This window comes from Neopsephotus bourkii, unplaced genomic scaffold, assembly GCF_033783945.1.
Source record: "Neopsephotus bourkii isolate Nb327-2 ecotype Australia unplaced genomic scaffold, CSIRO-AGI_Nbou_v1 NB_718, whole genome shotgun sequence".
NCBI classification, from domain to species: Eukaryota; Metazoa; Chordata; class Aves; order Psittaciformes; family Psittacidae; genus Neopsephotus; species Neopsephotus bourkii.
The window spans coordinates 1,717,821-2,006,178 of record NW_026901217.1 but is presented as its reverse complement, the minus strand read 5'-3'; the positions used below and the strand labels follow the sequence as shown (position 1 = coordinate 2,006,178).

General features: G+C 40.3%; 4 protein-coding genes and 2 long non-coding RNA genes across 27 annotated transcripts in view; 3 read left to right on the top strand and 3 right to left on the bottom strand.

Annotated features, from left to right (window-relative positions):
* SLC10A7 (solute carrier family 10 member 7) overlaps positions 1 to 84,086 on the top strand; it is a 142,098-nt gene extending 58,012 nt beyond the window's left edge. For 4 of the 13 annotated variants that reach the window (XM_061354172.1, XM_061354175.1, XM_061354177.1 and 1 more), the window contains exons 6-12: positions 36,861 to 36,896; positions 45,942 to 46,025; positions 56,794 to 56,959; positions 59,990 to 60,041; positions 61,601 to 61,674; positions 78,206 to 78,351; positions 81,691 to 84,086. In XM_061354172.1, coding sequence (XP_061210156.1) covers positions 36,861 to 36,896; positions 45,942 to 46,025; positions 56,794 to 56,959; positions 59,990 to 60,041; positions 61,601 to 61,674; positions 78,206 to 78,351; positions 81,691 to 81,735 — 603 coding nt within the window. In that variant the 3' untranslated portion in view covers positions 81,736 to 84,086. Of the gene's footprint in view, positions 1 to 12,232; positions 13,173 to 32,605; positions 33,915 to 36,860; positions 36,897 to 45,941; positions 46,026 to 56,793; positions 56,960 to 59,989; positions 60,042 to 61,600; positions 61,675 to 78,205; positions 78,352 to 81,690 lie in introns of those variants that run through there. The other 9 variants (XM_061354174.1, XM_061354173.1, XR_009725530.1 and 6 more) reach the window with 9 other exon arrangements.
* Positions 84,087 to 93,861: 9,775 nt separating this feature from the next.
* On the bottom strand, positions 93,862 to 104,987 carry REELD1 (reeler domain containing 1). Of its 3 annotated transcripts, XM_061354163.1 has the most exons (7): positions 104,656 to 104,987; positions 102,907 to 103,124; positions 101,771 to 101,993; positions 99,979 to 100,148; positions 98,986 to 99,274; positions 98,257 to 98,320; positions 93,862 to 95,845 (listed from the first exon to the last, which is right to left on the bottom strand). In XM_061354163.1, exons 2-7 carry the CDS (start codon positions 103,121 to 103,123, stop codon positions 95,261 to 95,263), a joined length of 1,548 nt encoding a protein of 515 aa, XP_061210147.1. In that variant the 5' UTR covers position 103,124; positions 104,656 to 104,987; the 3' UTR covers positions 93,862 to 95,260. The 3 variants fall into 3 exon arrangements, with proteins under 3 accessions (XP_061210147.1, XP_061210145.1, XP_061210146.1); XM_061354161.1 differs by lacking the exon at positions 104,656 to 104,987 and having other exon boundaries at positions 102,907 to 104,470; XM_061354162.1 differs by lacking the exon at positions 104,656 to 104,987 and having other exon boundaries at positions 99,994 to 100,148; positions 102,907 to 104,470.
* A 7,129-nt stretch (positions 104,988 to 112,116) lies between these two features.
* Positions 112,117 to 117,984, bottom strand: LSM6 (LSM6 homolog, U6 small nuclear RNA and mRNA degradation associated). 2 transcript variants are annotated; one of them, XM_061354141.1, is made up of 4 exons: positions 117,866 to 117,984; positions 116,619 to 116,731; positions 113,054 to 113,167; positions 112,117 to 112,390 (listed from the first exon to the last, which is right to left on the bottom strand). In XM_061354141.1, the coding sequence occupies exons 2-4, from the start codon at positions 116,710 to 116,712 to the stop codon at positions 112,356 to 112,358; spliced, it is 243 nt and encodes an 80-aa protein (XP_061210125.1). In that variant the 5' UTR covers positions 116,713 to 116,731; positions 117,866 to 117,984; the 3' UTR covers positions 112,117 to 112,355. The 2 variants fall into 2 exon arrangements, with proteins under 2 accessions (XP_061210125.1, XP_061210127.1); XM_061354143.1 differs by lacking the exon at positions 117,866 to 117,984 and adding an exon at positions 117,247 to 117,268.
* A 10,275-nt stretch (positions 117,985 to 128,259) lies between these two features.
* Positions 128,260 to 140,438, bottom strand: LOC133212544 (uncharacterized). 3 transcript variants are annotated; one of them, XR_009725515.1, is made up of 4 exons: positions 140,269 to 140,438; positions 133,167 to 133,368; positions 130,773 to 130,988; positions 128,260 to 128,712 (listed from the first exon to the last, which is right to left on the bottom strand). It is a non-coding gene; the product is annotated as an uncharacterized LOC133212544 (long non-coding RNA). The 3 variants fall into 3 exon arrangements; XR_009725516.1 differs by having other exon boundaries at positions 140,274 to 140,438; XR_009725517.1 differs by having other exon boundaries at positions 140,280 to 140,438.
* A 12,738-nt stretch (positions 140,439 to 153,176) lies between these two features.
* On the top strand, positions 153,177 to 179,091 carry LOC133212574 (uncharacterized). The gene is made up of 4 exons (XR_009725527.1): positions 153,177 to 153,816; positions 158,993 to 159,077; positions 165,771 to 165,869; positions 178,622 to 179,091. It is a non-coding gene; the product is annotated as an uncharacterized LOC133212574 (long non-coding RNA).
* A 30-nt stretch (positions 179,092 to 179,121) lies between these two features.
* Positions 179,122 to 286,968, top strand: ZNF827 (zinc finger protein 827). Of its 5 annotated transcripts, none has more exons than XM_061354145.1 (16): positions 179,122 to 179,388; positions 204,632 to 205,642; positions 210,404 to 210,570; positions 224,299 to 224,782; positions 237,061 to 237,294; positions 247,661 to 247,909; positions 248,605 to 248,662; positions 253,142 to 253,245; positions 273,405 to 273,542; positions 274,930 to 275,101; positions 276,570 to 276,736; positions 279,573 to 279,764; positions 279,855 to 280,032; positions 281,346 to 281,490; positions 282,409 to 282,575; positions 282,858 to 286,968. In XM_061354145.1, exons 1-16 carry the CDS (start codon positions 179,346 to 179,348, stop codon positions 283,663 to 283,665), a joined length of 4,317 nt encoding a protein of 1,438 aa, XP_061210129.1. In that variant the 5' UTR covers positions 179,122 to 179,345; the 3' UTR covers positions 283,666 to 286,968. The 5 variants fall into 5 exon arrangements, with proteins under 5 accessions (XP_061210129.1, XP_061210128.1, XP_061210130.1 ...); XM_061354144.1 differs by having other exon boundaries at positions 210,398 to 210,570; XM_061354146.1 differs by lacking the exons at positions 281,346 to 281,490; positions 282,409 to 282,575 and having other exon boundaries at positions 210,398 to 210,570.
* Positions 286,969 to 288,358: the final 1,390 nt, after the last annotated feature.

Below are 288,358 nucleotides of genomic sequence, written 5' to 3'. Positions count from 1 at the left end.
TTCTTTCCCACATTTTTTACCACTGTGTGGAAGTTAACTGTTAACTATTTGAAGGAGAGCTATATTACATAGGATTAGATAACATGAATAATGTGAAAGCCAGGGCTTTTTAAAAAAACTCAAACCTTTTAATAAAATGGAATGTCAAATATATGAGCGTGTCTTTCAAGAAATGATCAAAAAACATGTGAAAAGTTCCATATCCTTTTTAAAGTCAAATAATTATCCATGATCATAATTTTTTGTTAGATGGACAGTACAAAGATGAAAGAAAATTTTATAGATAACATTGTGCTTCATAGCTGACTGAAGCAGGTGTTAGAAATGCAGATTAAGTATACTGACTAAAGACTATATAAATTTGAAGTGAAAATGCCACTGGTTTACTTGCAGTACCCTGCACATGTGAAGTTTCAGATAGTTAAATTATTAATTGTATTGTGTGAAATAGTGCAGCAGTTAGGGAGAAGGTCCTTGTGCATTTATGATGGGGTTTTTTTCCTGTATTCTTTTTTAATGGTACATGATGAGCTGCTGACAGAATTTACTTCCTTGTGGAAGTTCTGCTGTGGAAAGCAAGTACATAACGCAGCTAGATAAATCAACAATGTAAGCTTATTTGCCAATTAGGTGTTTTACAGGAACATGCGGCGCAAACACACTATTGAGGGTAAATACAATTTCTATGAGTTAAGGAGGCTGAATGTTAGTGTTGCTATACAAATCCTCAGACAGTCCAAAATTTGTGCTTGGTCTTTCAGTGCACTCCTGTCGTATTAGTATAAGGTGTTAATTTACAGGTTGGTCTTTTCTGGACTTCATAGGCTTTGTGTGGACATTATGCTTCATGATGTCCTGGTTTCAGCTGGGATAGAGATAATTTTTTTCCTAGTAGCTGATACACTGCTGTGTTTTGGGTTTAGTCTGAGAATAATGTTGATAACACTCCAGTGCTTCTGTTGTTGCTGGATAGTGCTTACCCTAATCTGGGAGTTCTCAGTTTCCCATGCTCTGCCAGTGAGGAGGGGCACAAGAAGCCGGGGGGAGGGGGAGCAGAGAGAGGACACCTGACCCAAACTAGGCAAAGGGGTATTCTGTACCACAGCACATCATTCTCCATGTATAAACTTGAGGGAGCTGGCCAGGTGGCGCTGATCTCTGCTTGGGTACAAGCTGGGCATCAGTCAGTGTGTGGTGAGCAGTTGTGTTGTGCATCACTTGGGTTTCTTTCTTCTCTCCTCTATTACTTGTTGTTGTGGGGTTTTTGTTGAGTTTTTGTTTGTTTGTTTGTTTGTTTGTTTTTATTTCAATTGTTAAACTGGTCTTATCTCAACCCAGGATTTTACTTTTTTTTCCTGATTCTCCTCCCCATCCTACTGGGGAGGGAGAGGGTGAGTGGCTGTGTGAGACTTAGTTGGTGGCTGCGGTTAAACCATGACAGATATATATGTGACTTACTCGCGTGAGTGATGTGAAGTATGTTAGGTTTTTAGTAGGAGGGCACTGGGAGATAAGTAAGGTTATTTGACTTCCTTCCAGCAACTCAGTAACCTGCTAATAAACTGTACTAGCCCATGAATTTAATTTTGTCATGACTTATCAAGTGCCTGGAGCTAGTAATCAATCTGTAGGAGGTCTAATTCTCAGGTAAATCAGAATTGGAAGTGGATTGGGAGATACAGTTTAAGAAAAGTGAGGAGCAGTACTGAGGCCCTTGCTCAGCATGAGGGACAGTCACTTTTGTTCTTACTCCTAGCTGTTTTGAGAAGAAGGTGGCAGGATCTCTGCCTAACATCTGGCCAGCAGGGGAGATAATAACTAGGATGTGGTGCTGTCCTCCATAACCTAGAACGACTGCAAGGGAAAGACAGCTTTTGCTGTGGATTTTTTCATAGTATTTCCCAAATCTCTTAGTTCTAAAAGTGTATTGTCATGAAAGAATTTTATTTATTATTTTTTTTTTTAAATAGACAGTATTGTTTTATCCCTCAGCTCATGGGGAGTGGTATTTGTACTGGCAGCAGCTGTGCTCTGACTAGAGGAGCTAGTCCATAGTCTGTAAATATCCTGTATAGGATTGAGAAAGCTTGTTTGTAATAAGTAGAACAGATACTTAAGTGATTCTCCATTGCCTCCTAGGAGATAGACAGCATGCAATTGGTAAATCAGTCATTTGAAATTTGAAAAGGCTATAAATAGTTGTTTTGCATGTATTTATTTTTTCCCATAAGAAGAAAAAATGCATCCCAAATGTTTCACTGTTTACCATGCACCTCTACCCATAGGCACCTAGACCTAGCTCTGTTTCTCTCTCATTTCTGAGAACTGGTGCTTACATAAACATTTTTGTTCCTTCAGTGATGGTCATTGTATCTTTCCCTGTCCTAGAATTGAGTTCCCTACAGCAGGTGCAAAATCATGTGAAGTTGTATGAAGTCCTCAGAAAGATCACTTGGTGCATTCGTGATACAGATAATGCACTATAATGAAGGAGTTAGCAAAGGAACTGTGAATTTTACTTTAGCCTTAACTCATGTATAGCATTTCAGTAAGATTTTTCTGGTTGTTGACTTTGAGAAGCAGCTTCTATCTATCTTCCTTATTTTGCAGGCAAATTAAACCAGAGAAAAAGACTACATAGTTCATTTTACATAGATACTTCATTTTACAGACTGTGTTGTGTCCCCAAGTAAGAACTGTTACATGAATTTACATGTAAAATGTATCTATTATTATTACTTTTCATATTTTTAGTAGGGAGTTAAAATACAAGCTGAGCATCACTGTAACACAAGCAGCTTGTAAAATAGTAAAATCTAGATGAAGCCTAATACTTACAGAATACTGCCTTATAGCTTAGTTTAGTACCTAGGTAATACAAGTAGAAGTATGGCTTTTACTGCCCTTTTTTTCCTTTGTCCTCTTCTAATTAGAGTGTGGGCTTCTCAGCGCAGCTGTCCTGTCTGCCATTTTGTCTTCCTCTTCCCAAATCCGGTCAATGTGCATACATATTCAAGTCAGAGAACTAAAATAAAATTTCATCATTACTACCATCGGCTTGCTTACACTGAAGCAGAGTTAGCAGAGGGCTGATCCTGCCCCCATTCATAAAGGTCTGTCAGAATGGGATACTTTGAAGACATTTGGAAAAATATATGATCAGAGTCCTGCTACATCAAGCTGTGGCATAATTATTGCACCGTAAACACTTGCAAAGCATTATGCTGGCTTCTTTTTTATTTTTCAGTTTGATTTAACTCTTAGCGTTAAAATTGTTATGCTAATTCAGACAACAGCATAGTCCAGTGGCAGCTGAACTTGTGTTGAGAGCATCTCGATCCACTGTTATCAAATAATATACAGAAAATTGTATCATCTTCAATATATGGAAGGAGGTCTATTATGTTCCGATTGCTGTTGGAATTATTTTAAAAGCTTTTAAGAGCCCTTTGCAGCCTTTTTCAGATAATTATTGTGCTTTCTTTTAGGGGCAGAAGAGGCCATCCCTGATAGAAAAAACACTGCAGTCTTATCAAACTGTTTCATAAAGCTGTTCAAACACTCTAGATTAGTATGATATAGATTAAGACTTCTAGGCATTTGTTTTGCCACAGTCACTGTTTTGTCACTGTCTCTAGGCTGTCCAGGTAAATTTTTGGTTATATACTTGGTGTATGGATTTCTTGAAGCCCTGTCAGAGTAAGGAGTAGTTTCTTCCTTTTTGGAGAACTAGCAAGAGAGAGATCCAGCAGTCATCGGAGTTCAGTCAAACACTAACTGTCCAAGCAGATTAAAAAGAGGTTTGTGATAGAGAAGGGTTTGGGGAAGGGAGAGCCTTGGGGAGTGCCAAGTCTAAATTAAGATGATATACTGGAGCAGTAATCGAGAGAGGATCACCAGATCTCTGGGGCGTGCTTGGATTGTGCTGGCTTTGGTGCATACAAAACAACAGTGCAGAAGGAAGAACAGCAAATTCTGGGTTAGGCTGGATAGGGGTCCCCTGCCTGAGAACTCCTTTTCAGGTGGAGGGTACACATACCACAACTGTCCTGCACGCATTCCTTCTGCCTGATTGCCACATCCTCTGCCTGTCTGTTGTTCTCTCTCCCATGGCTTCTAATTGTCATCAGAAATACAGGAGGCCTCATCCAAGTCATCATGTGAGAGCCAACACTAACATAACATGCTTAAGCTGAGACAGGAGCATAGCTCTTCTGGGTGTTAACATCAAGTGAAAGCTTGCTATAGTGGTAAACTTCTGAATTAGATTTTACAAACTGATTCTGTTACAAATAACTCAATAGAAAAATAATTGCTTTATGACATTATATGATAAAGTTCTTGAACTGAACTCATAGGGAGTTAGTTTTCATGGATAATCGGATAGTAATCTTGTAGGGCCTTTGGGTGCTATCCTCCAGGTTTTACAGGATATATCTTAAATCATGGTGAAAAAAGCTCATCAGCAGGACAAAGATGCTGAGGCAACCTTGTGCCATTAAGATTCTTTCTGATCACCTATACAATCATTGACTGAAATGTTATTTCAATGGAGATTTAGCAAATTCAAGAATTTTTTTGAGCTACTTTTGTGGATGTATGAGTACTGCATTAGCTATTCTAGTGCCTGGGCTTTGTAATGGAGCATCAGTCCTTCTGCCACTTGCAAACTGTGGTGCACATTGATTTGTGCATGCCTTTCATAGTGGAGGTGCAGTGTGGGTTTATTAATAGTATGCAGACAGAAATGTTTTTTGAAGTTTTTTTCTGAAAATTGTATTTTAAGAATTAGGACTTGGTTCTGGGAAAAGTTTTTTCTTGCCTGTTTTTTTTTAACTCCATTTGAGCTTACTTCCATTATAGAGCAAAAGTGTGTAAATCATTATTTTAAATTAGATACGTTTGTTACAGTGTAAATGTGTCTGTACCTGGAGTTACCTTAGATTAGCTGTTGTACAAATGTCTGAATTGTCTGTGTTAAATAGCATAAGCATCTCAAAAGGATGTGTTGTTTCTGTGCTTACTATTGGTGTGTGCAAAGGGTATTTTCTCACCATGATCTAGTAATCATGAACAGAACTGAGTGGTTTACATACAGAACTATTAGATTTGCACTTGAGTCAAGCACATAGCTTTATCTGCTTAGGCCATAATCTCATACAGTATCCATGCTTGCAGTAGCACGTTACATAGACAACAGTACTATCAGGAGCTGGATTGCTGACTTCCTATTTGATTTTATAATGTGCTGAACACCGCTATACATGCATGAGTAATAGAAATGTGAAAAGAAGAAACCTTTTCAGTATATTTCTTACGACAGTATCTTTTTAGAACCTGTGATTTTTCTTATTAGAAATACTCAGAGGTTTTATTGTGTAAATTACAGAAGAAGCATTCCTGAAGTCCTTAAGAAAGAGCCATTCTTTTCTTCTGCATCATGATAAATGTAGCAATTGTGTGTGTATACTAGAATAGATCATATTGAACATCCCCTGAGCTCCGTTTGCAGACAAGTCCTATCTCCACCATGACAAAATTCCCATAAGAGCTTAAATTATTAATGCCCCGGAATCTGCGGGGTTCAGCAGATATGTTCAGTGTTATTGATGGCAAACTTCATCCCTTTATTCCTAAGACACATAATGAAATAGGGAGTCCCTCAAATAACTACGTTTCGTGTTTAGGCTAATTTTGTAGAGGCCAGTGGGCTTTGCCTTAATGTGTGTAAATACAATTTTTCTCTTTTACAGCAGATTGTGTGTTAGACAGGAATGAGACTGATTTGGCATTAATTTATGAATCCTTCTAGCATTCTCTGTGTGCTGCACCCTGTGCGGGCAAGATGCTCTAATTACACTTACTCTATATAATGAAAGCTTTTAATGACAATTACTGATTGTAGTTGCGGATGTTTAGGGACCCCCTTTTTTTTTTTTTCTATCTTAAGATGATGTATTGGCTTTCACAAGAGAAGACTTTTATTTTCACTTTATGCAATATCTCTCCTTCCTCCCCCAGCCTTCACAACTGAAAGGCTGACTGGTGAAGCTGCTGACATGTAGCCATGGAGAATTTCTGTTAAGTTAATTTAAGTTCAGGTGATATCATTTGTCACTGTTTTTTTATTTCTGAATTCAAGCCTGCATACTTGCATGTTCTTTTTCATAGTAATTTAGTATTTGGAATGATGTTATACAAGTTGCGTTTGTTTTATATAACAAGATAAAACTCTACTTCACACTGAATATGTCACTGCCATGTTAAGCAAAGACATTTACGAAAGCTTCATTTTTCCTTAATGTACTGGCATAAATAATATTTTAATACAAGGCTGTCGATTTTAAATAGGAGTAGGTTTAATCTTAGTTCCAGTTTTCAGTTAGATTAATTACAGTGGAACACAGCAAGTCCCCAGTCCCAGATTGCAAAGTTGCTTTGCATAGAGCCTGCTTGTTTTTCTTGTAAGTAAGGCTGTGAGCATACTTCTCATTGACTGACATCTTTAAATATAAATACAGATTTGGGCAGCTTCTAGTTTAATGGTCACTTGACAAAGTGAGCTATCAATAATTGAAAGATCAGTTTAACATTTGTAAGGAAGAGGCAGTTTAAAGAGTATATCCTGCCCATCCCCCTTCACTTTCATATACTAGTTTTGTTTAGAGGTGTCTTTCTTCGTTTTGGTTCCTGCTGCTGGCAGTTTTGTATTGGTATGGGAAGTAAAGCCTTCTTGTAATTCCAGAGAAGCAAAAGGTAACATAAGAGCTGCCTGTTTTCCAGCACTCAGGGCTATTCATTCCCACGCATCCCTGCAGCTTGCCATGCTTTCCATTGTCCTAGTGCAACTAGGAGTGAGAGTGAGCTGGAAGACAGACCTGGTCTGAGCATTAAAATAACCCTTCTTTGTTTGTTGTGGCTTTCCTGTGCTTTGTTCTGTTTTAAATTCTGACCATGACAGTAGTCTGGTTTATCATACAGCTATCTTGAGTGAAAAGATGCTGTTCCAGCATGTGGAAACAGAAGTAGAAGGTTGGATGAAGAGGAAAGAGAGTGGCAGCTTCTGGAACTCATTTATAGCTGCAGACAGCACTTAGGTAATCAGACCATAAGAAAGATTGTATACTGCTTTATTTCTGTGATCTACAAACCCTGGGCCTTAAGACTGAGCTCAGTATCTTACTAATATTTATATGTGCTTCACATTTATTTGCTAATTCTGCTAATTTGGTGATGAAAGGCTTTCATGAAGTCATTTCAGGTCTTTAGCAGAAGGAGCCAGCTCTTCTACTGTGTGGCACAGTTTCCAGAAGGAGTTTGTGAAATTAGAGGCTTAATTTGTCACTCTGTTAGCATGATGTGTCATTGCCTTCTAGAAGTATTGAGTGTATGCAGATGATTTAGACTAAAACATTGCAGAGGCTGGTGTCTGTATTTGAATTCATAACTTTGGGCTAGCTTGGACAACCAGAATTGCGTAGATAGCTGATACAAACAGCCTGGTTAAATGTAGAACAACAGTTGTCTTCCAGGACCAGTAATAGAAAGCAAGAATTCCACTTCCCTGTTCTGGCACTGGTTCATAAATACTTGTGTTATTGGCACACAACATGCACTATGTTTTGCTGTACAGGGTGATTGATCTGTGCCTATGTCTAAAATGGAATAAGTCTGGGTTGCAATCTCCAGGGTAGACATGCTGTGATTGGATCCAGTCTCTGGATCCCACAGGCTTATGTACCCCTGCGTGTAGACTGTGGTTAGTTTTTCTTCCTGGCAGAGGACCTCTCTATTACACGTCAGGTTATGCTTGATCTTGAATAGAAGAAGCCTGAACCCCAGACTGTGGAACCAGGATCTTAGTCCAGAGATCACCAGTACATAACATGGGTGCTGAAGAAGATGCTAAAGAAGAATTTGAATGGCACAGACAAGGTCAAGTTGAGAGCTGTCTGTGAAAAGTGGGAACTCCCAGTTTCTGTATCCCAGTAAAACTTACAATTAATAGAAATTGCAAGAACCTCACACAAAAATAGGGTTATCAGCACCTTGCTCTTATCAAGCAGATTTGGGCTGCTTAGTTTCTGAACAGACTTGCATCTCAGCAGGCTTAGCCTCTGATTTCAAAAGTGAAAGTGCAGCCTGAGGGAACATCATTGCAAGGATTTTAGCCCAGGCTTAGCCAACCTGCTCTCTATGCTCATTGTTTTAATCTGTCTCACACATACCCTGCCCTTATCTAGTGATGAGTTGAGGCTTTAATTTTCTAATTACCCTTAGCAGGAACCACTTGTCAGGAAAGCAAAGAATCATGGACTTACAGAAAACAAATTTCTTATTCACAAGTCTTACACAGCAAGAGAGTTCCCCCTGGAAAATAGTGTCTAACACTGCCTTGCCTTCGCTCTTCTGTCACTGCTTCTGGGAGCCTTACATTTGTGCCAAGCAGTTTTTCCTGCCTGCTTGGCTCAGTGGGCATATTTTTTTGGCATTGTTTGACTTCTCTTGCTTGCAAAAGAACCAGCCCTTTCAAAACTGGCTGGTTCCCAAATCTCTCTCTTTGCTGCAAATTGGGTGGTAATTTCATCTCACAACCCATGTCTTCATTCTTAGAATTTTCTTCTCAGACCTTCCACCTCTATGTAATTCGAAGTCCACACCACAGTTAGTGGAAGATACACTGTTGCATTGGAGGAATCCTTCTGCACTAGTGTGTTTTGTTTGCTCTCTGGTCACACCATCCACACACTTGGTGTCAGGCATCTGTAGAGGTTTCTAGTGGTGCTGGCAGAAGGCAGTGGTGGTCAGCATAACAGAGGTAACCCCGTGGATCACGAACTGAATCTCTCTTCACAATCATCCCTAATGCACAGACAAAAAAAAGTGTATCACAAAGACTCCAGAACCACTGCAAGAGTTATTGACAGGAGAAAATTTGGAAGAAAATTTATTTTTGAAGCTTATATGCTTTATTTTTTTTTTTTAATTACTTTTCCATGTTTAATGGAAGCTTTTCTCTTAAGGAGGATTAAAAGGGTAAAACTGAGTGTGAAAAGCATGCAGGGGTTTACTGTGTGACTGGAGAGAAGCACTTCAAATAAGTCAGTAGAGTTAGTAGACTTACCTGCTGGAAAGGACATCTTAGATGTCTTACGTCTTTTATAGGTAACTGTTAATCTTTTCACTGTAACTGTGATTGAAAGTTGTTTCTGTCAAGCACAGATAGAGTAGCCTCTTCAGGCTGGTGAGCAGGTTTGAGGTTATATCTTTTGCTTGTCAGTATAACTGTAGGCTTAGGTCAGAGGCTGCTGGTTTTTATACCTGCCACAGTAAGATATTTATGTGGGATCCTGCAGGAGACCTGAGTGGTGCAAGTTTCATTCCATACAGCCCTGAACAATGATGAAATGGCTGGGAGAGGAGTATTCTGTGGGATGCTTTGGATAGATTTTCTGTAGTAAGTCAAACCAGAGTCACTTTACCATGGATTTGCAATCATTACAAATGCATTGATTTTGATAGGCTGTTTAGGTGGATGGAATTAAAAAAGTGAAAAATACATCAAATAAGTTAAAAAATGAACTTGACCTTTTAAAAGAAATTTTATCATTTGGGAGCTAATCTTGTTTGAAAAGAAAAAAGGGATAGGACAGGAAAGTGCATTCAAAAGTGACTCAGTATGGGCATAAGGCAGTTTGATGTGTTTCAGTGATGACATCCCAGGGGTTCACAGTTGATTGCTGATGCCTTGGCATCATTGAAGAACACTAAGCTTCTTGCTTTGCTTGTTCTGTTGCTTTTATAAAGCAAGCAGTGTGCTTCAAATGCTGCAGTTGTGTGGGTTAATAGCACATTTCAAATAAGGGATATATTTTGCTAAATGTGTTTACTGGTTCGCTTCAAGTTGCCCTGGTTTTGAGAATTCTTTTGGTAGATACAGACAGGGAGCTCAGGATGACAAAAGTTCCTGTCCATCAACTGTCAGGGTTCTTTTTATAGCAACTTTTTTTTTTTTTCTTTTTTTACAGCACTTCCAGGAGGGAAGTGTGATCCAGTAAAATGGGATTTTTCTTAATCTGAGGTGCAATTCCTCACTGACTTCTCTGGTGGCAAAGGCAGTTTAAGAGGTGACAACCCTGCTTTCCGCTCCTCTTATGCTGCAAAAAAAGAGGTGCTAACATGCTGGTTTCTTGGGTCGTGTTTTAGATCTGTGCAGAGACATGAGCTGAGTTTGAAAACAAAATCCTAGGTTTTATTTACCCCACTTCATGTCTGTGATCCATTTTAGAAATGGTCTCATGTGTTCCTGAAGAAGAGAAGATGGTTAACTGTGGCCAAAGGAGAGGAGCTCAGGGTAACATTTTATTAGTCTGTTTTGCTGGAGAAGACTGAAGTGAAGCTGTGCCTTGTGTAAACTTAAAAAGGTAGAATTCTGTCCTGATGAAAATCAATGGAAAAAGCTGTTCTGGTGCCAAAGTGCAAGGTTTCTTCAGTAAATGTTTTGCTACAAAATGGAAGGATTATAAAGAGAAGTTGCTTTTTAGGTGGTGGGTTTTTCTGTTTATTTCTTTTTCTGGGTAGTATATTTTGGAGTTTATCTTGTCAAGCATTGAAGTGCTGCAAGCTATAGCCGGGGAAAAAACAACTATGTGTGCTTCATATTGCTCCCTTATCACTCTTAATGACCTTATATAAACCATACCACTCTCTACAACTACCTGAAAAGAGGTTAGCAAGGTGGATGTCAGTCTCTTCTCCGAAGAAACAGGCCGTAGGTCAAGAGACCTCACATTGTTCCAGGGGAGGTTTAGCTTGCATATTAGGAAAAAATAATTAATTAGGAAAAAATAGGAAGAATTTTTTCCTAATCAAGAAGGGTTTGTCAAGCATTGGAACAAGCTGCCCAGGGAAGTGGTGGAATCACCGTCCCTGGAGACATTTAAAAGATGTGTAGATGTGGCACTTCAGAAAGTGGTTTAGTGTTGTACTTGGCAGTGTTAGGTTAATGGTTGGATTCAATGATCTTAAAGGTCTTTTCCAACCTAAACAATTCTATGGTTCTATGATATTTCAATCTTAAAATCTGACTGTGGTTAGAAAAATGGAAATGCTATAAGCTCATATGCTAATTCTGTTAATGTATTATGAACACTGCACTTTTGGGGGCTTTTTAGTTGTTTAAGATCTTCCATTTGCCGTTTTTAATATCTGTGAGGTATGGCACACAGTTTGATAGTGAAGTTAAGACTTGGTAATGCTTCTGAGGGGCATGGATATTACAGGAAAGAGTCTGGAAAAAGCCTGCTAGAGTATGCTAATGAGATGGAGACTGAGCTCTTCTGGCTTTTGTGCAAGATATCAGAGGAGAAATGCCCTGTGTGAGTACCAGTGTTGTATCAGTCGAGTGTGGGCTGCTCTACTCCAGAGGGGACCTCTTACCTATCTTATCTGCTGCTTGATGAAGCTAAATGTGAGAATCTTCTGTCCTCATTTATTTATGGACAGGTCATCTTATCGCCCAAAAGACTGAATAAAGAAACAGTCTTTTCTGTCTAATTCATTGTTAATATGAACTGTGACATGCATGTGACACAGACAGTGTTCTTTGTTTCTCCTTCTGGTAAGCAGCCCTTTACCTTCACAGTGTTCAAGCAATGATAGCACAAATATAGCACATATTTAACATGTCTTCTTAATCCATCATCTTTGTCAGTCTCTTACATTTTATGTTAAATGCTTTAGGCCTGTACTTTGCAAAGTCTCATCTTGTGCTAGATCTCAATACCTTGAACTCACTATATAAATATCTACTGAATCCATTGTGTTCTGAGGCACATGAACAGATAGGTGCGCTTGTTCGCTTTGTGCCATTGCTGTTAACTTCTGTGACTCTTTAGGGATTGCTGTTAAAAATCAAGTAAAAAAAAAAAGTAAATAAAGGCAACCAAACCAGACAACCTCCCTCATATATCTATCTGTCTCTTGGCTTTCTTTGCTGTCCTCTGGGATTTTTTAATGTATGTCTCATAAGCCAGGTTATAGACTTTCAGAGGAAGAGACTGCCTGATAAATACATACAGTTTACTGCACATTGGGTTGTCTAACCATTTAGCACTACTGTAAAACAAATAATGCAAATAACTATTCTAATGCTGAGTTGCCTGTTAATTTGTAGGTAAGCACTTATATCTTCCTTTTTATGCTTTTGTTTCTCCTGTATGTGTGTATGAAGGCTGCATACAGATGAAATAAAAGACTGATTAGCTGGCAGTGTAGGGAAAAATCAGTGAAACCACCTACTCTGGCTGGTTGACAAGCATTTGCATACTAAACTGAACAAAAAGGAGAGGTGCTCTTTAGTCTGTGTTTCAGACATATCACCCTAATGAATTGTCCATAGCTATGAAACTTATTAAACATAATTTGTTCTTGAGGGCTCTTTTAAGGGTTTATTTTATTCCCTTTAAAGATAAACTGTTGGTGCTTTGGTACAAAAAGGAGGATTTATGTTTTTCACTGTACCATTAAATTATTTGAGGTTGTGCCATTTTTATTTTTTAGCCTAAGTGGATAATACTTCTTTCTGTCTTTTCATCATACAGAAAATATTTGAGATGAGAGCATGAGTGTCAAAATTGTGTACAAGAAGGGTATACAAGAAATCCCATTAATTTATTTAATTAACATTCAGCTGCCTGTGTTCTCTCCATGTGAAATCAAGGCAACATTTAAGAAAATGCTGTGCTTAAATATACCATTTCAGAGGAAAGACAAAGAGAGTTTGCCAGGGCAAAGGGCAAGGTCATCAATTTGTATTCACTGAATGCGACATATATTGCATAAAGAGGATTTGATCAAACCTTTTTAATGTACTTTGTTGAAAAGGTTGAAAGGAATATTGCCATAATTGTCTACACTGTATTGGCATAAGAAGGACAGATGGCTACTAGAGAAGTCTTCATAGGTTTTCTCTTCAAATGATTGCAAGTATATGATAAGTGAAATCCTGTTTTTTGGATGGGATTGTGTTGATGTTAGTACAACAAACACACGTAGATCCATCTGCAGAATTTCCCCTAATCCAGATGCACTAATGTAGAACTAATTGATAGTGTAATTAATGTACTGGGGCTTTTTGTTGTTTGGGTATTTGTTGTTTGTGGTTTTTTTTTGTTTTTGGTTGTTGTTGGTTGTTGTTTTTTTTTTTTTTTTGCATATGTGTGTATTCTTTTTGTTTGTTTGTTTTAAACAATTTACAACTGTCCTTAATATTGAGACAGCATGTCTGAGGATGGGGATAAACAAATAAAATATACAGGTGGCTGTGTTATGTGTATCTTGTTGACCATGGATGGCCACACAGTTTCAGTGAAGCAATGCAATTTTCATCATGTTTGATTCAAAATACTACTTTTGAAAATTATGGTAGTTTGTGGTTTTGGCCTTGTATATACCCATTAACTGGATAGTTAACTTTTCAGGTAGATTCAGCAATGGAACAAGTTTTTAAGTTTATATTAATGAATTTTATTTTTTAAAGTTTTCCACCCTTTATGTCAATGAATGCATTTGCATTTACTGTGTGTATGTCCTGCTCATCTGAGATTCTGTAATATTTTGTTCTGCCTGAAAACCTTTCCCCATTGAACGCATTATTCCATTGGGTATCAGATTTTGTTCAACAATTTATTTTTATCTGTTCTCTTTGTCCAAAAGAATAAATATCATGTTGGAGGAAAATCTGATACATTTTGCTAGCAGGTCTGTAATACTGAAGTGCATAATTTGGCAAGAGCTTGGGGCTATTCTCCTAGCTCATGGACATTTTACATCACTCAGCCACCAGCGGTACATCTTGATTCATTAGAAAACAGTGAATGGGTAGGCTTTGTTTTCTCTGTAGCCTGGAAATGTTCACGCAGAGAGCAGTGTCCATTATGGTGTCTTAGCTGTCTGTGTAAGAAGCTTATGCACTATGCTGAGGCAATGGGTCAGCAGAAAGCATCTAATTGCTAACAGAGATGACATGTTTCGAATAATATTCAGACTGACCGAGCGGGCTTGGAGGTTGTAGCTGCACATGTGTTCACCAAAGCTGGTACTATGGAGGTGTTTATTTCTAGATTCTGTGCCTGAGTTACTCAGAAGATAACTTCAGTGGAAAGGGAGTTTTTGTGCCACTTTGGCCTTTTAGCCTACTTTGTGAACTCACTGTTCTTTCATAGCTCTGTCTGCAGTTTGTTAGGGAGCGTTTTGTTGGATCCATTATTCTTCAAAGGCTTGATTAAATTGAACAGTGTAATTAATCTGTCATCTTAATTTCTAAAATTCTTCTACTGTGTAGGTAATAAAACAACAGAGATTTTGTGGCTGCGCAGTTGTACTGTGAGTCTGGATAGAAACAAAGAATACGTACTTTCGATGAAAATAAGTTTATACATAGGTGGCTGAGACTATTGCAGCAAAATCAAATCTGTTATACTGGTACTGACTGGCTACTCTTTCTCTTCCAGTGGCCAAGAGTAATGATTTAAGGAACACTGTATTTCAAGTTCAGGGAATTTGTATATGACACTTCCTCTGAAATTCTCACGCTCTCCATCTTTGTATTTCCTGAACTGTAATTTCTGTGTATGTAATAAGTTTCAGCAGGTTTATCTGTGTGAGTTTCTCCTATTTTCTCTTCAACCCACATGCATCTGTTTGTAAATATAATTCTTCTATTAGATTTAATGGCAGATGGTTCTGCCATATCTTCATATTGTGACTGTTCTTATGAGCTACTTCTTTGGGTATCTTGTTAAAGTAGTAGGGCATCGATATATCAGAGGCTCACACAACAAATGGAAATCAGGTAGCTCTCAGAATATGAATCTTCAAAAATAAAAAATGCTTTCTGCAGGAGCAAGGCACAGCTTTAACTCCTGGTTTGAGATGGACATCAGAAAAATGTCCATTCGTTTGCTGTCTGGTTAGGACTTATTATTTTCTAAGATCATTCTTTTCAGGAGGCTGGTCCAAAGTTTCACTTTTAGGATAAGGAACAGACTGGAACTGTTTGGGCAAAGGCTTATATAGGTGACTTGTCCTTCCTCTGCTTTTTCTCTTTATTGCTTTGAATATATTCCTTCTGTGGTAGTTTCAGCTGCATATCTTAATTTTTTTAAGCAGAGCTTCTGTGCAAAAATCTTTCAGTGGTCAAAAGCATGTAATTTCAACTGTACCTTCAAAAAACAAAAAGAAGTCACAAGATGACTGTGTGCACTGCGTGACAGGTTTATCTCACAATGTTAAAAGTATGTCAGGAGTTTCTGCTGTTTCTTAATGCCGCTGTTGATAGGAGAGGAGAATACAAATGTAACAAAGAATAACTAAACAGGATCTCTGACTTCACAACAAAATCAAAGAAAAAAGCACTGCCACCTGTTAACATGAAAGGTTAGCAAGTGTGCATTGTTCTCTACTAAATTATTTTGCTCTTTTAAGTCAAAGTTAACTAGTTCAGAAATTGTTTTCTTTTAATAGGTGGATCCTCTTAATTGCATTAGTTCTGACATCCTTACTGTTGTTGCGATGGGAAATACGTTTCAGACACATGCATATTTAGTCTTTCTGGGCCACTATAACCTAGTTGAGATAATAGGTTTGGGTTTTTTGTTTTTTTTTTTTTTTTTTAATATTTCAGTCACTAAAGAAAAAGAAATTAAGCACTGTGCTTTTTAAAAATCATTGCTAATCCTTTCAGTGTACGTTTACTATTTTTAGCATGTGTGTGCTAACAGGACACATAACTTGGATGATCTGTAGAGGGGACAAAGAGGATAGATTCTATGAAATACCTAATGCCAACGTAATGTTTTAGTCTGCACATTCTTTAGTTCAAATACAACTAGTTTTATTAATGTATTTTGCTTGTATCATTGGATTGTCAGCTCAATTTTTATAATGTTGCATGTTATGTTACAGCTTGAAGGCCTGAAGGTGTGTAAGCATTAGCACAGCGTTTTGATCTAGAAGAGTAGGTAGCTAGCATGTGTGCAGTCTGGTTAAGAAATGGGATGAAGGGATGCCCGGTCATTGCAATAGAGACGTGGCTGCAAGGGCCCAAGGTTCAGCACAGAGGGAGACTTAGTTTATGAAGACAAGGCGGGACTAAAACTCTGACTTACTGATGACTCATTTGGGTGTCTAAACACATAGACTAGAGCTGTTCTGTATTCCATTTTCCGGTATCTGCAGGCAGGGGCCAATGACAGCTGAGAATAATTTTTTCAGCTTGTACATATCGAACATAAACAAAAGTGAGCTCTGCATATGAAACAGTTGCATCTCTTCCCCTTTCATTCTCCTGAACAAGGCAAGGTTGCATCAGTTGCTTATCCATACTTTAACCATCTGGGTGAACCTGAATGTGTTTGCAAAGTGCACTGGGATAAAGATAAGCTGCTTTCTCTCTTATTTCCTGCACCTGATGTCCAGGTGGGTAAATCTGTAATGCAAACATAGAATCATAGAATAGTTAGGGTTGGAAAGGACCTTAAGATCATCAAGTTCCAACCCCCCTGCCATGGGCAGGGACACCTCACACTAAACCATCTCACCGGAGGCTTCATCTAACCTGAGCTTGAACACTGCCAGGGATGGAGCATTCACAACCTCCCTGGGCAACCCATTCCGGTGCCTCACCACCCTAACAGGAAAGAATTTCCTCCTTATATCCAGCCTAAACTTCCCCTGTTTAAGTTTTAACCCATTACCCCTTGTCCTATCACTACAGTCCCCAGTGAAGAGTCCCTCCCCAGCATCCCTATATGCCGCCTTCAGATGCTGGAAGGCTGCTATGAGGTCTCCATGCAGTCTTCTCTTCGCCAGGCTGAACAGCCCCAACTTTCTCAGCCTATCTTCATACAGGAGTATGAAGTTTGAGTTCCAGTCCCCTGGTCATCCTCGTGACCTTTCTCTGGACTTGTTCCAACAGTTCCTTGTCCTTTTTATGTTGAGGATACCAGAACTGCACACAATACTCCAGATGAGGTCTCACAAGAGCAGAGTAAAGGGGCAGGATCACCTCCTTCAACCTGCTGGTCAAACTGCTTTTGATGCAGCCCAGGATACGATTGGCTTTCTGGGCTGCAAGCGCAAACTGAAGCCAGCTCATGTTCATTTTCTCATCAACCACAACACCCCCAAGTCCTTCTCCACAGGGCTGCTCTGACTCTCTTCTCTTTTAGGTCAGTCTGATAGGACAGATGTTTTCTGAGCACTGTATATGACATATGATGTGAGCCTCTGCTGGTCACAGTAGCCATCTATGAAGCTTTATGGGTCTCCCTAAAAGCCTTTTTAGCGATTTGAAAGAAAGCTGAATAAAAATACTTTTAGGTCAAACACCCAACCTCTGCAGTTGGAGAAAACACAATGTTTTGCTTTTATAGAATCATAGAATCAATGGGCTTCAGAAGTTGACATAAGCTGGTAAATTAAATAAACTTTCTTCTGTGGCCATGGTTGGCAGCAGAGAAGGGAAAGCAATGTTTGGCCTGAAGCATATGAAGAAAATACTGTTTGCAAATTTGAATGACTTAATATGTGAAAGGGTATGGAAAGTAAGAACCTGAATTTATTTTGTTATTCAAGATATATTAGTAGGATAATTAAAAAGTTTAATTAGTGGTATTTATACTGTGTCTGCGAAGCCTACCAATTTCTTCCTTAACCTGTACAATTTTAAGGGAGCAACACAGCAAGTTGAATCCTGATTTGACCTTACGTGCAACACTGTTCAGCTCAGTGGTTTCCCTATAGAAACAGAAACTGACACTGCCTCACCTGAATTTTCTTCAATCAATATGAGTGTGGCACAATACAAATTATACAATAAAACAGTATTAAAGAGAAGCTTATCTATTGATACAGATGGCTAGAGAAGCAGGTTTTTATCTAAGAGCTTTCTTACAAGTGAAATGGGAACCCGTGGAATGAATTGTGTGTTTTGTTACTTCTTTAGATGCAGATATTCTTTTCAGCTGGCTTTAGTAGTGTAGAATTCCTCTGTATAAAAGTTTATAGAGTAAAGGACTGTTCCTGTACATCTAATAGGTAGCTATATAAAAATATTTGTGCATATATTTCTGTAACTTTCAGAACAAACCCTCAGAGGTTATGTATTGTGCAAGTGCAAGTCTACAGCAGCAAAACTGTTAATTTGCCTGACTAGAAATATTAACCATAGTATATCAAATAACTGCCAGGAACAATTCCCCACCATTCCCTGTGACTTCATTTTAATTGATTTTTTTAAACTTCCAGCTTCTGAGATTTCGTTTACTCTGACAGAATGTTTATTAAATGTGTAAAAAGAAAATTGTTTTGTAAATTGTTTCTGAGGGTGTTTTTATCTTCTATAAATTGGTGGCTCATTTAACATTTTCTATCTACCTTTGTTTTCCACCCCTGTGCTCTGCCTCATTTGTTTTCTTATTGAATTTGGTGATTAAATACTGATCAGCTGCTGGTCTGATCAGCTGTGCATATTGCGTTCTTTCAAACGTTGTTCATATACACCCTGAGGACAGGGTTATACATACAGTTATGAACAGTGTGGGGGGATGTTTAATGGTACCATTTGATCTGTTTTACAGATGATGGTGAGCTTGACAATGAACATTTGTAAAACTGATTATTGAAATAGATCTCTGTGGTTACAGCAGAAATAAGTGACACACAACTGCCCAAAAGGGCTGTTGGTTGGTTGCTTTACATTGCAGAGCTATAGTTTGTGTTTCAGGCCTCTGATGCTGAACAGAATATTGATAATGTGGATTTGTTAATGAGGATTTTTTCTCTTTTTCTTTTTTTTTTCCCCCCTCTCTAAGATACTATGTATTTCATTGCAGTACAGTACAGTCTGTCATGTATTGCTGTGAAGAGTCATGAAGGAACATGGAATTAACCTTTAAATCTAAACGATTATTTTCTCTTTGGAAAGCAGAGATAACTTGTGCAAGTGTAACATTACTATTAAGTGCTATCTCTGAATTATTTGAGCAAGTCAGGATAGTAAAGGAAATCCTCTCAGGATTTGGACTGTACTTCCATTGGAATGCTAGTCTGTTTGCTGGGGGATATCATAAGATTTTATTTTTGCTTGAAACAATTATTTCTGAGTAGCCAAATCCTATGAAATGACTGGAAGTTTAACAGAACAAGAGACATCTGAAAAACTGGTATTGTGTACAGTCCCAGTCATGGGAACCATGGCAAATTTATAACTTTTGGTAGACTCATACAGTTAGTGACAGGGCTAACTTCAGCACTCCATGATTCAAATTCAGTCCTATTCTAAATCCTCTGGAATAAGTGTATTTGCAGTGGTGTAAAGCAGGAACATCACAGAAGTGAAATATCAATTTTCATTTGTTTGCCCATAGTTTTATATGAGTGGTGCCTATTGACTCCAGTGAGAGCCCTGAACAGTAATGCCAGAGTTGGATTTGTCCTTTAATCTTTTACCTCTGTTTGTGAATGACATTCAAAATTAGCTGAACAGTTAAACAATTTTGTGAAGTGTTGGCTCTTCCAGGGACAATTTAAATCTTTTTGCTGGCTTATGGACAGTACTGCTGGTCTGATAAAAGTAAGTTGTTTTGCTGTCAAGATTTCAAGCATACTTCTTGATACACTGAGACATTCTGCAGATACTTACAGTATGTGAGATAGTGAGTCATAGCTCAGGAATACAGTTGCCATTTTAAGTATGCATTACTGACTTTCTGCATGCTCTGCAAAGTCATGGTAGGTAAAACTTTTTAAAGTACTTAATCTAATTTCAATGGGAGTTTCATTCCTAAGCACCTTATTATCATATTTATTTATTTATTTGTTTGCTTGTCTGATCTATTGATTTATTGATTGATTTATTTATTTATTTATTTATTTATTTTGAATGCCTCCGTCTGTCCTTAGTGAAATAAGTAGCTTTAAAAAAATCCAGTCAGTGGGAGTTCTGCATCTAAGGCTCTTGGTCTTTGATAATCTAAGGAGCTAGGTGTGGTCATGAGGAATATCATTTCACTTCATTTTGAAGTGCTTGAATATGTGGTAGGTGTTCAGAAGTATTCCTTCACTTGCTCTTGCTTCCAACTGCTGATGATTTTTTTTTTTTTTATTGGTTCTGTAATGTAAAGACAGGTTCTAGACCATGATATCCATCCTTTGGTAAATGACCTGATGAGGCAGGCGTTCATCACTATGTGTAGAAAGCAAATGCAGAGGTGCTTTTCTCAGTCAAGATGCAGCAGCTCTGGGCATGCAGATTCAAGAAATATTAGGCACCTTTGTCATTTTACTAAAATCTTATTTGGTAGCTACAGACTTTATCACACTTAGATTATGAGATTTTATTGAATACATCTTCAGAAACTCAGTTCTACTCTGGTAGCTCTGTAGGCACTTCAGCGGTTATGGCTCTACCCTTTGATTGTCTTTGCTAATTTTATTTCTTGCTTTTTCTTGAGACTTTTCTTGTGCTGTGATGTTTAGAAAATGCACAAGTGCTAGGCAATTAGGCCATATTTGCTGAATATCTATGCATGCATCTACATTGCATAATACTACTCAGTTTGCAGGCAAACACAAAACCTCATAGCTAACTCTGTACCTGGGTCTTGCAGATTCAGTGCTTCTGCATGTGTTAACACTATCTAGGCTCATCTTGCCTTGTGTATTAGCTGGTAGTTCCTTCTGACCCAAGTAAAATAGATGAATACAAACCAGTACTGAAATCTTCATAACTTCAACTGGATGATCTGAAAGGTCTTTTCCACTTAATTGCTTCTGTGATAATAGGGGTCTTCTGTATATTGTGTGGAGAAGCATCTAACTTCAGCCACCTAAGTTAGATTTCTGATGGAGTTTAAAACAAAGCTCTCTTAACCGTATGTGAACGTTATATGTGTTAATATTAAGGGGGCAAATATCCCTCCTTGCTAACGCTGTGTTTAACAGAGTAGGTTCTACCATAATATGAATTGTTAATAATTTATCTTGCACATCTATTATTAGAGTTGTAGAAATAGGCTCTAATTAATTTGTGTTTTTTCCGAAGTTCAAGCAGCTTTTCAGATTTTTTTGCATTCTTAATTTCTCAGCACAGTTGTGTTTCATAGTTATTTCCTGAAAATTATTTCCCTCTTTTTCTTTGAGAGGAAAAAACATTAGTCATGGTAACTGCAATAAACGTGTTTGTATAACGAAGGGTAAAACTTCTGTTGAATGGGGTTTACGTCATGAGCTGTCAGGGCTGCAGAAGATGAGTAGTTAACTGAGTAAGTAATGTGTAACATTATCACTGATGGAACATTTCATACTATTAAGCCTTCAAACTCTTATTCAGCTGTCAACACATGGGTACTTTCTAGAGCCAAATTCTCTCATGCTGTGCACTGCCTGCAGCTCGCCTGAAGCTCAACTTTGACTAAAAGTGTTGATTTCGCTTCTTTTAGCCTTGTTCTCATTTAGCGTTAAAACCTGCTTAGAGTCTGCCTTTTATTCTGTAAAGTACACATGCATGTATCATTCTTCGCACACTTCTGATGTGAAGTTAAGGGGCTCAAAAGATACGCTGGTAATCTTAATGAATAATTGATTAGAAAGGAGTCTGGCGGTGTTAATTGTGAGGTGCAGCTGAGTGAATGCCAAAACAAAAGCTCTTCTAAATGTTTCCAAAAACCTTGTAAAGTCTTTAGCATTGAGCAACAGGGTCAGTGCACTGAAGTGGAATTTAAAGGAGGTTTTTCAGTGTAATGGATTTTGACTTCCCTTTTTCATGTGCCTCAGTGCATCATTGATTGAGCACTCATTTGTTAAATCAGCTGTATTTTTTGCCATTTGTCAGAGCATAGACACTTACTACAGCCTTTTTCCATTTAAACATGGGTTTCTTGTCTTAATAAATCACAAGTGTAAATTAGTTTTTATCTAAGGTGATCAGTTTTTCAAGCAGAAAGGCATGTGAGGATGGTCACAAGGAAACACTGTGAGCTTTTATTTTCTTAACTATTAGAAGAAAAGGGAAAGATCCGGGATACGTTTTAGCTGAAACATCGATAATTCATGTCTTTAAATTCAGCTGCAAGCAAAATGCTCAGAAATGATTTTATTTGGAAAGCCCTAAACGGTGTACATTGAAAGAGCAGTTCAAGGTAAGCAGTGTTCAGTCATTTCTTTAAGAAATGAGCAAAGGAAACCTGAGGGTTAAGGAACAAGCAGCTTACTGTAGGTTTGCAGCAATGAGAGTTGCTCTGTGATTAGTGGAAAGGCTAATTACCTGGAGTATGCAGGAACACTGTAGGTGCCATGCATACCTGATTAGAGTTCTGACAGCAGGGCAGAAGAAAGAAGACCTTGAGAATGTGCCAAAAATATCTCTTTATGTAAGCAGATACTATTACCCTTGGAAGAGAAGTCACTTATTCAGAATTGTTATTGCTGCTGGAAGTATTCTATGGATGGGCCATCAGCTTCTGAGAAATGTACATGTATGGTATTTAGTACAGCAATTACTTGTCAAATCTGGAAACGTTCATCTTGATGGTATGTGCTGGCTGGATAAATGACCAAATCAGATTTATTTGCCAACTGTCACTGCAGTTCAGGGTCTGAGCCAAGTAAGCAGTAGTTGTGAGGGACTGGACAGGCTAATGTTTGGGGTTGTTTTAATGTTGATACCAGCATTGAAATTAGAAGGTGTTTTTTGGTCTCATCAAGTAAGAGTTCTTCCAAAAACATATCTGTGACAAAAAAATGCAGAGAGCCTCAGTGTCCTGGTGGGTGTAGGCTTAAATATTAAGTACACTTGTAAGTCAGCTCCTTAGAGGATTATGCTTTTAATCTTTTTGGAGAAGATTTTGAGGAAGGGGAAAAAAAGAAAAAAAGAGATGAACAGAAAAGAAAGAGCCTTGAAAAGACTGGGGAAGAGAAAAGCCAGTCATATTGAAAGAAGAATATAAAGCTTTTCAACAGCATAAAATTTAGCTGTGTAACTGCCTAGATATCATTAGAGTGAAGAAGGAAAGAGAAACTATCTTTGGCTCTGATACCACCTCTCTTTTGAAATGCACCTTTCTGCAAGGTGCACAAGGCCTTCTGTTTCTGGGAGTAGCTGTCAATGCTCAATGCCTTCAGGCTTGGGTCCATAATGTGCAGCAATGTAAATTTACCACAAAGTGTCTGGTGAGTAGAATGACAGTGCATTTTCTGGTACCAAGGTGAATCATGATAATTGTGAGCGTGACTTGATAAATATGTTTTGATTTGCTGGCAAGTATACTGCAGTGATACCTACTAACATTGCAAAGGCTGTTCTTCTTCCCCCTCCCAACAGAGCCCCCTGCTCCTAGACCCACTCTACAGGTAGCTTGCAACTTAAGCAGCTGTGTTCACTTTTGATACTGTCAGGCGCTTGGGGACAGTTTTCTTTCTTCTCTTTCTGGCTCCCTAGGCTCTATCAAAAGTGTGAATCTGAAACCAAACAACATAAAGCTTCAGTCCACATCTTTGCTCAGCCTTTACATGTACATTTTCCTGTTTTGAGTTCTTTTAAACTGCAGCTATCAGAAAGAATAAAATAGTGCATCACCTAGTAGAGTACTGAAGTGATCATCCAAGCAATTTTCTTCTCCCTGAAGCCAGACAGCCAAAGCTTTTTATTACTGACTGACTGAACTTCCTGTGTCTGTCTGTCTAGGTTGCTAGGCCAGCTTGTTGTCATGATTTGTGATGTCAGAGGCTTTTGATTGTAGTCCAACCAGGAATGCTAATTTAAAGATAATATTTACATTGAAAAAACCTTTTACCTAAGTAAGCAGTCATGTGGGGTTTGGGTTTTTTTTTTTGTTTGTTTGGTTTTGTTTTTGTTTTGTTTGTTTGTTGTGTGTGTGTAAAGCTGCAGTAAGCATCTGGCAAACTGATCCTGGAGGTCTTTAATTCATCTATCTTCTCAGTAAAACAGTGGTTAAAAAATCCTTTTAAAGTCTTTAGATAGGTTGCAGTACCAGTATTGCAAACCACTATCCCAAGTTATTGTTACTGCTAGCCTACAGGATGGTTATTTCTGCTCTGTGAGCTAGACTGATGCCCTTTGTGTGTGATCCAGAAATAAGAGGGATGATGGCATTTTTGTCTTTCATAATAGGGCCTTGATTTGCCCACTGCAACGTTATGCAAACCTGCATTATGTGTATTTGCATTGACCATAATTGCTTTATAGGTAAGAGTTATGTGTAATTGTAAATAATCAAAGCAGTTGTTTTTTCACTCTATCACCTGTGTGAGAGTATGGAACAAAACTTCAGAGAAAAAAAAAAAGGGTCTTGAGTCTTTTGCACTTGAAAATCACACTTAGAGTAAAACAAGGCTGATAGTAAACCCATGGATAAGGATCCCTTCTCTGATAAAACACACTTTTCATAACTAGGTAGCCAGGAGCTGTTGTATTTCTCATTTGTAAGAATACAGGCAGAACCTGTGTTTAACACCAAGGTGAGGCTATTTAACCCTTTCATGCTATGTGTATTAAAAGTGGCCTGTGATGGATAACAACTATTACTTATTAACAGCTAATACTGGGATGGATGATGGGTTGGTGTTCTGGGTTCAAAATCCTTACATCTGGTAGATTGCAGTGGTGAGTAATGCTAGTTATTATGTTATGTATAATTGATTTCTGTTAGATCAATCAGGCAAACAACACATTTGAGAACTACTTCGAAAATCAGGTCAGTTAATCTCAGGGTGGGTTAAATCTTGCTGCTTTCTCTGCAATTCCCATGTTCAGGGTGGAGATAGCAGATGACTTATTCTACAACTTCTGTGGAAAAGTCCTGTCTGCCATCCACCAGGTGAAACAGTGCGTGACTAGTGTTAGATATACAAAATAGACACAAGCAAATCCGTTGTTGGTTAGAAAATCTTAGAAATTCTCAGTCAAAACTAAGGGCCTTAGGGGTATGTTTTGGTCCTTCAGCTAACAAGTTTCTGTGAATGTGTGTGGTGTGTCATTTAACTGACCAATTACACTTTTAAAAGGCATTTATTTTACTTGTAGAATGAGATTTATTCTGGACACAGAGGACTGGGGCCTTTGGACATTTAAGTACACAATGGTCTAATCCCATATTGTGAACTTCCAGCCTTGTAGTGGTTCTTTGGGAAGATCTGCGAAAAAGCCTTAGGAGGTCTTAGAAAGGAGGCACCTAGGCAGCCTGAGGACAGAGTAGACTGAAGGCTCTTGCCCTGAAAAGGGGAGGGTAGAAGTCTTAGGTAACATCTTTTAGTTGTTCCCCTATTTTACCTCCTGTAAAATAGGAAACACCTTCCAAGTTAATACTGTCTTGCCATTTGAGCTCTTGGAGCTCAGATAAAAAAAAGCGTTTCTTGTGGGGACTGTGAAGGAATTACTTTCTCTCATTTAGTTCCAGTCTCCCATGCCAGCTCCCTTCCCTGCCTAGGTAGTTTCTGCTAGACTAGGACTGTTTTGTTTTCAGAAACAATTTTCCCCCTCTGGAAATATTCTGTTGTGTTACTGAATCAAAGATCCACATTTCAGGGCAGATGATTTAAATGCAAAACCAGTATTCACACCAGACAGGGGAAAAGCAGGCTTCTTCTGACAGCAAGCTGAAGCAGCATAACCCATGCAGGAAATTGAAGTACAAAGCCAAATTTTGTTTGCTGCCCCCTCCTTACATTTCTTTTCCTATTTATTTATTTATTTGTTTGTATGAAAGTACTTAGTTCTTTAGGTTGTCTCTGCCTGGCTTTTTACCTTTTTACAACTTACCTGCTCTGGTGCTCCCAGAGAATGCCAGCATTACCATTCCCAGGTAAACCGTGATGTACCATCTTTGTCAGAGGACACTCCTCAAAAAGCTCACTGCAACAGACATGGGGTTCAGTGCTTGTTGCCATGAGCAACCTCATAGCAATACCCTGCCTCTTATTGTGTTTGGGTGATGTGGGCAATGCTGGTCAGCCTGAGAACGTTCCTAGGTGGCACTCCTGTCTCCTGGCAAGGTTAGGTGTGAGCCAGGCAGTGTGGCCTTATGGAGGTGAGTTTCAGGGAGATAAATTTTCCTTGGACCTGCCAGCTCAAAATCAGTGCAGACAGAGTGCTTTTGATGTGACAGCACTGTAGATTCAACCAGTTTCCTGCATGCTTCAAAGCGGATGTCAGCTGCTTCAGCAGGTGGAATGGGCGATTTAGGATGCTGTGCTGAGGGATAGGCTGCTATAAGCAATACCTTTGCCCAGTAGGTCATCTGTGACTTGAGCGACAGCATGCAGTTTAACAAATGTACCATTCTTTTGTCTTGAATATAAGATCTGCATCTAGTGAATGTATCTAGTGAATAACATATAAAAAATGAATGTCTTTGAAGTGGGTGGTTTAAAAAAAAAACCACAAAAACAAACCCCAAAATATTCCATGACTCATATGGCATTGATAACAAGGGCAGGGGGTTTGGCCCGTTCTACTGCATATAAACAAACCCCTGTTGCAGGTGTGCATATTGAGCACATAAAAATGTGCGTCTAATCTATGGGGGATATACCAAACAAAACAGAAGTTTCATGCTGTCAACCCTGTGTTTAGACAGAGGCTGGGAGATGGGTGGCTGAGCACTTGCAAAACCACAAAAGCATGTCAGTAGGAGAAAAGAAGCAGTTTTTACTGATTGTATAAAATGAATAATAATCAGTCTAGTCATGCTGAAGTACCTGTGGGGTTAGAATTGAGAAACAACTTTTCTGCTGTAAAACAATTTGGTAAGTCTTTAAACAGAATAAAGTTTATTTTGTAAGTAACTTATCTTTGTTTAACCAGTTAATTTAAATCACATGTCTGTGGTTTTTGGTTTGGGGTGTTTTTTTTTTTGTTTGTTTGTTTTTTTAACCTTAGTGTGCTATAGTGTGTACTTGTAATTTTTGAGGCAGTTATTTTATTATCTGCCACAGAAAGGTGGTTTATGGTCTTTTTTCCTTATTCACAGTCATTAATAACATATTCAACCCATGAATGATCAGTGATTTCTGCACAGTTCAGTTCAGCTGAATACTATAGTAATCCATTCTAATAATTAAAAACAGTTATCACAAGATAACATTAGGTCAGAGTACAAAGTAGGCTGTTTAAGTCGTGTTATTGATTGCTGCTTTGTGAAGATTTTCCTCAGTTATGTTTAAACTATGCTCTTTTATTTGCTACTGACTTCTAGAAAAGATGGCCTGGCAACATGTTTTCAATCGAGATGTCTTGGTTTTGATGCCCAGTTCAAAGTAGGTGCTTAGAGAGTTTCATTTTGTTTACAAATTATCTGGTTCCAGGCTTTTTGAAGGCAAGGCTGTCTCTTCAGTTCTGTCTTCCAAAGTGGGGAATATTTACTTATTTACTACAGAAGTTAATGCTTTCATTAATTAATTTTACAACTGTAATACTTACTCTGGAATTTATACAGGGGTAGGAAGCAAGAAAGGTTCGAGTTTACAACTGGCTTTTCAATCAGTTTAGTTTGTGTGTGTCCTGTAGACATTTTGTAGTCTGCCACCCACTCTCCCTGGGGGGGTGGATTGGTGGTATACCAGCTGGTGTGTTCTGTTTGTAAAATGTGTGATAATCACTCCTGTAAGACTACCGTCCTAATGTCTGTAGAAATGTATTCAGGAACACTGAGAAGAAAGAATGGATACAAGAACCATCTCTTTTTATTAAACATTGTCTAACTCATTCATTAGGATCTGCATATTTTTTAATAATGCCATTACATTCATTGACTCTGTGTGTATGTATTTGCATTCATTAAGTTTCTTCTTCAGGAACAATTTTGAGACTGAACTTACTGGATTCCTGGGGAAAAAAAACAAACCAAACAACAAAACAAAACAATTTTTTTCTTCCCTCTATTTAAACCATGGTATTTGACTCCTCTTGAGTATGTATCCATTATCTTAAAATAGAAACAACCTCCTCTCCCTGTGCTCAGAATCAACATTATTGTTGAATTCCCAGGCCTAGGAGAATACTGGTTGCATTACAAGCAAATAATTTTCCGGTCTGTATGGTGGAAGAAACTGTCAATTAGTATGAAAAGGGTTAATTGTTACCACTTTTTAAATACCCCTTTGTTTTGTCTATGCTGTGTTTGCAAAAGAGGACACAATCAAATGGCAAACCTGTGTTTTTGTTCCTTTTCAAAAATCCCTGACAAGCCCATGACACAGGCTACTGCTGTAGCTGTACATTTCTATTCATTATTGATGACTTGGGGCCAGGCAGGCAGCACAGAACACAGGCAATACAGATTACCATATTGGGGGCTGGGTTTTGGGGGGTTTGTGTATACACGTGTGCACACACACACATGTATGTGTGCATTTTGGCTGGGTTTGGCTTTGAATTCCTCTCAGTTCTGAGAGGAAATCATATCTGGGAATAATAGTGGAAACAGATTGAATGAAATTTCTGGTACGTTTTAGTAGAACAATTCAGGGCACTAAGACTAAAGGAAAAAATGAATGTATGAGTGAGCTCACTCTCGAACTAGTTATTGATAGCTTAACTTTCCAGCAGACTTGGAAACGATCCTGAAGGGTCCTGATCATCTTTTACTCTGGGGGATTTGGAGGGCATGCCTTACTATACAGAGTGTAGTTAGCAGCTTGGCTGATGAGACGTTTTCCTGACACCACCGTTGTAAGCTGTCTAATTTATATGTAACAATAGTTATAGAATAAGCATGCAGTTGATTTGTTGGAGGGTGCGGGGCAGCGGGAGAAGGGGGTTGTGTGGTATCTCGTTTCATGGACACCACAGACCAAACCAACAGTTTGGGTGAGTGTGAGAATTATGCCAGCACTTTAGTGGTACGTTTCAAGTGGTATGTCTGAACAGCGGGTCACCAAGAGATATGATGCTACGAAAGTGTTTTACTCCTACTGATTCATAATTAATTCGTATAGGTTTTTATTGCCACAACACTCCTCCCCATTATATAAGTGGTTTTTTTTTATTCCATATGTCAAGGAAGGGTTATACAGTGTTTTGTACTTGCACTGTTTGAGGTTCTTGGCTTGAAGAAAAAGGAGGAAGATAGTGGTGGCTTATTCAAACATAGTGTTTACATTAAAAAAATGAAATATGCTTTGGTTCATATATTGATTTTTTTTTAATACAGAAACTGTTACACTTAAATAGTTTCAAGTTACAATGAAAGCCATAGAAAGACATGAGTAGAATCTGTGGTATTTTTCTGTAGTATTTGTCCTAGCTTTGATATCAGATTTCTGTAATTTTTCAAATAAGTTTCCATTTTCTTCCATGCAACATATTATCATGGCAGGAAAAGTTAATTCACAGTTTAGTTAATTCAAAGCTTATTGTGTTAAAATATATGTTTTTTTAAAACCTTACAACGGAATAAAATACTGACTGCTCGAGGGTGATTGGGTCTAGTTTACAAGGAAGCACAGAGGAGGTTTTAGGGATGTTTTGTCCTCGGACATCACTGTTTCAATTCTGTTTTACATACAGAACCCTTTAAAGTAAGACTGGTGTCTCTTGTTTTGGGAAGGAGAGGTGAGAAGCTGTTCCAGCGGAAGAGGGGTGCTTAGCTATTCCAAAAAGCAGTGTCAGTTGAAGCAGAATGTTTGCTTAGTGTATTCCTTCCATTCCTGTGGTTCTGGTTTCTCTTGCTGTGACTCAGTACTCTTAAATGTGTTTGAAAATACGGGAACAACTATGTGGCTAATTTATTTAACAGTAGAGCTTATATTTTAGTTGCCTTTTTCCCCTGGAAGGTCCCACAGCACCATCTAGTGTGCCATCCTTTTGTACAGCCAGATGGTTTTATGACAGCAGAGGTGCTGAGGCTGGCACGATTTACTAGTAAAGTCTTCTTAGTAATTAAAATTAGCATTTTCTGGTTACTCGACATAGATCCAAATGCAGGAGAAATTTAAATCCTTTTTAACTTTCTTCTGCAAGAAAAGAGACTTAAAAATTAGGTGGGAAAACAATTTCTAAAATATGTATGTTACTGTATTTCTGGCTTTTACACATAAAACAAAGGAGGAATTGTGGTGCATCCTTTACACTGCATTAACGTACCTTGCACTAAACATATACCCCAAAGCTGCAAGTTTATTATCTCCTTATTAAACATTAAATGCTTTATTGAGAAAGGGCCATCCTTACACCTACAGACGCCCTAATCCTACAGGTTGTGTCTTTCCTCCTCAGTCCCACTGAGGTCATGGTATATGGTGTGGGAACCTGCCTGCATTGTAGAAATGGCAGGGTTGTGTCAAAGTGATTTTTTGCAAAGACACGGGGATTGCTCTGAAAAACGAAAGGGTGTGAATGATTGAGAAGTTCCTTTCCCCCTTTTATGCTGCCTCTAGGGAGGGCCCACTTAATAGCATAAATTTATAAATTCAGTTCTTATGCTGACATACAGAATAATAGAGATCTTGTTCTCTGCTGACAGCACATAAGAAATAAATTTGAATAGGAAGAGACAATGGTTTAATGAGCTGGGATTAGGAAAAGTATTGTGCACATTAGGAAGTTTTTACAGATTCTCATTGAGTGTTAAGGGAGAGGAAGGATGTTTTGAAGCAGGAATTATGGTCAGCAAAAGCAGCTAAAGAGGAAATTGGAAACAGTTGGAGCTACAGGCTTGTCAGTATCATTGAATGCACTGAAGTTGTTAACAAGACAGCTGACTTGAATGTGTTGCACAAGAGAGAGGCAACAAAAAGTTGCAGGAAGGTTTTACAAGTTTTCATGAGGAATACAGTTTGATCCCATTCCAGATACATGGGCGAAGGCCCACGAAAATTTCCCTCAGTCACACACAGTGCTGCAGAGCTGCTGCAGTAGCAGGTGCTTGTAGCACTTCAGAAGTGCAGCCAGAAGCGGTTTCCCCAGCAGCAGCCCCCCATCTATTGCAAGAGCTATTCCACACTCTGCCAGATAGTTCTTACGCTCCCATCTAACTGAATTTCATTTAGATGTTCTTAAAATATTGCTAATACAGGCTATGAGGTTTCAGGATATTTGACGAAAGCACTTATTTTTAACTGTGATTTAGACTTTTGCTGTATTTTGTACATCATCCCAGATATTATTTCAGTATCACCTGCAAAGTCCCAAGAAGTTTTTATAGTTGCTTTAAAACTCCAGGTGCTTCACTGCTGTGTTCTAAAACACGCTGTTGCTGCATAAGAACGTTTGTAATGTGTTGAAGATGCCCTCTGCTGGGAAGCCAGGCAAACTAGGCTTGTATGGAGTTTTACCTTGCTGAAATATTCTTTTCATACTTTTGGCTTAACTCTCAATATGATACTGGAACCAGCCTTTGGCTGGTTATCCAAGTATGTGAAAACCCTATTTCAGCAGTAGGAGTCATTCTTTATATGATGTCTAAAATTAAAGTTACTGCATAGTAGTTGGGCATGGGCCTATAAATCAAGTATATATATGTGTGTGTATATATATATATATATATGCTTTTATTCAAGAGGATGCATAATGTAGTATTACAGTAATAATCAACATATTACACGGGGGTTGTGATCTGGCATTGTGGATCTGTGACCAGTCTGAGGAGTGAGGGTAGGGCGAAGTCTTGTTACTCCTTCATTTGAATAGACTTGGGAGTTGGCTTTGAGTGCTGTTATGGTCTTCACAATCTCAATTGTGTTCTTGAAAGCACTGAACAATAAACTCTTTGACCTTTAGAAGAGCCCACTTTTTTTTCTTTTGTGATGGTACAAGATCTTCTGAGAACATGTCTTTATCTGTATTCCTGTCAAAGCTGTCTCTCGCTCACAAGCATACCGAATTCAGACCTAGAAGTACTTTTCTAGGGGCAGGGTTCTCATTTTGTAATGTAAATCATTATAAAGTTGTCTGCAAATTTGTCAAAATAAAGATTAATTTTTTTTTTAGAAGAAACCCCACTATTCCAAGCTCAAAAGTAAGGAAACAAAAGACAAGAAGAAATAGAAATAATAAATGCTTCAAGATAAAGTCTCTCTCTCCCCCTCTCTCGTTGTAATCAGAAAAACTGCAAGGATTTGTGTGTTTGTTTAGGGGGTGGGGACAGGCTGAGTTTCTTTGTTGTTCTTTCTTTACCAAAAAGTGCCAGCGATGCTTGAAATAACCGATGTGAGAAATGGTGCTGTACACAGATGAAGATTTAATCTCAGTTCTCATTCGTGCTTGTTTTATGATGAAATTATCCGCAGTCCGTAGCCGTTTTCCTCGCACATTGCTCCATCAGTAGTAGTGGAAATGTTGCCCAGTTAACTTTTCACTGTTCAGTTTATTACACAAAAATGTTTACACTGGTGCTCCTTTTTGTCCTGCTCTGTGGGAGTGTTCAAGAACATCTGTAGCTTTAAACACAAGTTGATAATTGATTTCAGAAAATACATGTTTGTTCAGGACCTTGATTACAAACCGTTAATTTTCCTTTCTAGCCCTACCTCTTAAGATAAGATGTGGCTTTGGTTAGGGGTTGTTGGGTTTTTTTTCTTCCACTAGTAATTATCACAAGCGTGTCATACTGATGACCTGTAAGAATGAAGAAAAATTGCATGGGAAATTTGTGTGTAAAGGAAAGGAAGGAAAGTTCACATGTATTTCATGCCTCATTACAATAATCCTTACTCATCTTCTACCATGTGTCCTTCTGGATCTGTGCCCACCTTCCTCTTACTATTTGCATAATTTCTTTCTTAATGATTTGCCATCATAATTTCACATCCATTATGTTACTTCCTTTTGCTGTCAGACTTGGCAATCAATTAAGTGTATTGATTCTACATAGTCTTTTGGAAAATAGATGCCTTTTAATATCTGCTGTACAGCAATGCTATACGGGTGAAAACTATAGAAAATCTCTTAACATCTTTATCTATACAAGACAAATAACAATTAAACGGATTTCCTGGTACATCCCTGCTGTTAAAGTATACATTTATGCACATGCTCACACTCACAAACCTGTATTTCAGCTCCCTTAATTAAGACATGTTTCATGATCTTTACCGTAAAAAGAAATGTGTTTACAGAGATCTGATTATTCAGATTCCTATGTCGTATCAGTATCTCAGGTCAGGCTGAGATTTCTTTTCTTCCGCTTCCGCTAAAATCTTTGGAATGTATTCAGTCAATCTTTCACATCAGAGGTGTAAATGGATTTCTTGAAAGTTTTTCTGCTGCTAGCAAACGACAGTCACTTTACAACTCTGCCTCCATTGTGGGCAGCAGTTGGAAAGCTTAACACTCCACCCGAACTTTGAAGATGCTAAAACTGTGTAATGCCCTTGCATTCTCAAGGGCAGATGCTCAGCTTCTGCTGGAAGTGCTAACCTACAATCTGTTTATCTCCATACACTCTGTATTTGACAGTACTTGCCTGGAAAGCAAGGCAGGGAAACATGTAGTCAAATTTAGTTACTCCATCTTCTCTGATGGTGTTAGTGTCCAGTGGACTTAGAAATTTTAGCCTTTATTTTAATTTTTAGCTTCTTTTATCCTTCCTTTTCAGCTTGTCAATCTTAGAAAGCAACCACACTGCCAGTGTCAGAATATGCCTAATCTTTTTGAAGCCTCTGCTAGTGCCTGAGCTGGACCATGCAGAATAACTTTTTTCCATCTTTTCTTTATTCTGAGTGAATCAGATTATGGTTTTACCTTCAAAACATAAACAGTTGTTTGTCTTTTATATCAGTAGGTTTTAGACTCAGTGTGCTCTCTTTATTATTCTTTAGTGGGTATGAACTGAGATGCATCGCATAATTCTTACGAGCTTATTGAGGAGCATGTTTCAAATGAAGACACGTGTTGAAGCCAGGTGGTATGTGCGGAGAAAGGCAGTATCTGTTAGATAGACTAGTCATGTAAACCCTTCTTCAGATCTGGAACAGAAACCTGAATAGAAGGAGTTTGCACATACAAGCATGTCAGTGTTTGCAGGTAACATAAAAATGAGCTTTACGTGCCCAAAGTTTGTTCTTTACTAATTCTGTTTGTCCGTCTGGTAAGAGATGTTCCCTCCCCTAGCAAATCTTGCCTTGCTTGCACCTGTAAACCATCACAGTCACCAAAGCACTAATGACTGCTTTAATGTAATCTCAGTGTTTTTTCAAACTGGTGTTCCTTATCAAAATAAAACATTAACATCAAATTAAGCTGATTTGGCAACAGCATCTATTTTTTAATATGAACTTGTCTGTTCTGTCGGGCATTTGTTTAGCTTCCCAGAGGATTGTGTATGTGTTGCAAATGTCAGAATTCAACCTTGTAAATCCTTTCTGTGGTGAAGCAACGGGAAGCTTGCTTCTGATTATTAAGATCACTGGGTTTAACAGTAAAATTTAAAAAGAATTGCTGGAATTGACCTTTTGAGTGCTAGGTTTTCAAGAAGCTTAGCTAAGAATCTATTTAGGATGTATACCATGATTTTCTTCCCCTCTGCTTACAGAATTAGGAAGAAGTGTTATTGTCAAAGTGGTAATGTTTCCTTTTGTGATGTGTGCTTTGATTTAGCAGTGGCAGTTGCCCATTGCGTTAGTATCACCATGCTTCTAAAGCAAATTTACACCAAGTCACAGGCCCCATGCCAAAGAGGAAGAACACCATCTTTATTTATCATCAAAAGAAAGGGGAAGGTTGTTTTGTTTTTATCTTAGCAATTTTTTGTAACGTATAAAAGTGCTGTAAAATGTACTGAGGCGTGAAGCGTGTAGAAATGACTAATGGTGCTGAATCAATGAGTTCCTTCAGATTTAGAGAAGAGCTGGCTAAACTCACCAGCTGTCAGTGTGTCCTCTTCTTCCTACACTCAATGCTCATTTGGAGTACAGGATGTTTTGGCATATCACCTTCCCCTCCATCCATGCTTCTCTTTGCTCACTGTGAAGATCTGAAGGTGGGGCCCTGCTGCAGTGGTGTTCTGCCATCCCAAAATTACAAGACGCTTAGGGAATACTCAGGCACTTGTGAAGTGTAGTTGCCAGTGGGGAAAGGGGGAGAAGGGGAAAGTCCGGCTCATGTATTCTTAGTAGCAGTTCATACAGGTTGGAGTTGGGTTCTGATGAAGTGACTGTGTTGCATCTGCATTAGAAAGGTACTACTATCAGTTCTTCGTTCTAAGCATCATAGATGCTACTGTACGTAAGTATCAGATCAGCTCTTGGTGCCTCCTCCCTTCTTCAGCTTCTGTTCTTCTACAGCTGGTATACTTAAACATTTACATTTCTTCATAACTGTTACCTACATTTTGGTCTAGGCCTCCCTGTAAACTGTGAGTGACTCCCTGAAGCAATTCTTATTGCTTCTACTTCTTGTCTTTCTAGTCTTTTATGATCTGTCTCAGCTGTGACATTTGCAAAAAGATAAATGATTATGGATAGCTAGGCTGTGGGGCAGTCAGATATGGCATATATTATTTATTTCAAAATATGTTTTTAAATCCTGCAGAGCCTTCAAGTTGCACAGCTTAACTGTTTCCTCCTCAGTTCTTCTTGTCTGCTACCAATTTTGGCATTTACTTGTTACATTTTGTTTTAAGAACACAATACAAAATTTCTGTGCCTAATGGGCTGTCTGGGTCCATGATTTTTTATGGACCCAGAAAGCAAATGCAAAACTAGTCATGTAAAGTTTTTCTGTATATTAGCTTCCAAAAGGTTGAAGTAAGGTTGTGTTGCTCAAGGTTAAATGAAAAGCAGAGACAACTGCTTTTTTTTTTGTTTGTTTGATTTTTTCATTTTTTTTTTTTAGCTTGCAACAAAAAAAAAAGAAACAGAAAATAAGCATCCTTATAGATGAATGTGAGCAAGTTTTGGACTTCTGTCCATTAAACAATAAAGTTTGTGAATAGCTGAAAGACTAGTTTTTCTTGAGACATATCTGGATGAAGGAATAGTCTTGGGTCAGAGAAGTTCTGAGCAAGCTTTGTGAACTGGCATGCATTAAATGATAGAATCATTTTATTGAGCAATAATAAAATATTGAAGTCAGATGGAAGGATGGTGGGGAATTGCTGTTTGCAGCTCTGAAACTGATGCATGTCATGTTAACTCCCAACCCAAACAACTCATTTTAAGACTTGCTCTCATGAAAGTTAAAATCCTCTGTTTTGTCCAATCATCAGCTTGAAACCTGTTCCTTGTCAGTAAAGACAACAAATCTTTTTGCTTGCGTCTGCCTGGGGGATGTGAAAAGCTGAGGTGGTCCTGTGTGATTAAATCAGATGAAAGACTTGCCTTCTACCAGTGAGATGCAAAGTCTAATCAAGTGAAATGAGTTTTCAGATCTCAGCTCATTTCCTTGGGGAATGTCAGTTTACATTACACAGTCACGACACCTAATTCATCATGGTTGATGTGGCTTTTGCTCAGAAGAGGACCTGGGACTGGGTAGCATGGGACTTGGATCACAAGTACCCCTCTAAGGAGGAGCAGCTTAGTCAAGTTAAGATACAGTACAGTGAGGGGAGAGACTTAGTATGATTTGTAAAATAAATGATCTATATTTCTGTGCATCGGATTTTTTAGACTAGAAGGACTTAGGTGCAAAATGGAGAAAGCTAGAGGTAAAAAAGGGTATAATTTATAAAATGATCGGCATACAGATGTTAAAGAGCATACACCATGAAGAGCAAAGCTGAACTTGTTGCTTCATTTCTATGATGTTGAAAGATGTTTTTATATTTCCAGGCACTAAGGTACAAAGAAATAAAGACTATTCTGCTTCCCTGACTAACAGACTCTTCTTTTGTTTCTTCCAGGGCATTGTTATAACTCCACTTCTGCTTTTGCTTTTTGTAAGTATCTTGATTTTAAGATGTCTTTTTACTGACTAATCTTGCACCTCTTAGACAGCATTTTTAAGATATTGCTGTGGGTTCCGCAGTAGCAGTCGTTTTTCTCCTTCTTAGTAGCTGGTACAGTGCTGTGTTTTTTATTGCCTGAGAACAACACTGATAATACTGATGTTTTTAGTTGTTGCTCAGTAATGTTTACTCTGACCAAAGGCTTTCTGAGTCTTGTGCTCTGCCAGGGAGGAGGGGAAGCTGGGAGGAAGCAAAGACAGAACACCTGACCCAAACTAACCAAAGGGGTATTCCATACCACAGCCCATCATGCCCAGTATATAAACTGGGGGCAGTTACCTGGAAGGGCTAGATCACTGCTCAGGTTGGGCTGGGTATTGGTCAGCGGGTGGTGAGCAGCTGTATTCTCTTCCCTTGTTATTTCCCTTATCATTATTATTATTGGTGGTAGCAGCAGTGATTTTGTGTTCTACCTTAGTTACTGGGCTGCTCTTATCTCAACCCATGGGAGTTACATTCTTTTGATTCTCCTCCCTGTCCCTCCAGAAGCAGGCAGGAGTGAGCGAGCGGCTGCATGGTTCTGGGTTGCCAGCTGGGCTTAAACCATAACAGTTCTTTTTGGCACCCAATGTGGGGCACAAAGGGTTGAGATAACGACAGATCTGACCAGAGTATGTCTAGTCGTATTTGTGATAAGTATTCATTGTTTCGGATTAATAGTCACTCATCACAATGCTGATTTAGTGGCTCTCAAAGTTGTTGCTCTTTACCTCGGAGTTTCAGCATGTCATCCCTTACAGCCAGTATTTGGCATGTTAGTGTTCGTTGGTTGGGGGGCCTGGGCTAAGGTTCTTGTTTCATTGTACTTTATGGTATTGACTGGCACTGGAATGGATTGCCCAGGGAGGCTGTGAATGCTCTGTCCCTGGAAGTGTTCAAGGCCAGGTTGGACGAGGCCTTGGGTAATATGATTTAGAGCGAGGTGTCCCTGCCCATGACGGGGGGGGGGGGTTGGAACTTGATGATCATAAGGTCCTTTCCAACCCTATTCTATGATTCTATGACTTGTAATACAATAGACTCGTTGATTATGAAACTGATCTGGTTTGTGTTCCCAGTGTGATCACCACTTCTATACTTTGGGAGGTATATAACAGAAGTGTTCAGCAATTACACATCTCTTTTCACCTCCTCAGGTGGTCAGGCTGTGAAGGAGACATGCCCTTACCTTCCCAGCCCCCCTACCAGATCACTTTTGAACATCATTTGAGAGTTCTGAAGGTTCTGAATGGCCTTTGGGTACCCTTGAGACCTGTCTGCTAATTGTGATGGGGATTACAAAATTTGGGTGATATAACAGTGCTTTAATAACAAGGAAAATTTTTCTGGTCAGTATTTGAAATAAGCTGTCTCCCAGATAGGCCATCAGAATGTGTTGCAATGAATGCAAACACTACCTGTACTTCATTCTAAGGCGATCAAACCCGATAGTTCTGGTACAATTACAAAGTCATGTACTATTAGTCAGGCTGGGTGTTTGAAATACAGGCACTTGCCAAGTAAGCTGATTACTCAGTTGAGAGATCTTTGGAAAGCTTTCACGTGCAGGAGCTGGACAATATTATACTGACCCAAAATGGATGACAGGCCAATTGGGAAAGCATTGTTCAGGTAAACAGAGCCCTGCTTTTGGACAACTAAGCCCATGGGTATTTTTGTGGTGAGGTTAGTGAGAGCGCAGCAGCAGCAAGATACATTACTGGAGCCCTTGTGTACAGCTAAATGTGATCCTGCTTCCTTTCTGTTAGTTCAGGATTTCTTGTTCATCATTAGTCTTTAGTCAGGGCCTTGTTCCTTACAGTTCGTGTTAGAAGAAAAGGGAGAAGACCAGGTTTTATCTTCATACTGTATAAAGGTATGGGTATTCATCAGCATACAACAAAGATGCTTTAACAGATGGGTAGTGGTGCTTTAAGTCCCCTGTCAGGAAGTCTTGGTGCTTGAGGATTTGGTAGCATAAATGATAGGGAATGATGCAGATTGCCAAGTGAGGAATGTGGCTTTGTGAAGAGCAGGGGAATAGGCTGAAGCACTTCAACGATTTCAGCAGATGTATACATTGTCTTTCATGTTTATCTTACTAATTGCGTTATATGTAAGCCAGCACACTGGAAAGGAGGGCATGTGAGAAGTTAGTCTGAAACAATTTGTAAGTGGCATACAAGTGGCACGCTGTTTGTGGTAGCGATGCTTAAGCAGCATATGTACTGTACACAAATATAGCAGTGTATACTAAACTGGGATAAATAGTACTGTGAGAGTGACTGTAACATTATCAACTACTGCTTCAGTAAAGCTGTGTGGGAAGATCCTTATTTTACTATAACAAATTGTAATTCATCTGGTGTTCCTGTGTTTACGCAAGAACTGCTTTGACCATACTGTGTATATCAATGCACACTAGCAGAGTTTTCTTGATGTACCTGGGACGATAGACTTACTGTAGGTTGAAAAAGATAACTACTCTAGAAAAAAAAAGAAGTGGGGTTTATTATTCTTGCACTGAATTTGTTGCTATCCTCTTCTCTCCTGTATGAAACCTGTTTCTTTTATAGGCATTCATCCAGAGACTTGTGCCTTTGTTTCTAAGTGACTGAAGCTTCAGCTTTTTAAACTTTTGCTCACTGTCAACTTTCACCCTGCTGTATCTCACTGAGTTTTGGTGCTTTACATAGCCCAAAGGGATATTTTCTTTAGAAATTGAAATGTTAAGGAATGATCTGCATACCTTTTTAAGCAAAGATCTTTCCTTTGGTGACTTTATGGGCAGGTAACATGATATTCTGTTCCCTGAGTTGCAGTTTTCGCTGCTGCTTCTCAAAAGGGATGGTAAAATTTTGTGTGCAAGAACAGGAAGGCAAAGTGGGTGCCTCTGTTCTTCCTAGCAGCACTGGAGACACTTGTACGAGAAGTGTGTAAAATGCACTTTAATTGTTGTGCAGTGAGTAATTTAGGCATGCAACTTAGCCTTAAGGCTTAGTCAATAAAGATTTGGAATTTTCAAGTTTCAAGATAAAAGCTGCATTTACCTCAACAGTAGCTGGGCTGGGCTTCTGAACACCATTCAGGGACCTTTGAAGCCAACGCCTTCAACAAATTTCAGTTTCTAAGTTTGGTACTCATGAGCACTAGCACTGCCAGGGTCATACTGTGGTAGTCTGAACGCTATATTGCATTAGTGATCCTATTTGTTATCTCCCGGTGCACAGAGCATGAAATACCCTTAGTGCTGCCAGAAATAAAATATGTTCCTGTCCATTAGTTTGGTTTTGTTATATAGCTTAACTTGCAGTAGCAGTTACGGTTTAAATTTTGCCCTATGTGCACCAGAGGATATAATGTTCTGAACTGTCTTTTCTATTCATAATTGCCTAGTAATGTAAATATAAGTTGTTTAAATAATATTGATAAAGGCATGTTGAAGCTTATTATAAATAATGCATTTAAGGCAAATAATTTATCATCTTGAATGGAGTTGACCATAAGATTGTCAGTTACATTTCTGAAAAGTGCTTTTCTACTATGAAACACCAGGTGTAAAGCTTACTCAAAAGAAGCGTTCTAAAAGGTTCTGATGGATTTAATGAAACCTTAAATACTGTGCACATAATTACTAGACTCTATCCTTGAGAGGATTCACATCTAGACTTTAAAGAATAGCTGCCTTCACCACAGATTCCTCTGATTAACATTTTACTTAGGAAGCTATTGAATCTGTCTTCCAAATGCATTAATCGGCAGTATCATCATCCTCATGTTAACCCTTATTATTAACAGTTAATATGTTATATTCTCAGCAAAGATGTTATAAATGGGCAGTGTCCCATAAACTGTGTGTAATTGATTACAGTTCATATATTTGGTGAACAGGAGTGTTGAAACAAAGTGCTGTAAGATACATCAGTTTCAAGTTAACTCAGGGTTATGCTGTTCACATTTCTTTGCACAGTTCTGCAGTGTTTCATTAGTGATGGTTAGGAGGCTGTGTACCAAAGCATTCAGAGGAGGATGCTGTCCATCTTCCTCGTCTGGTCATGTACTTAGCTGAAACCGAAGGTAATTGATCATGAAATTTTTTTAAAGCAGAGACATAAGTTTTATTTTCTCAAAGGCATTTGGGGTGTATGGGAAGGGAGAGAACCACATCAACAATAAATTGAAGTGTAGACTAAATTTTGCTTTTGGAAATAACTATATTATTATCAATAAATAATGACTACAAATAGGTTAAGTAATGCCTGAGGAAGTTAGTCACTTGGGTATGACTGTCCGTCTTTGCTTATATGACTTGTTCTCCCTGTTCAGTTTAGTTACTTCCTTTAGTAATTGTATTAAAGGTTTGTGATTTGTAGTAACAGTTTATGATTTGAATTCTGAAGTATGGTGCATTTGGGCACATTTGCATTACTAAAAGTTAAACAAAAGATGTCATCATACTGTGAAGATAATAGTTCTGTGATCTCTTCAATAACCTCGAGATGTCAGCACCTTTTATGATGTTTCATCTGAAATACACAACTTCAGGAGCACTGCACTGTGAAACACTTGTAGCTGTATCATCTCACTTATATGTCCTTAGATTGTTATGAAAAACAGAAATATGTATGAACGTAGATTTCTTTTCATTAATGCCTCAGCAAGGTCATGTAATTTGGATTTGCCCTGGAAGCAAAATGAGCATAGACGCTGTGCTACCATGTAAGAGGATAATGCAGAGTGACCTTTTTTGTGTGAACAAACCACACAAGCTTATGATTTTGTTGACTGTATCCAGTATAAAAATACAAGAAGTCAGTCATCCGCACACCTGTTGGAACCAAATGTGATGCTGTGGTTTTTATGGTACAGTATCCCAGCCTTGCCACCTTCTTGGTATTGCCTTTGCTGCTGAGGCTTAGTGCCTGACCGGTACAGTCTTGTCAATAGGAGGAAGTACAGCTGGTTCGCTAGCAAAGTAATGTTAGTCAAGATCTGCGAATCTATGTAACTTTATTGAAAGCCATCAATGTTAGAGATAAGTATTTTACGTTTTTATGTACTTTACATTCTTCAGAAGCATGCCTGCAAATGAGTTAATGTGGAATGTTAAGGACCCAATGCAAAATTCATGTGTATTTTTAAACATACATTTGTCAAAATCCTTCCTGGAACCATCAGACATCACTCCCAAGTTTGCTTTTTCACTAAGGATGACTACTGTGATGTTTGTACCAAAATGGAATCTTCTATGGCTTTATCAGTTTTCTTCTTTTCTTGATTTATTCAATCATGTTGTGTTTTCTGGTACCCTGTCAAATGGCTTAATTTTATAGGAGGTATTTTTATGGTGGCATTGTAGTGATACCGTAAGTACTGGAAAGGAGCACTGCTGAAAGAGCTCAGGAGTAGACAGGTGAAGGAAAATCTGTGCAAGTATCACAGAAAACAAGTGAAAAAAAATTACTTGTGACTAAGGACATGAATGAAACTAGAAGTTGATTGAAATACTGCAGTTAAAATCTTTCCCATATAGTCACAATCTTTAAATTAAAACATCATTTAAAAAATTATTTCTCAATTTTTTGCCAAGTCTTCTCCAATGCCATGTATTTCAGGTAAATCCTTTTATTAAAAGGAGCTTTAATACATTTTTTTTTTTTAACAGGATTTCTACACACTATTCCTTGTTATTCCTCTAGCACTTGGTACTTGAGAGTCTGTATCAGTTAAATGAATCGTTAAATATGCAAATATTTTAGTAGCTGGAAAGCCATGGAAGTTGATAAGGAAGTTGCAGCTAATGGATTTTACTAGTATGTGACAAAAGGCTGATTACTGTGAGGGGAGAAAGCAGCATAGCAAATTAGCTATTAATAGATCAACTCCTTCATGGGGAAGATTTGAAGTGCATCGTTATTCCTGCCTGGTTATTTACCTCACCATTTCCTGTCTCTTTAATCATTAGGAAGACAAAATTCTCTGATCCAAACCCTTTACAATTAACTAGAACTTTTTAATGACTGCTATGAAATTTGTACTTGATAATTTTATTTTCAAATTCACCTTTTACTATATCCAACACAATTGGATACGAATTGTATTGGATAGAAATTGAATACAGATAGCAGTTAGAGAATAACAAGAGGGCTCTCCCTCTTCCTGACACAAAATACTGTAAATTTGCCTAGGTAGAATTTAATGTTTCTGTGGAAGACTTTCTTTTCTACTTGGTTATGCTCTTGAAATTTTCATCTATAAATGCTAGAGGAGCCTTTTAAGTACACATCCTGCTTCTACATGGCAGAAGCTAACTACACGTCTTTACAGGATCATAGAACAAGGATACCACGAGGGTCCTGTCCTGAGTCACCCAGTCTGCCTTTTTTCCCTTCTGTGCAATTCACCTCAAACCTGAACATGACCCAGATTATTTTTACAGCTATAAATCAGCAATTTGATTCTATGATGTCTTTCCACTGTTTCTTGCAGTAATTCTGTTTGTTTCCCTGTGAAGAAAGGTTCATTTTTAGGCATGGAGATTATTACAGCAAGGAGGGCAGCCAAATATAATGAGACATTTAAGCATAATGCTAATTTTTGTGCAATGCAGATCATCTAGGTGGTTTAAAAAAAACCAAAATAAATAATTTTATGACAGCAAATGGAGCACAGAACTTAGCTTGATCCAACTAAAACCTGAGTAAAATCATGTTTATTCATTCAGACAGAATAGTTGCATTTATGTATGTGTAGGTAGGTTTGAGTAACGTTTATATCAAGCTATTTGTTTCCTCTGTTCCTCAGCTCTCACTTCTTTTTCTCAAAGTGGATGTGACAAACATAGCCAAAGGAAGTTTGGAACCCAGGCAATGTCTGAGAGTCTGTGGGGCATTTTAGTTTGTGATTCTGATGTGTTTGCATACTACAAATGTTGAGACAATCCTGGTCAAGTTAGCATTCATTATTTTTAGCCTTTGTGATTCCTCATGGTTAGCCACTGTATTTCCAGAGTTAAAAGTCTTTTTATTCTGTGTGATTGAGAAATGCCTGCCTTCTCTTTTCTTCAGCTGTTATCTTCTGTGTCTCCTCTGTGAATAGATTTAAAATAAGGCCATGCAAGAGTTTATACATGTTGTGTAATTTACAGATTCTGATAAAAAACATTCCCCTGAAGTTATAATATACAGAAGGGAAACAGAGTTCAGAAGTCTTTTGGAAGAAGTAATGTCAGTATCACAGATGGGACAGGCAAGTCTAATGCCATAGTAGCGTATGAAGGACAGGCAGAGTCCAGCATACACACTGCTTCCAACTTCTGTTCCAGGTGTGTTATAGCAGGACCTCTTAAGGACTCAAGGCAAAACAGCTAGCTCCATATTAATGAATCATTTATTTATTTATTCATTTTGGACTGATAATGTGGATTTCTGTTTTGTTTAAAATCTAGTCAGGATGAGGTGGTTACCTGAAGTGTGTGCCTTTGGTGGTCCAGGTAATAGCGAGATGAGCCTGAAAGGGTGGGGTGAAGTTGATGAAGAACCATATGCTGATATCCTGATAGAGAAGATTGTTTCTTTGAATAAAATAATTTTCCTTAGTAAATTGATTTAGCATCCCAGCACAGTACCTGTAATCAGTTTCCAATTATGTAAAACTAAATTAAAAAAAAAAAAAAAACCCACCCCAAACCCCCCACACCCAAACCAAAACATATCCTCATATATACCAAATGCTTGAAGACTGTATTTAAGTAATATTTAAGAAAGCTGGCAAGACTGTTTCTGTTTGAATGGCTGCCTTTTTCAGCAGTGTACAATATTGCTGAACAGTTTTTCATTCCTGACTTAGAAGCTGATTATACATCCACTGCGCATAAAGCTTTTAAGCAAGTGAGAGAAGTCCAATCAAGGTTTTTATAAAAATGAACAAGAGCCACCGACAAAATGTCATAGTTTGTGAAGCTATGCAGAGGGGCCTGACATGTGGACTGCTTGGTGAGATTCACTCCTCTGTGACCCACACCGATTTTAAAGTTTAAAAATCTTCACTTTCATTTGAAAAAGCTTCTTTGAATACACAGTAAGTAATGCTTTTAGCTCCTCAGCACGTAGCAAAATATAAGTCCAAATAGAGTTTGAAAAACTAGGAACCTTTTAAAATTTCAGAAGCTCCTTACAAGAATTAAAACAACAAGGAGATTATGAGTGGTATGATAGTTTTCTGCTCCACTTTCTGCAAGGAATCATGCAGATTCCTTGCCTTGTGTCCCTTGGGAACAGAGTAGCTGCGCTGCCTGACTTCAGGTACTCATGTGAGTGATCTGAGTCTTCCCCTGCAAGCTTTTACTTCTCCCTCTTGACTTCATGGGGAATTTAGGCTCCTTAATCTCAGTGCTCTCATTTGCACCCTTCTTACAGACCAAAAGTCTCAGTGATGACATCATCTTCAGGTCCCCTCCAACTGCCTTCTGTGCCCACATTGCTAAAATTGGAGGTGATGGGGATGAGATGCTGTAGTTTATTAAATATTTTTACCTTAATTGAAGTAAAATATGTGAATGTCTTCACTATTTTTTTCTTATTTATTGAAATAGCTACATGAATTTTTGTTGCTTTTGTATAAATGGTAAGGTTAGTTGAGCTAGCTGCTTAGTTAGAAATATTCACTCCTGTCTTTTTAGACTATCAGCCTACAGATACTTATATAATTTACTTGGTATATATGTGTAGCAGGGTTTCAATTAAATGAATATTGATGGGACTATTACCTTAGGTCATAAAATAATCAACCAGAGATTGTTTCAGTTTTGTTACTATGGAATACCAAATGCTTTATTAGGACTTAAAGATGCATGCACCTGCTTCCAACTTTGCGCACATACTCCCAAGTTTTTATGTGTAAAGTAAAATAAAATGTATACTAATGTGTGATATATTTATGAAATTCACAGACACTAAGAAAAAGTGCAATATTAATGGTATATTTTTTATTTTGTAGCTTGGATCATCCTCCTCTGTGCCTTTTACATCTATATTCTCTCAGCTGTTTATGACTGTTGTAGTCCCACTTATTATTGGACAGGTATGTCTTTTAAATATACATTCTTATTTAAAAAAATAAGATAAAGAGAGCAATCTTAAAGACAGACTGGCAACCTGATAAGCTGCCACATAGGAACAGCCTCAGGACAGTGAAGTGTAATATCAGAGAAAAGATGCTACAGTGCTCCCTGGAGCCGCATTGATCTTTGTTGAGATTGAGCATCTGTCCCTCACTACTACAAACATACGCTACTGCATATTGAGAAGGGGGTTTGCGAACATAAAGTGGAAAAAATGGCAGCCCAGACTGTGAGAAATTCCAGCCCCATACAAATGAGCTTTGAGAATACTATATAGTCTTTTTTGTCACATGCCCTTTGCCTGGATGATGAAGGAAGTTCTCCCTGTATAGTATCTACTACTGATCATAGGAATAAAATTTCTTAACATTAAAAAACATACAAGGCTTAAATAGTCAGAAGTCAAGAATCCATAAAATTAAGGCTGCTTTAGACATTTTGCATATGCTTTACAATAAGGGTTTAATTGCACAATTGCAAACTATCCTTTCTCATGACTCCTATCACTTGTTACATTGAATGGGGAGTATTCATGGAATGAGAAGCTGTTCAACATTTTGTTTTATACTATTGTTCATGTTGTAACACACATCCTTGTTTTTCATGGGATTTGAGAGACATCTTTCACTGAATTTAGAGATACTAGTTGCAATGTAAGATTTTCTGTGACATTTGTCTCTGTAGTATCTCTTTTTTTCTTTCTTTTCTTTTTTTTAAACAAATGTTAGTGGTTTTTTTCTCCCACATCACAGTGGGACATTTCTATATAAAGACCAAAAATTTTCAGAAGTGTCCACTCGTCTTGGACACCAAAGCAGCCAAAGCATAATTGTTCCATACTTATTTGTTGTGCTCAGGGAGTATCAGTGGGATTTGTATTTCTTCCCCAAGGGGTACCATTGCTGATTCTAGCATGCAGTTTAAATCTGAGTTCAGCTGGAACTTTCTGAATTTTGTCAGCCTTAAGCAAACTTTGAAATGGAAAGTGTGGTTAAAATGTAGGCAAACAAGAACAGAGTCTGCAAAGGAGTGCCCTGGACAAGGTTAAAAATATCTGTCAATGCCTGTGCTATGTAGAAGAGTCCTATATCAAACTGTAATTGCACATTTCAAAATAAGCATGTACTGTAATTTCCCAAGGTCCTGGTGAAGTTTGTTTCTTACATGATCAAAAAACCTCACTAAAGTCTAATAAGAAGACGGCCATGATAAGCATTAAAATAGCCACCAGAATCAGTACCTGCATAACCTGACTATAACCATATAGTATGTAAAAGAAACATAATCCCTGTGTCCCTACAACATGCTCACATGTTTAGGGTTAAATGCCTGAGAATGTCCTTATTAATTAAGGCCACACAAGGTTGCTAATGAACTACCTGTGTACCACATTCTTACCTTGTGTGAACAAGCAAAAGTACTTGAATCTTCTCATCCTGAAAGGTTCAAAAACTGGAAGCTATTAATTGGAAGCCTTAGTTAGAATTTTCCAAAAAGAAATAGCATGACAAAGATCTAGTAATAAAGTAACCTATAGTGATGGAGTATCAGCAATCTGTACTGCAGTGTACCAAGTCTGAAGATAGTGGTAGATTGCTAGGCAAAGTGATTGCAAAATTTCAAGAGAGTTTTCGTCTCTGTCTATATATAATGGCATGTTACACTGGAAGATGTTCCAAGAAATTGCTATGTGAGCAAGCTGGTGGAGTTGCGGGTTTTTTTGGCTGCACCGAATAAGAAGGCTAAGTAACGTGAACTGAGCAGTAAGTGTATGAAGTAAGTGTTCTGAATGATTGTAAGTTCAAAATCAGAACTTTGATGAGACCTAACTGAGAACAGATGTGATAAAGACTGAAAGAAAAAAAAAAGATTCTTAAAACTTAAAACCTAAAACTCTGTAACTTGATCCCAAATTTACTGAAGAGTTTGTTTTTTATATGTACACTTTAACAAGAAATGGAATTATTCTCCTTTAAAAGTGTTTGAAACAATTTCTGAAAATGAACAGTCAAAAGAAATAGCTCACATTCCTCTAAGCATGAAGGTTTTGTTTCTAAAATTATTGCATGATTGTATCTGTTCAGAGGATAAAGAAGCGAAGAAATATTGAGGAAGCTACAGATGAAAAATTCCAAGGGTAGTTTGCATTGATTGTCTTGATAATGTAGAACTGTACAAAGGTAAACCAACTTGCCTAAACAGGAATAGAAGGGTTTTTTGAAGGTGGATATCCAAAAATAATGTGCAGTAATTATGGAAAAGCAATAAGCAAGAAAAGAACTGACACCAAGAGATAAAGAGATAGGTCTGCTTGCCCTGTATCCGGAGGTGGCATGGATCTGTTCTGATTAAATGGGAAGTTTTGCATTTAGTTTATAGACCACTGCTGACTCATTAGTGAACTGTTGCACATGCAGCACAGCAATGTTAGACTGCTTTGTGCATCTCAAGTTGCTCACTTTGGGATTTCAGGTGCATTAAGAGTTAATGGCCCACAATTCATAAATGACAGTTCCCACAGTTACATCTAATTTATCTTTGCTTGCCCACAAAGTTGATTCCTTACATGCAGTCATACTGTTCAGCAAAGTCAGTGGAGGGATGCCTGGAATGGTTACCTGGTAGCAAAGAGCTTGACTGGGAGAAAGAAACCTTTGTGATTGGAACCTGCCTGCTTGGAGGATTGCTCCTATTCAGCCTTCCTAACTCAGCTGTGATCAACAGAGGCTTTATGCTCAATCCCCATCAGTGCTAAACGGAGAAGGCTGCTTAAAGGAAGCATTCTCCAAGGGCTTTATTTTCCTTTAAAAAAATCTCACCTCTGGGAAAACCTGTGTTGCCTAAATGCTCATTTCCTGAGCAGGCTGCAGAACGGGCTGTTTCAGCAGCCCCTGGGGTATAAGGAAAGCAGATCAGAAGGTGCTTTTTGGTTTGTTTTGTTTGTGGTTTTTTGCTTGCTTTGTGATAAAATGTATCTAGATTTTTGGTTGCTTGGCTGACTTGTCAGAATTTTTAATGATGGCTGGGAGAAAGAAGTCACAATACTGTAATTGATGCTTATTTTCTACTGTTTCTTGAACATTTTTTTCAGTGTGGCAAGAGTGCCGTTGACAGGAGTCAAAGATAGTTTTCTAGCTGCTAACAGTGAAATACATAAGAGGCTGCAGTTACCAGGCTCTGTTCAGGTGATGGCTGCCATTTGTTAGGTAAAGAAAGGACTGTTAGAGGATGATGAAGGTATTACGTTACCAGAAAGGCACTGAGTCTGTTACTGATAGGTGGCCTTCAATAAGAGAATTGCTCTGTTCTTCAGAGATCAGCAGGTTGTGTAAAGCTAAAAACCGGTATGACCTGCATCCTGTCTATAGATGTGTTTTGCTAATTGACAGTATGATGTTACTCAAATCAGTATTGCTAGTATAATACTGCATTTGTATTTATAGAGCAAGACATCTCTGACAAGAGCTCTTGAAGAGAGACATAATCTATAGTATTTTATAAAGATCTAATGTTGTATAAGCCTTGAAGATCTGTAGTGTGTAAGAGGTTGTTATTTGTGCACCACTCTTGTATACCTCTAAGGGGAATTTGAGAATACTTGTTATATGAAAAACATGGTAGTAGATATTTCATAGAAAAGATTTTTGAATTTGTTCTGGCAGCTTGAAGGTCTGATTATCTATTCTTAGGTAGCAGAGTTCTGATGAAGATTGCTGCTCCCAGGCTGTTGTGATTTTGATAAAATAATTGTTTCCCTGTCTATAGATGTTTGGAATACTTTTAGCCAGCAAAATGTAAGGTTTTGAGAAATGTACAAGCAGTTTCTTCATGACCAGTTGTGAGATTTGGGTGAAGACTGTTGTTCCTTTGCTTATTTTTTTCTTCTTAAGTGACAGATAACAGGAACAGTGAAAACCACTGCAGTATTTCTTTTCCCCTTTTTGCAGACTTGCTCCATTCCAAACACCTAAGTGCTTATGACAGACTTTTATTTTATGTTTTATATTAAAGAGCGATTTATGATTAAATGTTAATGAAATAGAATTTTCACTGTGCTTTCATTATATTCTACTAGTTTGAACATTTTTCAAAGCAGCACACCAAAACCCACTGTTTTCTATGAATAAATAATAAAAAGCTTGTCTGTACATTATCATTCATGCATTCTCTAGTTGCCCCATTGGTAATTTGTCTGCCAGCATAAAGTGGGCACTTCACATTAAACAGACCTTAACTAAAGCTAAAATTAATGTTATGATTCTAAGTAGTTCTTCTTCCCAAATCTGTAAAATGAAGCCAGTTGTACAGAAGCCCTTGCTGAATCTAGTCACACAAAAAAAGTCTTGATGTCCTACAAGTAAAGGATTTTAAGTGCCTTCTGCATCATTGCCCAAAATGTTCCAGAGGAACCCTATCAGCATTTGGGAGGTGTGCTTATAAACACAACTCTAAAAGGTGCTACACTGCAATACAAGTTGTCAGTGAAATTGAAACTCAAAACCTTAGCAGTCTATTTATTTTTAAAGAATAAGAAATTGAAAGGGAAAGGTAGGTGGCAATTATTAGGGAGTAGAAGGTGCTATTCCCCTAAGCCTAATGTTTGTTTATAGTGGGTGAGTGGAAGAAACAACAGCTAAATAAACTGTTATAAAAAGGGAACAGTGTCAAATCCTTTTGTTCTTGTAACTTAAATCCACAGGGAAGTAGCCCTACTTTCTCTTTAAAGTCCAGGGAAGCTGTGGGGAGGAGGAGTGGTACCCTGGGAGATGAGTGCTTCAGGCAGCTTGTTGCGGAAAACAAAGATGGCAGATAAACACCCTTCAGACCAGTTTGTTCCCTTCTGATGCCTGCCAACTCCGACAGGGAACAGAACCTAGTCTCCACAGAAACACAAAACATGAAGAAAACATGTACCCCTGCTAAGGGCTCCCTTCACATTTTTGCCATGTTGCACCTGTTTGTAAGGTTTTAAAGCAATAGTTGTAAATTACCCCACAATATGAAAGTTAATTTTGAAAATGGCCTCATGTGGGTTTTGTAAAGCTTGAATTGAGGGTTTGTATGTGTCAGAAGCTACCTCCTGGGAGTAAACTGACTGACTAATGGAGTAAGATAGCTTTTAGGGGAGTTTGGTAAGCTGAGTAAAGAAAACAAGATGCTTGTAAAAAAAGATTATTTTTTTTTTTTAACCCCAGATGGCAAAAAATGGCTTTTTTCCCATGCTGTCCTCAGAAAAGAAATACTGGATTGCACACACCATAGAATAAGGGTAGATTTGACATTTGTTCGTGTCCTAGAAGCTCTAGGGAGGTGGGTGAACTTAGGACATTTTGGGACTTTGTAACATATAAAGTTATATGTTATAACTTTATAACATATGTAAGTGAGAATGCATGCCTCCACACAGGTAGGGTCCTATGAAAGTAACAGTACAGGGTCTGGCTGAAGTGGTACGAGCTCTGCTTTGGAAAAGGGTCTTGTGCATTTGAACCACGATGCAGACCTTGGATATTCAGAGGGAGGCTATGCTGCAGAAATCTGTGAAGGATGTTCTATCTTATTTATGTCATTTCTGCAACCCACATAATCTCCCTTCCATTCCAGTATCTGATCCTTTCTACTAGTTTTCCACAGTTGCTGTCATCTTAGTTTACTTTGTTTTTCCACTTTTTCCCCCTTTCAAGTCTTCCAGGCTTCACCAAAGAAAGTAGTTGCCAATATTTGATGCAGTTGTTTGTCTTGGTTTTGCCATCACTGCATAATAGATATCGAGAAGATATTAAACTGTTGCAAATATCCAGCCCCATTCGAAGCTTTTCAAGAGAAAATTTTGCATTACAGAGTTCATTCCAAAGGTCTGTTGCTATAAGTAGTAATGTTATTAAAGAATGAATTAGGTATCTTACCTTAAAAGACAAATGAAATAAAGTAACTGATGCATTTAGGTATAGTGATTATCCAGCATAGTTTTATCTTGTTTGTTTGTGTGCTTCAACATTCATTTTTCAATTGAAATGGTAAACCCCAGGTGTTTTTCCGAGGTGTTTAGAAGTACATACCAATACATATTAAGCAAGAGGAGCAGAAATGCAGTAAAAACATTGTAAATTCTGTTAAAAATTCTATCAATCCAAAAGGGTTTACAGAATAAGGAAAAATGGACTTTATGTAATGATGTAAACCAAGAGATATTCCTGTGTGTGTAACAGAAACAGAAAAAGTGACTTCACAACCATTCCCCTTTCCCCTCCTTTTTTTTTTTTTAATCATGGGATTTAAAAAAGAAAACCACCACCAAAAAAAAAAAAACAAACCAAACAAAGAAAAAACAATTTGAAGATCTAGATAGTTTTTAGAAGATGTTCTGTATTACAGATGTCAGAAATTACTCCATTCCATATAAGTGGGGGTGGGGGAGCTCCTTGTCCTCTTTAGTTTAATTAATAATGAACATTAATGAATTACATTGTTTATTGCATTTTTCATCTTGCATGTCCAGCACTTGAACAGACAGGTGGAAAGAGTCTGGTTGTATTTTACTGACAAATTTCTTTGGGTATGCAGTGTGACTGTTATGAAGGTAGAATTAGATAAGTGAATTGTTTTTCTATAATATATCTTCTGCTATTTTCCTGTATGATTTTATAACAGATGAGCATTATTTACCTGCTTTCCCAGAATAGCAGATTGTGTTTCTTTGTGCAGGGGATGTTAAGTGAATTAAGCATATGAGCAGTAATCCCATTTGTTTAGGGAGGCTGGTGTTTAGACAAGGAGGTTAGGGCAGGATACGGAGAAGTCTGGATGAGAAATGCTGTGTATGTAACCATTCTGGTAGAAGAACTAAACTGAAATGGGGACACTACTGTTAATTCATGTGTAATTACATTCCTCTGTTGTTAAAAATTAAATCCTGGGCAAGAGGGAAGTTTGAGCCTGGAGCTGCATTTTGAAGCAAATTTGAGCTGACGCCTTTCCAAAAAACTTTGGAGATTGCCAGGACATAGTCACCAGGATGTAGTTGCCCGATGGGCACATTTATGTCCTTTTATCATCCAATTTTCTGTGAGGTTATCACTATCTTTCATAGAATCATATAATGGTTAGGGTTAGAAAGGACCTGAAGAACATCTAGTTCCAACAAGCTATTTATGAGCTATCACCTCCTATAAGGTCTTGCTTCTCTTCTTCTCTCCACTAAACTATAGTTTGAAGAAAGGATTCACCATGCACTGTTCTTTCATGTGTAACCTCTGGGTCCCCTATCAGGAACTCCTTGGTCTTTGGGGCTGGCATTTGAATCTGCATCAAAGTCTCACTCTTATCTCTGTCTGCAATTGCTCCTGCCCAGTAATTTTTTTCCATTCTCAACTCTGTTATCCTAGAGGCGCTACCACCGCCACTGATAGGCTTGGCCTGGTCAGCTGCGGGTCTGTCCTGCAGATGGCATTGGCTCTGTCAGACAAGGGGGAAGCTTCTGGCATCTTCTCACAGAAGACACCCCTCCAAAAACTTGCCATGCAAACCCAATACATCCCGGTTTTGCTCTTTTCCATCAGGGTGCCATTCTGATGCATCTATTTTGGATGTCAGTTATTCATATTTCTTCCCTAGGCTGTAAGTTCATCTTTTCACAGAAGTATCAGTTCAGACATTTTCTCAGCCAGTTGCCTATCAGGTGTTTGTCCCTCCTTTGTCCCCCATTGTATTGATATGTACTGAAAAACACTGGACTTAGTTATTTTAACTGAGAGGCGGCACATCAGCATGGAGCCTGAGTCTGGCATCCTTCATACAGGCCATAACATGCAGAAATGATTGTATTAGCTTTGGCTGTGTTTGCAGACAAATGAAGCTTAATATCTCTGCCCAGGCTGCACATTACCTATGAGATTCTTTATTTAATCATTTCACTCTGCATTGCTCATCGCTTTTCAACCTCTATTAGACTTCCTGTCAGAGAGTGCCAGCACCAGAGAACAACAAGGTTTGCTGGCTGGCTGTCTGTGTGCTTCAGTGTGTCTTGTCTTTATTGTATTTGTGTGATTTATTGTTATTTCACTACAAATATTTGCAATATATGTATTTTTTTTAAGTTCTGTGTTAACCCTGAAAAGTTATAGAACTGGGATAAGAATTAAAAGGCTTTCAAAGCATCCTTGTCCTGAAGCAACTCTTCAGGGCATGAATAAGTAACAAATGGATTGTTTTTCAGTCAGAGTGAATCAGCTGACACAAGCTTTCCTGTGAAAAATCTTGCTGAGTTTTTACAGATACCTGTAGGGTTATAATTCTCACTTCTGAAGTTATGCAATAATTTAGATTAGCTTGAATGAGTGACCACAGGCTGACTCAACCTCTGAATTACAGATCTTCTTGAGCCTTGTGGGAAGCTCAGGGTGTATTGGATTCTGTGTTAGAGAGGACATATTTTGACCCTTTTTGCAGTATACATTTAGCACGACACTGGGTTGATTAGATGATTTCCTGAAGCCAGAATTTCAATCTTCTGGGTCCATCTGTGTAAATTAGTTTTGTTTTTTTTTAATACAATGTGCAGTAAGAAACTGCACTGATATTTAGGGTTGTTTATTCACAATAATTCCAGATTAGAGGTGAATATTTAAGGAGGAGATCATCTGATTGAAGATTTTGAGGAAATACTGCTTGCGGGTTCATTTGTAAGTCTTTTTTTCTTTCTCTTATATGTCGTTATAAATATATGTATAAAGGTATTAATGTCATGTACGTTATAACCTTGTACAGACACAAGGTTGTAGGGTTTTTTGAAATAAATACCTCCAGTATAAGTTGCACTGTGGCATAATTAACTATCACTTTTCTTTTTCAACATCTCGTTACGTTCAGTATAAATCTTGTGGAAGGACCATAAATAAATAGCTGTTATCAAGTGGTTTTTCTTTTTCCCAATGTGACCTTAATTTAGGGGATAATAGGGATTCTTTTAAACTTCCTTAGAAAATACTCACTTTAGAGGTGAATGACTTTGCTTTTTGCTTCTGATAATATCAGAGCCCCAAATCTGCTCAGATTAGACTAATCTGGTTTCCCACTTGATGTCTTTCACACTGCATGCCACATGTCTTCACTCAGCTTTCTTGCCTGTCTTTCATCAGTGCAGTCTCTTATTCCTATCCAATGGCTTATACAGAGGTGGCCAAAGGAGCTCCGCTGAATGCTCATTCAGAAGTGTGCCCGTATATTCTGAGTCGTGTTCTCTCTTTAACATCTGGCAAGTGTGAAATTTTAAAGTTGAGTATTTTCACCGGGGTGCTGAGCATTCCCTTACATGGTTTCCAGTAAATCTATTCTTTTTCATCAGCGGGAAGCTTAGCAGTGCTGGGAGGTACGTGCTGGTCTTCAGCCTGCTTAGCTCTGCATGAACCCCATGTGCCAGATTTTTAGTATGTGCCCTGCCATGTGGTTGAAGAAGTTTGTTTGCTGTGATGACTGGTATAGCTGCTTCCAGGACTTCCTTGTTGACCTGCGAACAAGTTGGGAAGGCAGAAAGGAAAACTGGCATCTGTGAGGTCAATCCCACAGCTTTGGTAGTTAGTGTGTGAAAAGGTCCTGTGGCAGCACTGGTGATGATGCTTTGCTATTAATCTTGAATACCACTAAAGTGTTCCATATTATTAAGGGTACTGCTGTGGGAAAGTAATGTGACACCTTTAGAGCCCTCTGGTAGAACTATTTCAGGATCTTATACTATTATTGCTGAAAGAGCATGATAACAGAGAACATTGTGAGGTCTCAGGAGAAATTAGGCAAGATAATGTGATTGCTGAAAAATTAACACAAGTCGCAGCTGTCTGATAAAAGCTTTAAAAAGTTTTTTCAAACCATATAAAGTAAAGAGAAAAGCTAACAGCAACTCCCCAGGCAGGACCAAAATAGATGCATTGTATCTACTGAGGCTTAGTCCAGTAGTATTTGTCATAATTTGAAAGTAGTGGTTACTTTAAAATTTACAGTTGTTTCTAAAAAAGTCTTGAAAAATAACTTCAGATCCTGTTTCCTGAAAGTGCAAAAGTTCCACTAAGTACAGTAGGTTTCCTTGTTCTCATGTGTTAATTCTGGTATTCTAAAAGCGTGCAAATGGCATTTGTCTTTGGATTTACAAAAACTCTAGATATTCAGAGTCTGAATTATTTAAACTCCCACAACACATGCACTTTTGCTTTTCAAGCTTGAGTTATAATTTAATTAAAAACTTCTGGTGCATTGCTAGCTATTTAAATATTAAAATGTTCCATGGATCACTTTCGATTATCTACCGTCATGAAATTCCTGAAGATGTCAGATTTTTAAGATTCCCAAAGTTGCACTTGGAATTGTCTGTTGATGCAAAGGGGACTGTGATAATTACATACATCCATTAGTATCAGCAGAGGAGATAAACTTTGGGGAGGCTTAATGGGCATGTCTCAGTGACAGCTAGCAAAGAACATTTGGCATGATTAAGGATGGATTTGAATGTACTTGAAAATATACTCTCATTATGGACGCCCAGTGGAAGTTGCACTACAAATGTTAAATTCCCCAGAAGAAGAGTTGTGTGGCAGGGAAGCTTTGAAATCCACTGTGGCCGTCATCCAAATTACTCTCTTCTCTTTGTGTCTTTCCGCTGTCACATTCACTTTGTGATGCCCAACTTGGCTCCCTGCATCTTTGAAAAGAGGCAACCTGTTGTTTTCTGTGTTTCAGATTGTCCGAAGATACATCAAGGACTGGCTTGAAAGGAAGAAGCCTCCATTTGGTGCAATCAGCAGTTGCGTGCTCCTGATGATCATCTACACAACATTCTGTGATACTTTTGCCAATCCAAATATTGACCTTGATAAATTTAGCTTGATTATAATAGTGTTCATAAGTAAGTTCAGCCTTAAAGCATATCTTTTATTTGCATTTCAGGTGTATAATGAGCTATATGTACTAGAAAGGGTAGCACTGCAGGGATACTGGCATGGGGCTAGAGCTTGTACCTTTAATGCCTCTAGTAAATCAGATTAACAGCCTTCTTAGGGGCTGGATACTTCTAGGGGATTGAGTAAGCATTTAGAGAGGGATAAACCCTGCTATTCATGTGTGTGGGGGCTTGTTCAGTGGTACTACCTTCCTCAAGGGGTATGGTACTACTTTCCAGGTGTTTACAGCCGTTCTGTTTTGGCTTCTTTGTTATTAAACAGACATAAATGCACAGATGTTGCATTCCAATCAGAAAGGAAATATTTGGGTTTGAGCTGTTACTCAAAAGCACTGTGATAACTTCTAAATTGTTCTTCTGTACCATATTATGGTTGGACCAGATGATCCTTGAGGTCCCTTTCTAACCTGGTATTCTGTAAGTCTATGATTATAAATGTAGAAACTAGCTGGGAGTTTGCATGTGTTGGTATATTTCTGTGGACAAACGCATTTCTTGCGGAGTTTGTTTTAGAAGCACTCTAGTCATCCAGCCTTGAATAACATGCACATGAGAATAGACTGCTGGTATCCTTGCCATCAGTTAAAAATACACTTGCAGATTGCTACCTCCCAGAGAAAGGCAGGGTTATACAGTCACTGTCTCCTCTCCCAGTAGGGAATTCCCATCTTGCTTCAGACTGTCCAGAGACAGGAGTTTCGATTTGCTTGGGGGAGAGGTAACTACAGTATACTACAGTATAAATCACATCTCATACACTCAAAAGCTGTCAGATTTCACAAAATCAATGTATCATCTACCTTGAAGTGTGCGTATGTGCACTTTTCTGTCTAATAAAAATAATGTACCTTCTATAACTCTAACCTCTGCTCAAGTAGGAAATTTGCCCCGCCATTTGTGGATCACTTCTTATTCTGTCCCAATTGTGGCAGTGTTCTGGATTATGAAACACTATATGTGTGTAAAATACTACATGGAATTGTAAATTGTACTGTATAAATACTTTATTCTGAAAGCAAAGCAGAAGAAAGGTATGCTAAGGCGCTTTTTACAAAACGAAGAAAATACTTGTTTGCATAGGCACCTGAGAAAGGCCCACATGCCAGGTGCACTTACATCAGTGCAGAACTGTCAGCAAAAAAAGAGGGATATGGAAATTTTCAACTCTGACTTCACATGCAGAGGAACTCAGACTGAAGTAATTTTATGTTACTGTACTGGCTGCTCCTTTGGAAAAAAAATGCTCTTTTTCAGTTAAAAAGGAATGTTCTGTCTTGAACAGTTGGTGTAGAGTGGTTGCTTCCATTGCCTTTCTGGTCCTTTCTTTTGTTTCTCTGCAAGACAACTCTGCATTTGTGCTATGAGTTATTATAGATACTATTTGCAGTGCAATACACTGAAATCATTCTGTATACATTTTCATTGCCAATGTGCATAACTGGAGTTTCCTAGTAAGAATATTAATGTAAGCATTGAAACTGCTTGGAACTTACTAGACATTTGGTTTTTTTTCTCAAATATTTGTAAAACAGAGAAAACAAGGAAGTTGTGAATATGAATTTGCACATTTTATTCTAGAAAAAGTTCTGTATTGCCATTGGATGTGTGTTATACCAGGATGTGAAATTAGCACGAAGAGTTTGAGACGAAACTGCATTTACGATTCTGCTGATTAATGTTTTTATGTAATTTCTATGTTAATATTCTAGCCACAGCAAAATATGCACAGGGGATAATTGGTAGCAACACATGCTTATTGCTTTACAGAATTATACATATTAAGGGATTTTTTTATGTGCATATTAGATTAATGTACTTAGTTGCAGAAAAATTGTAATTCATGAACGATGGATTGCTTCATGGGGGAAGAATTAAGTGCATGCTGAGGTGACATTTACACATCCTAGGAAATGTATGTAAGAGAATGGAAAATGTCACTGGTAATAGCTAATATCCCTGCCATGTTCCCCAGTTGTAAACTGGGGTCAAAATCAAATGTATTGTCTTAGCTTTCACTACCCTGTGGGACACATTAGCCTTATTGCATTAGCAAGTTTTGCAAGGAAAAGGGAGAGGACCCACCTCAGATGGGCTGTAAGCAAAAGCCCTTCTCCCATAGTCTGCAAACATCCTGGAAAAGTCTGTGTAGGTCTCAGGGTTTCTTCTCCAGCTCTGTGGGGAGTTCCTGCACTGTGGCATGATGCTCTGTCTCTGCAGTTCCAGCAGCTACTTACATTACAGTGGGGAAGCCACCAGCTTCTCCCCACATCTCTGCAGACTGAGCATGGGCTCTGTGCATCCCACAATGTCTGTGGGTATCAGGAGAGCTGGCAGAGAGGAGAGCTCCCCTCAGGATGCTCAAAAACTACCCACACTTACAAAGCTGGCTGAGCATGAATGAAAGCTGCTTTGTTTGATGTACACTGGCCAGTCCAGGAATTAGTCTTTGTCTCAGAATGAAAACAGCTACGATGATCTTCCCTTTGTTGTGATAATTCATTGGGAGAGTAATATACCCAGTGTGTGAGAATAGTTATTGTGATCAGATCATGTTTACACACTGTACTTTCTCCTCTTAAATGGAAAGGGGGTAAATTTAAATACTTGGCCACCAGACTATGTCTGAGAGATTTTATTGTGTCAACACAATAAGCAAAACTAGTGCAAACAGATGTGCAGTGTGCAGGAGCAAACTTTCCTGCTATTCATTGTGTCAAGAAATACTGGATCAGATGAGTTACCTCAGGAAGAACTTGTGTAGCCCCAGTATTAACTAGCTTCCTTGGATGTAATGATATGTATTGTTCTTCCAGACAGTATTTAAAGGTTATCTGTTATTGAGTTTTTTTGGCCTTAGTTCTGTCTAGCTTATTATATGCTGCATGGGAGCAGAAGGCATGTACACAGCAATTGCTGAGATTTAAGTGATCTTTACTTCTGTGATCTAAGTCTAATTTTAATGTGTTTCTCTTTCAGTATTTTCTATTCAGATGAGCTTCATGTTTTTGACTTTCCTCTTCTCCACAAGGTAATTGAATGTGCTGAATTAGAACCCTCTAAGTATTTGTTTTGTGTGATATCTCTGGTTTGGGTGTTACAGTTTATGCAAATGTGTAAGGGCAGGTTTCTGAATAGGGGTGACCTCATTTTGGTATTTCATATTGTCCTCACTGCATATTCTCTGTTAGAGTTTCATAGGCTAAGAGAGCAGGACCTGAATTCTGTCCTTTCTTGTGTGTTAATTACAGAGTTGTTAAATCTCAATCAATCACTGCTATACCTCATCCACTGAAAAAAATGGATTTGCACAGATGTCACTGAAGGTATAATTTGCCCTGCAGACATGCTGATGACATATGAGAGAGAGAACACAGTTTGACTTTATGCATCTCAAGATACATTTGCTGGGCTGGCAATTCACTCTTCTCTGTATATGTCGAATTTTTTACGTCTGTATGGTGGCTCTTAAAAGGCAGTTGTCCTGAGCTCATGTTTGGTGGAGCTGGTTTGGTTTTTTCTTTTTCATTTTCTGTATTAACCAGGAAGAACCAGTACATTCACTTACTCAAAAAAGTACCATGAGAATGGTGTTAGCCAATGGCTAATGAATGTATCACTTGAGCTGGTCAGTTCATCCACCACTGTCCTCTCACTTAGGCTTACTGGAGTATTTTTCTTAGCAGCACTCTGCTGAATGGGAAGTGCTGCAATACAGCAGACTCCAGAGATAAGCTTTGTATAAATTATACAATATCTGTAATGGAGAATCACAAATAAGGGTGCAGTGTCTTAGAGCTACTTACGCTTTTTTAGTTCCACAAGAAAATTTCTGTGTGACAAGATCACACTCTGACCTTGGAAGGCATTTTTAGATAACTTTTTACCTGCTAAACCTAACCTGGGGGGAAGATGATGTGTCCTAACACATGTACATTTTACATGAAATGTAAAATAATGCATTAAGTAATAACCAACTCACTATGGCAAATATTTGGAATCTCTTACAATGATCCCTAAATTGGACCAAAGTGTGAGCCATTGGCCAGCCACACACCTCTCTCTCTCTGTGTAAATTTTACACCCTTCCTGGCCTTACTCCCAGTGTGTAAACCCTTAGATGCAGTTTTTCTCTGAAGTAGAAGATAACTACTAAGGAGTACTCATAGTGTAAACTGGATATATGCTCTCACTTAAGCATTTTGTTAACATTACATATGAGGAAAAGAAATTGTAGCTTATTCTCTTTTTTTTTTTTCTTTTTATAGAGGCAAGCTGGCCACTACTCTGGCACAGCACTTTTAAGAAGTAACCTTGGCAAAGTTGTCCCCTACATACCATGTGTTCGGAATTCCTCTCCTTCACGTGGCAGCATATTCATTAGAGAGTTTGCCACAACTGAGAAACAGTTCTGCTTAAAAAAATAATAATCAAACACTACTGTTCATTTTTGTGTAGAATTATTTCTGTCACTAGGCCTGATCAAAGTGATGTGAACGTGTATATGGATCCTCAAAGCAATATATTTGATCAATGATGTTTTAAGAAGGTTTTTGCTATCAGAGGTTATTAAAACTCTTTCTTTTCCAGGAATAACTCTAGTTTCACACCAGCAGACACAGTGGCTATCATTTTCTGTTCCACACACAAATCGCTCACCTTAGGTAAGTCAGGAGAAAAGCTTTTGAGCGAAACAGCAGTAACATGCATACCTTGCTGTGTTGAAAAATAACGTTGGTTGCTGGCTTTTCTGCTTAAATGGGTTTGGTTTCAGTGTGACAAGTAATGATACGAGTATGATACTAAATAAGATGATATTCTTGAACAGATAAAATAAATGTTTATTACAGGGCAGACAACATGGTCTTCTCAGCTGAGATTTTGGTGCTTATACAGTAAGAGCATCTTGTTTATGGAAAGATGGACTTTTCTTTCTGGTTTGGGGGGACTTGGGGGTTTTTTTGGTGGTTTGAATTTTTTGTTTGGTTTTTTTTGGTTGTTTTTTCCCCTGTTCTTTTGCCTAATCCAATATTGATAAAGTTTTAGGTTTGTTATTGGAAAAATTCTAAGGTCTCACGTAAAATCTTACACCTAAAAGCTGGGATGTACAAGTGAAAATGAAAACATGTAGTGTATTCAGAAACCACAAATAGTCAATACTGTCTTTTGCTTAACATGAGCAAAATGTGTGTGTTTAAGTCTGCAGATATTCTGGATAGTTTTATTTATTAGAATTCATTTATCACAACATCATTGAAATACTTGTCACTTATGACTCCTTATTACGATGTTCTGATGGAAATTCACAAAATACTGCTAAATCAGTTATGCTTACAGGCACTTGCTACTGCCTCATCCATTATGTTCAGTCAGTGAAATGACAAAAATATTTTCGTATTGGTTTTCAAAATATGAAAACATGCATTTGACAAAGCATATGTGACTCAATATATGCCTTTTCGAGACTGTATCCATCAAAGAGAGTTATTTGCTAGTGTCAATAACAAAGGTAAGAGCTCAGTCTGAAATAGGGGAAGAACAAGTCGGGACTTAGGCAAGATGTTTTCCAAGTCAGTTTGATATAGTGAAACTTATCTCGGGGTTCTTTGCTTCAGCCAGGCCTGTGCTGCAGAACTGTTAGCAAGTGGCCTTGAAAGTCTGTGCGAAGTGAAGGAGTTCCTGGAAGACATGAAAAAGCAAACATAATGCCTCTTTTTCACAATGGAGGCAAGGAGGGGACAAGGAATTACAGATCAGTGAGTTTAACTTCATTTTGTAGAAAACTACTGAAACGAATTATTTTAATAGTGTAAGAAGAAACAAGGAAATAAGTAACAGACCCATAGATTTGTCAAATGCCTATCATACCAAACTTACCTGACCTCATTTCACATAAGATCCTGTAGGTTGCAGAGAAGTAGCAAAAGTTTTATCGCTTGAAAGCTTTATGGCATTTGACATTGGCATGATGGTTTGGGCTCCACAATTCAAAAATTACGTGGACTAACTGGAAAGAGATCAGGGGAGAGTGCTGTGAATGATCATAGATCTCAAAAATGGAACCCCAGAGAAAGGTTGAAACAATGGTGATTGTTGTGAGAAGATAGCTGAAATACAGTATTGACTTTCAAATGCATGGAAGGTTGATGCAAAGAAGGCGAAAAGTAACTGTTTCAGAGTGGACTTTGAAAACAGAAGGACTTTGTTACAGTGAGGGAAACCCATCTAATGTAAAACAGTTTAGCTTTGGAATATGTTGTCTATTGATGATTTGAATCTCCTGTCATTGTAGATAAGCCTCAGACAAAAATTAGCTGGTTGATCCTGCCTTGGAGCAGAACGTAGATAGAATGACATTCGGTCTTTTTCAGCCAGATGTTCTGTGAAACTGAAGCTTCAACTAATAAATGAGCCTGTATTCAGGAGGACAGTTACACTTGTATTTATAGAATGAAACATTACACGTAGGTCATAATAAACTACTGTACTTGCTGTCTGGAGCTGTGTATAAACTTAGGACACAACTGTGATAAATACAGAAAAGAAGCTGGTTGTACTTAACAGCACACATGTGTAAGTCAAGTCTTCCTTGCCTGGTGAAAACAGGTTTATATACACTCTGTTGAATACTTCTGCAGCTTGCTGTGATGCTAAGACGATAAGCACGAAGCCTTTTTTAATTTAAGTCCTAGAGGGGCTTGCCATCACCCAGAAGAAGGGACTCTTTGTGTCTTTTACTCACTCTACCAAGCATTGTCATGCAGCCTTTCCTTACCTGCACCCTATACACACAGCTGAATTGGCTCACCTTTATTCTGCGCATGTACTCTCCTTTTAATATTTTATTTTTTCCTTTAGAAGAATCTAGTTTGAGGTCCCTAACTTGCTTGACTTTCTGGCTCACTTTTTTCTATTTCCAAATTACTGCTCTCATTAGCACAGCCCAATGAGTCAGGCTTTTTATTTTGCATCTTACTTTGCCCAAGCACACCAACAAAACCACATTGGCCACCTTGACTTCAAGGACTCCTACAGCTTTTCCCCAGCCATACCTACTTTTACCCTCCTAATACAGATGTCTCATGAATAAGTGTGAAAGTTGAAATGAAATGGGTAAATGGTAGAATACAGCATTGTGAGATTGCTTCTCAGCTACTGATTGTTCTATTTGTCAGCTTAAGGACAGACTGATTTACTTAATCCTTGAAGAGCTGGTGGTTCATAGAAAGCAAGTTTACCTCCTAGGAAGCTAGTCACAAGATGTAATTTGTGCATAGGCTTTACACTTTTGTAGTGCCTTTCCTTACTGCTTAGGACCTGTGTTGAATTCCCTGGGTTGTTGGGACCTGTGCTCCCCTTGCTGTATTCCATCTCTGGGGCTCAGCTTTGTTGAGGTTTCTTTGAAGCTCCCAGGCTTGTCTTGCCATGAGGCTAGCAGCAGCGTATCCTGAATTAAGCACCACTCACTCCTAATGAGGAAATGCTCTTTTTGGCAGTGCCTGGGATCCCGTCTTTGGTAAGCTTTAGGGCCCTGCTGCTCTTATGTGCACCCCTACAGTGCATGCACTATGTAGGTGTGCCTCCTGTGTATCAGTTCCAAGCTGGCTGTTTTGAAACTGCTGGTATTTTACTCTCTTTGATATTAGTACCAGGTGCAGATAAAATAGAGCTGATAAACACACATTTCTATGCAAACAGGGAGCTGTAGTGCAGTGAGGCATGCCCCTGAGCTGATGATGTAAACAGGAATGTTAACCAGAGTAGCTATCATTTATTCCTTCACTGAAGGTGGAAGCAGAGTAGATCTAATTTGTTTTTAAGGATCAGCCATTTCTGAATGACAACTAAATCTATCCACAGCACAGTATTGTCCACCCTGATCTTAGCAGAAACAAGGACAGACGCAGGTATTTTGGCCATTACTCTTTTGTTGCTCTGTCATATTGCTATTTGTCCATATGAACATATGTTCCTATTTGTCTACTATATAAACCATGCAAAGAGAAATCTTCGCTTGTGGCAGAGAGAGCTTTTCCCTCTCCTTCTGTCATTACAATGCCTGAAAGCAAGAGCTAAGGGTCTGATTTCACATCCATTGTGGAGCTCTGCTTTGTTTGTCTTCAAGATTCCAGTGGTAGTGTATAAATGACCCCCCAACACTTGTTCTTTCACTTTGAAACTGATTTCTCTCAGCTTGGCAGGTGAAGCTCCAAATAGGTATGTCTGGCCCATTCCCTGGGGAGCTTAGAATGGCACCAACTAAAGTGGGAGAAGAGCTGACAGCTTTAAATCCTCAGAAGTGGTAATAGGAGAGGCATGAGAAGACTTTTGTAAGTCACTTTCTCCCACACCATATTATGAAACCAACTAATTCCCATGCAGTGCATGCTCATGAGGCCAACTGCCACTTCTACTGTTGAATCCATGAATAAGTGCTTGCTCTGCACAGAGATGAGTGCTGTTCCCATATGCTGCATTTTATTTTGTAGACACAACAGTTGACACACTTTTCTGTCTCAAAGATCAGAGTGCAGGGTATGTTTGTGTAAGGACAAATTACACAGGGTAAGTGCCTTTGTGTTTCTTAGTTAGGAACACAAGCTGATATTTCTGCATAGAAGTGGGTGCTTTGGCAGGTTTTTTTAATACAATACATCACATATGCAGAAAAACTAATGTTTATTTGTATTTCACTCAATGACTGAAACAGGATATAAAGTTACAAGGAGTGAAGATAAATATAGTATTCACAATGCCCTCTGGCATATTCACCCACACTTTGTTCTTTCTCTCTCCTTCTCCCTACTCACATATATGCACAGTACATGTGAGCACACACATATGCGGACATTTGATGCATGGCTTTTATTAGTGCATTTGCCATTGATTGATTAGTACTTAGTATTAGTACTTCTTCTATTGATTGATTGCAGATGAAGTGACTATTTGACCTTTAATTATGAGCCTTGCTATTGAAAATGACATTGAGCTATGGCTTCACATAATCCATCTGGAAAGCCCGACATGATGCCATTCCCTGGAGTTCATTCAGTGAGAAGAGAAGAGGCCTCAAGGAAGTGCAAAGCTATCAGTGTGGCTCATCTAAAAAAATACCGCAGTTGTTGCTTGCACTTACACAAAAGTTGCAGCCAAGTCCAGAACAGTATTCTGTTTTTTTGCAGAGGAATTGCTAGCCAGAAGTTACAACTCCAGAAGTAAAATGCAGGATTGTAAAAAAAATATTTCCACTTTAATTCTTTGTGTTTATAATGTAAAATTATTTTATCAGCAGAAAATGGAGTACTGCTGCGTAGTTTGGCTACCACAAGTGCAAATGTTAATACTGTGGGTATGATGAACAGCAGATTAGTAAAAAAAAAAAAAAGGAAACAAACCCAAAATAACTGCATCTTATAATAAAACCAGGGTGTTGTTTATGATGCAGAATGCATTTTTCCTCATTTGGATTTATCAGCGTAGCAGTTCTTTCACCATGGTATTCTCTTAAAGTAATGCAGTCAAAATTTCTAGGCTAAAAAAAAAATACTTTCAGGAAAGAATAGAATTAATTTTTAAAATAAAAGGCAAAGTGCTAATTTTATTTTGTAATGTTTTCATTTCATTCAGATCTGTTTTTTAAATACTCAGCTTTTTACTGCACAAGTCGGGAACTGGTATTCTATACTTGAACAATTCTTAAAAGCCTGCTGTAATGCACAAGCACAGTCACAGACACCACAGTTGTCTGTGAGCAGATCGTCTAGGCTATGGATTAATCAGCCCATGCCTTCCCCCGAGTTCCCCAGCTGCACAATGTGACAGAGTGTATCGTGCTCACATATAGCTCCAATCTGCTCACAGCTATCTATAGTTTACTCATGTTCTCTACAGATATCCCCTTACAAGATTTTTCAGAGATAAATAATGTATTTGCACAGCCTAAACCACTGTTGTTTAATATTAGCTGGGGTTTTGCTTCATCTGTTTTTTCCTACATCTAAACTCTATGAAATGGCGTACTAATCCAGCCCAGGCTCTTCTTATTGTGTGGTGACAATTGCCTTTTTCCTTTAGTCAGGAAAATGCCAACGTGTTCTAACTTAAAATAAGGTAGATAATTTTTATTTTTCAAAGGGAAGCATCTCTTAATAATTCTGTAATAGAAAGTAATATGGTAAAATCAGGCGCATTGCCCTAGGTGAGTGTTCAGGCTATACTAATCCTGGCTAATTGATCTCACAAAGTTTCCAATAAAGACTTTTGATACTGTCTCTTTCACTTTCGAAATTTTCCTATGAGTGTTGAACAGGAGATATTACTCCTGGCATCATAGCATACTTCTTGGTGTTATTAGCCCTTGAATTTGTGTGTTTTCTTACCTGTTACTGACTTTAACTCTCATTTCTTCCCTTTGTGTCCAATAGTGCGATGCGAAAGTGATCTGTCTATTCCTCTGTCTAGAATTAGTAGGGCAGAAGGGAGGAATATGCTTGAAAGTGTGTCTTGTGGAGGCTGTGTCTGGGTCAGTATGTACCACTCACTACTGTCAAAGAGTTAGAAACTCTCTCCCATTCCTGCTTCTGAAATTCATGGGGACTTAACCCTTCAAAGGGTTTTGATACAGTATTTCTTTGGGCCAAAATGAAAGGGTTTTCTCATCTTTTCAGTCTTTGCCCAGCATTTGCTTGGAAGGAGCAAATGGGCTTTTTCCTCAGCTCTGTAATTCCCCTTCTCTTAGACCTCTCCCTGTCTCTGGAAAACAAGAATAGAGGGATTTGTGTTACATGAGATGATAGCAGGGAGAGCAGAATCACCTGGATATGCTGCACTTCTCTCATGTTAACATCTTTTTTTGTAGCTCAACTTGAAGGTGGATGGATAGCCTTTTCTAGCTCAGCAGTCCTCTAGAACAAGTGTTTGGTTCCTACCAAACAATATTATCATTCAGGTTATTACCATGTAATTGGCATGTCTTCGTTGTCAGTAGACCCCAAAGAATTTGTGGGAAATGCTGCTATTTCCAGCACAGCTGCCATATCAGAATATTAGCAAAATGAAATATAGACTGAAGATTTCTATCATTAGGAATAATATGAATGTTTGCACATATATTTCTCAAATACTAAGGCCACCACTCACTTGAGGGGGATATCTCTGCAAGAAGTCAGACTGACAGTTTTGAATAGGCTGAGGTTGCTGGGATGTCTCTGTCAGAGCGTCTCTCTTATTCTCCCTTGCTACTCGTATACATGGCTGGGCCAGAACCCTGTGTTTATCTCTTTCAGACCAGAGCATCCCTAGGGGATATACTTTCAGGAAGGAAATATGCTGCAAACCAATCTGAAAGTAGGAAATGGCATAGTCCAGTGAGTTATAGTGGCTTTTGGACACAGAGTTTTTATAATTACTAGATTCACTGTATAGCATCTCTAATCTACCGCAGTTTACTCAATTTTGACCTGTGATTCCAGAAGAGGAAATACTAGTGTAAATTAGGGAATCTCCTTTCCTTTCTGACCTGAAACGTATGTTTCTTTGATTAGGCTTAGAATGTGGCAAGAAATTCTGTACCAGCTCCCAGGGCTTCCTTTTCATCTGTATAGTTTTTTTATTAATATTTAGAAAGTTTGCCTCCAGCAGTACTAAAATGTGCATCAGAGGACAACAGTTGTTTGCTGTGTTTGAACTGAAGAATCTCACCCAGGAGATCTCGTTCACTTGAAGTTTACATCTCTCAATCTCGACTTGCAGAAAGAGATCGATGAATAACAATTGTCATTTCAGAGTTGCACCTCTCCAATTATTTATTTGGTTGTGTGTCTTCCCAGATGTACATGTAATTGGATCAGACACTAAAAACCAGATTGAAGGTTTTTAATGACAGCAAGCTCATACCTCTTTATAATAAAGAAAAAAATAAACACACATATCCATCTGTAAAATGATAATGACACAAGAGCTCTCCCTCCCCACCAAAACCAGTTAAAGTTAATTTATCTGCTTTAAGAAACCACATTATGTTCAGCAGACACCTGACAGGTTACCCTTGAGAAGATCCATGTTTGGACATGACTCAAGATTTATTTTTTTTACCTCAAGCTGGCAGAGGCTACAAGTGTCACCCATACTAAAGCTGGCGAGTATTGAAGATGATGTTGAGTGTCCCTGAGAGAGTTGCATCTACATTTGCTGCTCTCAGTGCACCTTCTGGCAGCCAGTCTGAGCTGCTGACTCCAAGCACTTCTAAAACAGTGGGTGCAAAGATGTGAAAAATCAACAGCAGCAGCAAAAGTTAGAAATCCCCTACTGCAGAATAGCCTTGGGAATCCAGGAGAGAGATCCTCCTCTAAAAGCTGCCTATGACCACTGGCAAATGCATAACCCTTATCCACAGAGTTCTAGAGTAGGAAATGGTATCTCTCAGTTATTCTAGGTAGTGAGCTGTTTTCTCAAAATGCCTTCCCAAATGACTGGAGCACTGAAGTCTGGCTTCATGTATTCTCTTGGCCACTGAAATCTGATGACAATAGAGTTAAAAGAAAAATTATGCTAGTATATCTAACATTTTGTTTTTAATAAAAATAAGTGGTTTTTTGTTTCACCATTTATAATGAATTTGTGTATCATACTTTCATTTGAAACAAGGTTTCAGGAGGAAAACAGGTTTACAAAAATCTATTAAAAGATAACATGAAACAGTTTGGAGCATAATCCTTTCCTGCTTGTGTTTACAAATATAATAAGAGCAATTATAAAACATGTTTATAATGACTTTTTATTAATATGTGTAAACAAAATTCACATTTAATGCTGAGAAATCTTAGCCTCAGCTATTTGTGGAAAGGGCAGTAATGTTCAAAGAAATAATCACATTAATAAAATCTCAGCTTTGTGGTTTTAGGACATTGGTCAATCTCTTCGTCCAGAATTCCTTTCATTAGTAGGTCTAACCTGTTAAGCCTTCAAAAAGTGTTGGCTACAAGAATTATAGAGAAGAGAATGAGTGCTTAAATTCCGTTCATTTAAACTTCATAGCTTAGATATTGTTAGTGAATTACAAGGAACAGTTTATCCTGTGCCTTGTGTATGAAGAGTGACCTGATACCTGAGCAATAAAAAATGCCATTGAAGTGTGAGGATCAGCTTACAGCTTTGCTGTGCCCACACTGTGGTGCCAAATTAAAGATAAGTCACACATAAAATACGACTTATGGTGGTTCAGTTCATTCTTGAATTCCCTGTTACCTACTTGCTACTACCGGATTGTCAGACAGGTGGAGTCTAAGGCACTAGCCTTCGGTTGTTGGTGTTAAATGTTTCATTGTTAGCAGCTGGTAAGATTGCCTATGTTGTTCATTAAACATCATTTCCAATCTAAATGCACCCGTTGAAAACACAGAAATAGACGAACGGTACTTTTTACTTAAAACTTTGATACTATCAAGATGTGCTGTGTCCTACTAACTGCACTTAAATTACTGTTTTCTGTGATGAGTATAGTCAGCCAGTTACGCAAAGAATGAGTAAAATCATTCAAATAATACTAGGTTTTCTTCTTTTTTCTTTTTTTTTTTGTCTTTTTTTTTAATTATTTTTTATTCTGGTTAGAGTTACAGCAAAATAAATATCTTATTTCTCATTCATTTCTTTCTTTTTCTTTATTTAAATATTAGACCAGTCCAGTCCTTTACAACCTAGTGTGGGGCTCAGTGGAATTCTTGCATTCTAGCATAATTATATGGCCAATATGTGACCATATCACTCTGATCCAGTACCAAGCCTTCCCAATAATTCGTACTGGAAGGGCTTGTTGAATATTCTGATAAATCGTTTTTCTTTCCTAAGGGAGAGGGGTGAAAGTGAGAATTACTTTGAAGATCAGGATCCATGCAGAGCTCCAAAACTGAACTAGGATGGTGCTAAATTTTGCAGTTTCCTCCTGCAGCTCTTCCAGACTCCCTTAATGTCTCATCAGTCCCTTGTAAAGCCTCCCTCTCAGATATTTGGTTTTTACCAGTTCATGAACCTGTTTTTGCTTTCCATTACACTTATCATTGACGTGACATATGAAAACATCGTGAAAAAATTGTCTTTTTTTCCCCTGAGAATATTCTAAGCATAAGTCTTCATACAGCATATATGTCAGCAAAAAGGCAAGGGGAATGTGGTCTCAAATGCAACAAACACTGCACATCCTTCCCAACCAGAGACCAAGTAACCTAGAGACAGCTGTGGTTGTGCTGATGGATGATCTCTTTATATCTACTTGCAAAAGTTGTATTTCCGTGGTAACGCTAGGCCTTATCATCGTGGTGTGATGGAACAAAAAATGCCACAAACCATTTTACTTCTGTAAACTATTGTCAAGCTACTGCAGATGAAATCTTACTGTGACACTGTTATTTTCTTCTGGACGAGAGAGTAGAAAAGGTTGTCAATTACTTTTCTCAGCCTTCATTCCTTTGCAGTGTACAAAGTAACTGTAAGGTCTAGATTATTTTGGCTAAGGCTAAGGGCAAAAGAAGTCTGAGGTACAGCTGGAGTGGGGCTGGAAAAGGACTGCCAAATTATCCTCTAAGGAATTTTCCACCTGGGGAAGAACTTGGTTCTTGTTTTCGGCTCAGCTTCAAGTATTCTGTTCTCCCCCAATGAAAGGTGATTTCATATTACATCAGAAGATGCTTTCTTCAGCTGAAATGGAAATACTCAGCAGCAAGCATTTGTGTTGTCAGATACCATTCAGCTATTCCCATTCCTGAAAAAAAACCTGGTCCTGTAGGAAAAGCATTTAACTTGAGCTCAGTACACACTTTGGAGAGGGCATGCATGCAGGAAAAATAATCCATAACCAGTTTCAAAAGCATTTTCTCCTATTGTGATCTCAGTATGTCATAACAGTCTGAACGAGGGCAAGAAACATTTGCCCAACTAGTCTTCACTGGGGATAGGCATAGTATATACACTTTTATCTCCTCAAAACTAGCCATAGCAATGTGATTTGCCTGGGAAGAAACAGGGAAACCCTTAAAGTTTTCAGATTAGCAGCATCTTGTCATTCTGGTAGCCACCTGTATGAACGTTTTTCTAGCCCTCTAAACTGGATTTTGCTCAGATCTTACACCCTTTCCCACCATGCCGTCACTCAGCTGCATGCAATACTGTTCTGAAACTTGATGGTAAAATTTCAGGTGCCCGTTTGGCACTGCCTTTGCAGGGATAAGTGCAGAAAAAAACCTGCTCTGGTAGCTTAGGAGGGGTTTAATGTAATATATGCTCCTCTTTACAGGTCTTCTTTCCATTGAAAAAAAAAAGAATAAAAAATAGCTATTTGACCTATTAATGTTCCCCTCACATCAACTCCTGAGAGTATCCTTCAGAAAGAGAGTACTGTGGAGAGTGTCACAGAAGCTACCATCGTACACTTGATTCAGTTTTGCGTATTGCACTTGAAAATTATAGCAACTGAGGGTTCTGAAATGTATAGACAAGTAGAAGAGAGAACTGAAAATTCAGAGGCTAAGGCTTTTCACTGCTTTGTGAGGGTGGTTTGGCATTCTGAATCTTCAGTGCCTTGTTGTTCCATAGCCTAGTGATGACCTCTTTGTTTTGCCCCAAACCTCTTTTCCGAAGAAGTAAATGCTGCAGTGTTTTGTGATTTGGAATGTGTTTCAGTAATTAAAGTAATAAAGTTTTAGGATAATTCGTTTGTTATGAAGATATTGAAGGAGAAAAACCTATACAGTGAAGTACACAAGTAGAGCATCTAGCAATAATTCTGCTTTGGGTGTGAGAGATAATGGCCAATGTTTCAGTGGTAATAAAAATGTTCTATTAAGTTCTCTGAGCCCATTGCAATATGATAGAAAACAGCAAATGATGAAACAGTGCTTTAAGGGGAGCTTACACATTCAGCAAGCATAAAATAAACATATTAAAATAGAAAAAAACCCACCCTGATTTCCAGTACTTATTGTTTTATCACTTCCGTCATGGGTATAGGATAAAAGAAAACTCTTACTAGCTTGTTAGAAGAAGAAAGCTCCTACTTGAAGTTCTTACTTGGCAGATGTCAGTTGAAAGCTCTGCTATGGAATGTGCTGCAATGTCAAATTCTGTTGGGTAATTTTAGACAAATGTGTCATGTGTGACATGGAAATATGGCATGCTGTACATTAGTGATTTCCCAAGTGTTTGGATCAGGTAGTAATGTGCTGAGAAAGTGCTCTTTATCTCTCCACACTGTGTACTAGTATAGCAGTGGGGAAAGGCTTTTGGTAGAAATTACTTTAGTCAGAAAAAGAATCCATTTACAGTATGTGCCTTCTAACATCTTTCAGACAATGCATTGTATTAAAGAGGCATTTTTTGATTAATGTTTTATAAACATTTTTCAGCATGACAGCTTAAAGTCCCTGTAAAATTGTAAATGCGTGCATAGTGCTCACTTCCATAAAGTCAAATGCCATCTCATAAAGTCTAGTTGGATTCTGTCAGTGACAGTGACACAGAATCAGTACCTTGGAGCATTAAAATTAATTTGCTTCATTTATATTACTGCAGTGATAGCTAGATGAAAAGAGTCCTATATTTAAATTCTCTTAAAAATACCTTCACATCTTTTAGGATTTTTTATTATTATTATTTTACAGTTAACTAAATGTAGTGAAGTGCAGCATAGTATTTTCATGGGTCTTTTAAGAAGGTGACTACAAAATGTGAAAGTAGCAGAGGGGAAAGGCAAGGATATGGGAGGTTACCCTGGGTACAAAGCTGGAGGAAGGATAAATAGCTTTGAGTTGTGCAGGCTGGTAGAGAAACAGTAGCTTTTGACCAGGGCTGATAAAACACAGCCTTGGAGCCAAGGTGGAATACCCTGGAGCAGTGGAGAGCAAACAGGACTTTCCTATACCAGATTATAAGAGCAATCTTCTACTCTTCCTTGTTGTTTTTGAAGGTCACAATGAGCAGCTTTTCTCTTGGTAGCTTTTCCTCAGGTTTGCAAAGTTATTACATGAAATGGGCAGAGTGAGGACACAAAGAGAGAGAAAAATTAAATGTACTCCATACCACACTGCCTAACTCTCTTCTCTCAGTTGCACAGGGACTATGATTTTACTGCCCACTGGGCTCAGTGGAACTGAGTGATTTTAGTGGAAGTGCCCAAACTTTACACTGCTGCAAGTGAGCATAATCAAAGGTCTTGGGAAGCTAAACCAAGCAGGCTAGAAGCGTGGAAGTGGGGAAGAGGAGGAAAAAGGAGGAAGAGAGAAAATGCAAACAGAAAAAGAGCCTCTGAATACCAGAGCCAAAGAGAAAGGAGAAAGATGGGAACACAGGGGAGCACTGGTAGGAGAAATAAAGCTAAACAAAGGGGAAACAGTAAATTCAGGGTAAAAAGCTGAGAATACTAATTATCTTGCTTGTAAGAGATATCTGTGGGATGAACTCAGTGCTCCCTTCCTTCTGCTACAGGTGAGATACTATTTCCTAACCCAGCTGGGTACCACATTTCCTTTCTTTTGGGAAGGATGGGATACAACCCTGACTTGCACCTTTCACAGTGTTTGGTCAGCTCTGATCCAGGAGTTGGATGCATATTCATGCAATAAGGGTATTTAAAAGATTTCAGCAACTCAAGTTTGTTATGCCTCTACTTGGAGCAAAGATGTCTGAGTTGCTACCAAACCACAGAGGAGCACTTTGTCACTCAGTGCTCATGGCAGGGAATGAGTGAGGGTCTTTGGGAGAGGACTTGAACCAAGCTGCTGAAAGCTGAAATAAACCTTCATAAACCACAGTAACATGAATGGGGTTTTGTGGCATGAGCCTTCAGAGCATGACAGCAATCTTAAAACGTAACAGAAAGATTGTCTATAAACTGATAATGCTAGTGTTCCTCTTCCAGTGTCAAGACAAAGACCTACAGAAGTCAGTCCATTACCCTGAAGTACAGATAAGCATGATTAATGGCTCTGTGAAAACAAAATGAAAAATCCTTGCAAGCATTATTTTTCATGTGTGTGAATGCAGCCTTAATGCACCAGGTGACAGATAAATACCCTAGTAATTGGGTGGGGGGGAGAGGGGGGAACAGGGTGTAGAGACTGATGTGTACTTTGAGGAAACTTACAACTAAGACAGTGGTCTGGGGTTTAATATATGTGATTTGTTGCTGTGCCAAAAAAAAAAAAGAAGGAAAACAAGAGTGGACAATCAGAAATAAAAATAACCATAACCGTTTTGCTTAGCATTTTCATTCCTGATATCTATCTGAAACATTGAAACTTGTCTCACTTTACTAGTTTTGTTATAGCCACACCTGTTCATGACACTGCTGTTTTACTCGGTGCTGCTGTTACGGCTTCTCTTAGTGCATGTTAAAAATGCTTTACAGGATAAGATTCAGCATACAGCATCAGCCCAAGCATTATATTCTTTCTTTAGCTGGAATTTGGTTTTCACTTTGTTTGGTTTTGGTTTATGTGTATAAACAATATGTAGTTTGTTTGTGGTTTTGTTTGGGGATAATTTTTTTTTTTTTTTTTTTGTAAGAGAGGGAAGAGTAACTATTAAAATGTTTTTCCTAATTAGGAATTTGCATGAGCTTTGTGTGTTTGGAAAACATTAGCAGTCATACTGAGGCTTGCAGTTACTGTGCATTGCTACAAAAACGTTTGCCGTTTTGTTTAGCTTTGTGTTAATATTACTGACACAAGCATTTGTGACTGTATTCTCTGGATCTCTGTCATTAAATATTTTCTCAGACAGCTGCATACTGGCAAAGTTGGAATTATAAAAATCAGAAGTGTATAAAAAGGCAACAGGGCTTTTTATTTCCAATGAAATAATGCAGAAATGATTATTATTTCTTCTTTTCACCAGTTAGTTTTTCCTGGTAAATAACAGGCACTTTAATTGCACATTAGTAGCTTACAGGAACCTATTGTTGTGACGTGTATTTAAACATGCTGTGAATTAAGAATCTCTTTCCACTCAGTGATCTAATTACATTGTCACACTAATTATAGTATTTTGTATTTATATTTGACAACTTTAATTTTCTTTTCCTGGTTTACTGAAATAGCTTTCCTCTAGAGAATTTACCTTTTAGGCTCAATTTTCTCATCTTTCAGAAAATATACAGTAATTTAAAGCATGTCTCAGCCACTTTGGATCCATTCTGTTCATGTCTCTGCTGTTAGTTTTCTGTGTGATCTTAGGCTAGTCATTTTAGTGTTCTCTGATTCTCTGTAGGAGTCCTGTTCAGCTTACTAAAGTGGTTTAGGATCTATGGATGAAATTGCACTACCAAAACCCCAGGTACTGTCTTAGGAACATAAATTTAGCATGTTCATAGGTTGGGGCTCTAGTTTATTCTTCTGTGGTTAGAGAATAGAAAAGGATGCATAAGGTCAAGTTGTTGCCTGGAAACAGGCAATAAAACCCTTATCTGTTTACAAAAGCAGTTTGATGGGCATTTGAAGTAAATTACACTCCTTAATATAATGCAAATGCACATTTCATTTCTATCCAAATACTGTCTATTTCAAAATCAGTGTTAATAATAAACAGCCCTATTCTGTGATAGGTCCATGATGTTCTTTTGAAGGTAATTACAATATTCAAATTGGCATGCAAGCCTTTATTTATTTGATTTAATCTTTTCCTGGTAATAGCCATGTAGGTAAAGGCAACTACTATGAGGATGAGATTGTTAGTGGTAAATGTGATAAAGCTAATCAAAATAATAGCAAGAAATGGTGCTGTGGAAACATCACGAGGATTTCAGCAAGCCTAGGCATGTCAGAAATGGACAAAAAACCTGTTTCCTTACATAAGGGGGAAACAACTTTTATTAAGGCACACCTAAAAAATTGTTGGAAATGGGAATTTATCCAAGACATACAGAAAAGTTTGCCCAAGCATGGCTGCTTTGGCTGATCTGAAACATCTGCTAATAGAGGAATAGAGGGCATGTGGCACAAAGCTCAGCTTTTTGTCATTGCTGAGAAAGGAGACACAGAATGAGCTCTTTAAAAACTCTAGCCTGCTTTGGTGCAAGGGTGATGCTGGCAGAAGATTCCTAGAATGACATTTAAGATGAGAAAGAAAATAAGGTATGTTGTCAGGGGGCTGCTGTGGAATCACAGCTGCTCTTGTTGGCGAACTATGCAAATGTCTGGTCAGAGATGGTTGCAAGTTGTGCCCACATATGTGAGTTGTAGAGCATGGTAGCAGAGTTCTAAGGTTTAAACAGGTAATTTTTAACAATAGCATGTTCAAAGTAAACATAATTGATTTATTTACTGCAAAATTTAATCAAATTTAATTTTACATATCACATGATCAAGTGGGAAAATTATGCATGGAGATGTCTAACACAATTAGCAGTGTTTAGTGCAATTCAAGCTCTTAGGAAAAATGTCCCACCTCTAGCTTGTAATACTCACTTCTTCCAGTATGTAGCAACTTCTGTACTCCAGCTGCTCCCTATCTCTTCATAGGCATGATCGCTTTATATTGCTCACTCGGTTCACTAAACTTTTTCTCTCTCATGCTGTATCTCTTCTTAAACACATATGTAGAGCAGAGAGTTTTGTGCACCTAAGCACTGACCTGCAGAGTACTTGACTCTACCCTGTGACTGCATGAATTGGTCAGAGCAGGGAAAGCTGTCATTTGACTGCTCACCGACTGGCAGGGAGAAAACTGGCCAGGAAAGCACAATCCTTGTCCAGTGGTGAACAGGCTGAAGAAAGGATACAAGCAGGAGTCAGGTGGGTTGGATGGAGGACTATTGCAAAAATACAAAACAGAGCACAGTGAGAGAAAGTAGTAAATAAGCAGGACACAAGTGTGCTGAGCAACTGAACAGTCATGCTATAGCAGAATCTATGTTATATCAAGTCTTCAGCAGGAGTTTGACAGCTATTAGCTTAATTAGATCTTTTATGGCATTCTGATACTTCTTCTTTAATGTCACAGAACTTTCTCTGCCAGGTATTTTTTATTTTTATTTTGTTCATGTTCTTGCTGGTTTGTGTTGGGGGTTTTTAACATAAAACTTATGAGTCTTCACTTTGTTTCTTTTGGAAGGTTTTTTTGGTGAAATGTCAAGGCAACATAAAATGTTTTGCTTTTATCTGGAGCTCAAAATCTGAGGTGAAAGTCTCTCTCCTGTTTGCCTGCCTGCAGGGATTCCAATGCTGAAGATAGTATTTGCGGGTTATGAGCACCTGTCCTTGATTTCCGTCCCCTTACTCATCTATCATCCTGCTCAGATTCTTCTTGGGAGTCTGCTGGTACCAACAATAAAATCCTGGATGGTTTCTAGACAAAAGGTAAGAATTGCTGTTTTTTATTTATAGTGGAAAGAGTACTATGAGGAAAAAAAACACCTAAACACATCTTAAACTCCTGAGGTTCCTTCTTGGAGATCCCATGGTAGGGACATTTCTGTGTCTTTACATAGTCACAGTAGTATAAAAAAAGAAAAAAGCTGAACTTTATTCTTCTTGGCTCTGAAAAGGTTCAAATGTCAAAGTTAAACTTCTATGTTTAGTTTAAATTATTACTCCATTCAGATTATGCCTAGTAAGAATGGCTCCATTTTTAGCTAATCATCACAGATTTGGCTCTCCCATATGGAGAAGTGACAAAGATCTGTCCACTGGCATGGAAGCTGTCGAGATCACATAAAATGAGAGCACTCTCTGAATTGAATTGAAGTAGGATTAAAACTGTTTTGATTTTTCACTTGGGCCACTCCCTACAATAGCAAGAAGTCTACAGGAGTCTGATGCATCACATTTCATGCCAAAATAATGGCAGGGGACAGCTTGTAGGATAATAGCCTGTAACTGAGAGGTATTTGCATTGATATCACTCATTCAAATTATGCTTATTTCAGTTCAGATTGAAGCTATTGACAGCTGACAGCGATTCTATGGTCTATGTGAAATAATTGCAATGAGTTTGTTCAGGTTCTCAGAACAGTAGTAACCACCCTACAGAAAGCTAGTCTGTGCAACTGACTGTAATGCTGTCCTTATTGTTCTGAGATAATAAGGATCAAGAAGCTGTGACACCTGAAGCAGCATTTGACAACCATTTTAGCTGAAAGTTGAGACCTACTGTAACAAGCACAGTACCACCAGTACCCTGCATTCTTCACTTATCAATGGATAAATATTTGGGTTTTTATATAACTTCCATGTTTTGAATTGTCAGCAAAACCCATCAAACTGCCATTTTACTAGCTTCACTTTACTGAGTCACCTTCCTAATTTGAATGCTAAATTCCCCAAATAAGTGATTTTTATGTGGCGCCGCTTTTGGTTACCTGAATTGTAAAAAAAAAAACCAAACAAACCAACTCTCAATTTTCAGGAACTGAGTCCAGAAATCAGACCCTGTTAAGATACACTTATTGTAGCATCCAGAAATGCAAATTTGAGAATTCTGTGTCATTTCTCCATCAGTCTGAAAGTCATGATCTTTTTTTATCAGAAACTATCAGGAGACATCACAGGCTGTGTAAAGAAAATTCTATGCCATTCCCTCAGAAAGATAGCCTTAAATAGACACTGCTGCTGACAGAACAATCCCTGCAATGCGACTTCTTTTCAGCATCTAACTGCTCTCTGCTGCTAGGATCAGGAGTGGGGCTGGAGCTCTTCCAGACCTCCCCAATACTCAGGGGTGGTAATGGCCTTTAGGGGCTGCTGTCAGATTAACTGCTGCAAGTTAACACAGCCTTTAAACAGGGCATCAGAAAAGTCAGCCAGTACTGGAGAGATTTACAGTTCACCAGCACTAGTTTCTTATTCATTAAGCATCAAATAAACCTCCTGTGCTAATCAGACTGTAATGCTACTGTAGAACCACTTTGGGGGATTGTTGTTCTGTTGCAGCAGTTTCTTTAGTTGGTCTTCTGTATTATTCACAAATGTTATTTTAATTACTCTTTGAAAAAAAATCAATGAGGTTGGGTCTGGTACAGTTGCAATAAGTATAATAGAAGTGAATGTTGTGACTGGATAATGGTCTCCCGCTTTGAAAATAAACATGTCATCATCACCCTTGATGTTTATTTTCTATAAACACCTTGGCTTCATTTTGGCATCTCTCTTGCAGGGGGAGACGGTTATCCAGTCACAGTACTCAACTGCAGTGACATTCTTACTTAATTATGATAGTACATGTGATCTGGTTGTATGAAATTGAATTTAAATATTTAGAGGTTCATCTACACTAAGGTATTTCTAGTTTGTAAATATGGCAGAAGCATCTGCCAAACTACAAAGTTAAAAAATTGTTTCCCCAAACAAAATGTGGAATGATGTCTCTTTCCAAAGTCTCTTGCTGAATAATATCTAAAAGACTAATCTCAAATGGCTAGATTTAACAATAGTTAAATGCTGGTGTTTCTGAAAGCCAGTGTTTCTGAGGGGAATAAAGCCTATTTATTTTTAAAGGTTTGGATTCTTTTAAGGGTTTATACTTGTGCTGGAGCATTTTTCAAGCAGTGCTTACAAGCTTTAAATGTACAATATTAAAGGTTAATATCTACAATAAGAAGACCCATCAGACATCTCTCAGACTAAAAACTGCTTGTTTAGCTAACCCTCCAGAAATGATAAATCTCTCATTCAACAGGCAAATCCCAGCCTGTCAGGGCACCTTGCCCAAAAGGCTAAGGAAAAAAGAGGTTCCAAATTTCAGGAATTTGCGAATTTCACTAATTTCCCTCTCAGTCAGGCTAATTCATCCCACACAGAAAGAACTGAGCTTTTTTGATGCAGAGCACACCAACAACAGGCATCCTTTGCAGTGACCATACTGGGATGCAGGAACAGCTGAAAACCTAACGCCTTTTAAGCCTGTCACATTTGCCTCCAAAGTTAGACAAGCTGCTTCCTGCCAAACTAGAGGCATGATCACCTATCGTTTGACTTGAACTTCTGTTACACATTGCATGAAAAGTTCAGCCACCATAGTTGGCCAGTCCTGTGGGGAACACAGAGCTGGACCCTGCTAACAATTAAACCCCAAATAAATAAACCACAAATGTATGGTTTCTCTCCTCTTTAGAGACAATAGACTAGAGTTACAAAGACATCAGGTGTCCCCTGGCATAAGATAACCTCTGTACTGATGGATTTTGGCTTAGTCTTACCTTTTCTTAGAAAGGAAGGTACAAACATTAGAGGTGCGTGACACCCACCACTGCAGCATTGACTATACTCTGAGCAGGATTCAAGCTATATGGACGGAGGCCAGGGGACACAAAGGTGTTGACAGAAATTTTCTCTGCGGTGTTTCCCAAAGTGCATCAGAAGCTCCTGTATCTATGCCACAAGTGGTTTGGGTGGGCTCCAAGTTGCTGCTTTCTAAAAGACATCTGAGACCCACCTCAGCTTTCTTCACTGGCGCTGTAATCATATTCCTTGTGGTTCCTCTGTTAAGACTATCTGTATATGAGGAGGTTGTGATGAGCTAACAGAGATAAAAACATCATCACAAATCTCAGTGGCCCATCAGCTGCATGCCAACCCCTCACTCAGCCTTCCATAAGCCCGCACAGCGTTTGTTGCCCCTTATAAATAAAAATCTGGTTTTGTGCTTTTGCTTGTGTTTGAAGGATATAAAAAAGTGACTGTTTTATTTACTGTTCACAGGCACTGAAGTTAACCAGGCAGCCCAAAGCACCCGTGAAGGTATAATTACGTAGATGGCCTGTGTCACAGTGAATGTATATATGTACTATACTGTACACACAGACAAATGAGACGACTGGGTATTTGTGAATGTTGCTTCAGTGCATATTTTATTTTTATATATATATATATATTAAAAAGATACCTGTTAAGTGCCTTACAGATGCATTTTTGGCAAAAGCATTGTTTCCAGAAGCCACTTTGTTGGTTACTGCAAGAGGTTGTACAGTATTTTGGAATCCTTTAGGTTTTATTTTTCTAATCGAGTGAATGGTCATGACTAACAGCTGTTCCTTGCATTGCCCCTGCTTTGAGCCAGGGTGCACCAGCTGTAAGTCTCTGTTTTAAACTAGTCAAAATGACCAGAAGCTTATCCCACTGCTGTGTTACCCTGGGGAAGAGCTTTCTGAAGGCTTCTTTTTGAGATTGACTTGAATTCCTGTGTGACTCTGTTACACTCCCTAGTCATATGACTGTGACATGCCTTTTTCTTCTGAGTTTGTGTATACTCAGCATGGGGCCATCCATTGGATAGAAGCTGAGAAGCATGAATTATTTGCATTTGTTGACACAGTTGTCTAGACATTCCTTCAAAGTTAATGGTTTCTCAAGAAAATTCTTTTAATTCCATTGTATGATATTGTGCCATTGTATATCTTAAATGCCTCATAAGCTTCTTCAAAGAAATGGTCTGGTGCTTGGGTTATGAGTGAAGTATTTGTGTTTGCAGCTAGCAGATCTTTTATAATTTACCCCTGAAGAACACAATTTTTTTGTTTTCTTTTTTCTTTTTCTTCCCCTGGTGCAGTGCACAGAGACCCGCAGTGACAGAATTTAGGATGCTAATATTGAAACAAAACCTTTATTGTAGTAAGCCAAGCTATGTTTTCTATATTGCTGTACTGGTAATGAATAATAGCTTCTGAGGACAAGAAAGTTGACTTTTTTTTCCCCCAGTTGAAAGAATCCTTTTTGTAACAGAAGTGCTATCTTAGCTAATTTGACAATCAGCCACCACTTTTTAGAAAAGGAAATGTTACTCTTTTTAATAAACTTATATATAGAAAAAGCATACAAAATACTATCTCTAGTATGTTGAGGAGAAAGGAACACAGGCATATATTTAAACATTTAGCCAGCACTGCATCTTACCTGGGAGATTAAGATTTCAGAAGTGTGCTCTAGTCCAGGCTCTGAGGTGTACCCATCTGCAAAAACTGGACTGACAATTTGCATTAAACTATTGAAAAGAATTTAAGAAATAGGTCAAACTGGGATCAATATAAATGCTAAAGTTTCATGTGGCATGGTTAACATAGCAGTTAATGATGCAGCTGAGTGCAGTTTACCTAGAAGCAGATCTTCAGCAGATGTAAATTATTATAGCTCTAACAATGCTATAGCCATTTACATAAGCTAAAGATCTTTTGTATGACAATGGGCATGTGAAATTCATATCCTTTTGGCTTTGTGAAAAAAACTGTGTTTGATTTACTTAGTCTATTATTCCTAGTCCGTTATTCCTCTGAACAATGGGAAAGCAATCCAGTACCAATCATCAGTGCTTTACCTGATGGTCAGTCAGTGCAAGACTGCTCTGATGCCGTCTGTATGAGAAGCTATTGGTAGCTGACAGCATCATCTTGTTCAAAATTGTCATCACCAATAAAACGACTGTGTAATGAAGGTACATGAGGTGACAACATGATGAATTCCTTCATTCCTGGGCTTAAAAACCCTGCTTGCAGCAGACAGTCCAGACACAGGACAGTTTCTTTTTGTTCTGTTTCCATAACCCTGAACTTCCCAAGTATATAGGGACTGAATCCCAATCCCCCTGAAACTGATGACCATTTCTGTTGGGTTTGAATGGCAAAGAAACAGGCCCAACAAGAGCACTCACTTTCTTAAAATACACAGGAAGAGTTCAAGCATACAGTCATCATGTCAATGCTAAGTAGTCAGAACACTGCAAGTACCCTTACTGAGCTACCTCTGCATACTGAATCTCCAATTTTCAGTACACCCAACAATTTGCTTCCACTGAACACATCCTTTTTTCTTTGTTAAATTTTTTTACATTTAAAAATATTTTAAGCTCTTTTACAATGGAGTTTTGTTAAAGCCTTTACAAAGTCCTTTCCTTCTGATTGCTTGGGGCAGCCTAAATATCGTTTACAAGTCTTGGAGGTGTTGGTCTAAAGGGAACCTAAAGCAAGTATATATTTTGAATTCGTACTTCATGAAACTTAATTATGCATATCAATTCTGTTATGTTTAAAGACTGTTAAGATGTTTAACTGTGACCTGTTACTATGCTTATATGTCTTTAATAAACAGAATGGTTTTGGATTCAATTTTGTTATTAGAAAACCAAGAGAAAATTACTTGTTCTCTAGGTCAACTTTTTACCTCTGTTACCTTCTTGTGTGGGTAATCTTTAGAACTGTTTGCTTGTTCTTTTGAAAGATTATCTCTGCACTGTATGGAAATATTTTATGGACTAAACTTGAGGAAAGAAAGATCTCAGAATACTGTAAATTAGCACCAACTGAAACTTAATTAATTGAACTCCACCAATTTTTCAGTAGAGGGTTAGAACTGTTCTGAATCTTTTCAGCTTCTTGGCTTTAAAGTTAACCGAGAGGTTACTGATGGCAAGCGAGACCTCTGTCCATGTTAAAAACATAAGGATAGGATTTTCTTGATCATCAACAGTTCCGATCTTGGGCATCTCTATAATCCCACCTAATGATAGCAGAGGAGTAAAAAGCCCAAACAATAAAAGAGCACACCATAACTCACAGGGAATCTTAGCACTTTGTGTTGAGTTACTCAAACATTTTATTTCCCTTTTTGTGCACTAAATTGAGAAGCTTTTGATGACCCCAATAATTGGTCCAAGGTAAATAATTCTTTATGTGGTCAAATCAAAATTGTGGTTGTTTTTTCTTACATATCCTTTAATTAGTATGAATAGGTTGTATGACAGAAAAGGCAATCTCTGTGCTTGTTCACAGAGCAAACAGAGAGCAATCCAGCAGCTTGGTTTTACAGAAGCAGTCCCCTACGTTATTCTGGCAGTCAGGGAAAGAGGAGCTGTTAGTTTTATTTGTGTGAGGTTTTCTGTGGCAATATCTTGACAGCGGGAGGTTAGAAGGCAAGATGAAATATTGCCTGTCTGCAACACATTTACTTACGTGCAAGTGTATACGTGCATAAGAGATGAGCAATTGTGTACATAGAAATCACTAGAAAGGACCGAGTCCATGGTATACATTTTTTTGCAAGACTGCATATGGAGAAAGAGCTACTTTTTTGATGTTATTCTGACATTAAAAATTAAATTTCAGACACTGAATGGTGTTTTGTATTGAATCATAATTTCATACAGAACCTTTAGAGCAAATGATCGCAGCATTGTATTTGTAAACTCTATTTTACACTTAAATAGATGTAGGTGCATTAGGGAATACAGTACAGTAAAAGGCTAAATCATAGTTTCTCTATTTTGTTATAAGCCAAATGCATTTATATTTCTATTATTATAAAGTGGCAGAAACATGTACAGTCCCTGTTAAATAGACAAGAGACTAAATTCTGCCCTTGGTTACACTTGCACATCTCCAGTTAAAGAGTTGTTAAGTGGCAGAGTGGTCTCCCCATGGTAGCTGTTTGAAAAGTCCTGTCATTGTTCTAACAAAGCTTGGTAATAATGTAGCCATGATGACAGTAAATGAAGAGTATTTTACTTCAGATTTGATGGCCTGCCTTTTCCAGTATCTAATAAACCAAATCTCTTTTGTCCTATCCGTGAATAGCTCCAGTCTCCCAGACCAAAGGAGCGTTGTATCAGAACAGTGTCAGCAGAGGGAGATTGTCTCCTCTTTGCTGTTTTCTTGTGTAAACCACATTACCAGTTGTGTTCATTAGACTGTGACTTCTTTAAGGAGGCATTTTTAAATAAATTCTTCAAAGTTTATGCATATAGTCCCTGTGAAATTGTCATTCAACAGGGAACTCCCTGCAGGATGGTAAGTAATCTTCTGGAGTAGCAAGGGCAAGGACTGTCCAATGGCTCTAAATGTGGAGAACTAGAGAAAGCAACACCAGGAGATGCAAGTGCAAGGCACTGCTACAGACATGTACCCTTCATGCTGGCATCTAGAGCTGTAACAGAGGTCATGAAAGCAGCCTCTGAATTGTTCTCTTGCCAGAAAGGTGGAGAGTGAGATCTTCAGTGAGAAGTAAAATTAAATTTGTTAGTGATTAAAAGGATGAGGGAGATGTGTTGGAAACAATTGGTGCCAATGAGGCCTCTCAGCTGCTCCCCTAAGCAAATTGCAGTCTCGGTGGAATATTAGCTTCTCAGTCCATCAAATTGCAGCAATCATGTCTGGAGCTGATGGGAGCATGAGTCACCACTTAATTTTCTCATCAGTGGAGGCCAAGTTTTCAAAGTATTTTTAGATGCATTTCCACAGGGATTTCTGCCATCGGTGACCTAGGGAGTGACAAGAAAATGAGCAATAGCTGCTGTTGAATCAGGCTCTGCTCCCTGCCACCTACCCTATTGACTGCAGTTTTGAGCAGGGAGGGCAGGTAGGTCGAAGGACTTTGGCATTGTTACACAGACAAGAGCCTCACTGAGTTGGTCCCAACACCAGGATTTGTCAAGTAATAGCATAACCTGTTAATTCTTAGGCTATCTGCTAGGTTCAAATCAACTCTGTGTTGCTAGCCCAGCCTAGAAGCAGACATGAGATTAGAAATTGCTTGTGATCCCTGCTCAGAGAGAGGGACCCAACAGCTGCAGCACACAGAAGAGGACATGCATCTCCTAAAGGTCCTGTGCTGGTGCGTATTGTCCACTTTTTACCTGGTTCAAAGTTGCCCCCTGTCACGACCATTTTTCACCCAGTTAAGAAGAAAAAAAAAGCCTCTTTGCATAGCATCCTGTGTGGGTGAGCTCCATCTAGTGTAATTGCAACAATGCAAAGGCTTGCAGATGTTAACATAATAATGTTAGTATCTCTGTAAAAGAAAACTTTATGGTCAGTTTTCTTAGGAAATGGTTCTAAGTTTAAGGGAAATTATCTCTCTTAAAAGATAAGAAAATGGACTGCCTCAAAGGAAAGATAATTTCATTGGTAAGATTGAAAAGAATTATGGAGGTCATATGAGAACTGGCCTTTTGCCAGAAGAATTGCAGGAAATAAAATTGGAGAGTCCTGTGACAATAATTGGGTATGAAATTCTATTGACAAAAGCTTTTGCAGTTTTGTGCTCCCTCTGTTTCTTAGTGTTTATGATTGCTTCCCCATCAGTGTCCTTTGTCTGCTGCACAGCCCAAACCCAAGGTGTTACAAAATTCTATCTTATTTCCTGATATTTTCCCCATGTAAGTTTTGCCACTTCTTGTCAACAGCGTTTGATTAAATAAGTGATAAAATGTCTTTTTTTCCTTATATTCAACCTAAATCCTCCCCCTTCCCCCCTTTCTTGTGTTTTAACTTCTCCCAGTTACCTGTCCCTAACTGAACCTGTTGGTGTCATCCCCAAGATGCTCTTATCTGCTTGGAGAGCATCTCTAACAAGATGCTCTCTTCTTAGACACACTATCCCACAGAAGCATGACAAGATAACCATGACCGAGAAACCAGGGCAGCTTTCCAAGATGCTGCTGCCTGGGGAAGCAGAACTTCATGCTGACACTGAAGAGCATTACGCATGCAAATTATGGTTCTCATGTTCTCCGTTAGGTCTCGCAGTTTCCCTGGATGAAAACACCGACATACACGTGGGCCTGCAGCTCAGCGCTGTACTCATTGTAGTCACTACTGATCCTCTGGCAAACCTGTATATTTTGGCAAGTTCTTCAGCCATTCTTGCTTTTTCTGTTTCACAATGTTGCTTTAGACAAATTTGGGAGAACCTTGATATTCTTATTTATAAAAATGACAAAAATCTTTTTTTTTCAGCTGAGTATTTTAGATCATTGTTTGCCTGAAAAATTAACCGATTTCCAAATAGTGGTTCAGGACTGAAAAAAATGCACGTACAGTATTTAGTTTGTGCATCTGCTCTGCCCCTTCCCCAAAACATACATGCAGTCATTCAGGTACCTCACAGCAAGTTGACTAAAGCCCCATTTAGAAAACCGCTACAAACATCTCTTTAGGTCCAGTTCCTTGATAAACAGAATATATCCCAGAGGCGTAATAGTCCACTAAAAGTAAAGAGTATGATGCAATTTCAGCAGCTAATATGATGACTCTATCTGATGAAGCTCACAGAGTGTTAATGTGGGAAGCACGTGTCTGTGAGCCAGTGCCAAGCCTCCTCCTCGGAGCTTATCACAGTATCACAGTATCACAGTAGGTTAGAGATTGGAAGGGACCTCAAAAGATCATCTAGTCCAATTATGTGAGCAACAGCCTGGGAGTAGCTGGGCAGGGCACTGGAGTTCTCGCCACACTGTGCTCCCAAACTCCCCTCTTTCTGACCCCTCCAAGTATAAAGACATTGTTGAGTTGCGGTACGTGAGATTTTGCATGAGGCAGGGGAACCTGACACTGTGGAGCCTGACTTTTATTATGTTTCTGATCAGATAACACCTATTCGTGATGTGTTACAGTTGTGTAACCTCTCTGATTATAAAAGGCATAAAAAGCTGTACTGTCACATTTATCTTATTGAAAGTATCTGTCAGGACATTGTTTAAAAAACACGAAAAGTCAAATTTTGCTGGTGCCAGTTTTTTTGAAGAGTTTTAGGTAGTTTGTTTTGGGGTTGTTTTGGTTTTTTTCTAAGTAACTAAGGTGCATATTACGTGTAGAAAAACTGCTCTCCATGTGTAAAAGGATGCATATTAAACCATAATCTTCTATGTTCCATGATATTTTGCATGTATTTAGGAATGCATTTTACTTATCTAGCTCACTACTTTCTAAAGCAGTCTCTTTCTGCTAATTCATCCTGGTTTAATTTTTTAGCTTTGGTGTATACATAAATATGCTCCACTGTATTTCAAGCAGCAGCTTTCTATGTTTAAGAAATAAATTTAGTGAGAAATTTCACTATTTTTCAGTACTACTGAAAATAAAACCTAGTCTGTCAAGATGGCATAGTGTTATTTGTTGAGTAGCTGCTGCTTGGAATGCATTAGAATGCACTTTTTCAGAAGCCCCAATTTAGGAGTTTATTGTCTTAGCAACAAAATGTTTGCAGCACAATACATTAGCAGAAGGAAAAGAGTATTTATAGCAAGTAATTCAGCTGTTATAAATTATGACTGTAAAGAAAGAGAAAAAAAACTCTCTGCCACATTCTGGTTTCAGTGGTGCTAAGGTAAGTAATGTTCTTTTGATTAACAGTCAAGCCGTGAGTGGTTTTCATTTAAAGAAGACTTTATTAAAGCTTTTGTTCTCAAATTCATCTTTTGTTCTGTTTTGAATGGACTTCCATCTGAAGAAAACTGTCCACGACTTTTTAGCCTACGTTAAATTCCCAGTGACAAACAGATGAGAATTACTATTAATTTGCTCCAGAAAGAACTAATAGGCTTTGTCAAATAAATCATGCAGATCGCCAAGCGTGCCATTCATCTTTTGCAGATGATTGCTTAAAAATCACGATAGCTGTCCTTTGAAAATCTGAAGTCAAATCAGCCGTTTGACTTGAAGTGAAAAATTCAGACCTTGTTGTTGTTGTTTGCAGTTCGGAAAGTGACAGGGAGCTGGTGCATGTGCGGTTTTAGCTTCTAGGAATTGATTTGGCCCTTCGATGTGCGTTGTCGTGCCTGCACCCTTTGCTTTGGTGGCAGTTTTGCATCTCACCCGCAGCCGGAGCCTGGAGGTAACTGCACTGTATACTTTATATACTCTTTATAAACTGCTCAGCCATTTCCCTGCCCTGTGTTCCTGTGAGCTGCCCCGTGTTTTCTGAGGAGCCAGAGGCTGCCAGCAGAGTTGAGCTGCTGCACGTCGCCTCTGGCAGTGTGTATGCACCCGTCCCTGCCTGTGTCCGTGCCCACGGCCTGGCCCGCCGGGTTCCTTGGGGAAGCCAAGGCCCGGGGCTCCCCACCGCACTGCAGGGTGAAGCAGCACCGGGTCGCACCTGCCCCACTGCGCCCCGGGCAGCCTCCTGCCCGCCGCTGCAGCTCCCCAGAGAAGAAAGCGGCGAGCCAGCGGCCCCGGTCCCCGCCTCGGGGCTGGCTGGGGCCGACCCCCACGCTGCGCTGTAGCGGCCTCGGGCTACCCGCCCCGAGCCTGCCCCAGGGGCAGCGAGGCAGGAGGCGGACCCGGGCTCAGCCGCCATCTTCGGGGCAAGGCTGCCCCCTGGCGGCGGCGCGGGAGCTTGCGGGCGGCGGGGAGCAGGGGGGAATCCTGTCGGCCCAGGCCTGCTTTCTCCTCACTATCAGAACTAAAAGGGAAGTGTGTGCGAGGAGGCGACAGCCGCTTGACCTCGGCGTGGATCGGCCCCCGGAGGCCCTGCCCGCCTGCCCCGGGCCGGGAGTACAAGGCAGGGGCTGCGCTTTCCTTTTGGAACGGCTTTCTCCCCTCAGCCCTCCCGGCAGACTAGGGAGGTCGCGGTTAACTCCTCCGACAGGCAGCGTCTGTGGTACATTAGGCACCGGGAATCGCTGGTGACACTTCACTTGACTGGGTTAAACGTTTTCCCACTTCGGGCCCTGTGTTTGCATAATGAAGATCAGCAAGTCACGTCTTCTTTCCCTCTGCACCAACAGCCGCGCATCCTCAGTACCTGGCCGTGGCGTCCTAACGTACATCAACACACGCTGATATACAGCAAGGCTGCTCTTTGACTCGCCTCTGAAACAGCAGCACATTTTCTCTACAACAAATTATACTTTGACATTAGAAGGTGGCAATCTGTAATGGATATTGCAATCTGAAGATTGAGAGAGACTATCTGTGATCTTTGTCCTCAGCCGAGTAAGCTGGAGTCTCACTTCTCTCCTCCATGTTATTTAATTGTGGTACATAACCTTGGGATGTACTAATAATCATTAGTCAGAGCTGATAAATCCTTTATGGGCCTGCCCTGCTCAGGAAGGGAGATGTTCTCTAGAACAGTTGTAAATCAGCAGAACATGCACTTGAATATACAGTAAAATGGGGACTGGGACATGGGCCTTCATACATCATGTAACAAAATGCTTTATTGAGAGAGTCACACGTGCGCTAATGAGGAAAGAAATCTGCCGCAACCAGACACGTAAAAGGGAAGCATTCTGGTGGCAGGAGGGAAGCAGGAAAGGTCCCCAAGCAGCTCATGGTCCAAGGGCAGTCATGACACCCCAGATCCTTCCCTGCCATCCCACAGGTGATGGCGCACCTTGGAGAGGCTGGCAGGAGAAAACAGAGGAGAAAGAAAGGTAAGGAGCCCTGCTGAGCTGTCCAGGCACAAGGGCTTTCCGAGTGAGCCCTGAGGCTGTGGCAGGGGTAGCAGAACGGGTCTGGCTTGCAGGGAGGAGGAGGTGAGAAGCTGTTCTGCTGCTCCCCCGCTGGGCAGGTTGGGTCACTACTTTGTTGGGGTTTGCTGGTAAGCAGCTGTCTTTCTGCAGCTGAATGTTGAAGGAATCATTACAGCATCTCCTCATTCTTTAACAGGCATTTCTCATTATTTAAATATAAGTAGATCTGCACCATGGAGCTGGCTAAAGCGGAGGCAAACCTTCAGGGGTGAGGATGAGTCCTCACCGCTCAGTGAGGCAGCCCAGGCATCACCTCCCCATGCCCAGTTTGCTGGGGGATGTGCTGAATATTTTACTCTCCGGGTTCCTGGCCTTGCTGCTTTGCTCTCCCTTGGTTTGTATGGTCTTAAGCAGTTGCAGGAACTGAAAGGGCTGGCCAAGCCACCCAGCCTAGCATGCATAGCACCTGGGGCCTCATCCCACACTGCTCTGGGAAGAATGCTGCCTCTGCCAAGAGCCTGGGCTTGCACATCCCTGCTGACTGTGATAGCCAGGCCTTCAGGGCCCTGTGGCCTCTCATTTGAGTCTTGTCACCCATTATGGAGGGGACCAAATCAGTCCATGTTTGGCCTTTTTGCTCACTAGTGACAATTCAACCAATACAGGAAACATACATGATGACTTAACCAAGCTCTGGGGGAACTGCATTGTGTAATGCAACCTCTTTACATTTAGTGCCACTAATGTATTGGAGAGCTGCCATTCCTGCTAACTGCAGTTAGGGCAGGCAGCTTTAATAAAGCAGATACAGCACTGCATAAGGCATCTTCTCTGGAGCAGAGGGGGAAGAGATTACGGAAGGACTTGATGATGGGCAAAACCAAACTGATTTCGGGTATCATGGAAAAGCAGTAAGAATCAGTGATGGTATTATAGGTTCATCATTCAGGACTGATAGTTTAGGGGCAGTGATTTATATTTCTGTGGAGCAGAGGAAAAGCAGGAATCACAGTGACATGAGACAGAAAAATGAGCATGCAAGGAAGAGTGTGATGAACAGGCATGTCTGTATGCAAGTTAGTTACTTCTAGTTGTTTTGTTTGGTAGGTTGGCTTTTAGTTAGGATAGCTCAAGCACTGTAATGGTAGCAGAAGATTTAAGCCATAGCAGTTTTCATTGCCAAAACTGTGTTTGATGCCTATTTGGTTGGTGCGGAGACATGAGGATAGGTGTTCATTAGTGCTGAATGTGGGCTGCTCTCCACACCTTTGGTTGGTAATCGTGACCCAAAGCCCTGTCACTTTGCTGAGGGATTGCAGCCCAAAGTGCGTCACAGTCAGCTGTAGGCTGGCCTGTGCTGGAGGAACTGTTATCCCCAGGTTCCAGCAGAATGATTGTGATCAACACAGTAATGCACCCAGGGAGGGAAATGAGGCAAGTCTTCCACTTGTCCCTCCACTTAATATTAGAATGGTTTGTGCCTTTCTTATCCTAATCCTGTCTTGTCTTTTTTTTTTTTCCCCTCCTAAATCTGTTCCAGATATGAGCACAGATGAATTTCCATACAAGATATGTCAGTGAAGAATGGGGGTGTTTGAATGGTTTGCCTTTTAATAAATTAATCAGTGCTCATGTTTTTAACAGCCTTAAGAAAAGATAAAACCCCATCCCTCTTGTCATGGCAACTACAATAAACGAAACGTCATTCAGAAGTCAAGAAAAAAAACACAAGCACTTTAGGTCTCAGCCAAGTCTGCAAAGTAGCAAAACTCATTACTAATTCAAAGGAGCTGTGTCCCTCAGAGCTCACCATTACTGGTTTTACTGCTAATAATATTGGAGCTGCATAAATTTAACAGAAGGAAGTGTTTGGCAGAAGGCAGAGTGTTGTTGAAGTGTGGCTACCTTAACCAAACTTCTTCAGGCTGCTCAGGTCAGGGGGGCAGGAAGTGGTGCTGGGTCATGGGGAAGGGGCTGGGTAGAGGAAGGTCATGGGTTTGTAGCTATAGCAGTCTGGTAACATTAAGCCTAGAGAGACAGTGGAAGAGGCCATAGGTATTTGTAATTTATTCATAACCAGCTATGCCATCACAGGAAACTTTTTCAAATAATATGTGATAGTTCTTTAAATATTTAAGAGTTTGTTGACCTATTTTCTCAGTTAATTAGGATTTTTTTTGGCTGCATTACCAATTACTTGAATGCAGTCTGCTTTAGTCGCTATGCAGTTTGGTTACACTGGGTTACAGGAACATGATTTCTTTCTAAGGCATATTGCACAAGAGAGGCATGCCATTGGAAGTGTCTAGACTTGTACTTAAAAACCTGTGGACTTCCTAGTAGGTAGTGCTTAAGCTCATCTTACTGAACATAAAACTTTTCACCTAGCATCCTTTTGAGTCCTAAAACTAATGTCTTTCCAGTTACAGCACTATCCTTAGTTACTCTGCAACGGAAGGGCCATGGTGGGGCAGCCCTTCTCTTAAAAGTACAATGGTTAAGACCATCAAGCTCATCTCTGCAAGCTGCATTTGTGAGTACACTTTGGTTTTTATTTTGCCCAAGAAGTTAACTTGATAGAAATTTGGCCATGTGTGTAATGCAAAGCATCGTGTTACTAATCACACTACAGTAGTATGGTCAGAAACTAGCTCTTTTCTGAATGCTAATGGACAGTGCTATTAGCAAAAGATGCACTACATTCATCCCACTGAAGGGGTTTCAATAGAAGAACTCATCTATGTCCCTCCTGTCTCCTCTGGAGCCAACGGCAAGGTAAGGGAGGGTGTGAGAGCAGAGCTTTGACTGACTATCCAGCATGAAGATAGACAGTTTTACATGGCCACAGGGCCCTCCTGACAGAGAGGGAAGTTGTCACGAGGAAGGATGTGTGAGCCATCAGGGTCCCATCATTATCTGCTTAGCTCACGGGGGATTGCTTCAGGCTGCAAAATAAGCTGCAGCACCAAAGTTTAAGTCATTACATAGCATGGTGACCATCTGAGCTCCCCTCCCTGGCCCTGAAAAGAACTCCAGGAGTGATTCCAGCACTCTGCAGGGCTCTAAAATATACATCTCAAGAGGATCACTATCAGGACCATTTCTGTCTCTTTCAAAGCTGCAGTCAAACTTTTACCCTTGTTGTTGTTACCTCTCCTTAAAGTGTCAAGTATCTTAATGTTTTCCAAGGGCTGTTTAGTGGCCTCCTGAAGGAAAAGACATGGTTGGAGAGAAGTTTGCACAAACTCAGAGCACAAGGATGCTGTTAACTTTCCGTGCAGCCTTTGCTGGGGTTCTCCAAAGTGACCTGGCAAGGGTACTTCTCAGTGCATATTTCTGCACAGTGTTACTGAGCTGACTCGAAGAAAAAGACTAAGTAAATGCCAGCTGTCAGGCTTCAACAAGCTTCCTCATCAGGTGCAAATGGACAGGAAAGGTTCTCTTCCATTTGCACCTGATGAGGAAGCATGTTTCTCCCCCAAAAGCTGGTGTTCACCACTCTGTGTTTCACTTCCACAGATCAATTCAGTGTTTTTTGAATCAATGTTCTCCGCTAATGAGTTACTGCTTTTTATTTTCAAATTGAAACTTAAAATCTTCTGGCAAATATTTTGTCATCTGAGGGATACCAAGTGCACAGAATCAAACTCGTCAGCTCCTCAGTGAGAATGGTTGGGTTTGTATCAGGGGTTTCTAGTTCCTAGAAAGAAATGTAACACCAGAAACTTTTGCTGAGATTAAAGAGGAGACAGTACTACAATGTGGAGAAAGAATTTCTATTTTTGGCTACACCCTTAAGGCAACAGAGGAAGTGTATGTCATGGCTGCAGTGACAGCTAATGAGCAGATATACAATATTAATTGCAGTAAGTGTAACACACTGAACTATCTATCAACTTCTATTTTCTTAGCAGCTGTAGCTTAGATATTTTCAACTAACACGTCTGTCTGAGCTGGCTACTTCGATTTTGTCTACCTCTATGGCAGCACATACAGGAACTAAACCACTGCTTCCTATAACCTGTGCTGTATAGGCCAGGCTATTTTCACCTACACCGGCCTCTAAGGAGCAGCTTTTGGAGTTGCAGACGTTCAGATGATTGTCTTCTTCCCGCTGCTCGAGGGGCTGACCCAGTTATATTCCGCTTGCACCAGCACGAAGCTGTTCTCCCTGATCTTTCGGAAGTGCATCACCTCCCCGTTTTCGCTGACCGTGATGACACCGGGGTCTGGCTCACTGAAGGAGACCTCCGTCCGCTTGTGGCAGTGCTGGGCACAGACACAGCGCACGGCAGCTGCCAGTGCCAGACCCAGGGCGGCAGTGCAGACCAGGAGGATGCCGAGCTGGGCTGCAAGGAGCCGGGTCCCTCTGCCAGGGTCTTCCCCGTTCCCAGGAACAGCGAACTCGGGAGCTGGTCTGGTCACCCATGGCAGGGTATTCCCTCCCACTTCCTCCTCCTCCTCGTTGCCCCTGGCGCCTGCCTCCTCTGGCTGTGGTGCCAGTTTTCTTTCTGCCATTTGCCTTGAAGCTGATGACAAATTGCTGGCAGCATTAGCATTGTCAAACCAGGCTGTTGTCACAGCAGCATCACCCAGGTGAGTGTGTAGGTGTGGGGCAGAAGGAGATGCTGTCACAATGTGGGAGGCTTCCAAGACGTTCCCACTCTTGGTATTGGCCTTTGGAAGCAAAAACATGATGAGATGTGCAGTGAGAGAAAGGGGATGATCAGGTTCTTACTAGCTACATCATGGTACAGTTCAGCTCTCTAGTTCTCACACCCAGGTATCCCCTCACCTTGGAATAACCCTGCTCCATCCCCTGGTTGATCAGTAGCTTTTAGAAAATGAGGCATATTCAACCCTGCTCCATCCATATCAGAATAGCCAAGAAAGGGATAAGGCACTGGGAATTGGTCCCACAGAGCCAAGGCAGGCTGGACTGAAGGAGCGGAGATGAAGCACACAGGTGGAGAGGAAGGTTATGGCTTTGCCTAAGTAAAGGTCTGCAACTATTGTGGTGGTGGTGGTGGTGGTGGTGGCATTTTTGTCAGGCATCATTATCACCCAAAAAAATCACTTAATTCCCACCTTAAGTGATGACCCATGAGGATCTTGCCAAAAGGTCAGGTGAGATCTTCCTGGCCAAGCCTCATGTTTAGGGTCACACTAGGCCCACAGGGATTCAGTATGACTCTGCTGAGGCTGTGGATTCAACCATGGAGCAGAGGGACCTAGGAGACTTGGGATGGCCTTTGACATCAGTGGTTTTGGGGCAGTCACACACAATCTCTGAACTCTCCCCAAAGCCCATCTTGCTTTCTCAGTCTACACAGCCAGGTTGAAACCTGCTGCCTCTCAGTGTTGCTTAACCACCTCTTTTAGTGGGAATAACCATTCTTGCACATTCCTGTCCCTAGGGGCTCTGTCTGGTGCCATGCACCTTGTTTTATCCATCACAAAATAACAGCTGCTTCACACCAGTTGTGCAGCCCAGGCTTTGCAGATATCATCCAGGGCTAACTGTGAAACAATCATAGGATTTAGGAGACCCCCAATGAATTTTTCCATTCCCACTGTGCACCTGAGCCCCCATCCAAAGCCTGCAAAATGTGCTGGAGTTTTTTCTTTGTCTCCATTGTGATTTGGATCTGGTCCTCAGCAGCTGGCACCTCTCCAGCCTGTCCAGCCCAGCAGGCTTTTTCACACATCCATTAATTACATCAGAGAAACTCTCACCCTCTACCATCACTAGTGATTTCTAAAGCTTGCTGGGAAGACAGTGTGACAGGAGCACAAAGCTGAGGTAGGAGCCCTGGCAAACTGAGAAGCAAAGTTGGGGAGGAGCAGAGCATCCTTTGTGGAAGAGATACTTTTTGAAGGTGCTAGTAAAATACCGGGGCAAATAAAAGACATTCTGTGGCTGAACTCCAAACTAGTAGCTGGCTGGCAAAGTTAGAATTGCATGTGTATGGATCACTTGCCCTCAAAATGCAAATGACATACTGTAAATATATACTGCAGAATTTGGGACTTGGGGATAGAAAATTGAATTGCCTCACAATTCCTTCTTGCCTCATTCTCTGCTGCATGGCCCCTTCCTTGTTTATGTTCTGTGAGATTACTTCTCTTCCTCCTGTGGCATCCTGTAACCCAGATCTAGTTCTTTATTTTCCTTAGGTTTTGATTCTCTCCATCCCCTGCATATTAGACTTCCAGGTATTCCTGATGAGTGCACCTCACTCCTGTGGCTAACCCCACCACCACCACCTCTGCCTTTTTGGTTCATCCAACCTCCTGAGCTGACCCTGTCCTCAGAAAGCATACAGCTTCCTTGGCCATCCCCAGGAAAGATGAAGCCTTTGACCTCTGGTGAACATCATTGGTGGTACCTATCCAGCACCTCTGGAAATTAACATCATCTACAACTGCCTGAAAGGAGGTTGTAGTGAGGTGGGGGCTGGTCTCTTCTCCCAAGTAACAAATGATAGGACAAGAGGAAAGAGCCTCAAGGTGCATCAGGGAGGTTTGGATTGGATATTAGGAGAAATTTCTTCACAGGGAGGGTAATCAGGCATTGGAACAGGCTTCCCAGGGAAGTGATGGAATCACCTCCCCTGGAAGTGTTTAAAAAACGTGTAGATGAGGCCCACAGTGATATGGTTTGGTGGTGGTCTTGGCAGTCCTGGGGTAATGGTTGGACTTGATGATCTTAAAGGTCTTTTCCAACCTAGCTGATTTTATGGTCTCAGTCTTCCACAGGAATAAAACTGATATTCCAGCCCAGTAGCGACCAGCAGCCTACAGTCATGTCTACATATGGAAAAGTTATTTTTGATTGTTTTTACAGCGGGACTTTTAAAAACCAGGACAGCAGGCTCAAAATGAAAACAAAAGAGGTATAAAAGCCAATTCCCAGTTCAAGTAAAAAAAAAAAAATAAAATAGGCCTCTTAACAGTCCCTGTCTAATTTTAGTCACTTGTGAGACCTATACAGGCTGCTTGGTGCCGTGATGCAGTAAAGACAGCATCCTCTTCTCTTAGACCCTTCTGTCTTTGGAGAAGACATCCTGCCCAACCTGGCTGCTTACCTGCCCATCTTCTTTACACATCAAACACAAGCGTGGGGTGGCAGCACTGGCAGTGCTCCCTGCCCTAAGAAACAGACAGAGGAAAGGCAGGGTTAGTAGATGAGACATGTCACTGTGGCTCACATGGGAACCCCTGCACCACCAGAGAAGTGTGCTGCTCCCTAAAGCTGCCTTGGGATGCTCACAGTCAACATAGACTGTACGGGGATGTATTCTTAGTAATGCTTGACCTTTTATTCCTATCTGCATTGTTTTCACCCATAGTGTGAAGTGTTGCATGAAAGCTTATGCAGCCCAAACCCTGTAAGACTTCAGAGCAGACATCCTCAAGCCCAAATTTCCTAATTGCTTTGAATCTTTTCTTCCTTTTTGCTGCAGATGGAGAAATAAGTCTGCTGAGTTCACCATTTCATTGAATATTTTATGTGCTTTTAGAAAAATACTGTAGCAGTCAATAGCTTTTATCATGGTTTTCAGCCACCCAGCCAGTTCTCCGCTGGACTGAGCAGCACAGCGCTGGTTTTTAAGAGTTTTAGATTTTCTCCCTGTCGCTGTCATGTGCAAACTCCAAAGCATTACTCCTCAAAATTTCATCAAGCAAATACTCTCTTTCCTCCCTCCAAGCCAGAGACACCTTCCTACATGGACCCTCATTCATTCACGGGAAAACTAGTACTATTTTCCTTCTCCAAGGGCTGGAGAAACACCTCTTCCCACCACTTAGCTTACCCACTGGGGGTGCTGTAGCTGGAGGCATTGTCCTGGGGCAGGAGCTCTTGTATGGCAGCTCTGGTGCTGTGGTCTTGGGTGGGGAGGGACGGCTCCAACCACTGGCTGCTGGCCCCACCATTCCCACTGGACACAGCCCGTGAGGGCCGGGCCAGCTGCTTCGGCTCCGCAATGGGATGGGCACCAAAATCTGGCTCTGGTGTCAGCACTGCTGTGGTGCTGGTGGGGCTGGCAGGAGGCACTGTGGTGTGCAGGAGGAAGCCAGTGGCAGCCACAGGAGAGGTGGGACCTTGTCCAGCATGGAGACCAAACAAGAAGCAGGGTGAGAGGAGCAGAAGTCTATTGTCCATGGTTCGTTTATTTCAAATCCCACTCTGTGCTAGCATTTGCCAGGAAGGATTGTAGCAGTGACTTTTTTGGGGTTTTGTTTTCATGTCACTTAATTTTAAGTGGGAACCCAGATGGAAAGCAAAGCAGCAAAGCCTGCTGCCTAAATTATGGCCAAGTAAAATAATTAGAACTCAGTCTTGGGGCCATGCCAGAAATGCTGAGAAACACATCTGATTTGGGTATAAGTAAATTCTTGGGTCATTTTACTGACCAAAGGTTGCATAAACACAGCTAAATACATACCTGAAGGAAAACAGTCAGATTTAGAGGTGAACTTATTCCTTTATCTAGACACCATTGTGAATTGCACTTGCTTTTCTTCAGGAGCTGAGATTATAGGTAAAGTATGTTATATTTTAGGGTTTGCATTGAAATCATAATATCCGGTAATCTTATTTATCTTTCTGGCACCCTCCTTGGAACTGACTCCATCAGTTCAGACGCTGACCCATGCCCTCACTTCAAGGGAGTTTGGCTGATCTCCCTGATGGCCACAGGAGTTAAACAGGTCCCTCCAGCTTGTTTGGGTCACTTGTGTTCAGTGCTTGCCTGGAATAAGCTATAAAACTACTCTGTTGGAAGCGTTTGATAAGAAACATGTACCTTTGCTCACCATACCTGTGGGGTCAGCTGGTTCCTGCAAAGGAGTTACAGCAGTTACAGGGTCGGGCCTCTCGCTGCTGCCAGCAGGCATTTTGTTTTGCCCTCGGTGAGCCACAACAGCAGATTCAATCTTTGCCCAATAAACAAAGTATGACTGGACTACAGAGATGCTGTTAAAACATAATTAGGCAAGGATTTACTGATTCTATGGCATGAATAAAACATCTGACTGTTTAGCTAATCACAAAGACTGGTTTGATCTGAAGACAGAAGGGATGCAAAAGTATTCTAAAGGATTAGCCTGTCACAGGTTTTATATTACAAATAAAGATACCAGGTCCCATAAGAAAGATATGGGGTGAAGAACCACCACTTGTAGTTAAGATCAGCCAAAAAACTGTGTAGGAACTTAAATATTTTGTAAAAAAAGCTTTTGTATTTGCTGTGTTGTTAGAAGCACATTTATAAAACTTGGACTAGCTCTGCTTCTGATTTTCCGTAGGCAGGGAAACAACAGTGGTATTTACTAATTAAAACAAGTCAATGTAACTTGTACAAACAGCAGAATAGGTAGGAAAAAAAAGGCCTCTCTTCTCAGCCCTCTGATATTTGGGTCTGCCCAACCCTCTGCTTTTTGTCAGGTGCCAAAACTGCACTGGCCAACCTTTAACTATTCGCCCAGAGAGCCTTATTTAAGTTGAAGATTTGGGGAGAATTTCAGCTCGGATTGCTCAGCTGCTTCTGAGAACTAGCTAAAAAGAAAGAGAACTAGCTAAAAAGAAACTGACCCAGGTTTTTCCTGTGCCAGATGATTCTTATAAGGCATTTTTAAACACAACAAGGAGTTCTTCCAGATGCTGTGATAGGGAAAAAAAGGGAGAGGCTACCAGAAACCAGCAAAAGCCAGAGGGTGAAGGAAAGATCAGAGTGGGGGGCTAGGAATAGGTGTTGTTGAATTTGGGTTGAGTTTATTGGGTTGCTTGAGTTTTATGTGTTTTTAATAGTATTTCCCAATCTAAAACAACAGCCAAAAACTGGAAATGCCAAGCAGCAGTATTTCTGTTTCAATGAATTTGTGTTGAATCACAATGAGATGCACAAGCCCCTGCACTCACCAGGACATTTATGTTTTGGGGAGCAGCCAAGCATCTGGCCAAGCAGCTTCTAAGTTGTTTTGTAAAGTCAAAACATAGCAAGTTCATCTCTTCCAAAATGAAAAAGATAAAATGTGCTTCCTCTAAGACAGACAGTTAGAAAATGTTTAATTTCATTCCAAATCAGAACTAAATTATTCAGTAGTTTGAGACAATGGTTTCAAGTTTTGACCCAGTGCTCATTCTCTCTTCCTACTGGCAATAATTCTGGTTACATTTAGCAAAATGTAAACAATCCACTCATTTTTATTTAATTTTTAAACAGAACTGATATGCAAGATTATCCTGTAGGCAGGGAAGTCCTACGGGCTGTGTCGTTTAGAAGGACATGCAACCTGATCACAGTTCTATCTTTGTGCCTTGATGTTCCTGTTTCCTAACTGCTCTCTGCCATCTTCCAGTATGATTATTCTGGGAAAATAGTGACCATGAAAATAAAAAGCAGCACTGCCCAGCAGATACAAATAGCAATTCATGTACCAGCTGGGATAGTGTTGCAGCATTTGATAAGTATTTGATCAGTATTTAGCTATATGGTGTTCAAGATACGTAAACCACTGTGCTGGACAATGGAAAAATAAAGTCAAGCCTTTAACCAAGAAGACATGAATTCTGGTTAGGAACCAGCATGTACTTACAAAAACTTGATGTCTCCAATGGGTTGGTCTGGTGCTTTCCATACAAAGGACAGGTTTCTCTTCAGTGACTTGTCCGAGTGGGTGACACTGTCACCATCTTCAAAGCAAGTCAGCAGCTTGGAACCAGGAGGGATGAGGATGAACGTGCCAGTGATTTCATCGTTAGACACTTGGCGAGCTTGAAGCAAAAAGCCCATAAAATCCCTGGTGCTCCTCACTATCACTGCAAGACAAAACACAGGACACAAATGGTCTCATAGTTATGGGGTTAATTGTTTGCAATGTAGTTTCCAGTGGTAGCACTGAAACCAAAAGAAAATCATGTGGAACAATACCAAAAACATCTTACTGCCATTGTCCTCATGGTCTACCTTGGACATACTGGATTCAGGAGGCCAGACTTTATCTTTGACTTTGCAGTATGTAGTTGCATGGAAAATTTGCTTAAGTCTTTCCTGCCTCTCCCCTTGATTATAAGCTGCTAACCACATTGCATTAGGCTGCATGCAAAGGCTTGCACGCTCCCCTAAGAGGGGGTTTATTTTACATGGGGATGAACAGGCAAGTGGCCTGGCTGAGGAGCAGTGCCTCTCAGCTCTGTCTGTATCTGCCTCAGAAGCAGTGATGCTGTGGATAGGGCACACTGCCAACTGTACCTAAGAGTCAAGCAAGTCACTCAGACCCCTTTGTGCAGTGCAGAGCAGGAAAGGCGACGTTACCCTCTGGAGGTGCCTGTTGCACGTGGTGAGGTGCAGTATGGTTGAGACACAGTTGAGATAAATGAATCCCACCCAAAGCATCCGAATCTACTGGCTGCCTCCAGCAAACAGATGGTCTGAATTACGGTGAAAACCTGGAGTCAGCCATCACCTGAGAAACCTTAGGCCTAGCGCTGCAAATGGAATCCCTCTGTAAATGCATTTGTTTCTTCCCCATGGCAGGGGGTTTTAGTTAGATGATCTTTAAGGTCCCTTCCAACCCAAACCATTCTATGATTTGTGATGCTACGATGAGAGAGGTAGTGTAGCTCACTCAGAGCAGTTATCCCTCTTCCCAGCCATCACAAAGATCAATACCACACTTGACATTAGTCATCATACATTTTTCAGATGCAGGAAGGAGCAGCTGTTCCTTACCTGGAACCTTGTCACCTGGGGAGTAGAAGGACATGTTGGTGTGGACAGTAACGTAGTTGTTTGGGCTGTGCAGCTGTGCTCTCAGGTGCCTGGGCATCATGTCAGTGCAGGCAGAAAGGCTTGCGCCGTGTGAGAAGGCAGCCACGTAAGAGACCAAACACAAGGTTGTGCATGCCCAGCCAATAATGGCTATGTGGGCTCTCCTGCTGTCCTCCATCCTATGGTGGAAAACAACCAGCAAGTTCACTTCAAAGTAGTGGCTTCCACAGCCTTGTAAGCCCATCTGGTGCCTTTGAATCAGGTGAGCTCCAGAGCTTCTCACAGCCTTTAACCAAAGAGCATAAGTGGTCTCTGTGGCACATGGAGCCACTTTGGCTATCCACAGCATTTCACATGTTGAAGTAAATTGCAGAGACTGGGGTGGAAAGGCCCCACAAGAGGATGCACTTCTTGCAAAGTTGCCCATGGAGGGAGCTGCCAGGGAAGATTTGCTCTAAAAAGTCTTGTAGCATTTAGAAGGAGGCTCCATATGACTGTGCTCAGCACCCACCACCATTCCCAGCTCCTGTACAACCTGATCAATGGGGGAAGCATTTACCCTTAGACCTGCAGAGCTGCTGCAGGCCCCATGGCTTACGGGGCTGGTGCCCAGCACAGAGGTTCTCCCTGCCCACTGGCACAGAGCCATGTCGCTGCAGGGACAGGATATGGCTGCCTCTTGCTCCGGCCTGCAGGAGCATGAGGCATCTTTTAACAGCCCACACATTGCAGCTTGGAAGTGCCAGGCTGCTTGTGACCATTGGACTCATCCTCTGCCACCAGCAGCATTTCAGCTTGTATTTGTGGGTCAGGGCTCACTGTTGCTGACGAGAGGTCTTTGAAATCAGCACTGGAAGCCTGAGATAAATGGCAGCCATTTTGGCTAATGCCAAGATTTCTCCTTATTCTCCAATTTTTAATCCAAGCAAGTGTCTTTTCTCAGCATGGTCCAAGTTTAGTATTTGGCATGCTGTGTCTTTAGTACCTCTCAGCTTTGCCAGCTGGCACAAAACACATTTCCAGATTAGTTGGGGTGTTGTTATTCTGATTTTTCAGAATGCACTTTTGAAAGTGAAGCTGAAGGGTGAGTGCACCATGTTTATTGTAATGGATATCGTAAGCAGGTAGTCCTGCTTTTAATGTAGCACTTTCTAACATCTTTTCAACATGCAGCTTTTCCTGGCTTAGATCTCATTACACTTACTCAAGAAGTAAATTTAAATAAATTGGAGGAAAACAGAGGCTGAGGAGGTCTAGCTTACACCTCCGTCTCTAGTGCTTCTTAAACTCGCTAGCTCACTCTAACAAACCACCACTGCACACAAAACAGCCTGGAGCAGGGAGCAGATGGATGCAGTTTAACCTTCCACAGCCGAGCATCACGCCCCTCCAGCCAGTTATGTGTCAGAAGGTGGCTGTGGGAGTCACACTCCCACAAGCTAAACAGTCCTGTTAAATAGCTCAGTTCCCGCACAGTGGCAGGGTGCCTCCTCCTCAGGCACACCTACACCTCCCTTGCTGGATGTGATTTCTTGCTGAAGCTCACAAAAGTCCCCCTGCACAGCAGCTCTTTCCCATGGGTGTTTCCCAGGCTGTGCCCTGCTTCCCATCCCTCCCTGCGCCCCTCCCCTCCCAGCACCCTCCCTGCTCAGCACAGGGAGTAGGACCGTGCTCCCTGGGGCCACCTGGGCTGGTGCTGCTGGCTCTTACCTCGGGACACGTCTGCCGCTGGGCTTGCTGCCGCTGCTGCTGTCCTGGCCTGCCAGAGACCCATCCTTTCAGGGACCTTCTTCACTTTCTCCTCTAATGGGAAGCGCGGCAGCTGTTACTGCTAATACCCACCACCTACGGCAGCTCTCCACCAGTGCCCAAATCCTGCCTTAATCATATTAGTTTTCCTTCTCACATCCTACCCCCTGGTTTGTTTGGGTGGTTTTTTTTCACATCTCCAAGCTTCTCTAATGAAAACAAAAGCAACTAGCGGGGGGGCAGCAGCAACCCATGGAGTTTGTGTGGGACTCCCTTGCAGACATGCAGAAGGATCGGACTCTTGCTTGCCCCGTTTCTCTCTGCACATAAATCCCATTCCATGCTGCCTGAAGCTTTGTAAATCAAAGTGAAGTCAGCTCCCTCTAGTCTGTGACCCCCAAGCAGTGTATCCTGTCTCTCATGCTTACATGGGAGTTATTTTGGCAGTAAAAGAAGAATCTTGCTAGAAAGGCCAGGAAGGTGCTTCCTACAGACCAGCCCTGCCAGGAGGAGCCATCATCACACCACAAACCCACCAGAGCTGGCACAGGAGTCTCAGCAACTGATATGTGTGACTGTCTCCTGGCACATGAGCTGCCTTTAACTCGAGGCTGACACCACTGCAGCTTGCCTGAGATAGGCTGCAGCCACGCCAGTGCTCAGACAAAGAGCTGATCCTGTCCCTGGATTTCCCAGCTCCTCCTGGGACCCACCTCATCTCTGCAGGCTGCTCTGGTCATTAGGACTCTCTCCTGACCCTGGCCACTGTCACTAGGCTCACTCTTCTCGCTGCCAACCGCTCCTTGCTCGCAATGGGTGGAAATTAGGGTTCAACTTCTCATCATCATTAGAGACACCATCAGGAGATGCTGAACAAACTGCTGGTAGCTTGTGGACTCAAGTAGGAAGAGAGGAACAGAGCAACAGCCCCATCATCTGGCTGGCTTTTCTTCAGCTAGCAGACCATTTAAAAGCAGTCTCACATGTCCTGGGCCACTGGGAGGGGGGCTAGCCATGTGGTGCAGGAAAGCTATTGATGGAGGGGCAAGTGTGCTTATGCCTTTTTGTCCTACTACTCCTCAGATAAACGTATGTCTGACAGCTGAATGAGTTCACACTCATGTCCCTGTAGGACACCCTAAAGCTCTGTCCTGTCCCATGACTGAAGGAGATACACCAACACATAGGTGACACCACTGTGTTTTCTTTGTGCAGCTCCAGGGGTGCCTGTATTTGATCTTGCTTAGAGGTTTGACCAGTGTGGGAGTATGTGCAGAGCAGATATCACACTTACCTCTGCCTGGGGTGTCCCCCAAAAACTGGAGGCAGACTTGCAGAGACCCCACTCATTAGCGCTGTTCCCATCAGCCTGCCCTGCTCTACAGCCTGTCATTCAGCAGTGAAATGATGCTGGGCTGGCACTGTGGTACTGCCACTGACATCCCAACTCTCATCTCTTTAACTGGTTTGAAAGTATGGGAACTGATGGTCCTGAGCTCTCAGTATCCTGCTGTCTTCATTTGAAACAGGCCTTACAGTCACTGAATTTCAGGATATAATGCAAGTTTTACAGTTTCCTTTTGTCAGTGGAAGCAGAGAGTAGGAGGGGAAGGGAGAAAGAGTTTGCATTACTGCTCCTGTCTCAGTTTGTAATTGCCCACATTTCATACACAAAAGAGAGTAACCCTTATGCTACATCAGTGAGTAATCTTTTCCTGAAACCAGCTGGTCTCTTATGGCTTTTCCTTACTAACTTGCTTCTGAGCTAAACTATTACTTGCTTGTAATTCCAGTGTAATAAACAACAGACCTCTGATAATCTGCAGGGGAAACACCAAACGCATCACAGCCATTCTTGTGCAGTGGCCAGGTCTGAAAACAATATTCCACCTAAGTAGGTCTTTGCATCATGGCATGGTGTAACAGCATTTCATAGTCTTCTTCAGCTGCTGCCACAATTTGGGCACATGTTTTTATTATGCCAGCTCCAGTGAGGACCATTTCTCCACCGGCTTACATCTGAAAAAGGGCAAAAAGCAGCAGAGCGCAGACCCTGAAACAGCACTCTTGGGTGCTCCCTGGAGCTCTGTGCAAAGCTATGGGGAGAAGGGCAAAGAGCTTCAAACAAATGAGACCCAGACCCAACCCAACTGTAACAGCACAGGATGTACCGCTGTACTGAACTGGTTCTGCTTGCTCCTAAAGCTTGTGGTATCTGGGCAGGCCAGGAGGTGCTGCTGAGGGGCTGCTGTGTGCAGGGTTAGCAGCACCAGTCAGCAGAACTGCATGGCACTGCCTGGAGGCAGCATTAATTGCTGGGCTGATCTGAAATACAGCCTTATGCAGAGTTCATCCTCACTGCCTGCTCTCTAGCAGAAGAACTCTGTGGCTTCAAAGCTGCACTCAAACCAAATGTCACAGTCATCTCCTCCTCAGAGATGGAAAAATCCTGTCACAGTCATTACCATGACACATGCACCTACGAGCAGCCTTGAACTGCGTGTTTGAATGCCAAGTGACAGGCAGATGTTTCCAGCAAGAAATACAGCCCTCTCCATAGCCTCTGGTTGCATCACCCATCAGGACAGCATTGCCTCAGCCTCCTCTGGCCAGAGTTTTGACCAGCTGCAGTCACTTGAGCTCAGCCAGGTTCTGCATATTGCTCTGACGATGAGGCCCAGACAGACACAAGAAAGCCATGTGGCACTGCTGTCACTAGGAGAGGTTTGCCTCCTTCCTGTCATAAATTTCTGCATTAGTAGGAAGTTGGCAAGGAGTAGGAGACTTAAGACAACTTACACTCTGCCTATTGTTTTCTCAGCAGCCTGTGTATCATGGATTTCTAGAATAAACCCCACAGTTGGGATTTTAAAATAGCACTAGGAAAAACTGTGCATGCTGTGTAACAACTTGATAATTAAAATAGGCTATAAACCTACTATAAAACTAACTGAAATTTCATGAATAAAGTGCACAGAAGGGTTATAAACCCAGTTACATCCCAGGCTCTTTGATGCAGAAGCTTTCTCCTTCCTGCTTACTGCTTCTACATCTCCACATCATTGGGGCACAACAGGGACAGCAGACTTGGAGCAGGTGCAGTGGAGATCAGTTTGCAATATGGGCATGGATGTGAGCAATCCAGGTCTGACACTGAAGCACAAGCTGGTTGTTTCACTGACAGGTCGAGAACTGCTTTGCTACCACAAGATAATTAGGGTTATAATGAGTTAGAAGTCCTTCCTGGTCAGCTAGTGGCCACCTGAGTCCTATGAAGAAAGTCTGGGGGCAGTTAAGAGTGGGTAGGTTGATTGAGTGTTTCAAAGTGGCAACAATTAGTTGAGTCCAGATCACAAGGAACTGATCATTAAACCAGTAAAGCTGGCAGCACCATCTAATTTGATAAGATTGCATGTCATCTTTAGAATAAAAGGCAGTCTGTGAGAAGAGTGGCTAAAAGCCCACAGCAGGAGAGCGGTAAAAACCTGTGGTAGTCCCACAGGGAGAATGGAGAACAATGCCTACAAACTGGTATCTTAGGGTTGACCTAGGGATGTTTGTGGCTCTGTGTTTGGGGACACCAGGGAAAAGAGGATGTTTCTCTGACATCTAGTTAGGCAGAAGGTTGGCAGAAGTACTGTCAGGTCCTTCCACTTCTAACCAGTTGACTGTTCTTGCTATTCTTGTATCACACTTACTGAAGTGGGACAGTGGATACAAATTTTACCGCTGAGAATGACCTAACATATACATGCAACATACAGTGTGAGTCTCCTCTTACAAATTCAGCCCCCGAGCTCCACTGTTACATTGAGCTGGTGAAGGTGTCCTGCAGACAAGGGGTCTGTGTGGCCCAGTGGAGACCTGAAAGCCATGCTGGGCATGTAGCCCAGCTCAGCCCAGCCTGGTTGCTGTGTGTATCACTGACTCATAAATGTTCAAGGGTCCCTCAGGCAGGATCAATACAGCAGCTCAGGAAAACCCTCTTCCTGTCCCATTTCTCAGCCATGGGGAACAGTTTGGCACAGGAACCTTTGAAACTGCTGGCTCTAGTCTGTTTGCTTTCAAAATGGACATGGAATTAGAGCTGGAGCTGGCCATGGGCACAGGTTGGCATATTAAAGACCAGGCGTTGCTTTGGTGCCATCAGTCAAATGTTTGAAGGCTGCCATTTTGCAAACACTTTCATGCTTTGACTACTGTGAACAACACAGCTGAAACCTACAGCTGTGGGGCACAGCTGGCTTTTTGGAGCTGAGTAAGAGCCTTAGAACTTAATGAGCCAATTGTACTCGAAAGGGCTCTTGATAGCTGTTTTGTCACTGTATCATGAAAAAGATAGAAAGAATTCAAATAAATAAAGAGTGGTTTATGTTAGATTCCCCCTGACCTAGGAACCCATTAGCAACAAACTGTAAAACTGAGTGGTCATCAGTGTATACCTTTAAAGAAAAGCTTTTCTAGCATGCTCTGCTCCGTTATATAGGGGCACTCCAGGCTTTAGTAGTAAGTAAGCTGGCTCCTGGCTGTCCCACTACATAATTACTTACTGCCTTCTTCCAGATTTGTTTTCTCTAGTTTCTGTATGCTACGCTGTGCTGCTGCTCCCAGACAGGCTTTTTTTTAAGGAGATGTGGTTTACTTTGACTTTTCAAGTGCAAGAAACTTACACTGGATGTGGGGATGTAGGAAATCCAGAGTTACTGCTCCTCCTAGAGTCTGTCTCTGAGTGAATGTGTGGAAGAGGGTGTGGATGGGGTGGCAGTTGAACAGCCTTGGTTTCATGAAGTGATTTCATTGCATTAAAGTACTATGTATGTGAATGCAGCTTTTGTCTTTGGAATTTAATCAGTTTTTGTTTGTTAGTTTTGGATTACTTATTTTTGAGTGCGTTCTTCTAAGACAAGATGGACAAGAACTTGTAGGTCGTTCAAGAATGTTGTGTTGTCAGTCCTGACCTAGATGAGCCTGATCCACAAGTAAAACTGTTTTATACACAGGTACGGGTCAAGAGCATTAGAATATGGTAAATGAAGTAACATGAAGGCTGTGAGCATTAGTATCTAAGACACTTTTTTTGTGTGTGAAGATGTATTGTTTGCAAGAGTGTTTGTATCTCCCAATGGGATAAAGATCTTCTGAATCAGGTAGAGTCATTTTTAAGCATCAAGAGCTTGTGAAATACACCACTGTACTTTGATGTCTACATACATATACAATGGGATGCCTTACCTTAAACTTTAAATAGTGCTCCATGTGATATTCTGAGAACTGTCTGACCAATGTCTGATTTGCTTGCAGCTATAGTATGTTGTCCTACAGAATAGACTTAGTTAAAATCTAAAAGATGAGTAAAACAAATCCAAGATGAATGTTATATCCAGCTCACAATGAACTATCCAAAATACTGGACTACATAACTGAAGTCAAGCTTAAATGTTTGATTTAAACATAGGGGCTGAAAACTGAATTAAGGGGACAATCTTGTACATAAAAGTCAGTGATTGTGGAAATTGTTTATTTTTTTTTAGCTACCTTTGAAATTGGAGTATGATATACAATAGCTCATCTTTAATGCAATATGCCTATATACCTCAGATAGTAGTGTGAATAGTGACTTCACGATTTAGATTACATTAAAAAATGTAAGCATTTATATTAAATACATGTATTATCAGATTAAAATATGCATACATTAAGAAAAGGTATGCATATGCTTAGCATGTAAACTATGTAGCATTCTCTAAGTTCAGTGTGTGATCAGACCATCTGAAGTAGCAGATTACAGCTGAAAAACGTGTGACTAAAGCTGTAGAAAAAGAACTGCAGTTAAAGTTAGTGTTGCAAACTCTTGAGAGTAAACAGAAGTCTGGGCAAAATGTGTTGCTATAGGTGGGTAGATGGAGGAGGAGGTGGGAAAAGTGGAGAAGAGGGGAAAAAATTAACCCCATTTTAAATTAAGATAAAGTCTCCAGGAATGAAAGCACACAGTAACGTACCAGCTGCATATAGGTGACGAATGAATGAGAAACTGCATGCATGCTCTTTAGAAAAGAGCATGTTGGTGATTTGTGTTTACATTCTGGACCCTTTTCAACCCTTGTCAGAAAATGATAAATTACTGAAGTATTTATAAAGTAGCATCTGTATTTGTATGTTCTATAGTGGCTTCTGAAGTGTTTAATGTGGAAAGGTTAACTACTCACTGCAAAATAATTTTGAATTCTTTATTTTTTTTTTATTTCAAAACCCACATTTCTCTCCCTTGGATAACTGATGCGTTACTGGACCCTGCTTGATTTGGTACTTGGGAAAAATGGGCCAATGTGTTCATCCATGCACTAGGAGTATTTTTGTTCCTGGAGGCACTATAAACTGCCCAAAGAATAAAGCAGGGCGTCAGAAAACTCATTGTAAAATATTGGCTAAATAACCTCGCTAAGAGTTATATTACCTTAACTTGTAACTTTGTCCTGAAGAATAAGAAAACATCCTGAATATCTGGACATTATGTGTAGTAACGTTCAAATACCTGAACGTTCAGGGTTGTTTTTTAACTTGTCTAACTGCATGTAAAAGGAGAAAACACAAATCAGAATAAGTATCCATGAGAAACTCACTGGGCTTTGATTACCTGGGAGTATTACTGCAAAATATGAACAAACAAGTTCTGACACCACTGCCTGCACAGAAGTTCCTCCTCTGTAATGCATACACTTTACAATTAGCTTAATGCACTTGTTCTCTTTTCTGGCTAGCACATAAAGAAAGAGAATATATAGATGGCACTAGGTGGGGGGGAAGTTATGGGGAAAAAATGAACTGTCTGAAGGGAATACATACGGCATGTTTACAAAAGCTTTTAGATTCCTATTCTGTTTTCAAGAGTAGCTTTAGGCATTAGTTAAAATTGCTTTTTACTGAAGAAGTCCATTGTGTTTGGTAGAGATGCAGGAAAAAGGGTAACTACAAGCTGAGTGAGGTAGGGTAGGGGTACAGAGGCAGGTGTGGCAGCTACTCACTGTGTTGGCATAACAACTGAGAATGTTTAACCTGTAACTGACATCCTCAGCTGGCACAGATCTTTCTTTTCACCCTTGGGGCTTTTCTTCCATTTGATTCAATTCTTTCCCTGCCTCTAACTGTTGAAGTGTCACAGGTATATCCCCTGACTCAGTCTGCAATTCAACATTTCTTGGACAGATGAACACTCTACCTGATGACTGTTGATAGATTAGCATATAAACGTGACCCTGTGTTTTCCAAAACTGACAGGTCACTGTCACCAGAACATTATCATTTCCCTTCCCAACATCAGTTAAAACACTGTTTTGCCATCAGTACAAGGCTATGATTTGCAATAACTCCATGCCTGCTTATCTTTCAGTCTGTATTTCTGTAACAGCATAAATAATCTGCTGCTTTGAATTAGTCTTGTGGCACTATTACATGCTTCTTGCTTTATTTTTTTTTCTGTGCAGCGTAACCAAGCAATGCTTTGAAACAAAAAACATCCAGGAAGTTTACACTGGTTTACATTTATTAAAAAAACAATATTTAAACACTTGTGTATTTCATCTGTGGATTATCAACTACAAATCAAAGAGGGCTCATCATTTCAAAGAGGTTCACAAGTACAAAACGGCCTCCTTCTGGCATCTTTACATCCTCCTCTTCTGTGTACTTATGTACAATACTGTGAAAAGGAAAAAGCACACATGAGTGGCATGGTAAATAATGTGCAGAAGGCTGTTTATTTAAAATACCTTGTTTCCATGGCTTGTAAAATGGCATTGTAATAAATCGCATTCAGCACAAAGTCAGGAAACTCTTAAGTCCAGCTTAAAAAAAAAAAAAAGCTATCAAATTTACACATTATATATTACTTTGCTTCAGTATTTATTATATTCATAGTCAAACTATGCTCCAGCAAATGCACACTGAACAGAGGAGGAATAGAGCCAGCTACCCTGCAGCATTACTGAGGAGGGCATAAGAGTTTCTAAGCAGCAGAATTACAGGTGTCAGACATTAATGCTATGATTTTTCCACAAAAGCTGGAGGAAATCCCAAGCACTTAAGGCAAAGCTAACAACTACCTATGAAGGAGAAATAAGCTCCAAGAAAGGCTAGAAAATAGCCTGCTTCTCTAAATGAATTTCAAGTTCAGCGGCAAAAAGTGCCACAGGAATGCAGAAAAGCATAGACACTGAAAAGAGAAACTGTGAAGTTACGGTTTCCAAGAAAGCATAAAACTAATACTCTTACAGGCAGCTTGCTTACCCCTCAGCCATTCCTCAAAATTAGAATACGAAAACACAATCTTCTAATGAGCAATAACACAAGGAGAGGGAGTTACCATTATTTCCTCGGATAAATGCGTCCCCATACTTGTTCTTTAATTGTCCATTTACGTATTCTTCAGTCTGTTCCAGAGCTATATTCATATACCCATCCAGGCAAGCCAGGACACCTGAAGACAGGGACAATCTAAAAGTGAATCAACTTAAATTCTTTAAAATAAACAAAAAATGCACTGTGCTTGAATAGTACTGAAAAAACCCCTGTATCTTCATAGCCTAAAAGCCCAAGCTTGGCCAGATAAGTCAGTAGATCAGAGTATTCTTCAAAGAACTAAGCTGAGAGTGAGGAGCCCCAGGCACTGTAGTAGCAACTTTATCAGATGATGTAAGAGTAGGGGTTAAAAAGAAATCATTAAGATATGATTTGCAAAAGATTGACAATTTCCACTTTGAAAGTTTAAGTTGTCCCTTCTCACTTGTGTTTTAAGTCACACACCTGAAAAGAATCTGTGACATAGTGTAACTGGATAACCTAAGGACAAGGCTATATAAACTGAGCTTTCACCAAAACTTGTGAAGGATATAGCTGAAAAAACCCAGCCTTTTTAATACAGGACACCATATACATTTTGTGTCTATCTTCATGCCTAAAGATCTAGAAGAAGATTGGCTGCAAGTCTCGGTTTTGATGTAAACGAAGTTTGATGTCATCGTTGACTGACAAAGGATTTTCTAATGACACTGAAATATTACCACAAAAAAAATTATGCTGTTTAATCAATGCAACTGAAGGAGAAATCTCTGCCATGCGTAACATAAGATACTCTTCTTATCAGAAAAATCCGCATTTGAGTAGCCCTGATTTTAGACAACTATTTATGTTCCCACTTCCCATAGCCCCTGTTGAAGGCTGTACCTTGTTCACACAGTACTTCCTATGTGCTGGTAGCATGGTGGCATTTTTTCACTTAAAATTACTCCTTGGTGCCTACTCCCACCCTTAAGGCCATAACCATGTCCATCTACAAATTTAACTTGCCTGATCAACAAACGGATTATTCGGCTAAGAAACTGGATGGGGGGATTAACAGATGCAAAGAATTGCTCAAAGAATGCAGTCTGATTTGATATTTGTGCACACATCATAACATTTTAAAAGCTGCATTAGTTAACTCAATCTTGCCTGTGTCTTGTGCACAGACAATACTACTACAAACTTTCTTCCTCTGTTTGAAAAACACCTGACTTTTTAACCTGGCATTAAAACTGGAAATACAGTGTATTGGCTGTAGTCAGGGAGGGGGAGAACTCCAGTCTGAGAATCCTCCTCTAGGACACATTCTCATTTTTCAGAAGTGTTACTGTAATATCTTCCATTAAATAATTAGGAATTAAAGTTCTTCTGCCAACTTGTAATGGTTTAAGGATTATTTTCCTTTATGTTCTTCTTTCCTCTGTTTTATACATAGGAAAAACTGACTGCTCACAAAGCTAAAATGCACCAAATAAACCAAACAGAAGTCAGAACTCTTTTTCTCTAATCCTCAGTGCTCCATGTAACAATATAAGAGCAAAAATTGTTTGTCCAAAATTAAACCTGCACTGTTTATTTGTCTTAAGCTACCATTCAGTAGTCCATAAAAGCAGTATTTTCAAACCTTTTTGTTCCTAGAGTGCATTCATGGTGGTTTCATTCTCTTCTTCCCTTTCTTTGTTTTTACTCTCAAGCCACTAATGGCATTAAATACTATCACTGAATATCCTGGCTAGTATTTTATCTGTATGAAGAGATGTTTTAATGTACATATCCATCTCTACACAGAAATCATATATATTCATTTGTCACTGATTACTTTCCCAGGGCTTCTTCCCTTAGACATGCGCAGTCCCTAGCAGCGCATAAAGACATTTTACAGTTACCCATCAACATGTTGATACAAGTTGTATTAGGCCACGTTTGCACACAAGGCTTGGAGGGTGGAGATACAGATATAAAATAGCAACCTAGAGAGAGAATCTAGATAGATCTGCAATAAAAGCCTGACATGGAGGCTTTTTTGATGTTTGGCTTTTACAAATGTTGGCCAAACTTCTACACAAAATAAAATGAGTGTTTATCTTCAAATGAGAGCATTATAAGGTTTTTAACTGCAGGATCACAGTATGTTGGAAAGCAGGAGCACAGAGGGAAATATGGAAGGGAGGGGAGAAAAAAATCCAGTAACAAATAAGGATGTTCAAAGGAACTATGTTTCAATTCCTGCTAGGTCTGACTGTAGGTATATGACACTAAGTTTGTTGGGGGGAAAGCTGAGTAGTTTATCTGCAGCAGTTACAAATGGATCTTACCAAGCAAAGAGTACCAATGTTCTCAAAAAAAAACAGAAAGTGCATCCAAACCCTAAACCTGGTTTGGCCCTGCCTGGTGTGTACCTTTCAGTAAGTTACTTTAACTTTATTGAGCTGTCACTACATTTTCCTGCAAGAAAGAATTTACAGAGGCCAAAGACTGAAGCAGTGAAGTTTATAAGCCACCCACCCCACCTCAAGTGCTCAGACAATATGAATCTCAAAGAAATGACAGATTGCAAATTCTGTCAGCTGAGAGACACCAAAGAGGAACAGGAAAGGATAAGAAGGCAGTGCTCGCTGTCAGCAAGCAGTAACAATTCAAAACTGTCTTAATACAAAGATTCCTTGTCGCAGCACAAAAAAAGTCTCCTTTCAGAAGTGCTAGGATGAGCCAACTGAATTAAAACTATCTGAAGCAGCGATCTATAGCAGTACCATGATATTTGTCATTCCAGCACAAAATGTTTAAGTTTTGCAAAACAGGAGATATATGATAGTTTTAATTGTGTGGATATTACTAAAAAAAAAATGGACAGGCTAACAGTCTTATCTCAATGGGAGTAGGACCAGGACATTTCACTAAACAGATAAGTTTAATTTACTGGATAAAGCCTATAATCCTATATACAGTGCATGAAGGTACACAGATAGGCTGAAGAGTTCTGGAATAAACCTTCTGTGTTAAAATGAACTGGGTGAACAGCAGCAAAAGCCACACTAAGCTTTCTCCTGTATCTCTGTGAGTCTTGATCCAACCCATGTCTAGGCAGCTGTTCAACCAAGAATGTAAATAACAGTTTCATCCCTTGTGTATGAGCAGGCTTATGACTGATAGCACAGTTTACTGTTTGAGGATTTTCTGGACCAAGGTCTATACTAGGAACTGGAGAACAGGAAGGTGAAGAAAAAGGTAGTTCCAACAAGGGTTGCTTTTAGAGCACTGAAAAGGGGACTGCCTGACCATTCCAGGAATTCTAATTTCAGCCAGTCTTTACAAGTATCAGTTTAGAAACTCAAAATAATCCTAGGTCTCCATCTGTTACTAAGAACACTAATGATTTGCTTAAGTAATTTTAATCTCTAAATCCACCATTAACCTCCTTTTCATCAGTTTCTCCAGAGTTGACTTTCTATTTGTCACCATTCTGAGATCTGTAACTGACACACTCCAAGATTCTGGATCATACTGTTTTGCTTTTCAAATGCAAGGCATCTGTTCCAGCTTACCCAAACAATTATTGTACTCAGTGAGACAGATAGGAAACTTACCTCGATAATCAACTCCAGAATTTAATTTTACAACAACTGGCCTGCCAATGATCTGTTTTAGGAAGTCACTGGGGGTTTGCTTCCGTAGGCTCATCTTCAGCTTCTGTAATGAGCTGGAAAGTGAGAGGTAACACTTGGATAAGCAACAGCCTTACATATGGCCTTTAAACAGTACAGACAGGCAGTTCCCTGACTCTTAATATTTTCAGTAGGAGAAAATATCTAATGAGGTAAAAGCAAAGCTGTAAAGATGGAGGTGTGTCCTAGAGTCACAGCATTAAACTTTCCCTTTGGCAGTTTTAAAAGTTGTGGAATTACTAATAAAAATCCTTCTTTGTCACATTGCGCATCTGTAAACTTCCAACAGAGCCAAAGGTCTCATCATCTCTGGAACACTAAAACGGTATTACTAAAATTAGAGCTAAGCCATAATATGTATTCATATCTTTAGGGGGTGGAGTGAGGAGCCAGTATGTGCTCTATAAACAGAAGCCTGTGCTGGAACAGCAATAGGATTTTTGAACTCAGCTCACACATACAAGCAAATACATTTGAAAGGCTGCCTTCAATTGAATCAATTAAGCTGGACTAATCTTGTAATTAAGGCTTGTGATTCAGATGTACAGACCTGAAAGATGCTGTCCTTCGTAAGTCTTGGAACGAGACCCTCCCTCTCTCTGTACTATTTAACTTCTGTTTGAACGTCACTGCGTCTAACAGCCGCTTTGCATTTCAAATCAGCGGTAGGAAACGGTGTTAGTGCTGACACCCCACACAGTGCCAGCTTGTTGCTCCTCGCTTTCTGTGGCAAATGAGCTACTCCAGCCGTGCAAGGACCGTCGCTGGTTTCCTATCGACACACGCTGTCCCTGTCCTGTGATGCCGGCACGGCGGGATTAATAGTGCAGCCCTCCACACCCGAAGCTTCCCCGGGAAACAAGCACGGTCTGGCCCGCGGGTGCTGCCCCAGCGCCGCCCGCCCAAGGCGCACACGCTGTGGCGTTACGTGCGGCTGCGAACGCTTGCCCGTTCAAAACCAGCTTAAACGGCGCGAAACGTGCTCCGCTGAACGCCCCGGACAAAAACCAGAAGCGCGAGGTGAAGCTCTGTCGCTTGCTTAACAAGACGGCTTACAGCAACGGCTATAACAGACGGCCCCACATGCTGGCGGGGGGTACACACGCCAAACGGGACCCCCATCCCCGGTCCCCTCTCCGCGGCCCAGAACAGGCCCGCCCCACACTCACCCGCCGACTCCTCCCGCGCCCCTTCCCGGCTCTCGCTGCCCGCAGCGCTAGTGCCCAATCACCACCAGCCCGGCTACGGCGCGGCGGCAGGGTCACACCGCGCCGCGTCTCAGAACAAGCGGGGCCGCGCTTGTGGGCAGGGCCGGGCCTGTGGGCGGGCTGCAGGGCGGTGCTCCCGTTGGCTGGTGGTGTGGGCAGGCTCCGCAGCTTGTGGGGCGCGTTTCGCACCCGGGTCAGTGACTTTGGAGGCGCTCTCTGGCGCGGGGCACCTCGTGTGGTTGAGCACTGTGGTGTGCAAAAGCGCTGCTGCTATATGATGTGACCCCCATCCACCGGGCTGTGGTGCGAAAGGCCCACCTGAGCGACCAGCCAGCTCTCCCTTAGCTAAGCTCCGGGTTCTTCACGGAGATGCCCTTTCTATGGCTCACGCACAAAATAGCATCTCATCGATTTCTTACGGAGAGTTTTTACAACCCATATGTAATTATATTCTGCTATGCTGAGATCCTGTTCACTCAAAATCTTGTCTCAGGGGGGCTTTGTTGAAGAAACAAGTGAGCATCTCACAGCGGCTGGTGCTGGTGACCTTACTAGAGCTGGGCAAGAAGGTGTCACTCAGTTCGTTCTACAGAGGAGTGAGGGAACATAGAAACTAAGGGTTTTTTTCAGATACCACCTGGAAAGAACATGGAACAAGAAGAAGTCAAATTTTTGTCTTCTCACCCATCTTTTCACCTTTCCCCCAGCTAACCCCTGATGTCTTGGAAAATATCATTTTTTAGAAGCAGTTTAGTGCTGTGACAGGAGTTAATCAGTTGTGAAAGGTTCAGGACTGTGTTTTTTCATTCTTCCATTATTGATTTAGTATTTTGGTGCAATTTTTAAGTCTTGTGATATGAAGAAAATGTAGCATCGCTCTTCAGAACATGGATTTGTACTCTCTCTTCCTTTCAGAGCCGTTTATCTTCTCTTTTCGAACATGTATCCAGTAACATGTTTTCCCCCAAAGCTCAAGCTAAAAGGCGTTAAGACGCAAGGCCTGCAAACCTTGTTGGAAAAGAGTGAAAATTTTGAAAAGATAGAGTAGTTATATATGTAAAACTGGTAGAAATGATTACTTAAGAAATCCATAAATCAGTAGAATGGTTCTGTCGAAACTTTGTAGTTTCATACCAGGGTTATTCTATAACGAATGATACAATGGTAGTTTTGGTAGTAGAAAGTAACACACCTGTATATGGTGAAGGGTATAAGTGATAAATTAGGAAAGTATATTGTAAGACTCTATTCAAGTAGAACCTAGGTATACCAACTACCAAAAGGCCATAGAGGGAGCACAAAGGACAGCTGACCTCCACATAATGAGTGGGGGGACACGTCCAAAGAACAGAAAGTGAAAAGGACAAGCTGGAGGGAGACTTCTTACTTCATCCGAGGAAGACTACTTACTTCATCTGAGGAAGACTCCTTACTTCATCAGGACGACCACCAGAGGGGGCTGCGCAAGCGCAGAAGAGGCTGATGTCGCAATGGACTGACGTAGGGCATACGTGTGATTGATGATGTAATCCGTGTTGGATACTGTATAAATTGGGTGACAGGACTGAAGCCAGATTTGGGCGCGTGCCCCTGGTTTCCCAGCGCTGCAATAAAGCACCTCATATAACCATTCCGGTGGTTATGTGTCAGTTCCTACGCTAACATTTTGGCGACCCAGATGGGACCTCGCGGGCATTGCTGAGGCGGATCGCGTTTCGGTCCTGCTCCAGCCGGCACCGAGAGATTCTCGGGGAGCCATCGACCGCGACCGACCTCCGCTGCTCACGACGGACCTCTGATATGGTAAGGAAAGGTGCTTTTTCTTTTTTTCTGATTCGGTCACAGTGCCGATTTTGTAAAGTATGGTTTGGTAATTATGGTACCGAATTTCTGTATGGTTTGGTAATTACGGTACCGCATTTTTGTATGGTCTGATAATTACGGTACCGAATTTTGGTAAAGTGTAAGGGTATAGACTTCTGATAAGCTTGGCTGTAGGCGAAGCCTGCTTGGTTTGGTGAAACTTTGGCTTCAAAAAGTCTACCAGAGAGATGCGGTGAAAGCTGCATCTGGCCTCGCGAAGTCTGATTTGGTAAAGCCTGCCTGTTAGACGCGGCGAAAGCTGCGCTTGGTTGGGGCTAGGGAGCTCCCGGGGTAAAAGCCTAGGCGCCGTCCGTTAGACAGTAGCGAAAGCTCTGCAGGTTCGGCAGAAGTGGTATTGGTATTGGTATTGGTATTGGTATTTGTGCTGCGGGATCAGCATCTGTCTGTCTAAATGTTGTAACTTAGTGGCGAGTGTGTGGTGTGTGTGGTGTAGAGAAAAAAAAAGAGAAAAAGAGAAAAAGAAAAAAGAGAAAAAAAAAGAAAAAGAAAAAGAAAAAGAGGAAAAAGAGGGGAAAAAAAGGAAAAACAAAAGGAAAAAGAAAAAGAAAAAAAAAGAAAAAGAGGAAAGAAAAAAAGGAAAAAGAGAAAAAAGAAAAAAAAAAAATGCTGTCGGTTCCCAAGTCCTCTCCCTTAGGCTGTATTTTAAGCCATTGGAAGGAGGGTGGATTTGGGCAGAGTATGCTGAAAAGCAAATTAATTAATTATTGTAATGTATGGTGGACACAGTATGAACTGGGGGATCAGGAGAAATGGCCTGAAAAATGGAACTTAACAGTATAATACTATACTGCAGTTGATGTTATAACAGGAAAGAAAATGGGACAAGGAGTTATATATAATTCTTTTCTTTAAGAAATAATGGTGAGTGGCAAAAATCTTGTGAAATAATGGGTGCAAAGGTAAATGTTAATGAACAGTGTAAGGAATGTGTTACTGAGAAAATGTATGAAGTGCCTTGTTTTAGACAATAGCTTACAACACCGGAGCGATATTGAAAGTTTGGATTTGGCAGCCGCTCCGTCAGCCCCGCCAGCATTAAATGAAGAAAGGGGGGGGAGAAGATGAATGATAGTGATCTCGAGAGTCTGGATAGTTGCGAGTGTAAAAGAGATCAGAAAGCAAGCCTCCCCATTACCCCAGTCTCGCATAGAACTCGACAGAGGGAAAATAAAAAGAAAAGTGCAGGCTCAGACGTCCAGAGGAGTGCTTGCGCCTTTAAGACAGAAGGACCGGTGTGCATTAAAGTACCCTTCTCACCTGGAGATTTATTTACCTGAAAACAATCAGCAGCAGAATTTGTTGGCAGCAACCCAGGGGAGAGAACAGCGTCTCTCTAACCCTAGAGGAAGAGGATTTTGTAATCCAAAAGCAAGAATGAATGTAGAAAGGTTAGGATATAATCAACGTGCATACTGCAAACAGGAAGGACACTGGAAAAATGAATGTCCATTTAGGGGAGGACAATTTATGTCTCCAGGGAATTCTTTTATGGGATCTGATGCAGCTAAGGCGATGGTGTTAGGAGAGTTTGATAACCAAAGCTGAGTAGACAGGGTGAGAAGTGAAGAGCCCCTCGTGAAAATACAATTAGGAGAGGAAGAAGTAAAACTTTTAATAGACACAGGGGCTACCTATTCAGTTTTAAATTATTTACATGGAAGATTAGGGGAAAGAACTACAATAATTGTGGGAGCCACAGGGAAGGAAGAAATATGACCATTATTGCAGCCCCTGGATCTGCGACTTAGAGGAAAGGAATTAACACACAAATTTCTATATGTACCTGAATGCCCCATTCCCTTTTAGGATGGGACTTATTGGCCAAATTGGATGCAGTGATTATTTTTGAAAATGGTGAATATAGATTAGTATGGGATCTGAGGGTAATAAATGAGAAATCAATTAGAGTTCTTTTGCATTCGGTGTGAAACTATAACCTCGTTGGAACAGTTGTTGTGGATCAAATATTATTGTCATAATAGCTGATGAGAAATATACATCTGACCTGTCAGAGAGGGCAAGACCGGAGGGAATCAGTGCTGCAGCTGGAAGGGTCTGCCAAGGGCTGCAACCCCTGGGGCTGTGACCGCTGAGCACTGTGATCCTGACCGGACCTCTTTTGGCAATGGTTCTGTTTGGGCCCATATAGGCAAATGTCGCAGCTGATAAAAGCGACGACTGTAATGAATGCATTACCACAACTAGACGAGGGGGAGTAACCTCTCAAATACTAGTCTATCACACCATGTATGAATGTAAAGGAACAATAATTGGCAATTGTGTACACAACCAAACTCAATACGGACTTTGCAAAGAAAGAAAAATAAAATGGTTTAAAACAGAACTGGGACACAATTTGGTCAATGAGCATTTTGCAGAAATTTCAATATATCGGAAATACATCTTGGTGCCTTAAATGGACAGGAAAGCAAAATGTAGCAGAGAATATAGACATTGATAATTTGCTGTAAATAGGGTTAGTTGGGATGTTATCAAAAACGTTCCTTGGTGGAATTGTACCAAAGTTTCAGATTGTGATACGGACCCTGAGGAAATCACAATACCTCCAATTAAAATTGCCTTAATGGCAGGATGTGCATGCCAGGGAATAAAAATTGGAGAAAAAGGAATACAGGTCCCTATTAGCAATGAGGATTATAAATATTCTATGGTGCGTAGTATAGGACATTTTGTTTGGGCAGCAAGTAATGGAACCTGGACTACTCACCTATCCATAGAAGGCCCAGTTAAAAAAAAAAAATAAAAAAAAAAAAAAAAAAATCACCCTGGGATTACCAACTCTTTGTTCAATTTGGAAAAAGTCACCAGTCAAAAACAAGTTAGAAACCCTGCAAATTCGAACAAAAAGAAATGTAGATGATGATGATGATGACAAATGGCAGGAGCCCTCCCTAGGGGTTAAAATAGGATGGGTTTTTGAATCTTTATTTGCACAAATAGCAGCATATCGAAATAGAGAAATGATTGACAGACTGATTGGCCAAACAAAAAGATTAGCTAGGGTAACGAAGAAGGGGTTTAGGGATTTAAATCTGCAATTTAAAGCCACAACTAAGATGACCCTGCAGAACAGAATGGCATTAGACCTGTTATTGCTTAAGGAACATGGTGTTTGTGAATATCTGAAAGACAGAATAAATCATTATTGTGTTCATATTCCTAATGTAACTACAGACATAGAGTATGACATTTCCCAGCTGACCAAAGTGGAACAAGAAGCGGAAGGAGAAAGAAAATATATTGAACAAAATTGGATTGGAGCACTCTTTTATAGTTTAGGCCTTCACCTTACTGGATGGATCCGTTCAAACTGTAGTTGCAATGATGATCATGTTTTTAATGTTATATCTGATGTATTTTTGTATTCAAAAGGAAACAGCCCGGAGCAATGCATGGACTCATCGAATTATAGGGACAGTAATTAAAGAATATCCAAAGCCCCCCTCTCCTCCCACATATCAGGAAACAGCTACCTAAGGAAATGAAAATACTTGACTTAAGTTGAGTGAAGTATTTTCAAAGGGGGGAAATGTTGGAAAAGAGTGAAAATTTTGAAAAGATAGAGTAGTTATATATGTAAAACTGGTAGAAATGATTATTTGAGAAATCCATAAATCAGTAGAATGGTTCTGTCGAAACTTTGTAGTTTCATACCAGGGTTATTCTATAACGAATGATACAATGGTAGTTTTGGTAGCAGGAAGCAACACACCTGTATGGTGAAGGGTATAAGTGATAAATTAGAAAAGTATATTGTAAGAATCTATCCAAGTAGAACCTAGGTATACCAAAAGGCAGTCAAGGGGAAATAGGAGGACAGCTGACCTCCACATAATGGTGGGAACACGTCCAAAGAACAGAAAGTGAAAAGGACAAGCTGAGGAAGACTTCTTACTTCATCCGAGGAAGACTACTTACTTCATCTGAGGAAGACTCCTTACTTCATCAGGACGACCACCAGAGGGGGCTGCGCAAGCGCAGAAGAGGCTGATGTCGCAATGGACTGATGTAGGGCATACGTGTGATTGATGATGTAATCCGTGTTGGATACTGTATAAATTGGGAATGCTAGGTGACAGGAGCGAAGCCAGATTTGGGCGCGTGCCCCTGGTTTCCCAGCGCTGCAATAAAGCACCTCATATAACCATTCCGGTGGTTATGTGTCAGTTCCTACGCTAACAACCTGACCTAGCTCACCTAACTGTGCAGGCACGGCAGGGAAGTTGGGCCATGTTGTGCCCATGTTTCCAAGAAACCATCACATTAATCAGGAGCATCCAAGTACACTTGATTGTATCAGTACTTGAAGCAGAAAAGAAACAAAAGTAGTTACTCCAGGGAGCAGGCTTGCAAAGTTTTATATTCCTGCCACTATCACTGGCTTCAGTGCATTATATTTTGATAAGAGAGTATATTGGTTTTCATTATTACCAATTTCCATGGTAAAGATTGGAAAAATAGATTTCTCATACCTGGGTTGGCAGATTTTTATGACGAATTTCCAAATCCAGCGAGGGACATTTTGTGATTTGGGAGCCTTCCTCTTTGAATTATTTCTTATGAGTTTGTCTTTAGAGTTTGTTTTGTTTTGCTAGCCTTCAGAACCTGGTGAGCTATTTTACCTCCTGCTCACTAGGCTGCTTTTTACCTAGCTTAGGCATACACTTAAGTACACTTTCTGTGTGAGGATACTTCAGTTGTTTGATGTCAGTTAACAAAATCCTTCTACTTCCCTGCTTCTTACCCTATTAACCTAACAAACACATCTATTTTGAATCATGGGCATTGAGACTGGCAAATTTTGTATCCTTAGCTCCCCTCTTTCATGGTTTGAGACCAAATCATGAACCCAAATCATAGGTAATTTGCCCTTGGTTTGCCACAGGTCTCAAAGCATTCTCATATGCTGTTCCTAGTGGCAAACTTCATGCAGGAAGGCATATGCTGCTGAGCATTTTGGCGTAGCGTGATTTGCACCTGGGAAGACAATTCCCGTCTTGTACATTCAGGAAGATTATGTCACCACATCTGTTATTAGGCAACCTAAAGAATGTGTTATTTCCAGAATGGCAAAAGCACAATGACCTCAGGAAAGGTGGTCTTCAAAGGATGTAAGTAATCCACATTCAGTGAACTCCTTAAAGATTACAAAGCTTCAGGAGTGAAAATAAGGCTTCATTAGCTAATGATTCTGTTTGTTTGTCATCTAGATGGAAAAAGGATTTTGATCTAAAATATCACATACCTTGTTATCAGCAGGTTCTTTTAAATACTGCTTTGCTTTATCCTTTCATAGTGTGCTATGACGGAGCTTTTTCAGCTGTATAACTCATCGAAATCAGCGAGATGCTGCCCTTGCGTTTTAATCACAATGAACTTGAAAGGTGAACATTGTAAGTGGTAGAAATTATTTATAATTTGGTAATAAAAGTTTATGTCTAACATTCCAGATTTCATACATCTGCTGTGTGCTGGCCTTGAGTCATAGAACAATTGCAATTGCCTTTACATTCGGCCTTAGATGAAAGGTCGTAACTTACAATGATAGAGTTCATAGTCATTCCCAGCTCACAAAATTTCCATATTAACATCTTCACCTCAAACATAAATGGTGACAAAGTTAAAAAGTAAAGAGTTGTGTTGGCCTTTGTCAACCGAACTTAATGATGGGAGTCAGTGGATCGTGTACAATTGCTAACTCTCAACCATTAAGCATCGCAGATTGCTTGTTCAGAGGACCTAATTAAAACCTCACAGTTAACTTTAAAAATGAAACAGGATTTGACAGTCTCTCTCTTTCTTTAATGCAGTAAAATCCACTTCAAGGAAGTTAGGAAGGTTTTTCTCTCCCAGCTACTTGAAATACAGAAGTTTCCATAGAGCGAGTTGGCTATGTTTGGTACAGAATGTGTTAAAAGGAGTGCCCAGTTTTTCTGCTCCTTGTGAAGTACACACATTTACATAAGTTAAATACAGAAGAACAACAATCGAGATGACAAAAGAATGTCTGTGGCAGATTTTGAATTCAGCCTAAATAATCCCCGGTTACAACCAGCAGATGGGAAAAAAAACCCAAGCTGTAATAAATAATCCTCACCCGAAGATTGTGTCAGAGACGACAAACCCATTCGGCCACATATCCCATGATTTTAACATTCAACTCTGGTGCCTTCCTAGATTAGACAGAAAAGGGGCAAAAGTCATTGAAAAGTATGCAGTACAGTAAGAGGCCAAGAATGAGTTTCAAATATGGGGAAACTTACCTTGTTTAGAGCCTTTGAGTATGTGGGGGCAGAAGGAGGTGTCAGCCTCCATGAAAGACTGTCGAGGTCAAGAACCACTGCAATTCAAGATTAGCACTGTTATTGCAGGTTTCCTGGGGGCCCTGAAGTAAACATGATGTTACACTTCTGGAGTTTGAGAGGTGGAACTTGAGGTTCAGCTCCCACTGAAGCTGGTGGAAGTTGCGTGATTTACTTCTCCGTACTACTGGTGGAAGTTACGCGATTTACTTGTCTGTACTAAGGCTGCATCTATGAGCTGTTCAAAATTCACCAGATATCTCAAAACAAATCCATCTCCATGAGCTTGTATCAAAAATATAACTGTTAGATTGTTTGCTGTCACAGCTTGGGTTTAGAAACCTCGGCAATGGATCCTGGCTGCTGAACAAACAGCGCACTGCCCTGATCCAAAAGCTCTTCCAGTGGATTCAAGATAAGACTCTCAGCCTGCAGATCCTTTCCATCCACTTTGGATCAAGAAGGCACCACACATGCTTTCTCCATGGCTCTCCCATGGGATTCCATGACAAGGAAGCTTAAACAACATGAGTGGCTTGTTTGGTTTTTCAGTCCTGAAACAACTCCTCTGCCTGAGGAGTGGGGATTATCTTTCCCCTCATTGCTGTGGGCCCCAGGCTGTTGTCAGGTAGGAGCTAGTGGGTACCTTGGCAAGCTTCCTGGTAAACAGGGAGCTATCAGCAGGTGTTCAGGGAGCTGGGGAGAATGATGTGAGAGCTCAGCTCCTAGTAAAGAAAAGTAGTAAAGAAAAGGAAGATTGACAGAAGCCTACAGAGTTCACTTAAATCCCTGCAAGTTCCAGGGAGTGCTCTCCTTGGCTTCCTGAAAGAACCAGATTTTTCCTGAGCTTTAAGAGGTTTTACATCCTGCTTTGCATGCATTTGGACGGGAGAGTTCAAGACTTTCAGGATTTGAATGATAGTCTATCTGTGCCCACAAGTGAAAAAGCAAAGATTTTTTTTCCACTTAAATGAAGGCTTAGTTAGCCAACATTATTTCCCATGCTATGCTAAGATCATCAGAACTGCTGATTCCCAGCCATGTTCTCAATTAAAAAGTTAATGCATTTTTAAATTGGACCTTAATCAAAAAATATTGGGTCTGTGCTACAGATTTTAGATAGAAGAGCTTAATTAATAAAACTCTGTCTTCAAGTTCTTACATTGTGCTCGCCACCTTGGGGTGTTCATGGATTAAGTGATGTGATTACCTTTTGTCGCATGTTTGTCTCTCCTACTTTCTGTCCAGTTAAAATACAGTTTGACAAACCATGTGAAAATTGTGCTTTCTATTAAGTAATGTTTGGAAGCTCCAGTTGGGGGGTTTTTGCAACGCTTGGCTAGAGTCTACCCAAAATATGACGGAATTGGATACAGACTTTTGTGTTTAGACTTTCTAAAATATTTACCTCAAAGAAACACACATTCTCTATTTTTTCCAGTGTCAATATCAATTCCAGATGACATCTCAATGTCAACTTTTCCATAGCCACTTCGATGATGCTAATTCAGTACTTCAGGTTGAAAACTCTGGTGTCAAGTTTAATCACAGACATGGGCTGAGGTAGCTACTTTAAACTGACCTGCTGGTGTGAAGCATCTGCAAAGTTAGTTCCCAGCTCCCACAAAATCCTTCTGATACAGAGCCGGGGATATGAAGTAAACATGAGGCGGCTTTAATCTGTAGTATGGTAAAAACAGGCCATACCATTTTCTGAAATGCAGTGAGGAAGGAAGATTAAAAAGTGTTCAGCCACCTTTCTGTCCATCTCTGACCCTTTCCAATTAAGGCTTCAGCTGATGTTCAGGGGAAGAAGTGTAATCTGACTCATAGGACAATGAAGTCTTTTTTGGGAACTGACTGGATCTCCCGTCACCTGACTTCTGCCCTCTCAAACCAGTTTTCCCATTTATCTGACCCTCCACAGATATTTCATTTACAGGGAAAATTTGTGTTTTCCTCTCCTCAGAAAGATCTCAAGAACCTTTCCATGGATTTCAGCCAGAAGCGGATTAGGGATCAAGCCTAAAATAAATTGAGTAGGTTTTTTTCTATCCATACATTTTAGTCCTGGAAAAATTGTAAGACATAAGCCTGAACCCAGCAGTGCTACTTCATTGTGTGCAGCAGCTAGCACTATCTAAGTAGTAGTTGTAATAGTAGCAAAATTGAGTTTTATTGACACAGACCACAACATTACATAAAAAATAAGTGTAGATAACTGTGAAATTCAGAGCTTTTGCTGACATATACTAAGAAAAAATACTGGGAAATGAAGACATGAAAAAAGAGATCAAGGTTTCAAGCTCTGGGCTTGCAAACCTTTAGGGTTTTTTGCTATTGTATATTTGTACAGTATGCAGATAGCTGAGTTTGCCTATGTGAGGAGCACCTTCCTGGATATTAGCCAGACTGTAAGGCATATGTGAAGGCTATAAAGTCAGTGTTTACTCTGCTGATACCCATTACTGTTGTCAGGATACTGGAAATGGGCAAAAATGATGGTGTTCATTGTAACTTGGAATACCTGGGTTCCCATATGCCTCTGCCAGAGGCTTCCAGGGTGACCTTGGGTGAATTGCATCCTCAGTGGCTCAGTTCCTGCATTCAATTAACAGAAATTTGATTAGATGGAAGAAGTTGGTTTTATTAGTATAAAATATTTTTAAGTGGAGGGAACATAGGGAAGATACATGTATGAAATCTCAAATATTTCTTGCTTCAGTAATTTAAAATATAAATATTTAACTTACTGTTAATCCAGGAAGTGAAACAATTAAGTATTTAAAATACTGGAGATTGTGGCATAATCACTCTGTTCTTTCTGTGCCTTTACTAACTGGAGACGCTAGTTTCTTTAGAAATAAAATGTGATTTAATGTCAATGTTAGGTCACTTGAAGAGCATTTGTGAGCTGCTGTTTTCCAATGGCCCCAGTTCTTGGCCATTTACTACAGAACAATTATTTCTGAGGTTAAGGGAACAAACCGGAATGTGATTATTTCGTAACATAGCAATAAAAATATGTAAAATCAAAAGGGAGGACTTGAAGCTGTATATATGTGTATAACAGTTTTGTTAGGAATAGAACAAAATCATAAAGTTTCATATTAAGTGAAAAGTTAATTTTAACAGTATATCATACAGCTCTCTTTTTAACTTTATTATAATTCCAATGGATACTCTAGCCAAAATAAAAATGCTATCTATAAATATAGATCTGTCAGTATAGCATCACTGCCTGTGATCCAGTCACCAGGGCCTGTGACTGATATAAAAGTTTCAAAGATAGTATAACCTCAAACGTGATGTTCAGATCTGATTTCATGGTGTTCACACATGCAAGAAAATATTCCTATATACTTTAGTTCTGACTACTTTTACAAGAAAAAATATATTGCTGGGAAAATTATATAAAACAATATTGAAGGTTATCTACTAACTGTTCCAGATCTGTGGTAAGACGTATGGATGAATATTATCTTCTAGGAAAGGGGAATGATGCAGGGCAACTGACTCACTCTTCCATGGTCTGTTCTTTGGCTTTCAGGCAAAACTGCCATCTGTGCTATCAGTGCTATCAGTGCAGCTCCACTAGTCCTGAGAATTGTAGGAGCTTTAGGGCAAAACCAACACCTATGTTTTCTTACTCATCTAATCCTACCTAGTAGATTTAGAGGGCAGTAGCGTAAAGGGCCTGTAGCAATCCAGACCACCTGTCATCAAAAATTGCACCCTTGCTGCTGCCAGTGGACCTGCATGGGTGCTAAAAACAGCGGAGAATGCTAAGAAAGCACACAGTATAGACAAGACTTGTGACTGTGAAACTGAAAAGGTTCAAAAGGCTCTTCTGAGAAGAAAGATGATACAAAAGCCTGATCAGTAGTCCTTGCAGGCTTCTGTGGCTAGGAGGGTGTTGGCAACATTGCTGTAAAATGGGTTATAAATCCTTATGACTTGGATCATTAAAGAACTACAGCTCTCATTACTTCACTCTGCTCTGCTCTACATAAACAGAGGACTTCGTTCCACAAAAGAACAGGAAGAAAATCCCCTCCATAGTCAGGAGAAGCTGGAAGGTGAAGAAACAAGCTGTGCTCACACCATTAATTTCTTTTCTTTGTTTTCTTGTTTCATTTCATGTCCAGCTCCACTGAGTGACACATGCTGTGGTTTCCTCCATGACATATGTGGAATCCTCTGGTCTCGCCTCATCAGACCATATCCCAACCATGTTATCTTCACAGCTACTATATTTTTCTTATGCATTTGCCTTCCTCATCCAAATAATTTTGTTTTGGTTTTTTTTCCTTTTTTATGACACTGACACTACCAATTGATTTCACATAATGCACACAGCACAGCCTATATATATATATATATATATATATATATATGGATGTAGGGTTCAGACATCAAAATCAATGCCTTGGAGGTGAAAGGCTTCATCGTCCATAAATAACTCTTGAGCTACTCATTTTAGCTCCTCATTCAGAGTATCAACAATGGAGTATGTCATTTGGAAGGTGAAATTTGAAATACACATACTATGCTGAAGTTTCCTCAGTTCAAGGAAATTCTAATGGAAATGGGGAATAGCAGGGAAATAGGGATTTTGCACAAAATGGTTAGAGATTTATTAACTTTTAAATAATAAATACCTGTGGTAATTTTAGCCCATTAATGAACAACTAATCACATCTGTGTGAACAGTTCAGGGGTACACCAATAAATGATGCAAATTTCCACTTTGAAATAAGCAAGTCAAGTGTTGGATAGGCCAGTCTGAAGATGCAGGATCTGTTCTCGCTTCTGTTGCTGAGCTGCTGTCAATGTTAAGACAGGTAATCTCACCTCTCTGTGTCTCAGTTTCCCTCCTGTTAAACAAGGAGAATTACATATCTAAAGTACTTTCAGATCAATGGATGAAAACTTTATATAATAACAAGGTATTGTCAATATCCTAAGGATGCCATTATGCTGAGAGATTATATATATTAATACATATCATAATATAATTATATAATAACATAATGATATTATGATGAGAAAATTATCAGTAATTATTTATTATTTTCTCTGCTGTTTAGGAGGTATTTTTCTACTGTCTATATTTTCTAGTCATATGCATTAAGAGCTGAATGTTATCACTTTCTTGCAGAACATACAAAGCCTTTCTGTATCTATATGTATTTTCATCTATATAAGGATGAAAACCAAGTTAAATTCTCTTATGTTATTTCCCTCAAGGCTGGATGGCCAAAGTCAAAGGGAAAACCTAATGATTTACTGCATGAGCAAGTGCAAAATCTATGCATTAATAAATTCTATAGGACTGTCTGTTCATGCTTTACTCATACTGTTATTTAAGCTTGATTTCTTTTATTTTTTTAATTTTTTTTTAGGAATTGGAAAAAAGGGATCACTATTAAAAATTGCCCCACATTAAATAATCCATGTTTAAGAAATCGTGTGTTTATTTTTAAAGTAACCTCATTACTATCAGACTACTTTCTCCTTTTGACAGCAAAGCAGATTGCTTATCTTCCATATTTTCATAATGAAAGCTCCCAAGCACAGGATACTGTGGCAGATTTACAGCCTGCGAGCAGCAGAACTGACAGGCATTTTAATATGAAAGGAGATATGATGTCTTTAATGTACAGTGATGTCACTTCTAACAAGGTAGAAGCCTGCTTTCTGCACTGCAATCACCATAAGAAGTGAAACCTGTCTGCTTCAGGAGTGACCTTTTAACCCAAGAAAAGGTCACAAAGAATAGAAAAAAGACAAGACTCTGCTTACTCAGGTGGAAGGGCACACTGATGTTGGAGGAGCAAGGCTATTGTGGATGTGCATTATCTCCAGGAAGTTGAAGCTAGAAATAGTCTAGCTAGAGCTAACCTTGAGAACAGAAAAAGAAAGGATAATGAAAATCCTCAAGGGAGTGATAAACTAAAAGCTAGATTGCCTGTTGACCACCATTTTTCCTTTTATCCAGCATTGATTGGACCTAATAACTTGAAAGTGATATTGACAGCAACATAGTCTAGCATTAGCTGGACACATGATTACTTCACTGATAGAAAGGACAGCAACTCAGTACCAAACCCTGGGTCTTTCATTCTACATTAGACCAAGTATTTACTACTTTGACTAGGAAATATTGCCAGTGATTTTAAAGGCTGATGTACAATGTGCATTTCTGAAGTCCCTTCTTAAATGTGCTTCCAACTACTGACTAAAAAATTTTATAATGTAATTCTGGAGCTGTACCATTCTTAAACCTTGTATGCAAGAACATAAGATGAAAATGCCATAAAATGGCAAGAAATCATAAGGTCCAGTAAATATCTTGTGTTAGCATTAGGCTGGTGACTTTGGTTAAAGACAGGAAATTAGAGTATGTGGGTGTCTGTCTGTCTGTCAGTCTATCTCCCTCCCTCCCTCCCTCCCTCTCAAGAGATTCACTTCCTCAAAACTGAAATTCAAGAAAATTAACTTTGAATATCATGTCTTTTGGTATTTTAGCATTTTTATGTTAAAGGAACAAACATCTTAAAGGAACATCTTAAAGGAACTAAGGGACAAAAAGAACAACATAAAAAGTAATTTTGTTGTTTTCTACTATCTTTACAGAAGTCTTTATTTTAAGAGAAAATGCTCTTCAGCAGGATCTGAACCATCATGTTTCCTAGGTGAGGTACGAGGCCACTAGAACAATAATATTCACATAAGGCAAACCAAGGAGAAAATCCCAGTGTTGGCCAATTTGTATAGTGTTATCCCCCAAAAGAAGTGTTGATATCAGTACAGCTGCATATCTGTGTGTCCTGCAAAATCAGAAATGATGGTTGACCTCATGAAGATGTCTGTAATATTCCACGGCTAGTCCTGCATTGTTTTGAATTTAATTTTTATAAATGAGTATGTTGTTAGAAGTGACATGTTTGGTTTTAATTTCCTCTGAAACGACTGTCTCTCTTCATCGCTCTTCAAAATGGAGGGAAGAGAAACTGCAAATTCAAGTTTACATATAGAAATAATCAACTCACATTTCAGTCGCAAATGTCAGAAATACTGGCAGTATCAGTGAATCCTTCTCCCCATTCTGAGCCTGTTCTTCTGACAGCAAAGGAACATTTCAAAGATAAGCCCTCTGTATGCTTGGAGATACGATAATATATTCTATTTTCCAAAAAGTAAAGATGCTGGGAAATTAAGTATGAGGTAATACTGCTATAGATCCATGGATCCCTGGAAAAAGGTAAAAATCAGATGCTGTTAATGTAAGTTAATGGTTTGAAAAGTCCTGGAGTAGTTTTTAAAGATCCTGTGTCTGAAGACGAAAGCAGCTTGACAGACACAAGGTGTGAACTGCTTCACTTTCCATGCTGCCTTATATCTGTCAATATATTGGTAATGGAGCTGTGCCGAGGGCAGTCTCAAAAGGCAGACTGTCACATTTCTCAAAAGATTAAACATCCCTAAGGGTACAAAGAATTCAGGGACACGAGCTGATAGACAGGAGCAGCCCTGCAACTCTAACATTTCATGGCTAAGTTCAATGAGTTAGTCCTTTAACGGATAATTGAATTGATGAAAGGCTTACAGTTGCCCCGATTAAGCTTGTTCTTTTTCCACATGTAAGACTCATGATAGTTTAAGCAAAAATTGAGGAAGAAATTCAGGAGAGAGATATTCATAAGCACTTTGAAAATTAGTCTCAAATGAAAAGCTTGCTATTTGTTAAGTCACATATGCCATTTATCCACACAAAGAATCCTGTTGCCCAAGAAGTGTTATTTGCAACATCCCCTTTTCTTCCTAACTAAGGATTTGTAAATATTTTTAGAACATGTCTCACTGCTTCATGACTCATTCCCCTTATGATCTTTGGTATTTTTCCCATTAGTGATTGTGTAGCATCCCTGTGGCATATGGTCACCTGGGAAAGTATTATTAGGAAAGAAATTCAGGTATTTTAGCTATTTTTAACGACTGTTTGAAGGCCAAACTGTGGAAGAAGAGCCACATCAAAGCAACATTTTTCAATCTATTGCATTACATTAACCAATCTTATTGTTTATTAGTGCTTTCCATGCTGTGTGCCTCTTGTATCTTTGTTTATAACTGAACTGTAAACTACCTGGGGAATGCGCTTTGCTTCAATGCATGCTTATACAAAGCCAAGTGTAAGAGTGGGATGGCCAGTGACCTGGGGCATTAGGTGCTATGATAATACAATTTTAATAAATACGTATTGGACTAGGAACTCAAAACTTCCTGCTTTAAAAAGCCTTGGGTTTAAACCTGTACCTGATAAGTGACTTGTTTTGTTGTTGTTAACGTCTTTTTTACTCAGAAGGTAGTAACATTCTTCACGTATTCAGCAGTAACGTGATTCCTTTCAGAGAATGAGGATTGTACCCTCAGATGGGTAACAAATCTGTTCATTTCACAAAATTTAGATAGTGTAGGGGAATGACACTTCTGTAAAGAAAATTTTCTTTGCCTGTGAATGTAAGCACTAGTTCATTGATATGTGGTACATGAATTTCAACTCATCTGTGTGCTCTGGCCATGATTCAGGCAAACATTTAGTGCCAGCAAGCGCATATTGTATTGAAAGTTGTCAGTGAGGATATGTGTACCTTATTCAGGCAGTTTGATATGAAGGAACCCATTTGGAATCTATACACCTCTGAAATAAAGCCTGAGCTGAGTTTTTGATGGTTTAGTCTTGTATAAGTAACTTAATGTGGCAGCTTACAAGTTGCTTAAGACCTCGTTTGCATGGTTACACTCTGTCTCTAAACATATATATAGATAGATATATCTTGCATACATATATATATATGTTGAGTATTCTGATAGATTTAAAAAAAATAGATTTTATTCACAGTTTTTTTATATATATGGCTGGTACAATTACATATTTAGACTAGTTGCACTGTGTAAGATTGATGAAATAATATACCATGTGCTTTAAATATTAATTTTTCTTTAAAAAAGGCTGGGTTATAACTGCAGTTTTTTTCTTTCACCCAGACTGGTTTTGGATTCTTTCCACACGTACAATATCATTCACCATTCTGTTTAAATAACCAGATTGGTGAGAATATTTGATTTTATAAGGCACCTTCTCTTTATGAAGAATTAAAGGTCATAGCTGGAAAACTGGCCATCCGAGCTCAGTCATTTCTATGTATTTTCTTAATTTTTCCTGGTTAATGGTCCTTTCAAATTCAGATTGCATGGTTAGTTCAGGCTCGCATCAAATGCTTCTCAGAAATAGCAGCTCACAGTGGGAAAAGATAACCTATTTCCTTCAAGCACTGTAGCTCTATCTGTGAACTATGGGGATCACATGAAGATTGATTAAAGTTCTGCAGACACCTAATGCAGAAAAAATAGACATTTTCTCTCCTTGTCCGTTTCAAGGGATAGCTATCTCCAGTTCTAGCCGCTTGTCTCTGAGGTCTGAAACTGGCCGAGTCTGTTTATCAATTAGGGTGCCAGTGTTTAGAACAACATCCAGAGTATAATGGTAATGAGGACCACAGTCATGGCTCCAGGGGAACGTATTAGTATTAACCTCAATGCTAGGTCATGCACTATCCCTTTTAATGAGGGATGTTAGGGCTTCTTAGACAGGTGCATTTTGAGCTGAAGAGTAACATAACCTTTTCTACCTTACCATGTCAGGTGGCAAATTTAAGTCCACCTATTTCAGGTGGACTGAAATAGGCTTGCTCAGCAATATAGATAATTTAATTCCTCAGCCATCTTTCCTTTTTATCTCCTGTTGACATGCTACAGACTATAAACCAATAATAGAAACCACATTCATATAAACATAAACCTTATGGAGGTGTACTGGAGGTGTACAGTAGGCTTTGTGCCCTTCTTGTTCACCTCTGTGAACTGTAGAATTAGGGTGCTGCTGGTGAAGAGGCAATGTATGAACCTGGATACTGAGTGCACTGTGCGTTGGGGTCCCCCTGTCTCTGTCTGACAGACTACCTTCAAAAGCCTCAACCTCACCCTACCTAAAGTGCAAGCCCAAAGACATTTTTGGGGGCGGTGGGTGTTGAGAACAGGCATATATGAGTTTGCTAGTCCTTTCTTGCATGGTGAAAAGCAAGACTGCTTTTACCAGTCTTTCTCCCTTGGAGTTTCTATTTTAAAATATTATATGCATTAGAAAATTGCCTATTTCAGATTATAATGAAAAGTTTCCTGGGAACCACAACCTTGTTATCTGTTCCACAATGGGCTCACTCATAAAATAAGCTTGAAATATACCCTATTTCTCTTCAGGTTTTGGGGATAAAAGCAGTTCATTCCATTAGCCATCAGTCAGGGACAGAATAGCTAGAAGATCTGAAAGTGCTGAATCCAGGTGTCATTATTTATGGTTGGGGTGCAGCATGATTTCGTGAAATATGCTGCTTTCCCCAAGGGTTACGTATGAATTACCACTTCAGTGCTGCTTTGGAATCTTGGATAAGCCACCCAAACATTTTGTGACTTGGCTTCCCCTTTTATAAAAAGCACATAATGGGACTTACCCTAAGAAAATATGTTGGCATTGTAAAGCACTTGGAGGCAGTGACAGGGGCTCTTTACCACACTAACAATAGCAGTGATCTTTAAGGCAGGACAGCTGAGAGAGGCACTGCTTGCTCTGCCAGGAGGGTGGAAATAAGCAAGTCTGTTGAGCAGCAGGCACAGCTACAAAAGCTTGGTGGTGCCATAGAGCCCTTATAGCCACTGGGCTGTTCAGGCTACCAACTTCTGCTGCCTCTGCAGTACTGAAAGGCCAACCGGATGTTGTGACCTGACACTAAGGAAAGCTCTCTTGTAAGGACTAAGATCATTAGTGCATATATAAAGGGAGGTACTTGCTGCACATTGATTTATTCAGTCTTTTAATTATGTTAAAATAGGTGTAGCCTGTAACATGTTTGCAGTAGAGCAAGCTTTCATGAGGCCAGACTAATGAATGAGCCCCTCTGCACCCTCTGAAATCATTTGAGTCCCTCCCTTGTGTATAGGTTGAAATTACAGCAGCAGCCATAGCACAAGTGTGCCAGTACCTAGAGAACAGTCTAGTGCAGACCCATCAGTCAATGTCCTATTGATCATACTAGCAAAAGTGGAGGAGTAGTGAGTCAGTACTAAAATGTTGCCCTGATTTTATATTTGCACATTCTTCTAGAGCTAATGTAATTTCAATTATATCCTCTATAATTAAATATTATTAATAACCATGTGTTTTATTCAATTAAAGATGATCTGGAAGCATCAGTCATCTTTTTGCATCCAGTACAATGTGAAATGTCATTACACTGCAACACTCCTAGAGTGCAGCAGCAGCAATAGCTATGTTTCAGGTGCCCTTCTTAATCATTCAGATCTGAGAAAAGAAGGTAGCTTTGAACTGCTTGAGGGACAATGTGATTGGCATCAGGTATAAGCACAGCTCCTGTTAAATCTCTGGCTCTATGGTCAGTGAGAAACTCGTGCTGATCAATGCCATCCAAACATAGCTGTCGACAATAAACCAAATCCATGACAGAAAGGGACTGTTGTCTCATATCACAAAGTGCCTCTTGTTAGAAGCAATGCTGTGTTCATGAGTGGACAACTCATGGGCTAAGAAATAAGATGGCATCCATTTTTAGGTTGACAGAATGCAATTTTTTGTCAAAACTTGTGGGCTGTGTATTAGTTATTTTACAATAGCAGTGTCAAGTGTTATGCTTTTTATGATTGTTGTGTAACACTAGAAAAAGTACATAGCTGACAGCTAAATTTATGCTTTGCTAATTATGCCCTTTACTGTGATCCAACAAACGTGTATCTTGCCCTATATCAATACTTCATTTTTATATTTATCTACGTATTCATCATAAAATTACTCTTGCTATGCAGAATTACATATAACCACTTTTTCCTTCCTCTCCATCTATAAAATACATTATGTAGTGCAATGTCGGCAGGACTCTATGAACAGGGTTCAGGAATGCCAGATACCTACTCTTACCTCTGCTGCTGTAATTCTTATGGGCCTGACCCAAACCCACGTGAAGTTTCTGGAAAGGCTTCTGTTTATTTCAGTGGTCTTTGCATGAAGTCCCAAGAAACATTTGCCAGTTTCTGTGGGGAGAATTGTCAAATCATGGGACCCACTTTGGTCATTTTAGAGACTGATCCTTAAAAAGATGGTCTCCAAAATTTTTGGATCGTGTGCCCCTATCAGAAAAAAATTACGAGCATGTACTCCCAGTATATGTATAATCATGTATTTATGAATTATATACATGTGCTAATACATTATGTACATTATAAAACATACACAAAATAGAAATAAGAAAAAGGATAAGCAAAAGATAAAATAGATGAAATAACATTTTTTAAAATATTTATTAATGGCACACAAAAACTATTTCTTTCTGCACCCGCATGGGTGGTCTTGTGTGCATCCTACTTTGGAGACCACAGTCTTAGAGGGTCCATCCATTGGCAGTGGCAACTTTATACCATATACCACCCAGAAGTAGCTTAAACACAACTACTTGTGCATGCATCACAACTTGGGAACCACTCGTTTATGCCATTGATGAGTTTAAACACTTTACAAGCTTGTGAATCGAATAAACTGAGTTGGAACAGGGATTTATTTATTTGTATAAACAAATGCAATAATAGTGGAAATGGAAGATTTTTAAGGTTTTTTTATCAGGTAAGTATAGCGTTAAGAACATATCAAAATTCTTAATTGATTTACATCCAGTATTTTTCCTAAAATTATTTAGTAGTGATTTTTTTCTTATTAGTCAAAGTGGTTTAAAGTGGTCCTGGCTTCTCCGGAAGCTCTCATAAATCATTCTAAACAATACGCATATCTTTGTTGTTAGCATGAGAATCTCAGTTCCAACTATGCAGTTTGAATTGTTGTCGTCTATAGTTTCTGTTGATACCACAGCAGAAAGGGGGGGCAATCCCCAAGTTTCTGACAATTTACAGGCAATTTCAAAATACCATTGCTATTTAGACAGCGCTCAGATTAAGACAAGAATCTTTGTCCTGGAGTTTCAGAGGCAATTGGAGTGCACCCTGAAGCACAAAAGAAGAAATGGAAATACTTTTGTAAGGAATTACTGCTTCTGAAATAGGAATGCTTTGCAAAAGCTGATTGATATTTGGTTGATTATTTCTCTGGCTGTTTTAAATTGTCTGCACTGGCAAATTTTCTACTATTGCTATTCTACATGTAGCACTACCAGAGCCTCAGCTGTAGATGAGCCACTTATGTCCTTACCAACAGGTAAGAACCTTTTTCAGAGCAGATTTGGATGACACAATAATACGAATGACAGCATCTGCTGGTACATCAGAAGTACTGTAGCCTGAACTAAGCTGGCAGGCAAGCTGTAAGTACCTCTCTTCAGGCACTGATTGCTTTCTTTTGTGACAGTAGCCACTACTAGAAACCTTGTCACATGGGAAGACAGGGTTAATGTACTCGGAATCTGTATGTATTTCATGTGAGTAGAAACACTTGTACAGAAGCTGTATGAAAATCTAAGGACTCCTGGGCAGCCAATTAAGGGAGAATGGGAGAGTCAGTGGAGCATGGCCAGGCCTGTGGCTGTCCTTGCTGCCCCCCTGCATCTTGCTGTCTTCTCCTGACCAACTTCTCTGGGGGATCAGAGCTTGTGTTTTACTCAAAATACCATCAGGACTATTGTGTGAGATGGATATTCTCAGCTATCTTTCTTCTCTGGTCGTGTTTTCTAATGAAGAAAGTAACTTTATGCTTGTATATCTGTCTGACCAAGCAGGAATGGTGTTTGCCTTACCACCAAGTTACACGCAAATAGAGTGATGTACCTCTATAAACCCATCTAGACTTTCCATACAAAATAATTGTTTCTGAGCTGCCCACTGTCACTTAGGAGCAGGATCTTCAGTTTATAGTGCATCGTTAATGAAAGTATCAGCTCATTGTTGAGTAGCAAATGAAAAACAAATACAAGGCAAATTACACGAGTAATTGTTAGAAAATGAAGTGTCATGGGTGAAGCTGATGTAATACAAGTGGGAGATGCAAAACAGTTTCTGAACAAGAACTATGATCCTTGTTACCTTACCAGTACCTTGCAGGTGCACAGCCCGTGACTTTCCAAGGCAGCAGGCAGCCAGCCTGTGGTCTGTCCATACTGACTGCTCATGGCATGCCTCTTTTCTTCCCACCCAAGGCTTATGCTGGCTTCCTGGTTGACAGCTCTCACTTTGGCTTCTCCCAGCAACCCACCAGCTGGTGCTGGGCAGCCATCCTGCCACCACCTCCTTGACCACCCACAGCCCCTATGTCCCCCAACACTTCCCACTAACTGGGGCAGCTGCCTCCTGCAGCTGTGATTGGCCTCCGTCTGCTGCAAGCCACCCTGATCGGCTGCTGGGAGGGAGGCCTGCCCTGCACAGTCCTGGCTGCTGAGGTGGATCTGTTCTGGCTGGTTCCTAGTTGCTGTGGGAAGGGGTGTCATGGGGGGCTCCTGCCACCAGCACAGGGGTTGCCTGGCCACCATGGCAGCTGGGGGATAACCAGCCAACACCAGCAGGTCGCTGCCTCAGTCAGCAGTGTGCCAGCACCCTAAGTGTCCTGTAGTGCCACCTCCTGCCAGAGAAGGCCCCCAAGAACCATCAGAGACAGCCAGTGGTAAACAACAGCCATCAAGACATTTTGGTCTGGAAAAGGGGTGGTAGAGAGGGCATGTATCAGCTATCAGCTGTCTATAAAGCCATGACTGGCACAAGGAGAGAGTAAGGGTTGATTGTTCGCCATTTTGGTACATGAGCTAGTATCAAAGGAGGGCTGCATGTGGCAGGTGAGAGCACAGAGGAGGGGGCAATTCTTCATGTAATACCTAGGCAAGCTCTGTGGTGCTGTTTTGCACAGGTTTGGTGAGTGGCAAAAGCTCAGAGGAGTGAGGACATGGTTGTTAAACAGGCAGAAAACACCCATGGCTCATGGGAAGGCTGTATCATAAACTGTCAGAGGCCCAAGCAGTCTCTGACAACAGCGTGCCAATAACAAGGACCAATTAGCTCTGTTATTACTCTGCTTTCTAGGCATCTGCCTTTGGCCACTGCTGAGGACAGGGAACTGGGTGAGGTAGCCCTTGATCTGGTCTAGTAGAGCTGTCTGGTGTACCTGCCATTTACCTCTGATGTGCTGCTACTTCTGGAATGGAGCTTTGTAGTTGTACAGATGGCTGGAGCTCAGCCTGGTAGTGTACCTGGGTGAATATAAGCTTTGGCCACTGACAGTAGCAGATACAGCTAAAGAAATGTGTTCAGGAGTACTGCTGTCTAACAGCTTTTAGCACGTTTTGTATTTCATGTTTCCAAAGATGCCACTTCTTGGAGTTGCAGGAGAATGCAGAAATATCCATTTCCTTGCAGAGGTTCAGGTTACACAAGCTCTTGGGTCTGTAAGCTGTCTGAGAGGTCAAATCAAGTCAAATACTTGTGTGGCTTATCTTGTATTAAATATTGCAGTAGTCATCTTATCTATCTGAGAAAGGTGAAGGGTTCCGTGACCCTGAGACTTGAATGTGTGGTGCCGGGGAGTCAGGGAATTTTTCAAATTTGCTGTATTATGCTTATCCTCTTAGAGTCAGACTTCTCCTAAAAGGTGGTGTTAAAGATTGCTACACAGTTAAAAAGGTACAGTTAAAGAAAAAAATCACTCCGATTGTATTAATTTATAAGCCTTGCTTATGCTCTGATCCTGCAAAGCACCAAGCACCTCAAGTAAAGGGGATTTTAACTTCTGTTGGCTTCAGTGGGATTTCTTGTACTATATGCTCAGTCACAAGTCAGAAGGGAGAGAGCTTATACAAGCTTCAGAAATGTCTTTGGAGTTCACTCATGGCAACACTCACAACCTTATTGCAAGGTCATGATTTTTAAGGGCTTCTACAACTCTCAGCTCCCATAGCTGTGGTAATACGAGGGTATTTGCTATCATTATACAAACAAATAAATGCCTAACCTCTGTGACTGAGAAGAATGTCAAAACATTGAATTCATTTATCTCAACACCAGCAGACAAGCCAGGAGACTGAAATATCACAGGGCTCTGAAGTACAGTAATTCTTTAAACAAGCTTGTGGTATTTTTGATGTGTTTAGGGTTAGCAATCTTGGGATTTTCAGGCTTATTTCCTGTCTTCCCATTGTGCTTCTTATTTAAAGTTTCGAGCAACAAGATTCCTACCTCTGTTTGCACATGGAGATAAGCTAATCCTCTAAAACTTTCTGAAGCCAAGACTGCTTGTCTTCATATAGTTTTTGGCGGGTAAACTGCAGGGTCACTACTGGCTCTTGTAGAGGTGATACTAATGCCCACTGTGAAAGGGCTTTCATTGACTGAACAAGCCCTGCTATGTGTTACAGTACGTTAATGTTTTCTGTATGTCTTCTGATATGTTCAAAATCATTTCACAAGCTGTTCCCACAAACAGTGGGATCTGGTTAATACAAGCAGCAGCAACTTCTTTGTGAGCCCTGAGTCTTATCCAGGTTCTTCATATGCTTAAACGATGAGCAGTATTTTTGTTCAAAGCCCTTGGCTTTGGCTCTTTGGTTCTTTTTGGACAGAAGCACTCTAATTCCTTAAAATTTTTCTGAGCAGCTCCTCTAAATAGCACTAATACACACAGGAAAAAAAACCCCAGTGCTTTTCTGATTGCCTGCCTGGATTATGTAATCTCATATCTGGAGAATAAAATTTATTACCAATATCTGAAGTGGATTGCTGCAGCTTCCCCAGTTTATTAATAGCTGTATCCATTATTTTCTAACGAAGAATCTCCTGGGCCTTTCTTGTGATATAGGCATTACCGCTAACTGGGTAGCTGGCTGGGAAGGATGATAGTGTCCCCTGCTATTATAAATCTAGTGAGCTCACCTTTCAATGTCTGTCTTTATTCTCCCCTTTGGGCATTGTTCCAGTCACTTTTTGGCCTTTTTATTTTAAAGAAAAATCCTGTCCATATGGCCAAAGGAGATACTATAGTTGCCCTCCGATTCAGTTAATACGTGCTTGCTCTATATATTTCGGAACCAGACTGCCATTGTACAGGAGGAAAAAAAAAGAGGGCCATCTTCAGCAAAAAGCGAAATTAGCAGCCCGCATGCATCACACAAGAATAAAAGCCCATGCTAGAGGATACAGTAGATCTAAATATGCATGCCCTGATTCACGTAGGTGGCCAAACTCTTTCAAACAGAAACATAATTTGACCTATGAAGTAATTAATGCCATGATTATGGGGAGGGAAGACACGACAGTTCAGGCTGCAGCCGGACTGCTTTCCATTAATAGAAAGCTCTATTATCCCCTCCCATAACAAACATACTTATCTCAGTTTTTTAAATTATGTTGGCTACAACATTTCTGTGTCTGCACTGAAAGCAGAGCAGATTGTTTCTGCAAAAGTTCAGTAAAGTTAGTGTGAGATTTTCTCCTTATTTCATTCTCTTTATTTCCTCCATTACTTGAAAAGAGTAGCTCACTGCTTCTGCAGTCTTGCCATATAAATCCCTTAAATCAGATTTTTGAGGAAGACAGACCAGCTTCAATTAAAACATATTTATTGCTTTTATAGTAGTAGTAGGTAGTTCTGAGACCAATCTCCCACACCCCAATATTGATGGAATTTTTCTGCTGGATTTAGCAGGAAGAGGAATACCAGCATATGATATTTAGCTGAAATATAGAAAGATCATGATAGGGTTTTTTTGCATAATCTGTCATTAAACTGTGGTACTCACTGCTACAGTATTTTGTGACTCTCACTTTTTTTTTTAATATTTAAAATGTAATCAGACAACTTCATGAGAGGAAAAAATGTGCAGATACTAACTCTACTGAAAAAAAATCCCGGAATCATAGATCACTAGAAACTATAGGAGTATACTGAGTGTGTGTCACTCTTATGTTTGCCCCTTTTTCTTCCCTTCCTAAGGCATTTTCTATTGGCTTCTGCTGAAGGAAAGGTGCCTGGTAGCATGGACCTTTGATTTGATCAATATGGCCAGACCTAGTTGTGTCAACAAAAATTCACTTTGACTTAAAGGAAAAAAGCATTCTTCTAGAACTGTAGCCACAGCTTTTTAATCAATCACACTAGAAATTCAGTCTTTCTTTTCAGTTTGATACGCAGAACAGCTTGTTATTCCTCATATTCTATGATCTGACAATCGTAAGGAAAAGGAACACGGTCATATTTTCACTTTCTGGGGTAAAATAGATCAACAAGTAAAACGTGATATGAAACTTCTGCATTATTTGAGGGGATAGATTGTCAGATTAAGGGCCTCAAGATTGCTGGTTTTGTCTTTTTCCTAAGACTTCCTATTTCTTTGTATTCCTGAATATTACACCACTACTGATTGAAATGTAAGACATGCATAAAGGGCAAGGACAGTGATTTTTTAAGAAAAGGCGGCTATTTTTGTAAGTAGGTGTGTCATCATTTATACAAAACCAGGGAAAAAAGGTAGGCTTTGTTCTGCTGGTTTTGAGCTCGGGGAAAAAAAAAAAAAAAAAGGAAAAAAAAGAAGAAAAAAAATGTTTAAAAAATATCTTTGAAAACCGAAAGAGACCTCTAGGATATAACTGGTGGCCATTCTCTTCCAAAGTGCTCCTGAGGTACAGGGCTAGGCTCAGGACTTGTGCCTTGATTCTTCCACTGAAATTCTCCATCCTCCGCAAGCCTTATGAGGACTGTTCATACCATTCCCAAAAGGTCAGACCCATTCCATTATCCTCGTTTTCCAGTGAGGTAACTGAACATCTTGCCAAGGGTCACTAGGGAAGCCTGCTGCAGTGCCAGGAACAGAAAACTAGTATCATAAGTTATGCCTACATCCTTGGTAGAACCTCATTTGTAAATGGTGCCTATCTCTCCACTTAGGACAGCTATAAAATCAAGCTAATAATGTTTATACTTAGTTTTGGAAGGAGCTTTGAGAGATAGAAATAAATGCTTGCTCTGCAAATGCAAAGATTTATTTTTCACATGGAGTAATTGCAAGTGAGTAAAAATGGGAAGATGGTCAAAAACATTAAGAGGACTTAAGATCACAAATTACCATCAGTGACACTTGTTTTCCTAGTATATTAGATGATTTTGCGTATCCTCTAGGGAGGCAAATCTAAGTCTAAGAAAAAGTTTGGCATTATATTACCTAACTTTTTGATGCCTGGCCCCTGATGTGCAGTTCAAAACCTTATGTTAGGTGCAGCATTTCTGGCTGTATGAATATTGAATACCTTTTGCCAACAGGAGAGCAATGGAGTTGCACTGAGCTTGGAGGCAACGGCCCTCTGCTAGGTGGAAATTAATTTTTCAAAGGAGCAAGGTCTCTACTCTTACACAGATTTCACTGGGATTTAAAGATACTTTTCATTTCAGACAGGTACTTCTTCATTTAGGGGAGATTTAGTCCCAAGTACCTCAGATACAAGAGAGTTGACATCCTTGCAAAACCCCATTCTATAATAAAGCCCATATAATAAATTCTGGCTCTGGCCTTAAATTAAAAAAGGAGAATTTATTGCTAGAGTTTATGACTACTTTCCTTGATGATGTCCAAAGTGTAAACTGGATGTCTTCAAGCCCTGGTAGGGCAGATATGAACAAGAAAGTTGGCTGACAGCCAGAAAAGCTGACCACAGAAAGAGAAAAGAATGATGCATTGCAGCTTGGACAGCCAGTGCCATCCTGACTGCAGGCCATTCTACAAAAGACATGTAAGGACAAAGTCATGATTTGGAAGAAGCCAAGGCACTGAAATGCAGCAGCCCAGGACCACCCCTGCTTTAAATACCAGCCTCTGAGAACAAACAAGCTCAGCTAGACACAAAATCAATCTGTAGTTATAATCCATGATGTTCCTAAAGGTTTTTAAGCCCAATATAACAGTGGGGTCCAAGAGCTGTTTCTGAGAATGTAATGCTTTAACAGGGGGGTCCAGTCTCAGTACCCTGGAAGCAAAGTACTGGTTTACGGAATAGTTAATCCATCTTCTCTCTTTGTCTCTGCTGCCTATAGTTCCTGCTCATTTGAACTGTCGTATCCTTTCTCCATTATGTAATAGCCTAGAGGTCACACATGTTCCTCTGCTTTGAATAATACATCTCTATGAAGCCTTAGTATCTCTGTTTGAAAATTTATTTCTTTTGTTTTAATATTTTATCAATTTTGTCCTAAATGGATGACCTTAACCGGTTGCAGTTCATTTCATTTCTTCTCTGCTTAAATATTTTAAAGGTTTCAAAGTACAAACATCATTCATGCAGCGCGGAACAAAAATGCTCAGCTTGAGCTTTGGATTATTTAATTGTAATTGTCAAGCTATTATTAAAATTGATTTTTTTTTTCCTTTTTGCCATTTTTTCCCCCTACTCTATCTCCCCATTTCTAACTTTGTTTTGTCACATCCTTTATGTTGGTATTTAGATACACTTCCCAGTGGTTATAGAAGAGCTACACAGTGCTTTAGTATCAGTATTTGTAAACAACAGTCAAGAGCCAAAATCACTATGCAATGGGGATAGGCATTGCATTCAGAAAATAGCTCAGTACAATAATTGATCTGGTAAGTAACACAGTATTTGGTATTAGCTGGAAGCAGAGCCTTTTGTCCTTTATTTGAAGAAAGAAGAACCAAAGTTGTATTATATGATCTGGTACCATCTTGGTGCTGTGGCCATGATGGACTTCATTAAGCTGGAAAAAGGTTGTATTTGAATGGTATATCATCACAACACATACATGTGCAACAGGAAATAAAAGGAGTTAGAAAGTACGTGGCAGTCAGAGAATCATAGAATAGTTAGGGTTGGAAAGGACCTGAAGATCATCAAGTTTCAACCCCCTGCCATGGGCAGGGACACCTCACTCTAAACCATATCACCCAAGGCTCTGTCCAACCTGGCCTTGAACACTGCCAGGGATGGACCGTTCACAACTTCCCTGGGCAACCTATTCCAGTGCCTCACCACCCTAACAGGAAAGAATTTCCTCCTTATATCCAATCTAAACTTCCCCTGTTTAAGTTTTAACCCATTACCCCTTGTCCTACCACTACAGTCCCTAATGAAGAGTCCGTCCCCAGCATCCCTATAGGCCCCCTTCAGATACTGGAAGGCTGCTATGAGGTCTCCACGCAGCCTTGCCTTCTCCAGGCTGAACAGCCCCAACTTTCTCAGCCGATCTTCATACAGGAGGTGCTCCAGTCCCCTGATCATTCTCGTGGCCCTCCTCTGGACTTGTTCCAACAGTTCCATTCCTTTTTATGTTGAGGACACCAGAACTGTACACAATACTCCAAGTGAGGTCTCACGAGAGCAGAGTAGAGGGGCAGGATCACCTCCTTTAGCTATCAAGTGGGTTGTGCTGTTAGAGGTGTCATTTTGGGCAGAAAAGGTTCATTGAAAGAGTAGTAGTCCTATCCCTTCTCTAGCCTTTTTAGGCAATTAAACTCTGTCTTCATAAATTTCAGTATCAGTTGGCTATGGCATTTGTGCTTCCTCTCCTGAGCAGCTTAGTGTCACTACAGGCAGCTTCACACTGACAGTTGCAGAGTTGCTGGTCTTACTGACCCTTCTGATGTATAAAACGCTTTGGGTTATATAGAAATGAAAGGCAGTAAAAGCTAGTAAGCACAATTTAAATCCATGATTGCCACTCTGCACTTACACTGTGAAAAAGCAAAGCTAAGATATGTGCACTTCACACTGTGGCATTTTTATTAAAAATAGGAATAATAACACTGAAGGAATTTGATTCCTTTGGTGCTTTTAAAAGAACTGTAGCTGTTCTGTGCTTGCAAAAATATAAAAATGAGTATACAGTCCATTTTTTACATCGAAAAGATGGACTGTATTTGTGCTGATTTTTACCTTTCTCATTTTGTTCTTTCTTTTGTCCAGCACTAGCCTTGCAAAAGTCTGCTATATCAGCAGTGTTAGTAAGATGTGGATTCATGTTTCTTTTCTGACATCTGTGTCTCATGCTACAGTGTCATAAACTGTGTTCGGGTTTGGCTGTGCACATCAGAAAGACACATTAAATCACCCTCTTTTCCACTAAGTCCCCAACTTCCTTATTGAGGAAAGCACGAAAGAAATAGCATCACTTCTCTTGCACTGGCTGTAGCATTTTTACCTTGTGTCATGTCAGAACAGATGTCGTTCAGGTCCCTAAAAGCAGGTATTTCTGTGTCTGGAGACAAAGGGGAACATCTTGTTTTCAAGTGTGAGTCTTGGGCTGTGCACACAGGTGAAAATGAGTTGAAATGAGCGAATGTATACACACACACACACAATGTCTCTTCTTTGTTCCTGGGGTGGAGTTCTGTATCCTCATCATCAGCTGTTTAGTCCTCTAAGGTGTTTTTATGGTAATCCTGTTTTCCCCACAACCATAGAATAGGTGTGCTAAAACCAGAGTAAATGCTTTCAACAGCTCTTTAAAGGACACTTGAAACACTTCTTACCTTTTTTTGTCCTGTATAAATAGCTTTTCTCATTTCCAAAAAGTTACTGAAGGTAACCAGGATCGCTTCTGTAACTAACAGGGGTTTTCTTATTCAGGTGCTGTGGTAGGTTAGGCTATCGTGCCTCAACAGGGAGTATGTTAATATAATCCTTCAGAAAGTTTTTGCGAACACATCCTCCACATCCCTAATTATGTAATTTAAAAGTATAAGCATTTAAAATCCTTCTAAATACATATTTAAATCCTAAAGGATCTGCTTAGACTGGAGTATTACATTACACAGAAAGCTCAGAAATTACTAGGGCCTGATACGTTACAACAATTATGAACATGTTCTCTTTATTAAGTGAGTATCAGTAGGTACTGTGAGTATTGCACCTTGTACTTAAATTTAAAAAGCTTTAATATACTTGTAAACTGTATTTCGGGCTAGCAGACAAGCCAGACGAAACACAAGGGGAAAAAGAGTAGGACATGCAAGGCAAAGACCAGGAACCAAGAGAGACAAAAAGTACTGAGTCAGTTAGCTCAGTGTGAATCCAGTATCTGCTGTTCAGTAGTAGCCTGGCACAGACACCCAAAATACCATAAAGGAACCATGGCATTTTTCCAGCAGATTTTCCCAGGAAATATGTCACTTTGGCCGAAGTGAACATGCACTACTACTCTTTACTTCAACAGGGTAAACATGCTCATGAACAGCAGTATTTTTATGTGACTATAGCTGCTCTTTTAACTCTCTGAACAAAGACCTGAATTTTGGGAACTAAAGGTTATGAATTCAAATTGCAGTTTCCAGTTGCAGACATGTGTGTACCTTTTGCTGGAAACAATGCTGTCTGTACGTATACAACCATGGATCATTGCAGCAGCACAAGTCAATTAGCCTTTGTGACACTCCATCATCCTGTGAAATAATTTTATGAATACTTCAGGGGATGTTGTCAGAAGGACAGCACTGAGAACTACAGGACACGAAAGGCTAGAAAAATAACCACCTTTGCCATAGGTTTCCAAACACTTCTGTGTTTACAGACACCTGAACTCTGCATTTCTTTGGTCTCTCTTGGGAAATACAAAGGATAACAATTAACCTTTGCTTACTATAAATCACAAAAAGCAATAGGACAGTCTCTAAGGTGGCCAGTTGAGTTTTCCACTGGTGTCTGCAATGATAGACATGTCATGGATGTCAAGATCAGTAGAGCTGAGCCTGCTAATTAAATTGTATTTTTATAAGAACATTTTGATTTTAAAGGCAACATAGATGGTAGTCCTCAGCTTTGATTTGCAATGTAGGAATCAGAGGGGTAAGATAAAACTCCAGTAATTCTTCAGTAGTTCCATTTCACGGGAAGCTATTCTGTGAAATAACAAAAGCCTGCAGGTGGTTGTTCTCTGTCACCACCAAATTATTATTAGCTTTCTTTTTTTTATTTTTACATTTTAAATTTCTACCAACTCCCAGAAAATCTAAATCAATCTCTCTTCAGAAATACTGAAATTTTGTAACCTTTGGTTTCTGGTTGGTGCTTTTTAATTGCTTAATTTGCCAGCTTCAAATTAAATAGGCCTTTCCTCTGTGTTTTGTTTGGTTTGGGGGTTTTTGCCTTTTGGAAGGGAAAAGGTGTGCATGAGGAAAACTTTTTATTTTCTTTTTAATACTACTTGAAAGTTGAAGAAATAACAGGTTCTCAGTTTCTAGTGTTAAAATTTGTGGGTTGAGTTTTTCTCTAATGAAAACATAAGATTTTTTTTAACGTCTGTGTTTTGTTTGTTTGTTTAGGTATTTCTTAGCTTTTCTCCCCACTAGAGAAGCATGAAAAAGCTACTTTTCTGAATAAAAACAAGTGCAAGTAAAAGAAAGTAACACTTTTTTCTTCAATTATCCCTCCTGCCCAATTCTGAAATATTAAAGAATGTTTTCATTTTGCTGAAAGTTTACAGAAAATTACAGTGATCTTTCTTCCACTCCATCAACTGTGCTTTCCTTCCCTTTTCAATGTTTTTCACTGAAGACTCTATATGTAATATTGCATAGTGTTAGGAGGTGAAATTAATGTAGAGATTAAGTGTTAGACATGTAGGAGGCTTCATGGGAGGCAACAGATGAGAGTAGAAATAGAAAAAAAGAAAATCATTGAGGGGAAGAGCTAAAGATCTAATTGTTTTATTACTGTTTGACATGCCTTGCAAAGAAATTGAGACAAAAAATGTAGGATTAAAATTATTTGAAAATTTATGCTAAATACAAAAAAGACCTTTGGCCTGGTTCTTGCTTACTGGTTGACTGCATATTCCTTGACTAGCTTAATTTCTTGACACTGCTGAAGCAGACTGTGATGTTTAATCAGGGCCCACGTTTCCAACACCTTCGTTACTTTTCACAGGGAAGTATTACTACTACCTCTTCAGCTTTTAAAAGTTTACTTAACCAAAGGCAAACCATAGGTCTTCTGTGCTACACATATGCCACAGTCTAACCATGAATTAAAAACAAGTCATTCTCATTAAGCACCTAGTATTGTACAAGTTTTGATAATGGATTATACACAGGGACAAGCAAGGTAATTACTCTACTTGACAGTCCTGTGCAAGCTTCATTTGCAAGGTTTAGCTCAGCTGTGGGCATCAGGTTTGAAAATTACTTTGGTATGTTGGAAAGAGTTCAGCTGACAGCAACAAGAATACCAAATTGTTGAAAAATTATACCTATAAAGAGAAGTTAAGAAATTTTGGCATGATCTGGCTAGAAAAAACAAGAGTGAAGGGAGACAGTATAATAGTTTTAAAAATAACTAAAAAGGGACGTGATAGGGAAAAGAGGGCTCAGTCTTACCAATGAAGAATAGGATAAATCTAGTCTAAACTGTAGATTTAGGTGAGATATAGCTGGTATGTTACAGCTAGCTCTGTCTGAGGGTTGTGACAGGGAAAACCAGATAGCAGGTTGGACGTTGGGGTGAGGACTTTGTGGTGGCAGACAGTCACCTTCTGACTTTTGACTCAAGATGGTGAAGGAATACACCAGGAAGTCAGCTTGAGGGGCAGAAGAACAACACTCATGCAATGGGGTTTTTGGGCTGGTACCCCAAAGTTGTCCCTATACAGCAAAATATGATTATCTGATTTTCCTTCTGAATCCACAGGAGACAGGGGCAGTTTCATCAAGGCTGGCAGGTACAGTTTGACTCTGGCACAATTTTATTCCTCTAGGACTAGAAGACATTGTCAAGGGAGTGGAAACCGGTGCTTTAGGTATGGGCAAGGTGAGGTTTGATATCTCTCTAGTAAGAAGAGTTTAGATATAATGCAAGCAAGTGTTCCTTGCAGAAGAATGAAAGTAACCTACTAATAATCCTGTGTCACAGTATTGATTCGATTCTTATATTTTCAGTGCTTTGAAGCTGCTATGGTCTGTTGGTTCATTAAGTTACATTTACAGGTTGTCCCTAAACACTGGCTTTTACATAGTCTACATTTTAACACTCTTTAAGTGCATATCGATATGTTCCGTCCTCTGTGCAAACCACAGTTAAAGCAATCCTATTTCTGCAATGGCTAATGAGGTACCAGAATGGTAAAATAAACAGAAGGAATTATACAGTGTCACAAAGCTTGACCAAAGAAGCGTCACCTTCAGAGAAGCAGCAACTGAGAAATGACCTTTCACTTTATTACAGTGTGCCAAATTTGGCTGGATTTAGAAAAGAACCTAGAATTACTGATTATCTAAAAGTGTATACTCTTATTTGTGAGGAAGCTGAATAAAGTTGGGGCTTATATCATAGAAACATATGTTATGAAAGATATGACAAGTATCATGACTGAAATTACTGTTGAATTATGCAATTAGATTCTATTAACTATATATATTATTAAGGATTTTTCATCAGAGAGGTAAAGATGTCAGAGTTCTGGTGATCGTACTGACCTCTTGTGCCACTGGGAAAGATGTAGAGAGGCTTCCAAAAGAGCAATATAGTTCCTATTTAATCTTTAAATAAGAAAAAAGGCCAAGGAACCACAGCTGCTGTTTTTTTTTTTTCTCAAGTCTTCACCAAGGAGACATCCCATTTTAATGTGCATTTCCTTAAATTTATACCTTCTAGTAAAATATAAATAACTGAAACATTACATACTTTAGAATGAACTTTACACTGTACTTATAGCAGAACTTACAAAGTGTAGGATGTGCATGTATATGAATCCTCAAAATCATGTAACTAGCCTCTTGAGGTTTCTCACTTTAAGTCACTTTGTTGCCGGTACAAAATAGAAAAGAAAATTCGCCAAGAGATAAATTAAGATTTCTGAATAGATGTTGTATCCACATGGATATTCACTGTTCATGCCAAAGGGAGAAGAGAAGAGAAGAGAAGAGAAGAGAAGAGAAGAGAAGAGAAGAGAAGAGAAGAGAAGAGAAGAGAAGAGAAGAGAAGAGAAGAAGAAGGAGAAAAGAAAAAAGATGGCAATTTATAATGTAGTTTTATTTTAAAATTAAATTGATAATTAAAGTTAAGTAAATTAAGGCAAGAATGCAAAAAGCAGCTCATGACGGGTAGGGAAAAACTAAGAAGATTGCAAGCACTGGTGAAATTATGTTTTCTTCCTCTCTCCTTGAAGTCCACTAGTTATGCCGCAACTTTGGCAAGAAACCTAATTGTTCCTTAAAATTTTTACTTCCCTTCCAAACTGGAGTGACCCTTTTGGAGTAGGTGCAGCCCAGTTCTTCAAATGGCAGATTGCTCAACAGCAGCCATACCAGAGCTGGTCTTGTATCATCAGCTTGGTCTGGCTCATTTCAATAGGTAGAGCAATACAACCTTACCCTTCTTCAACAACCATTTCTGCAACAAGCAGAAAGCTATATTAAAAGCATGTTCAGTTAGATCCTGGAATTAAGCCTTCAGGATTTAGGAAGTGCCAGTACCAATGCTGCAATGCAACCTTATCTCAGTCCCTTGGGCATGTATGCTTTCCTATAATCTTCAATTGTATGACTGTTATTTTTTACAGTATGATGCAGCAAAGAAACACCACTATTTCAGTGGACACCAGTAGGAGCTCAAGTTCAACTCTGGGCAGTGGTCAGCAGCATACCAAAGTGCACACAGGTACTCTTGCCTATCTTTAACAATCTTCATCTCCTGCTTGTCTCATCCTCTATAAATTGTCCCTGTCAGAGTCTTGTCACTTTTCCATTCATGGCCTCCTTTCTTGTTCTTTTTGCTTAGCGTTAACTCCAGAGGCTTATCTTTATCTCAGTCTCCTTGTCAAACCAGACTAGTTTGTCTTCTGGATCTCATTTCAGAGTCTGCTCTTAAGTCCGCTCACTTGCTTTTCACACACAGGCATGTTTCTCCCATTCCATTCCCCATCTTTCTTTGGATGTAATTTTTAGTTCTCTGTTTTAATTAGACAGATTTCTCTCCCCTGCTGCATGGATTCCTACAAGTTCATTGATGTGACCAGAAAGCTGTTTTCATTCCTGGTATCCAGCAAGCTGAGAGTGGCTATTATAAAGAATGTCTTTTTGAGCTGCCATAGGTGTTGCTGCTGTACTGTGATCATTAGGAGTTGCCTGGTCAGCCCTCTAAGTTAAAGCATGTGGTGAATTTGGAATTTTCTGAGGCTTGAGATGTTTAAATTCTGATAGTTCTCCCTTGCAAATAATGATTTTCTATTCAAGAGCATAGGGATACAGAGTATTTCAAACTAAAATTCTCATTTTGTAATATATTTTTTGCAAGTTTCTTTCTCAGACCTGAACAAGGTAGTCATCTGACACGGAAAATTTCAGCTAAATCACTTAACATTTGATCAAATTACAAGAAGCTGAATATAAAACAAGAGAGCAGAAAGCAATGAAAACATGCTGTTCTGGATTTGGTCTTGAATAAACACAACACTTCATTTAAGAAATAATAGTGGGATAGCTGCAGCCATAATATAATCAGACTTAAAATTATAGTGGGAGGAGGCAAGCTAAATAAATTCAGTACATAGGTTTTCAGTTTAAAGACAGGGAACTAGATAAAAATAAGGCATATTCTCAAACAAACAAACAAACGATCAAACAAAACCCCAAAGCCCTTATAAGGAGCAGTCTGAAAAGCAAGAAACCTGGAAGCACCTTAAAGGCTGTTAAGAAGTTACTGTGTTAGAAGCCTAGATAAAATTTGTGCCATAATTCAAAACAAAGCCAAAACACTCAAAAAATTGCCTGTGTGGCTGAATGTGAAAATGATGTTGTCCATCAAAAGAAAAATGAAGGCTTTTAAGAACTGGAAAGCTTGCTCAAGTGAAAACAGGAAAGCCCATAAAAATGGCAGGTCAATTTCAAACAAGAAATTAAGAAAGCTAGAAAGAATTTGAAGGGAGCCTTGCAAATAGTGCTGAAGAAAATAGTAGAGAATTCCTTGAATAGACCAAAAGCAGGAAGCCAACTGAGGATTAGTGGGACCACACAATAGCCAAGGTGTAGTAGGGGCTGTAGCAGGATGTAGCAGGATGAAGGAAGCTCAATGAACATGTTGAGTTGGTTTTCGCAGCGGAAGCTGTCTGATTCCCAGTTCTGATGTATTCTTTGTAGCATGTAAGTCAGAAAAATAGATCAGTTGGAAGTAAATACACAGGATATATTCGTCCAAATAGACAAGTCAGATGTCAGTAAGTCACTAGGACTGGCTAACATCCACACAAGATTCCTGAAGGATCTCAAATATGAAATTGCAGAACTGCTGGCTGTGATGTGTAATATAGTAACAAAAAGGCATTATATTGGAGGGTGGATACATGGCCATCTACAGAACTGAAAACTTCCATCTACCAAAAGGTCTCTGCGTGGGATTTGGAACTACAGTCCAGTGAGCCTAGTACAATGGTAGAGTACCATTTCTAATAATAGTAATAAGGAAGAGAAGATGGATAAACTTGTCTGTTCAAAGAGTTGGTTTGGCTTCTGTAATGGGAAATCCTGCCTCACTAAGTTGAAGTTCTTTGATGCTGAAAATGAGAATATGGATAAAGGGGATCCATTGGAGAAGATATATTTGGATTTTCAAAATGCGTTTGAGAAGATTCCAAAGAATTAGAACTAGAATTGAATAGTTCCAGGTGGAAAGTGACCTGCATCATTTCAGTTTATGAAGGAAAGTAAATTGCAATAAGACTGGAGTAAAGGCGTTTTTACGGACTGAAAACTGGACAAAGGATGGGAAGGTAAGAGTAGGAGTAATGAGCATTTCTCAGGATGGAGAAGAGTAGGCAGTAAGGTCCCCCAGGAATTGGTCCTGGAACCACTTTCATTCAGTACCTTCATCAAAGACCTGGAGAAGGGAATGAAGAGTGAAATCTTCAAGTTTGTAACTGATTTTGTGTCACGGGTTTTAGTGTAGGTATGAAAAATAATCTAATCCCTACCTACATGTTGTTGAACTCAGAAATGAGGTGCTGAATTCCTGAATTCAGGAAAGAAATCTTTGAGTCACTGTTGTCACTTTGAATTCATGAGCTCCAAGTGCTGTGGCAGAAAAATAACCAAAACCCAAAACCCTAACCAAACCAAAAAACCCATAGCAAGTACTGAGTACAAAAGAGAGATGATATTTTGTCACCACAAAGCTGTGATGCACCCACATAGTCAGTACTGTATGCAGTTCTGCCTTCCACATCTCAAGAAGGTGGCAATGGAATTAAAGAAGATACAGAGAAGTTCAGTTAAAATGCTTGTGATGACGGAGCAACAGCCTTGTGAAGGGTAACTAAAAAAGCTCATGTTCTTCAATTTGGAGAGAAGGGCAAGGGGAGATGTGATAAGGGTTCCCAAAATCACAGATGTGGTGGATTAACTGAATCTTATTGATATCACAAAGCTCAGAAAGGAATTAGACAACTTCATGGACAGGATGTGCATAAAAGGATACTAGAATGACTATGTGGGAAGGTAACCTTTAATATCTCTGCAACAGTGGATACTGGAGCTCACAAGGAGTATATGTTGGAGTAGTTGCTATATTCACATGCTCTCCCCAGATAGCTTTTCCTCTACTGTTATCCCCACTGGCTTCTCCATTATTAGCCAGGCATTAGCCAAACCCCCGCAAAAATTCCCAAGGAGAAAGATCTACCGGAAATGAAAATAAAGGAGAAAAACAAAACAAAAACCAACAAAACTGAACATACAAAACCAACTCATGGTGCAACAGCTAAAAAAAGGGAAGAAGGGTGAGGGTCAGAGTATCAATAATATATAGGTAGGCAGTGGAGGGAAACACAAATGAAAGCTCCCAGGTGTGCCTACTACTCCTTGTAGAGTTCCAGGGGTGAAGAAATTGAAACAGTTGTCCAAACACTCCCTCCTCCCCATTCTTTTTCCCACTGCCAAAGACACAATACCAGGCTGGATGAATCATTGGTCTTACCCCACAGAGTGTTTCTTATGTTTGAGTGGTCTTTTACTGGAAGCATTCTTGCCCATCCAGAAATTCAAGGAAAGAGTTGTGACAGTTTCTACGGAGGCTTACTTCATAATTTGCTTCTGTGTTAAAGAGCTTTAAGGCACTGTCTCAGTTTCCAACTGGAAGAAGAGTATAGGATATTGGCTAGAAGTAATACATGAAAGAAACTGCTAAGGAAAATATTTAGGATGGAAATATAAATGTAAATCTTCATCTTACATAAAGCAGTGTTTTCTAATAATTTTTTATTTCCAGTGTAGGTGTATAGCACACTTACACTTAGAATAAGTTTGCTTCTTCAAATTTCCTGTTGCAGATTCCTGAGTTCTGGTGACCAAAGGCTGATAACCACTACAGAAAGGATATCATCTTGGAAGTTACTTATTTCTAGATTCTTTCTGCAAAGTAAGAGCAACTCTGCATGGAGACTGACCAGATTATAATACCAATGATGACACTTCAGTGATATTTCTTTCGTAAAGCTGAGTAATTGTACAATGCATAGCTGACTTTGGGGCTTAAGTTTGTAGACAGATGTTCATCTGTTTAGAAAAACAGAGGGAAGACTCTAAATATTACGTATGATCTCCCCCCATAGTGCATCTGTTCAGCTCAGACGTGTAAGGAACTGAGTTGTCATCATTTGTGAAAGTGGGTTACAAACCAAAACAAAATCCCAGACGGTGAGGCTTGCAAGTCAGGAAGTGACTTCTTATTTTTTGTTTCTCCAGGGCCTAAAAATGATAACTATGCTTATCCTTCCTTGTGATTCCTAGGTACTACTGAACTGAAATAATGAATGCATCTGTTTCCCTTTCTCTGATACCAATCAAATGCCACATTGTGAAACAGATCTTCAGCTACAACAAATCACCAGAGGTTCATTAATGACAACTTCATTTACAGGGAGTGAAAATTTGGTGCTGTATTTTGTATGTGAGAAATAAATGAACTTGATTTAAAAAAGGAAAAAAATAAAGATAAAACCAACCCCATACCTCTTGCTCTAACAATTATGCAAATATTTCTGATGAAATAATAGAAGATTGCTGGAGAGCATTTGGTGAAGAGAAGAATTAGATAATTTAACTCGAAAGCTAAATTATGAAGACCCATACGTTAATTATTTTACATCACCCATTTTCCCTGACTAGAGCATGTTTGCCTGATTGTGACAGTACTAACATATAGTCCCATCTCATATCAGTCCTATTCAGAGAGAAAGAAGGAGAGATCCAGTTGAACTATTTTTTCATCTTAATACCACTGACTTATCACTTTATAATTTCAAAATTAAAACTTTTTAAGAGAAACAATACCCCACTGCTAGAATAAAGCTTTCCAAAACATGACCCTGATTCCCATCTGCCTCACCCTTTCTGTAGTAGTTTTGACCCTACAAAACTGTACAATGTTAATCTGGTAAAACACACAATACCTTTGTAAAAGTGTTAGTATCTTCACCAAGATAAAGTGGTAAAAACAGGTTGAATGGGCTGGTTTGCTTCTATTATACACTGAAAAGCACATGCGCGCGTGTGTGCATGTGTACCTATAACTGATACAGTAAAATCTTTGAATACTGAAGTCAACACTGTAAACTGGAGGGGGAAATTCTGCCCTTTTTTCTTCTATTCTTGCCACTCCAGCTCTTCTCTTAGCTCTTCTGTTTCCTTTCTTTCCACCACTTTTATTTTCATTCTCTACATTTGTTTTTCTCTTCCTTTTTCTTACTCCATAGTGATCCTGCTCTTACCCCTTGATATTCTTCAGAGTTGTTTCAAAAGTGGCCAATATACTCATTGTAGCATCTCAAATCAATTTCATCTAGGACCCACCTATGATCACCACTTAATCTGAACACTCCCTTGCCTTATGGTGGCTAAAGAATACAGCATACCTCTGCATGACTGAAGGTATTGTAATCTGGACCTTTGTGTTTGAACAATTATTTTAAAGATTTTTCAGATAAAATCATTTATCATTTGAATTTCAATTTGTGTGAGGATTTTTATGGGCTAAAAATGGTAAAACACAAAGGACAACTGCTTCAGAGGACTAATTGTTCACAGTCTTCACCTTTCTTTCATAGACCAGCATGCATCTTTTGTAATTAAATACGTGGAATTCCTTTGAAATAACAAGAGCCAAGGAGCATATCCCTGACCTGCCTGCCCAGATACACACCCTGGTAAGTGAGATAACCTGGGACTGCTGGAATCCAGAGAGGTTTTTTGTACATGCTACTGGCTAGACTGCTGTTATCAACTTCCTGAGCCCTTTTTCAAAGTATGTATTCTTTTAGTTGAATCACCCCCAAAAGCACCTTGGTTTTACATAAGCTTGAATGCAATTGATTGGCCGTGGGAAGTCCTGAAGCAGGCTGTTGCACAGAGGTTGGAACAGAACTGGTCAGTCTGTGCCTCTGGAGCTGCATGTGTCTCTCTAACTATTTCAATACAACTTCTCTGCTGGCTGGCACAGGGGCTGTGGTATAATCCCTGCTCTCAGAAGCAGTGAGTCAGCAAGAGCCTCCAAAGACAATGTTAGTGGATTTCCCCAGCCTCTGCCTGTCTGTATAGCTGGGCCCCATTCCTCGGGCAAACTGCAAGGCCATGTCGTTACCAGCCTCATTGCTCCAACACAGGATAGGCATCTTGAAGCTTTCAACACAGTGAGGTTTTTTATCAGGCATTTGAAGGGCTGAGGGGATAAGACATTATGGGAAGCCTGTGTCTTTTTTAAAATTGTATCTTTTCTTTAACCACAATAAATTGTCTCCAAGCCATATGATCCTCAAATTACCAATACAAATGGGAATACAATTAATAGTGGTGCCATACTTTTATAGCGAGCATCACATTTTTGTGCCAGGAAGGCATACCTTTTATTCTATTAAACTGAGGAAAAGTCTTCTCCTGGGCCTCGTCTTCTCTATATGGTGCCATCTTCTCAGGAATACATCATCATCAGAGTGCTTTGTCCCAGTGATGTATTACACTAATACATCTGTTGCTTTAATGATATATTAGTGCAATACCTTATCAGAGTGATGCATACAAGTGATCTATTACTGAAAAGGTGGTGCCATTCAGGAATGAAAGAATTCATGAACATATTCAGTATAATTATACAGATAAAAGCCAACATACATTACACTGGAAGCTGCTTTCATAGAACCAAGAACTCCAGTATTATGCTAGCCTGCTTGGTGCCTTTTTCTAGTGCTATTGCACTAGATTTGTAATGCTGAGGTTGTTACATCTCTTTTAAACCTTTTAAATATACTAAGAGCAACTACCATTAACCTTGGGTCACTGTGAAGCAGACGGTATCCAGTTACATTATTTTTACTATATAGTGCTACAGTACTTACTTACCCGTAACCATATGAAACCAAGTAACATTAACCTCCAAATAGTCTGAAGAACATATCATATCTCATTATAATAATCTGGGCTTCATTCTTTGCTTGACTTTAATTATTGTCCATTCTCAAACATTTTCGATTACATGACAGTTGAACTTCAGCCTGTCATTAACTGTAGGCTTCTTTAATCTCAACCTTCATTTTCTTTACCATTACATTTTTTTTCATTACTTTAGCCACTGAAAAGCAGATTAAGTCAGTCTGATTTACACTGGTTTGTGCAGTATATGAATTAAACAATTCAAAACACCATCCAAAGATTGTGGCAAATAAACAAGTTCCACTTTCTGGTTTTTAAACTTTCAGTGTAAAGAAGGGTAGAAAATGTAAACCATTTTTTAATGGGCTGCCCCTTAAAACTCAAAGCTTTTCTCCTCTGCTTTAACTTCTTCACTAATTGGGTGCAAGCTAAAGAGAAAGAGAATTAGAACCACATTTTGGCTTGTGGTAATTTAACTGAGGTATAAAGTATTGATTAGCTTATTTACATTTCCTCTAAATGTGCTTTGCACCAAAGTGTGAAGGATGTTGCTTAGCAGAACACTAAGGCCTCCAACTTGTTTCAGTTATCAGAGCAGGTGTATAGGTATCACTAGAGTTTTTGCCAAATAATCTACACAAAACAATTAGTAACTCAAATGAGAGAGAAAAGGACAGGCAAAGTATATATAGTATGTAAATACTGGAAACGTTTTCCTCTTTAATTTCTCCTCTGTTATTTTCAGCTCCATTACTAATGACAGGTATCATTTTAATTTGCAGAGAGGGCTCCTAAAGCAGCTTTCAGGAATGTGTTTAGGTGGTAAGCTGAATTCACAGAATCTGTAAATGGGGGATGCAGTATGATGGATGCAGAACATCCTACTCTTCACATTCTTACTCCTCCAAGGTCACTCAGCTGATGTGTGACCTTCCAGTTTGGAAACTGCTGACCTAGACCTTTTTCATCCATCACCCCATGGGGGTGGATGAGGGAGCAGAAGTTGTCTTTTACTATAAGAATCTGATGCAAGATGTAAACTGCTTTCACTGGTAGAGTAAGACTGAGCAGAATAGCTTGTGTGTTATGGATCTGCTGAAGGAGAAGGTGGTGTAACAGGTTACAGTAGAGGGTGAGGTGTATGGCTGTGCAAATGAGGCAGCAAGATACAGATCAGAGCAGAACTTCTGGGGCAGCAAGTGGCAGTGGCACTAGTGGGTCCTTTCTGTCAGAAGGCTTATCACAGCCAAAGTAAGCCTTGGCTCGTAAAGTGTCAGGGCCTCGGAGGAGGTTGCTATAGTTGTGTCCCAGTCATCAGCCTGTGAAACACTTTAGTTGGTTCGGGTTTGCTTTTTCTTTTATAATATAATCTCACTTATAATCTGGGAATTCATGGGTAGGACTGTTTTCTGATCCCTGTCAGAGGTGGAAGCAGCCTGCTAGTTCAGCAATGCAGGAAGTATGGCTGCAGTGAGAAGAGAGTCCTTCAGCAAGAAACAGTGACAGATTTATTCTGATTAAAAAACCCAACAAGTTACCTAACTGCAATCTGGGGGGGGGGGCGGTATTGGTTAGGATGGGGGAGAAGGGAAGGGAAAAGACATGCTTTTTATCTGGTCTGAGAAAACCTAAACCTCAGTAGTACCAACCTCCAGGGCCGGGCTAGAAACAATATTTTACCTGAAAGTATAATTGCTCAAGTCACTGTAGTAGGATATTTGCAACCTTTCCTCCTTATCTGAGGAAACTGGTTGTTTCACTGAGTGTTTACTAGGATTCGTCAGTCCTGAAAAACCTACTGGATCTGGCAGATGAAATTTCCAGGGTTGCCCTCGTGGTTGTGGTGGGTCTGGTGTGTTCCTCATAGAGGTCTGATCTGTGACAGAAGCCTTCCAAAGTGTTGCTATCAAACACAGAAACTGTTAATTCTGGTAAACTGCAGATGGGCAAATAGCCCTTTGTGTAACTTGTCTCGTGTGTTGAGCGATCGGAAGGGACAGATTTGGTATACAGACACTAGCAGGTGGGCTTCTGATACTGTTGCTCCTCTTGTGTACATACTTACAGAACTTATGCAATACCTTAACAGCTCATGATACGTAATACACTTAAGGTCACAGCAGTCTAGTAAGGTAGGGAGTGTGTTAGTATTTTCTTAAGAGATGGGAATCTGCATGGAGAAAGAGAATAGAGTGAAATGCTTAGCAGTGTACAACAGCCTACGGGGACTGCAGGCAAAGTGTGTGGTCTCACCCAGCATGGCTTTAATGGTCAATTCAGTCATAGGCAACCCTTGTTTTCTGCTTTAGAGGTGCAGTCTGTGGGGTCTTTGGGGAAGCCATCTGAATGATGAGTGACTGGGTTTTTGTTTTTCTGAGTTAATTTTAGCAACATCTGTTGTCCAATCTTGCTTACTGGGTGCTACACAAATGCTTTTGCTAGCAAGGTGGGTGGCAATTGCTTACATTTGCTCAAACTGTACTGCCACTGAATGTCAAACCATGCCATGTGACTACACTGTGTCAGATTATGTGTGATGACTTAGGACACAACTCTTCTGTTAGTTAAATGGCTTTTCTTTTAGTTAAATGAATGATGGAGTACCTACAAATTTGGCATTTTGAGCTGAGCCAGTCTTTCAGTTCCCTATGCAGTCCACAGAGAGAGCAAGTCTTCTCCAGAGAAATTCATCCTACCTTCCATAGGATGGGAAGAGTTGCCAGCTGGTACTGCTTAAGTCTCTCTTTTGACAACAGCTAACCCAGAAATCTAGGTTATGTTAAATGGATGTCTCTCTATCATAGTGAAGACCAGACAACTTTGCATTTACTATCTACTGCCTAAAACTCCCAAGGCTGGAATCTTCCACTAATTTCAAAAAGCTTTGAAGTAAAATCTGACACTACTGCATGTCTGAAACTTTGTCAACAATGAAGTGGCTGAATTAGCTGTAATTGGTTTGGGAAGGGAGAACTGTGAGATGACACACCACTCTGAGAGCTTACCTGTGTTCCTCTGGTACAGGCTGCTATCTACACAGCACAGTCCCTGGCAAAAGTTTAATGTATCAACCTATGTTTTGTGTTTCTTAAAATAAAGCCCCTAAAACAATAGGGTTGCAAATCTGAACTGGAAAATGGTAAGGTAGAAAGTGAAATCAACAGAAGCAGGCATCAGAAATGGATCAGTAACCACTTAATTTGGATCAGGAGCAGCTAGCTGAGTTTGCCTATGTCTTAACACCTGGACTGCAAAATGCAGAGGCTAAGGCAAAGGTATATGATTAATTCTGCTGACTCTGTTATGGGAAAATTGACTTCTGGCAAAGAGATGGAAAAAGCAGTTGGGAACAGTAAAGTGGCTCAAGCTTTGGAACACTTTGCTAGAATTATCAGCTTCTGTAAGCAAAAACCCCTGCTATGAGCAGATAAGTGAGGGTTTTGTCATTGATTGAATTGGGACCAGGATTTCACTGTAATTGCTAATTATGGCAAATGTGCAACAGTTGTGCTGCTGCTTAGAGCTGAACAGTTTACTTCTGGGGTTCTGTTTTTGTCATTGATAGAAGCTGGTTCCAGCCCTCTCCCAGCTTTTCAGCATGGGAAGCAGGGCTCATAAATCCCTGTGCTACTTACTTCTAAAATGCATGATTTAACAAGTAGGATTTGGCTGATGAGGATGGATGCATGGAAGGATCATTCAAGCAAATGAATGGTGAGTTCTTTCCTCTTCAGGCCCTTAGGCTCTGCTTGCTGACTTCAGTGCATTAAATGACTGCATAAACTATTTTTGGATACATACTCAGGTGCAATAGAAAAATCTGATTAAAAAGAAGGTAACTTCTTGTAGCAGAATAAGGGGTTTTCTGTAAGATGCCAGTACTGTGTCAATGATAATACAAGCATTCTTATCTCATGTTGATGTGATAGCTGTTTCTGTTTAGAGATATTTCTTGAGGAGGTTTGGGTTTGGGGGGTTTATTGTTTTGGTTTTGTTTGTTTGTTTGTTTGTTGTTGTTGTTGTTTTTTACCAGAATAACTGTCTGGTTTCCAGTCTAATTGGTCTCTAGAGAACTACAGTAGTCAGTAAAGATATATGGGCCTAGAAAACACGTTCAAAGAACTGGTGGCTTCATCAGGACAACTGAAGGAAGTTTAAGGAAAAGCTGATTTTTATTTGGAAAATAATACTGTTTGGAAAAAGCAAGCAGATAATTGTTAATTTATCACAAGTCAGTTTTCTCCAGCAGTGTTGACTTAGCTGACCAGCTGAATACCCCAAACCAAGTTATATATGTACCAGCTAGTGGGGCCATCCTCTAAAGCAGAACAAGAAGGTACTTGGTAGGATTTCAACATCAGGATTTGATCCACCTTTTTCTCCATCACCCACTCCTATAAGAAAAAAAAAAAAAAAAGAAAGAATGCTGAGGTGTTCCACAAAAGAAAAGGAAAATGATACTTTGATCAGCTGCATATGTAAGTCTTGGTTACTGGGTAAGCAAGATGGCCACCTGAGTCTGTGTTGAAATGACAACTGGTATACATTGTCTTCTGGCCTGCCTGGCTTCCTTTGGAAGGAAACCCTGATGCATGGAGAGGCAGGGAGCTTGGTGACCAGGACAACTTCCCTGCACTGAAGATGCAATCTGAGACAGTCTGACAAGAAGGTACCTGAAGACTAACAGCACAATCCTGTTATTTTAGCTCTTTAGCCCTTGTTCTATATCTTTACAGGGTATTTCCACCAAACACCCAGGCAAGGTTCTCCTCTTCTGCAGAAATAAACTAAACTATTGAAAGTGATGGTGGGGAAGATACAGTGAACTGCCCACACTTCTATCTGCCCGAAGTGTGTTCAGGGACTAGAGTTCAACAGCGTTCCAAAAAGAAACAAAACAACACCCAACCAAAGAAATCTGCTCAGCCTCTTTCCCTCCCAGCCTAACCTTACCTACATGTAATATTGCAATTAGGGAAAAAAGCCTCAGCTGCTATTCAGCTCTGGAAGAACCTAAAGTTAGATTTCACTGTTAGAAGCTTCCTAACTTCAAACTGAGACTGAACCATAGTTTGACCAGTGAGTGTAGTTTAGCCTGATCTGAATCAAGAAACATGTCCACCAGCCTCCACTGATAAAGGCAGTGGTATGTGATAGACCTGCTCAGAAAAGGCATTGATTGCTGCTGTTTTCTTCCAGAACAAAGGAGCAGAGGAGAAGGATTGAAGCTATAAGAAGAGCTGTTGACACACAGCCTTTCATACTGTGGACCACTGGTTAGCGAACTCTAGGATAAAGGTGAGCCAAGTTCAGTTTCTTTCTTGAAGGAACTGTTTGCAGCTTATAACATGCTTTATAAAGTATGTCTGTATTACCTGGTATTTAGCTATGTCAGCTAGAGAAACTTGTTCTATCATTTTCTACTAGCCCTAGGCAGCTGCTCAGTGTGTGGTTTGATCACAGATCTGGTTCTAAGGCACCTCCAGTCACAAGCTATATAGGGAATTCAGCAGCCTAACACAATTCTGGATTCTCTCCTAGAGGTGAGACTACGAAAAGACCCATTTTCTGAACCAGTTTTTCTGTATTTGTGTACTCTGATGCTTCTCACATTCAAATGTTGACTGCATCAGCGGTGTTATTGCTATGACCAATTTAATAAAATCAGATGAACAAGCAGAGGGTGCAGACCTGAGGAAATTGCTCCCTGTTTGCAGTGGTAAAAGTAGCAATTTTCTAGATGCACAGTAAATGGCCATCAAAAAGATAATAAAATTGGTATAATTAAGAAAGGTTAATAATGACAACTGAAAACTTAGCTGTTGAATCCAGCATGTGTTGGCATATTTGGAGTGATTTCTTTATTTCCAGTGTGGATCCTCCTGTTCAGAACTTTGAAACCCCACTGACTATCTCAGGCTATTGAGTTACAATAGCATAATGAGGTAGCTCACTGCATGCATTTCTTATCTCTGGCATATTTCAAGTGAAACAAAGGTATTTTAGTCTAACACATTGTACTTGCCATTTTATTAGCCTAAGAGGGTGCACAAGAGCAGTTAGAGAAGCTCAGTTGATGAGCAGCAACTTTTTAAGCCACAGTATCTGTATCCTAATTTTTGTGTCTATTTTTCTGATGCCGCTATGGAGCATGTGCATTTTGGCTCTCCACGCTTTCCCGATGGGTAGTAACATTCCTGAATATCTTGTGAAGAAAAGGTTTGGGATAGAAATTGCAGTTCTAAAAAACTTTTTTTGGCAGTTGGATGGTTAACAGCATTAGCATTTACACATTTGACTGGTTTGAGATTAGCAGGTGAAATTCATAACCCCTCTAGAGTCTCATTCTCATCTTTGTGTTAATTCACAACTTCTGTGTTAATAACAAGCAGTTCCACAGCTAAACCCACATGAAAATGGCCCAAGTGAAAGCTGCTGCTAAAGTCCATTGGCAGATCTTACATGATATTGGACTAGGGTAGCTTGTGAGGTGGGGAGGTGTTAAAAGACAGAAAAGGGCCCTGGTTCACCAAGAATCTAGTGGAGTTTGTGAGGAGATTTTAAAAGTGCAGGTGGACATGCTGTTCTACTATGTCATTTTCTTTAAAACATTGCTACTCATGTTCTAGTTTTAATTAGGAAAAAGGAAAAAGTTGGCTGCTAAACATCTTTGAGCACATGGTGAGGCACAAACCGAGGCACGCAAATAAACTACCGACCAGCTTGGGTTATTTTTGAGATGGCATTGATCAATTCTCCCAAGCTTTGATGACAAGGGTTTGTCATCATGTCCCTGTCCGGGTGTGTCTGTCCCATCCCCCCCTTGCTGTGTTAATTACTCAAAAGCTGGCATTACTCCATTTCTACAGTGGTAGCTTAAAGGCCTGCTTGAAATTCTGCTTTAGTCATTTAATTTTTAGTGATTCAGCATATTTAAGTAGCAGAAATAGTAATACAACTGACTGTTGCATGTTTCCAGGGGAGTTGTTGGTTTCTTGGGATTTTTTTTGTTACTGTTTTTTTAATTGTGCTTTTTTAAAAAACACAAAGGAAAAAAACCCACTTCCTTTGAATGGAGCTTGGTTCCATCAAAACCATGTTAAGAATCACTTTGTCAGAACCAGAGAGAAGAACAGAAGAGATGAAATCTAAAGCTAGAGCTGGAATCGTCCCAGCAGCCTCTTAATATCCCCATACAACGGGGCACATCCGTAACTCGCTCCAACAGACCCTGCTCACTGTGTGTCAGCGGGATGACTTACTGCACCTTTCTCCCTGAACGTTCAGGTACGGCTCCCGTTGGGCTCTCCCTCCAGCGGAGAGCACAAGGTGCCCCAGACTGCCCACACCCCACTGCCCTCCCGCGGCGCCTGCGCTCGGGAAGCGCCGGGCACGGTGCCGGCCGCGGGGCTCTGGGGTCGGGTCACGGGGGGGAGGCCGCCAGCGCCCCGGTGCGGCCCGGCGGCCCAGCCGAGCATGCCAGGGAGGCCCGCGGTGGCGGGGCGGGGCGGGGCGGGGGAGAGAAAAGACTAGAGGGGCGCTTGCAGCCGCTCCTGGCTTAAAGGCAGAAGCAGGCGGGCTGCCTGCTGCCGAGCCGGAAGGGCTCCCCTCCAGCCTCGGGAAGGGGACCTGCAGAGCCGAAGGAGGGCTTTGGAAGAATGGGTGATGCTGTTAGGTGCGCTGTCTCTTCTCACCTGGTGCCGGTTTCCTTCAGCTCAAATGCAGCAAAAAGATGTGGTGGGTTTTAAAAGGTAGCTGTGTTTTGGACTGATTGAATGATGAGCTTGGCCCTGCTTAGTAAAATGTAAAAACTGCTTAAATTCGTGCAGGATTTTTATTTCTGCATCCACAAACAGGTCACTGTCTTAATTATTCTTAACCTTATCACTAGGAAACAAGTATTGGCCTATAACCTAATCTCTCTGCATTCATGACTTTGTCATCCTCTGCATGTTGACACAGCCTTTTCCCTCAGCAGACTTTCTCCCTTTTATGAGAAGTATTTCAAATCCAGGAGCTAGGATTTTACCTGTCTTAAAGGACAGGTGAGCAAGGCCTGAAGAGTTCTCTGGCTTGTGGTTGTGGGCCAAGAAGGAAATGCCTCCACTCCAAGTGTCTGCAAGTATAGCTGCCTCGGTCTGCGGTCTGAGGAGGTATAGCCCCTTAGGACAGGGCTGCAGAGGACCTTTAAGGTTTATGTAGTACTCCCCCCCCCCCCCACGACAAAATTGCATTGCTACTTTGATATAAGATGGCCTTAACTGGGCCGATAAAAACCCAATGCTTTGTATACAAGGAGCCGCCAAAAAGAGTAAGAGAGTAGTATCGGAAGCCTCACTGAGAACTGTGTCACTGAGATAATGGGAAGCTTTAACAGGGCCTGGAGAAGAGCAATTTGCCAGAGAAGGTCAGTTTGAAAAGTATAGGCAGCCCATTTTAAAAGATTGGACAGAGATACTCCAGGAAGTTTTTGAAGACAGTAATTTGTAGATGGGAGAGTTTGGTAAGGATGGTTGATTTTTAGAAGCAAATTAAGCTAGAAGCTTTGAATTAGATAAGATCAGAGGAAGAATATAAAGTTTAGATGTTCATGTAGTTTAGAAGAATGTCTGGGTCAGGATGAAGGCAGGGTTGTGCCACAGCTGTAAAGATGGATGAAAGAGGGGAGGATAAGGCCACAGTTCAGAGGTCACTTTGGGAAGAAAAAAGGGCTCCTGTGCTTCAAAGGTTTACAAGTTAGGTATTTTCTTTTATTACATGGTGGTATGACAATTTCAGTCAGCTGAAATGTTTGAGTTCTCAAGCCAGCAAGTGTAAAGTCTTTGCTTGCAACCTAAAACATCTTTATCTTTTTATCATCTTTTGGGGGTTTTGGGGTGGGTTGTGGATGATAGTTTAATTTTGTTCTTGTTTTGTATTTTAGAACTTGGAGTATCTAGCTCTAGGAAAGATATTGGACCTTATTCTTTTTAGTAATATATAGGCACTGAGAGCACAAAGCAGAACCTTTGATAAAAGACCATGTCTTGTGAACGTTTCCAACAATGTCAGCAATGGAGGATGTCAGTTTTAATATTTTTTATAGTGTGATGAGCTCTCAACATTTTTAATAAGTTGATTAAAAGCTGCGGAAGGGAGGGAAGTAGGTGGGGGTCAGACTTGACCCATCTTCCTTGATTTAGCGTACCCAAGTGGGCAGCAGATGTAATCATGTCTGATGTTCTATCACAGCTGTGGAGCTGTGGGTTGTATGAATCATATAAACCTGATAAGCCCTGAACAGGAGAGTTCCTGTCATATTTTCTGCATTACTCCTCTACACAGAGCAGACTTTCTTTTTTCACACTAGAAGATCAGAAAGATGTTCCACACTTTATTCCTAATCTCAGCTTGGCTGTAGTACCAATACTGAATACTGTTTTCTCTTGGAAAGCTGCACTAGAGTACCTTCTTGGCCCTCTTCCCAATTGTTTCGCTACTCAGATGATGATTTTAAAAGCCACTAAGTTTGCTTTATTTCCCCCCATGTAAATGAAAGCATCCCAGTACCTCTCTCCTGAGTTGATCTGCTACAGCTCTTGTAAAGTTTGTGTTTTGTTTCTGATGGCTACTGTTCCTGACTCTTTGCAGTAGGCGCTACCTAACTTAGTGGTTATTGAGACCAAAAAAGCTTGTTTTTTCATCAGTTGCCATTCAGTACATTGGAATGAATAAAACCTCCCAAATATAGTAAAGATTTTCAAGAAAACCCAACAAGCACATTTTAAATCAGTTAGGCCTTGCACAAGTCAACTGTCTTGCTGGACCTCTTCTCTAATAGCCGTTTACTTTGATTTTTCCTTTTTTTTCCTGTTTGATGGCCTTCACAGGTCTAAGTGGGAAATCCATACCTTCTCTGGGCAGGCAGGGACTACTTACTGTTCAGGCTCCTGTCAGATTCCATTGACTTGGCTCATGCAAAACCCTCCATGTGTAGAAAATACGCTTTGCTTTTCTCTTCTACCCTTTATTCTTTAATACAAAATTGTGGGACATATACAAAGGGATAAAAAAATGCTGTCTAATATATTATTCAATTTTCGGACCCTCAGTTCTTCATTCATACATTTGGTTTTCTTGGAGGGAAGCATGCAGACGGGCAAAACCCCTGCCCTACAGCTCTTTTATTTTGCTTGTTAGTTGCTCCAACTGGGGGAAAAGAGGTGTGCGAGAGCCTGTTGCACGGGGCCATTACTCCCTCTGCAGGCAAGAGCATGCAACTTTGGTGTGGAGAGCCGCCATGACCACGCAGTACTGAGAGCCTCTGGTCTTGAGAAACGCTGCCGAAATCAACAGGTGTCTCTCGGTGTACAGCAGTACCTCTATCTATCCCAAAATCTAAATCGGAGTAAGAGTAACAAGAAGTCGATTTATATGGGTACCTCATGAATTTTATTTCCATGAAATGGGAACCTTTAGGGCAAGCAGCCAGCATATGAAGGGATGTACAAGGAAGCTGTATGCTTACTGGGAAAAGAATTGTACAAAGGAAGCATGGGTGCAGGTTGGCTGAAAAAGCAATTAAATCCTGTGGCCACATCACTTACAGAATCAGGTGTGTGTTGGTGATAATGGTTTGCTTGAAACAGCTGTCTTAATATTCTACATCTGGATTTGTTAGTGAATTACCATGTGCTGCTGTTGGAGGCAGAGTGCATGTCCCCAGCTGAAATGTGGATGTAACGAAGCTTTGGAAATGTCTAAGAAAAATATAAGTCTAGGAAAAAAGACAACAAGCTTCCAATGCATACATTTTAGAGGGGTTAAAAATACACTTTTCTGCCTGCTTTGCATCTTTAGCTTTCATCTTTGTTTTGCAAAATCTTCACGGTAGGAAACACATTGGAGGAAAGAGTGAGGGAGCAAAACATCAACCATGGCTTTTGAATAATTAGTGAATGCTACTTCTGATAGGAAGTAGCTCTTAAACCAATAAGAATTTTTAAAATAAGTATTTGGACATTGAAGTATTCTGGGTCTCCTAAGGGTGTTTGCCTGAACAGTCCTACTAGCAAAAAGGTAGAGTGAAATATTTGTATTCTCTAAGCTACTCTCAGAATCGGACATGAGCACCATGTTTAGAAAACAGTAAATGCTCATGCTACAGCAACATTTAGGTTGGGAGGGTCCTCTCAAGATCATCTCCTCCAACCCCACTGCTCAAACTGGGTCAACTAGAGCAGGTTTTTCAGGCAACCTCTCTGAGCAACCTGTGCCAGTGGTTGACCATCCTGACAATAAAAAATTGTATTCTTTTGTTCAGATGAAATTTTCTGGTTTGTTTTGTTTCAGTTTTTTTAGTTTGGTTGGGTGGGTTTTCTTTTGATTTGTTTGGGTTTTTTTTTTTTTTTTTTTTAGTTTGTGTGCATTGCCTTAGCCTTTCAATGGGCACTGCTGAGAAGAGTCTGGCTCCTTTAACTTCATTCCCACCCACCAGACATTAGTACAAATGGGTAAGATTCCACTGAGCCTTTTCTAGACTAGACAATCTCAGTTCTTTCAGCCTCTCCTCATATGATAGATGCTCCATTCCCTTAATCATCTTTGTGGCCCTGTGCTGGACTTACTAGAAAGTGCAGATCTTTCAGGTACCAGGGAGCCCTTGAGTGAGATGCAGCATTCCAGATGCAGCCTGACCAGCACTGAGGGGCAGGATCACCTCCCTAGACGTTCTGGCAATAGTCTTCCTAACATTGGCCTTCTTGGCTGTGAAGGTGCATTGCTGGTGTGTGGTCAGCTTGTTACCTACCAGGATTCCAAGGGCCCTCTTGACAAAGCTGCTTTCAAGCTGGTAGGAACCCAGGATGTGCTGGTGCCTGGGGTTGTTCCTCCCTAGATACAGAACTTGACATTTTCCCTTTTGAACTTACAAGATTGCTCCCTGACCAGTTCTCCAGCCTGCCAAGGTAGTACTTCAGGAAGGTGGCACAACCATCTAGTGTGTCAGTCACTCCCTCCAGTTTTGCACTGTCTGCAAACTTGTTGAGGATGCACTCGGATTTCTCGTGGATGCATTCCCCAAATTTTTTGTGTGGAAATGTAAGCTACTTCCCTCCAGGCTTCCTTCTCTTCTCCTTTCTTCCTACTCATGAAGATTTGTGCTGCTCTGTTTTTGCATTATTATTAGTTTACATCTTATGGACAAATAATTTGCATCTTACTGTAAACTCCAAACTTGAAAACAAGTGGATGGCCTTAGTGTTGCTGAAACGTAGTGACTAGAAAAGGTATTTTCATCAAGTAGCGTTAGCAGGGATTGAGGAAACTAGACTTTATTCCTAGTATCTCAAAAGACAACCTTCTCCTCTGTGCTGTTTGATGCAATGGGGAAGTGCCAGTGCAAGAAGATATTCCCTACAGGAGGGGACTGGCCACATGACTTCATGCTCAGCAGGCAATGGTGACAGCAGGCTGATGTGCATCCCAAACCCTTCTGCCTGCTAGTAGGTGAGGGCTGATTACAGAGGACATATAGCATGGTGAAGCAGAACTGAATGCCATGTGAATTCATCACACCAGGCAGGTGAAGTCTGCTAGAAGCCTGATCTCCACATATTCCTCTTCTCCCTTACCTTACTGTGTTTCTTTTCCCTGGGAATACAAGATCTCAGCACCACCATGTTTCCTTGTCTCCAGTTGCTCTTCTAGTCTGTCTTGCCCTTCTTTAATCTGGTAAGGTATTACTAACAAGGCATAGTTGGCATCAGTACTACTCACTTCCACTTCCGTGCCTGCATTCCTCCTGCAGCATTTCTGGTCAGATGCTGTGTCAGGGGAGATGAGTTTGGCAAATGCACAGTCCTCCTAGATGGTAGGTGAGCTCGTGGGATCTTGTTGGTTCTCCTGGTGCAGAGCAGTTTCAGTATTACTCTAGTGTTTTAACAGAAAACTAGCTAGCTAATTGAGAAACCAGAATTGATTTCCCTGAGGAATTTGCCACCTTGCTGGTGCAGCAGCGACTCTGCCTCTCAGCGTACATGTAACAAGGTGTTTAAGAACTTGGACACACTTTCATTTAGCAAGCAGCTGTGGCTTAAAATGCTATTGCCTTGCTACTTAAGTAAGCTACAAGACTTCTCACTGAAGCAGATGAGGAGGCCAAATGCATTCTGTTTTGCCAGTTCGGGGGTGGAAGCAGTTAACTTCTCCAGGGGAATGGTAACATCTTGAACCATGGCAGGTATTTGATAATGAGCACGTGCCTAAACCTTCAATTAGCCAGGGACTCACAAAATATTAAATGGAAGTAAAATGACAGAGTGAGTTCTCTGGTTTAACTTTAGCAATTCTTAGGATGGGGTAAAGATACTGATTTCAGTGCATTTAAATGAAGAATGGAAAATGGTGCAAAAAAAGATCAGGATTAGAGCAGATATTTATCCCTTTTTATTTCCACATCTGTAACTGTAATAGCCCTGAGCTAAGTGTTCCAGTCCCCAGTTGACTAAACAAATTCCTCTCATCAGTTCAAAACTTGCTTAGTATTTTATGTTTTAAAATATTAATGGTTTTTTTTCTATACTTAATCTGTACTGGGTAAAATATTGCTGGCTCAGATTTGGGCAAGAAATTCTGCATTTCAAGTATCTGTAGACTTAAGTCTAATAGTCATAGGCTCAAGTGAGTTTTTTGGGCAAAATGTGCGTATAGAAAAGAGATGTATAGTGAGTTACAGAATTGAAAAGCCATCTGCACTTATGGCAAGATAAGAATCATGAGACATCCTCAGTAAATCTGAATAAACATCCCACCATATTTGAGTAGCAGGAAGACAATGTGGACACTAATCCCTCCCGAGTCCTATACACAACGTATTTCTGGCCTGCAAAACCTAGGATTATGTATCAGCATGGGTTTAAGACTAACAGCTTTAAGTATTGATTATTTTTCTTTTAATTGAAATTAGGAGCTCTATCGCCTTTCTAAGGTAGTATGCTATACTAACAGCTGAAAAAAACAAACACCATGGTTCAAGTATTAACATGGTAAATTTGCATTTCAACTAGAAGCATCTTGTGTTGGAATTATAAAATGATGATGGCTAATTTGTTTGCCAGGATTTAGACAAGCTTCTGGGAAAACAGTTGCACTTTAGCTAAGAGAAGCAGGATGTATTGTACTTCTTGATGCCTCTCCACTCTGAGGCTGCAAGACTAGTATAATTCACAAAAATCTTGGTATAAAGCATTCCCAGTTCACTATGCTCTCTGTTTACAGGCATGCCATAGGCAGCTGCAGAGTTGGGAGAGCACTGCCAGAGCTCTCAAGGGTTGCAAGAGTTCCTGCCTAGGTTGCTGTGATAGTTTGCTGGCTGTGGTCCTTTAATTTTCCTTTCATTTTAAGAAGAGGTTAAAAACTGAGGAAAGAGAACTTGGTTGTCTTTTATAAAAGCTGAAGCCTGTCTGTCCTTTAGGATCCACTGGTTATGCAACTCCACCTCCCGCTTTGTAATTGTTTGTAATCCATCCCCAGGTAACAATCATCAGATAGTAATGACTTCTGTTCGTTGCTTATTGGCCTTTGTGAAACTGGTTGGTGGCCTCACCAGTCACTAACTTGTCATTATTTATTATTATTGCAAATCTGTCACTTAATGTTACTTGTTTACAGAGCATTTGCAAACATGGGTGATGGTGTCTATGAGCTGTTATCCTATGGATTTGTTCATCCCCTTGTGTTTGTATGCCTCTTAAATGCTTTAGAGCAAAGAGAAGGTTGTAATTAAATCTTGTTTGCGGGATTGATTCATAGTTACTGCTGAGCATAGAAATATTGACATTAATTAAAATAGAAAAGAGGAGGAGTTTAGGCCATTGAGGATGTGTCTCCAAGAGGTATGCAGAGAGGGCAATTTTGATGAAACCAGTGTGCTTCATATTAGATATTCCAGAGAGGTTATAGGAAAAGATTTTCTATGTTCAATAGGAGGTTAATCTAAAGATAGGACTGCTACTAATGAGAGCCCATGGAGCCTGGGTAGCTCTGCTCTGCATGCTCAGGGACACACAGCTGTCCTGACCATCATTTTGGTAGGCTGTATATTAAGCAGAGGGGTGGACTAATACCATAGTGTGGTTTGGGGCCCAAAAACTGGGTAAATGGTCCTGTTTTTCCACTCAGTTCATTAAAAAAACTTAGATTGAGTCTGGGAACAGAGCTCTTTAAAGTTTAAAAGAATAAAAGAAGGATGTCAGCTGATTTTTAAATCTCTGTTTAGCACCTGATTCAAGTATTTGCTACACTACATAAGGATAGTTCAGATGCTAGACGCCCTGCAAAGGTTTTAAGATTGTTCCATCATTTATTACTGTGTAAAATCTTATTTACTCAGTTTGTTTCATTTTTCTCATGTGTAAGTGAAGAAAACATTTACTTTGTTCAAAAGTGGTTTCTGAGGCTGAACTTAATTCATATGTGTAACTAGGTTTGGTGTTTGGAAGGTGCCATACAATCATTACTTATTAATAGCAGGACTTGCAGAAGCAATGCATTATTTATATTATGTTATCTGTGGAAGACTTGCAACTATTTTCTTGTGTTTGGACTAGAAATGTTCAAAAGTGTGGTCAGCTGACTTCATTCATTTTCGTACTATACCACCAAACATGTAATGGAAGATTATTCTTTAAATGGCGCCACATTGTTAGTCATCTTCCTTAAACCAATGGGTAAAAGAACGTAAAGTTAAGACTTTAGACGTGGCTTTGACTTCAGTGTGATGGCTGTATGATGCATTGACTAAGACAATGTGTGGAGCACACAATTAGTCAGGATAGATATGAAGACCCATGTTGTTCCCATATGAAGTATTTCCAGGCTCTTCAAAGCTACAGTATATATAAAGTTTCTCCCTGATAATTCATTCAACTACTGGGATTTCTTTCCCTGCAGAATGGGCTTAAAGCTTGGCCCACTAAACTCTTAGGCTAACTGTTGGGATGTCTGTTGAAGTGAAGGTCACCCTCAGAGAGATTTAGTGCTGCTCTATACTTGCAGTCCCCATGGCCCTTTGAAAGAGCATGCAGAGTCTTTGCAGCCATCTCAACTACCCTAAAGGGGGTTTCAAATGATGTGGGGAACGAGCCCCCCCCAACATATTGTAAATTAATGCTGACAATGTCAATATTAATTTATGCCATGCCATGCATGAGGATTAGAAGGTAGAAAGAGTGATGATGCAGAATGCAATGTTTCCTATATCCCATTCTCCTAGAGCACCTGAAGAAGGGCTGCCATAGCAGCATGGGATCATAGCACAGAGCAAGTGCTCTCCCTGACTGAAATGGCTGTTTTGCGGCCTCCTGCACAGATGGGGTCATTCAGATGGACAGAAAGTCACTGCACATGAAGCTGGCTTAGTTCAAAACTGACATTAGGGTATATTTAAAAAATAATTATGAAGGGTTCATGTACTGCATGAGTAGAGTTCTGCTGCTAGTCCCAGGTGTGTCAAAATCGAGTTTTGTGAGGAATAGCAGAGAATGCCTCTGATATTTTTGGGTTACCATTGCTAATGCTATCCGAATCTCCAACCCAGAGTAATCTGGAGAACTGAATGACAAGCCAGGACTTAAACATTCTAAGGGAATTCTGACTCTGGTACTCATGATCATGAGTAAGTGTAAGGTTATACGTTTTGTGCTTTATTTCTGGATTAAAAATGAGTAAATCAATGAAAATTAAGTATTTTAGCTGCACTGTCAGATGATAAACCAGCTGAAGTCAGGAGGAGTCTGGATTGGCTCAGAGTTTTCAGTGGTTCTGATCCTCAGAACTGCACATGCAGGAGAGTGAACCTGAGATTCACATATATATTATAACGTTTTAATTTTTTTTTCCCCTGTAGAAAAGATAATTTTGGCTGCAAAATGGGTATAATATTATTTGAAACCATTCTAACTCGAGGTGATTAAGGGTGCAAGTTGATTATCAAAAAGATTTAGGTTGCAAATCTGCTGGTTTGTTCTCATAGACAGCTGTTTATTTTTAAAAAGTATTTTGAAGTTAGGATGAAAAACTGATATGATAAAAATAGTGACTCAGGCTGTCAAAAGCCAACAAAAAAATCATCTAACAGCTATACGTGCATTTTTTGTATTGTTGCAACATCTGACTCATGATTTTGACTATGCGTTCTTCTAGGCTCAAAGTTTCCTTGCACAAAGAGAGAGCTCTGTGAAACAACCATGCTTCAAACCATTTTACTTCAATTGTAGTAACAGATTTTAGAGTTTAAATCATTAACAACCTCTATGTGAACTTTTATCCAAATGACTGCAAGTCACAAAGAGAGCACTTCTCTTTCATGAAGTACCTTTTGTGCTTTAGTGAGACCCAATCCCTCTTCTATTTTTTTCCACCGACCTTCATGTATGTCTTTGAAGAAAGATGTGTGATTTGTGAAGTAATCAAAGTATGTATCAGTTATTGAAAACTGCTATACTGGCTTCATAATGCTTGCTTGAATTGCTTCAGGATAAAGCTTCATATATCTGCATTATGGCAAAGGGGGGAAACAAAAAGTAAATTTCAAAAGTCCAGATTGCTGTGTGCATTGTGGAAGTATCCTGTAGCAGTTAAATTAACCATTAGGGGTGACTTAATCTTGATTTCCTCCTCTCCCCACACTCAGACTTCTCAAGGAGTTGTGATTTCCATGCTGCTCTCATTCTTTCCACTTTTTAAAACCTGTACTAGATATTGGCAGCACCTGGTTCTGGAACAGGGTACCCAACATGCTCACTTGCCCATCTTCCTTGCTTGCTTACTTTGTACGCTTAATTTGGCACGGAGGGAGTTGTGTGTAATCACCTTCTCTCCCCCATTCTGAAGTTGGGTTGCAGTAAGCCCGTCTGGCTCCTGTGCTTTGTGAAGGAATAGCTGAACACATCCAAGAAATTCCGCGGTAGCTTTGCATTGGTACGATTTTTCTTTTCTAACACACGGAGAGAAAATGTCTTAATTTTATTTTTTTTTTAAAGGGTTGGTGTTACTATTTTCTTTCCCACCAGAAATGAGGGAATCGCAGTGCGAAGACCCACAGATATCCTCCTCCCTATTTCCCATACACAACACCTTTATGTTTGTAGAAGAGCGAATCGGAGCGGTGCAGGACCGGGGCAGCGCATCCTCCGCCTGGACCCCGCCGCCGCGCAGCGCTGCGCCGGAGCGGGGGCACCTTCCCCTTTGCTCTGCGTGTGCCTGTGTCTGTGCGTGCCCGCCCGCCCGCCCGCCGGGGTGTGTGTGTGTGTGTGTGTGTCTGTGTCCATGTGTCCCTGCCTGCCTCCAGCCGCCCGCGAGCGAGCCGTGAGCGCCGCCGCTGCCCTTTGATCCCGGCGTTAGTGTTAGTTAGGGGCCGGGAGGCGCGCGGGGCGCAGCCCTCGGCACCGCCGCGCCAGCTCTCGCCCCGGCACGGCGCCCGCTCGCCCGCCGGGAACACATCCCCGGCCGCTGAGGGATACTGCGACCGGGGACAAGCCAGGTGCACGACCGGGTGGGGGGGGTGGGGGGGGGGGAAAGGAGGGGGGGAAAAAAAAAGAGAGGGGGAGAGGGAGCCCTTCGCGGTGGCTCCGGGAAAACCGGCTTCAGACCCCGTTCCCCCGGCGAAGAGGGAAAACCCGCCCCGGTTAGCAGCTCCCCCGGGGGCCCCGGCTTTGTGCCTGTCTGTGCCCCCCCTTCCCGGTCTTATTTGATCTCCCGTTAAACCAAGGAGGAGAATGTGAAAAAAGGGGGAAAATGCCCAGGAGGAAGCAGGAGCAGCCCAAGCGCCTCTCTTCACGTAAGTGCCCCCTCTTTTTGCCATTTTCTCTTTCCTTCTCTCCCCGTCTCCTTCCCCTCTGCAGCCGCCTCCGCCGTTTCGTGCATTAGTTTAGGGTTACAGAGGTGAAACTGACAAAGACACAGCCTGGGTTATTCCTCTTTTAGGTCTGAGCTAAGGCAGCCATGTTGGTGATGAACAGCCTTGTGCCCTTTTAATTTTTCCTCTCTCTCTCCTTTCCCCCCTTCTTTCTTCGCGTCTCTCGCCCTTTCCTCCCTCTCCCTCCCCTTGCCCGTGATTGTGCATTTGCTGGGGGGGGGGCGAAAGGGGGGGCGGTGTGGGTTTCTCTTTGGGGCTGGAGGGAGGGGGTGATCTGTTTTATTGGGGTGGGGAGGGGGGCTAGCACCGGAGGAGAGGGCGGCGAGAGGGGAAGCGGCTGCTGGCGTCTTGTGCGGAACCAGCCGAGAGGTCCGTCCCCGGCTAAAGGTTGCGGCGGGGCTGGGCGGCCCGGGAGAGGGGGGAAGGTGGGCAGCGGCCGTGGAGGGGGCTGCCGGCGGGGGGGGCACCCCATACCGACCCCACGGCCACCCCGTTAGGGGGCCGGGGCCGCCGGCGGCGGCGGCGGCGGGGGAGGGGTCGGCGGGGAGGCAGACCGTGGCAGGCGAGGTCCCTGCAGAACAGTGAGAGGCGGCGGCGGGCTTCGGGCTCCTCCTGGCCGCAGTGAAACGAAGGGTCAGGCGAGACTCAGGCTTCGGCGGCGCTGCCCCAGCCGAGAGCAGCAGAGCACAGGGCTAAAGTGCATCCGATCCGCCGCCTGCGGGCACCCCGTGAGAGCACACATACGCATACACTCATCCCCTGACACAGCTCACCCTGCACTGCTCCTCCTCGCTCCCTCCCCCCTCCCTGCCTATTTTCTCCCCTCTTCGCAAAACAGTTAACTTTTCTCCCGCTCGCTCTCCCCCTTCTCCGCGTATTCAGCGCTCGGCAGCTATTGAGAGGGAGGCGGAGGGGAGGGAAAGGAGCCTAAAAATACCCTGCCCCTGCCTGGCCTCAGGGTTGGTTTAGGGAGAGCAGGGGGTGGATGGAGGGGTCATTTGTCTGGCTCCGGCACATCTGCTCGGAGCGCGCCTTTAGCCCCTCCACCCGGGCTAGGGGCAGGGCGGTAGCTGAGCCGCCGGTGCTGGAGCCGGGCTCGGTCACCGGGAGTTCACCGGGGTGGCCCCTCGCCGGGGGCCGCCGCTGCAGGCGGAGCTCCGCCCGTCTCCCCTCCGCTATGCGGGCGAGGGGGCTGGGGCAGCGATCCCACCGGCACTCGGGCCGGGGTGTGTATGTGTGCGCCGGTGCAGGGTGCCGGTGCCGGGGGGCGGCACTTGCAGCCCCGCAGACATTTCTCTCTGCTTTTCCTTTTAGCCGGAGTCAAAGGCTTGAGTTGTGATGGGATTTGCCTGGGGGGGAATGGAGGGGTTTTGATCCCTCTTCCCCTCTTCTCGCTGTTTGCCCCCGTGCAGCACTTTGGCTGTCCGCCCGCTAGAGCAGCCGAGCTGGCGGCCCCGGTGCCGGCCGGGGCGGGGGGTGCGGCGGGACCGCGGCGCCCGCCACTGCAGCGCCCCGGCCACAGCGCGGCGGGAGGGGGCAGGGGCCAAGCCCGGGCGCGCAGGCCTTGCGTGGCTGTGGAGGGGCGTTTCGGGGCGGGGGGGCGTCAAACGCCGCCGCTCGGCTTACCAGAAGCTCCGCGGGAGCGGGAGGCGGAAAGGGCTCCCGGGGCGGGAGGCGGTGGCGGCGGAGCGGGCGTTGCGGCGGGGCTCGGCGGCTGACCTTGCCCTCGCCCCCGCCCCGGTGCGGCTGCCCTCCGCCGGCCTCTCGGGCCGACATCAAACCTGGGCTCCATTTTAGCTCGCTCAGGCGTGCCGCTCCCGTGCGCGGCGGCGGGGCCCTGCCTGCGGGCTGCGGCGAGGGCTCCCCTCGGCCGTGACCTCCCGGCCGGCCGCGCCGGGGGAAGTCACGGCTGCTTCTGGGCCGCGGAACAATTGCCTTCATTGTGCGAACCGAGCTGTGCGGGTGTTGTTTGTTTTGGTTTGGGGTTTTTCTTTCTGCACGGCCTAATTTGCAGTTCTTTCGGGTTAATTTTTTAGTTCAATTCGTGGGAGTTTTTTATTTCCCCTGATGTGTGAAACACTCACATGCTGCATGTCCCACACAAGTGCTACTTTTTAATGGGGTTTATTTATTTCAGTTTCTTTCACAGCTACGTTGCACTGGATCAGAAGCTGTTATTTGACAGTAATAATAATAATATATTAGATAATTCAGGAAGAATTGCAGGAATACTGTTCTAGCCTGCAGTCCTGCAGGTTCAAAAAATGCCTCATAATCCATTGCTTTCAGTGTGCAAATTCTATAAATAGTGATTATTTTTATTTTAGCAACATGTTGCTTTAATGAGTACTCAGTGTAAAATACATCTTTATTCTGCAGTTCCTACTGGTTTTAGCAGTACATTTCTTAGAGGAAATGTGTGTATATTCCATTTTGGAGTATTAGTGATGGCAGAAGAATGTGAAGTGCACCATAAGCAGCTAGAGAGAAGATGGCTAATACCGTATTGACCCTTAACTCTGCCCCGTTGTGGTTATCAGGCCATGATTCAATCCAAAGTTATGTTACAGGTTGCTGCTGGTGTATGGATGATCTCCAATACACATAAATGATGCAGCATCTTACTGAACCTCTCTGTGATATTTTGGATTATGTTATAATTGTTTGAGAATTAAGTAGTAAGATGTGAATACACAGAGTAACTTCCCAGTGTTGCACTGTAACTGAGCAAATATAACTTAGTCTGGCAAGTCCTGTGGACTCTGATGTAGCGTAGATAGGAAGCCTTCTTCTCAGCATCCCTAGGCCTTAATTAATTTCTTATAAATTGTTATGTAGCCTGAAATGCACCTGAAGATGTGATAACATGCAGCTGCTGCTCACTGGGACCCTGATTTTATATTTCTGGCCATTGACTTTAGAGTTAATTTCATAAAGGAAGACTGCATTGCCAAAACGCATGCTATGGTGAAGAAGTTCTTTGTGCAGAGTTTGGTAAAGATGTATCAGGCTGTTACATCTATTTGATGTAGTTTCGAGGCAGTTGCTAGTTTCTGAAGCTTCCGTGGTTGAAGAAAAATAATTGATACCATTAGGTGCAATAATTCCATGTTTTGGTGGCATCTGCTTAAAAGGGCAGAGTTAATGTTAAGCTTTCAGTCATCTGAGTTGTTTACAACATAATTTAGTTTGGAAGGGTATCTTGGAGGTCATCTGCCCTAAGTTCCTGCTCAGAGCAGGACGAAGGAGCCTCAGGGTTCAGCCAGGTGGATGGGCCCTTTGAGACTCTGGTATTAGCACATACTGTAAGTGAAGTTTCCACAAGTCTGTGCTTGGGAGCTGTTTAGTCACAGATGTCAACAGAACGTTTCACTCACACTCTGTCAAATACAAGAAAAAGTGCATCCTTTTAAATTTGAGATACAAGTGAATGGGGAAAGGACTTTAGGAGTTCCTTGATAGGCAATGTCTCATTTATAATCAAACTAAATACTATGGCAATGTAGACTCAGTTTGTAATGACAGAGTTAGGTCTGTATGCTCAAAATTTGCCCAGTACACAGTGTCTTATGATTACTTTTGGATGCAACTAACTTAGCCAAGTCAATTCATTTTCAGTGGAATGTCTAAAGGAATTTTGCTCATTCCTTAGTGCGCTAGGGTTTTTTTCAGCTACTTCAGCATATGGATTTATTTTTATCTTTTTTTTTTTTTTTTTCTCTGATCAGTTAGCATCAGAATCTTTAAAACTCTCTGTATAAATTCAATTTTACCCTGAGTTTCTACTCCTTGTTGCCTCACTTTCCATTCTACCTCACACTATTATTTTCTCTGAGAATTCCTGTAAGTCTGTTTCCTCTGAACTGCACAAATGTGTTCTGGAAGAGTTCAGCCTGAAAAGTAAAAGTGCTGGGAAGTTTTGAGGTTCTCAAGTTAAATGTTTTAAGATCTAGACCACTGTATGGCCCTAAGTGTAGGAATTGGTGCTCCTTGGGTTTTGATTCCGTTTCGGAGGCAATGCAGTTTGTGAATGAATGCTGCAGTACCACATATACATTTGTTACAGAGTAGCAGGCAGTTAGCTGCTACATTGAGGAATCTGAACTACTCCTACTTTCTGAAGAATGTGTTTCATGTTGGACAAGCTGCAGCGGTGTTTCTATTCGGTTTATTTTGTTAAAGAAGGTGATGCAGAACTGATACAATATTAGATGCAGTATTAAAAGCTAGGTGTATGATAACGAGGGGGCATAACTCTTGCTTTCGTGGTCAGGTATAGTGTTAGATATTCCAGATACTGTGTTGAAGTGTTCAGCTCTTTCTGTACAGTAAAAAGACCCTTAAGTTCTGTGAAGCTTTTTATTACGTTAGAGCTTTATTGCTGGAGTGTACCAACAAAGTGTAAAGAAAATACTGCCAAACAAGTAAATTAACAGTGATTTAGCACTTCCTCCTTTTTTATTTCTGCAGCTTGCTTCATTTGATACTTTCTGATAGCAAGAAAGGATGTGTTGGATGGGTTTTTCAAAAGACTTCCCAGTGTCAGAAAAGCCTTTACTATCATTTGGCATTTGAAAGTTGCTTCCAAGACAAAAGGCTTTTGCCAGTAGCACGAATTTTTCTCTTTTAGTAGAGCTTATTACCTTACTAGCAGACATTGCATGTACAAGGAGAAGCTTTTAACATATTTTCTATTTACTATTTTTAACCTCTTACCACTGCAGGGATCATGATGTAGCTCATTGTCAACAAGAGGAGCCATGTAGGGAAAATTATTATTCTTAGTATGATTAGGTTAATAATCTTATTGCTATCATCGCAGTTGTCCTGGTGGTACTGTAATGCACCTATCAAGTGAACAGCAGCCTCTTGGTGGATGGAATAACAGCCACATTATTCCACCTGAAAACACTGTTCTTTTTTGTCCTTCTCATGATAGTGAAATCGTCATAGGCTTTTTGGCAATACCTTCCCCTTTAAGGCATCTTTTCTGATGTGTAAAGTCTGCAGTTTTAAATTTGGTGGTTTGTTTGTTGGTTTGTTTGTTTTTTTCTTGGGGGAGGAGGAGGGAGGTGTTTCCATTATACAAACTAAGTCACTTGTATAAACTCATTCAATGATCAATGTCTAAATGCATTCAATGGTAGACTATGCTTTAGTGTTGGTAAATGGTAGACTGTATCTGATAGTGCTAAATATGAGTGAGGCACACTGGAGTGTAAATGGGACTGCTGAAGGTTCAGCATTGCGCTCATTAAGTTATTTAAGCCTTTAGGATCTTGTGAATTGGATTTTAGAGGGGGTGCAAAATATTACAGAACAAACCCACAAACTTTTAGTTGGCCAGACAGGAAAACCTCAGGTAGAGCAGTGGAATGGGAAACGTAAGAACTTGGAGTCAGAATGCATTTTTACTTTGAAATTTTAAAAGGGATGAAGAAAGAATATGACTTAATCTTTGTAACAGAGTGATTGTTGTCTTCTTCATATGGAAGAAGGCAGGAGTAGGAGGAATTAAGTTTAAGAAAAAAAAAAAAAAACAGAAGGAGCTGGCTGTTCAAAGTGAAGTATTAGTAATTTCCTATAATTTAATCAGACCAGATCCCAGAGCAAGATAATGAGAGCATGACCTACAAAAGAGGACTTTTTGGAAGTTAAAAGGGTTTCTAACATGGAGCTTCACAAGGCATATGATTTGTCATGAAGCACTGTATAGAGGATTTTTTTTTCACATTGCAAAGAAATCATAATATAGACATTAGTTCAGATGGCTGGGGAGAGCTAATATGGCCTATGCCTGGAATCTTTGTACAGCTGTTGAAGTACGCCAGAGTCATGCTTGAAGAGTGCCTCTTCTAAATAATCTTTTGTCCTGGTTTCTGGCATACCATTTTTTTGCTGTCTAGTTTGCTATTCATGGTACCTGATTTGTATCATTTAGGTTTATGCATACAAAATAATTCAGGACATGTGGGGGCTGAGTTATTGTATGTTTTACAAAAATATCAATATGCAAACACTCTAGACTATAAAGTAGATGGTAGTATATAGTAGAATCTTGTTTTCAAGGAGCTGGGGGGAAATCCTCTCTCTTTCTGCCCCCGAAAGTAAAACTTGTTGTTCCACTTGAAAAAAAAAAATTTTCTATGAAACCTAATAAATGATATGGGCATGAAGAATGGTAAATGGTATTGGCTGAAGGAAAGAACCCACAACAACTCAGAAAGGTAGATAATAAACCTTTCCCCCCAAAATATTTTTATTTTAATGTAGTTTAATAATAAAAGTCAGACGTGACCCATTCTTCAGTAGAAAGGGTGCGTGCTGCAGGGTACAGTCAGCATGGGTTCTGCACACATACACGGCATTGTGGTTACTTTAATGATGGATTCAGCAACCTGTGTTCATAAGCTCATGTGAAAACTTGTCGTTTTAGTTTTCCTTTTTTACAAACCTTACTTAGGGTCGCAATTATGGAAACATGCTCACAAAGACAATTTTTCTTTTCCTCGCGTACCTTTAGTACGCATACGGTTGGTAGCCTCTTTGGTTGAGACTCCAGATATTTTGAATGCTCAGTCTGAGCCTGTCCGATTAGTAGTTAACTTTATTACTTCAAGTTTCTCCTGCTTTTGATGGGATTTCCTGCTTGTTGTGTAATTACACTGAGCAGTAGAATCCCAAGCTAAGCCTTGAGACAAGCCTATTCTATTTTGCTGGCTAAGAATTCACAGAGTCCAAGTTTGATTAATTGGGAATCATGAAAGAGTTATGGGAGATATTTTTGAGAAACATGCAGTAAGGAGAGAAAAACCGGGCTACATAAATAGTCCTTTCCCTCCTTCTTTCCAGTACTTAGGCAGCAGGGATGGAAGCTGGGAGGGGAGGGGGGAGGGGGAGGGGGGGGATGACCTGTGCTAATTGTACAGTAGACCAGGAGAGAGATGTTTTCATGCTGTTTTCAAGACTGATGATTTAGCTGCTGTTTAGAATAAATTATGTTAAAAATGAAAAGGTTACTAAGTGATAGAGGTCTTGTAATGAATGGTTTAATCAGCTGTTTCAGAAAGCAAAATCAGGTTCCAAACATCTGCTTCATTTATTTTATTTGGGATGCTATCCCACTGGGGTAGGTATAAAATTTTTGAAGCAACTCAAAGCAAGCTATGTCATCATCCCTTTGAATTCTCTGTGGTTACTACCTCTAGGGATTCCCTTCCCCGAGAAGGGTTTATAGCTCTGCTTGCCCTCATCTGGGATTTGCTGCTTGGATGTGTTTTTCCTCTGTTGTGGGGCTTTCTGTGCAGGTGCAAAGAATTCTTCTTCCCTGTGTAGTCCTTTTATCTCAAAGTTTCTGTAAGGGGGAAGGTTTGGTGTGAGCTTACTTTAAAATTACAACTTCCTATTTAAAGTGAATGGGTTGGACATGTCCTGGATCTTGGTGCCTGTTAGAATCTGTAAGATGCTGTATCAGGGCAAAAAGGAAAATTCTGGTGAATTCTTAATAACTGGCAAGTAACTTTTAGAAAACTGCATTAAAAGAATTGATGGCTTTAACAAGTGTGTATTTAGCTTAATGAGTGATCCCCATGTGTGACCGTTAATGAACACAAATTCTTTGCAAGCTACTTCAAGACTTCACTTTGATTTGTGTAGTAGTGCAAATAATTACTCATCTCAAAAAAAAAAAAAGTCTTAAAAATTGAAACAAGAGATTTTCCACAGCTAGATGATCATATGGTGAAAAGTAGGTAGGGAACAAAGAAGGTGGCAGGCAAGTGGATTTAGATAGCAGCTGGTGCGGTAGCTGTTTGTATTTGCTTTCCTGAAGCATAGCCAGAGTCTCTCCCCTTACAGACTGCTGTGCCAAATCTAGACATGGCAACTAGTGACTGAGGACCCATTTCTTTATCTGTGTTTGGAGCAGAACTTCCCCTTACCTATCTCTGTATTTCTAGCACTTTGAGGCCATGAAGAGCCTTTTTCAGGCACCAGTGTATGCTTAACAGCTGAGAACTGCTCTAATTTTTGCTGCCCACAGGTGTTCACCCTGCTCTAAGTTCTGGAAAGGAAGGGCTGACATAATCCTTTTGTCAATTCTGTATTGCCAAAGGGAGTTTTTTGCACTGCATGTAACTCTGAAGGGGGCTCTTCTGCCCACCTTGAGGTACTTTTACATTGCCCATAAGGTCTAAATAGACTTCACCATAATTGTTTATATTGTCTTCCTGCACAGCGCTGTGCCACATTGAGATAACAAAGCAAGCTCTAAATAAGCTACCCTGTGTATGAGAGGCAGTTATCACAGCAGTCTACCCAGGTTAATTCAGCTATAATACTTCTGGGTATACTCAAGCTGGCTCAGATATCACTTCATAGCACTGTGATATTTAGTATAGACACACTCTCATGAGAATCAGAGTTGTTGTCTGTGAAGGCATTTACTGGCCTGCATAAAAAATGTTGGTAAAGCCCACAGTTTTTGGCCAAGAAATACACTTTGAAAAAATAAAATCAGATCCCACTGCCATTGGCACGCTTGTTTGTTTGTTCAGCAGAAAAGCCAACAGTGGAATGGACATGAACATGAAACCTCCTCTTTATAGGTTTTAGCTATTCTTCTGCATCTGAATTTTACATAGGTTTTTAGGCAGAACATAGAATCAGGTTGCTGCCGTTTATGCTGTGTCTGTGCCCTAAGTAGCTATAGCATTAGTTTCTTGTACTGAGAGGTTGGCAAAGAATCCTAAATCTCTTTAAAATAAGATAAAGTTTGAGCAATGCCCAATTTTTACTCAGTGCTTCCACATTAATTATATGACCTCTGACTTGTTTTAAGGTTGAAAGCTGAGGCAGTGCCTTAAACGCTCTATCTAGGAGTGAGGAGTACCTATTCCACATGGAAAGGTCTGCTTCCGTGTGTTTGCCTGCCACCACGAGTAGCTTCCTAATCTTCTCTTATTTGGCTTTGCTTGTTAACCCCAAGCAATCCTCTCAGGGACCAAGAAAGCAGCTGTCTTTGGTAGCAAACACAGCACGACTAAACAAACACTTCTTGAAGCTTCCTTTAGATACGTTACCGTAATATCATCCTTGTGGGAGGAATTAGAAACACAGAGAATATAATTTGCTATATTTTAATCTGACTTTGAGAGAGAGGAAAAAAATAAATTATAGGGAACTAAATTCCTGTGACACTTACAAGAAGGAATAATTTAAGTATCTGAAACCTAAACCTTTTGTTTCCAAACCAGTTGCAAAGCAAATGTGCATGAAGCATCTCAGGTGGGTAACGGGGCAGAGTAAAATGGTAAATTGGGAGCACATTATATACCAGAAATAGAGCAGGAGAAGCTGCATATAGCAAAAATAAACAGAAACTAGCCAAAACCAAAGGAGGTCTTTGTTAAAGCAGGTATGCTGGTCTGATGTCACCAGCTATGATGGATGAATGTTGCCATACGTATGGTTTGTGAGCTCCTCCTCCCTTCACTTGTGACCCTTTAATAGAGGTTGTAGACACAATAGGGATAATTAAAGTCACCGTAGCAGCTTGATTTGAGGGCTCCTATGTTTTGTTTGTTGCAGCAGCTGACATATTAAGGTGACATAGGAGTTTCAAGTTGATTTTGTTGTTTCTTTTACTTTATGATCACTGGAACAACCTTCATAAATGTGTTCTAAAACAACAATTCCATATATTAAAATTCAAGAGTCAATGTTTTGAGTGGTTAGTTTGGGGTTTTCTCTTTCTGTAAGTTAATTAAAGGGAAAGAAAGTTTGTAGTATTTGCTGTCCCTACCTTTCCAACTTCAATATTTAGAAAAATTTAAGATTAATTCACTGAGTTACACTTAACATTATTTTTAACCTAGGACTTAATGTTTATTATCAGCTATGGGCCAGCTTCACAGCCTTCCTCTCCCTTGCACTGCTAGTGTGATACAAATGTAATGGAAGTTGCCTTGGCCTTCCCAGGTGGGGCTTTTCATTACATGGGGATGTTCCTAGGAGAGAAATAATACTGTAGTTTCATACACATTCATATCACTGCAACTTAGAATAGACTGTGAATCAGAGATGGAAAGGGTCAGAGATGAAGCCACAGCTGGAACACACTTGGATCTACTTATTGCTAGTTAACAGCCATTTCCAGCTGCTGTAGATAAGATAGTGTCCTGGCTGAGGCTAGGTTAGAAAACACAAGGGGGTATTGCAGTGCTGTAGAGGCTTTGTTCCTCCTTTTCCGAATACTCACACGTCACACAGGAGAGAACCTGGCCCCATGTGTAAACTAAACAGAAGTGTCTGAATTGTTGACTACATAGTGGTAGTGGTTCTTCCGAATTGAGTGGAATGAATTGCATTTGCCAGAATGCCACTGGGGCTGTTGGGAATTTGAGCTGCCTTATTCATGTCCAGAGAAGGAAATAATGAGCTGACCAAAAAAGTCAAAGTAAGCATAGGTCAGGATGCACAACAGTACATCGTATCATCAAGGCAGGCAAATGCAGCCACTTATTTGACAGTTTTCAAAATCCAGACTTTTTAATATGAAGAGCAGCCAACCTCCTGCAGCAATAAAGACACAGAGAGGTGGAGAGAGAAGCTGTGTTCTTCCTTTCTTCCTTAGAAGCTAGCTGGGTTAACTTTGTGCTCAGGAGATGAAAACCTCCCTTTGGCAAACAAGAGTTTTTCTCTTGCCTTTTTACTAGGGCTGTTAAGCTACAACCGTGTTCCTTGGAATAGTTTTTGGGTCCAAGAGGTCTGGACTGCAGCGACAGAACTGCTGGGGTTGTATGATGGTTTTGGGGAAGTTTGGAGCCTTGGCCAGGACAGTTTACATACATGAAATCTCCAGCTTTTTTGAGTTCCCGTTTTTTTTCCTGTGGCTCAACAGGAAGTTTTCTTCAGAGATTCTTCACACCTATTGGGAGACCTTCACAGACAGCTTTTTTGGTTTTTTTTTTTTTTTGGCTTTAATCCTTGTGTAGTGCTGCTACACTGAAGAGGACTAGTTTTCTTCCTTTTTCTCCAAAACCATTTGTGATATAATCAGTACTTTTATCACTGATACATCTCTCTTTTCTCCCTTTGCCAGTCAGTATTTATGGTAAGTTTTCTAGACCAGCCAGAGAACACTGATCAGGAAAGGTAGGAAAGTAGAGAAATACCCATTTTTCACTTTGGTAATATCACTGCTTTATCAGTGTCACTCCCTGAAGACTACTGGCAGTTTCAGAAGTTAATAGAATGAGAAGTTATTTGGAGCTGGTTCAAGAGAAGACATAGCATGCCTTTAATCCATCAGAGAGAAGAGGAAAAGTGAAGGTTGCCATTTGTTTTATCCCTGACATTTTTGGCCTGGTTTGGGAAATTAGAGCCAGTAGTCATGAAGAATGCAGATAAAAATACCATGTTCTTCTGTAGGACTTCTGATTACTCTTTCACCTGAGTGTCTCCTGAACTTGTTTTCTGTGGTAGCGATTAGACATCAGACAGTACTCTTAAGGATTACCTAGTGCATGAGAGAGAAGGAAATACTGTTTCCTTCACCTTCATTGGTTTTGTATAGTGCATAGGAGTACAAGCCATGGAGTCAGCGTAGTGTCCTAGGCATGTGTGACCCAATAAAAGGATAGTTTCAGCCTGGAAGAGAGCCTGTATCTAATTAAATGTCCTGTAGGAAAGATGCACTTTGCAGTTTCTCAGGGCAACCAAGGTAACAATAGTTGAGGTTGTGCATCTGTAGAGCAGTTGTCCTTTGAAGGAACCAAGGTAAGTAGGGAAGAAGATAGAAAACGTGCTTATATAAATGACTAGATAAGTTCTGTATGTTTTAAAAGTGTTGCTGAAACCTTCTGAAGAGCTTCCTTCAATTATTAAAGCTATGCTGGGCTTACATTAGCTTGTCCGTGTACAAACCCTGGTGGGAGTTCTTAACTTCTTAATTGCAGAAATTGACTATGCCTTTGAAGAGATAGAGGAAAACAGATCTATTGTGTAGTCTTTTGTATTTAGTAACTTCTGTGTGTAGAGGAAGAAGGATCATTAGCCTTTTGGTTTCAGCTTGTGTGTAATAATCATGCATTTTCACCTCGAGTACTGTGTTTAGCTTTGAGGCTTTGAGCAAACTGGTCTAGTGGAAGGTGTTCCTGCCTGTGACAGGGGTTTGGAACTAGATGAGCTTGAAGGTCCATTCCAACCAGAACCATTTTACGATTTTTTTCCTTTTTTTCTGGAAATCTCTTGCTATTACCAGTGAGAGAGGAACTATGGAAAACAGAATTTTATCTGAGATAATTATGAGCCCAAACCATCTCACTGGCAAGGTCAAAGGCCTTCTGGGTTTTTCCATACTCTCCCAGTACCTGCAAGGTTTGCACTGTTCTTTGGATTCCCACCAGCAGCACTAAAGCATCTCTGCTTTGAAGATGAAGTCAGTAACTGCAGTGCTTCAGTAGTATTTGCTTGTCTTTACCTTCCCCTGTATGTTAATGATTTATTTCTATTTTACAGGGGTTGGGGGAGTGTGTAGCTTGGGGAGAAAGGTGGGACTTCACAGGAGTAGCTGAGGGGAGACTGGGAACTTCATTCCCTTCATATATATGCAGCTGTGCAGGAGCTGTTGATGGAGCAACAGCAGGTTCTCTTGCTATGGCATTCAGGTGGGCTGAGGGCCATGCACAGAGCAACAGTAAACATGTAGACAGTGGCCCCAAACAATGACAGAAAGGGAGCTTTGTTTTCTGGAGCAATCACTTTGGTGTTTTGAAATCTTTTGTAAATAAGCCTGTTGTCATCATGCTTTTAGTAATTAAGGATTTGCTAGCAATTTAAATAGTTGGTTTTGGCAATGTACAGATCATCATCTCATAGGTACTGGTACTGGTAATGTAAGGATGAAAACATTTACACAAGAGTAAAAGTCAAGAAAGCAGGTAATTGACTGATATATCAGCCTTAGCAGACAATTTTTTCTGATACATGGTGGTAGCTATGGTAAATTTACTCTGGATTGCTTAAGAGCACAATCCTGTATGGTGTCTACAACACATGAGGGTGACTCCTTGAAATGAATGGGTGAAAGAGCAGGTAATCAGCCGGTGTGGTTTTGGTGCCTTGATTCGCCTTTTGGTCAGTGGTTTGTCCCCTAGGAAAGTTTGGGATTGCCCTGCACAGCACAGCTCAGGACACAGGTGATTTATGGCTTTTTCCTGTAGCTTTTAGAGCAGTTTTAGTCTTCCAGGCAGTGTGAGAACTTCTTCTAAACTTACGGCTCTTTACAAGCTATAAAGCTAAATTGCAATTGTGATAAGGGAGTTATTTATTTTCATTGCAAATTGTTTGCATGCAACAAAGTGGCATGTTTGAACACTTTTTTCACTTTAGTCAGCCCCTTTTGCCAGCTGAATTGACACTTGCAACTTCTCATCTGCTTCCTTTCCAACTGTAAGGGTGACTAAAATCATGTTCTTGTGATGACCCTGTCAGTTTTAAATGACTAACCATACTAAAGCGAGTTGCACGTATTGAGGGTGAATCAGTGTTACGGTAATCTATAGCATAAACAGATCACTTTATTCTTAGCTGCTGTAAATTGTGAAAACCATGGGGATTCTTGTGCCTACTTTTTACTGTGGGGGTTGTGACTGTGCTGAGGCTTGCAGTGCATTTCAGGCAATGAAGATTCATTTTGTCGCAGTAAAGAGCTGAGACAGCTGTCACTGCAGCCAGTTCTGTGGAGGTGGCAGGTCAGGTACAGGCCTTAATTAAGATGAATTGTTAGCTGATGAAGACACTGAGTAAGAGCAAGCAGTTTACAGATGTAGCTCAAAACCTGAGAACACTGGTATGCAAAATAGAGTGGACCACCAATTTTGTTACCAAGTTAAATGAAGATTAGAAAGCAAAACTTTCCTGCTTTTTTTTTTTGGCACCTAGATCAGACAAAACGTGGTATAAGAAACTTTACTATTTGTGCTTAATACCTTACTTCAGTTTTGCTGTGGAAGCTTCTTTTCTTGAATTGTTCTCGCTATGTAAAAGTTATACCATTAAGGGTGCTTCTCCCAGTTTTCTTCTGGTGTTTTCCAAAGCCTTGTGTATGTCACTGACAGCCAAAAAGAAGAGAGTCACTTTAAAATGCCTTGAGCCACACAGTCAACAGACAGATTCTCTAAACCATGTCTTATACTTAGTCTTTGTCTTGGAGACCGATTATTGCAGCACCAAAAAACCATATTTCAGGGTATACAGAAAGAAATTCTGCTGGTTGTACCTGAGCTGTTCAAGGCAGAGGTTTTTGTCTAGTTCTATGATTGTGCACGTGTGCTCATCTCCTTTCTTGAAATCCATTGCTTTTTAAGGGATGAAAGGTATGAGGAACTGAGGTTGTTATTCTGCCTTCTTTTTTTATTTTATTTTATATATCTTAATATCATAGTATGATCTATCTATTTTCTCAAGCAGAATTGTCCAAGTGAATGGATCTTGTCTTGCATAATACCTAAGCAGAAGTGTATGATGATAGGAGTGCTGAGTTACTTCATTGCTGGAACTTGTAGTGATAGTCTAGTCTGACTAGGGTTTTCCTTCCTTCTGTATCTTTTTCTTTCAGGAATAATTGCAGCTTGAGATCTCATCAGAAAAAAAAAAATAATCTGTATTTTGATGTCTTCTACCTCAAATATACAATAGAGCACCATGACCTCGAATCTAGATACTACAAAGCAAGTAGCCATTTGGAAATGAGTAACTGAGCCCCTGGTTTGCAGATAGGCTATGTTTAAGACAAGCAGTTTTGTGTTTCTGCTTAGAATTTCCTAACAGAGACACTAGCTCTCTGTTCCATAAGCAGTGTTTCAAAGAAGATTTCATTAATGTCCTGCCAAAGGATAAAACCCCATTTATGAAGTTAACTATCATTCAAGGATGGCTTAAAAATATTATGGATTCCTATATTGACCGTTTGGCATTCGTGAGATTATCTACCAGAGTATTTTGATGTGAATTGGAAACCAGGTTCCCTCATATGGAAATCTTCTGGTTTAGCCAACTTTTCTAAATGTTTTGCTAAAATTGTTTGGGGTTTCATTTCTAATGAAGAGCCGTGATGGGAAATCTTGAAGTATTTTCCTTCCTCTATGAAGTAGGCTGATAGGTTTTGACTCTGTATACTAAGGATAATAGAAGTCTGGAGAATAATGTTTAACTCTTCTTATTTTGGAGGTGCCAGCATCCCTGTTACCTTTTTGGTATTTGATAGTTTCTCACTGCTACAGCCTATTGCGATAGACATCAATATAGAACAAAACAAATAAACAAGCAAAGTGAGTTTCAGCTAACTAGGAATAATTTTAAAGCAGTCTTAAATTCCCTTATCACTAAAAAAAGGTAGGATTTCTGATCGCTGTACTGAACTTAACATGTATGTAAGCCCATAATGGGAAACTGCATGATGTAAATGATACACTACCACTCCAGTTGCAAGGAGTCTCCCTGGGCAGGCTTGCACATAGACCACTTGAACCATCAAAGATTGTTAAAGCTGATTCCCATTTCAAATAGAGCTGTGGGAATAACAGTTGATCTCCTGCATATTTAATTTGTCCTCAAATTTATAATGCTCTATCAGAGTCTTAATCTGTTATCATAGCTGGTTTTAAAAGACCCAAGGAAGCCTGAAATTCTTGATAAGGGACTTGAATCTGGCCCAGAAGTTGCTGCATAAAAGTGCGTTTGTTTTTACAGCAAATGGTTTATCATTTTCTCTGTTTTCGTCAGGCAAAAGAGGTGTATTCCTTTGATATGTTAATGTACAAATTTCAGGTTTTCAGTTGTCCATATTCCTTTAGTTTATAAATCATTCTGATCACTATCTTGTGCTTTATGAAAGGTGTGCCCAAACTCAACTATAGGCTATTGTAGGATGTTCATGAGGATCTGTGGAAGAAACTTTCAATAAGGCTGGCTGTGGTATTCTGCTCAGTCTCCATAAGTGTTACAAGAACAACATTGGTATCATAAAATATGTTTTGTAAGAAACATGTTTTTCAATTGTTATACTGACACTTTATGTGCTTTATGAATCTGTCTTGGGGATACTAGCTAGCCTTTGCTGTGTAAGCTGTCTACAGAAATATTTGTGTCTTCTGAAAACCTCAATCATAAAAATCAACTGTCTTTGTCTACCTTCTCTCCAGCAGTTCTAGGTATTGGTCAAGTCAGCTGATGAAAGCTTTTTGTGTAGGAGGCTCTTTTGTGGCATACTGCTTGAGAAATGGTCTTCAGAAATATTCCCCTCCTCTAAAACCATATGTATTGTGTTCTGTTTCATGCACACACCTCAAGTACTGCAGCTCACTGAGCCTCAGATAGTGGCAGAATCCAGCTAGAACAAAGTAATTCTAAATTGCTTTTAGAATTATATCTATGTGTTATATATATAATATATATATTTAGACAAATATATATTATTAGACACATATACTATATATATGTGCTATATATGTTACGTTGTTATACATATATATTACATTGTGAGACATACTGCTCTGCCCACCTGCTTTTCTTAGTTGCTGATTACTGGGCCTCACTGTTAAGATATTATTTCTGGGTGGGTCTTCAGGACTAATTCTCCCAGGAAGATGCTGACAACCAGTTTTAGAGAGGAAGCTTTTTTAATTACTATCACAAGAGTCTATGGTGGCCAACCCCGCTGCAGATGTCCCAGATTAGGCTTCTGAAGCAGCCTGCATGATATTGACTGCTATGGCCATCCTGACTGCATTGACCAGGTCTTCCCTGAGAGGTATAAGACATTGCTGGGAGGGAGAATTCTCTGGTGTTTTCCATTGACAGGATGTTATTTACTTTGCACCCCAAAAGGCCTCAGGAGATAGGTGGCTCGATTGTTGACAGCTTTTCCTGCTTCCCCATTCCTGCCTCCTTAGCATCAGTTTTGTTCTGATTTCTTCACAGAGCAGTTTTCTGCCAGATCAGTGAGTTTAAATTGGCTCACCAGCTATTCAAACAACAGAGCAAATGTAAGGGCTCTGTGTGTGTGTGTGCAATACCACTATTTCTGTCGGTTTTGTACTTTTTGTCGCCTTAACGGTGTTTTCTGACTGCACTCTAAGGCAGTGCCTGTTCATTTGGTGCTTAAAAGTCACTGAGTCCCAATGGAAGCACCACTCCTCAAAGACTGATCCTACAGCTACTAAACTAGAACCTCTTGCCGAGAACAGAAGAATAGTTCATCTCTCTTGGAGGCAAGATGTCAAACATCCATCATACTAGGAGTTATATTTTTTAGGGCTTGTTTTGGGGGAGATCAGGCTTGTTGTCACTATGAGGTCCTGTCTTGTGGTTTGTCAAGAGCTGTGAGAACCTTCATCAAATAGTGACAGCGCACCTCAGGAGAAACCATTATTTCTGTCCTCTTCCATAGATACTTTGCTAGTAAAAGAAGGATCTTTTTGGCAGGTAATGAAACCCGCTTGACACACTTACCCTGGGGCTTGTTGCTGAAAATAAAAGGCCACTGACCCTGTTTCCCATCTACCACAAAATTCTTCTCCTTTGAGGGACAGGAAGTAAAGGCAGTTTTATGTTGCCTGTGGGAAGCTTGTTCAGTAATTCATGCTGCTTCACTTCTTCCTTGGAAGAGTCCACCACATCTGGATTCTGCCTTTGAGAGAAAACTGAGGTGTTGTACATGCATTTTTAACTTCTGTGGTTGTCTAGCAGTTGGCAAGCCTGAATGCATGGTTCTTAGACACATTCACAGTTGTTGGTTCATATGGGCAAAGCATCTTGAAGAGTTCCATTTACTACTACAAGGTAATTAACTTTCTCTAATCTTGTTCATCTTGGAGCCTTTTTTTAAAGCAAACAGTACTGGCGAAATTGCTAGGTGAATATTCTGTGATTTTCTTGTAAGTCAGTTTTTTCAAAGTCACTTTGTTAGGGATAAAAGTAGAGATATATGCCTTGTCTTTAAAAGCTGTGCCTTTCTCTTCCCCTCTCCTCCTTCCCTCCAGTTAGGAAAATCATTATTTTAGAAGATGTGGAGATGAAATGGAGAGTCCTACCTAGGGCTTCTTTTCCTTTCTAATTGTGTGAGTATTTTTACACATCTTAAATACAGTGGAAAAGGACAGAACAGAAGAGCTATGGCTTTTTGGCAGTTCCTTCTTGCAGCTGTGCTGCTCTCTGTAGGTCAGCCTGCAGTGGAGAAATTTGGTTCAAGCACCAGCAACAATGCTAAACCATTTTGTGATGAGGTCAAGAGTTGAATAATCATCCCGTTGATAAGAGAATGAGCCAGAAATTCCATTCAGAGAGGACAGTGACATCCTGTGCTGCTTACCTATTATAGGTCACAGAAATCATGAAGGGAAAACAGGGGACTGAGGTCATTCTAGCACATGACTATTTATGTAATTGTGACTTTTAAGTTTTATTTGCTGCTCTTGATATAATAAAAGGAGTTAAGGCAGGATTTTCTGTCCTTACTAAAATTGTTATTTTCTTGCAGGCATTCTTTTGGGAATATACAGTCTAATCAGATGTGGCTGTAAGTGCTTTTTAGAGGTGGAGCCTGTGGGGTGTCAGTGCACAGTGCATCTGGTTCTTTGAGGCAGTCCTACAGCGCACACTCATCCACATGTGTTGGTGAGTGTGGGAGCCAACAGAAGTTGTTCAGCCCAAATAAATGACAATCACTCTTTTTTTTTATTTTAAATGCTTAAAACCAGCCTGCATACAAAAGGGTTAGCTTCTAGGTAGCTAGACTGAGCTGCTTATATAGGATACCACAGGATTGACTTCCCAGATATGACTGCTGTTTTTAGGCCTGTGCATGCTGCTTTCTATAGTACCTGGCTGTGAAATCAACAAGGCATTATGTGAAACTGACACCCAGAAACAACATGAGTCAGAAAGTCATATGATATTAGCAAGTAATTACTTTTATTTTTATTGTAATTATTTTTTATCATTGCTAAAATGTTGCACTTACACTGTGTACATGGTTCACCCAAGGTATCTACTGTATTGAGTCCATAGCTCCTTCATTCTTTTCTCCTCTGTATTATCTGATCTGCACTAGATTCTGATGTGACACTTTTGTGGCTGATAGTTCTCACTGAATGTTGCCAGTTGCAGCTAGGACTTCAAGTTCCTTCCTTTAATTTCATCCTGGAGCTTCTCCAGTATGGCTTCTGCTTTCCTGGTTCCACTAAAACTGTTCTGCCCAGGATGGCTAGCAACCAGTCTATGGTCAGTCTCAAGGTTTCCATGCTGAGGTACTTACTGGGTTTGGCTGAAGGAAGTGAGCATCCTACAGTTCTAAAGGGCATAAGTTGGCTGACTATCAGAGAGCTAAGATACAGACATTATGGGCCTGTGTTCCCTTCTTGAACATGCAGCCATCATGTGATGGGAAACTCCTCTTATTTGGATATGATGCTGATGGAGCGTGTGTTACAGCACATCTAAAAAGAGGGTATTCTGAAATGGACTGCCAGAAGAGTGAATTTTGGCCTGTGGCCTGATTCCCAGTTCTCATTTGAGGGTTCTAAAAAAGTGAATGGGAGGGAGTAGGACATGGAAAGCCGTCCTGGAGGTCAAACATATGCACACCAATTTACTATTTGTCGCACCTCTTCCTTGTCCATGACTAGTTAAATGCCTTTACAGTTGTCCATGCCTTCCTGGTTGTCAGCTGCTGTTTCTCTCTCTTCACTTCCCTTTGCCTGCCATCCTTGATAAAAGTCTGAGGCTAAGTTCTAGGTTGCTCAGGTGTTGTCTCTGCCTTATTTTTGATGCATCTGCCTTGGCCTTAAACCGATTGCTCATTTGAGTCAGTCTGTGTTTCCTCAGAACTCTTTATGGACGGCTACTGCATCATTTAAGTTTAATGCATCCTTTTAAATTCTTCAGGTATCTTTGCAGACCTCCTCAGTTCCCTAGTGTAAACCTATCTCTTGATTCTAGCTCTTTCCATAGGCCTAGGTATAGTGTTTAGTATAGGATAATACAGAGAATGGTTTATTGTTGGCGTTATAGCTGTTAGGGCAACAAATTAGAAAGATGACCTGGGTGCCAAATAGCCAGAAAATGCAATGGTACTTTATTTGGATTGACACAAACTTGAACGGTAATATCTGAAATCCTTATATAGATCAATATATTTGATAGCAATATAATAAAAATGAAGTTTGCCTCTCCTATCCCTTTAAATCCTCATCCTATAGATTCCCAGATTTTTCTTGAAATGTAGCTGCTGAAGTTAGGCAATCTTACCTTATTTATGACATCAGCAATTTTCCTGTGTGCATTTCTATGAAATTATTTGGCTTTTACCTACTTTTATATTTGCTTTAATTTTAATTCTGTAATCCCATAATTACGATTTCCGTATGTTTTATATCACTGTAGCATAAAGATTTGCAATGTTAATTCTGTATTGAAGTTCTTTCATTGTTGCTCTGGATGATCAAAGTGAAATTTTGTCCCCCTTACCATGAAAATTCAGCCTCTTTGGGATGGTTTTCTTAGCTGTAGCCTCTTCTGACTTCTCTTTGGTGGTCCAAATGGTGTTATTTCAATCGTGTTTTCATTGTCTGTTGCTCAGTGACACAACTTGGAGACTCTCTCTGTGTGCTGCACAGACTGTTTCTAGGTGTAGCCTGCTACGTTCAAATTTCTCCACACCAAATCATACAAAGTGGAACTGTGGATCATCTCACACTTGCCACTCTCAGGAACAGCATGTGTGCATTACTTAGGGTAAAGTTAAGATTTCCAGCATTTGAATTGTGTGGCTCAGTATATAAATCAACAAACATACTTGCCTTTTTCAGTTTCCAGATATAAGGAATTACGGCAAGTTAATCTTTACATTTCTGTTGATATTAGGGTCAAATTCTAATCACCACTCTAAGTAAAAGGGCACATGCTTACAAAGTGAAATAAGATACTTGAGGATCAATAGGATTTGTCTGCCAAACTGATCTCTTGAAGAGGAAACAGAACTTCTCTGTATTTGAAAACAAACAGATGAGTGGGTGAGCGAGGGAATCTGGCACTTTTTTAGGCAGTGCTTCTACACGTTTGTGGCTTTGCCAGAGATTTTTTATACTGGGCTTTATATTGGACATCAGTGGTAGCAGTCACCCAAGAGCACTTTGGTACTTTTTGTCATTGCTAACAGGAGTGGGAAGTACCTGTGTGAGACTCCTGGGTGCTGTGTGATGGGGTAGCCCCAAAGCATGCAGAACACCTGTAGCTTCCACCAGCCTCTGCCAGTGGCAAATAGTTGGGGAAGTGGTTTTCCTTCCAGAACTGCCATGGGAACCAGGCAGGAGAGGCACTGACAGGTCTTAAACTCTTCAGTCTTGTTGAGAAGAGGCAATCTTACTAGTAGTAGAAGTTGGTGAGATTCCCAACCATGTTGTGTTACAAATGAAGTTAGTCAGAATTTTCCTCTAACTCTGAAGTTACATTTTCCTGCTTTGCAACTTGCATGTTGTTTGTTACCAATGTTTAGCATTTCAGGCTGCAGTAGAAATGACATGCTAGTAGCTTAACGTTCATAAATAATTCTGTAATAGCAAGCTATGGTATCGTTATGGTAGAGAGGAGAAATTTAAATGTAGTATCCCATCCTAGTATTCGAGTTCTGGCTAGAGCTCATTAGCTATATTGCAAGAGAAGAGAAAACATACAGATCTTCTGACAGAGATGTGAAATACAGGTGATGTTTCTTAATAGACACATGAAGGTTGGCTCCTGTTTTAGACAAACCCTGTCTGTGTGTCCCATAAACCCTTTGAGTTCTGAGGGAAGTTTTTTAATCAATTTGAAATCACAGGAAAGTTGGTGGGTTGGGCTGATTTCTTCAGGAGTTCTCAAGCTTATTCAAACTCATAGGCTCACAAGTCAATGTGAATTAAAATCCTGCCCTGAAGGCCTTAAATGGCAACTTCGCTTAGAAATTAAATTGCCAGGCTTCACTGTTACACTTCTAAACCAATTCACTGCTGCTTAGAAGAAGGCTTGACTGAGCTCATGGTGCTGGCTTTTTCATCATTAACCTTACATCCTGAAAATGCAGTGGGCTTGATACTGCAATAACTGAGGGAATTATTGAGAAGAGGGAAATTAGAACTGTGTCAGCAGAAAATGTACTGGTAGGAAGAAAAAAAATATCCATCTGACTTTCAGGATAGAGATGCGGCAAAGGAAATTTTCCCTTTGTTAAGGAGACCACTTGGAGATTTGAGAGCAATTGGGTGGTTACAGGTAGATTAGCAACATGAGGGGGAGCTCTCACTGCATCACCCAAAGAGGAGGGAAATTTGGCCTTGGTAGCAAACCTTTAAATGGCGAGTACTGCATTCCTGCTGCTCCCTGTCAATAAAATATTGGTGGCTAGTCTTCGTATAGGCAAGACCAACGGGGAATATGCATGTCTGCAAAAAGAAAGGCAATCCATGTCCTGTTCCTATCTTTTCTGCTATTGCTTGCTTATTTTTTTGGTCACAGGCATACTGTACACCTGGGCCATGGCAGGTGTAATTCCTTTTCCCCATCCTTACCATCAACTTCAAATACCGGTGTCCTGTTCCTTAGGTGTTCCCTCAGATGTCAGCTTTAGAAAGGAGGGAGAGAGAGTGAAAATATACGTGGGACATTACTTTTATGGTTAAAGCAAAAATTGGTGCAGATGAGAATGGGGAATTCATTTCTGTTGCAAATAGGATGAACAAGATGGAGAGATTTGTAAAACTGTTATTTAACTGGTATTTAAAGGCTGGTTACAACTAGGAGAAATCGGTGAATTTTTTTTAAAGGGTTTTGAGTAAAAGGGACTTACTGTGAGAAACTGTTGCTCATATTCTGTATAACATTTAAAATTTACTTTATCAATGTTAATAAATTGAGGTACATGGCAAGGAACAGAAAAGGTTGGGCATTTAGTAAGCTGAAGGTTTCTCTAAAGAGAAACCCAGTTTCTCTTGTGACCATTTACTCTTAAATATCTCCCAAACTAAATTTTTGATGACTTTCTGAGTGAAGGGAAACACAATTATTCCTCCTTATTTATGAATGGGGAGCAGAGACCCAAACAGAGTAGGGTTTGAAGCGGGGAAGAGGGGTTGTTTTAACAGTCAGTTGTAAGCAAACATACGGATGTGAGTGGTAGGATGCAGGCTAGCTCTCGTTCAGAAGCTGTGCAGTGATGTCAACTCTAGGCCGTGTCCCAGAGGATGTGCCCTGCTCTTGGTGTATCGGTGTACTTGGAAAGTGCCAGTAAGATGGTTATTTTGGCTTGCAGTGCAGAGCTTGCTTGCATCTGGGATGAGTAGACAAATCTCTCATCTGAGTGTGCCCAACTGTACAGACATGCCTCAAGTTGGTTTTCAATGTGCACAGGGGAAAAAAGAATGTGTTCAGTTCTCCTTTAACCTGCATAAGTGCTGGTTCAACTGATTAGCATCTATCTTCCCTATTTGAATGCGCATTTTATTGGCCTTTATGTGCATATTATTATTAATCTTGCTATGTCTGTGATGTTAACTTGTTTAATGTCAGAATAATTTTAGGTAAGTGCTTTGTTTTGAACAGGAAAAACGCTAGCCCTCTTCTGCTTGAATTACTAATCTAAGGTAACTAGGTGGTTTTATTGTGGGCTCTTAAAACAGGTGTGTTTTTTTCTAAAGGGTTTTGGGTAAAAAGAACTTACTGTGAGAAACTGTTGCTCATATTCTGTATAACATTAAAAAAAAATCTTTGCTTTCAGAGTGTATGTTGGTATCTCTAAGTTCATGATATATTTAGCTGGGTTTTTCCTCCATAAATTCATTGGATCAAAACAATAATATAAATCTAAGTTTTTATTCATCAACTTCAACTTTTGCAATTTGCTGGACTTAAATAGGGAATCTGGGAATAATACATGATCGTAGGTGCAGTACATATCATGCAGGCTTATTTTCCAGGATGTCAGTGGAGGGTTATATTAAATCCTTTTGGTTTGCTGTAGTATGATTACAAAGATTCTTTTGTAGCTTGGGACACTGGCAAAAGAAGATAACATGAATTTCATTCTGGCATTGCTGTTGTTCTTAAATACATTCTGACTGGCCAGTAAGAGCTGCAAGAAAAGTCTTGGTCCTGTCTGTATGACTTTGAATACCTATCAGAAAGAAGAGCAATCCAGGGTCACAGTGCTTTAAACACTGTCAGTTAGGTCTCAGGAGAGACTGGATGTGTTGCAGTTACCAAAGAGGAGGAAATGTAACTGAGACCAACACCTTCCTTCCTTCCTTCCTTCCTTCCTTCCTTCCTTCCTTCCTTCCTCCCTCCCTCCCTCCCTCCCTCCCTCCCTCTTTTCTCTTCCCCCCCCCCCTTCTGCTAAACTAAGTTCAGTTTAGGATGGTCTTTAAAACTTCAACATTAACAGAGAGTGACAAGCAAATAATAAGCAAGAGGTGTCTATTAAGAAGAAAAAACCACAAATACTAGTTCTGTATGTCTGATATTCCTTCTCAAACTGTTGTAGAGATGAGGGCTTTAGCCTACATTCATGTATTAGTCATTTCAGCTATTCAGGAATGAATTGTGTATCGACAGTACAAATTTTATTCTATTTTAGATAGGGGTCACTGCAGGATTGGGCTGAGATTTAAAGTAATTGGAAGGAACTACTTTGAGTAGCTACACACCTGATTGGCTTTTGGACGGCACACCCATCGTAGCTGTACAAAGACATGAGTATCCACTAATTTCTGAGCCCGTTAAATCCTTACTTTATACCACAGAGTTCATAATAGCAGGATATACAGACTACACCAATAATTAAATATTTTCAATATCTGAATATATATGGTGTATATTTGTATTGTTGCAGTTTTAGCTGGTTTAATTACACTGACTGAAAGGTGACAGGCTTGTCACGATCTTGTCTTCAAAGAAAGACTTAATAAAAAGTATTTTCCTGGTCACTCAGTCCAGGGTGATGCCAAATCCATGCATCTCAGGGGGATGTTAAGTGTCTGCACTGGAGGGTCATGTAGAGACCAGGCATACTTCATGCTAAGAAGTTATTTTACACATATTTGGTAATAATACTGTTGTTCGTGGTTCCATACAGATGGTACCAGGCAGGAAGAAGTGGAAGGTGAACTCAGTGAAGAAGAACACTGGTTTGGAAATTCTTCAGAAACTCCCTCAGAGGCATCATATGGAGAAGTCCAGGAGAACTTTAAGTTGTCTCTTGAGGACAGGATCCAAGAGCAGTCCACTTCCCCAGATACTTCTTTGGGAAGTGCAACTCCTAGCAGCAACACAGCGGAGCTGGGATCCATTGAAAATGAGGCACTAAGAGACACACTACAGAGCAAAGAGCACCTTTCTCCTGATGTGTCATCTCTCTGTGAAGAAGAACCTCCTGGTCCAAATAAGCCACTGAGTAGTAACCTGAGGCGGCTGCTGGAGGCTGGCTCCCTCAAGCTGGATGCTGCTGTTACTGTCAATGGCAGAGTTGAGTCCCCTGTAAATCTTGGCTCAAACCTTTCCTTCTCTCCACCTGCTCATCATGCCCAGCAGCTAAGTGTTCTTGCCAGAAAGCTTGCTGAGAAACAGGAACAAAGTGACCAATACAATGCAAGTAGTCACTTTATATGGAATCAAGGTAAGTGGTTGCCAAATTCAGCCACCACCTGTGGTTTGTCCCCTGATTCAGCTATCCTGAAACTGAAAGCTGCAGCCAATGCTGTTCTGCAGGACAAATCTCTTTCAAGGACTGATGACACTATAAGATTTGAATCCTTTTCCTCACCTTTTAGTTCTCAGTCAGCCAGCTCCACGTTAGCAGCTTTGTCTAAGAAAGTGAGTGAAAGAAGCATGACTCCCGGGCAGGAGCACCCGCCTCCAGCTAGTTCTTTCCTTTCTCTGGCTTCCATGACCTCTTCTGCTGCCCTTCTCAAGGAGGTTGCTGCAAGGGCTGCAGGCACCCTGTTGGCTGAGAAGAAGAAATCACTGGTTGCTGAGGATCCCCTGCAGCTTTCAGAGATGAAGCAAGAGAAAGCAACTCCACCACAGTCTTTGGAATTATTGTTACTGCCAGTCCCTAAGGGAAGAGCATCCAAACCCAGTACTACAGGTAGGAATATAGTTTGAACCACTACACAGAATGTATCTGTTTTCCTATAGGCTTCTATAATATATATCCAGTGGGCCTGCATTTGGTTTGATTCCATGTATTATGAGAATAAGAAATAGGTACTTTAGGTAAACAATAGAAAAGCTTTTTAAAATACCACTTGAAGACCAAACTGTCAGAAATGTTTCCATATCTGAAAGATATAAGTGTATAGCTCAGTACTTTTTTTTTTTATTTTATTCCATACAATGGTGTTTTCCTCTCTTACCAAGTTCAGAGTAAGCCCACAAAAAATATTTAATGGAGAAGATCAAATAATCAATGTAAGAGAGCTCCTGGTAACAGTGGGCATGTACAAAACTAGTGCTTTTGAAATACTGGGCAAGGGAGAATTCTCCCTCCTGCTGTCTTTGTCACAAATAGACTTTTGTATAATCACTTACTACCCTGTCCTAATTTACCAGAGTATATTATATTATGTTACCCCTTTTAATTAAATTTTTTTTTGCAGCAGTTCTGTATTTTACAGTCCTTTGCCTTTTTGTTATTGTTGTTGTGGGTTTTTTTTAAGTTAAACCGCATTTTCAAATTTCTTCAACAAGAATCATTTTTACACTTCTGACTTCTCTTCACCAATTCCAGCTGTTGGCAATCAAGGTATAAGGCTTGCAGGGAATAAGAAGAAACAGTTTTGGTAACAAAAGCTTTCAAGAACTGGCTAGCCATGCAGGGAAATTTCAATGATCCACCTTCAAAATAAGGAAAGATAAGATTTCTTTCAACTCTTTCTATGAAAAGTTCACAGCATGGGTTTGTATTTCAGGTAGAACATTCAGCTTCAGGTGTTGTCAAGTGTTCTCCCTAGAGTGGCATTCTGCTGCACAGGGAAAGGAAGCATGTCACCTATTTTCACATGATGCACAAAGTGGTTCGGTATATTAGAGCTTTATCAGACAGTTTTATCAGGAATACTAGCTTGACTGCACAAGTGTAGCAAGCCAGCATATAGACATGAAACCTGACATGGATGTTGCAACATTGCAATACCATCTTTCTGGCTTAACATTTTTGTTTAGGGATGTTATAATCTCTGATCTGTTCCTGTGCAGCTCTTGGTAAAAACTTGCAGCATAGAATCTACTGAATAGACAGAAATTCTTAATCCTGCCTTGGAAGAGGAGAGGTAGGGACGTGATGAGGTGCAGCTGGTACCAGTGTTTTGCTCTGAGTTACATGTGTCCTACAAATGCTTTGCTGGTGTGTTTTGCTAAGACAGTTGAAGGGGCAACCTATTCCTGGCTTGGATCTGGCTCGAGGTTTTCATTAGTTTAGATGAAGTGCTTTTTTGGAGTAACATAACCTAAATGAAGAAAAAGGTCCTTTCATGTGGGAATAGAACTATCCACACTGGCTACACTAGTGTAACTGTGCATATTAATTTAATGTAACTTTCCCCATGAAGACTGGCCTTCATATAAGAAAAATGCAATGTATAGGAAAGAAGTAAGGTTAAAATTTATCTGAAGTTATTAGTTTATTTCCTGTGGGAGAAAAAAATGTTCACATTGTAAGTTTTTGCTGTGAAAAAGTAAATAGTTGTAGTAAAATCCAGGTTCTGTGTTTGACAGACAGACTGTGAGATTTCTCTGTACAGCTTATGCAAGGGGAGTGCTCTGTACCAGATTGCAAGTGTGCTGGTAGTACTGGTGCCTTATACACTAGCTTTGATGCAGCAAATTCCTAGCAAATATTCTCTTTGCTGAAGACCCAAGCATACTGTGCTGCTAAAACATAACAATGGGGGCTGACTGCCTCAGGTCCTTAGTAAACAAGGAATAACTATTCATTTTTTATAATATATGATACTAGTACCCCAAGAGGAAGGGTGTTTTCTTTCAATTCATGCACACTGAGCCAATGCCAGTTGGCATCCAAGCAAACTTTATAGTGTAATGTTCATAACAAAAGTTCTTCAAATCCATTTTCTGATATGCTACTAAGTTTTTCCTTTCTAAATAATTAAATGACTGAAACTAAAAAGCAAGCTGTTGGTTAGCATATCTGGATTTTTATTATGGAAAGATAGACTCCTTGGTCCCTTCAGCTGTGGAGAAGTGCAGCTTGCAAAAAAGAGGTCACTGTTCAGTGACCTTTGATCGAAGATTTCACTTCTGTACGTGTTGAGTAGAGCAGCTGTGTGTATTTGCCATGGAAGTGAGTGTCACGTGTTCCTGATTTCTTTTGCATCTACAGCCTTACGGTACTCAAAGCAAAAATAGTTTTTCATTTTATGTTTTCTCGTTTTGTGTCTGTGTGATTGCTTCTTGAGCCGTTGTTTTTGTCTTGTTCTGTGAATGAGACACCTATTCCCAGTAGGTGTAGCTTGAGAGGTGTGTGTGTGGGGGGTCCCCTCTCACACTTTAAAGTCACTGGTGAGTTTGCTTTGTTGTTATGAATCTGATTCACTTACCCCCCAGCAACATCTAGCTTTGGTTATGAGATACTCAGGTTAATTATATGTGGACAAGTAAAGAACAGCAAAGGTGGAGGCTATTTGAAGAGGAGTAAGTTAATTACAGGAGTATGACTGCTGCTCTTCTGTCCACCATGTTGCTCAGAATATTTGCTCAGCCTCTGAAACTGCACGTCAGGTTTGGTGGACCTAATCATTACTTGCATAGGCTATAGTAAAGTGGTCCAGAGCAGACTGACTTTTATATCAATCTGTTAATATTGTCAATTTATAAAATGCTCACGTGCTTGGGATGAAATTTAAGAGGTAGCCTGGAACCTCTGTTAAAGTTCTGATAAAATTCTTTAAAAAGTGTCCGTGGCAGACCCTTCTTTTACTGACTGAATGCTGGTTTGGTGTAACTTTTTGCCTGTGATGCTTGCAGTTTTGTTCCTGAAGCTTCTTTGGGAAGCACTGGCTGATTCTGTCCTCACTGGAGTAATTTCTTTCCAGCTAATTGACACCATGTGACATAAAATAGACATCAGTATAGATGAAGAAAAGCTGAAGTCCATGATTTTCTTTCTTAGTGCTGAGGTCTGTAGTATAGTAAAGAGCTAACATGGTTGAGCTTTGGAGAAGATTGACATAATTCCTGCGTACTGTTGTCATTGTTACTGGTGAAGTGACATGCATTCAGTCAAATTCTTCGCATATTTTGTAATGTGTGAAATTACTGTTGATCCATCTTGTTTGCAGTTTTATTTTTGTTGAGGTGGAAAACAGGTAATAGCGTGTTACACATTTCTTTTCTGCATCCTTTGTGATGATAGCCAGAGGCAGGAGAAAAGATATGATAGAAAGAAAAGAAATGAAGGTACTACTAAAGCATTTTTTTTTCTGTGGTTTGTCTTTCTCCTGCCTTGTGTGAAGAATTAAATAAAGATACTTAAAAACTGAAGCAAAAGCAATTTTAGCATTGATGTTGGTGTACTCTTTAGACATGTAGAGAGTGGAACAATTTGATAATATATTGAATGTGATAGAATATTTCATGACAAGAACTTCTGAAATTGCAAAAGTGTGCTTTGACAGTGTGTCCTTTTTTGTGCTTACATAATGATTACCTAATCAGTTGGATTACAGTGTTTTTGTTTCCTACCTAATAGCAAGAATTAGATTTTAGGATGTGACAAATCTTTCTGGAGGTTTTTATCACTTAGTTCCTCATCAAGGGAATTTGATGTTTGCTATATCCTTATCAGTAGGAAATAACTGATAATAATGAGATTAAATATTCTGAGAGAATTTCTAAATAGCAGGATGCACATTGCTGTGTTCTGTATCTTTGGAAATAGTCTTTCACAGTAAAAGGCTTCTAATTTCACGGTAACACTAGGCTTTTCTTGACAATAAGCAGAAGAAAGTGTGGTGAGAGAATGAATAGCTGGTTAGCTGTGTAAAGTCAGCAGCAAGGGTTTCTCTTTCCTTCAACCTTGCAACGGTTCCACATTAAATGACATTAACCACATTTGCCTGATAAATGCCTCCAAATCCTTTTTGTAGTTTAGGTAAATGGGGCAGTAAAGCAGAGTGCAAACATTCTAGGAAGGCAGTAGGTTTAAAGCCCTGGCAACTAGAGGAGCAGAAGAAAACCCATGACCTGAAGACCCTGATGACTGAAGTTGCAACAGTATCTGCTTCAGCCATAACTAAAGGATTTCAGCAGCAGGGGTTCTGAAGTCATTCACTTCTGTAGTTCAGTATATCTGATATGCAATACCAGCATGCTTTTCAGTTAAGTTGTGGATTGTTCTATGCTTTATATCCTGCTCCCCTGCTGGCTAACCATCAGATATGGAAATGGATCATTTTTTGACAGTTAAGCATATTTTCCATACCCTGCTATAACCGGCCTCTGCTAGGAAATGAAGCTGCAAAGTGATGATTATGAGAGACATCCATCTCAGTTTAGTTAAATTATAAGGACCATTAGGACCAGGTGAGATAGAGTAGCATCCCCTCCTGATTAGCCAAAGGATGTTTTGAACATTAACCTTTACAAATTATGGTGACCTTTCTTAGAGGGAGAATAACTAGATTAAGGGGAAAAGGGATATGTGGAGGGGACACATGGGCACACACACACATGCTGAAATTTCAGGTACATGTTGTTTAACAGATGTGTCTCTGCAGATGAAATTCTAGCATTGAAAAATGGTATCTTGATTATGTTTACAAGGGGAAAGTATTTGACAAGTGGCTCTAAAGGATCCTCTCTTTTTCTTCCCCCTTCTGCTAAGCCTCAGAAGAAGAAGGAGGAAAACCTTTCCAGTGTCCTATCTGTGGTTTGGTTATCAAGAGGAAGAGTTACTGGAAACGGCACATGGTAATTCATACAGGTTTGAAAAGTCATCAGTGCCCGCTCTGTCCATTTCGCTGTGCACGCAAGGACAATCTCAAATCACACATGAAGGTAAGGGACAATTGAATCATTTGAATCATCAATCAAAAAATGATAGTATATCAAAACTGTTTTGACTTTGCAAGAATAAAATCTCCCTAGTTGTTCTACTAGTGATGCCTTTATTTCAGTTAGAGACCATAAAAAGAGAAACAAATAACTTTTTTTCCTTTGCTTGCCTTTCCATTTTACGCAATGTGGAAACTTCCTTGGGTTATGTCAACTTGGTGCAGCAAAAGCTGTTTGTGACTGATTTAGTTCTGGGCTTGGAACTACCAGAAGCAGGACTGTTAGCTGAGGTGTGACACCGTGCAAGCACAGCAGTGCCACTTCTCAAGATGCCAGCTAGTATCTCTGCATGCCATTGCATCACACTAAGCGGGCATTTTCAACTCAGCCAGCACTAGCAGGGGATCTCTCCATGACTTTCTACAGACACGCCTGCAGTTTTAACTTTCTTCCTGCTGTAGTTTTTAACTGCAGGCACTCCAGCAATGAATCATACACACACACACACACAAAGACATTTTATACTGTAATGTTTTGTTTTGAAGGGTTTCCATTATATTTAAAGGGTGCTTTTAACAGCCTTAGTTTTAGGCTCAAACTGAAGATGTTGTTTTGAAGGAAGTAGTACCTGTGTTGATACAGACAGATATAAACATGTAAAGAAACTCTCTGCCCACTTAGCTGAAGTACTATGTGGTTGCAGTATACAAAGCACGTGGTCTTGCAAGCTGGTCATATAACAAGATTGATGAAGTAAAAATGGTACCTGTCCCATTAGCCCATAGATGAAGAAGCTGAACTGCAGAAAGTTTCCCCTGTTAATGCAGTTGAGTTTTATAATAGTGAAATGTTTTATTACAGGTAGTATTTTGTCTGGTTTAGACAAATGGGTGTAACAGAGTATCAGACTGGTGTGGAGTGGGACAGAAATGCCTGTTCAGCTTTTATATATGTTACTGCAGAATTTGAGATCTCTAAACAGGAGTCTTAACCTTGCTTCGGACAAGTAGCTATTCACTTCCATGCAAATGATTCAGACGATTCCACTGATCACAAAAGCAAATCTTGCTGTATTTCAGGTTTTTGCTAGGTCTGGAATCATCCCCCTGAAGTCTGAGGGCTTATCTCTTAACGCTCCTACCATGGATCAGTGCACTATTCCCAGGCATCCTTGGTGTATCATGCTAAATCCTTATTAGGTACAAGTAGGTTTGGTGTTTATGACTCTTTCTTTTAGGACTTGATGTTCCATGTTGACATATGTTTGCACATATGGCCAGCAGGAGTAGATGAGCAACTGGAATGGGAACATGGCATGATTCTATGATAAGAAAGGGGTTTTGGTTTTAGTTATTGACAAGCTGCAAAAGAAGCATGCATCACCTAAAAGCTTGCTATTGCCTGGCAAAGACCTGTTGTTGCCCCCTGTTTTGTCCCTGTCCCTATTATTCCCTGCAGAAATTCTTGTTCTCTGCTTTTTTCTTTTTTTTTTTTTTTTCCTTCTTTTTGGAATTATTATTTGCAAGTTGAGGGCCTGTTCCTTCCTTTTTAGCATGATGATCTCCATAGGTGGTCACAGGTTGAAGAAAATGAGGAACTTTTTCACTGTCTCTCTGTGCTGTCAAACTGATTGCTATCTGAAGCCCTTGTGCTCTTTTCTGCTCCCACCTAACTGAGCTGGTATCATCTTAAAACAGAGCCCTTGTACAAACACGTAACATGTAGCGTTAATTATTTGGTAATACAGTGATTATTACCAAGTAATGCTCAGTTAGACATAGAATCATAGAATCAAGTAGGTTGGAAAAGACCTTTAAGATCATCAAGTCCAACCGTTACCCCAGGACTACCATCACTGAGGTCAGAGTAGGGCCTAGAGTTGCTTGACACAATGTAAGAGATTAAAGCCTCCTTTAGCCTTACTATGGAGGTAAGATCTAAAGTCTGATGAGGAGTCAACGCAGACCCGTCATGCAGGTCATGATATGTGGTCTTCGCTGGTAAAACTGCTTCCTATTTAAGATGAAGGCAGTTATCTTAATAAACTAGACAGCTTCTATTTGCTCTTTTGTCCTTTTATAACCTCATGGATAGGGTGTAAAAAATCACAAGCACAAGAATCTGAAAGACATTATTTTACCTTTATTTCAGTGGGTTTTAATACTTTTTGTCAAGTAGGCCATTCATAAAAACATTCTCTATCACAAAATTGGAGCAGGTGAATGAGGTACAGGCATGTTAGTCATGTGTCCAACAGTGTCAGACATAATTTGAATTCACTTTGGTTAAAGTGTAAATTGATAACAAGATTAAAAATTAAAAAATAACCTTATTTCTTTTCTCATTATAAGAAGGTGCTGCTTTTAAATCTGTATGTAAATTGGCATGAGATTATGGTAACTGACATATATATACTCCAACAGTGTTCAGAATGGAATGAATACACATCAGACATGGTACAGCACAGCTGAGAACTACTTAGCATGATCTACTTACCATCATCTAGTTATGCCAGTCAGGTGTTTCAGTTCTTCTCACTGTCCTATGATCCTTTGGGAGCTACCTGGCTTTATCTCCTTCCTGGCAGGCAACCCATGAAGGTAGAGCTGCCTTTAGCTCTCTGCCCTTCTCTCCTTGCCCATGGGTCAACTACAGCTACAGCTGAAGACATGTTTTTCAAAAGCAAAAAGCCACTCAAAATTAGGGTGTTAGGGTGGTGTTTGTCATTCATTATAAGCCAATTTTTATTCTAGGATACTAGCACAAGCCAAGCTTTTTTCCTTTTGGCTGCTTTTTGGTTTTCAGGTTTTATGTTGTGTTGACAAGGATGACAGGCAAAACCCATTGAGGTGTTCTCTCCAGCTGCAGTCCTCAAAATCAAATAGGGTTGTCTTTGTTTCCTCCTAGGTGGCATAGCCAAGAGCTGAAACACCTCCTCTTTTTTCTAGGTTCTTGTAGGCATTTTCCATTGAAACTGGTTATTTAGAGATTTAATTTCCATGAGTGGTTTGTGCATGTCCATATGGTCCTTCCTTATTGTGTGTATCTTTAGGTTAATGAATAATAACTAAATAATATAAATACTGTGTAATTTTATAGTAATTATAACATATCAAATTGATTGACCCAGAATACAACATTGGCAACATTTTCGTTGTCTTGTTCCCTGCTAAAGAAAATCTTAATAGAGAGCTGTTTTGATTCCAGCCCTAAACTATACTCAGATCTACATGTGCTACCCACCATGTTGATGGAACATTCTTCTAGCAAGGGCACTTTACCAGGACCAGCTCACAACTGGAGGCGAAGAAAGGCAAGAAGGGAAGCACAAGGGAAGTTTCCACACAGACACACAATGAAAAGAGGAGGCTGAACTGTCTGTCTTTTAAGGCACACAGTTTTATCTGTAATTATTATGTTGCACTTAGATTCCACAGTGATAGGTACCTCAGAAAAATCCTAAAATAGACACAGTACGGTGGTTTTGATGACAAATTACAGAACATGCATAACTGTAAATTTTGGCCCTTCTTTCCAGGAATCTGGGGTAGCATCTCAGGACTTGATTGTGGTATCATAGTTTGTGGTATCATGGTTTCCAGAGATGCTGAGAACACTGAAAATGAAGGTGGACAAAAAGAATGGGTGACTGAGACAGGTATTTTGTTGAAGCAGGCAGAAAGGATTATGCTTGACTTCTCCTTTCTGTTTATCTGAACGTATATTCAGTTGGAATATAGTGTTTTCTCTTGAGAATCTTAATGTACTTTTGCAAAAAGGAACGGGAAGGGGCAGTGTAATTCAGCAAGATGCATTCAGGCTTTTCTGTTTTTCCTGGTAGGGAAGTAGGGGTTAAATTTAGAGCAATACCACAAGCATCAGTCAGACTTTGGCCAATTGGTGTCTTTGGATCATGCACAAATCCTCCTCAGCAATTGGTGGAAGAGGCTTGTGAGATCATGCAGATACGTTCCAAGAAAGCAATGGGATATTAGCCTGAGCACTTGGAAAGGGGAATTAGGAAGAGGAACATATGGCCAAAAATAATACCTATAAATGTTCCTTATGCTGCTATATAGACATTAGGCAGAAATGGGTTAGCCAGCTATTCTAGCAGTGGAGAAGTCTGGCATTGCGGACACATGCTGAAGCATGGTGGTATGGCAGAAAATGAGGAAAGGGAAGATTAAGCTTAACAGATAAGTTAGATAGTGGCCGGCAGGTCATGTGATGCTCAACCACGGAATCTTCCTGCTTCTGTTGCTTAAGAAGAGGGACCATGTAGTGTGATCTCAAATTAATGTTCCTGTGTGATATGAAGAGGGTTCTAATCAGCCTCTTGATTAGGGAGAGGCTATTTATTACATGATAGTGGGAATAAGGAAAGGCTCTGACGAATGTAGCTAGATCCTCACTACCCCTTAGTGATTTGCTTTTCCCTCTTTCTTTTCCACATAGGGTCACACAATTGATTAAGTATTCCTCATCCATTTTGATGAAGTACAGGACAGGTTATTTTAAAGTATCTTCACTAGATGAAGGAGGGAGAAGGAGGTTTACTGTATTTTATGGGAGGATTTTTGCATTGGTTTAGGTAAACTTAAAGAGCCCTGGGAGCCACCTGTGGTTCCATTACCTTCCATCCTCTGACAGGAGGTAATGCATCTTGTGCAACTTTTCAACAAGTGAAGTCTGTGCCATGAGCCTCAGACAGGTACCACAAATGATTTGATCTTGTCACTTTTTGCACATGAGACAAGGATAAGACAGGATATGCAATGATACCTTGAATCTTAAAGATAAAAGGAAAAAACCCAAATTTTTTTGTAAATGCCTAGTCCAGCCCTGCAGAGGCACTTCTCCCCCCCCCCCCCCCCTTTGCTTTCAAGCAAAGCAAAGAAATATTTTCAAAAAGAAAATAGTATATAAATAATGTATGTGTCCTGAGGGGGAGGATCTTATCAAAACTAGCACCATAGCGCTAAATTTTTGAAAGTGCAGTATTTTTAAAATGAAGGAATTTATGAGAAATGAGCATGAAATGAAAAAGCAGAGGGGCACATGGTAGATGTGGAATGGAGATCTCTCAAGTATACTCTAATGCAGTCACAGAAGGCAGCATTTTACTAAAAGAGATTTAATAGATAAAAGAAAGTAAAAATCAAACCCCCCAAAAGATCAGGGGGTAGGCAGGTATAGCTGCACAGCCAGGTTGTAGTATTTGTTCACTGTAGTAGTTGCTTAGACAGATGCCCTTTGTGGAAATGTTAATCCACTTCAAAGTTTGTGAGAAAAATAAAACCTATAGTAGGCAAACAAAAGAGTGATAATTAGATCACAAAAAGAAAGCAAAGACTGAGTAGCCATAAGCAAATATAGCAGTGAATGGATTCAGCACCCCAATCCTCTTATGCTCTGATTTTGCGTAGAGATGTAAGTTCTCAGAAAAGACACTTCATCTTACTCTGAGTGCTTAAAAAATAACAGTAAAAACCCCTGTTAAGTTCCACTAACAAAAGGTGAATGCCAATCCTTCCTGTCCTGTGCCTCATAATTAGAAGGGAGTCTGTGCAAAGCATTACCCCAACTTTAAGGAAAGGGAAAAGAAAATATCTATCTCACCAATAACACAAAATTGCAGGAGGTGCTGCTGTTTCTCTCAACCCTACTCACCATTTAATTCTGTTAGGTGGGATCACGTGTATTTGTAACTGTGGTACATCTGTATGGGCCAGTGTGTCCTTCCTAGGATGTCAGTTGGTGGGTAAATCAGCAGGGCTGTTGCTTTTAAGTATGAAAAGTTGATTTTAAAAACTGCTTATGATACCGGAAACATTAGTATGTCAGTAAAAACCTAACAGAAAAAAAACCCCACGGTGATACGAATAATGTGATAGGGGCATATGATGTCTGTAAAAGAAAATCATGTGCTCTTCTACTCTGATGTTCTGAGCATGTCAGGAAAATCATGGACTTAGGGAATCGATTGAAATTTATTTGGTCTTTAAAAAAGCCTTTGGCAAAGCTTCTCACTGAGAAGCTGCCAAATAAATTAAGCAATGTGATGTACTATGGCAAATTAGAAATTCACCAAGAGACAGTAAAACAAAGGGTAGGCAGGAATTAGCAATTTTAAGCATGACGGAAGGCTAACAGAGAGGTATTCCATTACTAAGTGGAATTGTGTGTATTTTAGCAAATGTGATCTGTGCAAAATGATGTCTGTGGGTAAGAGAATTGTAGACAATACAACCTTGTGTGCATGAATCAAAATCTGAAAAGGTAAAGCTTAAAAGGGAACGAAAAGAGGCTGTCTGACAGATCAGCAAGGGGCAAATGAGGTTATTGTTGACAAATACAAGGTACTGCACATTGGAAACAAGAGCCTAATAATGCACCTGCTTGTCTGATATAATGAACTACTCAGGGAAAATATCTGCGAATCATTGTAGACAGTTCAATGAAAGCCTTTTCTTAGCATGTGCAGCAGTGGTTAAAAAAAAGTACATTAGATACTTGAATGTCTATAGAATAAAGCAGAAATAACCCTGAAAATATTACAATGCTGTTATTAACATATGGTGTGCTGCCACTTACAATACTCACTTTTGGTCACTGCGTCAAAAAGACGTGTCAGAGATAGTAGGGATTTTAAAAGCTGGCAATCAAAATGATTACTGTGATGGCAAGAACACCTATGGAAGAAAGAAGCTGAAAAGAATGAGACTGCCAGGAGGGTGAGAGAGGTGTGATCAAAAGTGTGAGGTGTGATCAAAATAATACATGTGATGGAGAAGATAAATGGTCTCTTTTTCTTTTTGTCTTGTGAGAATGAGGAGGCAGCAAGAGAAACTGAAAGAAACAAAGAAATGGCTAATAGATAATTATTACCCAAGTGCTCAGACTAGTCCTGAAGTTCGTAAGGAGCATTGTTGTGGTTTAAGCCCAGCCAGCAACCCAGAACCATGCAGCCTTTCACTCATTCCCCCTGCTTCCTCCTCCATTCCTGGAGGGATGGGAAGGAGAATCAAAATAATGTAACTCCCACAGGTTGAGATAAGAGCAGCGCAGTAACTAAGGTATAACACAAACCACTACTGCTACCACCAATAATAATAATGATATGGGAAATAACAGGGGAAGGGAAAACTGCTCACCACATGCTGACCGATACTCAGCCTGACCCGAGCAGTGATCTAGCCCTTCTGGATGACTGCCCCCAGGTTATACACTGGGCATGACGTGCTGTGGTATGGAATACCTCTTTGGCTAGTTTGGGTCAGGTGTCCTGTCTCTGCTTCGTCCCGGCTTCCACTCCTCCCTGGTAGTGCATGAGATTCAGAAAGTCCTTGGTCAGAGTAAACATTACTTAGAAACAACTAAAAACATTGGTGTTATCAGCGCTGTTCCCAGGCTGAAAGTAAAAAACACAGCACTGCACAAGCTACTAAGGCTGAGAAAAATGACTGCTACTGCTGAACCCATTGACAAGCATATAGTTCTGTTGAAAATTACTGCATATGTCATAGCAAGCACACAATGAAAAAACTGTAGAACCATGAAGTATTGAGACCAGGAAGCCTGTAGGGTTAAAATAAAGATGATGCAAGTACTTTGTACAGTCAAACAGGACATCCAAAATGAAATGAAACAAATTCAGAAGGGAGAAGACCTAAAATGTTTCTGATATAAATCAGAAAGTCGGTTTGTTACATTTTCGAATAACCATTCTCTCTGAGCAGGTTGTGCGCTGCAGTTTGTTGCGCCATAATTCAGAGAGATCATAGAATCATAGAATAGTTAGGGTTGGAAAGGACCTTAAGATCATCAAGTTCCAACTCCCCTGCCATGGGCAGGGACACCTCACACTAAACCATGTCACACATGGCTCTGTCCAGCCTGGCCTTGAACACTGCCAGGGATGGAGCATTCACAACTTCCCTGGGCAAACCACAGTGCCTCACCACACTTACAGTAAAGAACTTCCTCCTTATATCCAATCTAAACACCCCCTGTTTTAACCCGTTACTCCTTGTCGTACCACTACAGTCTCTAATGAAGAGTCCGTCCCTAGCATTGTTATAGGCCCCCTTCAGATACTGGAAGGCTGCTATGAGGTCTCCACGCAGCCTTCTCTTCTCCAGGCTGAACAGCCCCAACTTTCTCAGCCTATCTTCATACGAGAGGTGCTCCAGTCCTCTGATCGTCCTCATGGCCCTCCTCCTTGACTTGTTCCAACAGCTCCATGTCCTTTTTATGTTGAGGACACCAGAACTGCACACAATACTCCAGGTGAGGTCTCACGAGAGCAGAGGAGAGGGGCAGGATCACCTCCTTCAACCTGCTGGTCACGCTCCTTTTGATGCAGCCCAGGTTTTCTGGGCTGCGAGTGCACACTGAAGCTGGCTCATGTTCAGTTTCTCATTGGCCAGCACCCCCAAGTCCTTCTCTGCAGGGCTGCTCTGAATCTCTTCTCTGCCCAGCCTGTAGCTGTGCCTGGGATTGCTCCAACCCAGGTGTAGGACCTTGCACTTGACATGGTTAAACTTCATAAGGCTGGCATCAGCCCACCTCACAAGCAAGTCAGGGTCCCTCTGGATGGCATTCCTTCCCTCCGGCCTATCAACCGAACCACACAGCTTGGTGTCATCGGCAAACTTGCTCAATCCTACCGTCCGTGTCAGCGACGAAGATGTTGCACAAGACCGGTCCCAACACCGATCCCTGAGGGACACCACTTGTTACTGGTCTCCAGCTGGACATTGAGCCACTGACCACAACTCTTTGCGTGTGGCCATCCAGCCAGTTCTTTATCCACCGAGTGGTCCATCCATCAAATTGATGTCTCTCCAATTCAGAGACAAAGATATCGTGTGGGACAGCGTAGAATGCTTTGCACAAGTCCAGGTAGATGACATCAGCTGCTCTTCCCCCATCCATCAGTTCCGTAGCCCCATCATAGAAGGCCACCAAATTGGTCAGGCAGGATTTCCCCTTAGTGAAGCCATGCTGGCTGTCACCAAGCACCTTGTTGATTTTCATGTGCCTTAGCATGTCTTCCAGGAACATCTACTCCAAGATTTTGCCAGGCACAGAGGTGAGACTGACTGGTCTGTAATTCCCTGGGTCATCCATTTTCCCCTTCTTGAAAATGGGGGTTATATTTCCCTTTTTCCAGTTGTCAGGAACTTCACCTGACTGCCATGATTTTTCAAATATGATGGACAGTGGCTTAGCAACTTCATTTGCCAGCTCCTTCAGGACCCACAGATGGATTTCATCAGGTCCCATGGACTTGTGTATGTTCAGGTTCCTAAGATGGTCTCGAACCAGATCTTCTCCTACACTGGGCCTAGGGTCTTCATTCTCACAGTCCCTGCGTCTGCCTTCCAAGACTTGGGTGGTGTGGTCAGAGCCTTTGCCAGGGAAGAGATCAAGGCAAAGAAGTCAGTAAGAAGCTCAGTCTTCTCCAAATACGGGGTAGCCAGTTCTCCCGATAGCTTCTGGGGGGGACCTACGTTGTCCCTAGTTTGTCTTTTATTTGCAATGTAACTATAGAATCCCTTCGTGTTATCTTTCACACCCCTAGCCAAGTTTAATTCTAACTGGGCCTTAGCTTTCCTAACTTGGTCCCTAGCTTCCCAGACAACATCCCTGTATTTTTCCCAGGCCGCCTGTCCTTGCTTCCATCTTTTATAAGCCTCTTTTTTCCCCTTGAAGTTTCCTCAGCAGCTCCTTATCCATCCAAGGAGGTCTCCTGGCCCTCCAGCTGCACTTCCTTCTGGTTGGGATGCAACACTCCTGAGCCTTGTAGTTGGTGATCCTTGAATATCAACCAAGAGTCTTGGGCCCCCCTGCCCTCTAGGGCTGTATCCCATGGAACCTTACTAAGCAGGTTCCTGAAGAGGCCAAAGTCTGCTCCCTTGAAGTCCAGGGCAGTGAGCTTGCTGCACGCTCTTCTTACTGTCCTGAGGATCTCGAATTCGACCATCTTGTGATTGCTACATCCTCACAATAATGTCCCCCATAGCTGTTCTGTCTTTAACCCTGACCCACAAACTCTCTGTTGACTGCTCACCTGTCCCCAGACAGAGGTCCATACTCTCCAGCCTATCCCTACCATAAATTCAACTCCCTCTCCCTGCCTGCCAAGCCTGTCTTTTCTAAAGAGCCTGTAACCTTCCATTCCAATATTCCAGTCACAGGAGCCATCCCACCATGTTTCTGTGATACCTATTATATCATATCCCTATAGACACATAAGCACATATCATATCCACATAGATCCAAATCTGTCAGCAGCTGAGCTCATACAGGGACGTTGCAGAAAACTTGTTAGCTGCCCTCATGTCTCCTACATGTGGTTCTTCTAGGAACAGCCTAGTTGAGTCTGAAGAGGACATCTGATGGTTTGTGCAGCATTAACACAGTGTAAGAGCCATTCTCTTGTCTCATGGAGGGAGAAGGCAGCTTTTTTGGCTGTAACACTGTGTGACCTGGATCTCCCCTGTGGCTTTCTGTGTAGCTCTACAGGGTTTCTTGTCTCTTATTCTGCAGCATGTAGTTGCTGCCTTGATTTTTCCCTCCAAATAGCATGGAATGGCAATTCTTGGCTCTTTCAGATGCTGTCAGATGAGTAAATAAGGGATTTTTTTTTCCTTTAATGGGACTTTAATTCTTAGCTTCTACTTCTAATGGTGTTCAAATTTTAAAATATTTGTATTTGCTAATTGAAAAAATATATTTAAACCTTATGGTGGGATGACCCATTGAAGGCTAAATATTTGACTTGATGTTGGGTTTTTTTGATAGATCTAAAATTCTCCCATTTAAAACTCTAAATATTTGGGTTTGAATTCTGGCATTCCTTGGCTGCAAATTACAAGCATACTTTATTTTAGAAGAAATCCATTGGTGATACTGCTATTGTCTTTGGGAGGAGAAAAATCCAAATCAGATGAATCAGTCTCCCCTATTCTCATCCATTCTCAAAAGATACTGCAGGGGTGGCATGCCATATATGGTAGGCTCCCACACAGACCTTACCACCTGACTGCAGCAGTGGCAGCCTTCAGAAGGCATAGTATTGATTGAGCTAAGGGGCATCTAGTGGTTAAATAAGTAGGCAGGGAAATGTTGATTGAAGGGGATCCTGTAGAGAAACCCTGGCAGGCAGAATCTCAGTGGGTGTAAGAGATAAAGTTGCCATGGTGAGAGTGCTTGCTACCATTAGTACATCTTGGTGCTCTTGATGAAGAAGAGTGCTTACATACTTCTGTTTTCACAGACCATTCTGCTTCCAGTAGTGTAGACAGTCAATCTGGTTGATATTTCTGCAGCAACCTGTTAATATTTAGAATTAGTTGTGCTGCTATTCTTCTGCAAGGTTGTTGCTTTAAAACTGACTTAGGTTAGCATTAGCTTCTATTTTTTTTGTTGTCAGGTGCAATTATAAGATTCCAGAATTACTTTGTCTGTAAATGTCATGTTTATACAATACTGAGAATGTCATTCTGTAAAATGGCTGGCCAAGAGAAATTCTCTCTTGCCTTCTGCTTGTTTAGTATCTAATCTCCAGAGCCCTTGAAAAACTACCAGATGAAAAGTTATACAGCACTAATGAAATATGTATTCACTGAAAGAAAAAAGGACTGAAAGAGGAACATCTCTCAGCTTCATATGTTAGCAGATCTGAATTCAGGTCGTGTGTATGAGAGATGGGAATCATAAAATGGTTTGGGTTAGAAAGGACCTTAAAGATCATCTGGTTCCAACCCCCCTACCATGGGCAGGGACACCTTCCACTAGATCAGCTTGCTCAAAGCCCCATCCAACCTGGCCTTGAGCACTGCCAGGGATGGAGCAGCCGCAGCTTCTCTAGTAAACCTTTTCCAGTGTCTCACTTACCCTCATAGTGAAGAGTTTCTTCCTAATACCTACTCTATATTTACCCTTTTCCAGTTTAAAGCCATTCCCCCTTGTCCTGTCACTACATGCCCATGTAAAAGGTCCCTCTCTAAATTCCTTGTAGGCCCCCTTAAAGTACTGGAAGGCTGCTGTAAGGTCTCTCTGGAGCTTGCTGTTTTACAAGCTTAATAAGCCCAACTTTTTAAGCCCATCTTCAGAGGAGAGATGCTGGATACCAGCTTGTGACTGAATTCCTCTTGCTATATAGAAAAGTATTCAGGGCAAATCTACAACCATGGGAAACTCCGACTGGATTTTTACAAAGGTGTATTTGGGAAATGCTACTGTTTCCCAGGGCTCTGAAGTGTCTGCAACCCCTACTTGAGATCTAGATCTCAGTTCTGCAGGAAACTGCAAAGTGCTGAAAACCTTACCTAAAGCTAGGTTTTCCAGGCTCCCTAGTGTAGAGCTGAACTTTGATTAGAGCTGGAGCCCTCAGGGCTTTTTGACTCTCAGGTTAGAGCAGTGAGCCTTGAATCACTGGCACAGCTGCTGCTTCTGAGCCAAGCCAGGGAGCGAGGAGTGCCACTCAGTAGGGTAGGGGAATCATGCCTTGTTTGCCAAGAGTTCATCAAACCTCTCCATATTTCAGGTGAAATATTGTGCATTCAACAAATTGCCATTTTCCAACAAAAATCTGTCTCACTGAAAGGTTTCCAACCAACTTGAGTCACAAGTGAAAACGAATGTGTGGAGCTCAGCCTGGTGCCAGTTTGTTCTGATCCCATGTTCATCAATTAGTAAGGAACAAATGTATGTATTTGCCAGTCTTTCTGCAGGGAGTACTCTGGAGTGGTGCTGTCAGGATTTAAAATTCCTTTGTGAAGCTATAGGGAAAAAGCTTTCCAATATACCCACCACTATTACACTGGGCTCAGCTGTTCCTTCCTTTTCATAAGTACTGTATTAAACACAGAATTGAATAACTGTATGTATATGGTCTGTATTAATGAGTGTGCCTGTTCAAATAATGTGTAAACCATTACACATGGATGGATGGATAGAATTTTATTTAAAAGGTAATCAGGATCGAGCCTGAGAACACTAGGCATTGTAATCATACTGGAGCATGCAGTTTCTATCAGAAAGAGCCTGTAGTCAAAATATGAGGACAGAAAGATTAACTGTTATCATTAATTGACTGATAAAATGGAATAAATGGCAGATGTTTATATTTTATCATAACAGAGCTGTTTGTTTTCTGGTAGAATTTGTTTGTAGCAAACTGTTTCAGTACTACCTTGGTATTGCCAGGTGTGTTTTTACTCTCATGATGCAAAAGTCAATGATGGACGTTGCTGTGAGGGTGTTGTTTTGCTGGTTTGCTCTGGACAATTGTTATTTCTGAGGTTACACAGAATGATCATGCTTAGCACATAATAGATAAGGGGGTCTTGTTTGTTTGTAATCAAGAAAGCTACTAGTTATGGCTTGGAAGTCTTTTCATACACAGACAGGTCATGAGGATCTGATTGTAAGAACTGTTGGATCCAAAGCAGACTTCATCATTTCCATGCTGGAGAAACAGATGTTTCTGAGTTTTAATTTTTTTTTCAGTTCAGTCTGATGTTTATGTTCATTGACTTATGTGTAAAAGAATCCTACTGTTCCTAGTGCCTGACCTCTTTCCAAGTGCTCAGGATGAAGAGTTCATTAGTTAACTTTTTTGAAAATGGTGTGACAAGTGTAGAGCTGAGATTTCTATAATGCTAGTAAATTCTTTTCTGCTTAATACATGCTTTTATCTTTCACCTCTTGAACTAGGTTCATCAGCACCAAGACAGGGGTGAGACCTTTCAATGCCAGCTATGCCCTTTTACCTCCTCCCGCCACTTCAGCCTGAAACTCCATATGCGTTGCCATCAACATTTCCTCAGGACAGAATCCAAAGTGAAGGAGGAAATACCAGAAACTGAGGTGAAGGGGTCACCACAGATAAATAGTGACTCCTGCCCGGGACCACAGAGGGAAGGAGGTGGACCTGACCTTACAGGATCAGCATCTGTATCTAAAACACCTGATGTGGCTGGGCAGCCAAGTGGAGGTATTCCACCTTTACTAGTGAAAGAAGAGCCCAAAGATGACAATGGCATATCAGCTGCACCTTTTGCTCTTAGCACTGTTGACAGAGTGCCCAACAACACAAAGCTGAAAGACTCCTCTGACTTTGTGGCCAATACAGCATCAGCACTATTCAGCCAAGACATCTCTGTCAAGATGGCATCAGATTTTCTTATGAAGCTGTCAGGTAACTTTTCAGCAAGGGGCAGCATCAGCTGCTTCTTTACAGCCTAAAAAATCACTTTGCCTTGGGTTTGCTAAGTCATGGAATTGCAGGGAGAAAAACATTGCAACTCTTAACTTATAATTTGTTTCTTCTGTTAAGGAGCGGTGTGTGATGGGTGGAAAATGGTGAGAGGAGAAAGGGATTTTGCTGTTTAATTGGTAGGACTGGGAGAGAGAACTTTCTATCCAGGATTTCATGTTCCTTGACAGTTACCTGGCAAGTCTCACCTGGTGTGTTTTTCAGACATGCTGAATACTTGCAGTTCTGGTTTGAAATTACTGAGGGTCTCAAGTACCCAGCATGTTAGAAAATTCAGCTCTTTTCACCTTTACCCATCTGTTCAAGTAGGACTAATAAGACTGGTCACCTTTCCTTCAGAGTAATATTTGATGTCTAACCATTAAATATGTGTGAAGTATGAATGTTACTGCATTTCTTGATTGTTAACACTAAAAGGATAGTCCTAGAGATTTATGAATATTTTTTCAATTATTTTTTTTTACTATTTTACTTTAAATTCACATCTAATGCAAACTACGTGTTTACTGTTTTCTTTCACTCTCAGATTATTGCTCTAAGAATGATATTCATAATGCTCTAAGAGTGACACTCTGAAGTTGCAGATATGTTTAGGTTGAATCTTTTATGTGCTCTTTTATTGATTTGACTGAACACTTCAGAATTGTTAAAGAGCAAGGAGTCAGAAAAAATGTCACTTGAGGAGCCCTGTTTCACAAGGATGTGGCAGTCCCTATGGCAAGTTTTAGACCAGAGATAAAAGATATCCTTTTCATTAGAAAACAATTGATCACCTTTTTACTTTAAATGGAATGTAAGTTGTATTTTAGCAAACCTTATTGTCAGGTAAACTAAGGAATTAGCTCTGTCCTGATGCCATTCCCTTGGTGAAACTGCAGCCATTTATTTTTTAGAGGCTTGCTGTCTTCATCTGCCCAGACCTTTATACCTCTGGGATCACAGTTCTCTGGGTAATTGAGTAGAATGGGTAAACATGAGAAATCAAGCCTGAGGCTTCATGGAGCCAGCCATGGAAGAGAGTTGAGGAGAAGCAGGAGGTGAAATGAGCTGGTACAAATGGTTTGCTGTGTGGGTTGGAAGAAGCAACAAAAGCCTTCCCTAAAAAATAATAATAAACTGTTGCTATAACTTATTATTATGACCAACAACAATTGAGCACAGATGAGTGTGTTTTGACTTGCTTGTACATTTTTTTTAATTGAGTTTTAAATGTGGACTCTGTATGAAATCCATTTTTTACGTTGTCTGACAGCTGTCATATATGTGTTGTTGTTCTGATGTCTATCTTAGATTTGGATTGCTGTGCACTGAGTGGCTCTACACACTAGCTGTACTGACCTATAGATGGTAGTGCTCATGATGGCTGCATGTAGCAAGAGTGAGAGCAGAAAGCAGGAGAAGGGGGAAAGCCTGAAAGCTGAGAAACCATGTAACATTTTGATGTGTTTTTTTTTCATGTAGCAATTGAGGGGGAGCTGTTTACAGTTTGGCAGACGGTCATGTTTTCAACGTCTGATCTATTGGCATCAGAAAAAGGATACAAATGTAGATTATTCATGCAAAAGGCCTATGCAGTTATTTTATGGTGACTTACTAAAGGTCTTGAAACCTGACTTGTGTGCACTGTTACCTAGCAACATGTTATAAAGTCACTGGGGGAGTGAGATGTATCTGTAATTTTGTATGTGTGCATATTTGGATAAAAATGTACTGCCAGTCACCAAGTTTACTACACAAGAACAGCAATGTTAAAAGGAAAGGAATTTCTTTTCTCCTGAGATTTATATTGTGCTATATACATTTAGCTCATGCTTTCCTCCATGCAATGTGCATAAATTTAGAGTAGAAGTAATTCTTTTCTGGGAAGTTGGCTAAGTATTAGCTTCATTTTTTTGAATGCTTGCTGTGCTGAACCAAGCTCCTTCGAGTGATTTCTTTATTACGACACTCGCTTGTTAGGCACATCAGATCTTCAATTACTCGCCCTACCTTTTCCATGATATAAATCTTTTGACATCTCAAATTGTATATGCCAGTTGTAACAGCCAACACAGATTTGTCGAGACCAAATTATGTCAAAACAATCTAATTTTCTTCTCTGACAGCCCTTGTGGCTAAGAAAGAAACAGTAGATAGATATATAGACTTTTAGAATCTGGCATTTATTCTTATTGAATATTGATGGTTTAAATGAACATTTATTTTTGCTTGCCAATGTTTATTGCATCTCTTCTTCTTGGTTGGTGTCAGTTTGTATGCCTCCAGTTTCATGGGAAACCTCAGGGACTGTTGATTTTCATTTCTGTGCAGTTTCAGCATCTTTTTCCAAAAGTGTGACTCAGAAAAGTGCTTGTCTCCCTTCAGACCTAAGAGTTACAGTTTCCATAAGTTTAACTGGTGCACCTAGACTGAAAGAGAGTATAAAATTGATGTTTATTAATGATTATGATTTTAAAAATCTTAATAAGCATGTTTATAAACTGACTCAGTATTATTTCTGATTGTGCAATGCAGTACATTTTCTAGCCTAGATGAAGTTGGTATTAGATGGCTGGAAAAGAGTACATTGCAAGTAATTAACAGTTGGAAGAGTCACATTCAAAATGGATCTATGAAAAATGTGCAAGTGTTCAACAAACAGTTGCAAAAATACAAACCCAGGAACAGCTAGCTAGGTAACAGTTCTGTGAGAAAAGGAGTTGACAATCTCATAGTGGTACTAAAAAGGCAGTTATTGTACTGAGGTATATACAGAGAGAAACAGCCTCAAAGAACAGGGAAATGGTCCTGCTCTTCGTCCTTATGAAGTCCAAGGGTTTGGCACTATAGTTCGTGAAGAGTGTGGATGGTTGGAAAGACTTCAGGAGAGAGCATCAAAAATGACTGGAGATTTGGATAACATGTCCAATGAAGATGAATTAAAAGGGAGTGAGGTTGTGAGGCCTATAGAGAAGACTAAGGAGAGTCATTAATAAGCCTTTAATGCATTAAAGAGTTTGTCTTGGGGAGAAGGAAATAATCTGTTGATTCGTCATAATTATAATAAAAAATAGTGGGCTTATGTTGCTGTAGAGTTTAAGTCAGCACTAGGAAAATCTTCATAAAAGTTGAGGCAGTTAAAACTCTATGGTAGTGTGGCTGGAGAGATTGTGGCATGTCTGCCACTGGAGAATTTTAAAAACAGGTTAGATAACTACCTGTCAGATATGGTGGATCACATATTAGGCAGTAGGATGGACCAGATCTGTGTATGTGTATCTCAGCCAGTGAACCACAGGGCATTAGAAGCAGTTGCAAGAAATTTTATCTGAACATAAGCAGCAATATGTAGAGAAACAAAGTGGGGAAAAAAATCACAGATGTTCAATGTTAGACCTGATTTTGAGTGGCCCAGAAACAAATTGGATGACATTGCTCAAAATGGCCTCTGAAATTTTTCAGAAAGGCTTAGGGGAACTTATGTTTAAAGAGGTTGGGAAATACTGCTGTGGGTCACCTCTGGAGATCCCTTCAGCCCTTACTATGTTCCACTGCTTGCCAGAAAGATTTTCAGTTACATGTTTTATGAAATAAAGCATAACACATAACACCAAATGTAAATCTAAAAAAAAAGAACAAATCTTGATATTTGTTTTTCCCCGATTCCATTCTTTAGGTGCTAGTTTAAGGTAGGAGATTCTTTTATGTTCACAAGAAATTCAAAGGGTTCTCTGAAATTTTATTTTAAATTTGAAAGGGTTATTATTTGTAAAGACAATTATCAGATAACTCTTAACATATAAACAGAAGAATATTTAAGCATGGGCAAGTTTTTGCCTTCAAATCTTCCCACTTCTCTTGTATGCTTGAAGTTGCCCAACTACTTCGCTGGATCAGTGCTTTGCCAGAATGTTTCCGTACACCAGTCCATTAATTCCACTTTAATACTTTGTGTTCATATCTTAATTTGCAGAGTATTTGCTTTTCCTGTTTCAAAGATTTCAGTGGCAGATGTTATCTCTACATCTCTTTAAATACTGATGTCCTTTCACCTACTTCTAAGGCTTTAAGTTCTTTTGTAATAAAAAATGGCTTTCACAGTGATCCAAATTACAATGGCTGGTGCACTCTAGTGAAGCTGTTACTGTGCCTATGTTATATGCTGCAGCTACTTTTCATAACATTCAAAAAGAAATGAATCCCATCAGAATGAATGGGATTCTTGCACTATTGATCTCAAAGGAATTCTGTGTGGAAACAGTAATTGTAAGGCATACTTCATTGCTGGCCTCTCTCCACATCTTCCCTGTGTTCGCCAAGTGTGTTACTTTAGAAAGCATGCGTCACTCTCTTATCTTGTGATGGTGTATATTATGAAGTGTGCCCTGCTTCTGCAGTTCCTTTAATGTTCCCCAAGTTACTTGCATGAAAAAACTTTAGAGAGGAGGAAGGAGAGATAACATGCTGAGGGCTTGGGGCTGGCCCTGTTAAACAAATGAGAAACCATGTTTTCTCCCAGTTTAAGTCATATCTGCTGTCACTATTCTGTGAAGAGTAAAATTTTTATTTTGGAAAATAATGCCACCATGGAGTTTTGGTGACTGTCCAAAGTACTTGGACTTTGCATTCATGTTTTATTAGCTGATTCCGTTAATGGAATAATGAAGTAGTAAATCATCAGGCAGCTACATAAAAATATTAGTAGATAAGTTAAGTAATCACTTAGATTATTTGTTCTGTTTGGTTCTTAAAAATTATTGCATTCCTTAAAGGTAACACGAGTCATTTGAGATGTTTTAGATTTGCCATTGACAATACTGGACTGACTGGCATTAACTCTTCAAACAGATATTTTTAATAAAATGAAAGCATGTCTAATTAAATTGTTGTAATTGATGCATTTGTGCAGTGAGTTCCAAAGAAAAGACGATTCTGCTTATATTTAGGATTCATGGTTGAAGCCAGAATGTAAAATTTCAATTAGAATATGTAGCTGGCAATTATTGAGCTATATCCTTAATTTAAAAATACCTTGAATTCCATAATGCTGCTGTCAGTGTAAATACCCCGGTGTCACCAAGATCTCTCTTTGAAGTGTCTCTCCAGATTCACAATTTCCATCTAAATCTTTAAAATAAAACTGAAAAGGGGCAATAGCACAGCTAATTAAGACTTGGGCAAATAAAAGCTTGTAATAATCTTTGACACTGATGTATCGCTACCCTTATAATCTCTTTTTAGCAATTGCTAGTCTTACATCCACAATTTCCCACCATCCTTAAAGGCATACCTCATCATGCTTCACACCTTGAAGGAGTACGTAGAATTTAGCAAGATAAAGCAGTGTAGACTGTGCTCTAATCCAGTCTTTTTAAATGCAGAATAACAAAGTACATTTTTGTGTACTCAGCCCAATACAGCTTAAAAGAAGACATGAATATGATTCTGGACCAGCCCTGTGCTTACGATTTAGTTTTAATATCTATAGAAACTCTTAGAGTATAAGACTAGACTAATTTGGCTTCCTTGATTACACCGTTATTCTGAGCAGAAGTCCTAGCTCATGAGCCTTTCTGTCACATCTATCCAAAAGGGGAATTGGAGACATTGTTAGTTCCATCATCTCTGATTGTTTTGGGTATTGTTTTCTTAAACAAATATAAAGGTCAGTCTGGTGGTGTTTCTCTCCTTCTCTGTTTCTGTTCCTTTGTAGAGAGGAGAAATATCTATACTACTAACAGTTATTTCCTATCAGCTACAAATTTCTCTTTGCTCCTTTCACTCTCCTTCCTTTTTCTATAGCTTCCCCAGAATTTTGCCTATTCTACTGTTATTTTTATCTGGAAAGGAGAAGATGGTCTTGGCAGATATTACAACCTTGTTTAGGAAGTGGGACTTTGGCAGTATAACAGATATCTTAGGGCTTGGGGGGATGTGTCATCCTACAGGTGCCATAGCAATTTGCCTAATTCCTGCATTCTCCTTGGACTAGACCATTGTGAAATTTTGAGGGGACAGTAGCAGGACTGGTCATTCTTCAGTGCTGTGTCCCATTTTGCTTGACTACAGCTCCTCGAATACCAATCAGAATCATAGAATGGTTTGGGGAAGGAGGGATCCTAAAGATCATTTGGTTCTATGCCATGGTGAGAACACTTTCTACAAGGCCAGGTAGCAGCTTTAGAAAAGATTGGGATAGTTATCATGTCTTTCCTTAATCTGTTTTACATATTTTTAACATACTTAAGCAAGATTGTGCAAAAGACCTCGTATTCCAGTGGTCTCTGGAAGCCCAGAGGTGGCAAGTCTTGGCATCATCATACTTCTCATAATTGTTTATTTTGGTGTTCCACTGTTTTGTTAAAAAGAAATGCTGTGATACTGAGTACCCTTGAGTAATAAGTTGGGTTTTTATCAATAGTTCACGTCCTCTTTTTTGTAGCCCTATTGGTTAGTTTATTTGGCTGAGAGCAGAGTAGAGGTCTTTGAAAATGAGGTGTAATTGAGTTAGAACTCCCAGGAGAGTTAGATAGCAGGAGGTGCTCTGGGATAGATAAATATGCCAGGGCAGAAGGCACTAAAAAGAAATGAGGGACCATCTAGGCTACCAGTAGAACAGTATTTCTCCTTTTGGGCCACTTACAGTGGAGACAGCCTTGATGTTTAATAAGCTGGACATAATTTATCAGCCCAATTGGATTTTAGTCTGGAGATTCTCCAGCTGGTTCCAATTGCATAGATTTTTCTTGCAAAGCAATTAGTTCACTAGAGGCTTCTACTTCAGGGTTTGTACCCCTTACTCAGTTCTTGAATATCCTCAAAATATAAGTCCTAGTCTTCATGCAGAACGCCAATACCTACCTGCACATTTCAATTACTAGAACAAAACCAGTAAAAGACTCAAGTCATATTCTTTATTAACTATAGCTGCCTTCAGAATGTTGGTGCTCAGTGTCAGGGAAATGTGTCTTCCAAATACTGCAGAACTGATCTGTCAGAAGTTCTTGGTTTCTTATAGCTGCCACATCTCACAAATTACCATATGCAATGGAAGGCTCCGTATGTCATTCAGATACTCTAGCTCCGGCAGGACCTTTCTTCCTCAGGTAGAAGTCATGCCATGATTCTCTTGCCACAGTGGCTCTGAAAAGGATTACAAAGGGAGGCTTTCCCACAAGATCTCAAGACCAGTTTAATATGCAGTGCCTTTTGGAATATGTTTTCACTTTTCTGTGAGCCATGACTGGCCCGCTCAGTCTCATCTTTGTAGCTGTAGTCAGGCATCACTTGTAAAATAATAGGATGGGGCAGCAGTGTACTATGGTACTTTCACTGCAGTTCATTTTGACCCGCACTCTGATGCTTTTTCTTGTGGCCTCTTTTGTGACAGCATTTTTGTTGTGGATTCTTTCTCATGTTTGCTCAGACAGATGGACGGAATGGTGACCAAGTCTTTGCTGCTTGTGACTTGTAACACTGAGCTTGGCTTGAAGTAATCAGCCCATTTTTCCTCTTTCAATTATAAACACTTTGAGCATTTAGCAATCCTCGTAAATGGACTGATGCGGTTAGCAGCTTCTGTCAGTGTTTCAGATTAGTGGCAGATGCCCAAAGCTTTTTTTGTGGCATTTGGCAGGTTGAGGAAAGTGTTATAACTTCCATCATCTACTTTTGCTAAACGGCTCAAATGATTCCAGTTGCCAGGAAGATAAAAATCAGCAGTCTGGAATCTTCTTTGATCTGGTTTTGTTTTGTTTTGTTTTGTTTTTTCTGGGTATGGAATAGAATGGAACAAATGGAGTGTTATCAACTCTGCTTGAGAGACTGCTCCCTGTTGGTTGCATTTGCTGGGTGGGTTGGTTTTTTTTGGTGGTTTTTTTTTTTTTTTTGCTCATTGTATATTTCAAAATTAAATTGCTGGGTTTTTTTGGGCTCAGTCTACAGGCAACACATCCTTCAGTCTGCACTCACTGCAATTCAGAATGAATGTAAATTAAATACAAATGAAGTATATATATGTGTATCTATTTTTGTATGTAGATAGAAGATGCTATTCCTTCTGGGGACTAATAATATTGTCATTCAAATATACTTTAATAGACTTAAACATCATCTTTTTAATCCTTGTCTAGTTCTAATTTTTAAAAGATTCCTCAATCATAGGGTTGTTTTGTTGGTGGTGTTTTGTTTTTTTTAAACCCCTCTAGTCTCAGTCAGCATTTATTTCCATTATTTGCAATGTTTTTTTCTTACATCTGTTTACTCTTCTCTCTAATACGACTAGTGGATGCATCATAGTTGTTGTTTCCCATGTGTTTGCAGTTTTGCCTGTAATTATGGATCCAAGATGGGACAGAGGCAAAATTGGTGGAGATTTTTGGTGTTTTGGGAATATTTTTCTCCTCTAGTTTTAATGTATGGATCTGATAGACTGGATAAGTTCCCCAATTTTTTATTTGCCCTTCTATTTAGGCTTCATTTACATTGGAATCGACTTTAGTATATTTCAATGAGGAGTAAAGGCTACATTAGTTGAAGCAAAAGTCCCATTAATTGAAGCAATTTGGTTGAAAGTGACCCAAAAATTGTCTGATTTTATTTGTTTTTGTTTCCTGGGAGAAGAAAAATGAGGTAAATAACTCATCTGTTTCTGTGTCTGCAATTAGGGTGTTTGTTTTTTGGAAAGTGTGGTCAGTTCAAAAACTGTGCTGTCAGTTAATTAAGGAAATAAAAGCCTACTTTTTAATTCTATCATCTGTCCAAGCACAGCAGCTAGAGCAGGTAGAACCAGCAACATGAGTAAGAACAATAGTCCGGGCTTCTTTTCCCCTTAATGTAATATGCCAAATGCACATATTCAGGACCTCCTCTGGACTGTAGGACCCTGAGTATGTTTTATGTTTCTTATAAGTGATGTTTTGTAGACACACAGGGACAAACTGAGTATATAGGTCTCATGAAAAACCCATTTAGATTATGCCTGATGTTGTGCAGGTTGTTGTCAACATAGTTTTAGCATTGGTATCGCAAGCGGCAGCTCAGAAGTGTGAGGGAGCAGTGGCATACAGCAGTGTGTGGAGAGCTAATAGAGCAGCAGTAGGAGAGCTAATGTGTGGAGCAGGGAGAAAAAAGGAAAGTGAAACATAAGAAAGGAGGAAAATTTGCTGGATTCCAACTTCAAGTCATTCTAGGTGTGTTTAAACTGTAATGTGACCTACCTTGAAGTTTTGATTCTCTGAGCTATAGCATCTCAGTAGAGCTTGAGAATACCCTGGGATAAAGAGCATAGAGCACTTGACACCTGCCCTTGGATTGGGTCAAACTGGCCACTGAATTTAGGCTTGCTGATAAGAGGGTTTTATAAATTTTGATTTCTTCCAAAAGTGCCCACTTTGATCTTCTTTTTTGTGATAGGGGAAGCCATAAGGTGTCTGCCACTGTATACTCTTAGAGCCTAACTCTGAAAAAGGTTCCTAGTTTAAGGCTGGGATATTATATGAATTCTGTTATAGTGATTTGATTTGTATGTGGATGTTTTTTCATTGTTCTTAACTTGGCTTATAATGAACCCATGGTTGCAGTCTTACACTGATCTATGTATGTTCAAGGACAGGTTGGACAGGGCCTTGAGCAACCCAGTCTAATGGGAGGTGTCCTTGCCCATGGCAGGAGGGTAGAACTTGATAATCTTAAGGTCCTTTCCAACCCAAACCATTCTGTGATTCTGTGTGAGTTTGGTATCACCTCTATATTTTGAGTGGTAAAAGTGTGTGCTGGCCTGGTATCCAGTGCTTTCAGTACCTGGTTCGTTTCCTGCCTTGGTTCATGGGCAAAAAACATAGCCGGCTTCACAGGTTAATAATTGTTCTTAGTGGGTTGTCTCTACCTCTTTACTCAGATTTATGTTTCCTTTCTGTTCTGGGTGAATTTGAATTAATAACTTATTGAAATTAATAAATTCAAAATATTTCTCCAGGTTTTTTGAACATTCAGGCAGAATGCTCTCTATCAGTTGCACTCAGCTCCTGGTGGAGGTATTTTTTATATCAGTAGCAGCTAAAGTAGACTGTATTAAAAGAGAAGGAAATGTAGCATAGAAAGTTTGGGTCTTTTGGGGCTTTTTTGGTGACCATTAATCACCCTAGGTCAAACCCCAGAATAGACTGAGCCAGAAAGATGTAGAAGGATGTAGGTGTGGATAAAGAAGATAGATGGAAGTTTTTTGTAAGTACCTTGGTAAAGTTAAGATTAGTTTGAGAGCCTTAACCTGTATTTTAATGAATTACAGCATGTTTGAATGTTTCACATTTCAGTTGTTCTTTAAAAAAAAAATATTAAAAAAATGTGAAAAGCAATTTCTCATATTGGTAAAAGTGCTTATAGATCATATTAAAAATTACACATATAAGGTAATTTAATTTTTGGAGTAATAAATAGCAGCAGTGTCTATGTACATGCTGCTTATATCACTTGCTTTGATCTTGTTCTTTGGTAATGTCTTGCCAACCAATAGGAAAGCAGAAAAATCTAACAAGCCTGGAACATAAACTGAAGTGTTGTGCTATGGGTAATGCAGAGGATTGTCTTGTGGAAGGAGTAAAATATGTAGGAACAATAGTGAGGTAAATGGTGGGAATGCTTATAAGGCGAACAAAATGGGGATGATGCTCTATCTTTCAGGATTGTGGAGGCAGAGTTTTAGAGAGGTGAGAAACGTAAACTCACTGCAGTTTGGGGCACTGAACAAGTCATCTGCTATGTGTTACTAGGAATTTAAAGTGAAATTTTGAACAAGAAAAAGGCACTAAGAAGTAGGGAAGGAAATATCTCTTAATGGTCAAGCATAAAGAATTATAGGAGGAATCGCTGAAAAATAGTGCAACTTCTTTAGCCTCCTGTTTGTCATTCAGTCTGCCTGTGAATTTATATTGCTTGGTTTTGGAGGTATGGTTTAAGAGGCACTGTTGGTTTTATCCATTCAACCAAACACCATGCAAAGGATCCACCACTGTCAAAGGGTGTTGGAAAGACCATTCAAGAAGAAGATTGTTCAGTGTGCAGATTTTAAATAGCTCCAAGCCTCTGTACCCTTCTCTAAGGTTATGAAGCTGCTTACATGGAGTAATTGAAAGGGTTATTTTAAACTTGCTCTCTTTTATGGGTGTAGAACCTGGAACACTGCTCTAATAGCACCTTCTAGTGCAAAGCTGTCTCCCTAATAGCTCTCAGCTCTCTTTCTTAACAACTGCCAACTTGAAGGACCTAAGAATTTGCTGTCTTTTCCCTTTCTCTGCTCCTCTGTAGCTTTCTACTGTTCATCCCTTGCCTCTTTTCCATGCCCTAAAAGCTCAATGGGTAGTACCCCTGGGCTTTTCCAAATTTGCCCTTGTGTACAGTTCTGGTGTCCTCAACATAAAAAGGACATGGATTTATTGGAGCAAGTCCAGAGGAGGGCCACGAGGATGATCAGGGGACTAGAGCACCTCCCATATGAAGACAGGCTGAGAAAGTTGGGACTTCAGCCTGGAGAAGAGAAGGCTGCATGGAGACCTCATAGCAGCCTTCCAGTATCTGAAGAGGGGCTATAGGGATGCTGGGGAGGGACTCTTCATTAGGGACTGTAGTGATAGGACAAGGGGTAATGGGTTAAAACTTAAACAAGGGAAGTTTAGGCTGGATATAAGGAGGAAATTCTTTCCTGTTAGGGTGGTGAGGCACTGGAATGGGTTGCCCAAGGAGGCTGTGAATGCTCCATCCCTGGCAGTGTTCAAGGCAAGGTTGGACGAGGCCTTGGGTGTCATGGTTTAGAGCGAGGTGTCCCTGCCCATGGCAGGGGGGTTGGAACTTGATGATCTTAAGGTCCTTTCCAACCCTAACTATTCTATGATTCTATGATGTAAACTTTTATCAAGTCTATAGAAGTTGTACAAACCAATGATGAGTGGAATGCCTTTAGGAGCCATAGGTACAAAAAAATAAGAGGAGAAGGATGGTTTCTTGAGCTTTGGTACCTGTAGTTTTTGTGTTTCAAAATTATTCTTTTGTTCAAAAGATGCAGAAGTTTGTTTATCTCTTGAAGTGTCTTTGAATACTGTTTGACATGCTTGCTTCCACTGCCTACTCTAGCATTTCTCATGTTACGGTTTCTTCCTGTTACTAGCTGCTCTGTGATTATATATTACATTCCTTGTTAAGTCTCACTTGTTTCCTTCTCTTGACAGCTGCAAATCAGAAAGAGCCCTTGACTCCTAAATTTAAAGTGAAAGAGGAGCCTACAGATGAAGAAGCTCCAAGTTCAGCCTTGTCTCAGTCCAGCTATGTGTTCAGCCAGGAACCTGAAGCCTCAGCTCCAAACATCCCTGAGGAGAAACTCAAGCCACAGGAAGTGCAGGCAAATGTAATGAGGCAGGACATGTCAGTCAAGGCAGCATCTGAGCTCCTCATGAAGCTCTCAGGTAGATATTTTATTTAATTGCATTCAGCTTCTTCTTTTTCATGTATGCTCTCAAGTTTACCTTGCAGAAGATTTAGCTTTAGTAGCAAGTGAGTGAACAATAGAAAAAGTCTGTCTACACAGGCTCATATATGTATGACACCTCAGTTTGGTCTGTTAACATAGTATCCAATTATCTGTGTTCTGGTTTTCAAATTAATGACTATGGGATAAGTAAAAGAAATGATGCCTTAAAGCTTTTAGATGTTGTCATTTTTTAAGTACCAAAACATGTTAATATCAATTTATTCACGTCTCTCATTAACATCATAAGACTGTGTGTCTGTTCTGAACTATATCTCATACAGCTTTATAAATGATGTCTTTTAAAGCCTTTTAGTTTTTTCAACAGTATCTTGTACTCATAAGATACATAGTTAAAAATATAATGCAAACTGAGCCAGATTTCTGGTGTTGGGGAGACCACTTGACCTCTCCTACTTTGCCTTAGTGATAAATCCTTTCGCCAGACAAATATGTATGTGCATACACGTATGTACTGGTACAGCTGGAGGGAGTCAAAAATGTATGTACTGCTAATTATGCTCTGTCCCACTGTCAGAGTCAAGGTTTAACTTTAAGAGAAAGTGAAAGGGTTGAATTCTCCCTGCTGGGAGTAGGTTAAGTGAATGACAAAAAGGCTTTGAAGTTCTAACAGACTTGAATTTTTAGGAACAAGATGTGAAACTCAGTCTTGGAGGGTGGGTTTCGTACTTCCTCACCTAAACTGGATGAGTTAGTTTTTAAGTCTTCAAAGCTGGACTTATTTATTTTTTTTAAGTGTGCCAACATCATGCAAGAGGTGCCAGTGGAAATGTTTACAAGTTTAGTAACTTCTAAGAACCCTGCTAAACCCATCTGAATTTTTTTTGCTTGATTGGATGCTTTCAACATTGAATTTGAGGTCAAACGTGTAGCTGGAAGACTTTAACTGACTAGGGCCTCCCCCATAAATTCTAACATGTCATTAATTCACTCCTGTTCATACCTGCACACTTCAATTTTCAAAAGAATTTGAATCATTGATTGCAAGAAGTTTGTGTTAATGGTGCAAAACCAGAAGTTAATCAGAGCAGAAGTTTACCAATTATTTTACAGAGTCCCAAATACTAAACATTTGGTAATTGATATAGTGCGCTGTTGCTGGTTTGAGAATGGTGTTGTGATAACAGAACTTTACTGCCTAATGAATTTCAACCTGTGACTTTATTTTTGCTGGCACACATAAATTTATGTATCTATTTTCATAAAGAAAATGCTTCGTAACTAAAGTACTTCAGAGACAATAGGTTTATTGATCGTAATTCTTGAATTCAGCACTAGCAGGCTGTGTTTAAATAGCTTTACTGCAGGTTATTATGTTAGAATATTTGTGCCTTAAATATCTGTTTATATAGATGAAGTCTGACGTATAAAATCTTAGTCAAAGTTTTTGGTCATTTCTGTTGGGAACTCACAGTCTTTAAAGGTTGTAGTAAGAAATGCACTAGTTTAACATTTCTCTTATTTTAAACAGCTCGCGATTGAGCAGTTTTTGCTGATAGTGGTCTTTTTCGTTAATCCATAGATGAGAAGGTAAAGCATTACTCTAGGATCTATTCAGATGGTATTGCTGCAATTGGTGTTCCTGAATCAGCCAGTGGGTGGGGTTATACAAAGTTTATCACTTCGCTGTTTTCAACTTGCACTTTTCAAGAATTACCTTCTAAATCGAAAACTATGAAGGAGGGAAACACTAAGATATAGTTTAACGTAAGAAAAATGTAAAAGGAATATATAAGATCAGTAGTCACTTTAATGTTTGTTTTTTTTAATGTTTACTTTATCTGGTAGGATACTCAGATCACTGCTGACTTCCCAGCTTACCTGAAGCAATTCTACGTTCTGTTTTTGGTGATTTAGAACTTAAACAGCTAAGCCACTTCCTTTGAATAAAGTGAAAACAAGAACAAGATTCCTTCTTTTCCCTGGTACTAGAACGAGGGGGAAAAAAAGAAAAAAAAAAAGAAAAAAAAAAGGGAGAGTAATGAGTATGTCTGGATGTTCTACTGTCTGTAGGAAATCTTCAGTCAAGTGCCCTTATTAGATCTGATATATAATTTGGTTAAGTCAGGTCCTTCCAGGCTATATATATTCTTGGTAAAGACTGAATGGATTGCATCCTTGCTTTTTATTTTCGCTTTCTTCTGTGTGATACTAATTACCAAACCCTGAATTGCATACAAATTCAGCAACGGATTTCTGACCCTTCATAGTATTTTGCTTTCTGTGTTCCTGATAGACATGCTTCTGTTATCTCCTAAGCAATAATATTGGTGATTGTCGCAGCCTCTTGGGATTTAGGCATAGACGATGCTTTCACATGAAAGATACACTGCTTTATATTTTTCACTGGGAAACCTCTTTTCCCAGAGATGCTGTGTTGCTAGCTCTTAGCTGAGCTTGTTCAGTTTAGTGGAAGGCCTTTCCAGCTCTAGAGTCCAGTGTGGATTGGTAGTTTGCAGTAAATCTCTCCTATAGTATGCACCAGCCCACACTAGCCCCCTGTAATGGAGGGATTTGTTAGCCACTCAGAAAGTTTTCTAAAGCTAGGAAAATGTGGATGAATGAACATGATTTACTGTAGTAGAACATTAACAGAACATTTACTAGGTGTTAGTGTAGAGGCAGTTTTACAGAAGTTTATCTGGAGATGCTATGCCTTTCTATACCAGTTTTTTCTCTGCTGTGTCCACTGGGATTCAAATCTTCTACCTCACAGTTCCCAAACTTCATACCTAGTCACTTGATACCTACTCGCACTTCTTCTAAAGAATTATTCAAACTGAGAAGTTTAATGTGTACAGGGCATATCTAGGTAGAGCCCATTTCCATCCAGATAGTCAAAACAAAACTTCCTAAAGACTGATATGGAACTTAAAATAAATGAAATGCGCATTTTGAAGAAATGGTATTTGGGGGTTAACAGGCAAAGTTTGAGCTTTAGTGCAGAATTTTAACCTACATTTTAGAGAACATGAAATGACTGCCATGGTTTATATGAATGTACTAAAATGAACTGTGAATTCTGTCCATTACTAAGTTTTGACTGAGACTAGGTGCAATGATAAGCAAATAGATTTGAGGAGACAGTGGAGTGGGGCAAATCACTCTTATCTCTGTTTGGAAGGGGGCCATCCCTGCAGATTTTGAATTCCTATTAAATGTTGCACTAAATCACTTAAAGGAAATTGAAGTGATGTATTTTAAATACACCTGAACCTATTTTCTGCATTCTTACCAGTTCTCTTTCATGGAAAAGATAATTTATGTGTCAAAATGTTGAAATAAGTGGTGTATCTGGTTAGTCTTATGCACTCAATATTGTAAATAGAAAGGTAGGTTTCAGAGGAGACTGAAATTTAAAATAAATGTTTGCATTTACCTGCTAAGGTGTAAGTCTAAAAACGCACCTTTCTTTTGAAATAATCATGCTGCTAATACGTTTTGGGCACGTATTATCTTTCAGAAGCATACAGTGTTCCCCCTTGTCCAAAAATAAATGCATAGCTGGAGGTGTATCAAATCTATTCCAGGTACTAGCATTTTATAAGTAGTCTTTTACCCTAGTGCCTTGAACTGTGACATTAGTATGTCCCTGTCTTTCCTAGAAATGTTGCCTGAATCACATTTGCCTTTATTTGAGCTGTATCTTATTTGTGATCATCTCGCATTTCTATGGTAACTCAGGTTGTTTTCCTCCTCTCTTTTTTTTCCAGTGGATCAATTTCCCATGTATTGCACATATCCTTGTTATCGTTAACAAATGCATGACCTTTGTACTATACAGTTCTTTTGGATTCTTTGTACTTTCATCTTTGGGTCACATGGTGTTTCTTGTAATACACCAATTGCCGAGTTACCAACAGTGTGTCATAGTTTTGGGTTATCAGCATTTGCAATTAACTTGTACTTGATTTTGGTTTCAAGATCATGAAGTACTTGTTGCATTCAGTTGATTCCAAAAACGTTCTTGATCAACTCCATTTATTATCACCTTTATATTGTCACAACTATATGACAATTCCTCTTTCAGCACAACTGGTTATGTGGGAGATTTGGGGGGCTTTCCCACTTTTTTGATTAAGTATTTATCCGCTTGAAAATGTTTATGCTGATTTCCAATTTTGTGCCTTGCAGTTAATTTTTTTGACACTATCTTACATTTAACTGAAACCACATAGCTTAGAACTATTTGAGAAGAGGAAGAAAGAGAAAAAAAGAATGACAGTACAGTTCTAGCAGTTCTGGCATAAGATGAAAGCCAGAACACCTCCCATTCCAAAAATGGCACATTGTACATTAGGGTACAGTGAGGTGAGGGACTATCTGAGAAGGCTTTAAATTAGCTCATACCACAGCCAGTCCAGCCACAGCAGCACAGACTTCCAGAAGAACTCAATAAGTTTAAAAAGTTTGCTAACAAGGAGCGCTATCTGTGTTTGTGTGGCTGGACAGCTGGTGTCAGATTTACCTCATTTTAAGGCTTGGGTGGCGTTATGCTTGGCTGTCATCAGCAATGTAAATCGACAAGAAGTCCATGGCTAGCAAGATATTATTCTTAGCAGTCACAAAATCTTTTCAGGTTTAGTGGGTTGAGTTGGCAGTCTTTTGATTTATTGTTACTGTGGTGAAGAAAAAGAACATTCTTTGGGTGAGTTGGGGACCTTGCTACATATTTCTTTTTCATAACTTTGTGGACTGTTCTGGGATGCGCTTGTATGGCGGTAGGCTGCTGTCTTTGGAGTTTGCTGTTGTCAGGACCTTGTAAGAGTCTCAGTACCTAGATTGCAGGGGTGCTGTCAAGAGTGCTTTCATCCCTGTTTGGAGAGCCTTGGTAATGAGCAGAGGAGTGAAAATACAGGGAAGTCTTTTGTTCCTTGATCTCTAAGTAGCTTATTAGAAAGCTCTGGGCAGCAGCAGGTGCTTCTGTAGAAGCCCAGAAAAGAAAGTGGGGAAGTGTATGGCCCAAAATAAGGCTTTCTCTTGATGGGAATTAGAGAGATGGCAAGCCACAGCAAGTCACGTGACCAGATTACATCCTGCTGCTAGCCAAGCGTTTTTTGTTGGGGTTTTTGTTTGTTTGTTTTTAACCAACAGAAATGTGAAATTGATTGTGAATGGTTAGAGTGAATCTATGTTGTATTGACAGCACAGAAAAAGATACAAGTTTCTAGGTTGCTAGATTTATTATTGCAGTGTGGCAGGCTCCAGATTTTATTTTTTTTTTCCAAAGGTTTTGAAACTTTCCTGCCAATGCTGTTACATGAAGTTCATATCAGGCCATGGTACATTTAATAAGCTTTTCCATGACATATGCATAACATAATCCCAGAAGAACTCAACTAGCAATGGATTCTTACCTGTTGATGGGGTTTGCCGTGTTTCATTGCAACATTAATGTCTAAATCCAAAAGGGAGGAAAAGTGAAAAAATACTGCCCATTCACAGGAGAAGTATAGGGTGGAAAGAATGGAAGTCTGCAATGTCAGGTTTTTTTCCTCCTGTATACCTCAAAAAAACAAACCACAAAATCACAAAAATCACAGAAAACCAAGTACCTCCTAAAACAGCCTAGCTTTTATTACAGTAGATGCTACTGTATATACTACAGTATAGTAGATGCTATACAATACCTCTAAGTTACTGCAGTTCATCATCTTTTTTTCTGCATGAGGGTAATCTCGACATTTAATGAAAACCATGTAAATTTAAAAGATCAGATAATTTGGCAGAATAAGAAATCGTGACGTCCGTGGTTCAGATGTACTTTTGATGTTCTGGATTTATTTTTATTCTATTTATTTTATTTTTTCAGGAATAGTCATTGAAGAGTTTAAACACCACCACCTCTTCCTCCCTCCCCAGTCCTTTGTTTTACTGATATTTCTCGATGATGTTCAGCCAGGTGGGAGTGGCCTCAAAGCTATGGAAAGTGGGCAAAGTGTCAAGGGATTATAGATGCACAGTATTTGCAGAAGGGCCTCTTCAGACCCCTTGCCTTTGAAGAGTCAGCTTGTAAAGACAGGAGACATGGAGCCAGGCTCTCTGTACAGCTTGATGCAGAAATGCTAGACTGGGATTTTCTTGAACTGGGATAGATAGGAATATGTCATAAAATAACTACTTACTGCGTATGTAGACTTTTTATCAAATGCTTCTTAATCTATGTTTTGAGGGGTTGCTGGTGTTTTGCACGTAGGTAACCGCCATAATCCTACCATTTAATTGAAGGAGCAGCAGTTGAGTGTCACAACTCAAATTAGCTTACTGCTTTAATTTGCTTCTTTTTTCCTGTTGTTGGCTTGCATTTTTGTGAAACTACCCCACAGTCACAAAATTCAGGGGTTCCACTTTAACAAATATGATCCATTTAATGTTTTTTTTTTAAAAAGCAAGACCCCGTTACATTGATTCAAAGCCCATTGACATTGTCTTACATAAAACAGCAGTTTGAGAAAATAAAAAAAACAAACTAACAAAATAAAGCATCAAGCACAGCGCCCTAGGGAACGTCAGATGTTACTTGTTGTGTCTCTAACAGAACCTTCAGGGCTCACCAACTGTTCTCTACCTCTGAGGTTTTATTTAAGCTGTTTTAGGGCATGTTTATTTCTAGCAAATCAGAACAATTAGCATAACAAAATGCCTGAGTCTTCATACTGAAAGCTTTTGAAGTCAGTACAAGTTGACCCACTAGTTACCCCTGTCTGCTTGATTGTGAAAACTAGTACATGAGTCCAATTTATGAGACATATGGGAAAGGCTTTCTTGTCCAAGTTGATTCATAAAGTTGATTTGTAAAGCTGATGGGCATTTCAGCAAATATGAGCAACTGAACAAACCTGTTTCTCTTAGCTGTTCTCCTCTGATGTCTTGCAGCAGTCCCCTGACTGTATTGGTAGCCTTCCACTGAACATGCCCCAGGATGTCAGTGTCCCAAGATGTCACCTGTACTGGTGAGCCCCAAATGAGGAACAGTTCTAAAAACAATCTCATAAGTGCAGAATAGAGGGTAAGACTCTTCTCCTGGTGGGTACAGCTTTGATAATACAGCCCAAAACATGGTTGGCCTTGGTTGCCACAGGGGCACATTGCAGACTTGTGCACAACTTGCATTCAGTTGTGGTAGTCCCAACTTTCTGAGACACAGCTTGACTAAGCTCTTTCTAAAACGTGTCAGTCTCTGTCCTAGCCTGCAGAGAAGCATTGTTAACACTAAATTTCAGAGATGCTCTTATTGCTACACCTTCTTCAGGTAGCAGTGTCAGGCCACCAGGAGTGAATGCTGTACCCTGAGCTTTTGGATCATACAAATATCCTTCTGTGTTTCTGTTTTGTTTGGTTTTTTTAGCAAGTGACACTACTTTGCAATTCCTTGCACTTTTGAATGCCAGAGAACCTGAAAGCTGTGGAAGAAATTACTTTCTTCCTGGAACAAGCCTGTCCAGTATTGCGTTTTTCATATCTGATGCGGAAAATTGTCTCAGTCAATGTGAACATGATGAAGTTCATTGAGGCTTCTATAGACCAGCTGATTAAAAGTCATACTGCTCTGTAAAGAAACAGCATCTCTGTGGCTCGATAGTATGTCCATGTATGCAGTCATTTTGTCTCGTTTTGTTAAGCTCTTTCTGTTTCACAAAGTTAACAGCAGAAAAACACACATTAGGAGATTTAGTTTATTTTCTGCCAGATGAGCTGTGTTCAGTGCCTTGCTGTTGTCTGAGCTTCATCCAGGTTAGTTTTGAATAAATAGCAGACCATGTTTAGGAGATAACAGTCTGGATACTTCAGAGCTGCTTAAGTCTTTATCCCATGCTGCTTTTTGCTAGGAATTAGATATCTGTACTTTCATAAAAATCTGACATGAAGAAAATTACTCTTCCATGCTAACATTTTATTCTGATACATTGCAGTTTCTTTAACCTAGCCCACTTATTCAATGAGAAATGTAAAAGTGGAAAGAAGCCAAAGCTATCATGATTTTAATTATTTGAACCAGGAGACCTGTCGGTGTACCAGCCCTTGGCTTGAAAAACTTTAGCTGTGCTATGACCATGTGAGATACCTAAGTAAGGAAATAAGGGGTATCACCTTACTCCACAAATGTATTCCACTGTCTGTAGCACAGAAGGGAAAATAATCTTCAAGAATTTACAGTTTAACTGTGCCTGTGTGGTGAGATGGGTATGAGCATAACCTTAATTACAGTCTTTTGCCAGCACAAAATCTAGTACAGCTGGATTGTATGCCTCTGATTGCTGCTCATGGGACAGACTGACTGTGTTTCCCCTTCATTAGCTCTTGTCAAGTTATCATAAATACCCTCCTTCAGTCTTCTCTGTGTGTTTGCTTTTGGGAATCAGGGTATGACAGGATTCATCTTTGGAAGGGACATTCTGTCAGATCAAAAGGGCACAGCTGGGAAGATAAAGGTCAAAGGAAATGATCAAATATGTAAATTTAGTTAGGGCAGTTGGAGTGCTAGCTGATTATAAGGGGGAGAAGGTCATCAGTATTGCTTGACTCTTGCCTTAGTTGGGGTCAGATCCGTTTGTCTGATACAAAAGCATTTGCAGGACTGGGAATTAAACTGTGGAGCAAGAACAGAAATAGAAAGAATATTTTAAAAGCAGAGAGAGCAGCAAAGGTCAGCTTGACTCTGCACCTAAATTTGGCAGCTGGGTGCAGAGCTCGGTCTGTCAGACATCTGAAGAACTCATTTGTTTGTGGAGTTACCTGAGCTTTTGATTGACAGTGTTACCTGATGCGTTCCTTTGGTGTTCTGTGTTCACTTTCAATGCACAGCATGCTATTTTTACGCTTTCAAACACAGATGCAGTGTTCTGTGGTTTTATAATAAGAGGCTAATGGAAGCTTTAAATAAAAATAAATTTAAAAAAAAAGGGGGGGGAAGAAAAATCTGCTTACCAGGAGAAAAAAGGAATTATATTGTATTTCTAACTTGACTTCAGTTTAGGATTCTTTATGAAGATACCTGAAGTCTGAAATGCATCTGGTGAATCATAGATGGTAAAGTTTTTTATAATTTGTTTATATGTTTAAGGATTAAAAATGTCACAAGGAAAGACTGAAAGCACTTCATGTAAATTGTCCCTGGAACACATCCAAGTGCCTTTTATCTCCTGCCTTCAATTTTTTTTTTCCCTCCACTCAAGAACAACAGGAAGATGGGGAGAGGGAAAAACCAGGGGAATGAAAAAGGACTTGGTGACACACACCAGTTTACATTTAGGTGAAATGCATATGCCTTTGTGCTAAAGGGTTTTGGCTAAAGACTACAAGATGGCACCAACAGGCTGACTAGCTAGTTGTCAGGGACGACCAAACTGTGTTTTGGTGCTAAGGTTCATCGTAATGTTGGGTAATTGGAAACAAAAGTTCTGGTGGTGTTTGAAACTTTCACACCAACAGTGGAAAGTCTGGATTAAAAGGGCTGTTTAGGTGTTTGGGGTGTTGAAGGCAAACGATCTTGGAAACCTGATTTTGAGATTTCAGAAGTTTTATTCTGAATTAAAAATGATCACTTGCCTTGCAGCTAAACCAGAGCATTCAGCAACATCTGAGGAATCTCAGGCATAGAAAGTGAGCTACAGACTGTCTTCTAGACTATGGTTTTGTTTGCTAGGCCTAGGACACCAGAGAGGAAGACAGGGAGGGAAGGATATGGGCTTACAGAAACTGCTCATTGAGGTTACCGGATCTCATAATGTATAAGGGAATATATAGGCTTGTTACAAAATTAGACTTCAGAAAAGCGTGGGCCCCAGAATAATTCTCTCACCTTGAAAGCATATGCAGATATAACAAACCGGTTCCTTACACAGTTGTCTGGAATTTTCCATAAAAGAGAGAGAGAGCAAAAGAGGAGCAGATGAGTGATTTAGAGTTTGTAAGAGGTCTTCAGTGCCCACCTTTGGAGAGCTGGTGTAGTTGCACCTTGATTTAATAAATAAAAACAAAGCTTCTGTAAGTGGTGTATGAACACCCAGTATTCATAGAAAGTGACATAACTCTCATATTTACAAATATGCAACTGTTTCCTGCTCTCTAGTTTGAAAAATTATTTTCAAGAGATTGCTTCTATTTATAACCCCCAAAGAATACTGTGGCAGTCAGCTGCTTGCTGCCCTTACCATTTGCAGTGCTACCGTATAAAAATTATAATGTTGTAACTGTGATTCCTGCTTTGAGTACTCTGAAAAATTGTCGCCTAATTAAAAAATTGTGGTGGTTGTTTATTTTTTTTACATACAAATTTGCAGCTGAGAGTTACAAGGAAACCCAGATGGTAAAGATAAAGGAAGAACCAATGGAAGTTGACATTCATGATTCGCAGGCTTCAGTGTCACCCAGCCAACCCAGCCAAAATGTTGGCTACAGCACTTTATTAGGGAGAGACATTAGTGAACACATACAGAAGGCACCAGAAGGCCGTGTGCTGCCAGAAAGAAATCTGTTCAGCCAAGATATATCAGTGAAGATGGCATCCGAGCTGCTCTTCCAGTTATCAGGTAAAAGCAGTGGAGAAAGTAGAAAGTTGAACTTAAACATTAAAAAGAGATTGCATATAACCATTAAGGTGCTATCAAAGTGTGAGATTGCTATGGCTGAAAAATAATAGGAATTAGAGCCCTTCTACCCTCACATTAGAAATGCAACAGCCTTGCCAAATGTCCCCCATAGTTAGCATATGCTCTACAGCACTGTGACAGGTCAGGTTCACAGTATCTGAACTGAATTAGAAAAGCCAGAGTTCAACTCCTGTATTTTTGAAAGCTAATTAAATAATTTAGTGACAACTGCTTGATCCAGGCCTTGGAGTATAGGAGAGCCTATAGATGGCAGCTGCTGGCATAGGCACCAGCGGCTGCAGTGTTCCTGGGGCTGCACTGTCCATTTCTCTTAACGAAGAAAGTGAACCTCAGCTATTACATAAAGGCAATGATATCAGCGCTGTGTTTAATGAATGCTTGTATTGCATATTTTGCATGAAGCACTAACACCAAATTGTGAAGCTGAAAAAAATTTGCTGTTATTAGTTTAAATAAAGTTATGCCTATTCTCTAATCATGCCTTAACAGTTTACCCCAATTTACTGTGGGTTATGCTGTTATCAGAAAGCGTTAATATAGCTATGTTGAATAAAACCTGATAGGGAAAATGCAATATATGCTAATCACAAACTGCCATGTATGTTCCTCTGCAGAAAAGGTGAGCAAAGAGCACAACCACAATAAAGATAACACCATCAGAACTACAACCAGGTAAGTGCAGTCCATTGTTATCTACAAAGCTATAGTGTAAATGGCATTGCTTTGTTTTGCCATGTGAACTCAAATGTGTCTGTCACCTGCAAATGCTACCTGATGTTACAAATGTAAGTTGTTTTCATGAGTCATGTAACTTCTATCTGGAAAATTACACTTATGGATCTGATTGCTTAGAGTTCATGGGAAAAAAGGCCTTTGGACCCAAATGACTGTTCTCTGATGAAGTATTCACACATCATTTTAAGAATTCTTTTTCTTTTATTTATTTTTTTTCCTACAAAAACTGAAACTTAAAAGAAACTGCATAGTACATGCAGTGCTCGAGGGATGAGCAGACTGACAACTGGGTTTTAAGACATGGGCCAGTGTAAAAAGAGGTGATTTTGATTCAGTCTTCTGTCAAACTTGCTTTCTGTAATAAAATTTCATTTTAGTATTTCTATCATCTCAATGCCTTTCAGAGATGAGTTTTTAACAGTCAGACTGTAAGACAGCGCTACTGAAACATTTGTTACAGATTACAGTCACGTTAATATGATGAATGAAATTACCTGGGAATTAAAAACATGATCCATTTACAGCATGTGCTGTAAAAGAAGTATGCACTTTACAGTATTGTTGCCAGGAACAAGCTCATGTGTTGCTTATATATACATGAGCAGCAAAGTAAGGTGTCCCTATGGGAAAATTCAAAGCTCTTATGTAATAAGTGGTAGCTAGAACTGATAAATATTTAGGAGCCCATGGTGTGAGTAGTCAGGAATTGGAAGGATTCCTACCTGAAAGTAGGAAAGTATTCTTTCCTACCCAAAAGTTCACTAATCAGTGTGGATGGGTTGGAGGCTGAGCACACTGAAGCGACGAGTTCCTTCAAAGACAGAGTAAGACTTTCTCTGCCTCTGCAGCCCCTTCTACAGAAGTTCCCAGTATGTTCACTGCTAAGACAACTTTGTCCAGGTAGAAATTGAAAAGCATTTCAGTTGCAGAAGGAATGATCTCTGCAGTGTTCTTAAATTCCTAGGTCTATCCCATTCATTTCATGGTAACTGCAATAAATAAATAATTAGTTTTTATAAACTGACCAGCTCAGTAAATGTACATTAGGGACTTTTTGATGTTACAAGTTGAAAGATAATTAAATTGAGCTTTTAACTTCTGGCTACTGTGAATGCTTCCCATGTTTGCTCGTTTGGGAAATTGTGGGATATAAAGCCTGCAAAGCCTTCCTGTGAGTACTTAAAAAGCGTAAGTCTGAGAGATACATATGGAGATAAATGCATATGTTCTCCAGCTACTCATTAACCATCCAGTGTGCACTGCAGGGAGGGGGTGACAAATAGTTGAAAATAGATTTCAGTATCTCATGACACTACCAGCAGGACCAGTGTGAGAATCCAGAGCTACTTTTGGATCTATCAAAGGTAATTAAAACTGAAAAGGTTGAGGACAGTTCAAAGATAACTCCCCCTTCTTCTGGCTGCCAACTATTCAGAGGGTAGCACAGTTGGCTCTTGTCAAACTTGCACTGAGTTTTACTGAGAAGTCCTGGTAATGGTTGCTAAGCCATCAGAGCATGAAATACCAGGTGCCTGGTTCAGTTCTTCTGGGTGCTTTTCTTATCTTACCTGTCAACAGAAGAAGATGTGAATGAGAAGAGCTTCTTAAGGGGAAGTGAATCAGTGTACTAAATCCTATCAATTCAAACAGATTGACTTGAAAGACTGCAAAAAAAAACCCATCCAAAACCAACCAAACAGCTGGAAGTCTTTATTGGTAAGGGTATGACGCCTTCTCAAAAATAGAATGTGATGGAGCAGCCAGTGGAGGATAGAGGCACGCAGACTGCACCAAGAAAATGTGGTGCAGTTTGGCTCACAGCCTGCATCTGGAATAATGACAGAAAGGCATTTGAAGCACAGTTGTTGACTCACAACCTGACAGCTGCAGAGAGCCAAGGTGAGGTCAGTGTTATCCACCTGTGTGCATCTGGGGAGAAGAAAGATTAAGCTGTGTTGCTGGCGAGTCTTAAATCAGCAAAGCTCAGCAAGATAAGATACCCAAGCAGTTTTTGCTGTCTTACTCCATATTAACGTTTCTAACTGTCGCCTATCTGTTGCTATTCCTCCTGTGAGTGTTTCTGGACTTTGTGAGCATATGACTTTGCTTAAGCAGCTGAAACTGGCAAGGATTTCTCACAGTTCAATGGCTGAGAGAGATGGTAGAGCCTGCCGTCTGTGATAAGAAGACAGAAAGTGTAGAAGCAAATGATCTTGAAGTGAATATGCCAGCATAAGATGCCAAGATAAGTTGCTTTCATCTAGAGAACTGTGTAGCCATAAAACTGGAAAAGTGCAGCCAGAAAAAAAATCCTAAAGCTTGATCTTCATCTGAAGGGACTTTGCATACTGAGAACAATCTATGTCATGTTTTACTATGAAGCAGGAGCTCCTCCCTCCATACTTTGCACTGGGAATTGGAGGACATATCTGCTGTAATTAAAGTAATAATAGGACCAACACTGAAGAGGCTCAGCTGCCATTCTAGAGAAAGGCAGAAAAGAGGTATCCAAGGATGGTTCTGTAATTCACCAGGGACCAATAACAGAGAGGGAAACCCTTAGGACACATCAAGATGCAGTCTTCAGCAGCAGCCTGTTCATGGTATATGGCCTAACCTTGAAATAGGTAAGCTCTGCATCATCCATTTTGCTTAGAACCAGCAATGAGCAGTGTCCCAGTGACTAAATCTAGGGCAGAAGCAGGAAGGTCAACATGGAAACCTGAGAAGATTGCAAGATTTTGAAGAGTTACAACAGGAATAAAACTTTTTTCTATTGGTGTTTTTATTTCAAGTCATTATTAAAGCAGTGAGAGGATTGTTGCAACAAATGATGCCATATTTTTATACAGCTTCAGTCTGTCTTATGTCACCCCTGAGCAGGAGCGTAAGTCTTGGAAAAAGTTAAGTTTTGTACATGTGGGCTGGAGCTGGTTTGCTTTATCATGATGACTTGCTTTCTTAAGTAGTATGCATTGTTCAGCTGTCTGCAAACACTGAACTGTTCAGGTTGGGGGCAGCTTTGAGACTTCATCTGCAGCACAACCTAACGCTCACTGTGTTTATAGTTATGTTCAACTTTTTGTAGAAATACCAAAATATCCCACTAACTGTCACATATGGAACAGCACAAAATGAATAATGGCCACAAAACTTAACAGGAAAGCAAAGGACATGATTGACAAGTCTTACATGATCATGTTAACTAATTATCAACAAGTTTCCCAAAGGCAGAAGAGATCTGACAGAATACAAGTGGCTCAGTGGGGAACATCTTCTTCACCCCCTGCCGAAAAACTCTAAGAGGGAAAACTTATGCAAGTGTCATTGTTTAGGTTGACACCTTGAGTATCTGGACTGGTAGGGTCAACTTGGTTGGTGCTGGTGGCATGTACTTTCTGAATCTGGACTATCCACTGTGCAGTGCTTTGTAAGACCTCTTAGTACATGCTTTATCCCGAAAAGGTTCTTGGATAAGAACAGGTCACAGAAACAAGCTGGCCTGTCCTGCACCTTTAAAATAACCTACTATAGAGCAGCTTGTTAAGGATTCTCAGTATAAGAGAGGTGATGTTTAATGTAATTCTTTTTGCTTAGAAGAAACTGATAGTTTGCATGCAGATGAAATACACTGCCTTAGTAAGCAGTTTTCCAAGAAAGAATGTCCTTTTCCGTTTTGAACTTTTTGATATATCTCTTACTGATGTCTGCCTGTACTGTAACAAGGAATTCTTGTTTCTGTTAGGATCTTTAACTGAGCACAAAACAGAAAACTGACAGAAATGCCAACTCATCATTGAAATTGACTTTTTACTTCCTGTTAATTAAAATCAAAATTAAAAAAAAAAACTTTTTGGAGTCAAGTAGCTGATAAGTTTTGCACTTAATACTCTTCAGTTAGCTTATGTGAATTGTTTCCTGCTTTAAAAATCAAACTCATGGAGTTCATTTCATTCACGGAATGACATGTCAAAAGAATTATTCAGCATCTTAAGCTCACATTTGAAACGTTTCATTTTAAAAAATACTCTATACTGTATTATTAAATAATAATATTTTCCATCTTTCCTGATTTTCATCTCCAGATACAACAGTAGAATACAAATTTTTGAAGGATTCATTTTAATGATCCAGATTGTATTGTGATACTGCCAATCTAAGATGTTGAACTGTAGGTAAAAGCCTTTTGGGACAACTTCAGTTTTCACTCTGAGATGCAGTCTTACCAAGGCGTACCTCTTCTCCCCACCTTTCCTCACAGTGTGCATAACTTTCAGCATGAATTCTGTAAATGAAACAGGGCTTTTAACAAGGTGGTATTTGTTATAATATAAGATGTTAAGGTCAAAAATTGTATTTACTCCTTCTGTTAACTGCTATTTTGTGTACAAAAAGACGTCTTATTTTTTCCTGTAGCCCATTCTTTTCTGAAGACGCATTTAGACAATCACCGTTCACCTCCAACTCAAAAGATCTCCTGCCTAATGACACTGCTCTTCATGGAAGGACATCTGCACCAGGTCAGATACCTGTTTCTTTCATTACTTCCACCTAATATAGCTTTTTAAAGTTTTCTGACTGGAAACTCCACCACCTGGCCAATGCTGTTAAAATGTAGTTTGTTTTGTCAAAAGGCCACAATCTCCCCATGACAGTAAGTGCTTGTTATGAAGAATAAAAAGAAACAAATTAAATATTGCCGAAGCATTTATATTAATAGTCTTTACGCTGCTATTTTCATGAATTCTGCAAGAGTCTAACAAGTTAAACTCAGTACTAGCAGAGGCAGGGGGGTTTGTGTGTGTGTCTCCTACATGTAAAGGAACTTGACTGATGTCAGATTACTACCTGTTATTCTCCTGCTACTGGCCATTTCCACCTCCGTCTTTCAGAGTACAGATGAAACATTTGCAGTACATGCATCATAGTGGCAGAGCTTGGCAATACAGTATTCTTGCATCTAACAGCAATTTAGAGCCTTTTTGTAAAGATAGGGAGTTCTTAAAATATACTGAAAAGTCACAGTATTTGAAGGTACATTTCCACTGATCTTCTGAACTAGTTGACAGGCATTTTATGTCCAGCTGTAGCTTGGGTTATATTCTGCATTAAAATGGAAAACAAAGGTATGTAACCATACTATTCAAGGTGGCACTGAACACATACGAAAACTTGATAGGCGCCTTTACTGTCCTGTTGCAAAATAAGTCATTTGCTAGTTCAGTGCTATCTGTTCTTAAATTAATTGCTCTCGGTTCTAAAGGTCAGTAATTACACAGCATTTACACAGTAATTACAGTAGGGAGGGCTATTCACCTTTTCTTAGCAATCAATAAAGATTTGGGCATGTTATTGCTAATTTTCAGCTATAGACTGTCACTTAATTTACAATTTAACAGACCCTTCATTTTTTTTAATGCTTGAACAGTCATTTGACAGCTAGTGGAGTGGCAGATGAGGGTAAGAGCTAGGTGCTGTCGAAGGGTAAATACACATAGCAGGAAGAAAAAGATTTGTAGCACAAGGGTCTTCAAGCTAGCCTGAGCCACGCTTTTGCAAGGAAGTAGTGGATTTTGTAACTCTGAGTGAGGAGAGCCAAATCACGAGTGGCGCTTTTAAGTATTAAAATGTAAACCGGGTTAGTGCTTCAATCCTGGCTTTTGACCTTGGCATAACATGGAATATTCATATACCCAGATGAAAGACAAGAACTCTTAGACTCCTCAGGCAGTGCTCAATACCTCAGAGGACATGGCCTCTAGCAGCAATACTCTTACATCATACCAAGATGAATGTATAAGAATTTTAATTCTCTGTAAGACTTCATTTTAAGTGAGGCCACTAAAGCTGTGGTTGGGTTTTGGTGGCATGTTTAATCATACACTTGAAAGACATAAAGTATCTAGCTGGTCAGGACATCCTGGAGTGTTAGAATGGCTTCTGAGGAGCTGGGTTTTGTATGTCTGTGCTGCCCCATAATCTGTCTTATGGAATACAAGTACTAGCTTGATAGGTCTGTGTATTATAAAAAATGCATATTTCTCTGTGAGTATAAGGCTGTGATATGTAGCAGCATATCTAATATGCAGCATATCTAATAATGGCACATATACTGAAAAGGAAATGCCAGTTGCTGCTTTATTTTTATTTTATTCTTATTTTTGGAACAACCCTGTCATTCAAAATATGTTGATTTTTCTCAGCGTAATAATAAATCTTTGGACCTGAAGTGTAACTTCACAGTAGCACCAGGAATGTGGTTTAAATTTTTAATCAATTACAAGTGTGATATTCATGTAAAAGAACAGCGGAATACCCATAGGTAGATTTCTTACTAGTTTCAGCCTTGCAAGAAGAAATAGTTTACATAGTGCTATGGATAGCTCAGAAGAAACTTTATGCCTGAAGAAAGTGGTGGTGTATAGAAACAGTAACAAATCGCTGTAAATGACAATGGGATGTAACAGAAAATGCTATGAAAATGTGCTTGTGGTGTCCTGCAAAGCTCTCCTATGTGTGCTTTCACCTGGGGTTTGTTTTGGGTTACTTTATCCCTGAAAGAGGATAGTAAGTAGAAAAGAACAGCATAAGAAAATCACAGGCAATTTGCAGTCCAGTGTTATCTTCAAGTCTGCAAGTAAAATCCAAGTAGATTTACTGCTCATGGCCAAGAGCCTTCATTAAGCAGTGCTCATATCCAAAAATGCAACTCTGTGCCACTGTCACCACAGCTAGCAAAGTCTGATGAGCAAGCATGGGGCCTGAGCTGCTGCTCAGTGCTGGCTTTCTGCAACCAGACTTGACTCAGTCAGGCAGGGTGGCACGAGGAAGCCTTTGCTGCCAGTTCGTCTTGGGTGGCCTGGGTTGAACCCCACGTATGTAGTGCTTCTTTCCAAGAGAGCACCAGTATGGGTGATTGTATCCACAGACTCCTGCCAACTTTCTGTCTGCAAACTTCTTGGCACCCTAGCTGCAAGGAACTGGGAAAAGTGACAGGAACATAGGAGAGTAAGATATCTCGTGTCAAATTCAATTCTTTTCTATAATAGGTAACAACATTATATAATCTCATTCATTATCAAGCTCCATCTTAAACCTGTTGCAGGTTTAAGTATGAGAACACTGCTTCTGAAGCTCATCCCTTTGAAGGGCCTGGGACCACTCTCTTTTCAGCCTGAATTTATTCACACCAAGTTGTTGTTTCACCACTGCTGCCTTTCAGCTTTGATAGTTCTTCTCCCTTGTGATGTTCACTATCTGATGTTCCATCTTACACCCCCCTGAAAGTAAGCCAGACAATGTTTTTTAGTCTCTTTTAGTATTGATAGGGTTTCCATTTCCTGACTGACATCATAGCCTTTTTCTGCCTGCTTAGGGAAATTAATTTCTGCAAATAGAAGTGGGTAGAACCATACCTGCTGTTTTACAGGAGGTCTTACAATGACTTTTTCAGCAGCATGCAGTCTTCTGTATGTATATTGGAAATGCCCTTCCTGATTAATCTCCATCTTTGTAATTACAACATGCTGATGACTCTCAGTTCATTTTCTAATCAGGTAGTAGCATGTTTTTCTTTACATTTTCAGCTGATGATTTCAGCATGCAACCAAAATTCTTGTTTCGACTTTCTAGGCATATGACCTTGTAATCTGAATTGTTTCACTTATTACCCAGCTCTCAAGATTCTTTAATACTCTGAAATTTCTGCATATTGATACTGCTTTCACTAATGCAACGCTGGGGTTTCTTGTGCTGAAGCTATTAAAGGGGATTTTTAAGTGTGGTTTGTTCAAAATTTAGTCCTTGAGTCTTCAGCTTGGTGGCCTCCTCAGCTCACACCACTGTTCTTCATAGCCAGTTTATAAGAAAATTGCAACATCAGGTATTTAAGAGGAAGAGCAGTCTTTGTAGGGCACTGAGTATGTAAGATCCCCAAGGAGTATGAAATAATTAGGAAAGATGTATTAAAAGATGGGTGAGAGCAACGCACTGATCAGGGCATTTACTGGGGAAAAAAACCCCGAACTAACTAAATAATGACATAGCCATGTATTTGGCCTGAAAAAGGTGTCGTAATCCTGATCAGCAGCAGTATCACAGGCAGGAGATGTGATTCTCATGCAGTAGATTTTAAGTCTGGTACCCAAGGAAATGAGAGTGAAATCTCAAACAGCTGTTGGAAGGGACACAACAGCCCTGCAGAAGTTATGGTACACCCCTGATAATCTGTGGTGAATTCTTAATGTTCTGAGAAGGGAAAAAAGTAGTTTCCTATAGTACACAGTTTGAAAGTATTGGATAGATTTAGGGGACTACTTCCCTTGCTTTTTAAGGTGTTTTGTATATTAATAAACATACAAAGTTAGTTGTAGTGAGAGCACACTTTTCTGTACTACTGTTACCATCCAAATAAGCTCATTTTTACTCAAAAAAGGAAATAAAATAAAATGGTATTGATCAAATCCACTTTGCTTAAAAATTACCGTAGTATCAAAGTCATGCCTGATACAAAGTCACATCAAAACCAAATTAATTATTTCAACTTTCCCCTATCAAAATAGCAAAATGGCCTTTTTTTGCCTAGCAAAAGGTAGGAAGAGAAAATTACCATTTTCATTCCAAACAGACTCTTTGAAGGAGCTTTTTTATCTTCTGTTTTATAAGGCTCTTCTTTTGACAGAGTAGAATTTAGTTTTATGTCAGACTATAGTTCAGTTCAGATGACTGGATAAATTAAAAACTTGATCTTATGCTGGTGTTCCTGACCCTTAGCTGATCTTCAGCATGTTTTAATAGTTTTCCACTAACTCACTGACTCATTCTGTAAATCAAACTTGCCTTCATGAAGTCAAGATAAGCAATACTCAGTATTCCTTTTCTGGTCAGTTCACTAATATTGGTGAAGACTCCAGCCATGAGGTTTTGGAAGTATTTTTTCTCCATGTATATCTGTGTGTAGTATCATAATATTTCATTATTGTCTCACCTATTTACCTATGGTATTCTCCTTCATTTACATTGACAGTGCTGAATATTGAAACCATCTTATCTGTAGAGGATTAAATAAATAATAATGATATTTTTTGTGTGAAAATTTACTACTTCTTGCAAAATTTTTTATTGTGTTAAGTGAATTTCACATAGCTAAAATAGACTTTTGGAACTGGATGACGTAGGTTTTAGGGAGTTATAGTCCATGAATAAGCCCTGGCATTTTTGATTTTGTCCATTGGTGCTAAATGTACCAGTGTCACTTATCTCAGTGAAATAAAGGCAGTAAAGCTTCTATGCTTAAGTACTCTTTTGAAAACGCATCAGAGCCTCTCCTGTCACTGTGTCTTCGTACTCTTCAGTGACCTGTAAGATGACAGATAGGCCACGCTTCCTCTTTGGAAATGTCCAGAGGCCAGTACTGAATCAGTACCACGGTACTTAGTTCAGTAGAGAATTGGAAACATCGTGCAAAAATTTTGGATTTTGGTACCGTCAGTTGTATTGTTGTTGATGGTGTAATTAGTGGCATTATCCCATATTTATGTTTATTGAGCTAAGGTAATACATGTAAGAAACATTCCCGTATGTTTGGAACTACAAGACTATTCAGGAGATGCACACATTTCTCCTGTTACTGTTCATGCTCACAGCCTCCTCCTTTTTCTAAAGCAGTAATTCCACTGTAACTTTAATACACTTGAAGGGGAAAATCTGCCTGCTCCCTGGGCCTCATCTTTGCACATTCTGCAATACAGCAGCACCAACATTTGTTTGGCCACACTGTAAGCCAAATCAGGGGAAGTAGTGAACTAATCTCCTTATTTTTCTAATAGTTTGTGGGAATGTTGGGGTGTGAGCAGGATGAAAGCAAGGCCATCCATATCTTTTGGCCGTGTGAAATTTCAGCATTTGTGTGAGACTGACGTGGCTGTGACCACACTTAATCTTGTTTACTTTCTTCTGTGACTGTAGTTGAAAAATACCTCCTGAGGGGTTGCAGTTTTAACTTGAACGTGATAAATAATCAAGCTGTTCATGTTGCACAGATAACACATTCTTTAGTATGAAGTATTTTGCATGTGTCTTCCTAATACTTTTTTATAGACACTATAAGGTCAGCGTACATCTTGAAGTTGTAATTTTGTGTGGCTTTAAGCATCTAGAAGGTACATAGCAAGAGATCTTGTGGTCCAACCTGCAGGTGTGCTCATTCATATATACTGTTTTCCAGCATTATTTGTGCTTGGTTCTGGTCTCCTGTGCTCTGCAGCAAACAAAACTTCTCCAGCTATCTCAGCAACCAGCTCTGAATTTTGGTTCATCACTGGGTTAGTTAAGAAAGTCATGACTTTAATAAATTGTATATGAGGTTAGAGTGATCTGACTATAGTTTCCATTTCTTCACATGTTGCCAGTGAGTTTTCCTTCTTGATCTCTTTCAGTCTGCTGCCAGGCTTTAACTTATCTTACATTGTCCCTGAGACCACTGTAACTTCACTGCAGAAATGAAGGAACACATTGAGGGTTTGATTTCTATGTAGGGGTGTCCTGGTTTCAGCTAAAACAGTTATTTTTTTCCTTCCCAGTAGCTGGTGTAGTGCTGTGTTTCAGCTTTAGTCTGAGAACAATGCTGATAACACACCCGTGTTTTAGCTGTTGCTAAATAGCACTTACCTTGATCAAGGACTTTTAAGTCTCATGCTCTGCAGTGAGGAGGGGCACAAGAAGCTGGGAGGGTGCAAAGACAGGACACTTGAACCAAACTAGCCAAAGGGATATTCACATTTCATATGTACATGACTGCTTTAGAGTGTTAACTATCTGAAGTATCTTGAAGGGGTCTTACAAGATGCTGGAAAGGGCCTATTGATCAGGGACTGCAGTGATAGGACAAGGGGTAATGTATTTGTACTAAACCAGGAGATTTAGGTTGGATATAAGGAAGAAATTATTTACTGTGAGGATGGTGAGGCACTGTAACAGGTTGCCCAAGGAAGTGGTGAATGCTCCATCCCTGGCCGTGTTCAAGGCCAGTTCGGACAGGGCATCCAGCAACCTGGTCTAGTGGAAGGTGTCACTGCATATGGCAAGGGGGTTGGAACTACATGATCTTGAAGGTTCCTTCCAACCCAAACCATTTCGTGATTCCATACCACAGCATGTCATGCCCAGTATATAAACGGGGGTGAGTTACCCAGAAGGTGCAAACCGATGGCTGGGTCCAGCTGGGTATCAGTCAGCAAGGGTCGAACAATTGTACTGTGCATCACTTGTGTTTATTGTTTCCTTTTCCCTTTCCCCTTTTAGTTTCATATTCTCTTCCCTTGTTATTTCCCTTATCATTATTATTATTGGTGGTATCAGCAGTGATTTCTGTTATACCTTAGTTACTGGACTGTTCTTATCCCAACCTGTGGGAGTTACATTCTTTCCATTCTCCTCCCCATCTCTCTCTGAGGAGAGGTGGGGAAGGGGGTTATGAGCAAGTGGCTGTGCGGTTCTGAGTTACCGGCTGGGCTTAAACCTCCTCAAGAAGACTGTTGGCACTTCTGTCACCCTGGAAAATGTCCTCAGGTCTTAGGGGACTATGAAAGGCAGAAGCAAGCCCTGAGGATTTCTGCAAAAGTGAACAGCTATGAAATGTTGGCATTTAAATTGCCTTTGTATAGCTTCCCAGCTGTGTACACATGGAGTGAATTAGAACAGTTCACACCTCCTTATGGTTTCTTAGCTTACATCTGCCACAAAGCATCTAACTTCACATTGTGGGTAATCTTCTGTTTACTTGAGGAAGGCTCTCTTCACAGTCCTAAATTCTGGAACTGGTAAAGGAAATACAGGGTTTAAGAGCACAGTTAATTCAGGACAACAGAACCTGTGGATTATTATTTTTGAGAGAACCACGGGATGGAGAACCACTGGGCAGCCTGTGCCAATGTTTGTCCACAGTCACAGTAAAAGGAGTGCTTTCTTCCCTGTGTTTTAATTTGTGCCATTCCTCCTCTCCGCTGGGTGTCACTGTGAAGACCCTGACTACTTCCTCTTACTCTCCCCCAGCAGGTATTTATACAGAGTGGAAAGATCCCACCAAGCCTCCTCTTCTCCAGGCTTAGCAGTCCTAGCTCTCTCAGGCTCTCTTGTACGACGGATGCGCCAATCCCTTAATATTTACCAGACTTCAAACTGCTTTGAAAGTCTAAAAGAGTATGTCAAGATCCTGGCAGCAGTTTCCATCTCTGTGATGTGATAGAACAGCAATTTTTATTGCCAGTATAGTTGCAGAGGGAGTGCACGTGCACGTGAATTATATAAGCACATTTTCCCCCCTCCTTTATCCCATTATTAGTACTTATGGTCATTTTATTTGCTTTCAGTTTTGGTCTGAGTTATGAGCTCTGTCTACTCAGGACATTAGATATCCCCTTCAGTTTCTTGATGAGGAGAATGTCTGACCCCTATTGCCTCCCTGGCAGGGTGGAAAAGAGTGGCCCTTGGTCCTGTTCACTTCTATCTGTATTTCTGTGAAATGTGCTTGTTGAAAGCAGTGTGGGAAGTAGATGCCTGCAGAACACAATGGTAGGTACTCACTAAACCTTGCAAAGTCTGGTTCTCTCAGTCCTAAAAAGCACTGATTTTATTCCATTCCTCTTCCAGTACCTGTCTGGGGTAAGACTCAACCAGATACTCTCCTTTTGTATATGTGTATGCATGTGTATGTTTGTGTAAAAATCCATGCAGATGCATGAAAAAGAATAGTGGAGAGATCCCTCTGACAAATCCAACTTGTATGACAGCTTCATAGATAGTAGGAAGATTTTTGTGACAGAGTTGGGAGATTGATTTGAGTAACTGATTTTAGTTCCTTATCTCCAACATGCATTTTACTTTCATTCTTCCCACAAAAAGAATGTCTTTTTGGTACGCATTGACTGGTGTACACTCTCTGTCTTTGCACTCTCTGGAAGACATGGGTCTGTCAGCTGTCGTGGTTGCTCTCTGAAGTCTGATAGCAAGAGACAGATAGCTGGCAAGCTGTGGAGAGTGGTTCTAGGAAGGTGAGATAGTTGGGCTGCTATAGAAGTGGGCTATGCTTGGCGTAGTTCTCCAAAGCAAGACAGATTTTGCAGAATTTGTTCAACATAATTCAGTGCTAAACTGAATGTGACAGTGGTCCTGGCTCTGGCAGGGTTTTTATCTCTCGCATCCTGTCTTCAGATTCCCATGATCATCTGCCTGGGTGCAGCATTCTCTCGCTGCGCACCCAGCTGCCTTGACAACCGCTTTGCACTACAGACATTGAGCAGAGGGTTCCAAATTTCTGGTTCATTTAATGGGATCATAACCGATGAGGCTGCAACTGATTACAGCATTACGTTTCCCTTGCAGCTTTTTCTGGGTCTGCTGCCAAACAGTTTGCAGGTACTGCATGTGTACTGTAGATCTGTGATACAGTAATGAGATTGTGTCCTGAGCACGGGCACACAGTCTTCATAACAAAGTCCCTTTCAGAACTGCAAATACTATTATGCAGAGCAGACCATTTCAAATCAGCAAATTGCCTCTTGCTCAAACATGCACAGTGCATTCTTAGGCTAAACAGGACAAGTGAAATGTGCAGCATTGTTGTACACGTTTTAATTTTTCTCAACCATCAGTTGAGAAATTTTGGCTATTCCCACAACATCTAAGGAGAATGCACTCACATCATTCTGAGGAACACCCAAAAATCCGGGTGAATTGGCCAGTCCCTCTCTCAATACAGCACATGCTAAATAGCAGGACTTTGAATGAACTGCTATGGGCATACAGAGTTCCCTTCTTGTCCTCGTGAAGTCACTGCACTAATTACTTTACCAATTATTTAGAGGACCTTCAAGATGAAAGGTGTTAATTAAAATAGATAGGAAGGTGCGCCTTCAGGTCCATGTCTAATGTCTGTCTTGAAAGGCACTTGACATCTATCTGAAAATCTGTGATCTTTTTTTTTTTATGGGCTGCTTTTACACAGGGTAGCTTTTCCCCCTCCAATACAGTGCACTCATACAGGGAAAATTACTTATTTATGTTTCATTTGCCTTTTGTGTTTGTTCCTCCTAAAGCAGGATCAACCTCATGGTAAATGACAGAAGAGCAAAGTACTTTACTCAGAAAAAATACCTTCAGGTTTCATTCAGAACAAACCCAGACTAGACCCCATTCATGAAACCCAGCAACCCAAAAGCTGTTAAGAAATATCACCAACTTCAAATCCAAAGCAAAACAGCAGCAGGTAACTGTTTCATCCTGCATGCAAAAATAAAACTAGCAATTGGGGTTTTTTATTCTTTCAAGCAGGGCAGGTTTTGGCATCTCTTACCAATTTTTTTTCAGGTTTCTTTACAAGTAATAGTTTTAAAATACATATGTAACACAATGGGGGGCAGACTTGAGAAAAGCATCCTAAGCAGCTGTACTCATCCAAAGTACAGAATGAGAAACGTGGGATTTTGTCTACCTTGTCTTTTACTGGCGGGTGAATTACAGACAACACAAGGTCTGGCAAGTTCTTGGGATGTGTGTTTTGATGCAGCTGACAGAAGGCAACTTGGTGAAGAATAGCCATGAATTGATAGAATGTGGGGTTTGGGAAAGGAAGAAGGGAAAGCAGCAAGATAACAGCAGCTGGCTTCAGGAAGGACAACTGTAACCAACTTGGAGGAGAAAAGAGGGGGAACATGATTACGGTATTCAAATATGTAAAATGACAGCTTTGAGAGAAAAAGACCTTGCCTATGTTCATGTGAGCAGAATACAGAATAACAGGCTAAGTGTCAACAGAGGAAGTCTAAGTTAAACACCAAGGAAAACTTTGTTGCAATGGAGTGGTTTCGCACTGGTACAGCCATGACAGGAGGTTGCGGAACCTCTGTCATGGGAGTGTTCCTAAAAAAGTAAGTTAGACAAGCAGTGTCAGGACTGATGGATATGTTTGGTGTGTGGCTGGTGTGCCTCTGGGCCAGGGACAGTAACGGTAGCCTCCTGAGGTCCCCTCCAGCTCTAATTCTGTGATATAAATTCAGTAGCAAATCTTTACTGGTGATTAAATAGCCTCTTGAAATAGACTTGATAGATGAGGCTTTTGGTTTATAAATACTCAGCATGCTGTATTTTAGACTCTGCATCTTATTCAAACTCATCTATAGTTTCATATCCTCTTTTGTCTTTCTTAATACCACAATTTTTTGTAGAAGTGAACATCAGCCCTGAGTCAGGCTGTTTCCTGGGTATGAAACTTTTCCACATAGAAGCTCAACATGAAACAGAAAGACAGGTTTTAAAATTACTTTCTCGCTCTGCAAAAGGGATTGGAACAGATCATTCCTGACATTTTAGAGTTACCTTGGGATTCTGCAGCTCTCATCTGTCTTATCTTGTACAAGGTTGTCTTCTAAAATACTCGTCTGCCTAAGAGTAAATTCAATGCAAAATTCATCAGACTACTTGGACAGATAGATATGTGTGTGTGTGTATATATATATATATATATATATAAGATCATTGCTTAAAACTAATCTCAGGAAAGGTGAGGAGTTGTTTTTTGTCTTCTACAGCATGATTTCAGACAGATTTGCCCTCCTGGTTGCTGGGTGTTTTAGTTGAGTTTGGGGCAGTTGTCGTGTTGACTAGTGCCTTGCAAATACAACCCAAGCAGAAAGTAGATGGGAGAGCAGTGCAGAAGGAGGGAGAGTATGGGTCAGAAGTAGATGCATGTGCTCATGATAATGGAGAGAGAGCGGAAAGAGGTAAATCTCTTTAAAAAATGAGTTAAGGGCTTCAAGGAAATTGCAGATTCACTGCTTATCACTGGGGGAATCTGCAGTAAAAGCAGGAAGAAGTTTTCTTATACAGCAACAAACATATACAGTGAAGGGTGGTGCCTCTCTCTGGCACCTTGCTGAAGCATGGAAAAGTGGATGTGGCCAAATGTTGACAGTTAGTTTCATCTAGTTTTGACTCCTGTATTAATTCAGCCAACTCAGGAAGAGGGACTCAGCCTGCAGCTGGGGCTTTGCATTCTCTACTGAGGCGCTGATCACCAGCTTCCAGTTTCTCTGGTACAGCAGGTTTTGCTTCACTAAAAAGGATGCAGAAGGCTGGAAAAAAAAAAAAATACAGTGTAAAGGCCAAGGTCTTTATTTGTGTCTGAATGTTGGATGGGGAGTGCTAGCGTTAGCCTCTGCAAAGTGCCCTGGATGTGTTATTACCTTCTTTCTAGGAAAGAAAAGCCCCTGTTTCAGGTGGGCTTCCAAGTAGAAGCACAGTGACAAATAGGAAAGCAAAAAAGGGAATATTTGTGCATTCACCTCAGTGGTCCTAAATGTGCATAGATGGGTCTGCATGATTCTTGAAAGGGTTACTTAGGAAGTGTGATTTAAGCAGAATTGTAGGAAAGAAATTAAAAGGGTAGAAAGCTGTTGGCATTATGGAAATTAATTAATTGTGATTTTAAAATAGGAGCAAATTATGCTTTCATAAGTTCATGTGAACCCAGTGTTGTGGCATCCAAAATAAATGTTACAAATAGTGTAAATGGTTGAACTGGATGTGAGGGCCACCTATTTGGGAGTTAATTAGAGAGAGCTTGTGTAAATTCATTATGGCACATCTTACAGTTATCATGAGGGTATTTTCAGAAGGATACTCTAGCATTATATTGAAACAATATATTATGCAAAGGTAACAGCACATTATCAGGTTTTTCTCTGACAATAGATGCAGAATTTAACTTTTATTTACAGCAGTTAGTATTTCTAAACAAGCAAAAATGTAACGATGACGATGGAGCTCTTTGCTGCTGAAAGGACTGATGGTTCTCTTGATCAACAATGATCAGGTGAGCTTTAAAAACAGTTCTGGATGAGTGGATTTGTTGGTGCTTCCTATCCCTTTCTTGCTATGTCTTAATCCTTTAGTGAAAAAACTAAACTACTTTCCATCTGGGCATTTCATCATCTGTAGTCATGAAACCAAACTGAGCACCTTCACTGTGGTAACTATGAATGATTAAGGAACTACTGGAGCAAGTGAGCTACAAGGACTCTTCCAGACTACTTCTTTTTGGCTAGTAAATTCACAGTTCACGGCCTTACTTTGCATATGTCAAGAGTTTTACATCATTTTATCCTTTCCTACTGTGTAAGGAATGAAGTTACCACCAAGACAATCCTGTCTGTGCATAATTAGCATAAGCTAATTAGTACAGTGGATATTACAAGTTCAGGGGAATAGATGGTATTGTCCAGTGTTATCCTCAATTTGATGTTAGTGTTGTAAAAATAATCTTCAGGAAATGACTGCAACATTATTGCAACTTTAGGGTTCCTTAAAAATCTGCAATTCTAGCCGCCTTGCACAGAATTTACATAGATTGGCTTAAGTTTTAAACTGGAAATTTTCTCCCTTCTTGGTTTTCTACTGTTTTGAGCTTAACACAGAAATAAAAGCAAATCTCAAAGCTTTATAATGCAGGTGAAGGTTATCATAAGCCCCATGGTTTACTTGGAAGTCTTCTGTTGTATAAGTTAGGTTAAAATGGGTGTTAGTTTTGATGCAAAGGTAAATGGTGGGGAGTGGCCTTGGGTTTTGAAGTCTGTGTGTCTCTGCCTTTGCCCTAACTCAGGCTTTGTTTTTTCAAACTGCTTCTGTTTCTGAGCAGCAGTCTCAGTCCTAGTAATGAAGTGGGCTTCACTGTTTTCCCATGTTCCTCTATGGAGGCATGTTAAAGTTCACTTTTGCTTTTTTGTTATTACTCTCTTCACAAGCCCCAACATCTTTATCACTTCTCAGTGACCTTTTAAAGTCTTGTTGCCTATCATCGCATATGTGGAATACTTCTGTACACAATATTAATGTTTCTTTTTGTGGTTCATGCAAGCTCTTTACTAAAACATTTCCAACTTTCATAGTTGATGCTTTTAGAAAGATCAACTTAAGCACTATGCTACTGAAACAGAAATTCACTTGGGTTCTTTCTTCCATATCAAGGATTTAAAATTACATTACATTGTTGCTTTTTACCATACTCCATAGTAATGTTAGGTATTTGCAAATTCATTTGAGTAAAAAATGAGAGCATTAGTTGGTAAAGTTTTTTATTTAGCAAGGAGCCTTTCTTTGCTTCCTCTGTGCAGTTGCTCTGTCCTTAGAATCATAGAATCATAGAATAGTTAGGGTTGGAAAGGACCTTAAGATCATCAAGTTCCAACCCCCCTGCCATGGGCAGGGACACCTCACTCTAAACCATATCACCCAAGGCCTCATCCAACCTGGCCTTGAACACTGCCAGGGATGGAGCATTCACAACCTCCCTGGGCAACCTATTCCAGTGCCTCACCACCCTAACAGGAAAGAATTTCCTCCTTATATTCAATCTAAACTTACCCTGTTTGAGTTTTAACCCATTACCCCTTCTCCTCTCACTACAGTCCCTAATGAAGAGTCCATCCGCAGCATCCCTATAGGCCCTCTTCAGATACTGGAAGGCTGCCATGAGGTGATTATGTCCAACTTTTCAGGACTTAGGAAACAAAAAGTACGTGTTCCACTCACAAGTGGAACTTGGGTTCTTTTATTTGAGCAATAATTTTGTGTTCATTTTAATTTTTTCTTATTACAGTATCATTAAATCCCTCTGAATAACTTCCCATACCTGATGCAAGTTGTGAATGGGAGCATGGCTACATAGACCCCTCCCAGGCTGGTGCAAGCTCACCACTGGCCAGCCAGCCACACTCACAAGAGGACCTGGGTTTGTCTGAACAGACGTCCTGTATTGATATTAGAGGGGACAGCACTGACTACTTTTAATAGCTGCATAAAGGCACTAAAAAAAAGATCACTGAGGGGTCAGGAAGAGCTGGTGTGAGTTCTGCTGAAGCTTGAGGGTTATTTTTTAAAAAAAACAAATCTTCTTTTTCTTTTGTGGGGAATATAGAAAACTCTCACGCCAAAAAGAAGTTCTTTATCTCTGGCTAATAGTGGATGAGTCTGCTCACAGTAAAAGATATGTCCTAAAACAAGACCAGACAGGTTGCTGTGATGCTGGCAGTGACAAATGAAGCCTGCAGGACCACTCAGGATCACAGATACCTTAGATAAGTTGCAAGACATACCTTACTTGGGAACTACAGTACCTGGAAATATTCCACCATTTATTTTAACTGACTTCCTAGAAATAAGAATTCTAGTGCTGTAAATGAAACCTTTGTGAAAGTAAGTTGGGAAAGGAGTAAGATATATACTGTTTGGAGTGCTGCAATTTCATGTAGTCAGTATATTTTTGAGCTTGTGAGATTTTCACAGGCTTTCAGCAAACAAGCTTGCAGGAGAGACTTAATTACATATTTCACAAAAGGAGTTCTCAATTTTTAAACACAGTGTGTTTGCCAGAGGTGATAGATGAACATGTAAGTGGAAGGCTCCGAAGCAATAAAATGCATATCTGATGATGAGGACAGTGCAGAAAGTAGAAAGACATTATAATAATATAGATGAATGCAGACAGAAAAATGAAAGAAAATTTCTTTAACCAAATTAAATGTTTTTTAAAGCAGTATTTGCACAGTTGCCTGACCTGAATACCTTGTTTCTAAAGAAATCATTTTGTCAAAATAGGAACAACCTTACAAATGCAATGAGTTTTTGTGATGTTCATACAGAGCTGCATAGAGTATATTTACCTCTTGTGTAAATGGGGTACTAGAAAGATTGCAGAGGACAGGCTAGCAGCAATCCACTTCAGGCTGGTAGGAACCAATAGTTACCTGATGACTGCTTAATGTCCTAAGTCTTTCAGAGCAAAGTGAGGTGCCTCGTTATGGGACATCTGCACTACTGAACGCGTTCATCCTCTTGCCATGAGCTCACAGAGACCCAGTTATCTTTTCCAGCACTGTTTCTTGGTCAGTTTATTCATTTGCTGATTTGGTGGAATTTTTTTAGATGCATTTTCCCATGGGAGCTTCCTTCTGCATCTTGTATGCTTCACATCAAGTTTTAGCCCCTGGAGTATGAGGTGCCTACTTCCTTCCATCTTTTTCTGTATCATCAGCTATCATCTACCTATTCCTAATTTATCTTCTAGTCTGAGTTTAGCCATCTTTCCCTCTTAGCTGTCAGACTCACCCTAGGTGGCTGTTCTGTCACCAGATCCTCCAGACATCTAACTTGTTTCCTTCATTGTATTTGGTTTGCAAGCAGGACTGAGTGAAAATAGCCTAACCACCACTCTCTGTTTTCTCCCTTCACAGGACTGCTGTTAATTTCATTTTCAAAATTACTTACCTGATTTCTTCTTGACCATCTGTGTGGTGTCAAACTGTCTGAATAACCCAAAGTATAAATATGACCTGAATGGAGGAATAATAAATTTTGACCTTCCTTGGAAAGACTCATCAGCACCTCTCACTTCCCCCTCTTTAAGGAATACTTACTGCAAAGGGCAGTCTATTTAATTTATATCTGTAGGATTCTGTGTGACCATACTGATCCGCCCTTTGTGGATTTTGCTGCTTCTGAGGTTTATGGAGGTGTGAAGATGAAACCAAGCAGCAGCTGTTAAAGTGAGTTGTAGGATGTGAGAGCAGACAGTAAAACAGCAAAGGTTATAAATATGAATTTTATCTTCTTTGAATAACACTTCAGCATACTTTTTGTTTGGTTTATTTTTTTAGCTTTGACTTTTCCAGTTAAATAGTGGTTTCATTCTTTGAGTTATTAGCATAAAGATACAAAGGTAGACATGGCACTGAACAACAGGTTAAAGCATAATGTATCATAAAACACTGTGAAGCACTAATTGAAAAATACATAAGCTAAGTAAAAGAAAGTAAGTAATCAAAGTACCACATAGCAGAGTCCACTATCGGTAACTGGTCCCTGGGGAACTTTTTATGCATGATAGCTTCTAGCAGTCACAAAGCTGATTTGGTTGACTGTAAAGAGTTACTTACGTATTCAGGTCACACTTTGTTCTCTTCTTCAATTACAGCTTCAACCAGATATGGTATCTTCTCTCAAGTGTTTCTTGATAAAAACCTGGCTAAGGGCTTTTCAGAAGAAATGGTTAGTGCACTCACCGTATTGATGTTACCAGTTTGAGGATAGGAGAAGGAAAATAATGTGAAAACTGAAGATGCATCCATGGCCAGAATTATGGCCAACAGCTTAGGAAGGGGGTAAATAGTGACTCTCATAAGCAGCTCGGCTTTGTTTGCCAGAAATTAATCTATTTGGAGAGGCAAGAGGAGGGACAGAACAGTATTTCTCCAGTTAATGTCCACCTTATTCTCACCTCAGGGACAATACACAAGGTGACATTCCTGGCAGTTGTAATCCCATCTTGGATGATCAGTTTTACACAGCTGCTTGTTATGAAGTTGACTTGTGGGTAGTAGGGAAATGATACCAGGTGGCACAGAAAGGCAGGCAAGGTGTCCATAAAGGTGTATTTCACTATATTTCACTGAGAATTAAGCTTCATATAAAGTTTTTAGCTCTTAAGACTGCTACACAAAACAATTTCAAAATGATTTCATCACTAGCCTGTAATATACTGAGTTTTAATCTTTCTATTACTTTTTAATGATGTACTAGAGAACTTGGAGGCCTTCCATTGTACTGAGAGTATTCTGTCTTAAACTCCAGAACCCATACAGAAAAGCAGTCTATTACTTAATAATTTTAATGTTATTTTGTAATGTTAATGTTTGTAATTTCCATGGAACCCAGAAGTTCTGGATTTGCTGTGGAGTATTTGTTTAAAGCAGAAATCTTATATAAGTCCTTTTTTCTTTTTTTCTTTTTTTTCTTTCTTTCCCTTCTCCCCTTCATTTTAGTATAGGCATGTCATGGTGAAAGATGGATTTCTGTGGGACATCTCTCACAATGGTGATTTGTTATTTAAGATTAGTTGGTCTCAGTCCATCTTCTTCCTGGCCACTGTGTAAGGTATTCTTAAAAGATAATGATGCTGACTGGGTAGAGTGCTCACCTGATTCTTCAGGTCACTGGCTGGGTGTGCTCTGGGGACCACTGTATGGACACAGAGCTCCAGTCGCCAGGCTGCAGGAAAAGCCACCCAGAGGGTAAGGTGGGTGGAAGCACAGGGTTTCCATTGGAGCTGAGAATGAAGTGCTGAGGCTCTTGTTGCATCAGAGACCAACTCTGGTTTCCCATGAATAAGGTAAGCAGCTTGCTGAATAGGAAAAGCACTTTACCATTGAGAGAAGGTTCAGCCGAAAGAGAAGAAAGAAGCATTGTAGTTAGGACTCCAAGAGTAAATCTTTAAAGTAAACAGAAGTACTTTCAAAATACCTACAGTGTCCTCTTTTGCATCAGTGAAAAATGTGCAGCTGCTTTGCAAGGGACTAGCTTAGAACAGCTCGAGATAATCAGAAAGCTGATATTTTTCCAGTTTCCCATGAGCTTCCCAGAACTGATAGCTATAAATCCACCATAGGGAAGAGGATATTATGTTTCTTCCTCTTAAGAGATGAAAGAGGGCTGATGACTAATGCTGAAATGAATTGTTAAGAGACTAGCTTACTTGAGCCTGCTTGTTTGGTATGTGTCCCAATTAATACATTTTTGTTGTGACCACATTGAAGCAACCTATGCCCTTGTGACCTTCTCTTATAATTATTACCATCTCCCTCTTTAGAAGCACTGTTTTGATTATGTACTCAAAAAGCTCTGCTAAAATATCCATAGCATTAGTAGAGAGTCATATTTTTCTATTGTGTTTAATTCAAGGATAGTAACAAAGGGAATAATTCGTTATTGAAGTTCTTGCAGGTCACTTACAGCACTTAGGGGATTGGGGGAGAAGGCTTCTTCCTTAATTTCACAAAATGACTGTTTTGAGTAGGCAGAACTTGTTCTCTAACTATAATTCATTTAAGAAAAATGTGGTTTTGGGTGGTAGCACTCAGAGGAGCCTCAGAAGTCCTCAGGTGTGCTGAACATTGGACACTGTGTGTACAAAATGTGCTGGATATTGTATAATACAGGGTCACAGGAGAAAGTAACTGCAGCTGGAAAGGGGCTGGCAACTACAGCCATCCTTACACTTGCTGAGATTGCTGTGTGGAATCTCTGTCCCAAATGAGGCATGTTTTTATTATTGCCTAAATTGACTACAGTATGTAACAGCTCTTTGCCTAAACCACAGTGAAGCCATCTGGACACCTATCTGTGAAGGAGAGATGCATTCAGTGAAACCTGCAGTGGTAGGTGGCTCTGTCAGTGAGGGGTTTCCTGTGCAAGGGGGTGTTCATTCTCAGTGCTTCATCGGATGAAGATTTTACTGGTTTGTGCCAGCCTCCATGATAGTAACTCACACTCAGTACAATGTTTTTGTACTTCTGTTCCCAGCTCCTTTTCTCCTGTTTACCTGAAAATCCCGACTAAATGGTTTTCCTTCATCATGGTAGGTACACATGCACTGGTGGAGCTAGTTCTGGGTAGCACTCTCACAGGCGGTGTCAAGTTAGAAAAGTGCTCTGCATGTAGCATCTGTCATTCCAGTGGAGATAGAAGGTCTTTTACCAGAAGTCTTAAACCAAGCCCCCTCACCACTGGCTGTTGATTAGGAAAGCTGCTGAATACCCTTGCAGTTTCATGCACCTCTCATCACAGGGGTCCCTTCTCCTCAGACAGCAGGTTCCTTTGCAGAGAGTATTTCTTTACACGAGGCTTGCTGATACTGTTTCTCTTACTGAGCTAAGTAGCATCACTGCTATCCCTGGTGGTTTCCATTGACTCTCTGCTCCCTTATGTTGAGATCAAAACTGGCCATGCTTTTATCTTCTTGAAGCACTGTGTTACCCTTATTCCTCTTCCTCATTCCCAGCCCTTTTCTCTCTACGTCCTTACAGAGTGCCTTCATGTCTGTGTTTTATGCTGCGTGGAGTTTCTTTTTTGTATGGCAGGCTCTGTCCCTGAAACAACTAAAACCTCTTCTTTAAAGATAATGGCTCACTCTGGGTCTCAAGTTTATCATTGGATGGCCCTCTAAGCTGCTGGGGATTCTGATGCCCAAGAACAACAGGTGCTAGGTAGAGCTTATGCTGGATAGCAGCCACTTGTTGGCATGCTGTGTCCTCTTGGTTTAATGTTTGGCTGAGCAATCTTATGTTCCCCTTCAATGTAAGTCTGCTCATGAAGCAAAAATTCCTTTGTCAGTCGAAAAGGGTTGGAAATCTTCCTTCAGCCATGAATAATAACCTGGTGTAGGACCACCATCTCGTACCAGGCCTTCTTCATGCACCAGGCAAAGGTGGGTGATTGAAAAAGCCAATGGAGTGGCCTCTACAAAAAACAGAATTAGAGGTTAATGCTTTGCGCTGCTTACTCTTGACTTTCTCTCATTACATAACTTGGTTTAATTCTTTTAACTACCTCTGTGTCTAGAACACTCTGAGTAAATGTTCTGCTTTAGACTATGTATGAAAGACGCTGTGTGAAAGATTAATTCCCTTTCCATCATTAGGAGTTTCCTTTTTACATGAACTCATGTGCCAGATCACACAGCATGCAGCTGAGGTGTTGCATTTTATATGACATCTATAGGATTCTGCTGAATGGAATTTGCAAGTCATCAGTGTTCTTAAAATACAACTTTCTGTTGATTTTTTTTTTTGCATAGAAACAGAAAAGCTGGGTCTGGAGGTGGGAAATGGATTGCCATCTTGGAAATTTAATGACCAGCTCTTTCCCTGTGATGTGTGTGGAAAAGTGTTCGGTCGACAGCAGACTTTGTCCCGGCATCTCTCACTACACACAGGTAAGCCAATGCTTTGTGGCTGGTTGTTACAGTGCTGAGGAAGTCATCATGGTTTGTTTGAGTGGAGGGGGAAGAATGCAAGCAGAAGAGTGTGAAAGCCATTCTTGGCTCCTTGCACGTAGAGCAGAGCCAAGCGCTAAACCAGGATAGAATGTCAGAGTGGTGTTCAGGGAGTTAACTGACATTTTACTTCTTTACAGCCCAGTTGTAATTTATCTTTACAAAATGTGTAAATTCCAGTTTGTCCAGGTTCCAGTAGACCAGCCTGTAGATACCATCTGATTAACCAAGCCTGTTAATGGAGCTCTGAAGAGAAGCCACAGCCTTTCTTACATTCACCTGATGAGCTTTCTAAGTGCCACTGAACAACAAATGATTTGGCCTTGGTGTCTCAGATCTGGTGAAACTGAAAGGATTTGATATCTGTCACTCATCTTTGCCTTCATCATCTAGTTCTGAGAGGAAATGGGGCTCTTCTACCCCATACTAACTTTCTTAAAGTGAATCACTTCAACTGAGACCAAGAGTTTTTATACAGAAGATGCACCTTGTCAGCCTGCTGAGGTGCACTGCACAAAATAAGACTTGAAAGCAAGAATTTCTCATGCAGTGCTGAAAAATATTATTGGTATAGTGGCAGTGTACATTGCAGGACCTAGTAGAGCCATGCTGAAAGAGTTCAAATGCTCTGTTCCATGGTGTCTTGGGGTTTCCTTAGTCAAATAGCTGCTATACTGAATGCCTTTCCCCTAACACTTGTAACATTATATTCAAATTTAGAGCAGCAGCTCCTCAAAGAGAAAGGTTGTAAAAGCTGATGTAATGTTTAGTTATTTTATTTTACTTTATTTATTTTAGTTAATTTTTTTCACCTCAAAAGTGAGGGGTTTTTATTAGTTTGTGTTCAGAACTGGCCTAATGATATAGTGTCCCCTTTCTTCCTAACCCTAAGATTTTAATACAGAATCTTCAACCATCAGCTGTCTGTGACTGATCACAGGGACAACCTCAACTGGACAAAAAATCAAATAAAAGATGCTAGGTAAAGGAAGTAGTTGTAGATTACTGACCTCTTTCTCTACTGGCTCTTCTGCGGCTCTCAGAGCAGCAGTTGCCCCACTTTTCCAGTTTATAAAGTTTTATATTATCTGACTACAAATGGTAGAGAAAGTTAAAAACAAACAGCCCTAAACCACCTCCAAATTAGTTTTTTTCTGAGTAATTGCTATGAACTCCTCTAAGTTTCCAAAAAGCCAAGCCCCCAAAGTACCTCATTGGGAAAGCTGTTTGGAGAAGCCCAAAGGAATGCATGCTTGGTTATTGGCAGCTTTAAAAGTAGCTTGCTTCAAAATGAAGTATACATGTAAGATTTTCTGTTTCTTTTCAGAAGAGAGAAAGTACAAATGCCACTTGTGCCCCTATGCTGCTAAGTGCCGTGCTAATCTGAACCAGCACCTGACTGTCCATTCTGTGAAGCTGGTGAGTACAGACACTGAAGACATTGTCAGCGCTGTCACTTCTGAAGGCAGCGATGGAAAGAAGCATCCTTACTACTACAGGTGAGGACCCAAATAGGGGCTGTACACCAGGCACTGGAATCTGAATGTCTTACCTGCCTCCTAAAGACAGGGCCACCCTTCTGGTGTCACAGGGCAGAACTGTGATGAAAGTATTTATTTTGCCCATACCTGATTTGAGCTTAGTAGCAAAACCCAGCTGGCTGCCTCATGCTGTTTGACTTGGCTGGCCAGTGGGAGAAATTCTGGGGTTGGTTTGGGTTGGTTTTGCTGAACAGCTCTATAAGGCAGCTGGGCTCTTAAAAGCTTCTTTAACTTTTTATGCAGTGTTCATTTAAGTTTTGTCTTTGGAAACATCCCATTGCATGGATTCATGGCAAATCTAAAGCACTGTGCTTCCAGTTGCCTCTGACAGCTCATTGTTTTTAGCTGAATCTACGCCATCAAATAGTAAAACATAGTAAGAATTCTCATATTGATACACACATTTCCTCCATTTGCTAAAGTTATATACATCCAGTGACCAACATGATGAAAGAAGGAAAACCTTTACGAGCATTCGCCTGAAAAATTAAAAGGAACTGCCCAGATAAAATGGATATTTGGACACTCTCCTTGTTGCACACAATGTTGTGTGCTCTGCAAACTGCGTTCTGCACTCCAGTGGACAACCAGATTACCAAATTACTCTTACTTTCAGTCAAAGTGCCAAGGGCAGATTTAATTATAAAATCATAGAAGTAAGAAGCGAATGAGACCTGCTGGATTAGATTATCCAGTCCATCCCCCTTAGGAAAGCAAAATAGTACCCTAGAGTATTTTGCTTTTGCCTTTTTTAATATTTTTGGCTTGTTTTAAATGTTAATGGCCTAATCAAAACAAGAGGAGGACTCTGCAAAGAAAGTTAAAGGGTCTTTTCCATTGCCTCTCAATATCCCTGTGTTTATGCACTGGCTGTGAAATCTGTATCCCTGCTAATTCTTTGCATATCTGATGACTGCTGTTTTGCCGTCAAGCATAAGAAATGTTTGAACCCATTTTTACTTGCTTATGCTGAAACTGCCAGGCAGTTTTGCACAAGATCCCAGTTTGGCATGGGAACCATTCCAGGGCTTGAAAATAACTCCTGGAGTGTGCAGCAAGCTCTCCGTTTGTCAGTGTATCAGCCATACTAAATATCTTGGCAGAGCTGCAGTGTCTCTTATTGCCCAAAGGAATCGGCTAGGTGATGCGCAGCATCTGGAATCTGTAGTTTTTAATTAACTTTATGATTATTTAGCATCATTATAGCATGTACAGGATTGTTGCATTGTGCCTGCCCTTAATCACATTGGCATGGCCATCAGTTCAAAGGCAGCTCAGCAGACGAATTTTGCAGTGAACATTCAACAGTGAGGAAGAGAAGAAATCTGCAGTGAGTTTTTCTTGCAGATTCAGGGAAAGGCAGTACGCTTCTGTTTGTGGTTTGGGCTTTAATGTTTCTTACTCTTGAATTCCCTTCTGCTTGCAGCTGTCATGTGTGTGGGTTTGAGACCGAGATGAATGTCCAGTTTGTCAGTCATATGTCCCTCCATGTGGATAAAGAGCAGTGGATGTTCTCCATTTGCTGCACAGCATGTGATTTTGTCACCATGGAAGAGGCAGATATGAAGGCTCATGTCAACAGCAAGCACACAGGTGATGATCCCTCTCTCCCAGCTGCAGTGATCTCTCTCTTCCTTGCTTTTTAGGTGCAACCTTCACACTTCCCATTAGCACTCTACTTTCACTGAAATGCTTGCTAATTAAGGCCTGATCTCTCAAAGTTAAAGTGAATTGGACTCCAGCCAGGCAAATAATCTGGTAGTGAAGATCAGTTTTCAGGCTTAGTAAAATAAATGAAGGACTACTTAGCCCTCCTTCTTGCTATTCCCCTTATCCCCCAAATCCCCTCCCCACTGAAGTCAGCATATTTTGTTTGTTTTTCTGACTGGTTTACTATTTCATCAAAATCCTGGTCTGACTTCAGTGGTGATAAGGTGACTTTGAATGCTAACTGCGCATACCTGGCTGCAAATTTGAAATACACAATATGTTGAGCTTCGCTCTTCCGTGTGTTTGCCTCCACAGTCTGTCAGTTTGGAATCTCAGGCGGATATTTAGTTGACACTGTGATTCAGCAATACCATAAATGTAACTTTATATTAAATAACAGAACAAGTCATGTGTTCTCTCCCTGGCCCTGTTCACTTAATAGCCAAAGAGAAGAGCAATAGCAGTTTTCAAACAAGCTCCATATGCTTAGTGCAACTAATGAAGTCTGGCATAATTTAAGGAGAAGAAAATTAGAATCCTTTTAATTAATTTCTCTTACAACACCAGGCAGGAGCATTTTGCTGCGACAAACCTACGAGCAATTGTGTTGACAATACTGAACCTGAATTGCATCCAGCACAATTTTTCCATTGCTAAATTGCTTTTCCTGTCCTACCAGGAATAAAATTGAGAAAACAGGGAGGGATGGAGAAGGGAGAGAAGAATGCAGTTTGTTGTGCTCATAGATACATGAGTTAAATGTAACTACAGAAACACACAGTACTGGAGAGCTCTCAAGGGTTTTTATGCTAGCATAGCTCTCAGCACTGATCCCTGATAATATTTGCATCTTACTCCACATATAGGAAGTCAAGGCAAATGAGAAATGCCACCTGTAGCCATGTAAAAACTTTATACTGTGTAAAACCTCCCTTGTTCTTCCTTCACCCTGTCAAATCGAGCCATTCAGCTGGTGATTCAGCCAAATGCTTAACACATATGGCAAATACAGAGAATGAAAAATAGAATGGATTTTCTGGGTCACTCAACTCCAGTCCCTTACCCTGGGATGTTAGCAAGTCATAAAAGGCCTGTTTGTAAGGATGTTGGCATATGTCTTCAAACAAGTGTAATTGTTTTAAACCAACTACTTCTATAGATAGGCAGCTGCAGATTTTTCTGCATTAAAGATTAGGGACTTTTAAGATATTTCCAGTGTGTCTTACTGAGAAGCAGAATACATGCACGTTGCTCTTGTGCCAGAACAGTCCTTTATCTGAAACAGCAGTCCACCTCTTGCTTCCTCCACCTTTCTTCCCTCCTACCACTGTATTTATTCCCTTAGTATATTTATAGAGAATGACCGTCTCCCCTCTAAATGTACATGGAGCCTTTTCTGAGATGAAACACAGTTTTCTGACTCTGCCAATCCCTCACTGCATATGTTCTTGTTAGAACCTCTGTTCGACATATGCAATCACAGCTGTACATGGTGAAGCGAAGTAGTGGTGGCAGTGTAAAACAGCAGCAGCTACTGGGAATAAATCACACAATAACATTCTGTGATCATATTTACCTTCCTTGAAGACTCCCCTGATTGCTCATATTCATCCCATGTTCTGCTCAAATTCTTCTTTTGTTTTCCTTGACTGTTTCCAACCTAAGCACTCCTCATTTGTAGCAAAAATTCTTGTTACTGGCCCTCCAGGTCATAACCTTGTACTCTGTGCTATTAAATTTCATTCCATTTCTATTACTCTGGTCCCCAAGGTCAGCAAATCTTTCTATATGATATCCCAGTCATCCTCCCTATTGACAGCTTGAGTCATCAGATTTCATTAGTGCATTCCTGCATTTTTATCTTAGACTTAAAGGTGCCGCTCATCAGTTTAAAGTTAGGCACACAAGGACTGGTGTTTGCAGAGGCCTTTGATCACATGGAGAATATGAAATTTTAGGAAAGTTTCTTTTTAACATAGCTCTGGTTAAACCAAGACATAGGTGGGAGGTAATAATTTGCACATCGTTGGCTCACAGCAGTTCTCATATGATAACTATCACCTCTGCTTCATTTCTAGTGTGTGACAGGGTTTGGGATTTGAACTTCATGCATTTATTGCACACATAAAGAAACCAATGGGTTTCAGTTTTAGATCCAGTTAAACAACATTTTTTAAATTAATTATCTTCAATAAAATAAGCTGTTATCTCTTATTAGTGAGGATGCTCCTCAGTACAGTGAGTGAAATTATTCTCCTTTACCCTTTTTCCCAGATTTAGCTATTGGACCCACATAAACAGAAAAAAGGGGAAGTTTAGCTTGGACCAGTAGGCACTTTGGTTTCCACATCCCAAAGCTGCCGAAGCTCTGCTTCCTTTCTGGGTGACAAGGGTTTTGTTGTTTTTGAACTCTGCACTAACCAAAGTGTTTTCTGGAGGTATTTTCAGTCTGGTAATGAGGTAGAGTTGCACATGTCCTTCCCACTGCCATTACAGACACACTCAGTTCTAGGATAAACTGAGAGACGTACTGTTGTAAACGCTAATAAAAAAGAAAGAGGTGCAACTTACCAAATTAATCTTTCCAGATTAATTAATTTCAGGCTTGTTTATAAGCATGTTTGAATTAACTTTAAATATATTTTTCCTAAATTTAAAATGGGATCATTGAAATTTCATCTGATCTGCTATACTAGTGTTCTTTACTTCTGTTTTTCAGCTGAAGAGAGGAAGACACCCAGTGAATCTAACAGTCCATCTTCATCTTCGCTGTCAGCATTGAGTGATTCTGCCAACAGCAAAGAAGATGCAGACATAACTCCAAAAAACAAGGGTTCAAACAACCTGCTAGTCATTTCCGTAGTGCCTGGTAGTCAGACCTCAGTAAACACTGAAGAGAAGTCAGAGAAAGGTAAAACACTGCTAAACAAATAGAGACTCGTCACCTTCTACGCAGTCTGGCCCCAACATAAGGAATGCATTTTACTGCTTTATTTTCCAGGCTTTGAATGTGTTTTCTGTAACTTTGTCTGCAAAACGAAAAACATGTTTGAGCGCCATCTGCAAATCCACCTGATCACACGGATGTTCGAGTGTGATGTGTGTCACAAGTTCATGAAGACACCTGAACAGTTACTGGAGCACAAGAAATGCCACACTGTCCCCACCGGTGGGCTCAAGTAAGGAAAGCAAGTACACAAACTTTTACTGTGTTAAGCACCTCTAATACTATGCGGCTAGGACAGAAGGAAGTCAATTAGGAAGGGTCAGTTAAATGTCTGATAATCCAGAGTTGGAGTTTCCTTTTGTTGGGGTGACTCAACCCAGTCCTTAGTGTAGGCTGCCACCATTACAGCAGGTGGGTAACCTAACAGCAGATGTAGTATCTACTGGTTGTAGAGCTTTAGCAAACGATGATCCTTTCCCTTTTCAAGTCAAACAGGAGACAATATTTGATGTGTCCTCCAGAGAATGATGGAGCACTACACAGAGGTGTTTGTTTGTAGACTAAGAAGGGCTTTTTTTTCAAGGCATCAGAGCAAAGGAGAGCACACAGCACAGGCTCTATTCTTCCCCCAGCTCAAAGAAACTAAACTGTGTACGATCTCTGCAACTAGGTATGAAGTTATACCCTTAAAGGTTATAACCTTTTAGGCTCTAATACAGTCAGTCCTCTCCAAGAATTAATAACTTGGCTGCTTTCTGCTTTGGTTTGCATGCCCGGGATGATTAGTGTTGTATAAATTAACATGTAAGAAGTAATACACTCTTTTAAGAAGAAGAGCCCTTTGGCTTTGGCTGAGATGGTGTCCTTGAAAATCTGTTGGTGCAGAGCAGTGTTTCTAGAGAATGAGTGTGCCCTCATGTCAAAGTTGGGCCCTTGAGGGAAGGAGGGACTGCCGGGGGCAGGGAAATGTAACAGTTATGCAAGATGCACGTCCCTCTTCTGTGTTCCAGCTGCTGCAGGAAAAGATGCTGGAACCACTTCATGCCCAGGCAGGGTTCAGCACAGGGCTCCCTGCTTCTATTGCTCTTGCTAAGCAAACCGATGCTTTCAGCTCACTGTGACTGAGCACACCATAGTTAACGTTACCATGAGTAGCTCAATCAGTTTGCACTGCAGGTTTTGAAAACTGGTTTTGTTTGCCAGACAGCATCTGGTCTCCAGCTCAGTAGTTCCATGAACTGGGATCTGTGGTCACTTGAGATGCGATGACTGAATCTGGGAAGATGACCAGATTGAGAAACAAGTAGTGTGCCAAAACAGCGGAATGTCTGTCTTGGATGTACAGACCAGTTGTCTAATGCACTTTGGGTTAAGCTGCACAGAATCTTTCTATTTATCAAGGAAGAACCATGACCTATGACTCAGGCCTTCCTGACAGAATGGGCTTCTCAGTCTCCAGAATTTATTCCTGCCCAACTCAGGTAATAATTGGGTACCTTGAAAGGTGCACCTAAGAAAAAGCTGTGATTTTTTTTTTTTTTTAAGGCATCCAGAAGAGCCTGAAGAGATCCTAAGTAAATTGTATTTTTCTCTCTCCTGTTTGATGTGGGGGAAGAGGAAAAAACATGATAACTTCTGCTCCAGGTCAAAATCTGGGATTCTGATCCAGAGAGCACCCAGCCCAGAAGAGGTATATGTGCACAGACAGCTGAGTCCTCTGTTGCAATAGAGCTGATTATGTTAGCCGTCTCAGTGCTAGGCTCTGGATCAGAGTGCTTGATGTGCATCAGGAAAAGTGTTTGGATGTTTTAGTATTTGTTTGTCCTCCTGTATTACTTACTGTGCTCTTGATTGGCAGGTAATTAATATTATACCTGTATGTGCAACCACTTGTAGCAAGGTAAAACACACACAGAGAGAGAGGATCTCTGCTAGGAAATGATGTTAAATGCTAGAACACAATTGGCAGACCTGCCTCACTGTTAATGCGGATCAGCAGCAGTGGAGACAGTTGTAAGACAGCAGCCAGTGCTGTAGTTGTATTTCTTTATCTAGACCTGCTCTTTTAGCTCATAGTTAGCTGTGGAAGGGAGCAGCTTTGTTTAGCACAGCAGAGATCCCTGGCAGGTAGCTGTCCTCACCAATTTCCTCTCAGCCACATCAAGCAAAAGCAGGTATGTTTGGGAGTTGTTGGTGTCCGGGCTTGGTCGGCTCGGGCTTCCTTCCAAGCTTTTAAGCTTCCCTTCTCCAGCTTTCTAGGCCCTTCCTGGTTCAGGAACCAGGGGTGAGGCCCTTTGCCACATCCACCCTGGTCCGGACGCTTGCCGCTGTGAGTAAGCAGAGCCCACATCCTGTTCCCACACATGAACAATTCCTGCCGTGGCAGAGGCAGCTGTAGGCAAATGCTGCCAAGCACAGGCCCCCTTTGAGCATGGCTAGATCAACTCCCAGAAATGGGAAACCCTACAAAACATCCTAACAGACTGGCTTTCAGCTGCTCCTAGCAGGATACTCAGCAAGCTTATTGTTCAAGGTCACATAAGAGGAATTTCCTAAGCTTTTGCTGTACATGTGGTATTACAAATTTATTCCATCTTTACTTAAACAGCTGCTTTCATACTCATCTGTAAACACTCACTTTAAACCACTTCTTAACGGAAAAAATGGCCAAAGTGACTTCGTGCAGACACTAGGAATGTCGTTACACAAAGTACCTGTGAATCAGTCACCCACTCTGCACTACCCGGCCTGCTTTGCAGAATCTTCCCCATCAAGGTAAGCCAGAAGATTAAAGGGATGCTCCTTCAGCGTGAATCAGTGTTTTCCTAGGAATGCGTGAGTGCTATTGCCATTGGATGGGCAAAACTCTTCTAAGCAGAAATGTGTCAGGGCGAACTGAGTATTCGAAAGAGGCTCCACAGGGAGAACTAAGTGCCTTTTTCCCCTCTTCAGTAGGTCAGAGAGGGGTTGAGTGACAGGGTTAAACCAGGAATGCAGGTCTTCAAGCTGAGTGACTTCTCTTTTCTCTGTCCATGCCTTCCCTTGCTGTGTTGCCAGGTGCCCATTCTGCATCTACTCCACTAACCGCCCCGCAGCGATGGAGTGCCACCTGAAGACTCACTACAAGATGGAGTACAAATGTCGGATCTGCCAGACAGTGAAAGCCAATCAGCTGGAGCTGGAGATGCACATCCGAGAACACCGCCTTGGCAACCATTACAAGTGTGACCAGTGTGGCTACCTGTCCAAGACCGCCAACAAGCTGATTGAACATGTGCGTGTCCACACCGGTGAGCGCCCTTTTCACTGTGACCAGTGCAGCTACAGCTGCAAACGCAAAGACAATCTCAACTTGCACAAGAAACTGAAGCATGCTCCACGCCAGACTTTCAGCTGCGATGAGTGCCTGTTCAAGACTACCCACCCTTTTGTCTTCAGCCGCCATGTGAAGAAGCACCAGAATGGGGACTGCTCTGAAGAGGAGAAGAAGGGCCAGTATTCAACCTCCAAGGAAGCCAGTCCGCTCCTACCAGTGAACAGCTCCAGAAACCTCTTGTCACCCCTCTCAGTTATGTCTGCCTCCCAGGCTTTGCAAACAGTGGCAATGTCAGCTGCACATGGCAGCGGGGCAGAGCCAAACCTGGCAGTGAAAGCCTTGGCCATCAATGGCACTTCCCTGTGCTTTGATAAATACTGGAACTCAGAGTATGCCCACCTTATTCCTTTAACAATGTTTTTCCCCAAAAACCACTACGAGCTCACATTCCATCCACCCAGACCTCAGACTGCACCCGGAGGTGCCTCCTCACCTAAACACTCCTTCCTTGCCTACCTTGGACTAACAGAAAGGGCAGAAACTGTCTGAGGGCAGTTACATTCTGTACCAAAAATACCCCAACAAACCCAGCAGGTATACATTGCTGCAAAACATAGACCCAAGAGGTAATGAACACTTGTACTATATCATTAGTGAGGTTTAGAAAATGGCTCTGTGTGTATACTTATTGCATTGACATGAAAGCTGCTTTATTAAATCTCCAAGAGGTGACCTACTGCATACTTCTACCTTCAGAGGCATGTTCCCAGTACTCTTATCTAAGAAACTATTTTGTCTTGTTAAGCTGAGAAAAATAAGAGTGTCCTTAATGGCAATCAGCACTTGTAAGATTACATATTGATGCATTTTATTTGGGGGCTTGGTTTGCGTGCGGGTGCGTGGAAGAGAGTCTACCTGTAGCGTGCCATGACATCGCTTTTGCACATCCCTTGTACTGGCTTATTTATTTCTTATTCTTTTCCCCTTTTCACACACATGCTCCTTCCCTTCCCTTCCATCTCTCCCTGAACTGCAGAGTTGTGGAAGGAGTAATGCTTGGTTCAGGGTGGGTTGGTCTATTATTTCAGTGCTGTTTGCAGCTTCCTTCAGTTGTGTAATGCCTTGTGCTCACTCAGTTGTCAAGGTTTGAGGATTTGGGGTAGAACTGAGGAGGAAAAAGTTGCTTTCAGCACTGCAGGATCAGAGCATGACAATGAAATGTGTATGCACGTGCACACAGATGCAGTGTGTGCAGTCTACATGCTCACACAGCAGGCCCAGATCTTAACTGTTACACAGGTGTAACAAATACTCACCTCTGGGCCATAGCATACATCTTTTGTTTTAAAAGGGCATATAAATATATATATATATACATACTGTATTATGCAGTGGTTACCTTTTAGTTTGCAGGAACAACTTGTATAACTAGAATCCTATGGTGGGAAAAAAAAAAAAGAAAATCCAACAAGGGGATTAAAAAAAGGGTATGAATAAATTCTGGGTATAAATACTCAGACTAAAAAAAGGCAGTTTTGCACAGTGCTTTAGTCTTGCACTAGTTTGTTTCTCACTTGCAAAAAAAAAAGAAAATATCCCAAATGTGGGCTGAAGGTAAGATGACTGTTCATTTGAAAAGGTACCAGTAACTTCTTTGAAATATAAAGCTACAAAAAGATGCTTTTTGAACCACACAGTTCTCTTTTATACCCTCAGTATTTTAACAGTACTTGCAAATTCTCAATCCTGTTGCTACTTTCCATGTTATTAGTAATACTTTATTCCTTTTTGTTAATGGCAGAGAGAGTGGACACTGCTAGAAAGCTAACTTTATACTTATTTAACTCTCCTACTTATGGTCATTAAAATGGCATGTTCTATGTAGCACTTTATCACAGGAAGAAGCAAATGTGGATTGGTTGTATAACGGTTGTTAATCACAAGAAGCCAGGAGCGATCTTAATTTCCGAGAAGCTAACTGACTGTTAATGGATTTGTGTTTCTTAGACAACTGAATATCCAGGAAGGAAGAAGATCAGGATTAAAAATACTCTGCATTAAAACTGGAAGTATAAAGTATGAAACATTTCAAAATTGTCAGATGACTTACAGGAATGTTTTCTTACTGGATTATTGTTTTCCATGGCAGCTCTTGGATTCAGGTCTCACTGTCTTTTCACCAGGAATTAGAATGTCTGACCCAGCTTGTGTCAGAGTCCCCTCTCTGTCCCTTGGCCAAGCTGCTGTAGGAGATACCCTGAGTCACATCTTACACACCATCCACCCACCTCCATGCTGTCCTGAAGGAATGGTTTCTGCAGGCTGTTGTGGGATGGGAGGATCCAACAGGCCAACCCCTTGTTCTTGACAGCACGAAAGCAAGGCTCCAGTTCAGGAAGGCATTTCTTGTCCCCAAAGGCTCTTAGCCGTATACACAACTAGAAACAGAATTCAGTCTTCCTTAGTTTATACATGAAGCTTGTGTAGGAAAATTTTTGTAATGCAAAACTCATCATTTAACCTATCTGCAAGATCCCTACATTTGTTTTGCACTGAGATGGCCAAACATTCTCCACTGTCATGACCAAACTCTTCCTGTTTGGGGAGGACATCCTAATCTGTGCACTCCTCTTAACATACTGGAAGCTACTCACAAGGGGGAAATACCCAAAATAGGAGGAGGTCAGCATTTGGAGTTACTAATTAAAGGACAGAAAAGTCCCACCATTTTACTTACATTCCAGCAGGCAGTTTTGGTTCTACCAAGCATGTGGCAGATCTGTCTGTCTCAGGAGTAAGGAAAAGCCATTTGTTCTAAGGTATGTACAAATGTCTGTAAGCAACCTGCCTAACTCAGGGCCCTGTTTGCCATGCTTTACTCCATCAGAACTCCTGGTAACACACATCCACCCCCAGAGTACAGACAAAATAGAAAATGCCAGGTTAGTAAATATGCAAAGCATAAAAAATCAAGTAGCTTGCCAGCATGAAATACGCAGTCTGCATCCAGAAGCTATACCTGCTCTTTTAAAATGCACCCATTGCGTAGATCTCTGACCCCACCATAGATGAGCAACCACTTCCAAATCAAAATGCTTATTTTCCAAACCAGCAGGTAAAGTAGAACAGGTAAGGTCTAGGAGGAAGATGTAGGAATATTAGTAGGACACTTCATGTAAACCAAACGGCAGTTTAAACAGGGCTGCAACTTCCAAGAATGAGCTGTCAGCATGCGACAATGTTCCACTCTACCAGTATCTGATATAGTAATGTTTAATATACCTGGGAATTTGTTTAGCACTTTGGAAAGGATAAATTAATTCTTTCTGCCAAGTTATAAGTTTTCTCTGTAAGGAAAAGTGTGTGAGGAGGTTTTTATTTTTTTAAGGAAAAAAAATACAGTATTTATCAGAGCTCCTGCATAGTAAAACAACTGGTTTGCAGTTCAAGGCTAAAGAAATTAACGTTCTCCAGAGGTTCCCCCCACTGACTAATGACCAACAGTCCTGATCAACTCCCCCCCACCATGAAGGTAATTTCATACTTGTTTTCACCATGCATTCTTTAAGGAAAGCTAGCATGCTTTTCCATTCGGTAATTCAGTTAAAGTTCTCAGCACTTTCTTCTGTCTCTTTTTTTTTTACTTGTTGTATTATGTTCAACTATCATTTTGTCAAGGTTTGTGTACATTAATAAAAATTTGTATTGTATAAAGCTTTTTTGCATTATAAGGCTGTACAGGGTCATTTTGACAGTAACTGGTATATTTCTTTGCATCTTACATTGCATTGCCAATTTCTAGTGTATCCAGTTTGGAAGTACAATATACTCTAATTAAAAAGGTTGGCTATATTCTGGTTTGTTTTTTAGTTTTCCTTCCTCTCTTTTTTCACCTTAAATAGATTCAGGCTTGATTTAGAGGGAGGGGGAAAGGATTCTTCAAGGCAAGAAGGTATGAAGTAAAAAGGGAAAGTGTTATCAGTGGTTGAAACAGAAAGCAAGCACTGGTTCTTACTGCTCATGAAGAAATAACAGCACACACTCCTGGAATGGCTACAGAACTTCTCTCTGTCCTTCTTCTCCTCATATCAGTTCTGCAAGGGGGATAACACATCTTCTGAGGAGCTGGCTCAACCATAAGGATGATGGCATTGTCTGGCCTTGCCCTCCTCAGCCCAGCAGTTCCAATATCAGATCCTTACCCAGCAGTTTGGTGAACATGGCCTTGCTTGGGGGAGCCCCAGTGAAATTAGGACAGCAAGAACCATCCTGTGTTCATCTTACATCTATGTATTTTTTTAACATGCCTTATATGTTAAAAAAATCAATAATTAACTAACTTAGAATTGGACATTTTTTAAGCAGAATTATTTCTTATAATCCTACACCTGCCATAGTCATCATGAGCCCAGTAGAACACAGTGTGAGAGAGACTTTGGGGGGAAAAAAAAAACCAGTATTTTCTGTAAAACATGACCGTAGAGAAGGATTCTTCTGGAGGGGATGGCAGAGCCATGGTTTAAAATACATGTTGTTTTAAAAATGCATCAGTTGTGCTCGTAACAGACACACATCTGAATTATATCATCCACCATCATCTCTACTGCTAATTGGACTCCTTGTTGACAAGGATCAGCCGCAAGGTTAAGTACTGGCTGTAAAAGCAATCTAGCCTCTTGCTCAAGGGGTCAGCGCTCAGGCAGACCCTGCAGGAGCCTCCCGGGCCTCTTCCCCGCTATGTATTTTCTGAGAGCTAATAAAACACCGGCGAGACCGCTCCTACCTGGAGGTGTGCCAACTGCCACGCATCTGTGGAGCTGCAGTAAGCAGAACATCCTTGTCTATCGCAGGGGCACTCTCATAGTCTGCAAGGGAAGCGGCACCATCTTTTGCATCAGTTTTATACACTACCCGTGAAGCATCTAAATATTCTAGAGGTACGTGACTGCAGACCTTGGACATGAGGCAGCTGAGGACTGAGTGCCCAGCAAGAGACCCTGGAAAAGGGATGGGGCTGGCTTTAGTCCCCTAAGTTCAATGCCCCTGAAAATTGAGTGCCTTTAAGGCAATTCATCCTTACTAACCAAATGCACTAACTGCTTTTAAAAACCCTGGCCTAAAAATTCTGTTGGAGGCTGCAGGGAGCAGCCTGTTTCCCCAGGAGCACGCTCTGGCTGTAGTATGGACAGCACTGCTGGCACTGAACCAGGCAGGATGGCTCAGACCGCATGTGTCCTGACAA

Bases quoted from the DNA above. Each gene is read 5' to 3' on its own strand.
- LSM6 (XM_061354141.1), bottom strand. From the start codon at position 116,712: ATGAGCCTACGGAAGCAAACCCCCAGTGACTTCCTAAAACAGATCATT. The intron at 113,168-116,618 runs GTAAGTTTCCTA...CCCTGTCTTCAG, and splicing joins TTCTGGAGTTGATTATCGAG to GTGTCCTGGCTTGCCTGGAT. The intron at 112,391-113,053 runs GTAACTCCCTCT...TCCTTTTCACAG, and splicing joins ATTTATCCGAGGAAATAATG to TATTGTACATAAGTACACAG.
- REELD1 (XM_061354161.1), bottom strand. From the start codon at position 103,372: ATGGGCAACTTTGCAAGAAGTGCATCCTCTTGTGGGGCCTTTCCACCC. The intron at 99,275-99,978 runs GTACATGTTTCT...ATGCTGGACAAG, and splicing joins CACAGGTATGGTGAGCAAAG to GTCCCACCTCTCCTGTGGCT. The intron at 98,321-98,985 runs GTAAGCTAAGTG...TCTGTTTCTTAG, and splicing joins AGCTACAGCACCCCCAGTGG to GGCAGGGAGCACTGCCAGTG.
- ZNF827 (XM_061354144.1), top strand. From the start codon at position 179,346: ATGCCCAGGAGGAAGCAGGAGCAGCCCAAGCGCCTCTCTTCAC. The intron at 179,389-204,631 runs GTAAGTGCCCCC...GGTTCCATACAG, and splicing joins GCCCAAGCGCCTCTCTTCAC to ATGGTACCAGGCAGGAAGAA. The intron at 275,102-276,569 runs GTGAGGACCCAA...TTCTGCTTGCAG, and splicing joins AAGCATCCTTACTACTACAG to CTGTCATGTGTGTGGGTTTG.